General features: G+C 46.6%; 17 protein-coding genes across 43 annotated transcripts in view; 11 read left to right on the top strand and 6 right to left on the bottom strand.

The window, feature by feature from the left end:
- The window catches only part of LOC118503009 (polyhomeotic-proximal chromatin protein-like), a 24,838-nt gene extending 16,256 nt beyond the window's left edge, over positions 1-8,582 (top strand). For all 3 annotated transcript variants that reach the window (XM_036035824.1, XM_036035823.1, XM_036035825.1), the window contains exons 3-8: positions 1-531; positions 602-1,142; positions 1,215-1,395; positions 1,467-2,907; positions 5,782-6,546; positions 6,633-8,582. The exon at positions 1-531 is cut by the window's left edge and continues 1,331 nt beyond it. In XM_036035824.1, coding sequence (XP_035891717.1) covers positions 1-531; positions 602-1,142; positions 1,215-1,395; positions 1,467-2,907; positions 5,782-6,546; positions 6,633-7,588 — 4,415 coding nt within the window. In that variant the 3' untranslated portion in view covers positions 7,589-8,582. The remainder of the gene's footprint in view (positions 532-601; positions 1,143-1,214; positions 1,396-1,466; positions 2,908-5,781; positions 6,547-6,632) is intronic.
- Positions 8,583-17,604: 9,022 nt separating this feature from the next.
- On the top strand, positions 17,605-87,108 carry LOC118502978. Of its 8 annotated transcripts, XM_036035749.1 has the most exons (11): positions 17,605-18,953; positions 20,706-20,840; positions 44,191-49,690; positions 64,275-64,695; positions 74,231-74,428; positions 76,255-76,871; positions 80,518-81,200; positions 81,273-81,621; positions 81,699-82,262; positions 82,327-82,968; positions 83,053-87,108. In XM_036035749.1, the coding sequence occupies exons 3-11, from the start codon at positions 44,273-44,275 to the stop codon at positions 83,575-83,577; spliced, it is 9,417 nt and encodes a 3,138-aa protein (XP_035891642.1). In that variant the 5' UTR covers positions 17,605-18,953; positions 20,706-20,840; positions 44,191-44,272; the 3' UTR covers positions 83,578-87,108. The 8 variants fall into 8 exon arrangements, with proteins under 8 accessions (XP_035891642.1, XP_035891643.1, XP_035891650.1 ...); XM_036035750.1 differs by lacking the exon at positions 17,605-18,953 and having other exon boundaries at positions 19,653-20,840; XM_036035757.1 differs by lacking the exon at positions 17,605-18,953 and having other exon boundaries at positions 19,764-20,840; positions 83,026-83,150.
- LOC118502425 lies at positions 38,017-44,264 on the top strand. The gene is made up of 2 exons (XM_036034653.1): positions 38,017-42,115; positions 44,191-44,264. Exons 1-2 carry the CDS (start codon positions 38,017-38,019, stop codon positions 44,262-44,264), a joined length of 4,173 nt encoding a protein of 1,390 aa, XP_035890546.1.
- Positions 87,109-89,973: 2,865 nt separating the features above from the next.
- On the top strand, positions 89,974-92,893 carry LOC118502991. The gene is made up of 3 exons (XM_036035791.1): positions 89,974-90,345; positions 91,486-92,580; positions 92,645-92,893. The coding sequence occupies exons 1-3, from the start codon at positions 90,328-90,330 to the stop codon at positions 92,798-92,800; spliced, it is 1,269 nt and encodes a 422-aa protein (XP_035891684.1). The 5' UTR covers positions 89,974-90,327; the 3' UTR covers positions 92,801-92,893.
- Positions 92,894-93,996: 1,103 nt separating this feature from the next.
- LOC118503005 lies at positions 93,997-94,720 on the top strand. The gene has a single exon (XM_036035816.1). The coding sequence runs from the start codon at positions 94,137-94,139 to the stop codon at positions 94,638-94,640; it is 504 nt and encodes a 167-aa protein (XP_035891709.1). The 5' UTR covers positions 93,997-94,136; the 3' UTR covers positions 94,641-94,720.
- Positions 94,721-96,710: 1,990 nt separating this feature from the next.
- On the bottom strand, positions 96,711-102,673 carry LOC118502981. Of its 6 annotated transcripts, none has more exons than XM_036035761.1 (6): positions 102,537-102,673; positions 100,489-101,081; positions 99,652-100,410; positions 99,382-99,569; positions 97,259-98,763; positions 96,711-97,187 (listed from the first exon to the last, which is right to left on the bottom strand). In XM_036035761.1, exons 2-6 carry the CDS (start codon positions 100,489-100,491, stop codon positions 97,129-97,131), a joined length of 2,514 nt encoding a protein of 837 aa, XP_035891654.1. In that variant the 5' UTR covers positions 100,492-101,081; positions 102,537-102,673; the 3' UTR covers positions 96,711-97,128. The 6 variants fall into 6 exon arrangements, with proteins under 6 accessions (XP_035891654.1, XP_035891657.1, XP_035891655.1 ...); XM_036035764.1 differs by having other exon boundaries at positions 100,489-100,939; positions 102,537-102,671; XM_036035762.1 differs by having other exon boundaries at positions 100,489-101,056; positions 102,537-102,665.
- A 2,155-nt stretch (positions 102,674-104,828) lies between these two features.
- On the top strand, positions 104,829-155,626 carry LOC118502983. Of its 5 annotated transcripts, none has more exons than XR_004905102.1 (6): positions 104,829-104,966; positions 108,512-110,014; positions 131,907-132,010; positions 149,608-150,886; positions 151,962-152,292; positions 152,421-152,549. XR_004905102.1 is itself a non-coding variant. In XM_036035766.1 (5 exons), exons 2-5 carry the CDS (start codon positions 109,075-109,077, stop codon positions 152,579-152,581), a joined length of 2,484 nt encoding a protein of 827 aa, XP_035891659.1. In that variant the 5' UTR covers positions 104,829-104,966; positions 108,512-109,074; the 3' UTR covers positions 152,582-155,626. The 5 variants fall into 5 exon arrangements, 2 of the variants coding, with proteins under 2 accessions (XP_035891659.1, XP_035891661.1); XR_004905103.1 differs by having other exon boundaries at positions 151,962-152,176; positions 152,421-152,536; XR_004905104.1 differs by having other exon boundaries at positions 151,962-152,161; positions 152,421-152,501.
- A 4,273-nt stretch (positions 155,627-159,899) lies between these two features.
- On the top strand, positions 159,900-206,363 carry LOC118502987 (calcium uptake protein 3, mitochondrial). Of its 9 annotated transcripts, none has more exons than XM_036035782.1 (12): positions 159,901-160,143; positions 197,786-197,924; positions 198,319-198,429; positions 199,738-199,785; positions 199,845-199,927; positions 200,596-200,658; positions 201,433-201,633; positions 203,205-203,282; positions 203,356-203,592; positions 203,664-203,832; positions 203,906-204,063; positions 205,042-206,363. In XM_036035782.1, exons 1-12 carry the CDS (start codon positions 159,931-159,933, stop codon positions 205,111-205,113), a joined length of 1,572 nt encoding a protein of 523 aa, XP_035891675.1. In that variant the 5' UTR covers positions 159,901-159,930; the 3' UTR covers positions 205,114-206,363. The 9 variants fall into 9 exon arrangements, with proteins under 9 accessions (XP_035891674.1, XP_035891675.1, XP_035891680.1 ...); XM_036035783.1 differs by adding an exon at positions 174,262-174,540 and having other exon boundaries at positions 159,915-160,143; positions 203,906-206,363; XM_036035787.1 differs by lacking the exon at positions 201,433-201,633.
- A 3,185-nt stretch (positions 206,364-209,548) lies between these two features.
- On the bottom strand, positions 209,549-214,723 carry LOC118502988 (zinc finger protein 717). The gene is made up of 4 exons (XM_036035789.1): positions 213,382-214,723; positions 210,977-212,004; positions 210,805-210,901; positions 209,549-210,740 (listed from the first exon to the last, which is right to left on the bottom strand). The coding sequence occupies exons 1-4, from the start codon at positions 213,647-213,649 to the stop codon at positions 210,538-210,540; spliced, it is 1,596 nt and encodes a 531-aa protein (XP_035891682.1). The 5' UTR covers positions 213,650-214,723; the 3' UTR covers positions 209,549-210,537.
- A 122-nt stretch (positions 214,724-214,845) lies between these two features.
- LOC118502997 (rRNA methyltransferase 2, mitochondrial) lies at positions 214,846-215,897 on the bottom strand. The gene is made up of 3 exons (XM_036035805.1): positions 215,668-215,897; positions 215,389-215,590; positions 214,846-215,320 (listed from the first exon to the last, which is right to left on the bottom strand). The coding sequence occupies exons 1-3, from the start codon at positions 215,823-215,825 to the stop codon at positions 214,952-214,954; spliced, it is 729 nt and encodes a 242-aa protein (XP_035891698.1). The 5' UTR covers positions 215,826-215,897; the 3' UTR covers positions 214,846-214,951.
- Positions 215,898-216,231: 334 nt separating this feature from the next.
- LOC118502980 (serine/threonine-protein kinase/endoribonuclease IRE1) lies at positions 216,232-223,534 on the top strand. Its single transcript, XM_036035759.1, has 5 exons — positions 216,232-216,989; positions 217,705-218,269; positions 219,789-220,011; positions 220,089-221,934; positions 222,006-223,534. The coding sequence occupies exons 1-5, from the start codon at positions 216,876-216,878 to the stop codon at positions 222,762-222,764; spliced, it is 3,507 nt and encodes a 1,168-aa protein (XP_035891652.1). The 5' UTR covers positions 216,232-216,875; the 3' UTR covers positions 222,765-223,534.
- A 671-nt stretch (positions 223,535-224,205) lies between these two features.
- LOC118502990 (uridine 5'-monophosphate synthase-like) lies at positions 224,206-226,803 on the top strand. The gene is made up of 3 exons (XM_036035790.1): positions 224,206-224,998; positions 225,127-225,409; positions 225,469-226,803. The coding sequence occupies exons 1-3, from the start codon at positions 224,852-224,854 to the stop codon at positions 226,536-226,538; spliced, it is 1,500 nt and encodes a 499-aa protein (XP_035891683.1). The 5' UTR covers positions 224,206-224,851; the 3' UTR covers positions 226,539-226,803.
- LOC118502995 lies at positions 226,694-228,640 on the bottom strand. Its single transcript, XM_036035804.1, has 2 exons — positions 228,462-228,640; positions 226,694-228,393 (listed from the first exon to the last, which is right to left on the bottom strand). Exon 2 carries the CDS (start codon positions 228,081-228,083, stop codon positions 227,097-227,099), a length of 987 nt encoding a protein of 328 aa, XP_035891697.1. The 5' UTR covers positions 228,084-228,393; positions 228,462-228,640; the 3' UTR covers positions 226,694-227,096.
- A 589-nt stretch (positions 228,641-229,229) lies between these two features.
- LOC118503003 (glutathione S-transferase 4-like) lies at positions 229,230-230,278 on the bottom strand. Its single transcript, XM_036035814.1, has 2 exons — positions 229,871-230,278; positions 229,230-229,810 (listed from the first exon to the last, which is right to left on the bottom strand). The coding sequence occupies exons 1-2, from the start codon at positions 230,000-230,002 to the stop codon at positions 229,295-229,297; spliced, it is 648 nt and encodes a 215-aa protein (XP_035891707.1). The 5' UTR covers positions 230,003-230,278; the 3' UTR covers positions 229,230-229,294.
- A 61-nt stretch (positions 230,279-230,339) lies between these two features.
- On the top strand, positions 230,340-231,491 carry LOC118503000 (glutathione S-transferase D1-like). The gene has a single exon (XM_036035810.1). The coding sequence runs from the start codon at positions 230,828-230,830 to the stop codon at positions 231,488-231,490; it is 663 nt and encodes a 220-aa protein (XP_035891703.1). The 5' UTR covers positions 230,340-230,827; the 3' UTR covers position 231,491.
- A 204-nt stretch (positions 231,492-231,695) lies between these two features.
- LOC118503002 (glutathione S-transferase 1-like) lies at positions 231,696-232,657 on the top strand. The gene is made up of 2 exons (XM_036035813.1): positions 231,696-231,864; positions 231,936-232,657. Exons 1-2 carry the CDS (start codon positions 231,730-231,732, stop codon positions 232,452-232,454), a joined length of 654 nt encoding a protein of 217 aa, XP_035891706.1. The 5' UTR covers positions 231,696-231,729; the 3' UTR covers positions 232,455-232,657.
- Positions 232,507-265,673, bottom strand: LOC118502986. Its single transcript, XM_036035778.1, has 6 exons — positions 264,232-265,673; positions 235,016-235,375; positions 234,404-234,914; positions 234,140-234,301; positions 233,320-233,636; positions 232,507-233,251 (listed from the first exon to the last, which is right to left on the bottom strand). The coding sequence occupies exons 1-6, from the start codon at positions 264,332-264,334 to the stop codon at positions 232,581-232,583; spliced, it is 2,124 nt and encodes a 707-aa protein (XP_035891671.1). The 5' UTR covers positions 264,335-265,673; the 3' UTR covers positions 232,507-232,580.
- Positions 265,674-285,868: the final 20,195 nt, after the last annotated feature.

Genomic DNA, 285,868 nt, shown 5'->3' with positions numbered 1-285,868 from the left:
AAACACAGGCCCAAAATTTACTGCCGGCGCTCAGCGCAACTGCGGCACAGTCAGCGGTGGCCGCCGCTACCGGAGCTACCGGGAACAAGGCAGGCACCACCCATCAGCAGGATATGCAAAAAGTGCTTCAAAGTGCAGTCGCAGCCGCCGCTGTTGCTACACCCGGTCAGAAGGTGCAGCTGCAGAAGCTTGGTACGGCGGCCGGTTTAACCGGTACTGCTGGTACGGCGCAGCAGCAGAATCTTGCAGCGCTGACCCAACAGCAAGCGGCCGCCGCAGCCGGACAGCAGTGCGTGCAGGTGTCTCAAGCACCGATGCAAACCGCGCAGCTCCTTAGTCCGCTGCAACAGCAAGGTCAGCAGATGCAGTTCTCAACGCAGTGGCCCCTGCAGGGCCAGATTTGGTCCACACCGAATGGGCTGGTTGCGTCGAACCCGATCATCATTCGCGGCACCAATCCCGATGGTTCGCAGGGCGTGTTTTTCCCAAGCACGCAGCAAACGCTACAGCAAGCGCCGCAGACTCATAATCGTAAGTAAAGCAGGTTTCGTTTAGGGAGGTGACAGTATTTAACTGTGGCATTCTTCACTTTTATTTGTAGAAACTCTTGCACTGCCTTGCACGATCACTCAGTCACCGCAACAGGTTACCCAGCAGCAGCAGCAGCAGCAGCAGCAACAGCAGCAACAACAGGTCCAACAACAGCAGCAACAATCTGGAGCTCAAACGAACGTTAACCAAGCGACCGGAACGGGCGTTGGCCAGGCTGGACAACTCGGTGCCACCAACGCCACTAGCGGACAATCCATCGGAACGGGTGGTGTCGGTTCGACGCTGCAAGGCCAAAAGAATATAGCGGGACAGCTGGGTACGAAGCAAGGCCAACGGCCACAGATACTGCCCCAGGGTGCATCCCCCATACGTCCGTCCGTCTCCACACAAACGGCCCAGGCGCAGCAGAGTTTGCTCAACAAGGCGGGCAACAAGATGCGTACGAAGCAACCGATGGTACGTCCATCGACACCGATGATTAAGACCGAGCTGGGAACCGGTACGACAACGCCGCAGAAGCTAGGCCAAGCGGCAAGTCAACCGACGACACCTCAGCAACAGCTGCAGCAGGTTGTTACCAGCAGTGGAAAGTAAGTTTGGCGTTCGGTCGCGTCGATCCAGAGGGCGTGAGTTTGCTAACGACTTTTGCTTCTTTCTTTAAGGATGGTGTTAATGAACGCAGGAACAGCGCTCAGTCCGGCGGTACTTAATATGCCCATCTTGGGAGACAGTAAGCAACAGCAGCAGCAGCAGCAGCAACTGCAGCTTCAGCAGCACCTCAAGACCGCTCAGCAGCAGCAGCAGCAGCAGACGAACAATCAGCACATTTTGCTACAGCAACAGGTACAGGTGTTGAAGCCAGATCTCAATAGCGCTGTACGTAACAACTCCTTCCATTCTCTTAATCTCCGTAGGCAATCTATCAGCAACAGATGATGCAACAGCAGCAGCAACAGCATCAAGCGCAGCATCAGCAGGCACAGCAACAAGCGGCCGCTCAACAGCAACAGATACACCAATTGCAGCAGCAAATCCTTCAGCAGGCCGCCGTAGCGGGTCAAGCAAACCAGGCACAGCTCCTTACGAATGCCGCTCAGCAGGGTCAGTTGGTACAGACAGCAACGGCTGGCGGAGCCCAGCCAGGCAACATAGTGCATCAGCTTGTGTTCCAGCAAGGTCAGCCGAATCAACCCGGCATGATGATCAACGTTTCGTCTGATGCTTTACTGCAGCAACAGCAGCAGCAGCAGGTACAGCAGGCCCAGCAACAGCAGCAACAGGCCCAACAGGCTCACCAGCAGCAGCAGCAGCAGCAGCAGCAGCAAGCCCAACAGCAGCAGCAACAGGCTCAGCAAAATGCTCTTCAACAGCTAGCCAACCAACAGACCGGTGGACAGGCGGGCAAGGCTGGCAACGCCGGTGTTGCTGCCACCGCAACGCAGATGATAATGGCAGCCGCCTCACTGGGCCAACCGGGAGCCGGTGATCGTACCACGATCGTGTCGCAAGGCGGACAGGCACTCCAAATCGATCGCAATCTGCTGCCCGTGTCGATCGCCAACATTGCCGGCAATCCGATCGTAGTCACAAGCAATGGTGCTACCATTTCACCCATCCACCAGGCGGCCAATCAATCGAACGTTGCCACCACCAACGTTGTCGCTGCCGGTACGCTCCAGTCCACCCATCAGCACCAGCAGATCCTGGTATCTTCGATGCCCAGCTCGGTACACCAATCGGGACAGAACCCAATCGTGGCGATGACATCCCTGTCCGCCGCTCCGATGTCGGTCGCGTCGATCATCAGCTCGGGCACGATACCTTCGATCTCTGCCGGTGCCATAACGACAACCGCATCGCTCGGTGGACAGCAGCAGCAGGCCACGTTGGTCGCATCCAGCGGCGGTGCTCAGTCAGCGCTACTCAGCGCCGGAAAGGAAACGGACCCGATAGCGATCAGCGTAGCGATGCATCAGCTGCAGCAGCTTTCGACACCACAGAAACAGATCCAGCAACAGCAGCTGCTGGACAATATGAACGCACTGGCAGCTGCTGCCGGTGGCGGTACGATGATCGGTGGGTCACCGATGGGTGGTGCGAACATAAGCGGAATATCGTCACTACCTGGCTCACCGACCACCTCGACCGCTATGAGCATTATGAGTGCGGCAGGCAAGATTCCGACCTCGATGGCTGCGGGTGGCCTGATGGGTTCGCCGCAGGCCGTGGGAGCGATGAAGCTAGGCGTGTTCCAGGCGCAGGGATCTCAACTTCAACCCGGAATCGGTGGTTCTACGACGGATGGTACGGGCAAGGACAAGCAGGCTGCTACAGCATCGGAAGCGAATGGAAAAGGTAGGGCACCACAAGTCTTTTGTCAATGGTTATACAAACTGACCAGGGGAACGGCAACAGTAGAATTCGAAGACCAATTTTTCTAATTCGCACACACACGCAATGCGCTCGTGTCGATGAACTCTTTAAGCCCAGAGTCCCCGGACCAGCTCCCAACTCTGAATCGACGAATTAAGGGGTGTAGAAGGGTAGAGAGACGGCGGTGTACAGTAAATTCAAACCGAACCGGACCATGTGCTGCGGCGGCACAGCAGTAGCGGCTTTCAAGTGTGAATAATTATTCGCTGTCTCATCCTCCACATACGCCCGCCACCTTTCGCGGGACGAGAGCTGGATTGATGTGGAGACGTCACTGAATATCGTTTGGCAAATCATCATCATCATTCTAATGCAACTCTCTGTCCGGGGAATGGGAGACTAAATTTGAGCGATCGCGATCGTATTTCGAGCTCTCTCAAGCTCTTTCGAGCCAAAAAAAATCGATCCTAATGCTGGCGATCTCGTGCGCATGCAGCCGGACATTTAATTCCATGATGATGATCAACAAAATTGTTCCGACTGTTCTCGTTTGTAACGTTTTTCGGGTGTTAGTAGTAACGCGGAATGACGAAATGGAGCAGCGCACAGAGCAGCGGCAACATTCATGGCGGTAGTAGTCCGTTTCCCCGGTGGTGTGGTGTTTTGATGGTGGTGGTTGTTTCGGTCACGCGGAATAGACAAACGTGCAAATGCGAAAACATTGGTGCGAATACACAAGAGTTAGTGGAGAGGGAGAGAGGGAGCGGGGGAGAGAGGGGGGGGGAGTTTAGGGGGTAAGTTTGCAATTGCGGGCCGGGAGTGGGTGGGGGTTGGTCGAGTGCGGCCTATGCACACACTCATAAACATACACACCGCACCACACACAGAGTGAGCCGATACCGGTGTGCTCTGTGTGTGTGTGTGTTGGTGGTTCCGTGGTTGGCGCTTGTTGAACTTGACATTCGCTGGACTCGGCGAACGAGCGTCAGTAGGTACGTACGCGGTTCGGGCCAGTATCGTTTGCGTGTTGCGTTTCGCTATTGTTGTGCGGCAGCAGATAGAACGCATTTTTATCTCGGCGTATTATTGTGATTTTGTATGTGATCGAAGGAAAAGGGATCAGGAGAGGAGCTACGGCGCGGACCTAGCCGATGGTGTGTGTGTGTGTTGTTATCGCTGACGTCAGTGTTGTGTGTTGTTAAGGGAGACTAGCAATCGGTGATAAGCACTATCATACAGTGCGTGTATTGTGGTTTTTCTTGTGTATCCTTGTGTTTTTCTTCGGTGCATGGAAACGATTCGCTTCCCCCCCGTGGGTCGTTTGCGCGTGCATCCATTTTCAAGGCCACCCCGTGTGTTTACCGGTCGATGTTGTGTTGCAGCGAATGACACAGTGATCGATATATTGAGAGCGGCAGTACGCGCGTGTGTACCGGAGGTCCTGTTCGGTGTTTCTCGGTCTGTGTGTGTGTGTGTGTGGGCAAGAGCATGGAAAATGTGATGGTAGTGCATCACGCTACTACTACCATCCCGTCGATGTTGTGTTTGTGTGAGTGTTTTTAGCAAGAGTGAAACGGGAAGGAGGAGGGGGTGTTGCGTGGAGATGGCAGTGACATCAGCACGTGTCGGTGGTAGCAGGGTTAGCGCTAGAGTTTAAAGGGGAATAGCAGGGAATGAATCATAGTAGGCAGCAGTGTGTCGTTGACAGTTGATAGCTGCTATATGGGGGCGCGGAGGGTTCTACATCACCTGCATTTGGATGTGAAGCATTATTGGAGGGTAGTTGCATAGCAAAAACAAGCGTTCCCACCACCGGGAGCATTATGACGTCAGTAAACAATGGAACAACGGTGGGGCTACGGTTAGGCTTCGTCGCATTTGTTAAGAACGGAAGCACTGTGTTGGTGTGTTTGCAGGTGAAATGTTTTGATTTTTTGTAAACGCAAAGAACTATCCAAGAGGCGTGCAGTGTTCGTCTGTTTGCCGGAACACCGTTGTATAGGTGGGCCGAATGATGATGATGATGATGGGGAAGAAGGTGGCCCACAATGCCAAACCGTTGTGTCAATAGTTTTGGTTTGGTTGTCTAGTGTGTGTGTGTGTGTGTGTAGTGTTAATTGACCTTAAAATCTGACCGGCCTAAAGTTTTCACCGGTACAGTTTTGTGAGCGTGGCAGGGTGTTTCAGTAAAATGGGGGGTCCTGAAGATGGTTTAAAATTGGTTTTTGAAAATCAAGATTTTTGGATTCTCTTCATTATGATGGGTTAAGCAGGCATTTCACACTGTGTGGAGTTGTTGAAATGCTAAATATCCGCTTTTGGATCTCTTTTAATTTTAGATCATGATCTTCGAAGGAGATCAGAAGCTCCCGTTTGGCCGATATCGTCTTGGAAAAGTAGCCAAAAAATTGTAAAACTCCTTGTTTCAACTATAAAAGCACAGTCGGCATACAAACTTAAAAACATAAAAAAAAACTTTAAATATCTCAAAACTGGAACACACCCTGTACAAGATCGTGCAAGTTTCTCTCACGAGTTTGATTTGGAAAGTGAAGTAAATGAGACTACTCACAGCCATTATTGAGGGTTTTTTTTTGAGATTAAAAAATAGTAACAATAAGTTGATAGCAGATAATGAAATGATATTGTTTTGACCTTCAATTAATGATCTAATTGACGCTTTTAAAATAAAATATATGAAAAAATGTGTAAGTTCGAGGAATGGAACTCAATGGGGGGGTTGAATCATAACTCAGTAATGTCGCCATGAATGAGCTCATAATAATAGAATCAGTACACCCCGTAACAAGCGTGTAACGTCACCTAATCTGATCCTCTTCTTCTGTCTTCTTCTAGATTTGGATCAATCAACGTCGGTGGCCACGGATAGTGCTTCCGATGCGCAAATGAACGGTACCGCCAGTACCCCGATGGACACCACACCTGCCCCCGGTACCGGAACGACGGTGACCAATGCAAACGGGGCCAGTAATGCCTCAGACGCATTGACCTCTCTCGCATCACTCGCCTCGTCCGCACCATCGGTACTTTCTGCCTCTGTGTCCCCAGCGTCCGCTACAACCACCACCGTGAGTAGCAGTGCTACCCAAAGCTCAACAACGCCGACGGTTTCTGCAGCCTCGGCCACTGGCACGACAGATGATACGTCGAAAGACAGCACGGCCACAGCTACGGTGTCATCGTCAACCACCTCTACCACCGCTACCACAACGATAACGACGGGTACAGCGAGCAGCACCACAAGCTCTACGAGCAGCTCGCCATCCACAATGCCTACGACAGCGATCGCTACGGTTACGGGCACATCAGCCATCCCGGTTAGCAACATTGGCCCGAACGGGATGCTTTCCACCAACGGAAGCGTTACATCCGCCGGGATTGCCACATCCTGCGTTACGACACCATCCAGCACCGGCTCGAGTGGCGGATTGCCACCCAAGACGGGTAGCAGCGCAGATAAGGGTGGAATTCCGAAGGCAACGATCAAACCGAATGTGCTGACGCACGTGATCGAGGGTTTCGTGATACAGGAAGCGAATGAGCCGTTTGCCGTGCAGCGGCAGCGATACCCCGAGCGGGACAGTTCCGACGAACCGCCGAGTAAGTATATTTCCCCCTTTGGTCAGCAATTTGATTCTCTTCATTCAATTTTCTAAAACAATTTTTCTCTTGCTATTCCTTAACAGAAAAACGCTCCACAAACGAAGCCAACTGTCCCCTTTCGCCATCAAATCAAACCAGCGATACGGGCAACTGTGAGGTCTGCGGTAAGACGGAACTGCGCAGCAAGATGAAGAAGAAACGGTTCTGCAGTGCATCCTGTGCCCGGTCGGCCAAACAAAGCTCGCCGGATCAGTTGTCCACTCCGGTACAAAACGGAACGGGACTTTCGACTGCAACACCGACGACTCCAACCTCGGTGGCAGCATCGGTCGAGCCTTCTGCAATGGTTGGCACCATGAACGGCGGCATGCTTGGTGTCCCACCAACCCCGGCAGGCGTTGTAGTTCCGAGCGTCGTCGAACCATCGCTCGGCACACTTCCGCTCGGAGCGTTGGCAACGCCGGCGATGCTGAATCCAACCATTGGAGGAGTCCTGCCAAACATCAAGATGGACCTGGATTCGCAACAGATGCAGGCGGCCGGCGCTCTACTTCCAGCGGGTGCTTCTCTCGCACAGCAACAGCTGCTGCAACTTCAACAGCAGCAGCAGCAGCAGGGTCTGCTTCAACCGGCAGCGACGAACACCGGCATGGGACAAGCGTCCCAACCACCACCACCACCACCGTCGGGTATGCTGATTGCTGCTGACGTACCCGCCGCACCAGTGACACCGGTAGCGGTGGCGGCTGCTGCTGCGGCTGCCGCAGCCGCCGCGGCCAACAGCGAGGAAGGATCCTCCATTCTGCGCTGGTCGGTGCAGGATGTGTACGAATTTATTCGCGGACTTCCGGGCTGTGCCGATTATGCGGAAGACTTTGTCAATCAGGAGATCGATGGGCAGGCGTTGCTGCTGCTGAAGGAAAACCATCTCGTCAGCACGATGGACATGAAGCTTGGCCCGGCACTGAAGATTGTGGCGAGGGTTAATCTCATGAAGGCTACCGTCGCACCAGTCGAAGGACAACAACCTGCGTCGTAAGCTCGCTCTCTCTCTCTCTACAGTTTGTTGGTACAGTTGGTTGAGATAGTGTAAATATTACATATGATTTTTGTATGTATCCGTACGTAGCCGTGTTCGTATTGCTTCCCAAGTACAATTCAAATCGCATCACGGTGGGTGCGTGGGGGGGGGGGCATACGAATCGAGCAAGATAATGAGTAGAAGGAGCATCAGCAACATTGGAAAAGCAAAACACACTTAATTTATTTTACGCATCCCCCTTCGTTCATATCCACCACTTTGCTAGCTGTCCATCCTTTTGCACTACCCTTGATAGAACTGATTAGATTTTGCTGCTAGCAAAAAATAGTAAAATAGTAAATAGCAATGTTTAGCATATTTTTCTTATGTTAGTCGAACAGCATTAAGCATACAAACTTTTAGATTGCTATCGGCAACAAAAGTGAATTTCAGACAAAATTTTACAAGTATGATATGTAAATATAACTAGGAGAAGAATTATCTACAGAAGAAAACAACAAAAAAAAAGCAAAAACCGAAGACCCGCCGTAAGTCATAATCATACGTCTTCGAAGGTAAAATGCAAAAATAGGGAAGTTTAGCAATTAGAAGGACCGCGACCGTCGCGTGATAAGAAACTTTTATTTCTTAGCTGCACGTGGTTGCAAGTGTAATAAGTATTGAGCAGTTAGCGATAGCAATGAAATTGAAATTGAACTGTGTAACCCATTTTACACACGAACTACACGTTTGAACGTTCTGTTTGAATAAGTTTTGTAAAATGTACTGAAGGGGATTATGTTAAGACGAGGGAGCAAAAGGGGCAGCAAAGCAGTGCCTGTGCGTATTTATATCAATCATAAGGCCATGTAAATTACCAGCTGAGAAAACAGTTTCGTGCAGTCTGCTGTAGGAGTGCGAAAGAAATTTCTTTTTGGCAATGTACATTCTATACGATAAGTCGCGAGGAATGAGATAAAATACATAAGGAAGAACATTTTTAAATAATTGTGCTAATTTTTGTTTGTTATATTTTAGATTAAACGAATCGAAAGAAAGCGCGCTGTATCGTGGAAGTTGAAGTCGTGTTGAGATTGGGCTTGTTTGAACCCGCGTTAATCTGCTAGAGGTATTTCGTTTGGTTTCTTTTAAAAGAATTGATTGGTAAGCTGCAACAATTTTATAAACTATTTTTAAAAACATAGGGGAAAATTTGTTTTACCAACTTCCACTTTGCACAATCGGCCACATTTCTTCTCAACATAATTAGAGGCAAGGCTTCTTTCCTATGATCTTTTCTAGTTGGGTAGATTAAAGCGTTTGCGCGGTCCGGTGACCGAGGCGATAATGGCACCGGTCTTCTTCACACGACAGGACCGGGGCTCAAATCCCATCTAGACCGCCTCCCAGTACGTAGGCCTGACTACTTTGCCTACGGGTCACAGAAAATCTAGTCACAGAAAGCCAGAAATGGTAGTCCTCGAAACCTTTCGAGGTTGTAACGCCAAGGAAGAAGAAGAAGATTAGGGCGCTTAATTAAGCTCGCACAGCTCCTCGCAGTAAGCTTCATGGTCCTCAAACATATTATAAACTCGTGATACTTCCCATTTAAAATTTATAGACCGAAGAATTCAATCCGTCAAGCCACTTTTGGAATTCCGGCCAAGCTTGCCAGGCTTGTAAGTATGACAATGGCCAACATCACAGGTGAAGGCAGGTGAAGGTGGATGGAAAACTCTCAGGGCCCTTTGCTACCACCAAGGGCCTGCGCCAGGGAGATGGGCTTGCCTGTCTCCTTTTCAATCTGGCGCTAGAGAGAGCCATCCGTGACTCAGAGGTGGAAACTTCGGGGACCATCTTCTACAAGTCAATCCAGATCCTGGCATACGCTGTTGACATAGACATCATTTGGTTTGAGGCTGTCCTATGTAGCAGAAGCTTCCCGAAGGATCGAGCGTGCGGCACAGAACCTCGGATTGGAGGTTAACGAGGCGAAAACCAAAATGATGGTGGCACCACCAGCGGCCCTACTAACAAACACTGATTTACGAAGGGGTGGTGATGTACAGATAGGTGACCGCACCTTCGAAGTCGTCCAAAACTTCACCTATCTCGAGTAACAACACCGACAACAACATTGCTGGTTGCCAATCTCTAAATACCTGTCGCGACGAACGAAGCTGGGACTGTACAGAACATTTATAGTCCCAGTACTCTCATACGCCTCTGAGACATGGACTCTGTCCAAAGCTGGCGAAACCCCTATATGTTCGTGCAACGAATTAGACTCGCCAGGCTCCGGTGGGCTGGTCACGTCATGAGAATGACACCGGACAACCCAGCCCGTAAAGTCTTTTTAGGCCGCCCACACGGACAGTGGAGGCGTGGTAGGCCCAAATTGAGATGGAGTGATGGCGTTGATGCGTCCGCCAGAACGGCCTAGATAACGGATTGGCAGACGACGGCGCTAAACCGTGAGCGGTATCTAGGATTGTTGCAGCAGGCCAACAACGCAAAGCGGTTGTAGCGCCTGATAAGTAAGTAACTCTAATTTTTCCTGTCATCGAAAAAGCCGTTTGTTGTTGAAATGTACCTCTTTGGTAGCCAGTTTTTTGCGTCCAAAATCCTGCTGTATTTGGACTGGAGGAATTGCCCAATGAAGGCAGACTGGTAACTGGGAAACGGCATTATGGTGATCTTGGAAAACATAACATAAATCACCGTATTTCCAGTCTGCCCGAGTGTTCTAACTCATTTTTAAATGTTTGCCGGTTTTTTAAACTTTTAGAAAATACTTTTTTATGTTGATTTTAAATATTATCCAAATTTGTTAATTCTGTGTTACAGGGGTTTGCTTGATGAGGCAATAGCAGCCATTTTTATGGCAGGCTCCTTCGATGAAATGGCAAACAAAGCTAGTTGATATGGAAACGGTGTCAGATGACAGGTTGATGTTCTCAGATGATATTGTCATAGTAGCCGTTGATATTTTACGTACTTACACGTACGCTGGGAGGTGGTGTACAACATCAATTGTTTGCCATTTCATCTAAGAAGCCTGCCATAAAAATGGATGCTATTGTCTTATGAACTGAAAACCCCTGTATGTTTATTTTTACTATCTTTTACTTTTTTGTATGATTTGCTTGTTATTATGTTTTAATTTTTAAATTTATTTGTTTTCTTTTATTTTTTCTTCTCTCCTATTTCCTTTCTTCCAGTTATAAGAAGTGACAGATCATTTTTAATCTATTTTACATTTCCTGTTTTTATTTAACTTCTTATCATATTTTTTGTATGTCTCCTGTTGTTTGTTACAACTTCTATTTAAATTTTTCTTTTGTCTTGCTTAACACTTGCATATCAATTATTCATGTTTACACTCTGTTACACAATTTTGCACCAAATAAAAAGTTTTTCAACGCAATAAGCTCCAACAGCCAACGAAACGACCTTTCACAGTAAGTCGATTCACGACATGCAGTTCAAGCAGTTCCCATTATGAATCTCCCCTAAGATCTTCAAAGCATCGCCACCTGGGCTGTGACAAAAATTGTTCGTAAAAAAACGTTTTACAAAAACCCGCCAAATGACTTCGCTAATGTCTTCGCTTTGTGTCTCCGCAACATTAATGTCCGTGGCTTACGCAAATATTGTACCCCGTAACGACGACACCTTTGCGATAGCCGCGTGCGTAAAGTTCGTACGCCGTAAACGCGCCATCATGTGAGAACGGTGGTGTTTGCTGCGGTATGGCCGAAAGACTGCTGTGGCGCTAGTCTTACCACCACGGCTAGTATTATATGTTCGCGTGCAACAGGCATTCGTCGAGCGTCATCGGAGGGTCACAGCGCTTCCAAGAGGAAGCAAGACATACAGCCGTCAAAGCCCCAAGAGTCCAAAGACCTGGTGGTGGGAATTGTGCAACCAGCCGGAACGTCCAGCAATCGACACCATAGTTCTGGCTGGATTGAGTTGGCTTCCTCGGTAGGACCTGTTGACCGGTGTGTGGGATCCGGCAGCTTGCAGCTGAGAACAGCTCTTGGGTGGGATAATAATTGGTGCGCGTTTGACACACAGCAAAAAGAGGCTCACTGTTGGGTGAGACCACGGTCAGCAACAACGTCTTGATTAGCATCGAATGGCCACCGCTCCGATCTCCCAGAACCTGTGAAGATCTACGCTTCTAATCTTCCTAATGGAATGGACAAAAAAAAGGGGGAGAAGAAAAAGAATTTTTCCCCCGGATTTGAGTTGTTAGTTTTTGCCTCCAAAGTGAGAAAACCTCGATTTTCAAACCGATGCCCCTTGAGAGCCTCAGGAAAAAAGGGACTAAAACATTACCCATTTAAATGCCATGTTTCACGAATCCTTTTCGGTTTTGTTGCCCCAAAAAAAACCACGGGGTTAATAATGTACTCTGAGCCCCATGGCATGGGATTTGGTGTGGAAGTTTGCCTTAACTGCGGTCCACTCCAGGCACAATTTAAATCTTGCTAATCGTGTGACTCAGAAATATTGCCCCAAACTCTGACAAAACCTATTGGTGGAGGACCGAAACGATCCCTCGCCCCTGAGGAGTTTGCCGGCGTTTCGGTCGTTAATTTGTAGCTCGGCTCGTTTTCTCGCTCCTGGGAAACCGGATGCTCCTGGGTGGATGATCCGATCGGCACCAGGATTGGCAACTGGACGTGGCGCGGCGCACACAGGAAGCGGACATTTATTTCCTTCCTTTCGGTTTTGTGGTTTTGCGGTCGGACTCAGTTTTGTTGTGGGCTCGGCAGATCACGTCCCGGACCGCTTTTGCATGCGGGAAAACGAAACCCAACACTGTGTGCAGGCACCGTACTGTGTGAATTTGTCCGAATTTCAAATCCCAGGCCGTGATTGGGACAGCATGGGTGGATAAAATTGCACCAAGGCAGGTATAAATGATGTGTGTGTGTGTTTGTTTACGAGAATACACCCTGTGAAGACTCCCCGGGTGTTTAGGTTGGAGCGCATTGTTGCTGAGCCCTGAGTGTTCTGGTTTCGTGTTTGGCACCGGCACGTGATGATTGATTGCTTGGGATGATAAAACGGAGGACTCCCGAGCTCATTGCTTGCCTCGTGAAAGATCAATGACCCCCGGGAGGAAATTGGGTGTGATAAATAAAACCGGGCAGATGGACAAGATGGCGAAAAGATGGGGCAGCCAGTTGTCAAGAATGTGCGCCCGAAGTTGCACTGAACATTGGAGTGGTTTTTATGCTAGAATCGAGATTATTCAATTGATTCTTATTCATTTTTTGGATAAATTTGCTTCAACACGAAAGGTTTGAATTCAATATTCCTTTTTTAAGAGATCAACAACACGAACCCTTGAGGTTGAAGGTATAGAATGACAATAAGATCTCCCAGGAAACTACCAGCCCTCTCGTTTTGGATGTTCTAAAGGAGAAACAAATCTTGTTGAGCTTCTGTTGCGAATAATTTTCAAACAGAACAAACTAGGTGCGAATGATATTGAGCTACATCTAATGCAGGCATTGGCTAACATCATTAGAATCCCTTTACCGTGGAGAGATTAAACTCTATCCCGATCGTAACCTTATTGTCGACTTAAGTCTTCGATGCTCGAGTTAAAGTCTGAAGACTCTAAAGGCTTCGAGAAAAAGGAAATTTTGCGTTCGGCTTCTGCTAGCTATCCTGTGTCCTCCAAATATTGAAGCACAATTTTCCTCAAGTTGTTTAACTTCGTTGATGTCATACATGAGGACACAGAAATAATTGAAGTACAAACATATGAACACTGAACGGCATGACGGTGAACTTCAAGAAAGCCAAATAGTCATTATGATGAAGGATTAGCGAAGGAGATTTATTTATAGCATTTATAGTTCAAGTGCTCACAAGAGGTGCCGGTCTTTATGCAGCAGAACCGGAGACCAAATCCCATCCGCACCGTTACCCCGTAGGACACAGTGGTGGATCAAGATATTTGGAGGCCCTGAGAGGAATGGCAGTGGAGGCCCATCTAATTGCGATATTAGACTTTGCAGTATCATTAAGTCTAGTAATCCACCATATGCCCACCCGGCATGCCCTTTAAGACATAAGAGAAACACTTAAAAACCTTCAAGACATGAGACTTGTGAGGTGATGAAATCCTGTTAGCTGCATTCGAGAGGAAGATGCTAAAAATGATTTTTGGCCCGTATGCTTAGAAGGACAATGTTGAAGTCGCTACAACGACGAGAGCTCTTTGCATTGCACGATAATTTCCAAAACCTCGCGATTTAGATTAGATACGACAGGTTTCAGTGGGTTGGTCTTGTCATGCGAATGACACCGGACAGGACCCAGTGCGGCAAATCTTTTGGAGTCGCTCTCCAGATGGAGCACCAACTGGATATTCGGTTGGCAGACGAAAATGGCGCTAGATCGTGAGCGATTGTATCGAGGAGATCATCAAAATAACGGAGCAACATTAAATTTTAATTTGGAAATCGAGAACTTTGGCCCCTAAAGTTGATCAGAGGCCAGTTTAACATCCCACCAAATTAAATATTCACTTATTTACGGAAATAATACAACACTTGCAGAAGACCGTTACAATGTTCGCAAGGCACGAACTCGCTTGATTTCCAACTTACTCTAGATTAAATAAAGTCTTCGCAACTATCCGGTGGCATAGCTATACTGACTCTGTAACTACCCGGCAGCTTTCAGCTATTGGTTCCCTAGAGGAGTACATGGTAAAAAAAGTCTTCTTATCCATTTATGTCAGCATGCCAAGACAGGTCTTTCAGTTCAGGAGAGATTGAACCCAAATATTTTTAATAAGGATCTGCGATCTGGTGGCCGACGCAGTAAAGGCACCGGTCTTCACATGGCAGGACCGGGGCTCAAATCCCATCAAGACCGCCTCCCCATACGTAAGGTTTTTGGTAACTTCATTGTACAGCCAATCATTTAGATGTTAAAGAAATGCTTCAAACATTAATCGTTCTAATTTTGGATGTTTTTGGTTTTTGTTTAAAAAAATATAAAAAAAGATTTTTTTTTCAATAATACATCCATATGCGGAAAAAGAATCAAACTCGTGCACAAAAAGGTACATCGATTAACATCCGACAACCGACTAAAACCCTCCATCAAGTGCTGACGGTAGATTAAAAATGAATTAAAAACAACCTTAACGATCCCTTGACATTTGATGGACGCTGGCGTGTGTTGCTGTTTCACGATATCAAGGTTTAAACATCAATCTCACACACACACGTACCTAATGTGTATGCAAACACAAACATATGCGCTTTGGTGCACAATATTGAACACACCAAGAATTCATATCGTGTTTGGTATTCTGGCCTGCATCTCGGTCCCTCAAAATGCTCCATCGGCCCCAACAAAAACGTGACCCATTCCCCAGCGGAGAGAAAGCAGCGATTGTGGTTGTGAAGAGTGTGTGTTTCGTTGAGGGTCTTATTTTGACGGTATGCATAAAGCTTTAATTACGTTCGCAACCAAAACCAACAACAACCGAACCTCCGTAACGGATCTGCACAGGATCACGTTTTTATGCGTGCTTTGCGTCGAGACATTCCGAGTCTGCTGGACATGTAAACATGCTCAAAACTCAATTATGACCGGGCAAGTGCGTTGGTCTGGTCGGTCGGTTTTCGCACGTCTAATGAGCTGCGAGCTACTGTGGCCAAAAGTTGACGCTAGTTGATGAACGATAGCGCCACCAGCACACACTATCTATGAGACATAATCGAGATGTTGTCTTGACGGTGTATCACCGGTTGGGTTTAAACATGTTCCAGCTGACGTTTGAACCCTTCAAGGAGAGACCTGTTGTGCGATTGATTGCGATCTTACGACTGCGGCTCAATGGTGAGAAATCGGTAAAGCAAACCCCCGCTAGAGACTTTTGGCTGAGGGTGAAGCTTTATGTTTCTATGGTTGGTTTGTCAAATTTTCACATCATTCTGTACAATTCGTACAAAACGATCCTCTTCGCGTGGATCGTTCCAACCATAATTGTTGGTTTTGCACACACACACACACACCGGGAGGTCAGATTTAATGCTGCCCCTAGGAGTCAGAGGGGCAGCAGAGAGGACCAAAAGCGCTGTGGCTGGTGTGGTTAAATGTAAAAAACAATAATTATTTTTCGCTTTGGAAGAGTGTTCGGTGCCTGCGCTGCGGTCAAGCATGGCTGTTTACACCCACTCAAAATGCAGCAGCTCTTTTAGATTTATTGCTCCGCAAGTGGTATCTGTCGTCTGCTTGTGGTAGTAGTAGGATAGGAAAAGCGTGGAAAGCGATGAGCACGAGTTTTAAATTCGAGTAACACATTTTTATCTCCGTCTTGCTGTTTGTTGGCAGATCTAGGAATGGCAAGTTGAGGAGAGGAAGAAGCTGGCGTGTGGCCACAAGACACTGTGTTCCATCCATCAGCTGGGCTTCGGTTAAACCTTGACGACAGAAACCCGCCTTGGCACACGATTTTAAAGCCAAATATTAGCTTTTGGAGAGGTTTACTAAGTTGCGCGTTAAACAAAATATAGGGTTTTGCGTTTACAAAAACAAGTAAAATTGTGTGAAAGACACAAAAAAAAAAGAAGTTTAAACCTTGTTAGGGGTAGCTGGGCAAATTTCATACTCCAGACAACTATTCGGATAGCCAGCAGCGTTTGATGGTTTCAAATTTTATACGTAGTAGGCTGTTTAGTAGGGGCAGTCCGGTGGTCTAGGCGACAGCGACGCCAGTCTTCAAACGGCGGGACAGGGGTTCAAATCCCACCCAGACTGCCTCCCCCGTACGCAGGGCTGAGTGCTTTGCTACGGGTAAAATCAAGTAACAGAAAGCCAAAAATGGCAGGCCGAGACCTCTCGAGGTTGTAGTTAGTGTCAAGGAAGAAGAAGAAGGCTGTTTAATGTAAATCCCTGGTACACTACCCATAATATCTCCTGCACATGTTAAAGAAATAAATAAACAAATTGACCTTTTTGGCAATATAAATTGTTTTAAGTAAGTCCGTGAAATCTGAAAACCAAGGACAAAATTTTACAAAAATTTGGAATAATGAGGATAGTATTAAAAATATTATGAAAATGTTATATAATACTTAACTAATAATAAAAAAGAAAATTATTGAAAGTTGATCTTCTTCTTTTTCTTTGGCCTAACGACCTCTTAGGTCATGGCTGCCATCTTTGTCTTCATAGACTTCTTGATACCGTATAGTTGGATAGTCAGTCTTCTGTGTGGGGGAACGGTCCGGATGGGATTTGATCTCCGGTCCTGGCGTATAAAGACCATTGGCGCTGTTGTCACCGGGCCGCCCTAGTGAGTGATTCACGCCGATAGAAGGCAAATAAGTAAGTTTAATTTTCATCAGAATATTGGACCGAAAATCGATGATGTATTTCAAAGTTATCAGCCTCCAAATTTGCTGGTTACCCCGGGTGGCCACGGTTGCATTGAATAAGAAAAATAATTCTTTTTAACAAATTTAATAAAGTTAGCCGTATTTTACTCACATAGAATAATATTTTAAGTCAATAGGATTAAAATTAAAATCGGTTTAGCTACACATCGTAGTCAGTTGCCCGGCACCGGGTTATATTTAGTAGCGCGATGAAATGCAAGAAATGTGTGGCCATTATTTTCAAAATACGCAGCAACAAGAAAACAAACACACCAAAAGGTCTTCATTGCGCCCTATGTCCATCTTGGCTTTCGTTTCAAAGTGGCCCTTAAAATTACTACCGAAAAAGCCTTAATTTTGGATGATCTTTCTTAAGCAAAAAAACGTAGTTATCAGGAAAAACTGATCTAATTTCACACTGACACGATGCGATAGATAGCCGATTGCCGAGAGTAGCGGTTCTTTGGTCCGCCAAGAGATCGGAGCTGGAGTGATGCGACATTGTTTCGATGGCCACCGCTGAGAAAGGGTTGATCATGAATCATGAAAACGGTTAAAAGGTTATTTTTGTTTGAAGGGATGAACAATCATGATTACAATTATGATCCGTCTTGGGATCATTAAAAAAGTGGATATAGAAGTGGACACCCAGAGACACAGAGAGGCCTAAGCAAGGAGAAAAAAAAACAGCGCGCGCCCCTAGCGGGAATGTCAAGTGCTAGGCCCGGGTCAGTGCTGCAGGTTGAAAGAACTCTAACGCTGGAATCACATGAAAGCACGATCGGCCCAGCATTTGGTTGGTTTATGATGGTGCGCTCATGTTTAAATGTTGAAATTACACCGTGCAAACACAACATAAAACCGTAAGTAGGATGGGATGGGAGGAACGAAGGAAGGAAGGGTGTGAAGTGTCGAGGGGGTGAAAAGCAAAACAAAACTGCATGCAATGTGTTGCTGCAACAACCTAGTGCCTGGCGGAGAAGGAAACGAGCCCGGACGAATACAGATCAGAACACGCATGTAATGCAATACTCGGCGGGCTCGATGAAATGATCGCACAAAAGCGAGAGAGCAAGAAGAACTAAGCGAAAACAAAACGTAATAAAGAAAGTGTATGAAGGGGAGAGGGGGGGGGGGAGAGAAAAAATTTGATGATCGTGATGTAAATAACACGATGAAGCAGAACGGATCGGAAGGAAAAGATAAGAACGGCATAAGAACGGCAAATGAAAAGAAAAGAAAAGCAAGAGAGAGAGAGAGAGAGAGCGAAAAAAGCACGATGAGTTGCGAAAGAAGACGAAAGAAAAAGCTCGAAACAGGGAAAAGAAAAACGGAAACAAAGGAAAAGAAAATGAAATAAGAGGGTAAAAAGCAAAGAGAGAGAGAGAGAGTGCGAAAAGCAAACGAAACTGGGAGAAAGAGTGAGTGAAACAGGAGGAAACCAAACACCCACCGCCGCTGAACCTCCAACAAATGCTCTCCACACCTCCCCCCCCTCACCCCCGCCCATTACACAAGGCAGACGACGTAAGATCCGACTCCGACCGAGGGCTCAACACCGTTTGGATGGACCTCAGGGTAGCTGTAGGGCCACCGTGAGGGTGAGGAACTTAAAAACACGGAGCACCGAACGCACCAAAGCCAACATAACAGCCACTTGCGCACACACAGCCGCGAAGCGTATTGTTTTTAGCAGACGCAGAAGAAAATGCCCGTGTGTGTGTGTGTGGGGGATTGAGCTGTGTGCTTGGACTATTTTACAGCCCAGGGGTTGGACCCGTCAGTTTCGAATCAACACTGTGCCGAGACGGTTCACCAAGACGCACCGTCGTCGATCTCTGTTGCGTTGTTGAAGTGTTGGCGCGTTGTTTCGCTCTGTTGGTGGTGCGCGTGTGAACGATCAGTTTGGGTGGGAAATCTAAGTGACCGGCATCTCTGTGTGTGTGTGGCTCAGGTTAAAGGTTAATAGTGGCTGTACTTACAGAATTACACATGTAGCGTCCAAGTACTGTCCAGCTGGAGATATACCTTCAGATATTCAATCAAGAATCTCTGACGACTTTGACGTAACGTTACTATGGCAACGCATCAAGGATTTCTAGACGAGAGGTGATTAACGTTCGCTCAGTTCGTGAAGGATATCCGCGTAGGGCAGTGATTTCTTAATTACCTTCAAGAGGCAATTTATTCCCCAACAACGCAGCTCCGGATGTGCAGGAAGCCGTCCTAGAACGGAAGGAACCTCAGGTGCGCTTAGAATGTCTAACAAACGCGCGTGTGCTCAAGAAGAACAGAAAAAAGTACGTTAATGTTTCCCAACTATGCCCGTTCGTGGGTAGTTCCGTTCCGTTCCGTAGCGTTTTGTAAGGATTCCCGGACCCTTTTTCTTGTTACGCTTTCTTGCGCCGGTTGTGCTGCAACAGGGGAGATTCCCACCTGTACACCTAACCCGTGTATGCCTCATCCTCGCTCTAACCTCAATAATTCTTCCTTCGCTCCACCGCCACGGTTTGTTGGCAACTGTTGGAAGTTTTGAATTGTTTATCGGGCCTCAGTTCCTCACCTCCTGTGCACCTCAGTATCCTCCTCCAACACTGTCCTTAAGTCCACGCACATACACAACAATTGGAAGGGAAGTTTGTTTACGAACTGGTGGTGGTGAGGGTGTTCTGACACGAAATGCAGCGCACTAGTAAACGATGCGTTGCCGTAGTAACTGTCAAATGTCAAAACGACACCGGTTCAACAGCGAACTACTCGCGGGCAGGCCGAAGAAATAATAACCACCTTGTGTTTTTGGGAGCTGCCGGAGTTTCGTGTGATGGTGGTGTAAAATTGTTTCGGTTGCCGATTCTTCAGTACCGCACAAATCGTCCTGCCATTCGCAATCGAAACGCAGCAGTATCGGAAGTGCTTCGTCGGTTGTGATTAGAAATTTGGCTTCGCGAAAGGATACCGAACCGTGGTCGTCCCTGCAGGATGGTGTTTCTGGTGTTGCTGTGCTTTGCGCTGTTCAGTGCGGTGCTGATTTACATCATCTTTTCGTTCGGTATTTGGGTTTGTTGTGAGTAAAGATGGCCGATGAGGTTTTTCGAAGCGTGATAGTGGTGGGTGCGATAGAGTGGGGAAGTAAATCCAGCCATCAATGCCTACCAGATGATGCGGTAATGAGGATTCCAGCAGTCCAGTGATCGAATTATCGTAGTCGAGTTAAGATGTGGAGTGTAAGATCAAGCAAGAACGCATCTCAGGAAGTGTTTGCTGGAAGCTGGAGAAAATGAACGAGAAGAGTCAATTAGTTTGGAAGAGTGTGTGTGTGTGAATTCGTTGTAAGATAACGAGCTGTTGGGTGCTGACCCAACTTCACCCGGTTCGTAGCAGCTCCGAACCTTACGTGCAATTTCGGTTAATAATCGGTAAAGAGAAGTGTTTCGGATGCGATTGGAGCGTAACGATCGAATGCGGAGTGTAAGAGAGATTCGGTAGGAAGAGGTTCTGATTAGCTGGAAGACGTGTATGATGTGTTGTACCAGATGTTATGAAGCTGTCAGTGATCTCTCACTTACCGGCCGCAATGTTCAAGAGGATTAGCTGAATGTGGTGTGTGCGAAAGCTGACAGGAGCGTTGTGGGAGATGCCGTTCAATCGAGTGAGAAAATAATTCCCCACAAAAAAATGTGTTCTAATGTGCCTGTTACTTGACCGTATTCTAGAAGATCGACTGAAGTTTTGGAACAAGTGAAAAGAAATGTGTTCAAGTGTTCGTAAAGCAGTGATACAAATCAAACATCAAACATCATCCAAAAAATCCTTCGTCTAAAGCAGATTTAACTGCGGACAAAAAAGAGGTAAGAATTGACAACGGTTTAGACTACCTATGTGCCTTACTGTACGTCCAAATTTGCATGATTCACCAAGAAGTAATTGAATTATTTACTGTCCTATTATCTACCCAAACAACCATCAACCAAACAACCCGAAACGGAATATGGTTTATAGCGACCGCAACCCTAGGCGTGATTATGACAGCATAAACAAAGCTATTTGAGCTGAGTTTCTGAGCCCTGGTTACAATACGCTCCCTAATGGTCGTGAATAATCGATCGAGTCTTCAGATAAATGGTTACTGCCAATATGTGGCACAAAACTATTGGCCGCAGTAGTGTTGTTTGCTGTTGTACATACAGCTCTTTTGTCTCGCGGATAAATGCGCTGCCGTCAATTGATTTGGCCATGAGTGCCGTGACCGTGGTAACGTTCAATTCCCCCAAATTTTTTTTTTCACTGGGAAAATATGCAAGAACGAAGTTCCCTTGTTCCAGTTCCCGTATAGCGGAAAAGGAATTTATAGTCCTTTCATGCGGAAAGCTATCAAACTGTGTCCCCGTTTTCACCCCTTAACTCAGGCGAAGGTTTAGACGAAGTCCTCTATCTCCCGCGCAGAAGGGTGAATGGCAGCAAGACAAGAACCTGACAAGTCCCGTGTGAGGAGCACGAAAAATATGGACCGGGAAAGGTTTACAACTTTTTTCTTTTTGACATGGTTTGTTAAGTCTCGGTGACCTGAGGAGGATGTCTGGAACCACCCCTCGTTTGCAGTTATTGCTGGAGAGTTATATTTTTCTGTCTTTCCCCCCAATGCGGTTCGGATGTTTGATACATGGAAGTGAATAAGTTTTTGGTAAAGAAAGTTTTGCGAATCCGGTTGCTTTGTGGCTTGTTTGGTGCTGTTGTCGCACGAAGAAAGCGCAGTTAGTTGTAATAGTTTGGTGTCTGTGTGTGTGGGTAATAGCTTGTTCCATGTTCCAATTACGGTTCTCCTTGCGTGATGCGATGCTATCCTGTCGAAAGAGTGGAGAGTGTGTTTTATTTTTAGCCGAAAAAGTTTTGCGCTTTTACCGCGGATAAAAAACGAGCGAACATGCCAAACATTTTTTGACGTGATAGGCAGCAAAATTTATGAAGTCTTATATGCGGCATACAATGCTAACTTGGCTTTGTTATTTATGTACAGCTTTTTTGTGGACTTACAAATAAAAGTTAGGATAAATATTTATGCCTGTTGTGGAAATAATTTCTTTACAAACTGGCTGAAGCAATTCCGAGGAGCTGGATTATTTCTGCACGATTAAAGTTACGAGAAATATAAATGACACTAATAACAGCTTGCGACCGTAAATGGCATTTAAAGCTTGAAATTGAAATAACCTTAACGGGCTGTTTTCTTGGACTCTTCTTCACACACACACACACACACACACACACACACACACACACCCGAACGGCCATGCTCAATAAAACGGTAATTACATGCAGCTTCGCCAGCTATTTTTCAACGTTAAGTGATCTTGTCTTCTTTTAACTGTCCGTTCAGCCCAAACGCTGCAATAGCTGCTGCTTGTTAGCGGGCGTGAAAACATTTTTTTGCTGGACCATGTTAGTTTGCTCTTGCTCTGGCATTCGTGTTTCGGTAGCCTTCACATTACTAATTTCTTTGAAGAACAACTTCACATTTGCAAGGATTTTCGGTGCTCGATGTGAGAAAGCCTGCCGAAGATGCAACGAACTCTATCAATGCTCTGAGTGAGCCTTGTAGGGTTACGAAGTTTGAAATTGAGACGCCACTTGGAGACGATACTATTAAAGACGAAACAGTGGGAAATTCTCTGCACGAATGAAACGCTTCAATTTGCAACAATTACCAAGAGCTAGAGGTCCACTTGAGCTAGACATTCGTTCGCTAATTGCTCGCTTTCCCGCTGAGTTTCAATTTTCCGTCTGCTGCAGACAGAACATGCTGTTCCTTTGCTTCGAATCGGATTTCAATGTCGGTGGCGTACTGTGATGGTCATCTGAGGGTGGAAATTCTACTGAAAGAGGGAGCCTTGAATGCCATTTCTATCTTCACATTCAAAACATTATGTTAAGCTGATTATTTCAAGACTCAATGACAAGCAGAAGGGATCTGTTTGAACCCCTTTTGTTTTATTCTGGTAGATTGCCGGGTCTACGAGAATTTTGTGTGAGTCACTAGCTAGAAAAACAGTGAGTCACTAGTTTTGCGAATATAAAGGAGTAGAAATGGAGTCAGGATTGAATGTGACAGGCTTGAAATAAGTTAAGATTTACTGTCACTAAGCAATTTTTGGAAGAAATTGTGATAGTTGTCTAAATATTCGTATAACCTTCTTTAATATTCAAAACCTCCGAAGGGAATATTGTTTTGTTCCTGGCCGTGAACGACTGGCCCTTTTGCCCTTAGTTTAAACAGCAAACTTGCTGTCTGTCTGATGGATGAAGCAATGTCTGACTATTTTTGATGTATTCTCGAACTCTGCATGTCGTCTACCGGATTCTCTCATGTCTAGCCAGCTTGGTGTGGTAGTATGTATGTCAATAATCAAAAGATAACCCCGGCAGCCAGCCAGCCAGCATTTGATTGAGAATGTGAAGAGGGCATCAAGAGTGACCATCATCATCATCATCATCGTCTAGCATTCTCCTCCGGCATTTTCCCACAACATCATCATCCTCGCTTCTCCGTATTGCAACATCGCAATGTTAGTTGCACAGATTAGTGCGGGAGATTCCCCCATCCGGCAGGATCCGCTGCCGGAACGCTTTTTGATTTTTCTCACGTGAAAACGCACTCGTGCATCAACTCGGGAATGGCATGGGAATGGCACAGCAAAAAGAACGCTGCCGCCGCTGCCAGTGTGCGAATCGTGTGCGTGTCCGGCGGTTGCGGTTGTTTTTTTGCGGTTCATGGATGAGTTCTTTTTGTCGTGCTTCGCATGCAGCAGGATGGAATGGAAGCAGGAATTTAAAGAACCTCAAAACATTCCTCGCCATTCGGTGTCAACAGGAATCGTGGTGGTTCGGAGGCGCCTTTTAAAGCGAGCGACCAGACGAAGCTGGATTAATGTTCTGATCATGTGTGTCGGGGAAGTGATGCCTGAGGAAATGACGTCACCGGCATGACATTGACGGGAAGCTCTTCCGGGACGTCGTAGGCAACCCGGTTGGTTGGGCGAAAAACTTTTACACTGCTTCGTCGACATTCTTTCGGCTGCTTGGTGGCTAATTGCTTCGGTGGGAAAAATGGCAGACCGGCTGACTGTAGCAACAGTGCTGTGAATTGAGAGGTTTCACTCAGAGGAAAAGTTTTCCTCACTTGGAAAGTCACAGTCTCGGGGCCGGTGTCTTCTTGGCGGACCCGGGGACTGGGAAACTTAAATCATTAGTTTGGGAAAATGTTCTAATGCGGAAGATATTAATGATGGCAATTATCAGCTATTTGTGCAAAATACGGTTGGTGCATACACTTGGAACTGACTTGGGAGAAGGAATCTTCATAGTGAAAAAGAGCTGTCTGCTCACGAGATACCTTGAGAAGATAAAAGAGTTTGTTGTGGAAATTTTGAGAGCTTTTAATTTTCCTGTACATACCTATAACTGGCAGGAAGAATCCGTTGAAAGAATGAAATAAGCAAACAGATGAGATCCGTCGCTTAAGGACATAATTCTATTGCTCCAGAAGCAAGAAAAAGGAAAGCAACGGGCGAGTAACCGTTTCCTGCGACAGCCCTCAAGCCATCGACGTCGACGGATCCTTTACCCGAGCCCGACAGTTCTGGCGGACGGAACTGTCTATTATCATAATCTGTCTCAGATAATAGCTGTCGTCGGCAGACGCGTTATTGCTGAAGGCAATAATATCTTTTCTCACTTCTCACTTCCGTTTCTGCAGGCGACAGCTACGGCTGAGGTGTTTCTTTTCTCCACTTCAGCAACCCCTTTTCAACGTTTGCAGTCGCACAGCTTCCGGTCACTTTTGTCCCTCAGTGGAGTCGGTGATTTTTTGTTTTCGTAACTGGAAATCAGCAAATCGAAAATGGAAAGCTTTTTCCGCGACGGCTTGCACACTCTTGCAACACTGTTTAAACACATTTACCGATGTACCCGAGATAGTCCCGATAGTGGCCGTTGTTTTATTGGATTGGAGCCCGAACTTTTTTTGGTGTGCGTTGAATTAATTTTTCACGTCTCCTGGCCCTATCCTGGCGTGCTGGCCCTATCGCCACATAGGGCCATATTGCACATAACACAGCTGATCATGTTTAGATGAGTCGGTTTTTGTTTGCGTTGAGAACCGTCCATTTGGTAGGCCTTTTTGTTTTGGGTTGTTTTACGCCCCGTATGATTGTGTTGGCACACGATGCAAAAATGTTAGCCCGCTTTCCCAACCATCAGCACCGTTCCCGGTTATGCTAATGAGCGTTCGAATTTCTCGAAGCCATTAGGGCTCTTCTTCGGCTGCTGCTCGGTACACCACCCGTTCGGATTCATTTTCCGGCTTGCTCGCGGCCTCAAGAGCAAGGAAAAAAACAAGCGGGCAAGAAAACAAGATATTATTTGTATGACGAAACGGGATGATGATGAGGATGATGATGCTAATGCTGAGAAGAGAGTTAGGAGCGGTTAGGTAGGAGTTTGGAGTCGCAAGCCACTTCCAAACCCGAGGGTTTTATTTGTTGATGGTACTGGGCTTCGGACTCATTGTGGAGATGGTTTTGAATGCTGATGTTGACCCGTTTAACCGGGAGCTGCAGGAAGCTGACCCAGTCCCGGCCTTAAAACGCTGCTGCCACACATTTTTCTTTTCCGCTTTGGTGGGGCAAAATAAAAACTCGTAGTGATTGGAAGGGAAATGCCAGAAAACAAAGTAAAAATCAGTGTACTGATCAAACAGTAGCGAACGTGATCGGCATTAAACGTTGCTTTTCCGCTGTCCACAATCGAAGCCTTTTTTTAGAGAATAAAATCGTATTAAGAGAATTAAGATGAGAGAGAGAGGGAATAAAATATAAATTTAGTAGTATTTGATCGCATTCAATCGTTTTATATCGATAAAGGAACCGAAAAACTGGACCGTACCGAATATTGAACGGTTAAAAGTACGCTACAAAAAACGGGCCTTTAAATGTAACGTACAAAACACTCACGCAGAATTGCATACTTTCGGGCTGCATCCATAATCGTTTGAGCTATAAAGAGAGGGGCTATTGAAAACATTGACACAATTAAAATTAAACTTAATTATGCCTGCTCACACATACTACAAAAGGGAACCGGAACCGGGGAGGGAAAACCCCCCTTCCGGACGAGTACAAAGGTCGATCTGATTGATGTGTTTTTTCAATAGATCGCGTAAATCGACACAAAATCGAATCGACTCATTTATAGCACGTTCCTTTTTTGCGAATGTGCTGCGGCTAATGAGTATGCTCGAGGTGTGCACAAATACAAGTGTTTTGTTTTAATAGTTTTGCGTGCTGATAGATTCTGCCCTAGGACATCCTGATTGAATGCAATTTGCTAGAATGTTGAAGAATTTTTGAGTGGAGATTAAGCTTGCTAACTAAGGCTTATTACTTCGAATGATTATTTATATTTAAAGGTATCAAAAAAACATCCTTTCTACAGCTTCTCTGCTAAATCCATCTATTTTACTCCTCTTCGTAAGTGTTTTGTGTTTTTCTTCCCAACAGGTCCGGAAAAACGCTTTGTGGCCCGCGTGCTGCGTAAGACGTTACGGCTTTTCCGTACGGTGTTTCTACTGCTGATCTTTTTTCTCTTGCTCTCTCTATGTCTCTCTTGGTCCAATTAATATCATTTTCCCCTTGTTCAATGCCTTGCCATACTAACCCGGACCGGGGGTATGTGGGAAGTACAGCGAACCTCCACAAGCAGCACTACCAAAAGCCAAAGTCTCCCTTTGGACAGAAGAAAAAAAACGAAGTGATCTCTTAACGCTGATGAATGTTTTAAAACGGATTGAAACAGGAAGAAAACACAAAAGAGTGCGAGTAAAACAAAAGAAAAATGACACGAAGATGCTCTGTGCTTGTGGTAGCAGCCTACCACGCGTTGGGCCGCGTGGGCTTGGAAAAATCCCACCTTTTGCCACTCAGTTTGCCCCGCGAGTTTGTCTGGGCCTAGGACTGGGCATAAAATTTCTCCATGATTTATGGATTTTCTCACACATTAATTATATAATGCTCTCTTGTTTTTTTTTCTGTTCGTCTTCATGCTGTTGGTGGCTAGTATAAATGTTCATCTTCGTTCAGCTTTTGCTACTGAAGAAGACTACTACTTCACCTCTTCTGGAGGTTTTTGCTTCCCTCGAGTTGTGAGAGGTTTGGTTGAAGTTGTGGTAAAAATTGGCGTGAAAAATGAGATGTGTCACAAGGGGGAGAGGGCACTGGGAATCGCACTGGGAGTAGAATGCATCTTCATTGGCAGGAAGACATTTGTTCACCTACATTTCACCCGACCTGACAATAGTTATCGAGTATCTCGTGGTACAATTTTCAACCCACAATCTACTCGATCCATCTTGCAGTGATGCGCTTTCATCAGCGCTACCGTAGATTATACAGCCAGGAAAGTAAGGCCAGTTTTTTCTTGGTGGGCCAGATTGAGTTTAATTCTGGCGAGGCAGGTATGTATAATAAGCAAGCTTTAGCTATCATTTCAGTATCATGGCGTGAGGTCAACTGTTTGGCCTAAATTTTGGAATACACCTAGAAGACGGCCCGGCCCAATGCGATGAGTGTGAATTCGTAGATTAGTGTTACTTTTGGAAGCTTCTCCCGAACTTTCCCTGTGTGCTTCCCATTGTCTAACTGGATTTGAAAATTTCTAGAGCTATCGTGTGAATGGCACTTGTTCTCAAAAAATAGTGTTAGGAAGAAGCTATCCCTTGCCTCTGCCCTGCAAATGATTGAAACATGATTGATCCAGACCGTTCGCTTGAGTGGTCCTAATGCAGACTTCTAGCCATAGACACTGGAGGAACTGGGGGAGCTGCCTATCACGAGTCGTCGTGGACTATTACGTTTTCGGCTCGAAACATTTCGCCCTTAATACGTTTGCCTGTGTTAAGCGTCTGCCTTTTTTCCCGGCCCAATGCTATTTGAATGCGAGTGCATGTACCGGTTTTTGATGCCAACGGGCACGCAACGCAACACGGGCGATTTCGTAACGATAATGAGCAGTAGAGTAGACCTTTGCGGGTTTGTGGTGCTTGTTGGCACGGACACCGTTTGCTTATCAATGGTGAAAAGGTATGTATTTACAACAAATAATTTGATGTTTTCAATTAGGAAAACATACGGTGGAAAACGATGTTATTGGTGAGGTGTTACATCGGATGTGAAGAAAATTCCACACGTGTATTGCGTTGCCGTTTTACAGGGGTTTTGCGGTATGGTCTCTGGACTCTGTTAAAATTGTAGAGGAAAATGTTCTCGTAGAATTGGACTTTGTTGTACTTTGTCGATGTCTGTTTGGACATCTCAAAATGCATTCTACCAAAATATTATCTATCTTCTCGTGAAGTCCTTCGATGGTCAATGTCAATTGAAGTCATCGATGGTAATAGCCTCCGGAAGAACAAACGTTTGCATTTATCTTAGCTGCTTCTGGGTCTAGGCTATCAGATGTAACTTCGTCTTGACTAAAGAGTAATTGAACAAGGATCTCTTTAATAAAATAATTTCAAAATCTGTTGGTCGTTACGGAAGTTTGTAGAGAGCCTATTCGATCGACGACGCACTCATCGTAAAAGAAATATTCTTCGCAAGCATTAGACACTCTAAACTTCACTTAAGTCCTGTATGATGAGTGTTGTATATTCATATACTGGATACTCTGGTCTTAGGAGCGACAACGGCGCCGGCCTTCATACGACAGGGCCGCGGTTCAAATCCCATCCGGACTGTTCCCCTGTAGTGAGGACTGACTATCCTACTACGTGGTATCATTAAATTTAGTAAGCCTGAAATGGCAGGCATGACCTAAGAGGTTGTTAGGCCTAAGAAGACCTAAGAAGAAGAGTATGGGTCCTACAACACGGAGGGGCCGTAATCTGTTGGAAACATTAGATCTTCTGTCGCTGAAAGTTAAAAGATGTTGCAAAATTCGAAGCAATTCTAATTGATCATCAGGAAGTATGCTGATATTCCTAACCGTTTCGCTCATAGAAGAGCAACTAACCCTATTAATCCTCGGAATCATTAGATATTCCCGAAGTATTTCATCTAGAGATAAAAGAAAAGCTAGAGTACAGCTAGAACTCACGATCTCCGAATGAAAAATCGTATTTTATGTAAGCCCCATGTAAACTAAGGAGCATACAATAAAAAAAAATCATTTGGTGAAAGGTTTTATAACTTAATTTGGCTTTCTTTCAACTCACCTTAAATAAGAGAGTGTGATCACGGTTTTATTAAATATTTTTTCATATCCCATCTCTACGCCTATGATGATCGTTTAATGAAGTGTGGAAGTCACGGAGAAAAAAGTTCGCACTTCTACCCATTTTCAACACTTTGGGTTGATTAATGATCTTGGAGGAAAAAACAACCCCACTCCACCGAAGACTCTATCCTGTCCCCGATCATCATCTGCCAGCCGGCTGACGAGCATGGTGGATGAGCTGGAAAATGTGAATCCACCATGGCATGTGCCCAGCGTGTATAAGTTGATTGTTAAGGCACAATAGCACGGGTGACCAGGCAACCGCTCAGCTTGGCTGATGTAATGCGGCATGTCGATGAGGCACAGTTTTCCTCATCCATTCACACCCGCGAGAAGCAGTACAGTATTGGCGAGGTGAGAAAATTATGATGAACATGATGTCCGAGCCTTTTCACTGAGGACGAAAGGTTCGAAATTTTCCTCATCATAATCATAACGAATCATTTTACGCTCGTTGCGCATTACACGCTCGGTACAATGGAAAGGTCGCGGCGCGTGGAAAGTGTGCCTTTTCTTTGAGGTTTTTCCACCCTACACGCCCAAAAAAAAAAAACGAGCCCTCACCTATTGCACAGAGCTGATTGAACGGAATGAAGGAAGAGGAAAAGTGTTTCGCGGTTGTGCAAGCAAGCACAGTGATTTGTTACCTCTTCTTTGCTTTAAAGGGTTGATCAATCATCTGATGATCATTGCTACAACCGCTTCATCAGCGGTCTGAAGTGTGCTTTTCCGGTGCAGACAAACGTAAAAAGGTAGGTTTATGTGCTGCGAGTCGTCGTGGGGCACGATCGATTGGCGGCGAAGCGATCACCAGAGGCTACCGTAAAGGTTGCGATAAAGAAAAATGCCATCCCGGATCTAACCAAAAGCCGTTCTATGATTAAAAGTCACAAAGGGTTTGAAATGTAAAAAAGACGCTTTTTTGGGCAAGAAAAGGTAAGATTAGCTTATGCAACAAGCGCAAAAAAATAGGTAGAAGGGAAAGTTTCTCCACGCATGATCAATCGCACAACAAACAAACTAATTTGGCGATCGGTTGTGTGAGCTATCTTCGTACGGTTTATCACACCTCGTTCCGGCTGCAGTGATGGTTGTGGAAAAAGCGTTAATTTAAAGCTCATAATATTTGATTAAATCGGATTTTGATTTGCTCCAAGAAAAGCTCGTGAAAAGAAAATCCAAACGAATTGAAATGAAGTTAAATTTTTAGCAAAAATCCTGCGACTTCCAAGTTTAAGTCTCGGTGATTGCCCAGTACCCCAGTAGGTAATTTTTCTTTAGCTGTTGGTAGCGTGGGAATGTGCAGCGTAGCAGAACGTGTACATCGGAAGTACGCTGGCACCCACATGTAGCCCGGCTAGCCCCTTTCCCGAACGACTTGTATGATAAGCCAACCGTTAAGCTAGCGCAAAGGTGTCTGCTTCATTCCTGTTACACACACACGGCGTATCGTAGCAAAGAATGTGACGCAACGATGCATTACTTAATTTAACATTTATGGAAAATTATGTACCCCTTAGTTGGATGGCGCATTTTTTTTCGTTTCTTTTCCCTTCGTTTGTGATAATAACTGCAAAGAGAGGTACATTTTGTGACGGTGGATTATAATTTTGTCATTGCGGGTCAGTGAACAAGTGGGAACGATTGAATGTTCCCCGTTGGCATTGATTTTTCGGAGCTCAATTGGAGCTTAAAACATGTTAATTAAGTTTGTAAATTATTTTCACAAAATATAGGGCTTTAAAGAAAACTTTAAAAAAGAACTACGTCGTGTGCTTTTTCTACCCACAATGCGATAAGCTCCGATGTCTCATAGCACCTGCATCATGTTCACCATGGTAAACAGGAAAAGCCACAAACACATGTAAACAATAAGCGAGGGAAAAAAGGAAAACAAACCCCCACAAGGGAAACACATAACTGCACACATAAGAAGTAATGCACATTCAATGGCAGTTTTCCCAGGCCATCCTGCCCAGAAGACAAAGATAAGCCCGTGGAGGAGAATTATTTCGCCCTTATAATGCACACCAACCAACTGTTGAGGGCTCGAACGGTGGCGATGGGAATAAGCGGCACGCTGGGAAACTGATTTAAAACTCACACACACAGACAGCGTAAACATGAAACATGGCTGAATAGTACTGTAGGAATTGAATGGCAGGGAGTCTAGGGGGCTGGGGAAGCTCCCGGTGGTGGGGTTATTTATTTGTTATTATTGGATTGTGCGGGAGATTTGTTTTTATGTAAGCAGTTTATCATCAGCCATGATCTATATGCTGCTGCGGTAATGATCCATATGTTCAGCGAGCGCACCGGGATGGAGAAGGGTTTCTGGAGAGACGCTTCGAAATCTGTTCCCCGTGGAGCACTGGAGCAGTGTGCATGAAAGTGGGCATCTTTTCATTCGCTTTTATTTTATTGAGCTTTTTACCAGTTTCGGGGCCAGAGCCAGTCGTTACTTGAGCGAGCGCTCGTCAGGGAAGAGTCATAAGGCCGTGCGGCGAAAGTTTGGTGTATTTATTTTCATAATGACTGTTTGTTAAAAGTTTTCTGTCGGGTGTTTTTTGTAGGACGTACACATCGTTTGGATAAAAAAAACAAATTGCAACTCGTCTATGACTATTGTCTAAGGTTGTGGAATTCTTGAAGAAAATTTAAAACAGTGATATCTCGTCCAAAGCAGCAGCAGTTTACAATATTAACTTGCAATTTTCTTTCACCCGCACGATCCGATGATACGTCCACGTCCATAGGCGCAGGTTAAGGGTAAACAGACAGATGTTTGAAATAAAGTTCATGAATAAAACATTGGTACGACATGTTTCAGATTATTTTAAAAGCCCCGTCGAGTGCTGGAAGGAAGAAGGCAATTCGCCAGCATCCTTTTTCATCTTCCCCAGTGGCTCAGTTTCACAAAGCCATAAAACCAATTACAAACCACACACACACCGGGAAAAGGTGGTGGGGAAGGAAGGATCCAACGGGGAGGAAAGGTGGTGGAGAATAAAACTTTATGCAAATTAATTTGAGCAGAATCATTGCATCGGAGAATCTTAGGAGGCCTCGGCCTCTGAACGCTTTTTGCGGTTCGACGACACCGGGAGGGCTTTATCGCTCTCTGCCGAAGCTTTGCGTTAAAGATAGACCACGTCTCGGGATGAAGAATAGTTTGAGGATTACAATTTTCTACAACCTTGAACATGCAGTCAGACGTGTACGGGTGAGAGGGACGAGCAATGGTCATTGACCATCTACCGGTCATGCAGGGTGGAAATTTTCGGACTGGATGCATGCTGAGTACCACATATGATTGAATTATTCGCTCCAGTCTTGATGAGCGTTGGACGTGAATGATCGAATTATACGTGAGCTGATAGATGGAGGGTAATAGCATGCAAGTTGTCACCGTACGTCTAGAGTTTCGGGGAGGATTTTAAAGGCCAGCTCAATTGTGTTTAAATAATATATTACGAGCTCGACTTTAACCCTGCTCAAAACCCTGATTCTGAGTTCCGTAATTAACTTTGTAACAGCTTTACGACTTTAATTTGAGCTTCGACTCTTTAAAGTTACCGAAACAGTAAATAGATTTTTTGTTTCGTACATTATTCATTAAACATTTGCAAATCGTCCCAGTACCGGGTATTGCGTTCTGATATTTACTTTCACTTTGGCGGGGTATTTCGTGGTTTGACAATGGAAATTGGTAGCTTGCGTAGGATAACTTCCATCCATGCTATCCAACGCTTGCTCCATGTGCTTAACTTACTCTCTGTAGGTAGATAGGGTGCGATATTTCCATACACGATTTTTCGCGAACCGTTTTCCATCTGGAGTTTGCCGAGTGTAGTGACAGTGTTGGACTGTTGATAGTTGAAAAGTTAATTTGAATATACGCAGCAACGGTGCACGAGGTGCAATTTAAATTTTTAATTAAACGAGGACATTCCACTGCACTCCTCGGCTCCGATTCTCACCATTTCAGAAGCATTTCATTTTGGGGGTGGATTTAGCGTCACCCAACTACCAGACTGCCTACCAGGCTGTGGCTGTTGTTTCTTGCCAGACTCGCCGATGCGACGGTGCCTATTTGTGCAGGGATTTGGCTGTCGCCTTCCCCCCTCCCCTGTGTCCTCGTGAATGGCACAGGAATTGTGATGCGAAAATTAACCTCTTGACTGGGAAGATTATCGTTATCACGGTTAAACTACAGGCCCTGCGGTGCCGGTGCCGCACAAATTAAGCATCGTGAAGAGCTTGAGCGTTTAATGGTTTCAGATAGCGTTTTGATAGGCTACGGAAGGGAAGTTTGAGGGAAGGTCTACAGCGAGGTAGGTCGCTGCCGGTGGTCGTTTGGGAGGGATTGAAAGTTTGAAGGTAACAGCGCTTCGCTGGTGCGTTAGATTGCCAAAGTTCGTGGCATACTCATTCCCAATATCAAGGTCGCAAGGGTAGCAGCAAGAATGTGGGCTGTTGCTGCTTTCTGCCAGCATTTTGATTCCATTAGTTAAGCAAGCAGCCCAGGAAAGTAGCCAGCAACGTTTGTAGACAAGGATTTGCTTCGGAGTATTGTGATGTACCGAGGAGGTCTCAGACGGTGTTTTTCTTTCATGGAGACGTCTTTTGGAATATTGCAAAAAGCCCTATCTGACTGACAGTTATTCACACAATCAATTTCTTTTCAATTTTCCTTGGCTCAGACTTAACACGTACAATTTTGACGTTTATAAATGAAAGTTATATCAACAAATAATTTTATTTATTTTTTCAACAATTTTTTGTCCTTATTTTTCAAAAAGACCTACGTAGTATAAATTCGTACAAATTTTCTTTTTCTACTAAATATGCAGGAAAATTATTACGACCGTAGCAGACAATTGAATAAGCCTGGATAATGAAGAAAAATTATGAAAAATAGTTGATCATGCTGACTATCAATAAATCAGCTTAGTGGTTGTTTTTTGTTGTAAAAGGAAGTGGAAATTTTTTGGGAAAGGATGCTATCATCTTTCTTCTCATGAAAATATGGCATTTCCTGGTCATATAGGTTTATGGCCAAATTATATTATCTTCTTCCTTGGAACTACAGCATAGAAAGTTCTCAACCTGCCATTTCTGGCTTTCTGTGACTTAATTTTACACGTAGTAAAGAAGTCAGCCTTACGTACGGGGAGTCGGTCTGGATGGGATTTGAGCCCCGGACCAGCCCCGTGTGAAGTCCGGCGCCACTGTCGCCTCGGCCCCAATTATATTATACTTATATATAAACATTTCATCAAATTTCAAATATATATAAAATTTGATTTCATATTGTTTTAACCTTTCAAACAGACCAGAATTGTTAGTAAAAAAGTTGGACTATTTCTTACGAACTTTTTTTGCCATATTTATGTTTATATTTTACTTTTACGAAATTTGGCCAGCTTTGAACGGAATTCAAGTTTATATAAAAAGTATCAATGTATATAAGGCTTTAAATTCTAATTTTAATATTCTAAGTTATGCCTAATGGTGGTCGTATTCTATTGTACTAAAGCTGCAAAGCTTTATAGTCAGTAAAGAATTGTTATCTGAATTATATGCCAGTAACTTTGTACATAGTCTAATTTTGTTTTGAGAATTAATCTGAACTCTTCCAAATTAGTCAAATATTTTCCCTTTTTCTAACTTTTAATTACTATGTAAGCATATACGTTTATCTCTTTCAGTGCTAATTGTGATTGGTATTTGTTTTAACGGCCCTGCACCATCTTGCTTGACTTCTGTCTGTTTTTTGTCCACCCATAACCTGTGAAAAATCTTCACACGATGACCAAACGTGGCAACTGCTGCTGCTGCTGCTAAATCCTTTCATGGCAAAGAAGCTAATTCAATAAGCGTCACTGATTCGCAAACAAAGTCAAAACACACACAGTGCTATCCTCACAACAGTTTTGGTCTCACATCGTCCTAACAGCTCCGTGGAGAAGGTTGTTGGTGTGAAGCAGATAGGAAAAATGCCCTCCATTGCTCTTTTCTGGGTGCAGTTTGATGAACTTTTTCTCCGGTTGCGCTGTCCTGGTCGTATTGAGCGACTATTTCGTCCTGGGTCAAGGATTTGTCGATTGTGCATTGTTTTCTGGCACACGGTGGATTGACCTCGTCTCCCAGCGCTCGCAAGGATGGCGTGAAAATGATGATGCTTAGAATGAGCTTATGGTCGTCGGTCCCCGGTCAGAACTCGTGTGCTGGGTGTGGGGCGGTGAGGGTTATCCCGAAAGCGCAGATGTGAAGGCCACCCGTTAGGGAGATTGGTGAACGGTGTAAAATTTCATTAGTTTCCAACTGAGTCGGTGTCCCTGTGACCTGCACCAGCTCAAGAACGTGTCGTGCTGTTTTAGCTCAGAAGAATTTTGAACTTGTTTTTTTGGAGCAGCATTCGGGTGAAGCTTTCGACTACTGACGTGCATGGTTCGGCGCTGGCCAAATCACGTTCGAAATATTCTTTGTTCTTTGTCCCGCAAGCAGCTGCAGGGTGTCAAGATTTACCCCACCAAAAATTACCCCGAACGGGCTAGGGTCATGGTTACAGAGAACAGCGCAGCAAAAGGGATTTAATGTGTGGCTTTTTTTTTCTTGAGGGAGATACACTTTTGAGAATTCAGAGAAAAAAGGTGCCCGAATATTTCGCAGCAGCGTTTCTGCAATGCGACTCAGACAAAGTGAAAATTACGGTCTAACCACACCTTAGCTGCGGTGTGCTAGAGCTAGGTCAAGATCAGTACATTCACTTTTGCAGCGTGAGGGTACGAGCTTTCGGGTCACAGCCTCGCAATAATCGTGCTATTGAACTGGGATAGTTGGAGTCGGCGGTTTGTGAACTTTGTTGATGGATTGCTTAGGGGTTTTATAGTGTTTCCAGACATAGAAGGAGTTTCGTTTGGCTGAGATGAGAATTTGAGAATCTTTAAGATGGTGGTTTATAAACATTCAAATATTGGAGGGTATTTAATTAAGGTACTTGGGGCTTTAGATTTTGTGTCTATCATTAATCCAGTCTAACAAACTTACTCGTTATCGGATTCCACGATCGGAAAAGTTAATGATAACATTGTTTGGCACATTGTTTCCATGCAAGGGTAGAAATTCGAGCAAGAAAAGACTCCAAAGTTGAAGGAAAGGTTCACCCAAGGTATCTGTTCGAGATTTAACGCGCCTAAAGTTAGACCGCCCGCATTACACCGGGGTTGTTTAAACACGAGTCGCGCCATCTATGGTGCGATTAGGGAACCATAAAGAACCTGAATGTAATTTACTAAACATCGCTAGTACAGCACGGCTGCTTCGAGCGACTATGTGAAAATAAAATGCGATTCAGGTGAGACTGAGACAAACGGCAAAGAGCTTAGGAATTGAAATTTATTTCGCATCCCAAGGTAGTCCAGCTAAAGAATCCTCTGAAGGTCCTTGACGGGCAACCAACATTGGACACTCTCTAGCGCTCTCCGACCCCACCTTGAGCTCGAGCTACATCATCCTTCTCCTTCCCTTCTGGTGTTGGCCTGTTCGGCATTGTCCAACGGTCTTCATCATTCCCTTCCACTCCTGGTGTGTGACCTGTTCGGCATTGTCCAACGGTCTTCATCATTCCCTTCCACTCCTGGTGTGTGACCAGTTCGGCATTGTCCAACGGTTCTCACCATTCCTTTCCCCCCTTGGCACGAGGCCTGCTTGGTTTCACCATCAACTCGTGCCATTCCTTCCCCAGCAGTGGATCTGTTCGGCAGTGTCCAACGGTCGCTGCTGATTCTCTCCCGGTACCGGTCCACCACCACCAAAGGCCGTATTGTCTATCCTTTTCCTCCCCCCTCCCGGAGTAGGCCGTACCCTACATTTTGGTCCTTCGAACCGGATCAACGCGAGTGCCAGTTCGCGAATCGCCGCGTCTCAGTCCGCGATCGAGCGTTGATCACAGTAAACGCGGTGTTCAGTGTGCAGTGAGCAGCCGGTCTACACGGACCAATCGGACGGATTGGGTCCACATCGGTGAGCAGCGAGCGAGGAAAGCTCCAACGCCAGTCCTCCAGTTGCCGCCATCTTGTGAGCAGATCGGTGCTTCGTCCAGCGAGGGAGCTACAAACGCCAACCCTCCAGGCGTCACCATCGTCATCGAGAGAGCAATCGGACGGATTCGCTCTACAGCGGTGCGCAGAGAGCGAGGGAAGCTCCAACGCCAACCCTCCAGCTGCCGCCATCTTCATCCAGCACCAACTGCAAGTTGTGCGCAGATCGGTGCTCGTCGAGCGAGGGAAGCTACACACGCCAACCCTCCAGGCGTCACCATCTTCATCGAGGGAACGATCCGAGGGATCAGTTCCACAACGGTGCTCGTCCAGCGAGGGAGCTACAAACGCCAACCCTCCAGGCGTCACCATCTTCAACGACGGACCAATCGGACAGATTGGGTCCACATCGGTGCGCAGAGAGCGAGGGAAGTTACATCGCCAACCCTCCAGCTGTCGCCATCTTCATCCAGCACCACCATTGTCATCGAAGGAACTATCCGACGAATTAGTTCCACAGCGGCGCTCATCCAGCGAGGGGTTACAACCGTCAGCCCACTAGGTGGAGCCGCACTGCAAGCAGTTTCCGAATTCGTCATCGGTGTTTGTGCATCAGTGTGTATTTTCGTCATCAGTGCTAGTGCAGTGAAACGTCATGCCAGTGACACGTGCGTCGACAAAGGACATGGACACCGTGGAGTTATCTGGAGCAGAAACTGCAGTAATGCAGCAACCAGAAGTGTCCATGCAAGTGCAAGTGTTGCGCATCAAGTTGAAGGTCGTGCATAAAAGGCTGATCAACATGCAGACCGATCCAACGATTGCACAAGTGCAATCCAAAATGCTGGAAGAGCTGAAGGCTGAACAACATACACTGCTGAATCAACTCATCGAGCAGCTACCGTATGATTTGGACAAGGACATCGCTGAGGACGAAGTGTTCCAGGCCGAATATTTGGTGAAAGCGGCATCTCTTCAGAGCATGGACGTCAAGCCTCCGCCGGTGGCAGCACAACTCGTAATGCCGCAACACCGTCTCCACATCCCGATGCCTACGTTCGACGGTAGCTACGAACAGTGGCCAAAGTTCAAGGCTATGTTCCAGGACATCATGAGCCGAGCCAATGAGTCTGATGCTGTGAAACTTCATCATTTGAACAAGGCGTTGACAGGAAAGGCTGCCGGCATAATCAACGCCTCAATGATGAACAGCAACAACTTCGAGAGTGTATGGGAGATCTTAGTCCAGCGGTTCGAGAACCCCCGGTTGATCGTCGACAAACACATCGCCGGGTTGTTACACCTCAAGGCGCTACCCCGAGAGTCTGCAAAGGATCTTCGTCACCTTGCCGAGACTTGTAAGGCGCATGTTGACGGTCTCATCTTCATGGAGAAGCCCATCGACGGAACCAGCAACCTCATCATCACCCACATTCTGTCATCGTGCCTAGATGCGGAAACTCGGAAGTTGTGGGAACGCTCGTTAAAGCATGGAGAGTTTCCTGAGCTGTACAAAACTCTTGAGTTCATCACTCGGCAGACGGAAGTGTTGGAAAGCTGTGCAACGAAGGAGCCTCAACAACGACAACCGTCGGGAAAACCAGCGAGCACCAAGGCATTTGTGTCATCGACTCCGAACCCTCCGCAGCTCTGTTGCGCTTTGTGTAAGCAGCAACATCCATTACACAAGTGCCCCACGTTGTTAATACTGACGACTACGGATAAGATCGAGAAGCTGAAAACATTGAACCGCTGCTTCAACTGTTTTGGTACCGGACATGCAGTTTCTAAATGTCCCTCACCATGGTCGTGTCGTCACTGCAAGGGCAGGCATCACACGTTGATTCATGTGGAGAACTCACGTGTAACACCTGGTCCATCACCTGTTACTGGAAGACAATCTACAACCGCTACGACAACATTAACCACAGTTGTGTCATCCACTGTGTTGCTTTCGACGGCAATGCTCAACATCACCGACAGCGCAGGAGTCACCCATCCGGCACGTGTTCTTCTGGACAGCGGAGCACAATCCAGCTTCATCACTGGCAGGCTAGCCCAATTCCTATGTTTACCACGCAAATTGGTAAACATTCCCTTGTCAGGGATTGGTGGCAGCGCAGGATCGAACGTGCGATACACCGTGACTACTACCATTCATTCCCGATGCTCCAGTTACAATGCAACGGTGGAAATGTTAGTGCTTCCCAAACTGACGGTGGAAATGCCACGACAGTACATCAACATCAGCCACTGGAGTATTCCTGAAGCATGTGTTCTGGCTGACCCGTCGTTCAACAACCCAGCGCCTATCGACCTGATACTGGGAGCATCACTCTTCTACGAGATCCTGAGGACCGGACGGCTATCGTTGGGTGACAACATGCCAACGCTCCAAGAAACCGAATTTGGTTGGGTTGTCAGCGGAAACACCATCATCGAGGAACCATTGTCATCTTCAATGTGTGCAGTCGTCACGCACACCAACGAGCTGGACTCTTTGATGAAGAGATTCTTCGAACTAGAAGAGGTGAGCGGCACACCAAGCTGGAGCAACGAAGAACGTGCGTGTGAGGAGCATTATACAGCGACAACTACCACAGACATCAACGGTCGATACGTGGTTCGACTTCCCCGGAAAGCCGAAATGATCGGCAAACTTGGGGACTCAAAGACCAGCGCACTAAGAAGGTTCTTAGCAATAGAACGACGACTTCAAAGAGAACCGGAAACTCAACAAGCCTATGTTGATTTCATGAACGAGTACCTTCGCTTAGGTCATATGAGCAAGGTGGCAGCTACATCGATGGACGCTGAGACGTTCTATCTACCTCATCATCCGGTCTTCAAAGCCGACAGCACCACTACCAAGTGCCGTGTCGTCTTTGACGCATCGAGCAAATCATCAACGGGAGTATCATTGAATGATACGTTAATGGTCGGGCCGACCATTCAACAGGATGCTACCTCCATTTTGATGCGGTTCCGTACAAGGGCTGTTGCCCTCACAGCAGACGTGGCTAAAATGTACCGGCAGGTTTTGGTACATCCCACCGATCGATCCCTGCAACGCATCCTGTGGCGGAATTCACCAAACGAGCCCATCGAGGAGTATGAGCTCAACACCGTGACGTATGGGACAGCATCTGCACCGTTCCTGGCAGTACGATCATTACAACAAACGGTAGAAGATCATGGGAAGGAATATCCGGCTGCAGCTGCGCGATCCTGTGACTTCTACGTGGATGATTTCGTGTCTGGAAGTGATTCGCCGGCAGAGGCTGAATCCCTACAAGTACAAACGGTAGAATTGTACGCGAAGACGGGGTTCGAGCTACGAAAATGGGCTTCCAACAAGCCATCCGTGCTACAGCATGTGGACCAACAGCAGTTAGCAGCCACTCCATCTGCTGAATCGGGAGCCGAAGGAGTTCTGGCAACTCTTGGTTTAGTTTGGGACTCATCTTCCGACAACATGAGTTTCAAAATCAACGCGCCCTACGTTATTGGGCCAATAACGAAGCGGAAGGTCCTTTCTTGCATCGCCAGGATCTACGATCCTTTGGGAATTGTTGACCCAGTGAAAGCCATGGCGAAGCAATTTCTCCAACGTATCTGGACTCTTCAGACGGACCAGCAACATCCCTGGGGATGGGACGACGAACTACCGCATCACCTTCAAGGACAATGGATCAACTTCCACAACCAATTGATCCATCTACAGGAGCTACACATTCCTCGTGTAGCAATTGGACCTGACAGCATCTCTAGCCAATTCCATTTCTTTTGCGACGCGTCAGAAAAGGGATATGGAGCATGCTGTTACATCAGGAGCTGCAACGAACAGGGAGTCGTCACGATTCAACTGTTCGCCTCGAAGACGAAAGTGACACCAATAAGCAGCAAGCACTCCATCGCCCGACTGGAATTGTGCGCAGCACAATTAGCCAGCTTGCTTTATAATCGTGTGAAGTCAGCTGTCGAGTTGCAATCTCCAGCTACATTTTGGACGGATTCAACCACCGTGGTGCATTGGCTACGAGGATCACCAAGCTGCTGGAAGCCGTTCGTCGCCAATCGTGTCTCGCAAGTGCAACAGCTTACAACTGGTTGTGCTTGGCGACACATTGCTGGAATAGACAACCCAGCGGACCTTGCATCACGCGGCTGCCTGAGTAAGGAGCTCCTCAACAATCCGTTATGGTGGCAGGGCCCACCATGGCTAAATCAACCGGAAGAGCAATGGCCGGAATCATCGATATCGTCATTTGACGACGACGCTGCCGCAGAAAGACGCGCCTCTACAGTGGCCTGTGCAGTTGTCGAGAAACCGCACCATCGCGTCTTCACGTTATACTCATCGTTCTCGAAGCTCAGAAGAATGATGGCGTATTGGGTTCAATACTTCAACCGTTGTTCAAAACGTCGATCGTATACTGGCCCTGGTATCACGACAGCAGACCTGAGGGAAGCAGAGGAAGTAATGTGCCGATTAGCGCAGAGGGATTATTTCACACAAGAAATAAGAGCACTACAACGGAAGGAATCAATTTCTTCGTCATCGAAGCTGAAGTGGCTGCATCCGCAGCTGGGAGCAGACGGCATCATTCGTGTTGGTGGCAGGCTTAGCAACGCATTGCTATCAGAGGACACCAAACATCCTATCGTGGTTCCCAACGGACATCCGTTAGCCCATCTGCTGATGGATCATTTCCACAAGACGCTGCTACATGCGGGACCACAGCTGATGCTGAGTACGAGCCGACAACGATATTGGATCTTGGGCGGCAGAAACCACGCGAGAAGGACTTATCATCAGTGCCTCACCTGTTTCCGTGCCCGTCCTATCTCATCAGAGACACTAATGGCAGATCTCCCTTCGACGAGAGTGACTTCCAACCGACCTTTTTCAATCACGGGGATTGATTACTGCGGTCCAGTTTTTGTGAAAGGCGCATACCGGCGAGCAGTTGCTACAAAGGCATATGTAGCCATCTTCGTGTGTTTCGCCACTCGTGCAATTCACATCGAACTTGTTTCCAACTTGACGACGGAAGCATTCATCTCAGCGTTACGTCGATTCGTGGCACGCCGTGGACTTCCAGCAGAGTTGCATTCAGATAATGCAACAAACTTCAAGGGAGCAAGCAACCAGCTAAATGAAGTCTACAAGCTGTTGCATTCATCACATCATCAAAGGAGCATCCGGACATGGACCTTGGACAGGAGGATTACGTGGCACTTCATTCCACCGCGAGCTCCCCATTTCGGTGGGCTTTGGGAGGCGGCTGTGCGCTCGATGAAACACCACCTAGTACGAGTTGTAGGCAAAACGTCTCTCTCCTTCGAAGACATGGCGACGCTGCTGACCGAAATTGAGTCATGCCTCAATTCTCGGCCATTAACACCGCTGACCGATGACCCCACTGACGTGACGGCCCTTACACCCGGACATTTCCTGGTTGGATCGCACCTCCAACATGTTCCAGATGCCGAGACAGCGGGCGTTCCTGAAAATCGGTTGACACATTGGCGACATGTTCAACAACTAATGCGTCACTTCTGGAACCGATGGCATAAGGAGTACTTACAGCAACTCCAACCGCGTTCGAAATGGTATAAGGATGATGAAAGGGCTATCGTTCCAGGTACGTTAGTGATCATCAAGGAAGATAATGTACCACCACTTTCTTGGCTGTTAGCACGAGTAGTTGAGGTCCATCCTGGAAAGGATGGAAAGGCTAGGGTATTTACACTGCAAACCAGTACCAAGACTAAGGTAGTTAGGCCTCGCGTAAAGCTATGCGTTATACCCACGGCAGTAGGAAATTATTGAAATTTCTCAATTTCAAGGTGGCAGGATGTTCGAGATTTAACGCGCCTAAAGTTAGACCGCCCGCATTACACCGGGGTTGTTTAAACACGAGTCGCGCCATCTATGGTGCGATTAGGGAACCATAAAGAACCTGAATGTAATTTACTAAACATCGCTAGTACAGCACGGCTGCTTCGAGCGACTATGTGAAAATAAAATGCGATTCAGGTGAGACTGAGACAAACGGCAAAGAGCTTAGGAATTGAAATTTATTTCGCATCCCAAGGTAGTCCAGCTAAAGAATCCTCTGAAGGTCCTTGACGGGCAACCAACATTGGACACTCTCTAGCGCTCTCCGACCCCACCTTGAGCTCGAGCTACATCATCCTTCTCCTTCCCTTCTGGTGTTGGCCTGTTCGGCATTGTCCAACGGTCTTCATCATTCCCTTCCACTCCTGGTGTGTGACCTGTTCGGCATTGTCCAACGGTCTTCATCATTCCCTTCCACTCCTGGTGTGTGACCAGTTCGGCATTGTCCAACGGTTCTCACCATTCCTTTCCCCCCTTGGCACGAGGCCTGCTTGGTTTCACCATCAACTCGTGCCATTCCTTCCCCAGCAGTGGATCTGTTCGGCAGTGTCCAACGGTCGCTGCTGATTCTCTCCCGGTACCGGTCCACCACCACCAAAGGCCGTATTGTCTATCCTTTTCCTCCCCCCTCCCGGAGTAGGCCGTACCCTACAGTATCCTCAACTTTTTTATTGTGCTCTCGTTTTACCCATTCTCTGCCGAACTTGTAAGCTCTTACCGCTGCTAGAAATAAATTCTACTCTACTGGGAAGATAAAGAAAAAAGACATATTTTCTTTCCCTCCCATCTGAAAGCCTCTGACGAGAAAAAGGGTAACGTTGGGTGGCGTTGGACAAAAATAATATAAAACGTAATCATTTCAAGAGATTACAGCAGCATCAGATTGCAATGTTTATATTCCGCTCTGTTCCATTTTCGTTTCAGTCGCGCCGTTGCAGCTCGGAAGACCAAAGAAGATAAGAGCCCAAAGTGTGGTTCATGGGATGGCTGGGATGTAGCGAGCAGGATGGAAACGATCAAAAGTCTACTGCTACAAACGTCACCGGTTGGCACCGGTCCCACTATCGCCACGGATCCGGATTATGCCGTACCACACCGTAAGGCCATGCATCCGGATCCTTTCGGAAGTCCGGCCCGCGTAGTCCACGGACCACTGCTGTCTCCAATCACACCGACAGTTACCAATCTTTGCGAGCCGGATGATGTGCCCAGCCAGACTGTGATAGAGACGACACACCAGGAAGAATTGACGATGACGCGTACCGCGGGTGGTACAGCAGATTTCATCCATCCCAAGCTGTCGAAACTAAAGCAACCGCCGGTCATTGTGGGGGTTGCCGTGAAGCGAAGCCTGCGTAAGTCTCCGGAAGTAATAATGACGAACAGTACCACGACGGCATCGGTTACGAAAGCGACGACACAGAAATCTAGCACGCTAGAGCAATGGCATAAGGACATTTTCGAGGTACCGTCCACCACGCTGCCTGCGCCTTTGCAGTACGATGATCTGATAGTGGACAAGCTCGAGGAAACGTCTGTACCGCACAGTGTTGATGGTGCGAACAGTAAGACAAACAGTGATATAAAATCCTTGGAAATTAGTCATCGAGAGGAAAGTGATTCGGTGTCGAGTGTGGTGCGTGGTCAGGATAGCGGTCAGCAGGGCAATGATAATGATTTGATCGATTTGATCGATTTTAGCAGCGATCAGGAGGAAGCTGCGGCTGAGCCCAACACAGTCGTAGTGCAAGAAACTTTTCTCGAGATAAAAAGCGGACCTGGTACGGGTCGTGTGAAGAAGGTGACATTTCTGCTAGATGATGATCCATCCCGGAATTACGATAGCGATAACGATTCCGACACTGTTGTGAAGGATCCTCATGGTGAGCGAGAAGGTCTGCTCGATAGCGAAGTTTCGGACGAGGAGGAAGACACCGCGGACCGGGATGATGGAGATGCGCTGAATATCGATACCGAGAGCTTTGCCGAACGGAGGCGGGTATCTGTCGATGAAAGTGATCCTACTAGCGTCAGCGGCAGAAAGGTAACGCCAAAGCACCATCCACCCTACCATCTTCGTAATGAAATATCAACAGAGACTAGGCAAACAGATGACAGTGTTTTCCGTGGAGCGAGCGATACGTACGGAAGGGAACGGTCCGATGTCAGGGCGAGTGCGGCCGGGAGTAGTCACGTTGACAGCGAAGCTGATGGAAGATGGAGTCCCCAACGGATACGGGAGCAAACGGACGGTGGTGGAGCGTCGACGGGCGGACGGTTGGAAACGGAAATGGTTCAGCGCGCATGCTCCTCTCCATTACATGCCGAGAGTGAGAGTCATCGTCAGCGGCATCATCGTGAGGAGACTGCCGCCGTCGCTACCATCTGTCCAGCAGCCGTGTCAGCAAATTCCGATGGTGGAGCAGTCACGCGGAGAATCGACGAAACTCTCGCGTGCACTTTCCGGCCGTCGGGAGGCCAGGCGACGGTGGGCCAACGTGCGGATGTTTGTCCACCGAACGCATGCGCCGGAACCGAATCGATCAACGGCGAACGGCGAAGGAAACACCAACACCAACACCACAGCAGCAGCTCAGTGAAACACGACCCTCACGACGTTGGACCGAGTGTCAAAGGACGGCACCAACCAGCATCGCTGCTTGCGTGCGATGATGGTGGTGTTGGTGGTAGTAGTGAGGAGCAATCGGTAGTAGCGCTGAGTAATGTGAAGCTTTCGTCGGCACCGATCGATGAACGGCACCAGCACGCTGGTAGTGACATTGAGGTTTGTTGCATCGATGGACGTGATTTGCAGGGCCACGAGCAAGACATTCGTGAAGCGCAGGGTGTACAGCGTGAAGCGACAACATCAGCGAACGGTCGACAGTGTACCGCGTTGGATGGACGACTTCCTGCTCCTGCTACTGGTGAGCGTGAGAGAATCGACGAACGATGGTACGTCGATGACGGCGAGCAACAACAGCGACCAGCAAATGGCACCACTGGCGAGCGTGGTAGTCTGTTACGAGGATTAGAGTGCGTCAGTACCAGCAGCTTACCGACGGCTGTTGGTCCTAACGGTGAGGACGAAGCAGGGAAGGGACGCAGGTGCCCCAAAGGCCTAGGGCAGCAGCTACAGCTGACCCCAAACGGTACCGTCGCGCGTACGGTGCAAACCTGCCCGACTGAGTGTGAGGAAAAATCGACCCAGGTGTCAGCGAAGGGTGGCCACACGCGAACAGTGGGACCGTTATCCTCGGACAGTGAGAGTGAAAATTATTACGGCACCTGCTCGCCACCGACAGTCGAGCGGCCGTGCGCGAACCATCGCAGCTATCATCCGGAAGGGAGGGAGTGTCCTTCCTGCACGCAGAGCAACGCTCCAGCCTCACCATCGGTCCTGGTGGAGGTAACGCTCAGTGCGCACATCTGCGTTCATCAGCAGCAGCAGCAGCAGCAGACTCCCTTCTCCTACCGTGGCACAAGTAATTCCTGCCACTGCAGTGACGGTGGTTCGCGAGTGCTTCGGGACAGTGCAACCAACACCCAGGAGTCTCGCGAGGGGGACGACTCGGACGGGTCTGGTTCGGTTGGGTCGGAAACGGGCGGAGTCCGGGCGGAGGGCATACAATCGCGCACGGGACATCGTAACAATCCGTCTAGTGCGGACAGTGGTATTATTATTATCGACGATGACGTCGATGGTGCAACGGTTGATGACGGGAGCTTTCCGTGTCAGCAGCAGCAGCAGCAGCCACGTTCAGTCGACGACGACGAACCGTGTGGCGTGAACGTTGCGAAAGGTCCTGCCGAGCGAAGGGACCAGCATCAGCATACACAAACGGGACCGTTCGATGTGAACTTTATTGACAGTGCAATCCGTCCCCAAGGATTACCGGACGACCACCGCTTTGCCGTGCCGTCGAGTTCCACCAGGCAGGAAGTGCTTGAAGGTGCGAGTGTTAGTGAGCGCGTGCACATTGAGTGTCCCACTACAGCTTCCGTGCCGTTGGAAGGAATCCTTGCGCAGGACAGTGGAGAGCAAGCTGAAGACAGTGAGGTGAACGAAAATTCTAGTGGAGCTGGTGGTGGAGTTGAGTGTTTCGAGGCGAGCCAACGCTTGAAGCGTCTCGAGGAACGTTTCCGTGGGTTTGCCTACACGAAAAAGTACTTCCGTGAGTCGTTTTCTCATGACCTATCGGGGCGCGTTGCCAGAGATTCGCAAAAGTACGGTGGAGGTGCACAGTCGGTTGGGGGATCCTTGCCCTCGTTGCTAGTGTGCGCAGGCCATCCTGACGCTCGTTCACCGTCGACGGACTATGCCAACACCAATACATTTGCAGCAGGTTCTCCACCGTCCGCGGAAGATGATGCGAGAGGCTACGGTGGTAGCGATGCGAACGTGACGCTTCTGCGTTCACCAACACAACGCAACCGGAGAGGATTATTGTCGTCCGTGTCGACGTCGTCATTGGGATCATCATCATTATCGTCATCGGCACGGGGTTTTGGAGTAGCAGCATCAGCATCCACAGCATCCCCAGCATCCGAAAGCAGTGTGCGAAAGCCTGCCAGAAATAGCCGCGACACTAGTGCGCTGCTAGCGTCTAGGAAAACATCCTCGCTCAATTGTTTACAGCAGGACGCAACACGGGACGAGGACGATACGGAGAGTTATCTGCTGAGCAACAGAAAAACACCCAACAGTAATCGGTCTTCGGGTGGCTCCTTCCAACCAACACCTTCGCTCAACCGTACGTCGCGCTCGTCCTGGACGAGACCGATTCTGCCTCCGCTGTCCTCATCGTTGCTATCGCTTTCGGCGTCATCGTTGCTTTCGCTATCCTGCCTAGATCTCGAGCGTCAGAATAGACAAAGGGCGGCTGCTAGCCAAGCATCAGCGAAGCACCAGGAAACGGAGATTGTCGCCGAGGGCACACGGCAAGATAAGAACAATAACGGCCCGGCGGAAGAGAACGGATTGTCGAAAGCGGTCTCGCTGCCCTCGTTACTTACGCCGGTTGTGCATCAGGACTGTAGCGGCGAGTATCTCGAAGTTGTACCCGATAAAGCAAGCGAACAACGGGGCTCATTCCGTACCGCCCAAACTGTCGGACACGAAAACCAGAACCTGCTACGGTACCAGCGGCAACCACGAGCCGTTGAGGAACTGCGACGCAACACCGACACACCGGAGAGTAGTGGTGCCGAGTCGGAAGAGATCTGTAAAATCTTTCCCGGTGGAAAAGCACGCATTGGTGATCCGCTCGAGGTGGTAGAGACGGTCGTTGTTGGTGGATCGACTGAGGAAGAGGACAACGACGAGGAAGAGGACGAAGAGGAGGAAGACGCATCCTCGGACCAGATTGTACTCGGTGCCGTTGGTGAGGACATTCTCAACAACAATCACAACGGTTATCTGGGAGGCGGCGAAGGTGACGACGGTGCCCAGCAGGAGGACGAGTTTGTGCAGCTCGAGAAGCTGCTCGCGGCCGACCCGCACACTAACTGCGAGTTCGACACGCGCCATCTGCAGGACTACGAACCGGAAGTGTACAGGATTAAGTACTGCTACGATGAGCTCGAGGAAGAGCTAGAGGAGCAGCAAGAGCAGGAGGCAGCCAACGATCTGTTGGTGGTGTTGCGTGGAACTTCCCGGCCACGGATTCCTCCACCGGCCGTGCCACCGCCACCCCCACCTCCACCGAAAGGGGTACGAGTGTCTGTGGGTGATAAGGGTAGTGCTATCTATTCGTGTCCGCGAATCAGTGCCACAGTGTCGGGTGGGCAAGATATTCGTGGTGTGGTGGATGCTAGTGCGAAGGAAGAAGCTTTGTCAGGCTGCGGTGCAGTGTTGCCAGAGTCGGCCAAAATCGCTGACAGCGAGCGAAAGAGTGCAATAAAACAAACCACACACCCGAGCGGTGGTGTGGTGGTGGCTTTGGGAGCAAAGTACAAGTGTACTACCGGGGGTAGTGGTAGTAGTGGTGCAAGTGGTGGCAGTAGCATCACTACGGGTGAAGTGAGTGATCGTGATATACCACCTCCACCGCCACCACCGAAAGCACGCCCCGGAGCGCGTGGCTACGACGGTTGTGGGTGTGTGATCGAGGCGATTCCATTGTACCGCAGTGAGGCGGAAGCGTTTGCCACAGGTGACACGATGCGCGAGACGGCGACCGGGACCCTGCGGGGTCTGCTGAAGAAGCCGAATCGGCCACCGCCGGTACGCAAGAACCGGGTGGTGTTCGACGAAACGCGAAACGAGTTCTTCGAGGCGGACTACATCATACTGATACGGGAGGATTGCCCGTACGACGAGGAGGACGAGGAACCATGCACCTGCGGTGAACACGAGCTCGTTCGAATATGTTGTGACGAAGGCTGTAACTGTGGCTACACGGACGATGGGCGTACGCCACCGGTAAGTGTCACGTGCGTCAATGATTCGGGATGTGTTTTTCGGAGGAGACTGTTTGAGGGTTGAAGCCCCAAGAAAGTACGTCATTTACGCACAGATATTAGACACAAACAAAGAACTACATACAAACACCTTCTTGGGGATAAATACGTTTATAGGCAATTGCTGTGTACTTCCCAGAAGTTGATTCCACAATTGCGATGAATTCTTAGAACGTTGTATTAAATGCGATACTCGGAATGCAGCTGCTTTGCAGAATTTGTGCCCATTCTTTTGAGGATCTCAATTTTCCCGAGACTTCAACTAGAACGCATTACTTCAACTTGGATGGAGATGCTTGCTTTTAGGAAGTTGGATGATTGTTTAGAAGATTGATAGCAGTCGTGAGATCCTTCTTCTTCTCTTTCTTGGTTTAACGGCGTACTTAACGGTCATGGTGGCCATCTTTCAATGAATTACTAGACTTGATGGCAAGTAATTGGATAGTTTGTCTTCACTATGAACAAAGGAACAGTCTGGATGTGATTTGAACCCCTATTCTGCCTTGAGAAGATTAGAACCGACCACGCGATTAGTGAGATTCTTAATTTATTAAAGTTTACTATTTTGAAGACTTATTCTCTGAAGTCGTTCGAGAATTGGATTATTTAGCTATTCAAAATCTACGGCATCGTAAGGTCAAATGGGACGCAATAAACTGTGGGCGTTATAATTTTGATATAACAATTTAAATTGATAGTTGTTTATGAGAAGAGGCTATTTTTTTAATATTTCTTCTCATAAGAAGACAAATTGCTAACTCATTAAGAAAACAAATTTCTGCAACGCAATGCACACATCAGCAATTTCCCAATTGGAATCGAGAAAATGGTATGGTCGTAAAAGTATTCCCTGGGAAAGAATGGCACCTGTTGTTGGAAAAGTAAGAAACGGAAAAGCTTTTCCTAGCGTTGCATTGTTCTCCCAGCAGCAGCAACATCAACAAAAAAGCGCACAACTGAAGTGAGCAATCTGAAGCGCTGAACAGATGGATGAAAATTTGGGAAGGATCAAGTGTGGGATGACCTTGGTGCTCGTGACCTCGTTTTCCCATTCTCGGAACGCAACGCTACTGCTGGGGACTGGGGATGGATTGAAACGATTCTTCTGTTCGTGTTCGTGGCATTCCTTTATCCAGTGCTTGGCGACTCCTTCCAGCGATGGTCGCCTCGCAAGGAAAAACGAGGCCACGACACAATGGCAAGAAGGCCGCCTGCGCAACACCCGTGCAGCAGTACGCAGTATGCGGTGGGCGAGCGGGTACGAACACAACCGTACCCACACACTAGAATTCCTTGCAGGGGCTGCCCGGAGGTGCTGCACCGGGCGGCGCGTTCATTTTCTCATTTATTTCGCAACAACACCTTGACAATTGATTCCGTTTTTGGTCTTGTTTTTGTATATCCATCACTCGCCTCTCATCGAAGTAAGCTAAAAGCAAGAGCCGCTTGGGGAGGAATAAGGTCACGGCAGATGGTAGAAAGGATCTGGCTTGAACAATCCGTCCCAGACTCCATCATGTGCTGTGAAGACATCTGAAGCCAGCTTGCCTTGCTCATCAGCACCGAAATTATCGTCCGCTTCGGATGAGTCGATGAAGACGCTGTGAACGGTAGCTCCTGATGAGCCTGGTGCTGCTTGTCCTAGTGCCGAAACACAAGACTCTGGGGCACAAGATGTTGTCCTTGTTCCGAGCAATAACAATTACCCACAATCGTTCTTAGGTTTTCGTCTTGGTGGCTTGACATCGGCGGTGGTGGTCTACAGTCAGTCATTCGGTATGTAGAACGTTCGTCACGAACGTTACATTTGATGAGTTTCTTTGACGTCATTGACGTACCTAAGGGAATACGGTATTTCCTTTGCATTAAGGCAGTGTGATGAGGTGGGTAGTTCTTGTTCTTGGGAGTTCTCCGGCCCGATAGCGCACGTTCAATGTACGCACCAAGTACAATAGCGTGCTGATGATCATGGCAAATGACAAACGATTCGCCTGCGGGTTTTCGATTTTCTTCCCCTCCGAAAAGTGTGCGACTCTTGAGACCGGTGCGATGGTTGGGTTGACCTCGGGTGGGTGGGAGTCTCGCTAGCTCCGTTCAATTTGCTACAAGTTTGTTGTTCCAATTTCGCTCGGTGAACGTACTTTGGCGTGGTGCAGCACGGGTAGATTAAATCGAGAAAATGTTTGTCATTGAAAAATACAGCGCGCGCGGGTGAGTACGAGTCAATCAAGGTCGAACACGGGGACCGAACTTTACCACTTTGGAGGGTTCAAAAATAGGTTCAACAATTGGGTAGCTGCGCTGCCGTCTGATTAAGGGTTCCGCAAGCGACCGAAAAACGATCGCCACAAGGCAACCGGGGATGGTAGAATTGTAGAACGGTGAAATGAGTTATGGTAAATGTTATGCTCGGGACTGATAGAAAGGTCAGTAACTTGGTTGAGAGTTGGCGAAGCGTTTTGTTGTTGAACATGCAATTTGTTAATTTGATTTATGGCGCATTCACTCTAACGAATAGTAGTTTGCATAAAGTTGACTCTTTTGTTTCATTACTCAAAATAGTTATTCAAATGCGAATCCAGCTAGTTTTGTTAGATAAATCATAAGCATTGCGTTAGCCATTTTAGTAAAAAAAAAAATGCTACTCCAGTGCCTTCAGTGGTACTTGAATGAAACACTCACGCACCGAGATCTTTGCCAGGAGTCTCCGACAAACGAAGACGTACGTGGGCTTCTAATGCTCACCGGACCTGCCCCGGGGCTGGGTTTATATTTAGTGCGTAGCTCGTAAATCCAATAAATCAACCAACTTTCAGGCCCACCATTCCAGCACGGTTGATTGTTTGTTAGCGGTAGGACATTAGCAGCCGGCATCCATTTGCATGAAGTATAATTCAATGGCACTTTAACCTAACGAGCTTTTACGCGTGCTCTATGCTCAGGACGCTGCCGCTGCTGCTGCTCGTTGTCCGAAAAGGCGCTGTTATGGTGCTATTTTGAGCATACGAGCTTCTTAACACAATCATTGATCCACCGGCCGTTTTGTTTTGAGGGTATCAATGTCTACGGGACGCAATTCTTTACTGAGCCGTTGAAAGGTTCAATGAAGTCGTATGGTAGGACAGCTATCACGTAGTACGTAGTCCAGTCATCACCATCGTAGTATCGGTTGTTCATTTCTTGCCAGGATGAACACATTATGATCCTGCAGTCTTCTTTTGTTCTGCCACACAAGAACTTCAAGAGACATCCTGACTTGTGGTATTGGCCGTACTGCAGGTACTTCCCGTTGGCGATGCAATGTCAGAAAAATAAATCTAATTATTTGGACACTCGCTGTGGAGCTCGTATGCCGTAATGCCGTATATCCCGGGCCGGGAAGAAGGATTTGTGCTGACACTCGTAGTTGCTGCACAGTGAGATGCAGTGAGTACGCGGCCTGAAGCAAACGGACGGTTCTTAGCCGTTAGCCGAAGACTTCCATCGTCGTGGTGTGTAGTTGCCGTTGTCGCAAATTGGAATTGGGACATGTTTATTGAATTCGGCCCCACCAATAGCACGATCTACCATGGTAACGGTGTTTGATCGTAAAAAAAAACGGCAACCACACCCACCCGTACTCGTACGGCTCGAAAAACCGCAGCCAGCTAGACACGATGGAGCCGCCTGGTGCTTGATTGCTATCTTTTTGGCTGCGTCCGTACGCCCGTAGGCTTGTGTGAGTAAGCGCCCGGTTGTGTTGCTGTGTCTCGTTCGTGTTCGGTTCTGATCAATTTTGTTCCTTTATTCGCAGGGCTCTAGAGACTCCATTCGAAGTGGTGAATTCACTTTGGAGTGGAAGAATGGAAGGCGTACGCGACGGAGGCCTGTTTTTCTTGGTCGGTGCCAAGGATGCTCACCGCATGTACATGAACCATAACGAGAGTATAAACCGTGTATAGTTTAACATGCATATTCACAGTTGAAAGTGAAGCTAAGCATTTCCCGAACGACCAACATTCATCGTGATCATGTCCCTTTTCAGGGGAAAAGTGGCTGCGTCGCGTTGAACACATCAATACGCCTTGTTTTTTTAGGCTGTCAGTTGCATGATATGCTGCACCCCGGCTCTTGGTGCCTATTTGCCTAGCAAGAAAGCTCCAAATGAATGGGTAGACACGAGAACCATCCGATATAAGGTTACCCTAGCGCCTCCGACATAATGGCTAGTCGCTTCGTCAGCATAAATGAATGTTTTCCCGATGTGATATACGGCCACAGTTTCTGAGCTTTACACAAGCCAATTCTCACTTGTGCGGTGAGCAAGCAGTAGTTGTGGCGAGTTTTGACAACCGGGTTTTTATTTTGGCGAAAGACGAAATTTATCTTCCACCACAAGAGGCCATAAAAATTGCTTAGTTCACTACGTTTTCGGGTCGGTTCGTCGGGCTTACGAGTTCCGGCGCGTACGCTTCGCGCTCGCAGAGTGAAACTTTCTGCGATGAAAAATAAAACCAAAACAAAAATGGCCCCAGTACCCAATACCCCAACAGTGTTTGGCAACTTTCTGTCGTCAAACCATGCGAATCGATGATTTTTTTTTTGTTTCCTTGCTACGAACGTTGTTGTCGGGCTCAGAATATCTTGTTTTTCTGCCTCTGGAAAGGAAAGGAAAATCAATATGCTGTTTTCCAGAACGTTCACACCCACCGCTGAATCCTTTTCGTTCGTTTTCTCGGAGGATCTTTTGCGATAACTCGTTTTGCTGTTCCGTTTGGCCATATTTTTTTTTTCTATAGCTCTCTTTTTTCTCGATAGATCCAAAGGGTTCCGAAAAAGTGTTGGTGCACCGTATTGTTATACCCGTTCTCCCATGTGAATGCTTATTACCGAGAGCTGTGCATTTGGGAGCGTTCGGTTGTAGGAAATACAGTTTTGGAAGCGAAAGCCGTAAAAAAAAGCTTCCAACTACAACCAAATCTGTAGCGGCACTGTACACGACAGACAGCTTTTTTATGTATCGCTTTCCGGTCGGTTCACTGCCCTCGGGGAAAAGTGCATTGTCGTTTGGAAGTGTGAGAGAGAGAGAGAGAGAGAGTAAAAAAAACCTTACCCAGGTACAAAGCGAACCGGAAGATAAGAGTTGGCAAAGGTACAACATGGTATTTATGGCGTAATAGTATTTTCTTGTTTGCCCTCTTTGACGTAGCTGTAGTGTAGGGCAGTGTGGTGTAATTGATATTTTCCACAACATACATCGATTTGGCAAATGGGATGAGATTGGTCCGGGACATGGAAGTTATGGAAAAATGGGTTGAAGGATATGTAGTTGCATGAACATCATGAGATATTGATGATAACTTCGTATAAAAAGAATATTGAAATTCAATGAGAATACTCCTTCCTATGAGCTAACTCCTCCCCGAAGAGCATTTTTGAGTATAAAAACTTGTGCTTGTTCTTATCCAAATTTCAATAATATTAAAATTAGAAATAATTGGGGAAAAAGTGCCAGACAAAAGATGCCTAGCCTTAAGCAACACGCGTGATGGGTGAACTATGGGTTGGATTAAATACTGACAAAGGGCTTGGTCGGAGGTCACCTCTAGCCTAAGGTACCAGTTAGTCTGAAGTCCTCAAACATTTATTTGTTATAGTTGAAGATTTCAAAAACATTGCTAAACAAATCAAATTCACATTTTTATAGAGTTTAAACAAATACCTCGAGCCTAAGCGAGGGATTGGGTGGGATCATCATCCAACAACAAGACATTCTGAAGATCTGAGGGACTTTCATTCGCCAACATTAACCGTAAGAACCCGTGGCACAAAGAATTAATGAGGCACAGCGCAAGGCATAAGCTGTTTCTCATTTCGGCCACAAGGGTCGTTTCAACAACAGTGACGTGGTCGCTAGGGACCTCAACTCTCAAGAGTCCAGGTCTTCCAATAAACCTCGAATATAAGGAGAATTCCTTGCCGTCGAGAGGACTGACTGATCGCACAAATTGTAGTCATATTGACTACAAGGTCCAACATTTTTCTAGAATCGTTCTTAGAATTCCACTCGCCACTACCATTCTGACATTTAAGCACGCCATTTGTTGGTGAAAAAATAAAAAAGAGGATAAGTAACATGTCCTAGTCATGAGACATATGTGTAAAGATTTGCGCTATCTTTCGCTTGTACTCTCAATATGAGAAACATCTGGTTGGAAGCTTATTTATTTCCATGTTTCCGTTGGTTGTACATTCAGGTGCCATCTTGAACCGCATTGGAGACAGTTGGGAACATCAGCGTTTCCATCGTAACTGTGTGTGTGTGTTTTTCCTTTTCCCTACATTAAGGACAATGCAGAGCAAAAAAAAAGAAGATCCCGTCATATTAACATTTTACCAGAGCGGCTTGACTCTCAAACCAGTCCGTTACAGTAAGCGGAAATGGTAAATATCCGCTTCACAAATTGTCGCTTTCGTAAGCTTTTCGTCGCAAAAGGTAAATCGTTGGCAAAGTACATATTACATTGGCGCTTTCACCCCCCCCTCCCTCCCCCCATATGTCAGTAGCTAGACGGGGAGGTTGTGTTTATGAAGCAAAAAGAACGGGACGGCCGTTTATTTAGTCGACCGAATTTTCATCCCCCATTCAGCGTTAGCTTTTGCCGGTTGCTCTTTTGGGTGACAGGGAGAGGACCGTTTATTGCCAGGCAACGTACAGGACGCGGTCACGGCGTCAAGTCCATTTGACCTGGACGTTGGGAAAGATACAGGGAAAAAGATAGCCCTTTTTTTTGCTCTCTCTCTCTCGCGTCGCCTCTTTGTTAACGTGAGTCAAAATGGCAAACATACTGTCCCCGTTTCATAAAGCGGTGGCATCGCGTTTTTAATGTTTTCTCCACGTAGGCAGAGTGGATTGCATAGGTATGCAGAAGCTGCCAGTTGTAGGAGAGGGATTAAGGCTTTGCTGCTGACACCGTCCGTTCATCCGTCCGTGCAGTGCTTGGTTCGCTCCGAGATGGCTCAGAAATGTGGGCTGGGTAACTGGGTCAAACTGATGCTGCTGCGGTTGAACGTTGAGCAGGCGTTCGTCCTTGCTTTGGCGGTTGCTTTTTACGATGCCAAAACTGCAAAAAGACACCATCTGGCGCACGGTAAAGTGTAAGTGAAGCTTTTGCTGCGCACTGAGACAGAAGGTTGAAGAAGGCGAGGGAGAACACGTAAAGTTATGACTCATGACCCTCCGGAGGATATCGGAAGCTTATACCTTTTCTTTGCAAAGCAGCATTCGCAGTCAGTTTTATAATCTTCACAATGCAATCGGGACTATCGTGTGCCGTGACATCGGCAGTTGCAATTAAAAAAACCGTACTCTTTTAACAAATTAAGAATGTAAACACTATCGTAGACCATTGTTTCCAGCAAACAAAATGGAGATGAATATCTTTTTATGTAATGTTGGAGATTATACTTGATGAGGATGAGACCAAGGTATGTTTTTTCACAATATTCTTTGAACTTCGAGTTTGAGCTTGTGTTCGGGATAGTGTGGCTAAACTTAAAGCGCTCGTAAAATACGGAACTTTAGACACAAAATGGAGTTCCCCTTCAAGTAAAAGGACAAGGGTTTTAAAGAGGTCTCAGAGTCATTTAGAGAGTACTCTTCAGAGTTGTGTATAGTACCGCACTGGAATAGAATCTCGTAACAAAACTTCCTTGTTCCCTATTCTTGGAACAGATTTGTTTTCCTGTTTGTGATAAAGCGAGTGCGTTAAGGGCGATTCGGGGAAATCGATGGACAAATGTCAGCTGAACCGCTTCGAAAACATCATTATCTGTTTGAGTGTTCGACGCGAGATAATTAAATCTATTGTTCTAGATTGTAATGCTTGTTACGAGTGTTTATGTGGAAGAACCGAAATCAAGCTTTAATAGTTAATGCTGTTTGAACTAACGACATTTTCCCAGTTTTAGTTGGTATGTGTTGGTCTGTATTCGATGTAAAGAAAAACTTGGTAGCAATGTGTTTAAACTCTTTTAAGTATAAAAAGGAAAATTAATAGTTCTTGGTCAAATGTAGAAAATATTCTTAAGCAGACAAGTTGTTCCCATGAAGCACAAGCTAGAACAAAACTGAAATAATAGTAAAATGAAATTTAATGAAATGCTTCAACTCCCAATACCATACTGGTGATGATTATGAATTTACTCTTTTCCTCCCCCGTAACCAGGCGACTGCGAGCGCAATTGCGAGAGTAAATGGGTTAATGAGCGGATTTTATAGACAGAGCCACTTCCTATTCCTGCGAGGCATCCGGACACGAGTCCAGACCGCACACCGACCGACTTCATCGTCATTTGCGATTCGGTACGACACAAGCCTCGTGCTCTCGGTGCACAGGTGGAAAAAGTTCTTCCGGCGCGTTTAAAGGCTTTTGGAGTGGGGCCCAGTTTTAGCAGCAGCGCTCCGAGCTGAGTTGATGCGAGTTAACGAGGTGCAGATAGAATTATGTGAGGCTTCCAAGGCAAGCTTTTATGCTTAGTGTGGCGTAAATTGGTGTATGCAGCTATTAACTTCATTAAGGGGTTTTTTTGTGGATGCTGCAAAGGTTTTTTTAAGGGGATTTTCTATTATGAAAATTTTCAAAATACTTCATTTTGAAACTGTGGTTGCTGTCTGCCTAGCATTCATTTCTAACACGAGTGTCGCTTTTCGATTTATCACCGTACCTATTCCGAGATGCTATCAACACGATTGTATCGTGTTAACCCGAGCACGTTTCAGAGCTGGTTGGGCTGAAAATAGATGTGCCACTTACACTCTGACAACGCAGCCGGTGGCAATATTATATTAGCTGGAAGGCGAAAGGTGCGCCATCTGCAGGACTGCCTGGAACACTGACGGGGCTGATATTCATAAACACTCCAAAACGACCCCCTCGACAACAAAAAAAGGGAAGCCTGTCCGTGTGAGCAGGATACCGAACCAGGATGATCTCTTATTTGAGCAGGTGACGAACGGCTCGTGTGCTATTTTTGGGCATCCGACAGCATCCAGTCTACTGGCGTTACTCCGTTCTACCAGGTGAAAATGGAAGGTGACTTTTTGTCACCTTTACATGTGGTTTTTGGCTGTTGTGCGGTAGAACACCGGGTAAGGTTGGCACGTAATAGAGCTTTCATGAGTGAGCCTGGTAACGTGTGTTGATGGGAGGATGGCTTTGCCTTTGTTTTGCTGCTGCGGACGGTGATTCTTGATACCGGCAACAAATGGAGCAGAATGATATTTTTGGCTCAAGAACTTTGGTAGCAAAAACAAGAAAGATCTTAAGTAGTTGCTATCAAAACAGGCAGGTTGGTTGAAGTGATATTGAGTAAAGTATCAGTAAAAGAAACTGAGAATACCTTGACAAAAGTCTCCCGAAGTGTGTTCCTAGTACTTCTCCTCATGTCCACAAAAAAAAAGTAGCTCAAAAGCCTACGAAGGCAACTTAAACCGTCTAATGCTGCCCTTAACGACCTTTTACTTTCATTTCTCCATTTTGCTGCTACTGGGTGAGCAAAGCTTGTCAAAACTTTCGCGAGACAATGATTCATGCGCGCATTGCCAATATGGCATTTCAACGTTACGGTGTGCCGTGAAGCACCGAAAAGCAAAATTTGCACAGGACATGTGGTTGCAATATTGAAATTCGCCGCGACGGGCTCACCAAGATGTTTGACCTTTTTTCCGCCAAGTTGACAACGGTTGACATGAATAAATTGAAGGTGTACAAGCAGCGCAGGCACAACCTGTGGCGGGCAAACCATTTTTGATGTCGTTGATGAAACGTTCGATTGTGACATACGGAAATGAAGCACAAGCTTCGGTTTGATGCCATTCGAGAAGGCTGGTCTTTTTTAATATTAGATTTTGATTTTGCATTGATTTCTGGGTATGGTTACATCAAGGATGGTATCTTTTGGGACACAGTTGCAGTGAGATAGATAGAGGGGGGGGGGGATGCTTGGAGTATAGAGTTCAGGAGGAGAACGTCAGATAGGTAGCTGATGAAAATTTCCCTTTAACGAGCCTTGATGACGCTGAATTTTAAATCGACAGCGAGTTACACAATTTCGGTCCTAATAAAGGAACTTAAGAATCATATAAGACCTTTGCAATCATATAATGGAATCATGCATGGTATGAGAGGAGAATTACAAAGTGATAGTGGAACTTTGAAATCAAGTGTAGAGCCGCTACAATGACGAGCTCTACGAGCTGTACGATGATCTCACCATCGCGCAGCGAATTAGACTCGCCAGGCTCCGGTGGGCTGGTCACGTCATGAGAATGATACCGGACAACCCAGTCCGTAAAGTCCTTTTAGGCTGTCCACACGGTGGCGTGGTAGGTCTAAATTGAGATGGAGTGATGGCGTTGATGCGTCCGCCAGAACGGTCGGGATAACGGATTGGCAGACGACGGCGATAAACCGTGAGCGGTATGGAGGATTATTGCAGCTGGCCAAGACCGCAAAGAGGTTGTAGCGCTTGTTAACTTTAGTGTTTCTCTCAAGTGTTTGATCCAATCCTGTTCCTTAAGAAACATAATTCAATCGTTTGTTTTTATCCACACGCCATCGAATTTAAATTTAAACGGGTTAAATGCGACAATAGTTTGGAAATATTATTTAAAATACTATTTCCATAATACAGGAATAATTGTAAAATTCCATGTCACATTGAAAATATCCTCTAACAGTTTGCAACATTCCATTATATGATTGCAAACGTCCACAACGGGTTCGCAATATTCCACTTTTTATATGATATATTTCCTTAATTGCCTTAAGTAATTTGACAATTCCTTTATCCCTAAACAAGCTTCAACGATAATCACTCACCAAGAACTTGTACCAAAAAGAGAAAACTTATTTTTTTTCTTCCACAAACAGACTAGAGCCACCCGCTTACAGGACATTTGATCTGTGCAGCCACAACAATGGCCACTGGGTTCGTGCTAAAGTCTTTCACGCCAGTGCTTCATCCGAATGCAGACCAAAATCTTTTAATCTTTGAATAATTTGGTCATGTACTTTGTTTTCGCCGTTGCTGCCGCAAGGTCACGTTAGGGAATTGTTTTAAAGCCCGCCCGTTCACCGCTTTGCATGTCCGGAGCGAAAAGGAAGCCACTCATTTCCATAGAAAGCACGAAGGGATTCTCGGCGTTAGCGATGGTTTCTGTGTGGGTAGATTCTCGCAGCAAGCGGACCTGCCCGAAAATGAGGTGCGTTTGGGGAGGCTTTCATAAAATTAGGAGCGCGAGGTTGTTCTAGGAAAGCCGTCCTTTTTAGCAAGCCCTCGGCATGATTTAGGGAGGGTTCTGTGTTTCGGTATAGGCTGATTCGATATTCGCCGTGCGGTTTCGGGGTTTGTTCTCAGCACTTCCATGAAGGCACCATGTCCAAACACGTTCAGGCTCATGAAGTTTTAAAGAGTTCGGATGGCAAACAAATTTGAATAACATGACACAATAACAGCGACCGATTGTTTTATGGCAGCGGTCTTGTTCGACAAGACCGCAGAAAGCTCCACGGTTCTAATCAGCAGATCTTTCAAGAAGTGTGATTCGTGAGGAGTTTCAAGCATGATCTCTGAGTTACGGAGAAAAGCTTCTTTTTAAGATGATAATTAATCTTAATGAGAGGCCTGCGTCAGAAATTAATTGTGACCATAAGTTTAACTTACAGCGTGCGCTTGCAATTTGATGAAATGAACTGTGAAGATGTTTTTGATTAATATCTCCATCGAATCTTGCCATAACATCTTTTCTGAAGTAACACTTTAAGCTGTCAGTTTATCTTTGTGGTTTCATGGCTTGAGTACAAATAATTCGGAAGATACAGATTGATAATAAATGAGATTCGTGTCATTTCCACTTAGTTTTTCCTCCCGATGCTTCGAATGTAGTTACTTAGTCCCATAACGAATCAGAACAATCATTCAAGGATGTGATAACGGGCTGATGTTTCGATGAGCGAGACAAAAGCGGCCAAAGAAAAAACACTGAAGAGATTTGCTAGATTTTGACTTCATTTTCGATTACCTTCTACCAGCGTTCGTTCCGACAAGAGCCTGTCGTTCAATTATCCTCCAACGGAGAAGGACTTCCCGCTTTACCTTGCTGCTGTACCAAACTTCCTGCACGTTTTATGTCACCTTGCTTTAGTATCCCGATGGAATGAAGCTTTTCATTCACCGTACGGTTTCGTTGACTCAGTCTAGGTTGACTTTTCTGCCGGGTTTCGTGTTTTGCTCGATCCTGCCCGGTTTGTGTTGTGGTAAAAATAGTCCTACCAAGGAGGGGTTTCGTTGGGTACCTTCGCTCGTACCTTCTTGTACCTTGCTTCGATAAGGAGCTTTATGAGGGTGAACACACACACAAAAAACTCAGTATCGTCTAGTCGAAAGATCCTGGCAGTCACCGGGGTTTGAGTGATGCCTAGCTCAAGAATAGACCGCGCTAGACGGCAGGCAGAGTTTTGTCAACCCCTCGAGAACGTACCGTATCAATGGCTAAGCATGAAAAACGGGAAAAGGATCCTTACACTGATGTGCTTCAGACGAACCGCAAACACAACGCTCTGGAGCGGCGCACGTACAGAAAAACACACACACACACGAGCATAATGTGGCCTCAGCTTCCAGCTTAGTCGCTTTTCGGGCCGGGCTAGGGGCTTTGCGGTGAAAGTGTTCTCCGCCCTGCACTCACCGGGGCTAACAATAGCGTGCCGAAGTAGACGCGGACACAGCGGCACGGCTGCCGAACGAGTTCACGTTAGTATAAATGGCAAGAGTTCGAAAACGAGGCATTGTTGCTGAACGAGCCACGTACCGGGCGTGCCGGTGTACTGCGCCCGCGGAATGCGAGAGGGTATAAATAGTGGTAAAAGTATTTTCAGGGCCATCCAAGACACATTATCATTCTCGAGACAAGGGTGACGAAGCAGCAGGACAAGTGAGTGTGCGAAAGGATGTAAAATATCTTATCCTCACACACACACACACACACACGCCGGGCGATGAAGAGGTTATGCGTCGAAAGTCATTCAGGTTTCAATGGCCGCTTCAATGGTTTTGTGGACGGAATCGCCTGACGGGATTAGCCCGCGGGGCCATTACCGTTAGATGGTTACAATATTTTCCCCGGGTTAAATATGCTCTGTTTGGGGGGATGACTTTGCCGGCACCGGAATTTCGGTCAAAAGGTCAATGTGGATGTGAAGGAATCGTAAGTGTGGGTAAGGATATGTGGGCTATTACTGTCAATTTACTTACAATAGAGTGCAGCTGCAGATAAATTTGTGTGGCGAGTGAGAAGAGTACAGAATAAATCCGGTGTACTTAGACTCGGTGTCAGGGCATAAGTATATGAAGTCTGTTTTGACATGGATGAATATTAAGTTGTAGGAAGTCTAGTTATGCTTGGCATCCTCAAGATTTATTTTATTTTAGACCTACGAGAATGAGATTTTGTGGTAGCAGGGCTTGGGTTCAAATCCCATCCGAGACGTTCCCTGATAATGAGGAATGATTATCAACAAAGTCACAGAAATGGCCGTCGGGGTCTAAAAGGCCGTTAGGCTAAGAAGAAGAACTACTGTCTTGAGCGATATTGATTGTACTGAACATAGTTTCTTTGATTTAAATCAACTATTGGAGAATCAGAACTGCCTACTCAACAGTTTTTCAACAGTCAGAACTGCCTTCCGGAAAAAAAGATCGAACGCTCGCCAACAGGAGTGCCAATGCTTTCCCCACATACACCGATATTTGCTGATGCGTTTCGATTGCATCCGTCTCCGTGACTGGATGATATTTTATTCAGGCGGAATTGTAAAGCAGCTCAGCTCGGCTGCCACGGCTGCCAATATCGCTTTCTATTATTTACGTACGAAAAAAAAGAGAGAAAAGAAGTGATTCTTTTGAGGAAGATATGGGGAACTTCACGTCGGCCACACGCCATGTTTGCTTAGCCATTCGGCGTTTCGAATGTGCAATCTGCTACGCTGCTACCTTCCTTCCTTCCTTTTATAAGAGATGGAAAATTCCAAATCGGCTGTGATTTATCGCATGACAAGTTGTAAGCTATTTATCGAAAGTCTTACGCTATTTTTTTTCTGTGCACATGGCGGTACTGTATCGCTAACTGGGAGCGGCCCGGTTCCGGACACCGATTCCGACAGACAAAAGACGGTTTTACAGGGAGCGCGGCATTCGATTCAAAGAAAGCAACAATTCAATCTTCTTCCCGGGTGAACAATTACACGCCTCGTCAGGCTACCACCCATCAGCCCCCGATAGGACGATTGTTGCGTCGGCTGGTGGTGCTAAAGAAATTGATTGGCAGTTGGGAGCTTCATACTGCACCTTTTGATTGGAAAATGTGTGCATAAGCACACACACACACACACTTGAATAAGTAATGCATGATCGATCGAGAACAGGGATTCCTTGAGCGTGAAGCACTTGCACCGAAATGGCAGCCCATATACTAATGCGCGCATTTCTCTTTCCCTCTTCCACAGAGTCCGAAGTTTGCTCCCCCGATCGAGTTTGTCGACCAGGCCACGCTGAGCCCCCCGGAGGGTTACAAAGACGGCAGTGGGCTGCTTGACAATGCACTCGGCGGAGCACTCGGTGGGCATGTCTTCGGTGCACAACATATTCAGCAGCTCCAGGTTATCCAGCGGCTACAGCAGCAACGGGCTGCCATGTTGGCAGCCAGAGCTGCTGCTGGCCAGCAGGGACAACAAACGGGCACCGCAGGCCAAGGCCAGGCTGGTTCCCAAACCGTCTCCACTAGTCAACAACAGCAGCAGCAGCAGCAGCAACAGCAGCAGCAGCAGCAGCAACAGCAACAGCAACAGCAGCAAGCCCAACAAACCGCTGTATGTACAGAATGCGCAGAATGTGCGGAATGTGCGGCGAAGCAGATGCATGACGAAGGTAAGATGACGTAGGCCGTATATGACATGGTAAGCGATTTAAGACACTCCTGGGAGATGTATTCCACCCGTACGCGTAATTGCTTATTGTTGTAATTCAAAGTTAAAGTTAAAGCTACGAGAGATATCCTCTTGTAGACCTCATTTTGTAACTACCAACCTGTTGCCAGTTGTCACATTTTATTTTTGGGTGAACTTCAAGAGCCCGATTTACGTCCCACCTTTAGCGCTATAAAATTGGACGTTTTCCAGTAACAGACTTAGGTCGTTCGTTAGGCAGAAATCGATTTCTACTTCATTAAACGAAAGGTTTCTTTGACCTTTTGCTCCTGCGTTTGAGACGTAGCGTCCCTATTTTCGTCCACCAGGATCCATTAACGGTTTCAGGAAATGGACAATATTGTGGATGATTTTCGAACCTTCGCTCTGACAGCTCAATCAATTGCCCGCAGGCCGATCGGCAGGAGATGAGAATGGAAATGCCATCGCGCACGGCAGCGGCAGCAGCTTCACCGTATGAATGAAGCTCATTTGTTGTGCTAATTTTGCTGTCTTTCTAATAATATCCCTGACCTTAGGAATTGCTGTGAATCAATGGGCGAGTACTTGCAGTACACGCTGACAAGAGTGAACTAATTTGCTCCATTATCTTCCGACCGCCATAACAGTGTTCGGTGGTGACTGTTGAAACAGGAACCACTCCGGAACCTATTACACAATTGAATTTCGAACGGAACGGAAGGATGGCTTTGGTGGGTGGTGTTGTGAAAACGCATGACACGGTTGGTTTGACAGGTTTGACCAACAACCAGCGACTGTGGTGAATCATTTCCATAAAAAAGTAGAGCTTCGGCGTGATTATTATTTACGCTTAGCTGTCTAATGCAGGACGCTGTCTGACTTCTACCGGAAGCGAAACGCAACAAGTAAACGATGTCTCGGTCACCACACCTTCTCCTGGAAATGATCAAACGGATATTGGTGTTTCATTGCGTTTCGCTTCCGGCGCACGTGGTCGATCCGGAGGAAACTACAAACTAGTCGTCGTCGAGTAGCGGAAAGGGATAGACGAGCTTTCGTGAACCGTGACCTACGTACAGCCGAGGGGGCTCTCACCCTCGCCCATTTCGAACCAGTCGAAACCGTTCTCTGTCACGCGTGACTGCAACTGTTGGTGAGCTAAGCTTGGTAGCGTCGAGGGTACCTATGCCGCGATATCAAGTTTCGCCCCATCCTGGACGCGGTCGCTTGGTCGCGCTTGATAGCTGAATCCTCGGCAAGCGATACTTGTAAATACGCTTGCAATGTTTGTGGACGAGTGACATTTTCCCCTGGCAGCACGGAAGCACGGTTCGACGGTTGCGAGCGGGCACAATTTGACATTTATCGCCAACTGAAGCACAACTACCGGAACCAAACCTACCGGACCCATCGGGTCTCCTGTTTAGCGGGCAATTATTAAGCTTTCGGGTAGATTCACCGTATCACTTTGGAGTTGGGGTGAGCCACACCCTGGAAGGGACAGATAAGATGTGAGGCACCAAGCCTCACATAACCGCGCAATATGTCGTGGAGCGCTTTCGGCAAGATATTCGCCATCTTTAATGAGCCTTTCAATTGCTGTTCAAGACTGGTTATTGGCGTTATACCCGGCTTTTGACAGCAGCGTGAGGCAAGTCAAATACAAGCATCAGGGATACGAAATTGGTAACGCACGAGTGGCCAGTGTTGGCATGTTTGGTCTGGAAGCCCTGGCAACTGATGATGCTGTCAATGTTTGGTTTGCCGGCCGTCTCTGGTCCACCGGTTGCAAGGGGAAAACTATCTTCATTAGCACTGGCTAGACACGGGCTGATTTAAGTTGACATTGGTGGCTTTGATACCATGGGACATGGGAGAGACAAAATGCCCTAATCGCAATCACTATGCGACAGAGCAACTCTGTGGACGCTTTTGCATAGAGACTTCGGACTAGAACTTGGGGTTTCAATAGCGCTTGCGCTAGAAGGTTGATGATGTTTGTGTTTTTTATTTGGGGTTTCCTTGGAATTCTCGTCCATTGCTGTTCGAATCAGTTCGATTTGGAAAAGTTAATACCCCTGAACGAAAGCGCGTCCTGCTGTCATTAACAGAGCACAGCAATAAGCTCCGATCCGGGGAACTATTTCGTTTTTCATTTTACATTTCACAGATTGGCGATTGGTTTTGAAGTTGTGAGGCAAACATTTTCCTGAGCTTTTTTTTGTCTTTAGTTTGCTCATAAATTGCATCGAGCTCAGTTAAAAATAAAAGCTGTACGACGAAGCGAGTTTTTTTATTTATGATTTGTTTTCAGCTCATTGCGAGAGGGGGTTGGATTGGAGTTCCAAGTATTAGGGAACTATATTCCTGATACCGTTCTATTGTGTGCCGAAACTGTTCTTGCAGAGAATGGGATGCAAAGCCTGATGAACGAAAAGTTGGCTGCTACTAGCGTTCTACTCATACTTAGAAATATGTTCTGAAGTCGATATTTATCATATTTCCCCGATCATGTTTCTTTCGAGAGAAACAAATTCTTGGTGGCTGTCGTCCAGCCCAACTTTCCAGACGTTTCGAATGTTCGCTTAACATCAAACTTCTAATCGCTCAAAGGTTCGTAATAGGATGCTCTTTGTTTGGTTGCTCCAAGCGCAAAGTTAACGTCTTCCGTTTTCTACTGAGAATTGTTTGCCATCGCCCCCCCCACGGGTTTGTCGCTTCTTTCGGAAATGTAAAAAGTTGACGCCCCAAAATGTTCGACTCAAATTTTTACGCTTATTGTCGCTTTTGCGAATATGCACCAACGCATCGATCATAACATCCGGAAGTCTCTACCCGAAGGCCCACTCGTTCGGCAAATGAATGAACCACGGTTGTGCTGGCGAAGGGTCGTTCTGGTCATTGCATCTGGTCGCCGACCAAACCCGATTGCCACCCCCGGGGGGGAGAGAACACAAACACACAAAGGAGCGGTTTATTTATGCTACACTGTCTCGCTTGAAACAGTGCGAACGTCCATAAAGAAAAACAGGGGGGAGTGAAGAACGCGTGTTCCACATATAAATATTATTTTCTGTTTGTCTCACGTTATGCTTTGATTTCGATTTATGCTATGCATGCCCGGACGGACGAACGAAGCTGACGGCATGTGGTTTCGATTGAACTGACTGTCCGTCCGGGATCGTGGCCGGTTGGGACGATCAGTAGCGTGAAATCGGTACGAAGCAACCAGTTTTGTTGTGCCGGTCGGTACCATTCCGAAATTTCCCTGCCCGGAAAAGGGGTGAGACCCGGCTGTTCCAGTTCCACGGGTGTACATCAGGGTTTTCTGTTCGGACGAGTCGGTTTCAATTTATTCCGCAAAGTTAACCGATCGCGATTGGACGCAATCAATTTCGGTGGCAGTGGCTTCTACACTCGAGTGCGACCGGTAGATATTCCGAAGGATAGCCATCGTTGCTGAGCGCTTAGCTATGAATAGTTGAAGTTCTGTGAAGGTAGTCGTTGGAATGTTTGTACACTAATCGCGTCAAATCATTCCCAGTGGGCTGGTGGATATCTGCACCGGATTAAGTGACTCGTGCTTCAGATATTCCGAAGGCCCAAAAATCGATTTCCGGCTGTCCACAGCAGAGCGCGGTCGGAACAAACAAGACCTAACGGCGAAAATCACTTTACCTAAAATTATGTGAAATAATAATCAAGTGCTGGGTGGCCGGTGTGCAAAATGTGAAAACGAGAGGAAAATTGGTGACAAATTGGGGAATGAAATTAATTGGCATCGCGTGTTTTGGGTGGCGTGGTGCGTGCGTGCTCGTCTGCTGACTGTTCCTGCGGTTTCCCGAACCTGTCGCTAATGAACTTTATGCGGAACAAGGAATAAGAGAGTGTGTGTGAGTTTTTCGACGTGGAGGCTCGTGAATGCTTATGTGTCTGTGTGTGTGAAGGTTGGAAAATAAATAATTTTTGTCCACCACAGCTCAGTGAAATAAAAACAAAAACCTTGCGCCATGCTGGGGTCCCATTCCCACCGGACCGGACTCACAATGGGTTTGCTGGTAGCGATAAGAGCGAGGTACTGATTTGTTGAGCTTTACACTTATTGTGTCGCCCAACGCCACCCGTAACGATGTGTTTATGGTAGGAGAACCCAGAAAAAGATGGTGCAGACCAGAACCCCCCCGCCAAAAAAGGTTCATTAATTCTGTGAGCAGCATAAATGAGTATGAGAGTAATAAGTGAGTCGAGCTTCTAACGAGCTGAGAGTATCGGGGTGAACCGAGCAGACACGTTCTCAAGCAATGATTCCAATGTCCCAAAGGGTTAATTTAGGTGCTTTTCTATGTTTGCTTTGCGCGAAGCTGGAGACTTCTGGGACTGGTGAGCGAGTGTGTGTTTGCTATATAAATTAGAGACAACGTGGAATAAAAATAATACGAAGTCTAACAGGCAAAGTTTGGCGATGTGAGTCTTGTGAAATATTGAGTCAGTTCCAAGTAGAGATATTCTGAAGTGTGAAAATGAATATACTACGACTACACACATGTCCTTCGTTACTATCGTTTGGATCGCGGAGTCTTAAGGAAGCGTTAAACACCATCAGTGATGAAGGTAAATAATTCTTTAAGGTTTGAAATCCCATGTATCCTCCACTAGGGATAATCTTAACCAGCAGCATTCCTATAAGTTGCAACATGGGCCTGGGAGAAGAATTTTTCAATTACAACCAACAAATCTGGCCACATGAAAATATGGCACAAATTTCCCATTCTTATGGTACCATCAAACGTAATTACACCATTCTGCCTAATGTCCTTTCTTGCCTGGTTTCGGTACCATTTGGTTGGGTGGAGTTTCAGCCCGAGTGGATTGGTGTAGAGTTGGAAGCTTTTACAAGAGCACTCTGCTTCCTCACCCAATGCACACACACACATAGCAGATGATTTTGTTTGCTGAGCACAAGGATTAAAGGCATGGAATGGGAGATTTGGCACAGCCGTCCTTGGCACTCGGCAGCACTGTAAATTATTACAACGGGAATGGTCGTGGTCGAAAAACGCGATAAAGAAGCTTTATGCTAATTAAGCAGTCAACTCGGCAGTTTTTGATTGGCATTTCGATCGTTATACTTTACAGTTGCCAGCTGTCGATGCGATTTGAAGGTTTGATGTCTGCGTACGCGGCAGCTGACGTTACGATTGATTGGAGATTGATGAATGGGAGCTGTTTAGTAGAACTCAGCAAAAACACATCCTCCAAATCAAACTAAAGCACCGGGAAAAACACCCTGAGAAACACAAACAAAATAAGAAATTGTCGCACTATGTCCCAAACGCCAAACTCGCACCCAGTGCCTCAGTGGGAAATTTCGTCCCAAGAATGTCTGCAATGTGTTGTGTCGATAACCGGTTCCTGAACCAGCCACCCTAATAGTCATCCAATTATGTAAAGAACTTGGGTGGTACTGTCTCCGCCGCTAACTGCTAACTCCACCACAAACCAACCATTGGCGAAATTGTCAATCGACCGGCAATCGCGACAATGTTGCCAGTAGAAGCGGTGGGCAAGTTAATCGCTTGTTTTGGCCATGTAGAATAGAATTTGGGAGGTGTGGTAAAAGCCGTTCGGTACCCGGTTGTTGGGCGATAATGTTGTACATACACATTCTCACCGCTCAGCTCCAGCTAATGGTGGTTCGATTGATTCCGTTGTGTTTGCGGAAATGTGTTTTCGAGACAAGTATCTGTTCTGAGAACGATTCGGAGAACTAGGATTACACCTCCTTCTGCACGAACGAAGGTTTCGCTCCGGACAAGTGGTGCAGTTTTTTTTTGCAGATTATTTTCCAGGCATCCGGAATATTGTTGAGTAGTGTGTGTTATGTGGTTTCTGACATGGAATTTTTAAATATGTTTCACTTTACATTTACTGACACAGTCAAGCATAAAGTTTCTCCGCAAATTCTCACATTCTTGCGGTGGATGTAATTTAAAAACTCTGTAGAGTCCCAGGTAAAGGGGGCGTGCAATATTTGAATTGATTCCTAGAAATAGCAATCGAATTTTGGCGATAAATTTCGGCACGAATTACTATTCAGTTAGAAGTATGAGAGGCTTTTGATCGTTAATGGATTCGACGAATCGTGTATCACTGCCACGTAGGTTTGCCTGATGTCAAGTGGAGTTCCAATAATCGGGAACGTATTTTAGTGTTCTTGGGCAAACCTCAGACGCTGTGTGACTTCATTGGCGAAACTTATTTCTCAATGCATTTTGCTATTACCATGAGTTTCCTAAGAAGAGTCGGAATACCGCTAGAATTTATAGCAAGCAAGGCATTGCTTTAGTTCTAACGTCTTGCCATCACTGTGCGGTGATGAATTGGTCCAGTTTTGCCAGCATTTTATTAAGCTTAATCATGGGAACAGCCATGACAATAGGTACCGGCAGGTTCAGTTCTGACTTGGGGCAGGTTTGATGAACTATAAACTTGACCGGAGTACCTTTGGAAGCGTTGGAGCGCCATCGAGAACCTTGCCTTTTGCGAGGTTTCCCAGCAAGAGCAAATTTGTTCTGCCCTATAGGATGCGAAGACGGCTCATTCAATTTATGATGGCGGTAGCTAGGCGTGGGACGGACGGTCGTTGGTTAATAATTGTGGAAAAAGGCACACTCAAAGCACTGAGCCTCACAGCCTGAGACACCGCGTGTTGAGGTGGTAATGAAATGTAAGTTCAACCACCGGAACGTTCCTATGCTGTCGTTTGCCATCCGGCTTGCGGAGGCTTGATGGATGCGTTGCGTTGGACGAGAGCTGCTTGCAGGTGAATGGAGGCTGGGAGGTTGTAAAAAAAAGTTACCGGTTGAGTAATTTTTTCCCAGGACGGTAGAGAACATCTTAGCGTGCATGTGGTGACTGAGATTGAAGCGTTCTTGAAAAATAAGTATTGGAGGGACTTGTTTTCCTTGGTACAAGGGATGTTTGTGATAAAAATGTTGACGATGTTGTAATATTTTCGAATATGTTTCTAAAGTACTTTAAAAATACTTGTTCAACTTTATTCATTCGTCACAATGAATGGCCTACCATTACATGACCATTGTACAAGGGATGTAATGCGTAACACCCAAAATGGATGCTTTCTGATGCGCAAATTGTATTTATCGAACAAAATGCAGCTTCCTGCAGAGTAGCTCGTTGTACCAGAAGCCAGAAACAAAGAGACCACACCCAAATGAGTGCTGGTGTGCATATGGAGAGAAGGAGAGAGAGAGATTAATGAGTTATTCAATTGCAATACATCTGCATTTCAGTTGACTGTTCCGGTCCATGTTTGGTGCTAGGTGCATGCTAGAAAATGTTTCCCCATAATGGATGGTATCATATTAGAAACTCCAGGTAACGATATCCTCGCTGTCGTCCGCTTCGTTCCCGTATCATATTTGTGTGACGTTTTCTTACGATTCAGCACGATCAAAGTTTTGTCGAGCTCTCACGCCCACCACCGCCGCTTTTGGGGGATGCGTGGGATGTGATGAAATTTCCCGGATGCAATGGATGCTGTTTGAAATTGCATATCGGTGCAAATACTGTTGCAAAGTTTCTCGGAAAGCTATTACGATCTAAATATATAACTTCATTTTACCGGATACTTTGTAGTATTCGTGTTGGCAAAGAAGCATTCTTGTTGGCTTCTGTGCAAAATTGCATCCAGGGTTCTTTTGCATTACACTCTCTATTCATGCATCCGAATGTTACATTGTCGTCCAATTACGGTGACGATTGTCCAACTAGAGGAAGCTGGCAGGCACACGAATCGTTTTATGTTCCCATTTTTTTTTCTCCCAACCACCAACAGCTGGTTTTGTGGTGGCTGTGGAATTGGTTGCGGTGTATCGGTTTGCAGCCAGTTGGATGAATGGAATAATTAAATATTCTACCCGTTGCACCAGTTGAGGCCGGACGGTTTACACACAAATTTATGACTGCATTGGGAGTTTCTTCTGGCTGGAACAAGCCGTAGCAAACATTAAAGTTGAATTTGCAATACCTTATGGTAATATAATGTTTTCATTTCTTTGATCAGTGCTAGTGTGACCGGACCGGATCGTGAGATTATTTCGCACCGTCGGGAATACGAGAGGTACACACACACACACAAAAAGCCGCCGTTGAGCTCAATTCCATGTTGTTCCCGTGTCATCGACAAGCAACATTATTGGTTTTCTTGGTGCTGAACCAAGTGGCACGGGTCGGGCTGGGAGGTTCAATTCCCGAATCGTGACGAGAATTGGGTCGTGCTGACCAACTGGAGAGAGAGTACCAGCGAGTCAAAGTGGTACCAGCCGAAATACGTTGACTGGAATAATCATTCACCGGCTTTACGGGGCCCGTCGCGTTAGAAGCCGTCCTTGCTGCGTGCGTCGCATAAATGCACAAGTCACGCCACAGTAACGCAGGAGAAATGTGCGTGTTTGGAATGTTATTTGCGACGGTGTGAGCGGTTTTTTTTTTCTCGGAGTGACATTCGTTTTTTGTGGCTCTCGTTAGAATTGGTTTAGTCTGTTTTGTTGCCGTAAAGATTACTTTTTTCGTTCGTGGTTCGATTTACTCATATTTGATGTCAACATGGGTGGGTGAGGTAAGGATTATCGGAAATCCATGATGCACTCATGAAACTGTGGTGTTAGAGGGTATTTTATTTTGCTCATTAACCTCATCAGATTTAAATCGGGGAAAGAGGTCGATTGTTCCATCATTGGCTTGGAACGAATCAGTTTCAGAAAACTGTAGAAGATATTATGAGGTTCCTGAAACCTGTTAACTTGATTTTGAAGAAATGGTAGAGTTTGCGTTGGCGAACATTATTTAATTACATTTTATCCAAGAATTTGTCTTCAGCGCAAGCATCATAGTGTTTGATGATAGTTTTACTTTTAATAGGGTTATAAACATATTTATATAACTACTTGGATTGGAAAACAAGCTTAATTACCTCTGTTCTTCCCGGACTAGCATCGAGTTTACTTACCAAACAGGTTGAGAGAACATGTAAAAGTATCACGAGCGCAGAACGAACGCGACGTCAGGACTTCTGTTCCTCTTTGATATGATCGCCACGCAAGGTGCATGGAAGCAGGTGCATGGAAGCAGGTGCATGGAAGCCGGTGCATGGAAGCACTTGAAAATTTGGTTGTTCAAACGAAGTCTGAAGAGTCGAGAACCAGGAATGTCTGGGCGGAACAAACAAGTTATGTCGTTTAGATGCAAATGTAAAATGAAGGTTGGAATAATTATTTTATGCTCACTGGGGTTTCGAGGACCTTAAGGAAGTTCATCAAAGAAATAGAAATCTCATTTAACTCATTAACTTAATCTAAATTAAATTAAATTAAGGGAGGGTTTTAATTTTCATATTTAAAATCATACTTCTCCCAGCTACACATTTTCACAGCAACATTCACATCACCGTTTTTTCCTAATTTTAATTCTAAAATGTGCTTCTCCGCTTCCAGAATGTGACTCCCAATGTTCGGATGACATTTCGCCAATGCTGGAAGCACCGCTACCACCTCACGCGACCCTGCCCATCGCTCTGGTACCCCTGACCAAGTCATCGCCAGAGCGACGCGTCACGCAGAAGGAAATCATTGCCGGCGAGGAAAGGCCCAAGTTCCTTACCATCAAACAGGTGCAGGATTCCGGTTCACAAGGTAGGGACACGGAAGTTGCTTACTTTCGTCTACCGTTTTCGTTTGTTTTTCCATCTGTTCCGTTACGTAGTATGATTTCGAATGGTTGTGTTTTTTTTTTCTCGGCGAGAATGTTCGCTACATCAACATTCATCTCTAGTGCAAACGATTCTAGCTAGTGTCTGAAGTTGCTATGCAGTTGCCTGCGAACTGTATGATGTTTGGATTTGAAGCATTTCATTTTTACTCTTTCTGTTATTTTCCTTTCCTATTTTGATTTCTTTGTAATGATTTTCTTTAAGTAATGTTTCTCAAAGCATCAGTTCAATGTTTAATTAAGCATCAAGCTTAATGTTAGTTTTCACGATTGAAAAAAGAAAAAAATATGCCACATACACACACATTCTCACATTCTCACAAACACGTTGCTCACACACGTCATCCGTTTGGATGGATAGAACCACTGTAATGCAAATGCAATAAAATTTTCATTTACAATCACACATACAACCACAGCCACAATCACACACATACAATCTCACGCTCGAAAGGAAATCGCATTGAACCGTTCGTCACCGTCCGTCACCCTCGTTGCCAGCCTCACCGTTTCACCACCAACACACCGCATCCCTTCACCCATCATCGCGTGGCAACGGAATTGGGCGCAAGCAAGAACAAATTCAATCTAATTCCATTTCAATCCTGGCACGTCACCAAACCATCGGTTTGGCTCCGTTTTACTCGGAATAGTTGGGGACACACTTTTATGTTACTTCTTTTCCGAAGACACTTTTTAACAAATTGAACTTCCCGTGTGTGCATACGATTCATTTTTATAGCTTTTTTGTTTGGTCTTTAATTCGGCGTCGGAAATAAATTGGTGGGAAATTTGGCAGAAGGACATTAAGATAAGGATTTGAAATTGTTATTTCATTTTTACGAGATTGAGACGGAGAAATTAGAAATCCAATTTTATGGTAAATGGAGAAATTTTCATCCACCAAGGATACATTCGATGGAGGCGCCTGGTTGTTCATCAATGGAGACGCCTGGTTGTTTATAAAAAAGGATTAAAACAACCGCAAAAAAATCATGGAAATTTGCCTATAAAATTGTCATCTCATCTACATTATCATTAGTGCATCTGGAAAGTGCATCCTGAGCTGATCTAGCGGCTGGTTGTAGGATGAGTTTTGTAACAGTAGTTCCATTCCGCACGTTTGTTTTCTAGTAGCGTAGCTTTATGCCTTCAAGCTCGAATTAACTATCTTGCCGTCCCCAGAAAACAGTGGTGAGCTCCGAAACAAAGCAGTAGAAATTTTTAATTAGAAATAGTAATTTTCTTTACATTGGATCATTATTAAAAATAGCAAGGAAACGTGGATAAGGAAAAAGTGAACTGATTGGTTTAAAGGCTCGCTATAAACTGTTCCTCCGGATGGTTACTGATGCTGCTACTAAAACCTTTTGATATGCGTGGTTCTGTACATATAAAGAAACCTCCGAACCACAACCCATCATGTGCACCCCCTGTTTTACGCACGTTTGCATCCGAAGCACCTAGCAATACGTCACGTGTGTTCGATGCGATACAAACTATTGCTGCCGTTAAATTTCGCGCAACAAGCCATTTTTCTTTCACTCGGTGTTGCTCGCAAGCTCGATCACTTATCATCCACAACTTGCAACAATCCAAGAGAATGTTTGGTGCACTGGAACAAAAAACTCTAAAACTAATCAACAATACTTTTGTTTTGAATTTTGCTCGCTCGCGTCTACCATTTTGCCATCGCGCCCGGTGATGGTGGATTTCGAATCGTTTTCTACTCCCGCTTGGGTGGTGAAAGACGGTGACGGTAAGGCGGGTGATGGTGACGGTACGACGGTATCCCAAACGCCCCAGCGCTACATCGTAGAAACCATTACGATGACCACGGTGACCGAGCGACGGATCGTACAGAAGGAGGGAGATCCTTCCAAGCGGCCCGAACCTACAACGCTGGCCGAGGTTTCGACGGTGGCCACCCCGACAGTTATGCCTTCCTTATCCACCACGCTTTCACCTATCGTTCCAGCAGGCAACGAAGGTGGTTCGACGGCGGTACCGACCGTTGCCGGCAGTGCTGCCACTACGCAATCCTCCCTAGCAGCTAGCCATGACTACCGATTGCTTCAGCAACAGCAGCAGCAGCAGCAGCAACAGGCCCAGAAGGGAATACGGCCGACTGGTGGGGAAGGAAGTGCCTCGCAGCAGCAGACCGGGGCGGGTCAGTTCGAGCCGGCCAAACATAAGCCCTTAAGTACGGCCCAGGCGATAAGTGGTATCCTCAAGGGAGGCAAGCTGTGGAAAAATGAACAGCAGCAGCACCACCAGCACCATGCTCAACAGCAGCAGCACGCCCAACATCAGCAACAGCAGCAGCAGCATCAAGCACACCAGCAGCAACAGCAGTCAACCGTTCAGGTGAGCTAATTTACCTTTAGGCTTTAAGCGTGCAGATTAATTTAAATTAATGTCAAACTGCCGGCGTTCTGCGCGGGGGAAGGCGTATTAGAGCTGCCGGCATATCTACGCTGCAAGGTTAATGGTTTACATCAAATGGCGTGTTTTTTCTTCTTTTTAACAGCGAACGATAATGTCTATCATTACCGTTTGCTAGCTGGTAAGAAACAAAACCCATTAACGGCTGCAGCATCAAATGCGATGTTGATGTGACCTTGCGACGATTGCGATTTTCCCGGACCAGTTAAGTGTTCAGGATTAATAGAATAAAGCAACTGCTTTAAAGGTAATCCCTCGTTAGCCTGCATTTGGTGGGGAGGGAAGCTAAACGACCCCCCCGATTTGGTAATATCGACCCGAGTGCTTTAGATGGGATTCAGTATGGGCACGTCAAATTTCATTTCCGTCAAGTTCGCCAATATGCCACACACACATACACACACATTTGGTGGCGTTTGCGCGAATTTTTATGTTCGCGAAGGCTTTTCCATCGGTGGCTGGTTTTGTCTTGTGTTTTCATTCCGGTCCCTGGTAGAGAGTTTTTCATTCCCAGTCCTTTGGTCCTCAAAGTGCCCTCAAAGGGTTTAGTGGAGGTCTCGGCAGGATGGAAAAAAACGGTATGTTCGTCCAATGTTCGCATCAGTCGGGCTCTCGCTCTCCTGTGTATTCGGTGTATTATTTCATCATTTTTTACATCCACTAGCGCTCTAGCTGCGCCTGTGTTGTAGAATGTAATTTATTACTCCCCTTCGTCGACGGCGAAGGACATCGAGCAAAAGGGATGATGTAACCGGCGCGCCTTACTTGGGGAGGGAAATATTGGCCCGGTGTTCCACAGAGGCTGGGCGGGCGACCGAGGCGACCCAAGCGATGGCGCGGATGTCGACCAGCGTACCGGTAATAAATCAAGTATTTTTGCCATTTTCCCTCGGGTGGACTTGAACAGAATGGATTGAAGCTGGTGTGCTGGAGGATTTTTTCTGTTTTGTTTGAGAGTTTGCTGTGAATTCTGGCGCGCGTATGTTAGGCCGCAGACAGTGTGAAAACTAATCGGGACTGGATTTCTCTGACGCAACGGAATCCCGCATTGTGCACTTGTTTAATTTATGGCAAAAGCAAGCCTGGCTACCATTTCCTTCTCATCGGTTGGTAGGGGCTTTTTTATTTTATTTGATAATTTTCTAACAATAACTCGCCGCTTGCAGTATCTCACTGTTAGATAAAATCATTCTAACGTAACAAAAGCCCACGTTTTGCTAGGCAAAAGAAATATTATTATAATAATAGCCCAGCATAGGGCGGTGAGAAAAGTTTTGCTACGGGGGTGGTGCACGTGACCCAGTTCCACCGACAAGGACGTCCATCGGTTGAAATGAACACCATACGAAGGACGAAACGAAAGCTAAAAAACAACTCCGAGAAAGTAATGAGAGTAATAGCTATCGAGGGCGAGCGAAAAAAAAGGAAGACCACCAGAATCATTTTCAACCCGGTGGTATGAGATACGTTGAAACATCCTTTTTTTTTCTTTGTCCTGTTGATATAGAAAGGGCTGTAAAAGTTTCTTTGTCAAGGACAAAAAGACAACAAATATTTTAACGCTGTCCTGTCGCTTCCAAAAACCTTGGACCAATCCTTTGCCTTCCTCCGTTTTGTGTCCGTCCTGGGTTCGATTATAACTAATGGAGCATAGTGGTGGTGCAATTTAAATGTGAATGATGGAGTGAGCTGTAACAAAGTATTGCAAGGAGGGGAGATATTTTTCTTCAAAAGTGATATTGGTAGTTTATTCGTTAACGCAAAATTTTCGTTAATAGCCTTTTGTTTAAAGGAATTGAGAGATTGCAGTGATACCATCCGCATAGCCTCTTGTTATAATGGAGGCAATCAGTGGTACCCAGTCTGTGGAAATTGCTTTACCAAGATTGCTGAACAATGTTCTTAATAATTTCATTATTCCATTAGACGGTTTTTACATTGCGAATCAGAACAATGATTACTGTTTCCCGTTCAAGACGAGACTCGGAACCTAGCCCTACTGGATTCGTGTAGCTGGCCCGAGGCTTCTTTATGCAAATCTGTAATGCAATTTAATGATTTGTATGGTTGCTGAAGCATGTCAGACGTTCTGAATCGAGTTGGAAACAAAGAAACTGTGAGCGGTTTGGGTTTGCAGTGGCTGTACTTGCTTCATTTCGGTTCTATAAATAGAATTTAATTAACTATAAGTGCTTTAAATAAAAATATTCTCAAAAGGAAACCCTCCAAGGAGAACCTTCAAATGTCGCTTTCACTCGGAATGTAAGACTGGAAGGTACCGATCGAATAAATTTCGATTCCTGCAAGACAGCACATTCATATCTTTAAGATGATGTAAGTGATAATCACGCGGCGGGAGGGAAAGCATTTTTTGTTTGTATTTCGTGTGGGCAGACAAAACGCGCCGGATCGGAGAGCGGAAATCCACCCGAAAGGATAATATGAGAGAGTAATATGAATTTTTCATCCCGTCAAATAGCGGTTTTATTAGCCCGGGGGAACGTGCCCGGACTGCAAATGTGCCAATATTTATTATGATGGTATCGATTATGCCAACCGGTGCCAACCGGTGGCACGATGCTCGAGACAGTCCTGGGACGATAGGAAATGTTATGTTCCATTAACTTGCCACTAGCGCGTCGCCCGGCTAAGTACCGGATTGAATGCGGGTGAAAAAAGCTCGCAATTCTTACTTTTATCTTGAGCACTTTTCACGCCGGAGTGGCGCGATATAAGAGTGGCAAGCGTTTTTGAAAAGAAGTGGGGGCGACTCTTGTACGGTTGGTTCTCGTTTGTTGGGGACGACGGTGTTTGCTTACGATTTTCACTTTCACCATCTATCGATGGATTGTTTCTTCCCCTGTTTCTTCTCCCTTCTCGTCGTTTTGTTGGAGTTTTTTGAAAGTGTCTGTGGATTACTCTTCTCAAGTATTACTATATAAAAGCGCCAGGAAGTAAGGAGACCTATCACTGCACTAGCAGTTTTAGCAGAGGAGGACCTATGCCGAATAGATGCAACTGAAGACTCGAGTATTGAGAAGGACCACAATACTATCGAGCAACAGGAATGAAATGAATAATTAATGGGAGACGATTTAAAACTAATCGATGCACCGAACAAAAGCATTTACGCGCGAGTGACGTGGTACATTGACAGCGCTCATTTTGGGGATGTCAACACTGAATCACTCGTGGAAGATTATTGGTTGCAGTGGAAGCTCTCAGTGTCCTGGCTTTTCTTGCAGATTTATTTATAGATCGTTGCAAATCCTAGTACCGCTATAAATAAACTACCTTGGCGTATAAATTAGCATCCATTCCAGGTTGGGGGTTTAAGCTTTAGAAGCAATTTACGATAAAAGTCTATTTCGAGAACTAAGGCTCTCGGTAATTTGTATTCGGCGAATTTTATTTATATTTGTAGCGAATTACGTTGAGGACTCAATCTCATTGATTATTCAAATGATTCTTCCTATACAAATCAAACAATACTTCAGTTTTCCAGGGATTTGATGCTAAATTTGTGATTTTTAATAATAACCTGTAATCCTCCTCTAATCCCTCACAGAACGATGACTCCACGGCTGTAACTTCGGACGAGGAAACGAGCTCGAAACGTTCGGTGCGCTTCAACGAAGAGTCCACGATCCGAGAGGCATGCTGCGACGGTGAGGTGCAGTCCGGGTTGGGCGAAGGTGAAATGGGTACCTGTCGCGCCATCAACTACATGTCCGACACACTCAAGCGCCATTCGTCCGGACTGTTCCACAACGCGCTACGGCCCAATTCTGCCGTACGACAGCTCTTCCCGAGTAGCGCCATTCAACCGCTCTTGACGACGGCCATATCCGGGCCAGGTCCCACAACACCAAGCACGTCCGTATCTTCGTCCGGTACGGCTACATGCGCTGCTGCAAACGCTCAAACAACGACGACAAACGTGGTCAGTGGTATCGGGGTGTGTCCTGCTGCGATGAGCACGGGACACGCGACCGTACTGACGCAGGAAGCACTGAAAGCGTTCGACGATTCAAAGAAGACCTCCGCGTTGCCGCCGGGCTTGGTTCACCAGCACAGTCTTACAAGCAATTCGGGCAGCATGAGCAACATACCGAACAGTGCGGCGGCAGCTCTAGCGCTTTCGGCTACGGCTGGTACCGTAGTGACTGGAAGTCCTGGAGAAACCGACACCATTCGACGTTCGATCGAACGAAATGCGTTGCGAAGATCGCTGATCAAGTATGAGCCAAAGTAGGTGACGAAGGGAGAAATGAATTCGTTTCCGATGTTAACTATGCTTATCCTCAATTTCTTTACCACCAGGAAAAAGATCCCGGTGAAGGATGTGACATCGCTGGAGGAACGCATCCGACAGCTCACCTGCGACATCGATGATCCGATCGATGAGACGGGAGGTGGCGAGGGAAGCGACCAAGCAGGCGACGGTGATCTGAGTGAGATGGAACGTCGGGACAGTCCAGCTGGGGAGGAAAACCCGCAGCAGCCGAAATACATACCGGACAAAAGCTTTTCGCCCAGTTCGTCCGCTTCGAGCTCTTCGAGCGGTTCAAACGGTTCGACGTACAAGAAGATCACCGATCTGTTCCATCGTGATCGACGGCAGGAGAAAATCCCGGAAGCGGACGAAAACCCGATCGTGATCATACCGCAGGTAAGGAGCTGGTGGAGTGGGGATCCGATCCGATCGAGCTAAACGTCATTAACTGTTTGTTCCGATTTCCTTGGCAGGACTGCCGTTGCCCGGCGGGTCCGGACATTGGAATGGGTGTTCAAATTCAGGGTGCACACACGCAGATTCATCAGCCTCCACAGCAGCGGCACGTGGATTCGCGCCGTCAATTCCTTTCGACGCTGGCTCCGCTCACCGCTTGTGTGGCTGGACAGCGAGATGACCTGTCGTACTACACGCTCGCACATCCGGGCGATCGAACTTCGATGGCAAGTTCGCAGAGCACGGAGTATAGTATTGGAGATATTGACGCCGCGCTGCACGATGACGATGGTAAGAAGGTAGCGCCGGATGTGATTGCTGGCACACCTGGACAAGAGTCGGACGAGTTGGCCGCATTCGTTCAGCAGGAAGGTGCGCGTACGGAACGGCTGAAGAAGCGGTACAGTGCAGAGACGTCAACATCAGCGCCAGCTTCAGGCGCCGGTTCGGATGACGACGAGCAGAATGATTATGGCTTCAACTCCAGACCCTCCGTGCGTGGAATTAAGCCACGATTTGGGTCGACCAACGAAATTCTGCAACAGATGCAAGCACAACTCGCAGCACCAACACCTCCGCAGGTAGGGTGATTGTAAGAAGCCCTCATGTATAGAGTCCTTATTGAACATTCCCCTTTCTTTGTAGACCAAGTCTCAGGCAACTACAACTCCCGCACAAACGCAACCGATCCAATCGAACACGTTGCCCCGGCCAAGTATGCATGTGGCGGCAGCGAAGCAACAAATCACCACCCATCAGCACACGGCCTCCTGGAGCTACTACCCAGCGGTGGATCCAGCGACACAGGCGAAGGGTGTCGCCCATCAACCTCAACCACCTGCGGCTGGTAGTGTGCAGCAAACTGCCGGCACTGCAGTGGCTCCTGCCGGTCAAACCAACATGCTGGCCGCCGTTGATCCGCACGGGAACTACTATCACATACCGGTGCAGACACGCCACAGCTACCATGGGCAGGAAGCCATCTATCAGAACTGCGCCAACCTGCCGCTCGGTGTGCAGGCCAGTGCAGTTCAGGTGCAGTCGCACCAGATACACACGCAACACCAGGCCGTACACACGGCCCATCACATCCACCAAATGACTGATACGGCTACGTACGGCAAGTTCGCCCGTAGTCCAACGCGCCGACCCGAATCACCACCACCGTTGCGCAACTACCACCAGACGATGGTGCTGATCCCGTACAATGCCGAAACGTACCATCGGTACACGGCCCAGGAGCAGGAGAACTATCGCCGGCAGCACAACATCGTCGAGTACCAGCAGGTATGGATCCGTGGACACTACCCCGCTTGCTCGTTTGGTACTGACTGCTTCAATCAGATTTAATCTTCCAAACTTCAATTGCAGGTAACGCAGCAAACGATTCGCGTCCCGGTCGGCTATCCACTGCCCGGTATGCAACTGCACGTCGTAGCGGCCGGAGCACGGGCAGGTCTTCCACCACACTATTCCACGCTGCCCCGGCTAGGCACCAACACGGCTCCCGTTAACGCAGCCACGGGGACGGGACCCACGTCACAGACGGCGCCACCACCTCCACCCCAGGGTAAACCACCGGCCTACTCACAGTATCCGTCCGATGGCAAACCGGGCGTCAAGTTCACCGAGCGAGGTGCACCTGAAGGAGCGGCCAGCGTACAACCGTCCGATGCGAGCCAGCTCCTCTCACCGACCGGCCAGGGTCACGGTCCACCGGGAATGCCATCGAGTATGGCCAGCTCCGCAACGACTACTGCCGGAACTACGTCTGCAGCGGTATCGTCAGGTGGTGGTCAGGGCACTGGTGGAGCAGTGTCTAGCCAGGCTGGTGGAAACATGCCGAACGCGTCCCAGCAAACCCAGGGTGCTGTGTTTTATGCCATGAACGTTTGACAGGGCGATTAGATAAAGCTGACAATACGACTCGAGCGGGAGACGGAATTGGGTGGCAGTGCGGGCATGCTGCAGCAGCCGGAACAGGAAACGACTGACGGGACGACCGACCAGGTGGCGAACCCAGTGGCCAGCTATCACTCGACTGGAGCTGCGCTGTAACGGGGAGGATGGGGGCCGATCATCATCAACAACACCATACAACGACATTAAGACTCAGTAAGAGTGGATGGTTGGGGCCTATAAATAGGTGTGTACGTCCAATATCAGCTAAAGTTGTAGGATGCTATCAGAACTTGCCCTGCGAGAGCGTTCGACGTCTCACGCGCAAAGCGAATGTGTGTACATACGGGGGGATGAGTTGGTATTTATCGTGCGTTTTTGTGTTCGTGACATCTGTTCCATTTCTATTTCTGCTGTATGGAATCGTTCATCTAACCGGCTGACGGAACGTGTAAAGTAGTTCGCGGTGGTGAAGTGATGCGATGCTTCGGTTTGGATTCGGTTTCATACTTTCATACTGTATAGCTAGGCTACGGATCGTTGGAATGAGGATCATGTACGTGAGGTCACACACTTCCACACCATCCAGACGACATGCCCAATTCGCGCTCTATTGGCCGCATCTTGATTGATTCGTTCGTTAGCCACTTAATCGATCACTACCTAGATCACTACTATCTGTTGAGATGATCACACTCATCGTCGCTCTCTCGGTGTGTGTGCGTGTGTAAAACTAACGATTATTGTTGCGATGTGAGGTAACACTGACCTCTCATCACCCATACTCGCAGACATGGTAGAGCTGCTTATCCTGCTAGACACATCCTGATCCGCTGTGTGAATGTACCCTGAACACGTTTTAAGCACGATCCGATCATAGTAGATAGACGGCGAGCGCTGGAGTAATGAAAGCAACGGGCAGCTTTACACGCTTGGATTGAATGCTCAACTGACTGTTTGATGGTTTTGTGAACGAACGAGATCCAGATGAAGGTTTGTAGTACTGTGTACATAGGAGAGGAAAGTACTAGATTGAGTGTGTACTAACCATGTCATCTTTCAAAGTTTGGGACAGTTTTGGGCAGTTGTTTAGGTAATGATGGAAAGGAAGACAGAAACACTATTCAAAGCTCAAATTTATAGCACTGCTGCAGATGGAAGTGAGTGAGAGCATAATAGCGGATCATCCATTACAACCCATTCACTGGTTAGGGAGATAGGCTGAAGGATAAGGATAATGGCGTTTGCAATATTCGGCAGAAAGGAATGAGTAATGGAACCTCTTTAATTATTTAACTAGTGCCAAAGGATGCATAGACCAACCACTTTTTGATTTTAATTTAATTTTTTTATACGCTAACTTTTAGTTTTCTATGAAAGGATGTCCTAATATATTTTTTAACTAGCTCTAAATCACTTATATATGCACACAATGTATACACAAACACACTCGTGAAAGATCGAGTTGAAGAGTAAGTATTGTTAAATTGCACCAAAGATGCTCTATCCAAAACACACACACACGCGTATTCTTAGTAGAAGAGATTTTGAACTTAAACTTCAACTATCGACACCCTCACATTTGCACCAGCTTTCCCGTCCGTAGTACCCAGCACACAAAAGGTCACGCTTTACTGTTCAGGCGGACACTGGACTGAACGAAAAATCACAAAAGTCTTCGTTTTTTCCCCGTTTTGTTTTTGCCTACTTCGAACTTTTAAATGTGGGACATTAGTTTTTAAGGGTTTATATATACATATTGCCTTTCCTTTTGTTGTTGTTGTTGCCCCCAAACTGTTTTGTGTTGGCTAATGTGTAGCGCAAATATGCACTTGGTAAAGCGAGAAGGATTAAGCATGAGGTTAGGAGCCGAGCCGAGAGCGTTCAAAAGGGAAGTGAAACGAAAATGCAAATAATTCATCACGTATGCATCATTCAATCGCAACAAACACATATAATCCAAACGGCAGGTGGAATTAAATAGGATAATAAGATAGAGCGTTTATAAATCGCACAAAAGAGAAACAACAAGGGCTAGAACAATGTAAAACACAGAAAAAAGAACAAATAAATGTAGAGTAACAAGAGAGAAGGAAACAAGTGAGCAAACGGAGCTAGAAGGCAGAGTAGAACAGAGAACTACGCAAAATAGTGTAAAGCAAACACAAAGACACATAATAGAATTTGCAAAACCATGTAGAGTGTAGTTGTACTTAGTGAACAGATTTTTGTGTCTGTGTGTGTGTGCGTGTGCGTAAAACATAAAGAAAAATGTAGCATTCAAGCAAGCGCCAGTAGTAAAAAAGGAAATGCAAGGAAGATAGAATATACAGAAGGACACAAGAGAAGGAGAAAACAAAACCCAATAGCTTTAGTTCAGAAGGTTAGTAATAAACACACACGATAGAGAAACGTATCGAAGGTTCAACAGAGAAGTGAAGGGAGAAGAACAACAACAAAAACATTGGCAGAGACAATTATGACCCTCTCGTTCATTAGTGTGTGCGTGTGTGATAGATACAGTAAAAGAGTGGTTAAAAGAATGATTGAGATGCAAGTAGAACAGCAAATAGTGTAGCGTAAACCAAAAACAAAAACAAATATAACAACCAGAAACCAATGCTGAAACATTTGCAAATGCAAATACATAACCATCTCTTACCCAAGGTATATATAGACATACACACACACACTCACTCAGAACAAGCAAACGAGCAAACAACATATATAACAACACAAGTATATATATATGAAAGAATATAAATATATATATTTAAACAAAAAAGTATTGCATTCAGGCATTAGCTGGGTTAGTAGTTGCGATGCGATGAAAGCAGAAAGCAGAACAAAAGGCCTCAACAAAAGCAAAAGAAAACGTTTAAGAAGAAGAAAACAAAAACTAAGACACAGATAAGAGAAAGAACAGATTGGGTAAAACGAATCGATCAAATAGAAGTGTGCGAAGCGAAAGTAAGAAAACCAAAGGAAAGTAATGAAAAGAGAAAAGAAAAGAAAAAGAAAGAGAACAAATAGTTGATAGTGAGCAAGCGAGAGGTTTTGAATTTTGAATTCAAACACGAGCTATAAGAACGTTTTAAGAATGTGTTTCCGAATGTGCCGGAGACGTACACATTACATTCCCCGTTGATTGTTAAAGAAAGCAGAGCAAAACAAAACAAAAGATGCTGTGTAAAGAACTGTCAAATGTGTTTTTGGTTGGAACTTTGGAAATTTAGATTAAAAAAAAGAGGAACGAGAGAGAGAGAGAGAGAGAGAGAAAGAGAGAGAGATAACAAACACCTACAGGGACATGAAGTGTAACAGCTGGGAAAGGGCAAAGTACATACTTACGGAAACTATCACTGAGCGATAATCGTAGTGGAAGGCAGTTGCTGGCTGGTGTTTGTGATACGCATACCAAGGCCAATGCCGGTCAGGAAGCAAATTGGAAGGAAAGAATCGAACAAAAACAGAACACACCGGAATAAAGATGCGTTAATCTTCGGTTGAAATAATTGTCACAAAATACTGGTAAGCTCTTGTTACTTATTATCCCAGCTAATGTGGTGGATGTGGTCCGAAAGGTTGTCCGAACTGCATTTGTATCGTTTCACAGGTTTTTAATATGGCATCTGACGATGGGCAGGTTTTTTGAGGTCAAGGCAATGGCGCGGGATTTTGTGGCGACGAGACAGACCAACCCACCCCCACATGGCTCCCAACAGATCACCCAAAAATCTGCGAACGAAGCGTATCCGGCCATTATTTTGCCAAGACGTCATCATTGTCTGCGGTGGTGTTGGATCGGCGATGAACATGATCGTCAGACGAATTACGTGAAGATGTCAATTTTCTGCACGAGAGTGAGGAGTAATAGCGCCTTTTAGGTGCGGAGCAGCAGCTGCATATTTGTTGGTTGAACGATTGACGAAAGCCAAATATCCGATTGGGTGAGTATGTTAATGAAAATTGTCAATATTGGAGCCAATATTCTGCTTAACAGTTTAATTACGCGGTCGATTGTTGTTGAGAGACGGCGCTAAGATGAAAGAGTTTGGATTGGGGAATTTTTGTCCTTTAATATCTGGATGGAATCTTGGAATTCCAAAGGACCTTTTTCAAAAAAGGAGTTATTAGTAACCTTAATATGTTTGTTTGGCTCCGGTTTTTGTACGGCAGGACTGGGGTTCAAATCCAATCTAGACCCCCGTAGTAAGGACTGACTATCCATCGACGTGGAATCTTTAAGTCTAGTAAGCCAGAAATGGCAGACATGACCTAAGAGGTCGTTAGGCCAAAGAAGAAGATGTTTGAAGATGATCCCCGTTAGCTATCCTACTGTAGTGTGTGGCTATAGTGGGGTAATGTCCGGATGAGAATACTTGTATGGGCTTGAAAACGTGTGACGGACGGTCCTATTTATAAACTTTTTCGCAACAACTAATGTGTACATAACGTCTAACGTAACACAACCGGGGGTTCCTACTAATTTTTCGGGTTGTTTATATTTATAGATCCAGTTCATCAAGGATTTTGATTCAAAATTAAGATCTGAAAAATTATATCTATCTAAAGCTGAAGAAAGCTTTACAAGTGCGATGGAAGCGATAATCTTGAATCTTGATCTACACCCAGATTTAAATGCAAGAGATAATGGTGTGCTCTCCGAGCTGTACGATAGACGCACGAGACTCTCGTGTGGGCTGTTCTTGTCACTAGAATGGTACTGGATGACCCAGCATGCCAAGTCGTTTTTGACTGTCATTAATTGTCTTGCATAGACATTAAAAAATCTAATCTTCTGCTGATGTCAAGTTTTCTACTAGAAAGGTCAAGATAGACGAGTCGATAGACAGCTGCCTCTGACCTTGAGGTTCAGGGAACTCCTCAACGCATTTGCGGTGTCTGATAATTTAATGGAAATAGTCTTCGGGAAGATAGTTTGAAAAAGGATACTAGCGAAATAGAAAATAGGTCAACTTCCAAATATTTTCTGTACGTTTTCCTATAGTTCCTATAGTTACATGGGCTGTAGTTCTAAAAATTTAGCTATTCAATTTTATTCAAAGCTTCTAAGGAGTAATCCTTAGAAGACATTAAAATAGTCTTCTAATGCACCTCTTACAACAAGAGACTCTCATATTTCGAGAATCATGATGAAAGTAAGGAGGAAGCGTTTCGATAACAATGAGGGCCTAAACTGGCATGGAGAAATTTCGTTGATGCGTCAGCCAAAAAGCTCAGTATATTGGATTAGCAGACGACGGCGCCGGACCCTGAGCGGTATCGAGGATTTCTGCTGAAAGTCCCTGTGGCGTATGTATGAGCCTGATAAATAAGTAAAGAAGATGGGAGTTTATAAACCCCATTAGTTTATTAAAGGACAGGACTGACTGATCATATCCCATCCGTACCGTCCATCTGTCGCAACTACTAACGATCAGGCTTGGAGGTAACAATAAGTCTAGACAATCGGCAATTGTAGACATGATCTACAGGGTCCTTGAGCCTTAAATGTAAGTTCTAATTATGTTAAGAACTTTTACTATATTTAAGATTTTTCTTTACTACTGTTCACTGTAAATTCTACCAATGTAACCCATTACGAGAGCAACCAGAAGCTAAATCTTTCCGTTTAATGAGCAATTAAGTGAAAATGAAATGAATGACATGCCCCAACTCGCACCATATGACCCATATTCCAGTGACCTTCCTTGGCGTTTGCTTGCCGGTGGTCACTCTCCTTGCAAGCGTCTTTTAAGGAAGTAGCCACGTTCCTTTTCACTGCTTGCTCCCGTTCTCCATGAAAATTAAGCATTGGCTCCAAATAACCGCCAGCCAAAATATAACATAACCTGTGCTGCCCGAATCGCGTGGGAAGCTGGTGACCGAATGACGTCACCGTTGTCACCTAAGATAGCGCCACGCATCTCACTGGCTGGAACCGGTGCTGTTGGCCGACGTCGGAACCTTCGTCAACACGGATAACGGGTTTGTGAGTAAGCAGTGTTTGGCAGCGTTTGGCCACGACGCCTCCGCACATCTGCCTTTCGCTCGGTACGCACTCGCTTTTGGCAAACGATTATGAAATCCCGCTTTGTATGGCGGGAACTTGAGCTATTACTTCATCGCGAAACGGTTCCAGCTGGGGGTACCGTCGCTTTGTAGGGAAGCTTGCTCCACCCCGGCCGATAGGAACTGTATTTTCGTAGATTCATCTGTGGCACGAAATTTGCAAAACCACCCGCAACTTGGAGACTTTCGACGAAGGTGGTCGAAAAAGTGTAAACAATTGCCTGATTCCACGTTTTGAATGGAGTAGGGGGCGCTTTGGCACACATTTGGCGCTTATGAATGAACCCAGTGGGAAGTTGTTTCGCAGGGAACGGGAGTGGGAATTACTTCAGCAGTGTTCCATTTCTTTCACTTTCTTCGGTCGGCTCGATCACCCGGTCTCTGTTGCTCTGGTGGACTCGAGTCGGTGGTGTCCAATCTGCGACACGGTCATCTTTCAACGGTCTTTAAGGCAAAGAAGTGATCTGCAGCAGACAGTTTTATATCGCGTGTTGCGCTGCACGCAACGATTGCAGGATTACTATAGAAACGGGAAGCAATAGTTGAAGTCATAGTTTGCTGTGAGTGTTTTTTTATTCAAGTGTTGTTAGGACAGTGTACGTTACAATGGTAACTCGATTCGAAGAATAGGTTCGAGCACGATCGAACGCACGCCGGAACATTCGCAGCGAGATGGAACTCCATTTGATGGTCAGTGAATAGTGAATTAAGTGCCTATTGAAGGTTGTGTGTCCTGTCGTTTTGTGTTATAATTGTTACGTGAAAATTTCGTTATAATAGCTCAGGACACTATGTATAATGTTTTTAAGTGTCTAAAAACTGGATTGATAGCTCATGGGACTCTCCAGAAATGTAAAATGTATCATCATCACAGGACTGCTAATTGTGGACTGCGTGTCGTAATAACAGTTGTGTAACGCGGTGTAGCACATGCAAAAACCAACAAAAAAATTGGGAAATAGTTTGGAGTTGATATGGGTTATACTTTAGACGGCAAATCCGAAGACTTGTTAGAGGTCAACTCAGAAAAGTTATTTTGAACTCCTTCGATCTAATGGTCTTGGAAGAATTTTTCAATTTATTGTCCATTTTAATGAGGTCTCATTCGGTTATACAGCTGCCGATATGGATGAGTTGCGTTACGAGCCGTTAACGTTACGATCGTTACCATTTTACTAAGTGCTGTTGTAAAGCTCGATCCAGGAGCGTTAGTCTAGAAAAAATAAGTCTCTTGATTAGTCTAGCTCACGATCGTTTATGAATTGGATCAATGTAATGAATCAATGACCAATCTTTTGATAAAAAAAAGAAAAAATCTACTTAAGATTTAGGGACATTTAAGGACGAATTAAGTCAACAGAAAATTACCTTATTTAAATCATCTGAAACACGAGAGTAGACGAGATCGTTGTAGCGTTTCCAAAGCCAAAGGATCTATAGGAAGAAATCGAGAAGGAACATAGACAGAGGAAATTAGATCTGCAGTAGCCAAGAGTAGCCAAGAAGCCAACAGTAGACTCAAGTAGCCGGCCACCTATAAAGAAAGCCTGAGTCACGTAACGTCTTCGGCTCAACAAGTCAAATCCAAATAGGTTCAAATGGTTAAAGCAAAGATTTAGAGTCAAAGATGCGTTATAAGTGATTCAATTGCCAGAACTAGCAAAACCTCAGTAGTAGATGCACTCCAAACGACACGGTCATACTTCAAAATGGCGTGCCTAAGACTGCAGCTCAATGTCCGTGTTGGGTCCACAAAATCTCTTGAATGATAAATTATTCTGATGATCATGACGACTTCTTTTACTATGCGATTTTTTGTGTTTATTTCAGATATCCAAACTGATCACATTCAGTTGTCTCGTACAGCTGTCAACCTGCCTGCCCTTTTCCTTTCCCGACGGCAGTAGAAGCGCCTCCAGCACATCGACCGCCCAACGACGCCAGGAAGCATTCGAAGGGCGAAGCATTCGTGGGAACGGCGGCGGATCGTCCAGCAAAAATCAATTTCCCGACATTTACAGCCGCTACCAGGTGCACGAGAATGATCCCGATCCACCGGGAGTAAGACCAACGGCAGGCCCGTTTCTTGATCGACCAGGATCGATTACACCACCACCGCCCCGCTACACAACACGTTCCGATCGTCCCAATGCGTCGTTCAATCGTTTACCGCCCACGAAAAACGATGAACCGATTCAGGCCGAACCGGCCATAGACTATGACGATGGGGATGAAGAGGACGTTGGGGAGGAAGAGGAACAACCCGACAAACCGGTGACCGCAGCCTCTGCTCCACTATACAGACCTCCGGTGGGAAGTTACGGTGGAGGTGGCTCCAACACGTTCAACAATATTTTTACTGGCTTTAACGACAAGTTTGGAGGTGGATTGGGCGGTGGACTCACCTCGTTGTTCGGGGAAAACAGACACAAGTTCAAGTTGAAACGACGTAAGCCGGGCCAACCCTGCATCCCTTACAGTTTGTTCCACAAGCTCCGGTATGGGCGAGATCTGCAGGGTAATCCGGTCGATCCAAAAACGCTGCTACCGCATCTGAACCTTGTCCTGGCGGATGTGAACTATTTCGCGCCAAACAATAACTATGGTGGTGGCGGTGGTGGTGGCAGTGTTGATTTCCATTCAGACACTGGGACTGGTGGGGCTGTGTTTAACAACCACTTCTACGATGCCGTTGGCGGATATCCTTGCCAGGGTGTATCGTTCGGCGGTGGATTGCCACACAAACCTTTCAAACCGCACCGACCACACGGTGGACCGTTAGGGTTCTTCGGACAGGGTGGTCTGTTCGATTGGGTATCGTCGGCGGATCAGGTGCAGGGTGATGAAGGTGTTGGCGAAACGGGAGGCACCAGTGGCAATCGGCCAACCGTAGTGTTTAATCTGAACGATGCGATCGATAGTGTGGTAAGTGGGAGGATTTTACACTTTAGCTTGCCATCTTCTAACCCTATTTGTGGGATCGTTTCAGGCTACCAACTGGAGACCGGGTGAAAGCTTCCAAATGATGATGGGAGTCATCGCGAACTTTATCACACAGGTCGCAGGAACGGCGGCAGCCCCGGTAGCCGACGTTGCGACCGATGTACGAAAAATTAATCGCGAATTCTTTAGTTTGTTTGGTTGAAAGACCGTTGTTAAAGTTTGTAGAGGTTAAGGAAAGAAAATACCATGACATAAGGAGAAGATAATAAAATGGATGCATGTGTTTGCAGTTTGAATCAGATTTTCTTCGTTATTGTACACCTTTCAAAATCGAGAGATCGCGAAAAATAGGCGCTAATCGCAAAGAAATTTCTCGCTTCGTGAGAAAAGTTACTTTATACATTGAAAATAGTGAAAAATATTATCAAATCTTCAGTTTTCATGATTTTATAAACGTAAAATTATGCCTCCCCACCGTTTACATCGTTATCGAACGGGCATTTCGAATTGACGAACTAATTTCGAATCATTTCGAGCCGTTGGTGTGTGTCTTAGCTAATCCCATAGATGGCGCTACTGTACGTGTTGATGGATTGAATGATTTCAAATGGCTTTCGAATACAGTTTTCTTACAACGTAAAATATTTACAAGTTTGTTAAAGAAAAATAGAATCTCTCTCCTAGAATCTAGAAAATCATGGTGGCTATATTATGAATCTTTCCATATTCATACGACGTATACCGTAAAATTTTTTACAGGGAGTTAGATACCGAACTCAACCTGTCAGCCACTAAACTCAGTCCTCGCACTCACTAGATTACTGAGCAGGAAATAACTAAATTTTTAGGAATATTTTGCAAACCTTTGAGCAGGATTTATGTACGAAATTTCCTCAGTTAATTCAGGGTAAAAACTTAAAGCACAGTTCCAACATTTCGAAAACAAATTCACACACGAACTACTTCAGAAAAATAACAAATAATACAGCAACATAAATGTGAAGCTCTATAAATTGTGTTTCTGGAATGCGTGTCTTCCAAACTAAAATTCAACGACCAGCAAGTTCATTCATTTAGTAAAATAAATTGATAAAACGAATAAATAAAAACCATTTCTCCATCCAACACGCTTCAAGTGCGACCACCTCGTTACATGACTGAGCGTTTAAATACATTTCGGAACGTGTGGTACCACATTTATATGGTTGTTTTGTTTTTTGGCAAAGGCTCTGATGCCCGTACATGTAAATAATTAAAAACAAAAAAGCGTACTGTACTTCCAGCACGCACACACTTCCCTAGCCGGTAGACGACAAACTGTCAATAAAACGTGCTGCGCTGCGGTAAACCAACAGACCCGCTCCGGCTCAATGTCAATGTCCAGCCGGGTAGGGTGGGTTCGCTTGCGGCCATCTTCAGCCACAATTTCACTTCCGATTCCGCTCCGGGTCGTCGTGTTGTGTTGTGTAAAGTGTTGCGAGGGTAAAGTGACTAGACGGAGCTTAGCGGAAGTCGGCAGCGAGAAAACGTTGCTCACAATGGTCGCACCCTGCTGCTCTAATCAACGCACGTCACAACAGTGGAAGCCGCTGTTACGATTTCTTCTAGTGATTCTTGTAAGCTTCATAGAAGTGCCGCTGATCGAAGCTACCGTGTCCTGTAATGCCATTGCACGATGGCCAGCGCTTGACTACAAATCGGACCGTGCCTTCTACCCACTGATGGTGTCCTTTTCGCGCTATCCATTCCACGATGTGTATGAGGCTAATCCGGGCATCCTGCCATCAAACAAACACTCCGCTGTTGCTGGTTCTGTGACGGTGGCCGGTGGTCGACCAGGACTACCGAAGGCGAGGAAGAACTTTTTCCCACCGGGTGCGGAACAGAACCATCGGAACTGGAGACACCAGAGCCACGTGAGAACGCCGACCAAGAACGTGTGCCAGGGTTTGATCTATCTGCCCCAGCAGCTGCAAGCGTCCGGCCGAAGGATGCTGCCGCTTAAGATGCGCAAACTGTTGAAGTACTGTGGATTTATTTAGGTTTTAAAGGGGGATTCTTGTGTTGGTTGCTGTTGTAAATATTGTGAGAAAGTTAGCAAATAAAAGTTACTGTTGTTTTTTGTATAGTTTCTACTTGTCTTTAATTTATTTATAATTTTAAATGATTGTAAATGGCTCTTCCGAGACAGATTTAGAAGATCGTACAAGATGGTAACCGAATTCTTGGTGATAAGGTTCTTCACGCTTTGATCAAGAAATTATAGGCAATTATCCTTATCGTTTGAGAGTTTGAAGGGGACTTAAAATTCACATCCCGGCACTGAGGAATGTTGGTAGTCGTTCTCCCTTGTCGGGGTCTAACGACCTCTTAGGTCATGTCTGCGATTTTTGAATTGCTAGCCTTACTTCGACGGGGCGGCCCGGTGACCGAGGCGATAACAGCACCGGTCTTCACACGGCAGGATCGGGGTACCTAGGTAGGTACGTTGAGAACTCGTCCGATGCGTTTCCTAGATCGAGCTTAAACCAGTGGTGGGTCAAGATATTTGAAGGCCCCACTGATTGTGATATTAGAGGGCAACGGCAGGATTTCCCTCACCGATGAGGCCCCCTGATCCGAGCGGCCGCTCCTTCCGCTTCTCGGTTGATCCACCACTGGCTCAAACCCAAATCGTCCTGAGTGGACTGCCGTTAAGCTGAGATATGAATACATCAGGGCGATCCGATGACAACGGCGGTAGCAGCGCTGATCTTCCCATGACAGAACCGAACAATGAATGAGCTTCAGGATTTCAGGATTCAGGATAGCAAACCCAAGACACACCGCTCAAGATAGTAGAGTCAAAAAACAGCAGCTCAACTTGAACTATTACAGGAGTGGACCTAAACATAACAATGTCCACTTTATTCGGAATCTTACGGCAGAATCAAGGTACGGCCCAAATAAGTAGCCGTATCTTCGATTTTCGTCAGAACCTGGTCAACACGTTCAACAGTTTGAATCGATCACAATCGAAAGTCTGACGTTCCTGATGAGCGGATGACGACTTCTACTCAGATCACCTAATGTCTGCATGAGACACTTTTTGGAGCGATTACCGTTGGTCTCCAGCTATTCTGGTTTTTTTTCTCATCTACCATAAAAACGTACACCAAACAATACATTTTTTCTACAAACAGTTTAATATATTAAATTAACAACTTGCATACATTCATCCCCCGTACCCCTCCGTAACTAACCTTTCCCTTCCCACTTTACCCCATAATATCCTCACAGTAGGGCAGACTTTCGTCCGTAAACTTTCGTGTCGCACTGACTCTATCATCGTGCGCAACTGATTCCGGCGCAAACAGGTTCCAAATGTTCCAGCCCTGTCCTTCCCCGTCCTTCGTCGACGATACCATACCGTCCTCGGGGAAGGCAAAGAAGTTGGCAATGCGCTGCATCACGTTCGAACCATCCCCACCATCCGGGCCTGCGCTAGCGACAAACCCGTCCTGTGGGCCGAATATGTCCATGAAGCTGTTGAACATGTTCCCGATCGGTGCACCGGGAGCAGCAGCAGCTGCCGGGCTGGCCACCAGCCCTTCTTCGCCCGGTGTACCGCTGGCTACCATTGTGTCGGCTCCTGCCCGGCGGCGCTGTGCCGCTTCTAACGGGCGTGCCCTTGCCCGTCCCCGAGCATTGCACAGCCGGCGACACTCGGCACAGTTGATCGGTGCCGGCGGCGGAGGTGGTGGTGGTGGTGGAGAGGAAGGTGCCAATGGAGCGGCCACCATGCCGGACGCGTTCTTGGTGCGTCGCGAGCGGGCTGGGCGCTGGCCACGCTTGCGGGCGACCGTCGTTGGGACGGGAGTCGTTGTCGTGGGCATGACGCGCTGCCGGATCGAGGAGATCGCATTTTTGAAAGCATCGAGCGGACGCGTTTGGGGCTTATCTTGAAGGCGGCGGCGCAAATCTTGCCGCTGTCGGCGACGATCGTTCGTGTTGCCGGTTGGCCTCATTCCACCGTACGGTTCCATCATGCGCGGATTGTACCGATCGAAGATCAAGTTGCGTACCGCGCGGACATTAGATTCGTTCGGACTGGGACAAAGGGGGGATGGAAGGAATGCGAGTGGACACAGACAATAGAGGGACATCATCAGTCATCACCAAGTCGGGTCGGGACCGAGTATGAGGGAGAGAGAGAGAGAGAAAGAAAAAACAAATCATTAGTTTTGGGTGGTATAAAAACGGAACCTCAATCATTGGGCAGGATACCGCCCAATGATGTCAGTAAAATTTATTCTAGCATTAATTCGAGAGGCACAGAACACATGCATTCATCCCCACGCGGGATGGGGCGCCCACCGGATCGGGAGCTCTTAATTCTAACGCTACGAGCGATGCTGGGTTTGGTTGTTGCTGTCAAGGGAGGAACGTCACAGGTCACACGAACAACGACGACGACGACGGGAGAGGGACGCAGAGCGCGAGAGAGAGAGAGAGGGAGAGGGAGGGAGAGGGTTTGGCCGCCGGTGTCTACTACAGCCTAGCGAACGGTCCGAACAGTCGTCTAAACGGATTGAAACGATAGTGACGCACTGCAAAAAGGGAGTTAGGAATATCGTTAGAGAACACGGGCCCACAGCCTCGCGGCAGCTGCGCTACGCACGGCGAAACGGTGTCATACTTCCTCTGGCCAGCGATACTAGCGGGTTGGATTCTTTGTCCTCCGCCGGATCGTCGGACGATGGCTGCGGGGAGGATTCGGTTTTGCGGTACCGCTTGCTGCCGCTACGGTCGGCCAACGCTTTCGGGATGCATTTGACGATCTTGGTGGGACAGGAGGCAGGGGGGTTCGGGGCGGACGTACGGGCAGTGGCCGGTGCAACGGTCGCATCTTCATACGTGGACGCAGGCTGTACGATCAGCTGTCGGCTACTGCCGACGATCGGTTCACTGTTCGAGACCGGGACGACGGGCGCAGAAGGCATGATGATGACGGGCGGCGGTTGAGCTTTCCCAGCCGCACAGGACGTGCTGCAGTACTCACGCACCTTCTGCATGATGTAGTTGTCCATGTCCGCCGGAACGGTTCCACTTACGGAGCGAGCCGCTCCGGTGTTTTCCACCCCGCCGGTAGCAGCAGGCACGGGAGCCGAACCGGCCCCATCGTACTTCGGATCCGTCAGTCGGAACGTGCCGATGTTGATCATGGGCGTACGCGACTTGTCGCTGGCTCCCTCCGCGGGCTGAGCCTCCGAAGCTGCATTGCTTTTGGTAGGCTTCCGCCTGCGGTTCATTCGGTTGGACAGTCGGTTGAGGCGTCGCTTGCGGAGCGAGTTGGAGTCACCCTCCTCATCGGCACCTTCGGCGCTACGGCGCAGATGAAGACGCTGCGGTTCCTCGAGCAGTCGCCCGTTAGCCATCCGGTACAGGACACGACCCACGTCCTGCTGCTGGTAGTACTCGACTATCTCGTTCGAGTCGTACTCATCGTCATCCATCGACATCGGGTCAGCGGTCGTCGTGCTTGACTGTTCCGGCGCGATAATCATCCTTCGGCGGGCGACTCTATCAGCCTGCCGCTCCCGGAATGCACTAAGCCGCTTCGAGAGACCTCTCCAGAGCGAGTTTCGTGTGGATTTCGGTTCTTCGCGTGGCTGCGCAACGAAAGTACCAACCGGTGCTTCTTCACCTTCTTCCTCATCAATCTCATTACCAAGTGGGACGAGCTTTGGCTCGAGTTCCTCCTCTAGCCGGTGTTCCGGTTCACGAGGCGTTGTGGAGGTCGTTGTGAGCTTTCGCTCGTCAACGTAGAAATTTGAGCAGATCGGATCATCACATCCGGGTTCGTCCTCTTGCTCGCGCTCCACCTCCCTCTCCTCTACCACAGACTCCACTGGATCGACAGTGATCACGGGAGGCGGAGTCACCGGTAGTGGCACTTCCTCCGGCGTTCGTCTCTCGATCACCTTTTCCACCGGCATCGGTCTACGGCGCCGGCCGGCATTCGCATCCCGCCGACGCCATTCCGACTTTGTCCGCCGCCTATGTGCCCAGCGCTGCGGTACGGATCCTTCGCCCGCCGCACCACTCTCGTCCTCTCCCGCCACCCGACCCGAACGCCCTCCACCCTCCAGCCCTTCAATCATACGCTTTGCCATCGATCGTAACCTGGCCGGTGCGCCACCGGGTGTGAGGCAATGAAAGTAGAAAAAATTGTAATTGAGTGGAACGGTGGTGGTGAGGTTGTGCGCGGTCCCATTCCCACCCAGATGCCGCGAGGTCAGCTCGAACGGTACCGACCGTTCCCGGCCCGCCTCGTCCACAAACCGCACACTGACGATCGTGCCCAGCTCGGGAAGAAACGTGCCGGGCAGTGGTGCAGTGGCGCAGCCCGCAGTCGAGCTGACGTCCGGCGCTTCGAGACCGTCGCTGGCTTTCGGTCCACCAACGATCGGCCCTTTTTTCGTCTGCAGGTATTGCTTCATCTCGGCGGCAATGTTAGGCTTGGACGATTGGCTTTCGATGCGTTTCCCAATCTCTTCACGCAATGCTAGGGTTTGAGGATCGGCCGGCTTCTGCGGATCGGCCGCCACTACCGGTTCCTGCTTCTGCGGACGCCTAAACATACGGTTTATGATGGTTTGAAACGGTCTGAGCGGTCGCTTGCTGGAGCCTACCTTCGGATCTTCCCTGCCCTGTGCACTCCCTACTACCTCCCCGACCGCTTCCACGTACTCCGCCGGACAGGGTCCGTCGGAATCGTGATCTTGCTGTGGATCTGCATACCTGTTCGCTCGCTGTGCCCGATCACGCCCAATCCTGGCCAGTCGCTCGTTCTTGCTCCTCACCAACTGTCGCCGGCTGACGGACTGTCGGTAGGCGGGGGATCCGGGTGTTCCTGGGTCAGTGGTGGCCACCGCCACCAGCGGGATCGGATGGTCCGGGGATGAATGCAGCACGGTACGATCTAAAGCCTAAAAACCGGCGCCTGTTAATTGGGAAGTTGACTATGAAACAGCGCGCCTCGACCACATCAGCTGTAGTGGCAGCACTAACCTGGGGGCCGCCGTCCGATGCCAGCTCCTGCGCCGGGGACGATTCGCTCATCGAGGACGATCGCCGGTAACGCCCGTGGTGACCGTACGTCGGCTCATAATCGTCACCCTCATCACCTTCGTCCCCGTGTCCATACCCGTGCCCACCACCACCGTGGTGATGTCCACCGTATCCACCGTGGTGTCCATGACCGTATCCGCCATGGTGTCCATGACCGTATCCATGATGGCCGTACCCCTCACCGCCCTTCTTGTGATGGTAATGGTGATGCGTGTGGATCACGTACTTATGCTTCTTATGCTTCTTGTGCTTAAAGTGCCGGAACTGACCGCCTTCCTCTTCTTCCTTGTCCTCTCCCTCATCACCCGCCGCACGGCCAAAGTTGCCCTCGTCCAGCTCTCCCTCAAAGCCCATGACGCGGGACTGCATTTCCGGGCCCATATCGATCTCGACCGGATGCGGACTATCGTGGATCATTTCACGCATCTGTGGCTCGTGCATGTCGTGCATTGGCAGCCCGTCCATCGCCGGTGCTTGTGGCGCAACGTCGGAGCTTTCCTCACCCGACTTTGCATCCATCGCTCCGTCAGCGTTGGGGTTTTCGGCTCGCACAAAACCAAACCGACCCACCGGCATCGGTTTCATGATGACCGGGCGAAACCGATTGCCCATGCGTTTGTAGTATCGGAAGGCTTGCACGCCGCCATCCAGCACTACCAGTGCCACCAACAGTGACAGAAACCAGCGGTTGATGAACAACTATGAATTGAAGAAGGATTGCCATAAGAACTCGAGTAGAGTGTAGAACATGCAAAGTCTCCAAAAACTTTCACTAACCATTTTGTGCTTCTATCGGTTCACCACTTTCACAATTTGCCCGCCAAAGGCTTCACACGCCTCAAATCCACCACAGCTCACAGGACTTACACTACACTACACACTGCTTCTTCGGTGCCGCCCTGTCTATTGGCACAACCACAACTGATGCTTCAATCCTGGCGCCGAGTACCTTTTAAGTATGCAGCTCGCCCATCATCTGCACGGTACGGTTACACCTTCCCCCAAAAGGTCACAGCAACTGGCCGGTTGCAGCTGAGTCGGGAGGAATCCGAACCTTCTAGCCTAAGGTCGCGCCACTTGTTTGCAAACAAACTGCCCACCGAACGGTACCGAAAGCAGGCTGAAGGTCTTGTTTGTGGCTTATCCGCCATGTTTTGGTGGACTGTTTTTTGTTGTTGATGTGCACAGTGGCGAGCGTTTGCAGCGACGAAGCCAGGATGAGGTGTTTCTGAGGGGGATGAGGATTCTTACTCATACGCACGTCGGCAAGGTATGGTGGCCTGGGCGATGCCGAGAATGGCTGGCGCAATCGTTACCTCACACACTCCGGTTTGAGACAGAAGAGCTTGAGGAGTTGAGTTCTAATCAGTCTGGTTACGATTTGTATACAATTTCGTTTCGGGAAAAGTAGAATTATGCAAGCAATAGTTTAGTGTTGTGAATGAATTTTACCTCACATTGCTATGCTGACTCAGTTCTTAATTTTATGATGAGCTGGTTCTTCATCTTTGGACCTCGAAAGGTCTTTACCCGTAGTCAGTACTGCGTACGATCGTGCCGTGTTTCTGTCGCCTGGGTAGAACTAGTTTCATAAGCAATGAATAAATAGTCTCAATTCGTACGTAGTAATAAGCAAGAATTTCTAAAATCCAACTGTCTTTTTTGTAATAGTTAAACACCCTAACCGTATCGCTAAGTCAAACTGTCTTAAACAATTTAAAAACCCTCCATTAAGAATGTTTGAATTTGGTAAAAATGTTGGGAATGTTCCCTATTTGTACGAGCAACATTCAACAGAGCACTGCTTAAGCAATCGCCTCGTGAGAGCTTCGGCTCTCGTTCGGCTGCAGTTAGCAACCCGGTAGAAATGAACACACCTACCCGTTCATTCCATTTGTTTCGTTCAACGAAAGTTGTACACCGTACATGTTACTGCACCAACAACCATCGTCCGAGGAGGATGTGTGCAGAACGCTGTCTTCCGAGGCAATTATTTATTCTCCTTTTCTACCTTGCCTTTAGTGTAACTTGGGTGGATGAGGTGTGCCTGCAGTTGACAGGACAGGCTCGCATTGACGAGAAGAAGCGGTCAATATTTTTAATTGCACGAGAATAGGATCTGTTCTGACTCTGGGTAAAGGATTAATACAGCAGGTTCAACGAACTAAAGAATTAATTGAAATATTTGTAAACCCTTTTGAAATTATGTAGCGATGTTTAGATAATTATCAGTGTGAATTGGCCCTCACGATTTTTTTTCTATTTCTTATGTTAAAATTGCAATGTTTTATACATATTTAAGTAAATTTCAAGTATTTTAATTCGAATCTCTAAAACAATTTTACAAAGACCTGTAATGAATCGTCAATGATAGTGGTTCCAAAACATCCCTCTCTATATTGAAGGATTCACACATCTTCGTTCAACTGTAAGACCAGGTCGAGAAAAAATGAGGGTGAGAAGCTGTGAATGAACTCATCGACGCGTGAGTTCTTTCGCGGAAAGGTAAATGATGCACTGTGTGCCTGGTTTTTTGGACATAATATCGAAGCTAATAGAATAGCCAATAGCATAGAATAAAATAGCATAGCTAATAGAGGATGTATCACAAAAAGTTAAATTACCTATCCCAAAAAATAAAATTATTTAGCACAATGCTAGAGCATATCATTCAGTAGGGCTATAATACGAGTCATATAAAAGTATGCGAAGAAATCAAACAATTATAATACTATTTTTAAAAGGATTTTTACCTCTGTGCAATTTTGTATGTTTTGATATTTCCAGGAGTTATGCATAAAAAAATTAAAATGAGTCATACTAACCCGAACTTCAAGCAGCCAGCCGACTATGAATCAGCTCACGAGCTACCAGCAACAGTAGAGCGCTGCCTAAGCAACCGTCGTCGGCATCGTCATCGTCGTCGTGCCTGCTTCGGCTCACGTTCGGCTGCCGATCCCGCATCCATCAGCATGAACCCGCGCGACCGGTGCGCAACCGTTCATTTCCTCAATTCACGCCATTCAACGAAAGTCGTGAACGGCCGAATTACTACACTCGAAATCATCAACCGAGCTGGATGCGTGCGTGCGGTTGGCCGTGCTCCGGAACAGTTTTCGTACAACAACCGGCACTGCCACTCATCGGTCGGTCGGTCGCGATCGGCATTTTTCCCCCGGGAGTTTTCCGTGTGTGTGGTTTCGCGACAGCATTTTACCGACAGCTTAACGATTCTGGAGAAGGTGTGCTAAGTTTTGGGGAATTTTGATTTATTTATGTTTTTCCTCCCGGTGCAAAGATAAGTTTATTACCCAGGCTGGCACACAAATCCACAAGGTGTTCTCGGTCCATCCATTCCCACGGTCGGGGTGTGTGTGTGTGGCGAACGAACGAAAAGTGTGATCGCGAAGAGGATTTCATTCGCCGGTAGTGATTTAGACAGTGTGTGGCGAAAGGGTTGAATGAAGTGAAAAGCATCTTAATGTTGGAATTACAACGTCGGTCGTGTATTAATTAGTGGTTGCACCGGGCATGGTAACTGGTATTGGGATGGCTTCCTTGATTGAACCAGACAACTCGTGGCTGTAATAATCCGTGATTGGATTGCGTTCGATGCAAAAATTTCTGCTTCTGCTTCCTCGATCGCCTCACGCTTCGTGCGGTGAATTCGGTGGCAGAGAACTGTGAATGAATCGGGCCAGATGGATCGAGGTCAAACTACATCGCTACCGGACGATCGTCTCAATAGCCGCGTCTGGCTTCAAGAGGGATTAGGGGATCAATCTGGTGCGAACGGCGGGAGTGAAAGGAATTGGCTGGAGTTTAAACAAAAATAAAAACCACGTGCGAATTTTCCTGATCGATCCGACCGTTAGGGAATGATTGAATGGGAATGGCTACATTACAAGACCTTTTGATTGATCGTTCCGGTGTGACCTCGAAAACACGCTCACTACAATCCCCGAAAATCCGCGTGCTGACCGCCGTCAAAGTGTTGCAAAAATTACAGCCTCCAATCGGTTTCGGTTTTGTTATGTAAAACAGATGATTCTGCGAAGAGGCCTCCTCTTCGCTGCGCTACTCACACTTTCGCACGCACGTATACACACACACACTGTCACGGTGATACAGTTTGGCACGGCCTAGACGACGGCAGACTGTGTCGGTTGCACAGGTTTCCGCGTCCGCGGCCAACACTTTTGCGCGAGTGAAAAAAAAAGTGGCCTAGCAAAAATAGAGAGGCCTACAGTTTTCGCGCAAAATTCACTTTTTCGCGCGATCTGCGCGCTCGAGACGAGATCGACAGACCGCGGCGGACGGAGTACGCGCACGCCCGAGCTGGCTTGGCTCATTAAAAACCGATTGGATATATTTTCGAAATTAGTGTCGGTTCGGTTGCGGTTTCCGCCGGCTTCTTTGCCGGCCACCACCATGCTTTTTAAAGCATTGCTTGTCGGACTCGGACTCGCGCTGATGGGACGGAAACCGGGGGCTTGGGGAACCTACAGGTCTTTTGTCTATCGTAGGCAAACATTGTACGAAGGAACCGCGATGGATCCAAATGCTGTTGCATTTTATTAATTGGGGTAGGGGTCACACCAGGCGCTGGCGCTGCAATATTTGGCCACAATTATATAAAAACCCCCAAACAAGATCTTATCACTTATCGGAGGGGTGTGGGTGGGTTTTTTTTCTTCGCTTCTTTTAGGGGCGCATGGTGGGATTGTTGCGATTGGGGGTGACTGTTTTTGCTAGCTCTTCTTGTTTTTTTTTTTGGCGTGCAAATAATCAACGGATTCGGCACAATCATCATGGTGCAAATCGGGAAACCCTTATCGACTCACGTGATTTCGGTTCGAGCAACGGAAAGCGATGTGACTGTGATGAAATTTGTGAGTGCAATAAGTGAGAAAAAAGTTCCTGTAAAAAGTACCAATAGTGATCAGTGATCTGCATCCTTTCTTACAGATAGTGCATACAATAATTATCGAATTTTAAAACGAATCAATAAGTGTACGAAACTAAGTGTTACGGTGAGGTGAAGGGCAATTATTGTACAGAAAAAAAGGGTGCTTAAGTGTGTTGTACAAGCAAAAATTTAAATTAAAGTCCCACACGAGTTGTTCAGTTGAAACAAAACAAGAAAAAACGAAGTGCACCACCAAAAACAGCGGGGTTGAACCGGTCATATGATTGCCCCGTGCAATCGGCGTTATCTCGACTACGACGGAACGAGCAGAACGAGCGAATCAAAGGTAAAATGTGACTGGAAACGTGATGTTTGTCCCCGGCGACTGCTCATTGCAGTGCAATTCGGTGTTAAAGGCAATTTAACCTGCAATTAAAATACAATAATACTATCGAGAGAAGAAACAAACCAACCCTCCAATTCACGTGTTGCCATGGTGATCTTTTGCGAAAGTGTGAGATCACCTCTCAACCATCACGCATATCTTCGCGCTTAAGGGCGTGAAATGGGCCACCATTTTTTTTTTTCGCATGACGACTAATTTTAACACGCACCCCAGAACCCACCGACCAAGGGAAGATGCATCACTGCACTGGAGCGTTTAATGCAATTGAGCTCGCTTCCCCGCGCCAAACGGGATTATTAAGCCATAAGGCGAGTCAGCAGGAACGGGTCGGCGTGCGCGTGACATGCGTTGCCGGGCTGAGGTCACACACAAATTCTACATGTCGACAAAAGTTGTTTGGCAGATTGCTCCCTCGGTTCCTTCTCCAGTTCACTGTCCAGGAGAGACTTGGTTTGTTTTCTTTTGTTCGCCGTCTTGGCCATTTTTCTTCCAGTTCTCCGCAACTCCGGTAACTGATTTGAAGTTTGTTGTGTGCGAGCCAATACTTACCCGGTGGCGAGAGCGAACGGTTTTGCTGGTAAATGTACCCCTTTCTATGTTTAAGAAGCAAATGGACCACTCCTCAAGACGGCGCCCTCCGCTTTTTTTGTGGAGTTAGCCCACAGCTGGAAGGGGGACCATCTCGGGATGCGCAGGGCGCATCTTGCTCGACATGAAGACACTTTTACATTTCACTAGTGGCATGTTTTCCGCATCTTCATCTTAACGATGTTTCCGCTGCGTGTTTGGGACAAACATTCCTCCTTTTTTTTTTTGCTTCCTTTTTGCTCGCTCCAGAGACGTCCGGATGGCGTGCAGAGATGACAATGCCTGTGTACAGCGACCGGTGTCTATGTCCACTATCCTGGACACAGTTGAACACACGGCAAAAACATATCGCAACCAGCTTCAACTTATTTGCTGTGACAGCTTCCTGCTTCTTTTTACAGTTAGAGTGCAGATTTTTTGGCCAAAAAAGGAGGATGCATTTGAGTGTGGTTTAATAGAATATTGCTGAGAGTGAAAGTTTTTTTTTGTTTGGAGCAGTTCCATGATTCAATAAACAGTTAAAGTGTATAAGCAATTTTTATCCTGCAAGAAATAAACCCCCTTAAGAATTCTCTCGGAGTCCTCCCAATCCCAATTCGCAGTAGTTTTGGTTGACATCATTCTGTCAAAATTATTACTCGCAGCTCATTGCTCCGCCAATGCTTCGTCTGCTGGCAGCAGGCCCCAGGCTCGTAGGCAAGAGAATCGCTTGAAGCCGACCGTACACACCGTTTGCAACAATTATGCAACCGAGCGAGCGAGAGTTGGCTTGGCACGGTGCGGAAACCACACCGTTAGAGATTGTGAGGATCATTTGACAAAAATTTAAATGTCAATTACGCTTGCCGAACGTGGATCGTGGAGAGGCGATCTTTCTTCGGCTTTAATCCGCATCCGGTGAATGGTGTTCTGCTCCTTAATTAACCTTTAACCCGTTATCTTGAATCCAAAAATAAATCTATAAGGCAAAAATACATAAACACCTAGTCAATTAACGCCCAGTCGGTTCGAACAGTTACTACTTTCCCCCATTGAGCCCCAGAGCAGATCAGTCTGTTCGCAGTGCGGAATTTGTTTCACTTACCTCGCTTAGGAATGTGTTGAGTGGTGAGTCGTCTTCAAGCCAGCCCTTTTGTGTTCGCATGCTGTGCGAACATCGTCTCGATTATTTCGACAAACAAGTGTTGTAGGTGACGCAGATCGCTAGAAGAGAGCGAAAGAGAAAAACAAACCCAATTTAAGTCGTAGACGTTGAGACGGGACCATTTTTTATTTACTTAAGGAAACACATCTAAAGTCTGTGAATTCTATTCGGAAATGGTCTATAAACACACTGAGAGAGAGAGCGAAATCTCATCATTTGAATCTCACGCACGAGTTTCCATCCGTCTGTCACACGATGATGGATCGTCATCCCTTGCAGGTGGTGGCTTTGACAATCAGGCGGGCCCCAGAACTGGAGCGACTGTGTAGCCATAGGTCCCATATCTTCTGGAACGGTCGATAAAGGGTGGCAGCGTGGAGAAGGGACCAACGGAGGGCCACACACACACACACCGGTTGACAAGAGCACAAGCGTGATAACGATAACGCAGGCAGTGAGGTGTTGTGTGTTGGTAAGTGCACGCGCAAATTTTCGAGTGACATTCCGCGGGCGGACCACGCGTTACCCGGCGCGATAAATGAAAATGTATCTTTATGTGCCAATGACCTCTCCCATATCGCTCGCTCTCTCACTCGCGCCAGTAGCGAGCGCGTCTTGCTGCAACCCTTGATCGCGCGTGATCATGCACACTGAGCCGTACGCCCGACATTAAATTGGGATCCCTTCTTGATCGAATCCTTATTCCCACTGTGTGTGTGCGATCGGTACGTCATGCACTTAATTATCGCCACGGACAGCGCCACCATTACCGCGGATGGCAATGAAAATGGCGATCTTCGCCACTTATCTACATCGGGCCGCAGGTAGATTACGATCGCGCGGGTGATTAATTTAAATTGTAGCTCGTTCGAAGCGTGCTTCTGCTGCTTCTGTCTGCTCTGTTTGGCGCTGAACAATATGTGTTCGGTGTATTATTTCGAGAAAGTAAGGCTGCCAAATCGCCAAGCAGCCGAGGGTGAAAGTATAAGCCCCTGACAGTTGAGTTTCGGACTGATGTGTTTGAATTTGAAGTGAGCAAATTTTTTTCATCGGCCTATTTGTTTACTTATGTTTGCTTAACACCTACGTGATGAGGTAAAAGATGAGGATCAACCGGTTCGAATATCTCAGCCTCCTAACCTTCATCAAACTCGATCGCGATTGTAAAATGTCGTTAAATTTTTACGGGCGAAACAGTTATGAGCTATCGCTGTAATCGTTTGTAAAGATCAGTTTTTATCAGCGGGATGTTCGGAGATCGATAAAATTTTAATCAATTTTCCTGCCGCTGTGTTTTGCATATTAAATTTGTGTTTCTTCACACTTTCCACGCTTTGCTATTTGCGTGTAAAGAAATATGTTTTTAAAACCGTTTACTAAGTCCTACCCTCCCCCTCCCCCCCCTCTCTCTCTCTCTCTCTCTCTCTCTCTCTGGTTGGTCCTGGTCCTGCCAGCCGTGAAAACACACCCCGGATGCTCTGCAAAATCTAAAGCATCCAGCAAACGGCCGTCGATTGGTCCAACCGGGCGACCTACCGATACCCCATTTCTCCAAATAAATTCGTGGAATTCCCGGTCGCTGGTCGGTTTTGGGAAGAAAATATGCAGATTACCCTCCCGGTCTGGGCTCTCCATTAGCATAGTTTATTTGATTTTGTGCCACCAATAGCCAAACCTCCTGCCGACGCACTAGTTCAATGATCTCCTGTCTCTCTCTCTCTCTCTCTCTCTCTGTCTCTCGTTTTTCTTTCAGGGCTTTGCGAGTTTGGTGAGCAACGAACAACAATAGCGGTACCGCCGAGCAGTATAAGCTCACCGGATTAGCGAAACGGATGCTGGCGGTGCGTACGCTGGCGTGCTATGGCCCGTAGGATTGGGTCCAACCGAAACCATTCACGCCCGCTACGGTACGGTGTCCGGGGGCGAAGGTGGACGGTGGCAGACCGGCGTGTACGACAACATTCCGTGCATTGGTGCGTTCCTGCGGGTCCGTGAAGGCCGCCGCCCGAAGGATGATGGGACGCGATCTGTCGGCGCACGGGACGTTTCTAGTGTGCGGCAGCAAGTGCAACTCGCAGGTGCAGCTACCAGAGCTCGGCCCCAGTTTGGCCAGTTCTTCGCCGAACCGGCCCCGCCAGAGTGTAACGGTGCAAGTGTTGAAGTGAGTGCGGTCGGTGCTTCCCTTGATCCTTACGTTTCTTAGTGATTGTGTGTGTGTGATTGTGTGCGTGTGTGCGTGTGAGGCCGCGAGGCGTATCTATGTGAGTGTGTGCAGGTGCCCGTGGACGTCGCTCCACGAGAGGCCGGTGAAGGTTCATGCTCCTTGGCAGGATTCGTCGGAGGGCCCTGGCCCTGCTGGGCGCCCTCCTGCTGGTGATCCTCGTCTGGCCTCCCTGCTGCGCCACCATGCCCAAACCGTTGCCGACGGTTCCGCCCCGTGCACCCTGGGACATTGTGCCACCGGCCCGTCCACATCCAGCCGCCGCCGTCCTACCGGTACCGCTGCAACCGTGGACGACCGGGGAGGGTACGATCGCCCCCAAACGGCACCACGTCCCAATCGGGCTGGGCAGTGCACGGCAACAGGAAGGGCAGCAGCAGCAGCAGCAGCAGGAGCAGGAACCGGCGGAATCGGAGAGCCGGAAGAGCCGGCGTGTCAGTGAGTTTTACCGTCTGGTGCGTGCCCTCAGCCCGATCGCCCAACCACGATCACCAACACTAGAACCGAGCGCACGAACACAGAGTGAAGTGAGTGCAGCGGTGCAGTTAAATTTACCGTCGCGCGAAAATAGCGCCGACGCGCGTGATTATTTAATAGAACCGATCGATAAAAATAAATCCCAATCGGCGCAAACGGTACGCGACCGGCCGCAGGATACCGTGCCGGGCCGTGTTCACGCCAGGTTCGATGACACGGATCCATCCGGCGATGCACTGTCGCGAAGTAGACGCGAGGCACTGCCCGGCAATCAGCATCACCGCCACCAGCATCAACTTCCCGGCCAACCGCTCAATGGTACGGTGGGTGTGTGGCATGGGCGGCGTGGTGGTGGTGGCGGCCGACATCATCATCAACAGCAGCAACAGCAACAACACCGGAACAATGAATCGAATCTCGAGCGGAACGAACGTTCCGCCAACCTGTCGCACATCACCGGTGCAACGCGCAAGATCCAGCTGTTCATCAAGAACCGCTACATCCAGCTGCTGCCCGACGGAACCGTCAACGGCACGTACGACGATCTCAGCGACTACAGTGAGTATCCTTGTTTTTTTGTTGTTGGCAATGTAGGACACACACAAAATCTTGGTTTGAATATCTTGAGGTTTTGCATAGACAAATAAGACAGCCCCCGGCTGATCGTGTGATCGTGCGCTAATTTAAAGCCGACTCTTATCTGACCTTCTTAAGGCCGCCCAAGAGCACAATGGGGGTTTGATTCCAGTGTTGGGACAAGATGAAGGTTAGCTTTAACGTAGATGATCAAGCTACGATCATTTTTTGTTGAAGTTTTGCCCAATTCGAAACATCTGCTTCGTCCACTATCCACCGGCAAGATATTCGATACTACCGAATTAAAAAGACGAACCCGAAGCTTTCCCGCCAATCAACAGCCACGCAAACCTTTTTGTCTGCCAACAGGTTCCATTTCGCCTTTTTGCTCTCCCGCGTGATCGTAGGATCCCCGGGATTGAGGTTGTTTTGCTAAAATATTTTCATATTTTGCCAATAAATCGGCCGACTCCATGAATGGAAATGATAGATTAGCGAGTTCCGTTAGATGGGTCGCTTCGTGGGGAAAATTCAACGTACGGCGACGAGGCAGATAAATAATTAGCTTGAAGCATTTCTGATCTCTTAATTAAATTCGCAATTTCTGGATGATAGTGGAAATCCTGATGAACTGAGCCGGGCAAATATCTTGCCGCATCGCTTGCAGGGAAAGGTATCATCAATCTCTGGTGTTGATCATGTTAAGTGACACCGATGCAGAATGGGAATCAATTATCCAATCATCAACATTTCGAGGGATGATCCGTCCGTCTCTGTGTTTTGCCTGCTAGCTATTATAGCTGTCAGGAGAATTGGGACTTTTATTTGCCATTCACCCTAATCGGCTTCTGCGAAGCTCATTAAGGGGGGATTCGTGTTTGGATCCCGGCAGAGTTGGGGATCGGCAATCGTGAGCTTCTGTCAGATGAGATGTAGGTAAGAAATGACACATCAGCAAGCTGCTGATGCTTCCAAGGAGTCCGTATTGTGAGGCTTGTCATTTTGGTTGTAGCTCTTCCGGACAGTAGGCACCCGGGGTAGGATGTACTAGCCAAGTAGAATTATCCACTAGACATCACTCCCTGAAACCTGGAACGATCGTTGTGATGGCTGATCCCAGGAATTTCTCGCGTACAGCCCCCAAAACCGTTGAACTCTGCCCATAGCATAACCGGGAGTGGGTAGTGGCCGCTGGGAAGTTGTTAATTTCTACACCCTTGCTAACTGTGACTGATTTTCACCTGGCTGTGAAATGGGGTTACAGGCGTGAACTATCATGAAAGGCGCGCTTTCAATACCAAAGCATTTATGTTCTCCGGCGCAGCTGCTATGTATCGTCGGTTTTGAAGGTATAGCTCAATGGTCTGTTTTTTCCTCCCTCTCTCTTCCTTCTAAATCGTCGCATTATGTGCGTGGTTTTGTTTCGTCTAACGGTGCCGTATTGTACGCCATCCCGAGCTACCGATTTAATTATTTACAAACGCTACACGCCACCGTATCTGTGTAAATGAATCGCACAAACAAAGCAATCGCAACGGATCGACGATCGGCAACGATCGATTGCGTTTCGGGGGTATGTGAATTAAATCAGCCCAAATGTCGATCGAGCTGATGAGCGATTGACGTGTTTGCATACTCATTAGCAAAAACTGGAACATCAATAAAATCTCGACCAGGAACCTGGATGGGATAGGTTGGCTGGGCGGCCGAGAAGCTTGGGTCGTCTGGATGAAGGTGTGGCTTGATGATGCTTCAATGTGACGTCTGGTGAAGAAAGGCGCCATTTTCGTTAGCACTTTTTACTGAGCTTTTGTTGTTGAAATGACGATCAAGTGGAGAATCAAAATAACTCTTACGTGGCGACTTACGAGGATTGTTCTTTTGCCCGTTGATTTATGATCAACGACGATCGACGTTATCAATTAGGCAATTCCAATGCCCACCGGTTTGATTCCCGCGGTTTTGCTTACTCCACAACTTTTATTGCCTCCAAAGACAGTCAGCACGCTATGAATTCCACCAGAACGTTCTCCCCGGGGCTTGAGTGAATGGTTGTAAAACTGTTTGGCCTTGGATTCGGCGCAACAAATCATATCGGAGAACCGTACCATGATTTATGGGTTCCGTCGTGTCGTTCGAGAACTTCTTCCCAAAGCATCGCGTAGAATCTGTTTAGTTTTCCCGGAAACTTTCACTAAAACCACACAGACCTTGCCGGACCTTGAGCACCTGAAGAATCCCGGACCCTACAAGTTGTTTCAAGATTACGCGGCATGAGAGTTCCCTACCAGACGCACCTTAACGGCTGCGGAACCTGTTGAACTCAGTGTGATGTTTCATTTCTTGGGGAGATCGTTTAGTGTTCCGGATTCCTGGGCTGCGTTTTGCAGTTATCGTTTCTACATCATCGAACCCGGAATAAATGGGGGAAACAACTCCCAAAAACACGCCAAATAACCTCAATAATTTGGCCCTTCGTCCGGAATCGATCGGCGAGGGAATGCATTTACCATGCGGTGAGGTTTATACCGTTGGAAGGTAGCCCCCCTGGTGGGCCTGTGGAGCTGTGTGGATTTCTCGTGTGACACGCGCCAGGAATGTCTGGGCACGAAACTCGTTTCCTTACACCAAAGGGTTGTTGCTTGGTGAGAAGAAAACTATTTCACACCCGTACCCCGGTTTCAACAGATTCAGCAGGGCTTGCACGATTGTACGATAAGAGTGTCCCGAAGGTGGGTTAACGCTTCTTGAGTGACTCGGTGACGGGTGAAGCATTAGTAGTACCCTTAGCCAACGAGAGATGGTGAGCAGATTATTGCATCCCGCTGTCAACGAAGTGGCGAATGAAGGGACTGCAACGCTCGCCTGAATGCTTGAGCGATGGAAGCAATTTCACGTTGATATCGCTCGTATCGCCGGCTGGTTGACTCGATAATTGATTGATGCCGGAAAGGTTAGAGCTTCGCTGCGGAAAAGAGCGGGCCAAGAAATGGAGAGCCCTGACATCTCTTGTCTGTGTCAAATTTGGAGATAGATTGGATAATGCTTTGGTTGAGTTGAAGTGAAAATCCCTAAAGAGCAATTTGATATTTTTTTCCCGACTTAGTAAGATTTGTTGACGCGATCATGCAGAAGTACTCCGAGAAACATCTTCCCGGGTTTTATTTTTTTCCAGCAAACGACAGACAAGAACAGCTGAGCTGCACAAAAGAACCAACACCGCAGCCAACCGTTATTTGTGTCAACGACCCGTTTTGGCAAGGAATTTAAAATATTTAAAACAAACTCCAGCTAGCATTAAGATAAAGCGAAAAACACTCAGAAGCGTTTGCTAAACAATGTTAATTGAGCGGCTCGTAAATTCTTCAACACTTTTTGTTGCGAAATTCCCACTGTCCCATTCCGTAGACGCATCCCGGTGACTGTGTTGTGGGGTTGGTATCTGAGCAGTTTTTGTTACTTTTGTTCGGTTTTCGCAACTCATTAGCCAAAATGGAGCCTTTTAGTTTGAACTTGAATTTTAATTTGATGATGAAAGCTTTTTCTATCGCTAATCTGGTAGCTAGAATCACCGAGAGTTCGGGTCTGATAGTCAAGATTCTATCCAACACGCATCGAACTCCTTAAGAGCATTCCCAATTCACATGTCATAGAAGAAAAGTAGAAGTTTGTCTGCTTTTCTTTAACAAAAAAAACCTCCCCGAACCACAAAGAACCTTTTTCCCCAGTTAAGTGTTCCTTTCACTGACGATGACATGCTGGTGCATACCGAAACCCGCTACAATGTAGTACGACGCAGCATAAATGAAACGCACACTACAAACGAGCCCAAAGGGATGCTTCCCCTCTAATGGAGTCACCAACTGATAGAATGCATTTGTTGCGTTCGCGCCTTTCTGGTTCACATCGATCAATCCGGCGTGAGCAGCGGCTCCACTTTCAAAGCATATGACACCGCGCTGAATGGGGCAGCCGGAATGCTTCACTCCACAACGCGCAACCACCGCTGCCCCATAACGCCCCATCTTGGCCGGTCTGTCCGGTATGTCTGCCCTGTCAATCCCGGGCTGGTGAGATCGCGACAGCATAATGCTTGCCGAACCGGGCCGAAGTGTGAATGACTGAATGTGTGGCACACCAACACCTCGATCGGGTGGGCGGGACAAAAAAAGAGCTCCGCCGTTGTGCGAAATGCACAAATATCTACGCAAAAAAATGGTGCGGTAGGTCAGTTGCTGCATCGCTGCATCACGCCCGGGGTGCATAAGCGGACGCACACGCACGCTCCGCCTGCGTCTGCTACTGTTCTGCTCTGTGTGCTTATTTTTCACACTTCCCAAACACACACGCACACACACTCACAGTCACGGCTTTTCCCGGCTGTCCACTGTGCTCTCCCACCAAAAAAAAAACAACCCCCTGGAGCTTCATGGGGGTGAACTTCCGATCGTCAAACGGTTGCAAATTTCAAGTCAAGCCGGTAAGGGGCTGTGTTTGTTTGGGTTTCCCTGTCCGCCAGTGACGAACCCAGCACGCTACCCATCCGTCGGGCTGTTTGTTCTACAAATAGAGTGGATTCGTCCTCGTCGATGAGACGCAAAGTATGCTTTTCCTATTTACGTGACCGGCTGGCTACGTCAGGATGCAGACGTCGGTTTTTTTCCGCGCGCGGATGAGATGGATCAAGAAACTGTGTGAGAAACTGCTGCGGAGCGTATAATGATGATGCGTTTAATTTGCAATGAGGGCGGCTCGGGAAGATTGAAGATGGAATTGAAGAGGAGCTCAATCAAGCTATTAATGGCCGTCGGTTGGTCGCGTCAGGTTTCACGGGCAAGCGATCTTACGAGCGGTAAACAATCACTCAATTTCTGAAACACTGAATCTAGTAGCCACACTGTCGCCGGTCGTCGCTATGGAAAGGGGGCTGGAATTTATTGAAGTGAGAATACATGCAGATTTTACTTTTAAATGTCCCGATTGGGGTACAGCAAACGATCTGCTTTACCCTAAATTAAAATTAATCAGCCATCCAGTTGCTAACCAAGGAACACGTGATATCAAGCGTCTCGTCCAAACTGTGGTCCTCAGTAGCTCCACTGCTAGACACCAATCACCAATGATGACCGCGTCTTCATCGTGACAACTTTATCCCGTCTTCTTGAGTACCCTTCCGGTCGGTATCACTTCCAGCGCCCTCTTTCTCTCTGCCTCTCCACCTCGTCTCTTGCACCCCGCGAACGATGCTGATTTATGACTTCCGCATAATTTACTAATATAGAGAATCTGGGCAGCACCGATCGATGACACACATTACCCGTGTCTGGGCCGGTTGCCGCGTGCGATTGTTTAGGTAAATTGTGCGTACCGATATGAACAGTTGACCGGTCAGCCCGAGGGTGTCGGGTGCGGTTGGCAACAGCTCGACGCACTGCTACTCGTGCGGTCAATGTCCTCTTGCTCACTTGCTGTGCCGAATAGGTTTTCGGCCATTGTTCGGCTAGTGTTGGTGTGTCTAGGCGTGCTTGGGGTGTATGCTGACTTTCTTACGCTAGTGTCCGAATAGCTTAGGGTGGTCATGCAAATTCGGTGGTTTGGTGGGGTCAGAGTTCAGTAGGTTAGCTGAAGAGCATTGGTCTAATATGGTCTCCCTGCGTCTAATGGTCGGCTACATTATGCAAAACAAATCGGATCGTAAGGTTTGAAGCTGTTGGACTTGTGAACGTGTGATTAACGTTAAAATTCGGTTTGTAGCAGAACACAGTAATTACAATTTTATTGTTTGTTTGTATTTTCTTATTATATTATGGATTTTTGAATGCCTGCAATATGGAAATACTTAAAGAGTCTTTAGAGAAGTGTTACCTTTTATAAAAGCGTACCCAATTCTTCCCATATCGCAGAGGATCACAAATCAATACCAAATCAGCGTCATAAAAGCATCCCTTTAACATCTACCACATTTGGAGCAAAAAAATCAATAAAAACCTGAATTTATTAGAAATCGAACACTGCCGGCCGCCGTTACATTACTAGGCCACCGGGAGCCACACGCCGATCGTGCAGCGTTAGCTTTCTCATCTCGTTCCTAATTATGCGAATTGCCCCACGGGTGGTACTACGTTTTGGGTAATGCGATCCTCCAGACCATCAACAACGGCAGCCGCCGGTTGACTAATGGAATGTTTCAACGCTCCACACCCAAAGCTGCTCAGCATAGAGCAAGTGCGTCCGGCTACTGGTGGCATTATGAGGCCAGGTTTACAAGGACAAACACAACTGGAACCGAATTCCTTCGCCCGGTCGTGAAAGAGTTGCATTTCCTTGAAGAAATTGTGTATGACGTTTACTAATAGAGTTCGATTGATTTACGATCGTGTAGTGTATCGAGCCAAAAAAAGCACCAACCTGATTGAGGTGACCATTGAACGGGGAATGCTTTACAGCTCGTAAAATTTGTGGCTCGGTCCGTACCGATCACGACTGGTTGACCGTAATCCGTGTATCCCTTATTAGCGATCAGCTTTCCTATCGCTCGCACTCATTTGCCACCCGTTTGAGGTGCACGATTGAGATAGCTTCAGGTTCGTAGAAGAAATCTTAGGGCTCGATTTCTGTCCATTGCGTCTGCAATGTAACTGCCGACCAACGGAGCCTCCATTGGGAGTGGAAGGTGATAATAGTTCTCTCGCTCCGCTTCAGAAGCGGGGAAAATGGTAAACCCGAGTGAAACCATATCCCAATCTAATCCGGGCAAGATAATACAGAACCTGTCAAATACCGTACCAGGCGTACGCATCGGTAAGTTGACACTCTCGCTTGGTTTGTGAAGTGTCAATGGAGGTGAAGAGTTCTGCTTGATTCTTGAACAAAAGACCCATTTGTTAGCAGCCGATCCCCACCCAAGTCGTGCGTTATTGTAGGAGGAGTCTGGGAAGCAAGGTTTCTGTTTTCGGGAGGTTATTAAGTGGGGTCAGCGTTGGAGATGTTTGCGTGTGGTCTAGGGAGTGAGTGAGGGATGCTGCATCTGCATAATGTGTAGGGTATTAGAGCTTTGCTCTCTTCGAAAGAGGGTTTATAGTGGTGAAACTTCATCTTGAACGCATCTTGCAATTGGGGGAATGAGCTTACACCGGAGAAAGTGTTTGCTAATAGTGTTTGCAATATAGTTTCCTGGTGGGCAATATATCACGCACAGCGGTGAAGGTTCTCAGGCTCATGCATTAGGATGAGATCCAATAATCCGGATAAAATATACGAATTTGAGGTTGAATGCCACACCATGCCTGTGATGGAAAACATTTGCGTAAGTTCAAATCGAAGGGATAAATTTAAAATCAATTCCAACGCATTGGCCGTGACTCCATCATCGACGAATATGAAAGACTGCAGCGCGAAGCGACACAAAGCAAAACGCCACACGCCAAACACCGTATCCCAACTATTTTCAACTCACTGCACAACAGCTGAAACCTGATGGTTCCGAAACCTGTCCCCTTCGTGCTTCGTGCTGCTCATTATGATCCTTCATTACCGAACCAACGGCCAAACGGACGGCACACGGATCGAAAAAACATAAATAAACATGCGCGCGGGAACGCATTCGGGGGTCGAATAAGGGGGCAAAGCTGTCCAAATGCATTCATTCACAAGGCTCCGGAAGACCGAAAGGCTTGTGCTGCAGATGATGTTGATGGAGCAGAGTGTATCGGGCGCTTGCCGATACGGACAGCTGACCGGCGGGGAAACTCTGTAGGGAAAATGCGCGGAACAAAGTAGCTACCGAGGCTGGAAAGTGAAACCCGTTCGTGGGCCGTTTTTTTTTGTTGCTTGCTGCGATCATAACCAACAACCGACCGGGAGATGGTCGAATCGATTGAGGATCGATTTAAATTCCTGCTCCTGCTACAAAACCGGCCTGACGCGTGAACGGATATCACGGCTCGACTCGACGGTTATCAAATCGATCGAATCTGTTCGTATGTCCAGAACGGCGAACCGTCTGCAGTGCATTCGAAAAATCGATTATTGAGATGCTTGCACGAATGTTTGAGACTCTTCATCGCCCTCGGCAGCGGAGCACTTTATTTGCATACACTTTCTTTAACCGGTCGTACGATCTCATTCTTCGGAAGCTGCAACCGTTGGGTGGACGTGATCCTTGCCCGCGACAACTTGTCTTGAAGTCTTTAAGCTCCTGGTTGCATTTTAATTTCGTTTTGTGATTCTGATTTCTCCTTCCGTACGGTCGTTTGATGACAGCAGGTCGGTAAACTCGAGGCTACCGGGCACGCCCCACCAAGCGCTAGTAATGGAGCAATTGAGATAACGCAAAGATATCGCTCAATAATCGTTTGCGGATCGAATGGGGCCGGGCCTAGGGTGCTGGTCGGTTCGCCGGCCCGATTAGTCAAGATACGGCAGCGGATTATCACGCGTTGAAAATTCCCTTCGCCCTCACGAGGAACCAAACAGTTGACAAACATGTAGCTCGTACAAAGCAGAAAAGTGCCGCCTGAGTAATCCCCGGTATCAACTGAATGCGAAAAGAAAAACATTCAGACGGGCAAAGCAGTGCATCTTAAAATTCGTAAACAAATGCGCTCTTTGTCGGTGAAACTGCAACATTGTTGCAGCCGGAAGCTCCGTAGCCTCTTCGGTGCAGCAGAACACCCTCGTGCGCGACTCATACAGGCAAGGCACATTTTAAAAAGCAACCTTGCACCATTAGCGCTCATTAGTCGAGTCGAATAATGTGCGTGCATTGCGTTGTGTCCTAATTGGTACGGCGGGAGAATACGCGTGCCCAGGGACAACGCAGTCCATAAAATAGAACCCGATTCTGCGTCCGGTGATGGTCACCCTGATATTGTACGTTATTCATCAGCGATCCATCTGAATGGTTATTAATTATTCCGATACAGTTAATTTCCTGCCGCGCGCGTCCATATTTGGGTCCTCCAGTGGGAACTTACCCGGTTCTGACGAACGCACGATCGTGTACAGTTTTAATTGCTCGCCGCTTAAACTCGATTGTCACGCGTAAAATCAATAACTAATTTGACAGATATTGATCGCTAGCGTCGAGGGGAACGGAAAGATCGTCCCATCGCGCCATCTGGTGGTTGGCCGAAGCTGGGCTGGGTCCGTATCCAAACTCTGGACGCCTTGCAGACCTTGGACGGGCACACAGAAGCAGCGAGTCGGATGATACGAGTGATGCTCATTTATTCACACATTCAACCGGTCCTCACTCATGCCTGACGAACACCCGAGCTTACCCGGTCTGCCCGATGCTTCATCTGCATAAAGTTACACTTCGTGAGATTAAACTTTGCACCTTTCGAAGCACACGAAACCTTTCCGGAACCGTTCTGGGAGTTGATCGGTGTTTGCGGTAACGCTCACCAAAGTCACACCTAATTACGGGTGTTCCAGCGAGGAAGAAGGAAGAGGGGAAGAAACTGCAGCAGTTGAGCGGCTCGAAGCTTCTGGTGCAAGTCTTCCGAATGGTCCAATGAAGTAGCCACACTGAAGACAAGGTGTAACTACTCTTTCTCTCTAATGTGACCTCTTCTGCGCGTTACAATGTTGCAAATGAAGTCTTCACCGTATGTTACTGCCGAACTGTCTACCCATAGCGCTAGCGGGCTGGCAAGATTCCTTCAGGATCTCCGGCAGCAAACGTACCCAAGCACTTGCCATAATGTAAGATTAGTATCATATTCTTTTTGAATTATTATTAGCCATGTTCCGCTGCAAGAGATCGTACTGCACTATGTTCCCAGTTTGGTGTGTGTGTTCCAACGGCAATGTCTGCATCGAGCAGCCGGTTTCCATCTCCGCACGAACGTCGCTTGCTGACGGACTCAAACCAGACAAAAACCGATCGAGGTTTCGTTTTCCATCAATGACACTGGGGTGTCGGTGGACGTGCAGTAGTTAACGGGAGGTGAAAAGAGAAATAATCATTATCGCACATTAACCTAGAATTATTGCTGCACGTGGTTGCTAATTACTGGGACTTTGTGTTTGGTCGATTCGTAGATTGGTGTGGATGATGCTGAAAGCTGATAGATGGAAGAGGTTTACATGGACTAAGAAGATTCCTGGACGTATTAAAAAATCCTCAAATGTGATTTCAACCATATTAAATGGATCTTTAATCAATCAACCCAGATATCAAGTCGCTTAAGGATGATCTTCAAAGTCCGGCTTCCAGCTTAATAACCCGCCCTATTTCTCCCCTGCACAAGCTCATTAGCAAATATTTGCTTGTTCACGGTCGATGATCGTTTATGATTTAAATATGGCGCATAAGATGTATGTTTAACAGCATGCCTCCCGCAGATACTTATCAGCCGACCGACAAAAGAGTCTGCGAATAGAAAACAAATCCATCCACGTACGGTCGTAAATTCGCGAAACGTGGATCGTGATGATCAGCGAAGAGAGGGCGCGAAAACAAGAGGAAGAAAGACTTATGGCAGCCATAATGTAGACACAAATTGATATCAGCTAGACAGCTATAATTCACTTTCATCGCACATCTCGCCTCCCCCCCCCCCCCCCCCCATCAATCGCATTCTCCTGTCCACTGATTTAGATGGACGACTGGGCAAATGGACGTTCCTGGTGACTGGGAATGATGATCGGAATCGCGACCGGTTTTTTCTCTCTCGACTGGACTGGGCAAAATCGCGCGCATTCTTGACGTGACGTAATCGGCGAAAGGATCTGCAGAAGCAATGTTTGCTTTTACCTTTCTTGCTCAGGAGGGGGAAGATTTTTGGTTGGCCTTCAGCTTACTCTACCAACGCGCGCCAATAGGCCGGGTGGAAGTCATTCACCCTGCATGTCCAAAGTTGCGGGTCGGAACTGGAACGATTAAACATTTTTATGGCTGTTTCAGATAAAAGTTTGAAATCCCACCTCAAATCCCGAAGGGGTTTTATCTGTAACGGTATTCCGGTTCCAATCATTGAATCGTTCCCATTCTCACCGTGTTTCGGTTTGTTGTTTTACAACCTGCGTAGCAACGTGAAGCGGTACGGCGACCACTCCAAAAAGCTCCCTGAAGGACACATTTAGTGCAGTTATGGAGGTATGTTGCGTTTCTGGGTAAAGTCTTGGACCACCAATGAAGGATTCTTGATTGAAAAAAGGTGGCAATAAAATGAGTTCGCTTTATAATTATGAAGTTAAAATGTTTTGACTATATACAATTTCCTGAAGTTAATTCCAGGACTTAGAACCTTAATTGCCACCAGTAAGCGATTCGACGCAAATATCAATCCCCACTTTAGCACATCGTTCTAGCACGGTCCTGGATCGATCGTTTCACTTTCCCGAAACGGGTATCGCACTCCATTAATAGCGTCAACCCACATCGCTTCACAGCTCATCGGGAAACCTCGTGCAAAATCTGGAGGATCAAAGTGAAACTTAATTATACGTTCCATTAACTTCTGCGGATGCGAGCAGTCATAATAGCAGCAACGATAATGACGACCGATGATGGGTTCGCTTTCCGAGAAGCGCATCCAGAAGTTCCGAGAGCACACCTTGTGTGTCAAGGGGGAAATAGAGGTGATCGGCGATATTCGGAAGCTGCAAGCTCGAGGGGAGAAATGCTAGAACAGGGACTCTCAAATTACCAGAACATGCGGAGGCACAATGCTACCTTGCCAAATTCGGCGTCATGCAACAGAGCATAACTACAAAAGAGCAGTGCACAACACCGGTAGTTGCAGTAACTTTAGACAAACAATTACAAAAACACACACACACACTAGTCCACCATGGGTGTCCATTTTCTGAGGTTTTCCGTATCGAAACTGCAGCTGATGCATCAGATCAGCTGCTGTTGGCGGTGGAATTGGGATTAGCGGGCTTAGGGTAGATTACGAGATGTCTGATAAGGGACGCAACCTCAGGATATCCTCAACTTTGGTTGGGATGTTTGAAAAATTGCCTGCAAAAACTTCGGCAACTTCGCATGGCACACTGGGATGAAAATTGAGACTTTTATTTGCTGCGACGTTATCTGTCAATCTGTAACATAAACGTCAATGTGGGCTGTTTCAAGGCCTACTCTATGCAGGACCTCATGCTGATCCTTCCCTGAGATTGCGGAGAGGTTGGTAGAATTTTGACCAGGAAATATCTGTAGGCTTCAGGGCAATTGCCATCTCAATGGCGCATATCTCAAAGTCCGTGTTTTTTTTTTCCTTTAGGTCAGACTTCTGTTCCGCAATCCACCCACCATATATCCGCATATATTTATATTTGTCTGGCAAATTTGTCATCTTTTTCTCGCGCCGCAAATAGCGATATCCCGGCAGAAAATCCCCTCGGACGAAGCGGTGGGATGCCTGTCAACGGGTCGTCAATCATGCGCTACATTCGGTGGCGCTGCTTCGCACTTTGCCTTCGCCTTTTTCCTGGTCTATAGACTGGTCACGCGGCATCACTTCCTGACCCCTTTCTCCAACCACCATCCTCCCTCCTCCCGCACAGAGTGAAAGCAAACACACACACGCGTATGGCGAGAAAAAAAACCGCAGTCCCAGTACAGACACTTACGAACGTACTTAGTTGGCTTGGTCGAGCGGCAACAGACACACGCGCGTGGTGACTGTTTTTCTTAGACGCATTCGGAAGATGCTTCGGTGCTGCGTGAAGTGATCATTTTTGTGTCACAATCTTCCCCACTGGTCATCGAACCCGAAGATGTCGGGGGTGCCATGGACATAGCACACAAGCGACAAGACGCAAATTCTTCCGATCTTTCGGTGGCGTAACGCGCGTGCAAGTGAACGGAAGGAAGCGCACGGCATCGATTGACTGTGGTGAGACTGTGTGGACAATATCTAATAGTGGACAGTCCTCCCCGGGACACTGCCGAAGACGCATTACACAATCGCATAAGTGCATCAATCGTGCTTATCGTGGCCGCAAGCAAAGTCTGCAACCAAGCCGAACGAATGGTAATCGGAAATCTATTGATTTCCTTTGTGGCCACTCGAAATTCCGTGACTTTCGCAGGGAATCAATTTGCGGTTTTGCTGGTGCGTAAAAATGGACCGCCAGCTCCTTTTGGGTGCATGCATGCGGCCATTTTTTTCCATCTCCCTTATTCGCCAGCGGAGGGGTTCGCAAGGTTCTCGTCTGTCATAGGCTCACCGATGGGTTTGCGTTTCTTTCGCCCTAAATTTTAGATGTATATCTAGATTTTGGCTAGGGGAGTGAAGAGACAGATGGATAGATGGTCTAACCACACAGATTACAGATTCTATGGCAGGAGGGCTCGTGTGTTGGCAAATTATCATATACTGAGCGATGTTTGTTGCGCATTGGACAGTGAGCTAGCCGGTAAGGTGCTGCGTTTAATGGACTCTCAATTGGATATGGTCCTTCCGCATAGCATCTTCAGAGCTTATAACAATTGGAAATAGGCCATTTTTTAAAGAGACATTTTAATTTAATAAAAGTGTGTAATAGTAATTTTACGCACTTCAGAATATTTTTTTAAGTGGCCGATCTTCACACGGCAGGACCGGGCATCAAATACAATCCAGACCGCCTTCCCATACGGAAGACTGGCCAAAATCAAGTCACAGGACGCCAGAAGGAAATGGAAGGATTTTTGTGGAACTTTTCGAAGTTACAGTGTCAAATGAGAAGAATAGGTCTAAATAAGAAGAATAATCTTTAATGCTACTTACCAATATTCTCTAACATACCAAAACAGATACATTGGATGACTAGCAAATATTTACTTTCCCGTCAATTCTAACATCTATAGACCAGAGAACAACATCTTCTCTAATCCAATCTGTTCGGCTTGTTTGCTCCAGGACAGGAGGTTAATACGGACAATTTGCATACGAATCTAAATACCTGTCCAGTTTCGTTTGCTGCTCCCTTAGGGCTTGCTACCATTCACATCGGTCACCCCGTTCACGACCAGCATCTCGGCGGGGGTGTGTGTAGACATAATTTTGGGGTATAACATCACAAATATCATTCATTATCACCTAAACGATCCACCCCGTTTTTGGAGCAGACGGTCGGGTTTTGATTGCACAGCAGGAAACCGTGGGATTCTCACATTTCCAGAATGTGTAAACGCACCCGGGTCCTCCCAAACGTCCCCCTTGACACTGATTTGGCGTGGCTTTCGAGAGCGGTCGTGGAGGGCGCTTCCGATCACTCCGAACCGCTATCATAATCCGTGGATCCGTGTTGGCCCTGCTTAAAAATTCATCGACCGATCGATTGGTTGGGCGCCCTGCAACACTATCGATATTACCTTTGCCTAAAGCTGATTCACGGTTCCGGGCTGAATGGCCATGAACGTACCGAACGGTGTCCGCTTCTGGTGACTTCTGCGCGATCACGACCCTGCACCGAAAGTGCATGTTAACCGATATCCGCCCATTGTGCCGGGCCATTAAAGCCTTTTTCAGGGCGACCCCAACAGGACTGCTCCCTCCTCCCAGGGGGGGATTTATCTTGCGAGTTAATTACCTATGTAAATTGGTCGATTAGCCAGCTCTAAAACCGTTACCGTTGGGGTCTCTCCTTTCGGGTGGGGAAGCCTTTAAAGGGAAGCAAAATCTGGAGCAGTCCCGTTCGTTTGTCGCTCTCGGCAGATGATTTTGGGGGGAAAGTCTTGGGGCGCCTTGCCTACAATAATATTCTTCGGCAGCTTAGGAACCGCTGGCCTTGTGTCAAAAGCATCGGTCACCGGTGACCACTGACACTGATATCGATGGTCCTCTCTCGATACACTTCACGCATCATTATCAACGAGACAGAATCCACCTTTTTATTGCCTGCCCAGATTATCGGCTATTTTCGGTACGAGCGCCGATCTTTACGACTCTTAAGAGCGGATTTTGGGGAAAGGAAACTAATCAAATCATGCACACGCTTGATGCTTTTCCCATTAGTCATAAAATCTTTATCAGTGATCGGTGGTGCCCTTCGACATGTGTTTGAATATATTCGTTTCACGTAGTTTGTTTTATCGACATAGGATTATTGGATGCTGCCGTTGGGTGTTTGCATGTTTAAAAAAATGAAGTGGTTTTATCACTTTTTTTTGTGGTTTTATCTGTAAAATTTTAAAACAAAATCAAACATATGTAAAGGTGAAAGAGACTCAACTTATAAAGCACCAAGAATTCAAACACCTTTTTTTTACTGGTTGATGCGTCATTCGTTTTGCTCGCTCAAATTAAGTTCAGTTGAGTTTTGTTTCTACGAATTACTCCCCTCCCCCCGGGCCCTTTTATGTGGGGTGGCGCGATCCGACCAGCATATATTAGCCCCAGGTAAACATTAAATGTTGTGACACATATTTTAATGCTTTATGGCCGTAATCTGGTCGCATTGTTTGCCGTTGCGTTGTAATTATTGCCGTCTGCGAAAGGGTCGCCCTTTTTAACGGCACCTGAGTGCTGGCTGAGTGCCACTCGAGCCCGCTTGTACTGCATTCATTTCAAACCCTTTTTTTTGTATGTGCTCGTGTGTGTGTTTGTGTGGGATGATAATTGAGAACATAGGTGGATTATCTGGCTCAGTCAATATTTAGCAACATAATCCGACGATAAGCGGCCCCGGGTGAAAGCGCAGTTTGCTTAAGCACATTGTTCTGGAATGTTGGCGTGTGTGTGGCTCGTGGGCGGTTTATGATGAACCAAGTGGAAATTTTAGACTATTAATAAATATAGTAGAGTTTAACTTGTTAACAAGAAAGTTTAATAAAATAATACTATATTTATCTCCACGAGGTCTGCCTTCATTCGCTATTGATTTTCATAAGTCCTTCACTCACTTTTATTTGTTTTATAATACTCTTGAACGAATCTTAGGCAAGTTATCGCACCCTGGTACAACAATAACATGTCGATACATAATATTTATTGGGTCACGCAATAAATCCTTCATCTTCGATAGGAACCACTCGCAAATCAGCTGGCTGATGCTGTTTTTTTGGCTCTCTCTCTCTCTCTTTCGAGCCAGACCAACCAACGAAAAACCAGTGAAAACCACGAAAACCACTTTGCCTTGTGCCTGTGCGCTTTGCTTCGTTTAATGGCGCGTAACGGTATTTTTGGTTAAAAATTTCAATTTTGCAACCGAAAAACCCCCCCGTGGTCCAGGATTATGCTGTACCGGGCGGCACCCGAACGGAAAGTGTTCTTTAACCTGTTTTGGTTAGCTCTTTGCTTTCTTTGCTTGTTTGTCTTGCCTCTCACCAGTATCGGTGTTGGATGTGTTTGATTAATCTTTTTGCTTTATGTTTTACACTTGTTTTTTAAGTTTTGTTAATTTTGAAGTATTGTGATCGTTTATCTAGATTTAATTAAGACTTTATGGAAAAATTCTTATAGCTATTTACAAATGGTGAAAATTAGAAAGTAAAGCCCACGAGCAACAGTTTAACTGAAAAGTTTATGCAAATCGAACATCGCACCCACTTGCAGCACGAACTGTCATTCCTCAACATTCGAACACGCTTTTCATGCGAAACCCATGCACTTATGTCCTTCGGCAATTGCTGGGCACGTAATCGTAGGCCCAAGAATTAAGCCGAGCGAGTTGTTTCGAAGAAAAGACGGGCTAAAAAACCGAAAAAAAAACCACGAAGAAATTTTGCCAATCACCGATGGGCTTCTTTTACCTTGGGGTTGGGCAGTCGCAGGTGCGCTCGCCGCCCTTCCAGAGCGGCAACTTCAATTGCAACCCCGTAGCGCATGTACTGACAGTTGTAAAATTTATGGCAGTCCGAAGAAAACGAACGGCCTGATGTTTCAGGCAAGCACCACAGAGTTTCTTTACATTATTTTATTTTCTATTTTTAAATCACTTAATGAATGAAAAAGTTTCATAATTTTAATCCCTTTCTACACATTATTCCATTTTTCGGATAATTTTTTGTAAAGTGACAGAAAATATTCCCTTGATTCCTTATTCCAAGTGCAATCCACTGTGGAGGATACTTGAGCACCTAACCCCCTATAAAAAAACCCCCCTTAATGCATTTATCATGTTATTGATTGCATAAAAAACATCCCTTTCAAACATTCTTTCCCCATCCACGCTAAGCAACCAAGCAACAACAAAAAAGTCACAAAATAAACACGCAACGAGAACGAGAATGGGGGTTCGAACATGTACAACACACGTGCAGCCGAGATTCTCCGTACATATTCGCATTAAAGCATTCCTGCCCAATCGAGCCCAACCACATGGTCGGAAAATTCCAACCGGCGCGACCAATTTCACTTATCACGATCATGAAATCTTGCTTTCAAGGGTAATCACGACCAATTACGCATCCTACCTCCCCCTGGGGGGGCCCAGACTTCAATGTGGCATTCATGTCGCTTTCAAAAAATGTAAGCGCCGTCTCTTAAAAAAAGTGAAATGAGTTATTTTTGGTAGTTGTTGCGACTTTTTTTTTCTTCAGCGTAGACCACTCTTGGCCACCAAATCTGTCCCCGAATCGGCGATCAGCTGCGCCAGCTAACCGGAACCCACCCGGGAGGGATGTTGACCGTGAATCGAGTACACGAGTTAAGGTTAAGGTTGCGGTCCTGTCCTAAGCCAATTGAATGCCAACATGATGGGCAGAATTTGTTTGCCAAAAAAACAAACAAGAAAAAAAAGCGAAAGAAGAGTCTGTGTAACAAAACTGGTTCCCCCCGCTGCCCGAAAGTTGGTTGGTAAATTGGCTAAATTGGTCAAGTGCGCCTGATACGCTTGGGGCACTCCGATCGGACCGAGCTCGGCAGATGTATCCTCTTTATCGTGTTTGCATATTTTCACGATCTCGTTTCGATATTGTCGCCTAAGGTGATGGACGCATCTTCATACTTATCCTCGTCCATCATGCGAAGGTGCTTTGCACGTCATCAAAGATGACCAACCTCGTCAAACTTCGCCCAAGTAATGTCCAAAATAGGACCGTATTGGGATATTTCGCCTCCCATCAACCGATCGATCACATCTCATACTTTCTTCCTGCGGAGATCGATCGAGGAAGCGCATAATAAGCGCTTACCGAGTAGCTCTGTTTGCGTACGCGCATGGGATAATAAGGGTGAAAAATACACAACGCGCACAATGATATGCAATTACCAAAATTACTCCTTGCTCACTTCATTCGGATAGATCAATCGGTGCCAGTAAGTGGAAAATAATACTTTAAAAAACAAATGCTCCACACGCGATATTCCGTTAGCTGGGGCTCCAATATTAAATCATGTAAATAATAAAAAAAAATCCTTGAAGAAATCTTGAAGATCACAGGGAAGAAATTCACGCTACCAAAATTACTCTATTGACATTATTCCGTTTTTCCCTTCCCTTGTCCTTTTGGCAAATAACTCTTCCGCCTTATTGGATGTGGCCAATTCACGTCAAGCTTGGTGTTAAATAATTATCATTACATTCCCATTATGGGTTTGCGCAGAGCGCTTATGTCCGTTTTGACATTTTTCCCGCGAGAGTGAACCAGTGTAATTTGTGGTGTGACGGGAAATTCCCAATACAGGATGCCTCGAGGTGAAAGATGAATTAAGTATTTAACTCTCGAAAGCGATTTTGTCACCGCGGTGCAATGAAGAGTGCACCACAACCACTGAAAGCGTCGCCGCGACGATCCAATGATTTATGGACCAAAGCGACGCGCTGTGAATTCCAGACTACCTTGGCGTCTTCGCGGGTTCCTCTGTTGTTACATTGCTCATCGTACTATAATTACTCATGGTAGGTACACACACACGGTGCGTCTACCGTGTTGGCACCATTCGACTCTCCGGTTGAGGTCAGGTGCCTGGGCCGACCGACTGGTGAACCGAATCGGTGCAACAATGTTGCCTGCTGGATGGTGCGCGAAAAGCGAGCGATAAGCGCACGATGCTCAGCTCAATGAAGCACGAAAGTGCGAAAGTTCAGTGAAATGTTCTGCTGATAGTAGCCACATGTGACCCACATGCGGTACCGGGAAATAGAGACAGTGGCACACATCGCTAAGCTCGCAGTGGACATCGCAGTTAAAGTGTCCTGACTTTTGGAATATATTTTTCAGAATTTTCTGGTTGTACTAAGGTGCTCAAATCGCCCAAGAAAACTCTTCTTGAAGATTCACCCATAAGTGCGGCCTGCAACGTATCCTCTTCGCGTGAAGTAAGACATTTGCCATAATTACATAATATCGATACGCTTTGTTGCTTCTTTCTCCCTCTCTCTCTCTCTCTCCCTTGTCCAATCTCATAAATCGTGCCCGGTAAACGAAACTGTGTAAATACTTAAACGGCACCTTAAGCTTCGGTTACAAGCTTCAATTTGTGACGGCCTGAGCTGTCCATTCATGCCCCACAGCGGTACTTTTGTGTTGTTTTTCTTGCACCATCATCATCATTGAGGAGCATCGACATCATCATCGTGACTGTTGGATTAAGGAGGTAGCCCTTTAGCAACGGCAAAGCACCTTCAACATCCACCGCATATGCAGTGCATTATCCTTCCACTGCATATTTTCGCCACAAAAACCAAACCGCCCCCCTCTAATGTGATACGATCTTTGCCCTCTGTGCGTGTTATTTTTCATTCCTCGTTTTGATACAATTTTTCAACTCTCCAACGCAAGGATTTGACAGTGGAAAGTGTGTAATTCGATACATTTGTCAGATAACTGGATAGGGTTGGCCCTATCCCAGCTCAAGGTGATCAATTTCCTCGCTGCCTGCCTTAATGAAAGAGCGCAAAAAAGGGGGTACCAAAAACCTTCCACACGCACGGTGGAAGCGATCGATTAACACTCTAATTATGATGTTTCTGGTTTTCTGGTGAGTTGCCTCAATAGCCCCGAAGCGTATGAACATTCGCATTGAAACGTTACCTGGGCGAACCGAAATAATCAGCATTATGCCAATTCTGATTAATCATGATGTGATTTTAAATGAAATAAAACAAAAATACTGCAGAACGTTGTGAAAAACATGGACGAAAAACTTAAGAGACAACCTGGTGATCGCGAGTCATGCTCCAAAAAAACAAAAACAGGATATTCGCACTGGCCATATCGATTGGTCCCCGTGAAAGTACCGATCGGGATGAAATGACCATGCAATTTAGTAATTTATCAATTTGCGGACATTTTAAATGACGTGCGTGTGTTTGGCTTCTTGGACGCTTAAACTGTTCGTAATGATGGAAAACAGGACACAAAAAACAGGCGAATTAATGTGCGCATACATTAAGGTTGGGAAACGGGTTTCTGGGGCTAACGTGATACGCTTGTTGGAGTGACGTTTTTTTGTTTTGGGAAGTACAACACGCAATATAGAGTTGAGTTGAAGGATTAAAAGCATCACACATCAACCAATTGAGAGGAGTGGAGACAAAAAAATCAAACGAAATGGGTGTCTTGTCTAATGATCGCGCATGGTCGAAACATTCCTCACAAACAGTTTTCGATTGTGCAATCAATTAACAGCAATTAATAGCCCCAGACTGATCAATCAATTCAATTCACTGCAAAAAAGAATGCTTTTCGTTACGTTTCGTTGGTGCATTGGTCGTTCGTTTCGATCGATCTAGGATATGGCACCCGTCCTAGATAGACACGACATTTGCCTATTATTGGCAATTAAAGCTTACCCAAACATAACGAAGCATGATGCATGTGGCGTTTGGTGAGATAAGCCATTGCAAAAGGAATGTCTAGATGTTATGGTGATGATTGATTTCTCGTCCATTACTTCTGGAATGTGTTTTCGATCGATCAACAATATAGCTCAACACTACAAGCTGATTAAAATAATTAAACAACTGCTCAAAAGTCAAACTTCAAGTTCAAGTAATTACCTCATAATTATCTTCGCCTGTTGAAATCAATTTAAGTTATCCGAAAAAAAAAATCGATTCAAACACCTCCACGAAATGGAAGAGGGAAGTGTTAGCTTAAATTGAATTAAATTTCGCAACCGGCTTAACCCAATCATCAGCCCGGCGCGGTCTGTTTCCATCAATCATTCGGTGGTTCAAGTCCCCCCCACAAGGGTGCAGCAGATGGGATTGCGCAATCCAGTAGCCTGCCTGAAGTCGCGTGTGCAGGCGCACGCCCTCCCGAAAAAATGCACTTTTTGTGTTTGTTTGTTTTGCAAATTCGCGCGATAAGAAGCGAGCCCGAAATGCAAGGAAACAAAAAAAAACACCTACATCAGACAGTGGTAAATATTTGGTCCAATGACGCTGACAGCGTTGGAATGCTTGACCTACCGCAAATACGTTGACTGACATCGGTAGGTGTGTGTGTGTGGCGCTGGGGTTTTTTTCTTTTCTTTCCTTCTTGCAGCTGTCCATATCTCTCAAGCGCATTTTTATTTCCGTTCCACGTCGGTGCACACTGATGCAACGTCATGCGGTTGTCGCGTCATTGGCACCAATTGGCACCCGGGGGAGGCGTGAGAACGTGCCGTCTAGCAGGTAGCACCGTTTGATGACTCTGCATCAAAGCAATCGCCCAAACAGTAGCAAAGTGCACTTCGATCGATAAGGCGTCACATTTTGTGCTGACTGACTTGCGTTTCATTGACACCACGGTTCCCAAAGCCACTGCACGCGTCGTCGTAAGCTGATTTAAGCGCGATTTAAAGCCAGCTCCTGTTGGTGCTTGAACATTGGGAGGTGTATCACGCAGTAGTGGAGTCTTGCAGGGAGTCTTCTTACAAGCGGCGTATCTCAAGCATTCGGGACGTTCAGATCTAACGATCACAAACAGCGACTTCAAGCTGACAGTTTGTGTGTGTGTGGAGCTAATACCCCTTTTCTTTCTGTCTGGTTATCATTGCAGCGATTCTACAGCGGACAACCGTCGGGATAGGACAGATCAAAATACAAGCCGTTGCGACGTGCCTGTTCCTCTGCATGGACACCTGCGGTAGCGTCTACGGTTCGGTAAGTACTGGCCGGACGGCGAGTCCGTTCGGCTTCATTATCATACCGGTTTCTCGTATCGATTAGACGTTCATTAGGGTAAAGTGCGGCGCTCCATGTAGCTAAGTGTTAGGAGATGATGATGCTGTGGGTAGTTCCTGCTGCTCGTCCCCTTGGTCGCATTACATAATCTTGCCTATCAGATAGAGATTTGTAATACAAAGTCTCAAACATAGCGCCCTAATCTGACGTTTAAAGTTGAAGTTCATGAAGTTCTAGAGAATCCTAACGCAATCTCTGCAAATTCCTGATTCCCTATCCCTAGGATCTCACTAGCTACAAGTGTCGCCTCCATTTCCCAAACCGTACCCGAAGCGCACTTGAGAAGCATTAAATTAATTCCACCCGACAACACTCCAGCAATTCCCGGCCGGGGTACAAACTTTCCTCACAGGCGCCACCAACCGTGGGCTTTTTTTTTGTGGACTGCGTGCGCCGTCCATTCGATTGTCCCTGGTCGCGAGATCAATCGACCGCTTATCTTCGATCTAAATATTTGATCAAACCTTTTATTTTCTCTTGTTTGGTCTCCCTACACGCAACAACGCTGTTTATTAGTCTTTCACCTTTGCCGAAGGTACGATTTGTAGGGATTCAATACGCTTCGGAAAATTGAGTCTCCGTCCCTTGATGGGTTAGATTGGAACAAAAAAAAGGATTTAATTTATGTCCGACGCCACAGCGTCCTACACTCTTCCCTTCTGACTATTAGAAATCAATAAACCTTGGTGACGCCTTTCAGACCCCAGACAATCCCAAGGCTCCAGGTTGGAGTGCCGTGTCCTGTAACTCCACGTGGCATCATGCTGCGGGAAAAACCACAAAAAACGACATTCCAGATTTTGTTTCCCCCAATCCCTCGCGCTCTCATGCGGGATCCTCGTACTGTAAGAGGGTACCCGAGAAATGGTATCAACTTCGTACAAAGTTCCTGATGAAGCCCGTGGCTTAACGCCACCGGTGCCCGCTCTCGCAATGTCTTGCTGAAGCGTGTTTTAATTTCGGATAATGGCCCAAAAGGACCCTCGTCCACCCGGACGCCGGAACGCGTACTCGCTGGTTCGGACCGGTTCCCCCGGTCGGCTTGCCGCATGCTTTTCGGTTTATCTTTTGGGTCGAGATTTCCCATGGCCGCACATTTTCGGGGTGACAAAAGAAAGCCGGCCGGCTTCGGTCGGTACGCGTTACGCTTCACTGCAAGGCTGACTTTTCCTTGTGCGTGTTTTTTTTTTTGCTGCTGCTTTTCTCCCGATTTTTCGCACACCGGACACGATGTTCAACCTATCGAAAGGTCAGCGACCTGTGCTCCAGGAAAGGGCAGGCTTTACGAGAGAGAGAGAGAGAGAGAGAGAGAGAGAGAGACCGAGACAGCTGGAGTGGGTTTTTTAATATCATCTTTTTGACCTAGCACAATTCCCTGCCGTGCGTTAACGTGTTTTTATGTTACATTTTGCTGCCCTTGACAGCTCATCTCGGTACCCGTGGTACAGTTTTAGCTGGATTGGATTTTTAATTTAAAAAACTTTGTTTACCGCTGTTGTTTGGTGGAATTTAAAGCAATGCTGGCACAATTACTTAGGACAGGAACACATTGAAATATGCATTTTTTATAAATGTGAGGACTTTCCATTGTCCCTTGGGTGCTTGGAAGTGGCTATCCATCTTGCATAAGTGGATTTCACTGATAGGAACTCGTTGTACCAATGCGTGTGTTACCTTGTTGAGCATTCAACGACTTGTAACCAGTAATTGAACATCTACTTGGACGAGGTTGAAGATATGTCTGAACTGCCAGGTCATGTAACACCCATTCCTCCTCCTATTGAACATCGATTAGCTTCCGTGTGCTCTTCTTTGTTGGTGAATTTTCACACCAACACTACCACCGAACCTAGCTGACAGCTTACGGCTAATGCCCTAAAATGGGACATTAATGGAGGTATTCCGGCAGGCCCTATTATTTGGACCGTCAAGAAAGAAAGTGAAAGCTGCTACTTCAATTTCGTGCCACAAGTTGACCTACACCGATCGGTCGGCCCATACCCGTGGCCGTTTGTTATGCGGTGCGCAACGCGTGGCTGACAAATTGCCACAATTTCGGACTCGAAACCGTGCGCATCTTCCATGGCGTAGGTCCAAAGATTCATCCATCTTAATAAAACACAAGCCGCTGTCAGCCCATTTCGGCACGCGTGTCCAAGACTCAACATGATTTTTTGGAGCAGGATTTTTGATTCTCACCTTCTTCTGCGTAGCTTGATGTGATAAATCTGTCAATGCAAATGTGACCAGAAGGGGGAGACACACACACTTGACTTACTTCCTAGTCCGAGGACGCACGTTGCAGTTCGTCTACTGCAGCACACTAAAATAAACAAATCTCGACACGGACGCTTTATTCTCGTGACCCTTATCAACTAATGCAACCGGAAAGCCCTTCCGAGTGAATATGTTAATACGATCGAGTGCAGTGCCTGGTTGGTGATAAAGGGCTGCACGATTTATTCGGTGATGCTGGGAGATGTACAGTTTTATTGATTCAATTAACCGAATACAAATATCACACACGCTAAATGATTTGTACCGCTCCATTCGACCCAATCTGTAAAGTGATGATCATAAACTGTGCTTAGGCCTGTGATCGTTGTTTATTGGGAGAATGTGGCGAGTATATGTTTATTAACTTTCACCAAATTGAAAGTGTTTTAACACTCACGTGGAACCGTTACAGAAGTCTGAATATGCAGAACGTTTTCCATGTTTGGGTGACATTTGCCCGCGAAGAATCCGTTAAGAATAACGCCGAGAAGATAAACGAAAACGGGATGAAATTTGTAACTTGTATCGCACAACTAATTAAGCTGATTGCTTATGCGTGTTATTTCAATTTACAGCTCATAAAACCCCAAACTTCAATCAATTCGCCATGCTCGATTCCGCGTAACGGAAACGGTATCGAAAGTACCGAAACAGTTATGACAGTCGCTTAATTTAAGCAATTCTCTACTGTCTCTACTACAGCCTGGCCCGCCAAAGTGCATTCGGTGGAACGAATGCCCGGAACTCAGCCCAAAGACTCTGTCACTCTGAATTAGTGTGTGCCGGACGGACGGCGTTTGGCCCCGAACGTTTTGTAGGGTTAATATAGCCACGCTCTAATCGCGCCTCCGTATCACACCCTTGCGTTGGCTTCTTCGACTTTCTCTCAACTTTCGCTTTCATCACTGGGAGATGCATCTTCCGTTCGCTGTAATAAATGGGGATTGGCTACGATGATTAGAATATTAATCGCGAGATGAACCATATCGGTGGTCCGCCCTCTGTTACGGCGGTGGTCTATGCATTTCGATAAATTCTTCCTAGCGCCCCTGCCGTCCGCTACCAAGCCGGGTGACAATTTTCTGATTCGGCGCACCCTCAAATGATGATTGACAACTTGTATGCGCTGATGCGACTCGTCTAGCGTTCCCGCCGCGGCTAGAGTTCATTCGCATTGGCTGGTTCGTGAGGGGACAAGTGCAATAACCGGACCGAGTTAGAGCTTAGAAGCTAGAACCACGCACTGTCTAGGCCGCTTGGAGTTTCCGTGTGAAGAAGAAGCGTTTGATTGAAATTGATATCTTTATGAGAGCACATTATGCCGGCAGTAATGAAACGGGGAGCTTCTTCGGGACCGAAGCGATCAGCTTCAGTTCCTGGGAATCTTGGACTTATCTTTACGTAAGGGGGCGCATGCCACGTGAACGCGTTCAGGAAACCGAAATCAATTAAACCGCGTGCGTCTTCGAATACCGTTTAATGAAATTGACTTTGAGCCAGCACTTGATTAGCGTGACTAATGCGTGACTAAGCTCCGGTGTAACGGTCTCGTGCGTAGTACCTGCACGCTTCAGAATGGAATGGTTTTAATGAAGTTTTGAGGTCTCTTTTGGGCAAGGGCAAGGCCACACAAGAAAGCATTCACAATCATTAACTTGAGGAGAACATATGAGGTAAAGAACAGAAGAGCAGAATCTTCAAGATTTGCTACTTTATTTCGTTAAATTATGAGTCTTGAAGTAAAGTTTTTGTCATTAAAAGATAAATAAAATTCCAACTTTATGATGGCTTTTCTTCAAGATTTCGAAGGAACGACCGCCGATCGCCTTGCAGCACCTGATTGTCCCGTTATGGCGGAATGAGAAAAACCACTTTATGATCGATATGTTAAGCCCCTTTCACTTAAGGCAGTAAAAATGTGTTGGCTGTGTCCGAAAGCATTGTCGATTGCTCAACTTAATCTCAAGCAAGTGTCAGTTCCTCGATACAACAATGAACGGGGTTTAGGGTTCAGAAAGACTTTCTTTACTATCAACCGCATTGTTAGCAAGATCATTTCTTTATGGTCATACTGTTTGCTCCTAAGGCTCTTAAAATATCTGAATTGCATTTAAAGGGCAACAGAACTGTTCTGCTCACGCACGTCAATTGGCTCGGAAACACAATCCAGACCTTCGAGAGGATGTTTGCACCGAAGTTGTCGAGGATCGCGACATCAATTCGCTTCCTCTTCTCCAGGAACAAGTGTTAATATTATTGATTAACATCATTAACCTGATAAAGCATCGCTATGCACACTCTCTCTCTCCCTCACGAGCTCCCAGCTCTACTTGTGCGCCACATTCTAACACTTTCTCAAGGGCCGCTCGAGTGCCGCCGCACCTCGGCGAGCCATGTCACGGCCGTTAGTTCTGTCACTTTGTCGCTTTTCTCCTTTCTTTAAGACTCGATCAACCGTTCTTCAATCGTCCGGTGCTGCTACTGCCCACCAACGTGCAGGACGATCGGTCAGCTACATGCCGCAGCTAACAGACCTTGAGACCCGACACTCGGGTTCGCACCCGGGGTGATCGGTTCCGTTTTCTCTTTCTTCGAAATATTTGACAAAACTGTTAACGGTCGCGTGAAAGGAGCGTGAAAAAAAGGGATCTCAAAAAGGGAACGCCCTGGTGCGCTGGGCTCACACTGTAATCGATATCAATTATGACAATCGAACCAGTTTCCGCAGTCCACACAGCTACAGAATGTAGCTGTGCGAGAACGAAAGAAACGGGGATGGTGCCTGATAAATGACAAGACCCTCTGCCAAGATAACGACCGAAGGTCTGTGGACCGGTTCGATGTCGGAGTGTGTTGGTGCTTGGCGATGGCAGAAGGCTTCACACCGAAGGTTATATTTCTTGCACAAGTGGAAGATTTAACAGAAATCTCGGCAAAATTTGCATCTCACTTGCAACTGTACAATCGATACATATTTCAAACGCTTATCGCAATAACTACCTGCAAAAGAAAGCTCCTGAAACTCAACCCACCCGAAACCGATCTTCAACACGGCGGTTACATCTTAAACCATGCATCCCTGGAGCGTTGCAAGGTTCTCCGCGATGCAGTCACCAAATCAAAGGTTATTAATCTTGTCATACAACCTTTCTCTCCCGCCGAGAATTCTTTGGAACGTGCGGACCTCGTTTGTGGCCTCATCAGACCTCTAGAATTAATGTGAAATCAAACCAAATGAAGTTCATTACGTTCATTAGAGAAAGCATTACATTTATCAGGACTTCCGCCTAGCTTCCAATCGAACATTCCTTGCCTTGGCCCCCTTCCAATACATTGTGCTAGATGTTGGAAGTTTGATTGAGCATTCTACCGTTGCGTCGAAGGAGTTCAGAGCACGATCAGAGCATGATCGGTGAGCCTTACATGCGCTCCGGTACGATTGATGGGACGACACTCAAACCCACTCGGCCGTGACATGTCAATCGATCGGAATCGAACGCGACAACCAACACGGATTTAATTAAGCATAAGATTGAGATAAAAACGTATCGAGTGTTGACGCCTTCGCACGGACGATTCGTGAGTTGGGTTGGGTACGCGATGCGCGTGTTGAGTTTTGGACAGCTGCTAAAATTAATTTTCGGATGCACGCTCCGAAACGATTACCGAAAGCGACACGAGAAGAATTTGTCACCGCTAGGAAGAGTTTCCCGTCACTGCGGATGCCTTGAGAGCCGTCCATGATATTGAACGTGCTCTGTCCAACTTGGACTTGGACTTGAAAATGCATGTCCGGGCAAGCTGCGGCTGGAGGTTGGAAAATAACTCAAATGGCCAGTGACAACCATCCGGGAGGATGGTGGTGGCCGCCTGCACAAATCTGCATCAATTAATCATGCCGTTTGATCAAATCGATCCCGGCCCGTCGGTCTGAGCTGTCCAGGGGGTTAGAGGCGTCAAAATGCCAAAGATCTTCGGACCTCGGGCGCACATTTCTCGGACGACGAGTTTTCGTGTGGTTGGTGTGATCCATCCTGAAGAAGCACATTAATCTTCGCTTAATTAAGTGGTGAGAAGCGGCCAGGCTGGCACATGCGAAACGGTGGTCCACCAAACAAGGTGGTACACGATGCACCACCGCTCCGTTATGTTCCTGGAAGCGACGACAGATACCGTCTAGACGTGGCTGGTTGCAGTGATGACGCGCCATAAGGCCTTTGTTTCGACCTGTGCAGGAGTTTGACAGCTTACCCGAGCTAGATTTAGAAACGCACTCTCGTTGTCACAAACCGAACTTCCTATATTATTTATAATGCCCACGAGAAACTTCAGAGGACGCTCGCAACGACTGCGCGATGGGAAGTGCGTAAATCTTGGCGATGGCTAATCGCTCAAAGGAAATCCCCAAAGGTGGACACACTCGGCGACAGGCCCAATTAATTTCGAAACAATCGAATGGCCTCTCTGCTCTGTCTGCCTGACCGGTTGATGTCTTAACTATGTTTTGGCATGGCAAAATGTAAGATTCACGCAACGACATGTCTGTCCACCGCAATCACTCAATCATTTATCACACGACTCGCTGAGCAGACTAAAGGAAAGGGTCCTAAATCTGCTACACGATACGTGCCACACGCACTCAGCTCATTCGAGACAGATATCATGTTGCTCTGTGTGTTGACGATCAGTGCGTTGTGTTTTGATAAATTAGACGAAGAACAGGGCGACTTTTGATTGTCTTATATTTTTCCCCCGTCGGGCAGTTTTATAGTCCTCTTAAATACTACCGCCCCATCGTGCTGTAAAGCGTTTTTGAAACCTTTTCTTGAAGCGGCACTAACTCCTCTCACTACAATGTGTAGCGCATGGGCGATTCTTCAACAAAACCTCTACAGAAGCGTGCTTTGTTTGTTTGTTGTTGATCGGCACATCTTATTCCGGGAGCGATTTTTCCCCTGTGCTCATCCAACCCAACTATGAAACGATTCTAGTGAGAAGAAAAATGTGTTGATCTTCACCACGATCAACCCACAGCCCATAGGCCGATCGGATTTGTTTGTTATTCTTTGGTCAAAAAATTCACAACAAAACCCAAACGGTTCTCGCGTGACAAGGTGCGCCTTTAGATCCACAGCGCATATCTTCACAACCACTAATCCCACAATGGAAGGAGTGGCAAGCGAGCGACCGAGAGCGGTACTTAAAGGAACAGGACATCTAAACAATCCACAACATGTGTTTGACATTGAGGGTTGCTGGGCTGTTCCAACCGCAACGAGCGGGCGCATAGTTCACCCGAAAGGCGCGCGTAATTGAAACTCGGAAGGGATCGAGTGCCGGTGACCCTCACACACGCACACCGGGAAATGATGTGGTGGAAAAGTGGAAAAGTTGATATGTTAATTTTGTTGGCCCCTTCGGCAACCCGGCGCAACCAACCACCTCGTCTCGAGACCTCGGCGTTAGGGTCGTCGTCGGTTGTTGTTTCGGTGCGCGCGTTCTGTTGACTCTCGTGGCGTAACCGAGAGCCGTGGCATCCCTCCTATCGCAAATGCACCCGGTGGTGATGGATTTATTTAGCTTTAAATACGTGTAATCCTATTTTAATCCAGTTTTAATGATGCGCTTCATGTATTTGGGTGTGGTAGTGGTGCATTATCGTGGTACAGCAAGCCGCAAGTACAATGCGGTTCTCCATTCAGTTCCGGCATTTTGTCTTTTTTTTTTTTGGTGGGACAAACTTTTCTAATTTATAGCTCCTCTGTCTTGTTCACTTTGTTCAGTTGCATGTTTCTCTGGAGTTCCGTTTTTTTTTTCTACTCTCGGTTGGGTGTTCTCTTATGAACCACATTAACACATCTACTGTTGAGTGGTTTTTTTTCTGGAGCTTCAACAGAACGATCACTGTCGTTAGAAGAATTTTTAGCTTTGTTTTATATGCTTCACTTTCCTCCCGTTTTACTTTCATCTTCGTTAGGGGTGTCCCAAAAACAAAAAGACAATTTTTCATTTTTGCACCAACAGCCGATTCGAATCGTAGCCTAACATCATCACCCAATTTAGCGCCCGAATAGTGACGTTTCATTTGTTGGTCTTCTGCTGGAATCGGATTCGATACGCTTTGCGTATCCGTGCAATGGGACTGCGTTACATCAGAAGTCACCAACGAACTTAAGGCATCATTAAAATTCAATTTCATTTTATACCATCTTCATTTGTAACGTGTCCCAAACAAAACAACCCCGGCAGGCGCCATCGCTGTGAGATTCGGTGTGGTGCAACAATCGAGAACGCAACGCCGAGCGCCTGCCTCCAGAGAAGCCACAATCGATAAATCATTCTGCAGGCTTAGGGGTATTTTTTGTCTTCTTTCTCTTTTATTGCATTGTACCCCCTTTGCGCGACCCCATCAAAACTTGGTTAGCCTCGGTTAACCTCAAGAGAAAAACAGCCCAACGCATACTTTTGGGCGGGATGCAAATGATTTGATAAAGATTTGTCCGGGGTCGACAGAGGGCCAAGGTCCCGGTTCCCGTAAAGTCTCCGCTGCCCATGCTTCTTCCATTCCGAATGCAAGTGAATGACAAATAAAAAAAAAACCTATCATAATATATCGAGAAAACCGTCCAAATGGAACGCCTAGCATAATTAACAGCCCGGTTGTCCTGCTCGGAACCCATGCCGTGCTGTTGCTTCTTCTGGAGTACAAATAGTTCGAGTCTTCTAGCTCGCTAGTACTGATCGCGTCTTGTGATCCCTGGGAAATATCGCAAGCAACGTTGGCTTGCCACCAGAAGCCATAAATTATATCGAAGATTCTGAAACTGTTTACATTTTATTCGTTCCAGTTCGTGCGCTGTCTAAGAATGAAAGATGCCACCGGTTTGATACACTCCGGAGTGGAATGTCACTTTGGAGGTTCGGTTTGGTTGGTTTGGTTGGAAGAACAACAAAAAATTATAACGACTTAATTCAGGACATAAAAGGCAGATAGTTATCACACTGTTGGAAAGTTTGGAAGGAATTTAAGCTATCAGATAAGACGTTAGATTGATATTAGGAGACTATAATTGAGATGAGGCTTTGGAGTATCTAAAAGGGAATTTATTGGTTTTTCTCAGATGCTTACTCACTTATAAGGGTATCAGGTCTTGACAGGCTGGAGAAGTCCTCAATATCGGTCACAGTCGAGTGCCTGGTGAAGTGAAGACTGGTGAATCCATGGGTGAAATTATACTTGATCAAATTTGGATCTATGATCACATAATTAAGCCTGTACCGCTCAGTAGCTTTTGCTTTGATCATAACGAAGAAAAACAGGGAAATCGTGTAAACAAGTACGATAGCTCAGTAAATGTTTGTATTTTTTAAATCTTTCTCCCAAAAAAAGATTGTATCCTTTAGTGGATACAAACCGATCTGTTTGCTTACCCCAAATTCCACACCCTTTGGTACACAAAAATAACAAAAGGTCAATGGCCGGTGTTACGCATTACAATGCATATCCACGTACACCCGAGATGCTGGTACGCGCGATTCGCACAAATTCGCACAAACAAGTTCGATAATTTTTCCCGATTTTCCACCGCAACGTACTGCTGTTGCTCGCACTGCGTGAGCAGACATTTTTCGCGCAATTCCTACCCAAGCCGATATCCGGTCGGTGCGGAAAATGCGAGTCAATGCGCGAGCAACGCGAGTTTTAAGTCACGCGCAAAATAAACATGCGTGCATTGCGTAAGTAGTGCGGGGGGTTTTTCTTAGCTTTTTTTTTTTCGATGTCGGCCGATACTGTTAAGCATCACTTGACCGTGGGGAGGATGCTCGTTTTTGCGTTGAGTTTCGGACCATTGAAAGAGAATGAGGAAAATGTTTGACTAACATTTTTTTTTCGAATTTCTTCAAAGAGGTCAAACGTCTCGTACGTTCCTTGCGACCAGTACCAAACCCAGTTACAGTCAGTCTGCCCACGGCGCTTTCCTCCCCGTCTAGATCCCACCAGACATTGAACTTGAATTTACGCCACGCAACCATTCCTGTCATTCCGTTTTCTGCACTTTTTTTTCGGCCACATCACATTTGATCTGTCCCATGGCTTCTGCCACTAATTTTCACTTATATTCTGTGTGCTTAATGCTGTCTTGCATCTGTCGTGAGCCGATTGTAAGTACGCAAACCATTGACACGCGCATTGTCACATAATTCTTTCCCGAACCGACCCCATCCCGAGACACACTGTGAGAGGGAGGCTTCTGTGCGTATTTTTAAACCCCGTCCGAAGGAGATGATCATCCGCCCTTCCGACCTGTCCCGAGTATCGGATGACACTCAGGGTGCGTGTAAGTGCGGCCCTCCTTACTGACCTGTCCTGGGTCAGCGTGCAATAAAATTGGCGCTACTGATTGCGCTAATGAGCCCCGAGAGTAGTTCGAGCGGAAAGAAGCGGAAGAAGCGCCAAGATGTAGAGGTCCGAAGACAAGATATACAAGACAGTGGAATGAGATAAACAAACATTGCTTCCCTACTCCAACTGGCTGTTGGACGGCGTAACCTTGCTGAATGGATTTGAATCCAAACAAACTGTCCATCGGGACGTTTGGATGAACAAAATGGGCGATCTTCTGTAAAACGGATCGTAGTAGAATTGTTTCGTAATAGTGGAATGTTACAGATCGCTAATTTAGTGCGTGCATCCTTAGCAAGCTGTCATTTGCTTCTGCAAAGTGAGGTAAACAAGTAAACATGTCCCACTGAAGTACACAGGAAGACGTAGATTTGTTTATTGGTGTCACTGAGCTACCGGAGACATATTCTATCGAATATTACAAGTTCATCCGACTTATCAAAGTTATCTCTTCCTGTTCAAAAGGGTTTAGGTTATTTATGAATATTTCCCCTAAAAGATCATTCCAACAAAACTCGAAGTCCTTCTTTCAAAAGCACTCCATTCTTCCATCAGTTCTCATCACATTTTTGTGGACAGCGAGATGACGTATGCTACTACCTTCACCTTCGCTATCAAAGAGACCCATTCACATTCTTGACCTTTCCAATCGCGAGTGTGCGTGTGAGGCGAGGCGCGACAAGCCATGGAAGGATTTATGATTTCACTTTGCAGCTTTATGACCGGCCGATGGATTTGAGTTTTCACTTTGCATCTCCATCCGGCCCTGTTGTTTGCTGCTGCCGCCTGCCAAATAACCGCCCGGTATTATAGGTCGTAAAAGAAAATGCGAGGAAAAACGGGGATGAGGAAGGGGTTGGGACAGGGAGACCTCTGCGTCACACGCACAAAAACACCCGCGACACACGCATACGCACCCTGAGTCCACGTTTTGCATACGCAATCTCTACGCACGGCGGTCGTTGACCCTCGCTGGTCCGGATGACTGCAGAAGATTCCCGGTGCCATTAGCGGAATGTGAGTTTTTACGTCCGCGTTGTAAAAGTTAGGATTTTTACGGAGATGTGGGAAGCTGTATCTTTAAAGTGAATTTTTTCGGAGGTCCAAAAAAAAAATGCCAATTTTATTACAAGTTTGCTCACGAGAGGGTTGGTTAATTTAATTGGAAAGGGTATCATTCCATGAATTGGATTAATATTTGTGTCTCTATATTCATGAAAACTGTTTTCCAAACATTAATGCCTAAACTGGTTTCTTACACAATGAATGTCCAACACACCTCGAAATCCCTAGGATCGATTTGTCGTACAACCGAAAATAATCCATCGACACGGCGTTCCCTTTTTTGTCAAACGCGTTCAACCCAAGCTCAGAATTAGAGAGGGCCAGGGGGAAAGAAAGCTGTCTGCGATGTCTTTCGAACGTTCAGCACCACTTACTCATCGACCAGTGCACTGACCGTGTACGAATGGTTTCATATTTACCCGCGGTTATGCGTCAGGTATGTCACGTTTTGGGCAGGTTGCGTTGCACTTGGTTACCGGCAGTAAGTGCGAAATAGTTCTAATTCCGCTTGGTTGTAGGACCCCTAGAGGTGGAGTCTCCTCGAGATTTTTTCAGTAGAAACATCTTCAGAAAAAGGTCTCAGTATTTCCTTGAAGAGTTGGCGAAGTCCTCAATTTTTAATTTGCCTCATTAAAAAGAAAAGAAAGAAAGGTAAATTTTCCGACAATTCAAAATTCGTGCGAGATTATGCAAAGACACTCCTCCGTGGGACATCCATCCTCGTTTGCAACAATGTATCGGTGGTAAGTAACCTAAGCTGAGCATGACAGCAAATATAAATTGCTGTTTCTTGCAAGAGAATCTGTTTCGCAAACTAGTCTAAGCTTAACCTATAGCTAGACGGGCTAGTATTTCGCCAATCCTCACTAATGGTTGGTCATCAATTAGGAAGTTTGCAGATCTTTTACACGTCCATTACGTCTGCATAAACCAATTTGAACTAGTTTTGTGTTTTAGGCTAGAGCCTCCTAGAAGGACCACCTGCTCCAATATCCGTGACAAGTTTAACGGATACTTCTGTGCTGCTAGTTAGCTACTCTAAGCAAAAGAACTCTACGGTGAGATGACACCTTTATTTACGTTTGATTTTTATGTTTCGGTCTCCTGCTCCAGCTCCAATAAACATCGCCCGTCGTTTCCCGTAAGCAATGATAAACAAAGGCAGACACTCGTAAATTAGCATCTAGCCGTCGGTTTTGCTAGCCGTTTGACCAGTTTTCTATCAGTTTTGCTATCCAGGGTTGGCAGACATGCAAAAGACACCGTAAAACCATTTCACCGGGGCCATTTACATGGTTCAGTTTCGTTGGTCGCGCGCTAAGTTTCGCTAACCGTTAACGAAATTTGTTATTCAAATCTGGGCTCAGGATGTTAAGAATAGACGAGGCTAAGATCACATTGCTATTGGAGCAGATTTAGTGTGACGGTAAAATAATCGATATTTGACTAATATTTTTTATAGTAAAATAAGATTTGGTATCCTGTTTAAAATTGGATGAAGTTATGTATGAAGTCCCTTAACAAATATCCAAGTCCCGTCAACTTATGGGAGGATATTGGTGATGTGGAAGGTTTAGAGAGCGTCAACCAATAAGAAAAGAAGCTACATTATCGATTCAAACCGTAATACTAACACCAAATGACATCACAAAATAGTCAAATCCTATGGAAAAATTATTCCTCTCAAAACCACCAGACTCCTTATCCAAACGATTACAGTCTCCTCTACTATTTAAATTTAATTTTCTTCCAAATATCTCATGCGGCTTACTAACGCATTCATAACGGATTAAAACACACAAAATTTTTAAACATTTCCCCCCTAATCGTACCCATCCTAACAACAAACTTACACTTTTCTGATCTCATTCACTTTCACTCGATGCAATCCGATGGCCCTGTTCGGATGGGGGGCCCAAAATCCTCTTATGTGATGATTGTTGCGCCCAGCCTGGCCAGCATCAAGCTATGCGATATCTTCCCTCAGCATAACACCGTTGCATAAGCGTGCCTAATTGATTGGTCAGCTTCACGCACACACACACTGCAGTTGATAAGCTGGCACCAGAGCTAGATGGACTTGAGGGAACTCGAATCGATTGCATCGACCCTACAAAGTTATCAAGTTTCCATTGCGAGCGATTGAAAAAAAATCCCGAAATCAGTCACCAGCTTTTGATAGAAACCACCACGATCGTATCTGCGTTCGCTCGTTAGGGTGGTGATGGTAGGGCTTTTGTTTTTGGGGGTAACACAACGTTTTGCTGTCCTTGACTGTTTGTAATATTTAAGAAGCGCCTTCGAAAGCATGGAGGAACTGAACTCGAAAAAAATCACTCCAATGATGATCAACTTTAAGCTCATTGATTACTTTCTTTCGGAAAGCAAGAAAGCAATATTCAAATAAAACAGGGAAGAAAGTGGGGAAACAAAGACTTTTTAAAAAGTCTTTTAAAATGGCGAACAAAAAACAAAACAGGGTCGCGCTATCTTAATCAGACGCTAGCGATCTGTCTTCCGTTGTTGGTTCCACAAAAGAAAAGGGCAAAAACCACGAAACACCAAGGTTTCGATGCATCTTCCCTGTTACGAATGTGATTTATTCGATGGCTGAACTTCGGGGGGAAAAATAGCTTTCATTAAAAAATTTAACGGATGTCGCACTTTTTTCGCCTGGCTGCTGCTCGCCGGAGAAAGGTGCGAGGAAGCAATCTTTTATCGGGCTGACCTGATTGCTTTGTGTGGCCAGCTGGCTCTCGAAGAATTGGGTAGAGCAAAAGAAAAGGTCGATGAATAAAATTTAGCTAACTTGCTTTTGAGGAATTGAAAAGGAGTATCCCGAGAACAACATACATTGCAACGCTCAAAATCAGATCAAAGCAATAAGATAGACCCCGGCATCATTGGATTATTTATGAAGCTACTTTCCGCTTCCCGGTATCTAGTTGACCGCCTGTCATAACTGCTCGATCGACAGATAATAGTTTGCATCATAGTAATAAAATAGTGTAATGGTACCGGCTCCCATCCAACTGGGACTCGTCATCACACCAACCGGAGCTTAAGACCCTTCCCATGGATGCATCAATTGCATTGCGCCGAATGCAAAACAAACTATTTCCCTGGGCCCTTGCTTCCATGCCTCTGGGCTTTGCTAGCTAGAACGTTGGAAAAGCCGCAAAGCAGTTAGGTCAGTTAGTAGCGAGAAGAAGCATCGCAATAAATAAGCATAAATGAGTGTAATTTATTCCCATCGCAACTGGTTCTGGCCACTTCATGCCTATGTCTTCATTATGCTTTCCGAAAAGGTTAGCCGCAGAAGCGTTGCTACCGAGCAGAGTTCTGCCCACTGCAGGCCGGTCGGTATTAGCCCTATGAACGGTCGGTTATGAATGGCTTCATCACGGGTGGAACACGGTGGCAAGCTTTAACGCTCCTATCCTTTACTGTGGTCAGCTCGCCCAGACTGGGTGGTCACAACTGGAGAGCGAGCGCGAGAAGCATGCGACTGTCCCGATATCATCTGTCAATCGGACAATCTCCCATCGGGTCCGGTCCGTCTTCTGGACTGCCGCTCGTTAGTATGTCTCTCTCCCGCTCGATCATTTTACGCCTGATTGAATCCTGCCCAGACACACATGGCTCGCATCACAGTCCTTGCCCATACCGACAACTGTGATCATCAATCACAACACATTCTGCAGAATGCATTCTAGACTATGCCACTGTGCAAGTGTGCTCCTCAAATATGGACCAAGCACCAACAGAGTGAATAACCAATTTGTAGTCCGTAATTGCGCTTGCATCGTGCCAGCGTACGGCGTCTGCAAGACTGAGCCCTACAAAACAAATGCAATTAAATTAAGCAATAAAAGTCGTCGCAAGTGACTGCTACCGGGTGCTACGAGCGAATGACGGATCTGCAAAGGTGTACAATGATGTATGGACAAGCTAATTGCCTCGCGAAACGGTCGCTTGTTTGCCTAGTGCCGTCGACGGACGCAACGGTAGCAGCTTCCGTCGAAAGTGAAAAGGCGGGGCCGAGACTTGCGACGAGACCACCAGGTTGCACTACGCTGCTCGTTTGAACCGGGGTGACGATGACCTCTGGTGGACCTGCCACGAAGACGTTTTCTCGGCCACAGTTTACTGTGTAATGATTGATGGTCGTTTTATTAGTTTATATGTTTTATCTGGATCTCAGTTAACTAGTCTGTGGAGACGATCGAACAACTTCCAGATTGAAACAATATTCCAATTCAAACAACTCAATTGTAAAGAGTATCCTTGAGATGTCTCAAATGTGTGAAAAACAAGTTAACTGGCCGATTATCCAGATCCCGATCTAAGATACCTCTTATGTTTATGGACCACCTCAAGGGCTCGATAGCCCTACATGCAATTTGTGAGCAATTTTATCATGATTTCAGGGGTTAAAACAAACTGCTATTTTCACACCAAGCCTCATTCTCGTAGGCTGATATCATCGAAGGTCCTTTAACGATATCCTCAAAGAAAAAACTGTTAGTTGCCTTTCTTCGATCCTTTCTCGCCAGGACACATAGGAAGATGAAGGAAGGGACATAAAAACAAGCGAGAGGACAGAGACGATCCGTTTCCAGTCACCGTGACGACCTTCTGTGGCGTTAACGACATCGATGTCCCAATATTGATTGTTAATAATACTTTCCTTTGATCGGCTCGTTAACTTCGATCGGTCGGATTGCTTTACCCCCTTTATCAACCTGTCCAATAAACATTCAAATTTTATTGCTTTCTAGACGGTCTCGAGCATTGCCGCTATTCCTTTTCCTACAACAGTCTCGGGGACAGGATAGGATAGATAGAACATTATCAGATCGTCGTCTGCCTTCTCGTTCTCTTTAGTGGTTGTGTGTGTGTGTGTTAAAGGACATGCCAGACATCGATCCTTCCTCCGACACCTGTGCGCTACGGGACATTGGGATGATTTGTACTTTTTGTGGTTTCCTTCACATTTGTGTTGGAGTCTCTCGTGCAAAGGGTTGCTTCTGTCTTGGGCGTTAGAACTAAAAAAACCCCACGGCGATAGTTAAACACACTCACTCACAGTTGCATGAGAATAGAATCGTTGAGCTGTGGCGTACTGTGGGCAGCAGCCTCGGGCATCGAATTCTTGGAAGGTCGCTATCACGGAACACCAAGAGGGAAGTCGCCGTGTGTCGTCTGACGGCAATCGTACGTTCGTAACAAGCCTTCTCCGGTACAAATGCACTTGCCACACACTCGTCCACGATCGTCACTTGACCGACGTAGCGGGCAGCAGATTGAATTTCACCGACAGTAAACATCCCGGAAGAATATCATTTAACGGGCGACACTCGTTCACATGACCAACCGACCAAGTCTTTGACTCGTGCATCGGTTCTACTGCTTCAAACGCAATTTTGTATTCTAATTAATTCGTGTCCACGCGAAATGATGCGAATGATTAAAACTGGTGTCAACTGCAGGGGAAGAACAGCCACTGGCTGCAACACAGTTGTCCACTCGCACTCGCGTGGCCCATATTAAGACATTAAGCCGATGGCGTTAACTCGATTATCTTGAGCGGCTCCACAAAGCGGATGCAATTCTCCGACACACGTAATTACTGCTCTAAACGGACCAAAATTGTAGCAAATTCTGGCTGGCTGGCGCCGCACTTTACACCAAATTAAGACGTTATGCCAGACACTTGATTAAAGTTTCGCCTTTTCCTTCTTCTCCGCTCTCGCAACCTCTCTTACAGAAAGAATTCACCGACGATTGCATCTTCAACGAGCAGATGGAGCAGCATCACTACAACACGTACTCCTCCACGCAACACTCGAACGCGCGCCGGACGCTGTATCTGGCGCTGAACAAAACGGGCCAGCCACGCAAAATCCAGATCCCCGTCAATCGGACACTCGGCAAGCTGGCCACCTACACGAAGGCGCTCACCCAAACGGTGGCCCACGATCGAGTGGAGCAGCTGATCTCGCGGCTGTTCGGTGCCGATCACGTTCGCCACGGACTGAACCAGCTGTGCGAGGCGGGACAACCGTTGGTAGAGTTGACGGCTAAGGAAATGCGCCCGCGACCGGTCTGCGGTCCGCAGGCAGGGTCTGCGAAAGGTGTTGCTGGGGTTGGAGGAGGTGGCGGTGGTGGTGGTGGTAAGAAGAACAGTCAGCAGAACGCTGCTGGTAAAGACGAGAAGGATGGGCTGCGACAGAAGAAGAAGAAAAAGCGACGGAAATGTCGCGAGGATGAGGTGCCGGGAGAGCACTGCTTCCGACCGGGTGCGCCCGGCACTGGAGTAGGTGGTACAAATAGTGGTAAGAAGAAGGCAGGCCCGCACCAGGGACAGCCGAGGGGCAGTAGTAGTATTAGTAGCGATAGTGGCAGTATCAGCCCTAGCAGTAGCAATAGTTCTGTAGGTAGCAGTAGCGCAGGCACCAACCAGTCAGCCAGTCTCAACAACGTCACCAGCAGCAGTAGTATTAGCAGCAGCAGCAGTGCAAATAGTCTAATAGCAAGTATTAGCAACGGTGGACCTAACCGTCCGGGTCAACCGTACGCCCAACTCACAGCAACACCAAATACCCGGAAGCCGAAACCGACCAAGAAGCTTCCATCCGGTCCGCGGAACGGAACGCAACCGCCAAGCGGAAGCTCCGCCGCTGGTTCAACGCGAAAGCCGAAAAAGCCTAACCAGCAGCTCCAACAGCAACAGCAGCAACAGCCGGCCAACGGTAAGCGGAACGGTACCAAACCGAACGGTTCGGCCAAGATCAAACTTGTCGGTGCGAGTATAGTGACCAGCAAGTTGAGCCATCCCAAGCCGGCCTCGCTAACGATCGCACGCACCGTGCGTCCCACGACACCGTTCCCACTAGCAACGCCCCGACCCACCACCAAACCGACGACGATCGGCAACGATCTGCAGGATACCTCGCAACAGTCCGACGACTCCGAGCTCGAGATGGACGACGTGCTGCACCCGTCCTCCGGCGAGCTCGTGGACGAGCTGGACGAGCTCGACGAAGGTAATCTTACACATGCTGGTCATGCTATCAACTTTGTGGAGGAGGAAGACTTAGATGATATGGAGTTTTGAAGTACTTTCCATTTTGGCGTACAATGTAGTGTTTGGCATTATTAGTAACATTTTCTATCTGGACATTTGGAGTAAACAACAACATCAGTGCTGCAACACAGCAAAGTAAAGCGAAAACACATTTAGATTGTTAGACCAAATTAACCAAAAACCAAACGAGCCAACAGAAGGGGGCAGGGCTGGCTGTACGAAACTGGCGTGGATGTGGATGTGGAACGGTGATCTGTAGCGTTGGATTTTGATCCAAAAAAGGAATGGAAATGGCCACCGGCATGCATGTCCCCTATGCGGCACTGACAGAACGTGACGGTCAACTTACTAAGCTAGTAGCACGCGTTACGCGTTACGCGTTATGCGTGACGCGATCGTAACACAACTCAAACACTACACTAACAGGACACTCTTCTTTCACTCCAATTTTCGTAGCATTTTCACGGGATGATTTTTTAAAACGCTATACTTTTCCTACTCTTTCTGGCTCCAATGCGATGCAACCTTTTGTTTTTCTTCTTCTTCTGTTTCGTTTCCTACTCCACGTTACCGTCTCGCGATCATAGATATTGAGCATTTGCCTTGCGTTACCACCCAAATCCATCCAGCTATTACTTCAAGTGATGTTAGAAAATTCTCTCACACAACGAGATCTTCATGTGTCTCTATGTTTCGCATCCATCCGCATCAATGACCGTTGACAGTTTACCACTAAAAACGCATGAGTTCCTGATCCTGAAGGGATTTGAAAGATAGTTCCGAATTCCAAAGTTTGGCTGGTTAAGTGAGTTTTATCTAGGCACATTATGTTAAAAGTGTGTCTCGTTGCATGTTGTTCGTGTCTTGAAGCATGTCGATCAGTTTTCTTTAGCCGTCTAATTCTTGCAGTAAGCATGACTTCTCACCGCAACCTTTGGTGCTAACATTCCGTCAGGCTCTTCTGTAGATCGTTGTCGTTTGTGTGTGTGTGTGTGTGTTTGATGCATGTTTGTAGTAATGTGTTTGAATTTCAGCAACAGCCGCATGTCTAAACTACCTTCGAGGTGCTAAACCGATGCTCCGCTCGGGTCGTAATGGCGCATCTGCTCCAACTTGCACGTTAGCCTACCACAAGCATGGCGAACCGCATCGCACGAGGCGTGGTGGACCGTACCTGTAGCATGCCAACGAACAGGACCTTGGACGATTGCTGCACCAGCAAGTCTTCTTCCAGGTGGTCGATATGTGGGTGTGTGAATTTTGTGCATGTTTTGTTTTGTGTGTAGATCAATCATGGTCATGATCGCATGTCGCATCACCAGAAACATCATTGTGTTTTGTGTGTGCTTGTATTATCATCCATAGGTGTGTATTGTACCGTAATCGTACCTGTGTGTGTGTGTGTTCATTTGTGCGTGGGATAAGAGCGTCACGCCCTAATTCGGAACCTTCCTGTTCTTCTTCTTCTTCTTCTATTCCGCCGTTTATTTCAGTTCCAGGACATTCTCCCACTGCTTCCTCCTGGCACGAATTGCTCCCCACCAGCTCGGTATCCGAGCAGCGCAGCCGCTACCATGCGTTATCCTGCTGTAGTTTCCTTAGCCTAAGCACGCTCGTTGTGTACGGTGCCACTGCGCATTTGCTCTATCTATGATCGGAGAGTTCGGCAAACTCCCGTCCTGATGCACCGTCGCTAACGCCCAACTGTCACGAAAACATGGCCAAATCCCTCCTATTCTTGGAGCCCTGCAAATGGTTTGTCACCGAGATGTGAAGAGCAGAATCGCTGGATGCACCGGTGATAAGCATTGATAACCCTAATTGGCAGTACGATGACGGTGAAACTACGGGAGTAAAAATCTCATTCGTGACACGCGTGACAAACCACTGATAAACTGATGGAGAGACTGATTTTTATTTTCCAACACATTGTTTGACCTGGTAGCGTCCTTAATGTCCCAATCATTGTTCCTTTCGATTGTCGCAGACGCTTCGGCCGTTATGCTTTGCTGTGTATGTTTAAACCCCCGTCTTTGGTTACATATTTAACGCTCAGCGCAGAGCTTTCTCCAATAGGCAACCCATTAACACCCATGGCAACATTAATATTTAGACTGAACTCTTGCAGAGTCAAGTTTGCGCCGCCGAAATCGCCCACTCTCATCACACACCAAGCGGATCAATCCTCAGAATCCTTGCTAACTTTTACTGGTTCGGAGATACTTCCATGACGTCTATAACTACTGTAGGTTACTATTTAAACGTATACTCCTAACGATTGGTCCTCCACGGAGGCATAGGTGTCTGCCGTTCCTGCCGCAGAAACACACGCCATTTTTTCTGGTATCCGCAGGTTTCCGTTTCGCTGCTACTCGGTACTGTCTGTACATAGTTAGTGGTAAGGTGAGGTAAAAGTATTGCAAAATGGTCCACCAGTCATCGGAATACGCTAGGTTTAAACTGCATCGGTGTCCCCTTTATTTATGTCTTTGTTGTAAAGGTGAAGCAATCAGGCAACCGCTCTTTTTAGAATCTGTGCTTTATTTTTGTCTGTAACAGGACAGATACTGTGTACATAGAAACTACAGGCTGTGTGGCAGCAACACATTGTAGAATTTCAGTTCGTACAGCAGAACACCGTAACCGTAATGGATCTGACTCTAGATGGTACCTACACAGAGAAATCCGTTCCTCCATATGGCTTTCCCCATTATAAGCGTTGGCATGTAGAGTTGGCATGTTTAAGCTTCCGGACCTATTTCCGAATAACTGTAGCCGTAGCCGAAAAAAAATACTCAACAAAAGCCGCATCTTTTACGAGATCTAACTCAGGAGTTCAGAATTCGAACAACACTTACTAGACACTTAAGGCTGCGGTAGGACGACAACGCGATGTGTGTGTGTGTAGACACCTTGTAAAGGTTGACAGGTTCACCCCATACTGATCGAACGATTTTAACGCCAACGACAATGAGAGAGAGAGAGGGAGGGAGCGCGCCACGTGGTGTGGTCCTCGGATTTCGCCGAGTCGATCGTTCGATTCTACGCTGTAAATCCATTGCACCCGAAATCGAACGACTAGAAACAATACTACACACAAGTAATACCAAATAGTGCGCAAACAGTCTTAGTTGGAGCTCTAGTGGTAAGATTTAACGATCCTCGTTCTGACACAGCTGAATGATAGACAATAATACCCCAGCAAAACAGTTCAATCCTGGAAGCCTTTATCGCTGTAAGATAATCATACAAAAACTTCCGATTCCCAAATGGTTAATAGTCACGTTTGGAATGTCGCTCGAGCATATGGACTCACTTCATAGCGATCGATCATATTATTTATTGTAAAAACAGAGGCCAAACCTAATTGCTCCCAACAACAACTGCCAATGGAGACACAGTAACATGAACAAGCCGATGTTGGTACGGAGTTTCGGTTGCGAACATTGCTTATTCTCTGGCCTGCATCGTTCCTGTGCGCTTGCGAAATCGTATTTTTCTTTTTTAAATGCATTACTATAAATTCTTCTAGTCATTAATAACTTATTTAGTTATGCTAAACCCAAACCCCCATGTGAGGTAATCAGAACGATCTGGTGATTGTGCTTTATTTTTAATCAATTTACTGTGAGTTTTGTTCAAAATTTACACCAACTGACGTCTCTCGAAAAGTAATAACTGAAAAAGCCTCATCATTGCTAACGATCACGTAGTAGGTAGTGGAGGTAATAGGCAACAGAATCAAAGAACACGCACATTTTGGTTGCGTTTGCATCACGCTGGTTTTGTGATGAAAGTCAGAACCGTTTTCATGCTGCTTATCGAAAAGTCAATGCCTAACAGTATCGAAGAACTGAGTGCCATATAATATTGTAAAGGGAAAGGGAACGTGAGAAGCGTTCGCGTCGCGCAAGCCATAGCTCTTAGAGGAAACAGTCGACTACTTGCTTGCTTCTTTATTTTTTTTGAATTTAATATCTCCAGACCAATAACATTCAAAACTCTATCGAAATGCTTGACGCGAAAATTGATAAATGAAGCGCATTGAGCTACATACGCAAAATCATAGATCGTTCTTTTATAACATCACAAATATGCACACACACGCACTGTAGGGAATCAACCTGATCGACGCGGAGCAGCCATGCATTAGCTTTGACTTAAAAGACAGAGATTTTACAAAAACATGTGTGCTAGAATCAAGTAAATTTATTAACATCACTTTTCCATCAGCAAAAAGAAAAGGAAGAGCATGAAGATAAAAAATGAATGGAAAAAGTACTACAACCAAGTAAAAGTAACCCGCAAAAGATTCTCAGCAACTGCAAACGTACATTGTGTATTTGTAAATAGTAGAACTAAAGGAAGTGAAAAAAACAAAAACAAGAAAACAAAACAAAAACAAATTTGCAACAAATGCAACGAATATGGTAAACCGTAAAAAGTAAGAAGGAAAGTAAAGAAAATGATAAAACCGCTTAATCTAGTGCTTGTAAACCGTGTACTGCAAGCAAACAAAATGGGCATGTAAACCAACACTAATTGTCTATGTCTAAGGGAAGCCGGCAGAACGCGAAACAAATTAAACCGTAAGCTGTAACAGTCTAAACTACGCTGATATTGTAAAATATGCAAACACAATGTTAAAGTGGAACGAATAATACTGCTACAAAATATACGAAATCTAGTAGAAAACAAACCGAAAAATGTGTGCTTTTTAAATATTTATTTTAGCGGAATTTTTGATGAGATACTACAGGTAAGATGACTTCAAACAAGCTTTTAGAGTCCAATGCTCTAAGTAGGCTTTGAATTGCACGTGGTTTCATTTGTCATTACAAAATTGTTACCATAGCAAACCGGCTATCAAACTGCCCATTGGCTGTCACATTCAAAATCAAAGCACTGCTGCAAGTCGGCATGACTTAACGATTGATAAATTATCGCAAAAATTTGCCCTTTCTGTTACCGACGCTTGGAAACGTATTGCTCCCAATAAAAAGGCGTACCATGAGGCAACGTTACTGGACCTTGGGTAAGATTAAGCTACCCTTACGTTACTGACTTTACTCAAATGGACATGCAGTAGCCTTGCGAATCAAAACTCTAGATAGGCAATTTATTATACACCAACATGTTTCGTGTGTGCAACTTTAAATAAATGCAAAAAATCTATTCCAAGGTAGTGAACTGTAGGGTACGATCTACTTAAGAATATTATTGATCATACTTCCGGCTGTCACGATCGTACCCAACCGCATTGGGAATTCAAATATTCGAAAAAGCTGTTTACCCAATCAGTAAAAACCAGATACTTATGACGTCACGAGGGATTTTCTACGTACCTTCCAAAAACGTGTTCCGGCGATGATAGCTGCCCGTACATCATCACGTGTGTGCCCGCTTTCTCACTCACATAACTTTTTTTTTTCGCTGACGATGCGGCATGTTTTTGTCCACCATTTCTGCAAGCTTTCGATTCGCAACCAAGCTAAGGAAAAAAAACGGCAAACGCGCTACGCGTGGAAACAGCCGAGGAATCCATGGCGGAGCTGCCGTTTGGCACGTAGGCACCACTCGCCTGCCAACCGGTACTATACAGACCGCGCACATACAAACGTGCGAATATCACACACACACACACACACTACTCCACAACACCGGTGGGGTCTGGCAAGTGACGGTCAAGAGATCGCGAAACACTACCGGAGTAATCAATTCTCGCCAAACAGCAGCCCGCTTTTCGCAAGGGTTGAGAAAAATATCACTGTTTACCATCAAACGCATCGGCGCCCGTTGGCGTTAGGTGTAGCGAAGAAAAGGAAGAACAGGTCGGTAAGTCGTCACGGCGGCACAAACAACACTAGCCGCAACAATCAATCGACGTAACGCACACAGCATCCGTGCCAGATTTTCGCCATTTTTAATAGCTTAGGGAGAGAAGCAGGATTGTGAGAGCATTGCTCTATAAGAGGTGAGTGATTTGAAGTTTGCTCAACTAGTTTTAGACATTATAAAAAAAAAGTTAGTACAATTAGTACTACGATTTTTGCGGGAGCGATCAGTATACTAAAAAAAAGTATACCGACGCCTACTTTGCAGTTTCTAATGCTAGTTACATAGATAGCTTAACAAACAGTGGGAAGAAAATCCGTGTAGGAGAAAAGGAGACCGGTTAGAAGTTTGCGCCACTATGACGTTTACTGATTATCACGCGTTCGATGCAGACGTCGGCTTCGCGTCGTCGTCGTTGTTCCTCGGCAACTTGCGTGACGTCCGCGTAACCTACTGACTGAACGATGGTGGCTTACCTTCAGACGTACTCACACACCCACACACAGCTCAGCTAGTGGCATAGAAACGGACGCCCGCTACGCGCAAGGGTAGGCAAGGGTCTACGAATGGCGCAGAGAGCGCGTGCGCCTGTGGATGTTATCAGCGTGTTGCAAAAAAAGCACATGGCACCTACCCAATCGCACACACACTCGAGAAGGGGGAAACCAACCAGGAACTAGGGAATCTTGATGGAGGGGGGGGGGGGGGAGAGCATAATCGAAATGCCGGTTCGGGATATTCGGTTGGAGATTCTTCGTCTTGTTTAATACTATACATTTATCAGCCCCTTTTGCTCGAGTGACTAATCCATGCGAGAGTCACCCTCGGCAGTACAAATTCTGATATCACAACCCCCCATTATGCGGATGCGGATGCGTTATTGCCATAAATAGGTTTGCGGCCGGCATTCAATTAAATTACCATCTAAACTGATAGCCGTTGTGTTGTGCACCACCAACTCTTTCAGATTACGGGCAGATTTATGTTCTAAAGATTACGGCAAACAGTACCCGTGCATATGTCGGCATGCTTTTGGACACGATCGATTGTGGATTGTTGACGGTTGACGGCTATATGCGCCATCAAGCTGCGACACCGAACTGATAAGGAAGGTTATTTTAAATGGTTTGTTTATTGTTTTGCTTCAATTTAATTAATTAACCCAACAGCTAGGCATCAGTTCTTTGTATGCTTAATATAGCCTTGATGTTACTATAGGAGCTAAAGCTAGGAATTCATCAAGAAAAGGCAAACGAATAGATTTTTTTTATAATACATAGAAATGATTTCCAAACTAAAATTTATATTGCAAATTTTAAATCAATTCAATGACCTTTTCCTTAATGATTCCACTTACTAGAGAAAAAAACCTAACCAGCCGAACAAGTGATCTATCGAATCCTGGAGAGAAAATCGTTCAATTTGTCATGTTTTTTTTCACGCGAACCCAATTCCTAGACAAGATTAAAATGAATGTGTTTTGTTCGGCGCGGTGCCCCAAGGTGCGAAATAATTTATCTTTCAGCAATCAATTAGTGCGATCGCGAAATCATGTTCATGCTTTCTTTTCTCTATTTTATCTTTTCTTTACTATTTGTTTTACGTTTCCAGCGTACAGCATTTAGCGTGCGATTCCGGTGCGTTCTAAATCGATGACAGATTTATCGTCTCATGCTGTACCGTTTTGCAGGGCGTTCGATAATCATAGAACATGTAGTTCCATGTTCCACCGATCGTTAACTTTCGCGATCGCCAATAGTTCCCCCCGATCGCATTGGAATGAATCGTAAATCATAAGGTTGTGGATGATTGTTTGTTCTACTGCCGATTGGTATCTTGGCAAACTTGAACTTTAGCTTCATTTCTGACTGGAACCATGAACAGCATCTATGCTAGGTTCTTCCGCTCTAATAGAAATTCTACGACGACTCTAGGCTCGAGTGTCATGCAGCTGCAGAGTGAGATAATTTATTACCAGGCGATCAGTGGATGAATTTGCATCTTTAAAGATAAACCTACAAATCGCCAAGATCGCGGTGCAACCAGTACCCGCGACCCGTGTGCGAACCATTCCGACTTCATGAACGAACAACTTTCCTGTGATAGATCCTGATGACGAGAGTTGTAAAACTCGCTCCTAACGCGATAAGCTAAGTAATAGTTAATTACCTATGCCGATTATGATAAACCGATACAACGTCAGGCAATTAATACTAATTACGTCGCCACCATGGCGAGCAAACGGTCCAAGCTGCGAAAGTGTCCCAATGAAGCAGTACCAGTCCAGTGTTTTGACCATCGCCGGTACCAGTCTAGGATAAGCTATACTGGTTTAATCCTAACGCGTCGAAGCTCCGAAAGTGTGTGCTCCAATTTTAACGAAGCATTCCTCGCGGGAAGGAATGCGGGAGAAATTAATTTATTGAATTTTGATAAAGTCAATCGCACGCAAATGGTGATCATTTTTCATTCGAACGCACTTGCCGTAGCTGGCGGGCATCTGGAACGAGCTGGTTTTGTAACCGGTAGAAAGTGTTACTTTGTAAGCGTGGTGCGATTGCTTTGGCGCATGTTGAGGAATACTCTTTGCAAGCGGTTCGACTTCGACTACACCAATCAGTGGTAGCGGAAGTGTATTATGGTGGTGCTACTGTGCCATCACACTTCGTTGGAGGGCCGGGCAATGGGGTTATCGGTGAATAATTTATTTACTTTGATTGAAGTAACCCTTTTACGCGTTCGGAAGAAGGGCTGGGATGCTCCAACCGACTTGGGTTATTATTTTTCTAAAAGAAACTTGAAAGCTGCGTGCACTTTTCACTAATGTCCTTCAACTATATTTTCCTCCATTTTTAAAGTCGCTTTGGTAAACAGTACAACTACTTCTTGTTTTAGGTATTTTAGTAATTGCTTCTTAATTAGTTTTTCACACGAAACGAAACGAAATTTCTTCACAATTTCAGCAGAGAAAAAAGTTTAAAAAGAAAACACTCCGAAGGCCCGTTTTCACCGTTCGATTCAAACTGCTCCGCGAAGTAGTGATCCGCAAGTATAAACGCGCCTCTCACGTTTGACAGCCACACAGCTAGAAAAAAAGGTAAACAAATTGCACAGCCGCCCGATGACTTTTCGCAATATAGAAAAAAACACACACACACAGGAAGAAAAATGGCGATGTACACAAACAGAATAGTGCGTTGCTCGAAATCGAATCCATTTTTCTCGGTGTTATCGCGTAATTTCGGTAATAGTTCCAGTGCCCGCAAATGGTACCAACACCCGACCGTGCGGTACATCTGTTTGGTGAGTGGTGGACTGCTCGCGTTCACCGCAGCAACCTATCGAAATCGGCCCAAGGTCTACGCGCTCCAGCTGCGAAAGGTAAGTCTGCCGGAATGCGTGTACGCCCCTGGTCAAGTTCAATGTTGTTCCGGAATCGTTTCTTATCAGCCCGTTCGGAAACGTTAACCCATCCCGTGGCTCGGTGCGTGAATGTAGTGTGAAAATAGTGCTGCTGTTCGTGTAGTGTGTTTGTTGGTGCAAAAGATATGGTGCCGTTCACAGTTGAACAAGTTTATGACATCCTTCCTGCTGGTGAATCATGGTGGGAAAGGTCGTGTATGTGTGTGAATATTCCTTTCCAGAAGAATGTGTTTCGAGAACGAGCAATTGAATCCTCCCATTAGCGAATAGTGCAATATGTGGCATTTGGTACGGCTACCGGTTGAAAATTTTCGATACCGTTCAGTCTATTTTTGGTATTTTGTGTTTGGTTTTTTCTCTACCACGGTGTTTCACACACAGCTGTATGCGAGTGAAGAAGACGTGCTGGGAGTGCTTGTGTGTGTGCGTGAAGTATCGAATGGTGAGCAGCGAGCAGCCGTGAGTGCTGCAGTGAGAGAGAAGTTTTAGCACAGCAGGCTCTCAGTTGGAATTGTACTAAAACCATCTGTTTACAGCGTGTTAATGTAGGTCAGGGTCAATTTTGTTTGGGTTATGAATGTAAAGTACTAGGAATGCACCTGACGAATCGGCCATCGACCTATGCATTATTTTCATTACGTAAGTTATGGGTGTCACTTTTATTTGTGCGAATTTTGTTAAATTTCGTGCCGGAAATTCCTGCATCGAGACATTCAATTTAGCGCATAGCATTAACAGATGAGATAGGCAAACTGTTTTTGTTTGCAAATTTCAATCGGTTTATTTATACTGCGTATATTCTCTTATCTTTTGGCCTATGGCACCCCATAACCGCAACTGTGTTTCGCACGGAAAGTGTGATTCGCTAATTCCTCCTGTCAATAATGAAGACACCTTTGTACCTAGTGTTTGCAAAAAAAGTCTAAACCCCCCTCTAGATATATATAAACACCCTACCCTAAATGTATGTTTTAGAAAAAAATAAAGTCGTGAGATAAGATAGTCCATGATAAGTATAGACGCCAGCTAACCGGCTCCTCTTTATCAGTCAGTGAACCTGCCTTGTATGATGCTAGTGTAAGTTAGACAAACTAGAGGTATTATTTAAAAAAAAGCCTGCGAAAGTATCTTACGTATTCTTGAAATTTCACATAAAAAAATAAGATGAAAATTTGCAACAACAACTACAATCACTCCCAAATGAAAGCAATTCTATTTGAGCTAAGAAGCAACGAAACAATTGCAAGCTCCTGATTGATTTAAATTAAAAAAATAATATTAAATGATAAGACCGTACATAGGTCTTTGTGAGTAATGCGAGTCTTTCTAAAGTAGTTGCATACCGACATTATGCAAATACCCACATGATTGTGCCGTTAATTTTGCTCTAGATATCATCTTTGTACCAGTTTCTTGGCAATGTTGATTCTTATCGGCACGCTTGACTCATTTATCGATGTCTACACAGCAGTCCACGGCATTTGGTTTATTCCACCAAATCTATTGACAAGATCTTATTTTCATTTAGAGCTGTCCCGTATAACAGTATCCACTGCCATGATAAACCTCCTTAGTTGCTTCTGCAATGTTCAAGATCTCATCAGCAAACAGGACTGGACAGGTGTTTTAAAATCGGCTCGTAACGTCGTTACGAAATGACGTTCATATCGTGTAGACTCTCTCAAACAGTTTGAAAAAAGCGACATATTTATTCATTCCCTTGGGCGAAACTCGTCTCCTACCTAGAGACGCAGAGAATCCTTTGAAACGTTTAGCATTGAGAGAAACGAACTTGGGCCAACCATTCAAAATAAGAACCCCTTGTTGAAGTTGAGCTGATAGCGTAAGGACAACCGGTTGCTCGCCGAAGAAACAGAGTTTGAGCTGCTGTTTCCGCAACACGACACTGCAACAAACGCGCGTGAACGGAAACCGAGAACGAGAGTGACAAATTTCTGACAAGACCGCTTCCTCTCGCTTTGCTGCTCTCAAAGCTGAACCCCACTTGTAAACCGCTTAATCCAACTAATTAAACCGGCTGACAGCCGAGGATCAATCATGTTACTTTTCTCACAGTTTCCATTGTACCCCCTACCTTTAGTTTCCTTCTTTTACACGCACTACAGGAACCCATCGCGCAAGAGCTCTGTTCTTCGTCGTTACGCGCCAATGGCAAGAATAACCTGCTACCCGCTAAGCGTTCGGTGATCGATCCCTCTTTCAACGATCGCTGATAGTTGCGATCAACGCAATCACAACAGTAACCCCACAAAGAGTGTCACACGCACCACTGTGACTGGTATTCAGGATATCCCAAGCCGTAACTGAGTGTGTTGTCGCCGGGGAAAAAAAGGGACGAAAACGGGAAAATAAGTAAGTGGCTAACAGCGACAACAACGCTGTGTCAATTGCGGCTGACTGGAGCTGTGACTAATTGTCACGATTTCTCATCTGTCGAAGTGACACCGTACGGCGGAGCTTCTGGTTTTGGTGAGGGTCTTGTCTGAGGTTATTTACTAACCTCTGCAATTTAATCAAATATGCTCCTCTATGTCCAATAATATTTCATTATAATATCTGGTTAAATGATATTCTACTATGCTCTTCAAAGGTGACAATTAACTCTAGTGTTAATGATTACCTCCATTAAATTCATGACGCGTACCTACTTCTAGCAGGATGTGCTGAGGTAACTGGGGTTTTCCATCAGTCTTTATAATTCCATAGTTCAATAGTGCCCCGACAGAATATCAATAAGTTTTTCAGTTTGTCGCGAAATTTCGCATTTAGTACATGGTTCGATCATAAATGGAACTTCCCGTTTCCCTATGACACCACAAATGATTCAGTTGTAATTTCCAGGCTGTATTTTAACTCACCGTTAGTGAATCACATGCTTCAGAATGCCTGAAAGCCTTGCAAATAGAAGCGGCATTTCACAAACTTTGAAGCAATATTTATTTCGCATCATAAAACCAAGCAAGTTGAAACTAGTTTATCGAGTTTTATCGTGGCATAACGAAATCGTATCAAAAAACCCCTCGGCCCTACGCTCCTTTTCTCTGTGGTTTGTGAGCTATAAAATAAGTTTACCTTCCAGCGTCCATCAAGAAGTTGATATGGTGTAGTGCCCAGGGTTTTATTCGAACATTCCACAGAATGGTCAGGCCCAGCGCCTGATTTACAATTCCGCAGGTAGGCAATTATGATTGAATGATAGAAAAGTTTATTTTCTGCGACAGCCATTCATTAGCGGTAGAGGCGAAGGCGTGTTGAGTGCGATGGACTTTGGTCATCGTCCACCGGTTTACAGTTGGGTACATATTGAAATCAAGCAGTTTGTGATGGCAGTTTGTGATTCAACTTGTTCAAGATTGCTTTCTAGATCGAAAGCTATTTCGAGTGTACATTCTTGATTACTTGTACCTGGTGGGTGTTCCTCATTTATAATGCATCCTCCAAGCAGACGATCGTGGTTAGCAATTAAAATTCTAACAAATCTAAGTTAAACATGGCAAAAATAAGCTTGAGTTATTGTACGAGACTTGTTCGACCATTGTAATTGGTGTTGAAGAAATCGTGAGCAAACAGAGATCCTATAATGGACACCACAAGGAACGCCCTTTGAATTCTTCGTGGTTGGTCCAAGGATCCTTAAAACGGCCACGATGATGCGCCAGTTGTGCTTAATTATTGGCGAGAATTAATTCGAAACGTGATCTCGTCTTGTGTGAAGCATTATTGTGGATATGATACTGAAACTAGCCAGATTAATTGAGAAGTTGTCTGACAAGTATCTCTTACTTTAAATTTAGCCAAAACTTCTTTCCTTCAGAGAGAAAGCTATACAACTGTATTCGCCCGTATTTATTTGCCCTGCGCCACCTTAGCCGAGCAATTTAAACTAAGTAGTTGAGTGCTGGGTACAGAAACATCAAATAATGATTATTTGCTCCTAATGATTCAATCAACACTTCCATTTTTTATTTGCCACCAGAAAATAACCATCATTTGCGGAAACTCACCAAGCGGAACACTGCTCTCGCCGAATGATTATGTGGCGCATGACGGCCCCAAGCATTTTTTTTTTCGCCACGCTTGGCCGTCCTGTCGCTCAAATGTTGTGCGAAAGGCGACAGGACGTTTGCAGAAAAAACAGTAAGTGAAACGGAAAGTAGGAGGAGCCGGCTGGCGTTCGAGAAATTGCCAGGTTGGGAAAATAAACCGCGCCTGCAGGCGCGTGGTGTACGATCACTATCGCTCTAGCTGCGCTTTGAGCTGCCTGATGATCGGTTGAACTGTGGTTGAAGGAAAAATTTCTCAAAATCGCTTACCAAACGTACATTAGCAGGAAGCAAACGGGATGGAAATTGTAAATGATCACACAAAATCGGGGCGTCTCCATGCGACACCCTTTTGCGGGGGGTGCACTCTATTCATGTGGTGTGATTAAGGTCCCTCGGGGTAGTCGGGGTGCGCGTCGGTTTAGATCGGTGGTTGTGTCATACAAATCTGGCACACGCTTGTACCGAACCGTAAGGGCGGTACCCATCTCCTTATCGTAGATGACATTTGAAACTATTCAATTAAATGCTATTCTTGTTCGCTTGGGAACACCTCCCACATTAATCTAATTGGAGAAGTAGATAGACGGAACTGGACTTGAAAAACTGGTCCCCAAACGTTTCCGGGAAGAATTCCTATGCATCTAGCTTGGTGAAATATGCTAAACGATTCGAATTCTAAATATTCCAGCTTTATAGAATTATTCCCGGACATCATGCAAGGTTCATTGAACGCATGCCGCAAAGTCTCGTCCCGAACTACTACTCCACGGGAGCCGATATACCGTTGGTCAGTTTAATTGCAGTATCTAGAACGCCACCCACCAATCAACACGCGCACCCGGTCCAATACTGTGCCGAGCCGATGATGGCAGAACTGTGTGCATGCTGCTGAAATCGGCCACTAGCATCGCCGCGCAGCATCAACGGCCGCAATCGCGGCAGCTCCCAAAGGCCCTTTTACAGCTGACAACTGTTTTCATCAACTGGGTAATTTATGGAAACCATTTTCTGATGCCGCCAAACTATAACCACGGCTCAAGACAGCCCCAGCCAGCCAGTCAGCAAGCCAGCCGGCTAGCCAGCCAGCCGGAGATCGAAATCGCGCTGGGCAATTTATTGATCGCTCTCAATCACTTTCAATTGGGTGCGTTTGTGGGTGACCGCGTGCGTTCGAGATTCGGTCGCACGTCACCGGGACCATGGGCGAGTTTAACGTAAGGGCACAGAGAAGGAAGCGATATGAAGATATTAAGCGTACTTGACGATGATTTATGCTAGCTGCCACCACCAGCAAGACACGCGCGATTTCGGAATCCACTCGAGAGCTGTAAAGATATCTGGAGCACATTACCTCACCAGCTATCGATGATCATCCGGTTCATCATTGGCGCAGATTATGTTGTTGTTTGTGACGATCGGCTTAATCGTGTTGTCGGCGCGAAAACACCTCGTAAATTATGGCTGCTCCTGATGATCGGCGATGGTGTCGGTCGGCGTTGATTAGTTTCCGCCCGTCGTCCGTTGCTGTTTGAAGCACGCTCCACATCCTGGAGATAGTGGATAAATTGTTGCAAAAGCTAGTAATGAGCACAGGGACTTTCTGATGAGGTGAGTTGCGATCTTCGTCGTCACCTTTCGGACGTTAAATTCTGGTTGTATCTGGGCAACTGGCTAATCGAATTTTCTGACAAAAGAGAGAAATTTCATGAAGCTAAAAATCTCTGCGAGACTTCGTTGCGATGGTTCGTTGACCAATGGAGCTTCACATATTATAATAAATCGTTAAACTATTTTTCTTCTTTCCCTTATCTTTTCGTATCTTTGCTCGCAGTCCCACTCGGATAAACAGGATAATTTGCTTCTTAATAAAAGCACCGTGGATGGGTGGTACCAACAACCAGAAAGGGGAGAGTCTTATTCAAGTCAAGTAAAACAAACCGTCACGTTTGGCCGTTGGGAGTTGCTCCTGCTGAGTAACAATGAAAGTAGAAGCCTAGCGTGCGTACACGAGTCACATTCTCGAACGCAACACGAAACCGCACGGCGAAAGGTCAGGATTTAACGTCCCGAAATCCCTCCTCTCACAACAGGCTACATCCTCCGGTTCCAGCGCTGCATAACCTTCCTTTTCCTGTCAGATGATAAATCATATCAATGCATCCACGGATCGCACCACTAACCGGTTGCCGTATTATTAAATTGCCCCCTCGGCACCGAATAGTCCGCCGTTTTCTTGCACGAGCACTTCAACTTCAACTGCGGCCCTCGACGGTCTGTTCCACCCGCATCTAGAAGCGGTGGTGTCTACGTGCAAAATTGCTCGTAGGCCGGTAGAATGCTCGCTGGAGAGGTGTTTGTTTTTTTGCATAATCGTGCCTGGGGAGCTGATGTATAAAAAAAAAAACGTTGGAGGAGCTCCAGACTAGTTTTTGCAATTGCTCGAAATTCCATTGCATTGGAGTCATTAACACGTGAGTAATGGTAATCTTTGAATGTTTGTTTGAGGAATGTCCTAAGTCAAATCCAGTTTAAATTAGAGACTTGATGTTAAATTTTAGACGAATTCGATAACTCGGTTCCTTGACCGTGTGTTACATAAAACAAAATACTTCCACCCTGGTTCCTTACTTAACTCAGGGTCATGGTCAAGGCTCCAGCTCACGACACAGTTCAGCATATATCTCAACCATGTATGGTTGTTCCGGCCGATGCGATCAGCAAAAAATCGCTTAAAACGGAATCATGTTTCCCCCTCCTCGACTGAACCTACGCAATCACTTTCCTTCGCTTTGCGATCCGGCCCCATGCCCGTCTCGGTGGGAAAGATCAAGTGTGTGCTCCAAATAGCGTTCTTTTTTTCTTTTGGTATCGCAAAATGAAATCAAAACCAGCTCAAAAATAAAACTACCAAAAACAAACAGGCTTGAATTTTCGCGGGTGGATGTGCCAGAACCAGAAGTTCCAAAACCGGACCCATAAAATGGTCTCACCGTCGCAAGCGTCGTCCACCAGGCTTGGTCAATAAAAGTGCAAGTTTTACATGTTTCGCATGAGGAGTATCAGTTGGCACTTTTCGTGGTGCAATCATTAGTTCCTTTTTATTGTGGTGCGAAGATCTGCATGGACTGTAGTGAACTCGCCAGTAGTGAAAGGCCGCCGGACCAAGCTAAAAGCATTCGTGAGTCACAAATCTTTGTGTGATAAAACTGCGCGCCGTTAATGTGGTTACAGAACGGAACTTTACAACTGCTTTGATTGTGATGGGAGTGCGTTCGTGAAGCCGTACGGTTCGAAATGGCTTCAAGCTACAAATTCTTAAAGAAGTTGTTCGGTTAGCCTTTTCCGTATCGAATAATGCAATTTTGATCGACACTGATTTGACGATGGACGGGTTTTTATTGCAGACTAATCTGACCACCAGAGCATGCACCGCGAGCAGGTCACGACTTCCGTCAATCTCTCGTTGGAAATCGAACGTCACTGACATGGATCCCGTACTGCACGGAGCCGGTGAAGAGTGTTGCTTACCCGCGCAAAAGGAATACTGTTGACTGATCAATCTTTCCCCCAAATACACCCTGCACGATGGAGGTGCTAGTGCGGCGGTACCGAGAGAGAGAGCGTGCGATGGGGTGAAGACATTCAACCTTGAACCTGGAACAAGTTCCCCAGCATCTGACATCTAACAAAATCTAGATCTACGTGCAGTGTACGGGTTACCATTCTTGGTGCTGGGTGGACAAAAAAGAAATGGAGATACATTTCAGTGATTCATGAACGGCAGGCACGCATCGCAATGATAGGAACATTCCGATGATGCACTGCTGCATGCAAGTCTCCACCATGCTCTGTGGGTTTAGGAGGAAGATGTATCTCGGATTGGTCTATGCGCGGTTGGAATTATCAATTGGATCTAGTTTTTGTGTGTGTGTGTGCGGCGAGTGGGCATATTACAGGTTCCTTGTCTACGAACCACGCACTCACGATGCTGGTCAAGTTCTGTGAAGCACACAGCATTCTGGAGAATTTCTGAAGAGCCTCATACAGGGTGAATGCGGATTGCTTTCACTTCGTGGAACGATTCGCTCCCTTCTACTGCAATACTCGATCAAAACTCATCAAACTCTTCCTAAAATACAGGTGCCCGATCGCTATAAATTCAGCGAACGAACGATTAGTATAAATTAATTGCGGATCATTACTTAAAATGACACGATCAAAATGCCCTTGCTGTCTGTCTGCTCAAGATTATTGATATTTATGTCAACATAACACTTGCCGCGGAACAGTGTCCACCTATCATCATAAAAATCATCGCAACCCATTCCTCGTATCGCTCGCCTGCGCCAGGTTCAGGTTCAATTTGAAGTTTCTAATAAATAAAGCACGCACCGCCGAATGGCTCAATCTTTTCGGTGCGAAACCGGCAACACCCCGGGGCCGAGCAAAAATAGTTCGTCGGTTTAGTGTTACTCTGGCGGCTTCATCAAGAATCAAATGATTTGCGCGTGGGTTGAAATGAATGTGCCGTTGGGCAGGGAAAAAAGGGAGAGCCCGTTTTAAGCCACCACCGCCGCCCAATCGTTATTTTATTCAAACGAAGAAGATCGCATCCGATATGGATAGACTTTCTCGTCCGGGTTTTTAGTCGGCTCTTGTGGCATCGTCCCTGCCGTTCATCCAAATCTACCGATGTTGCCGGAATCTTTGTGCCCGGCAGTGCGTCATTACTTATAAGTGGTTTTTGATGGAAGCAAATTCGTTTCGTGGCAAAACATCAACATCAACGTCCATCTGGATGGTGTTTTGGCGCTTGTCAGTTGTTGATGCGTCTCGCGTGTCGCTGAAACTGCATGTGCATTGTCGGGTTTGCTGCATGGGAAATAATTTGGGCAATAAAACAAAGTGGCCGTTAGGATGCCCAATGTTGTCCGGCCATTTTCACGATGCAGAGTAATACCATAAAACATTCGCTAAATGGGAAATTTATTAATACGGAATGGTTCACTTGCTGGAGGCAGAATTTAGTGGCGTCTGAAATTTCAGCTGCTAGCTTCTGGAAGTGAACGAACTTTCAAAAGCACCACAGCAGGAATCCCGCCACGAGAAGTCTCTGTCGGCAAATCTGGAAATCGGGTAAATACAAATAAAATTGATGTAAAAATGTGCGATCATGCATGCGACGCGTTCGCCGATAGGTTTAAGATGATTGGTTAGTCGTAAAATAAAGTAACACTTTGATCTTGCTGATGTGTGGCACAATGTTTCGCGATCAAAGTGTATCTGCAGTGAACAGTTTATGGTGGCACGAAAAAAAATGGCGATTCTCATTGATTGAAGATATTAAACGAAACGTGAAAGATCAAGTCTTTGTCATGGGATATTGGAGGTTTACTGAAGAAATATTCCAATGAACATAAACAGGATCATAGCAAAATCTTCCCCCTTCTCTAACCCGTCTGCTCGATCACGCCATATTTACATTCATTATCGTAGGCGCTGAAACAAATGGACGAAAACAACTCCGCAGGGTATCGTAATATTTTAATGAAGCAAATCGTAACAAATCGAACTGGTTTGGTAGGAGCATTTTTGTATCTACCTCAGAACGCTCTCTTTACCGTTCTGCCTCAAACGATCCTCCATGTGATATTCGACAAAGTGTTCAAACTCGGCCACGCGGCTTCAACTTTATGGCTATCAGGGATTTGAAGATAAAACGTTAATATGATTCGTCCGCCCCATGCTACATAATAGAACCCTTTAAGAACTATTCGATTTTTTTGAGGGTTCCGTTTGAACACGCTTTTTGGGCAGAGGGAGAAGAACCTGATTGGAACCGATCGGAGGTAACTAAATATTTATTTATGTTCACGGTATGGGTCCCCCCTTAGCGCCTCCATTATTATTGGTCACGTGTTTTCGTTTCGATAGAATTGCGGTAATTTTATTCCCAACTGTGCCTAAGCTTTTGTTGGTAAATCCCTAGGTTAATACAACAATTTTTAATGTTGTAAATTTTTTACCAAATTATTTATTTTAAAATACTCCTAATAAACGTTTCTCGTGTTCTTCCTCATCCTTAAAATTCCACTGTCGGCATCCGAAAATGACCGGCTTATCTTAAACCATTTCACCGGATAACAACCTCAAACATGAGCTTTGTAGTTCTTCTATCTTCATGCGCCTTTCACACTTCACAGCAAGTTTCAGAGCTTTTACTTTGAACGTGGTTGAACAATCTATCGGTAGGCACAAGCAAACATGCAACCAGCTATGACCGACGATCGTACACGACGTCCCCCCTCCCAAGCGAAGAGATACGGAGAAAATCAATAGACATCCGACACATGCCTCCAAGAGTCCAACATTTAACCTTTCCTTTCATTTGCTTTTAGACAGGCATACATGCTCGTATCGTATAGATTTTCCCGACGGAACCTGCACGAAGCAGCTACATGGAGCGTGTCGGCATGGGCACCTTTGAATCGTTGGCGCCATACGGAAATGCACAACACGGAAATGTGGAAATGATCGAAGGGAGCTTGCGATTCGTTTAATCTGACCGACCAGAGGCGGGTGAAGGTTAATAGTGTAGGTGTTATTGTTTATGTGTCACGTACCTGTTGATATTAATCGCGAAAGGCTGAGAGGGGTGTGCTAAAATATTGGCCCGCTTAAAATTGATGCCCTCACGCGCTTAGATTGCAGATCTTGTTTAGGGTGATAACGAATCCGGAATAGAATGTACAGGAGTATTGTATTAAGTTGTTAAATGTATATGAAACTGCAAACAAGGTTATATGCAACATATTGCATCCTTCAGTAGCTATAATCCGCACGAGACTTTAAATCAAACCGTTTCTTTTTCCAATATTTCACTTCCCTCTGTTGGTATGTTACAATATTGATTAATTGTGCTCACGCGATGGCTACCCTTTGGACAGTTTTTTTTTTGCAACTTTCCACATATCACGAAAGCACCCACGCACAGTTTGAATAAATAACCGTTTAATGAATTGCATACAACGCATCTTCTGCCCATCGCAAACGCGGCGGGATTTATCAAACCTGATCGGAAGAATCAGGAACAGCTTCTTGACCGCTCAAGGCATCAAACGATTCCGAAACGTGCACGCCCGCCCGCTTTCGGACCCCAACGTTTTCGATTGTTCGCGGTTGCTCTGTGTGTGTGTGTGTGTACGGATTATTAGCAGTAATAAATTTTCCTTCTAACCGAATTCTGCTCGTTGTATTCCTGCACCGGGTATGAAGAAAGAAAACCCATCCACAAATCACCCGCGAAACCCTAATGCCCCCTATAATGTATGTCTTCCGAAATCGCCGAAGAGGAGGATGCCCGATCGATTGTTGGAGCATCCGTACCGGACCTCCGGTGGGGATGCTCCAAACGTCTCGTCGAAGCAGAGCACACGGGCCCAATCTCGCAGTATAATTTGTTATGATCCCTCGAAATCGATCTGGCGGGCGATCGGGTCTTCCGCTGGTGACCGGACCAGAATCAATTGAGTTGTATTAGGTGTAAAATAGGTGGAACGCGAACGCAAACGCTGGCACGATTTATTTCGTGCTTGGGTGTTTTTTGTTTTCTCTTCTCGGTCAACCCTCAACTCCACCACATGGATCACATGTGGATCAGACAATCTAGAGCAGGGCAGGGTTTCACTGATCGGCCACCCGAAAAAGATCAAGCATTTTTACCGCTTGCTGGGGGCATGACTGGTGATCGATTAGGGGAAATGATAAGTCAATTAATTCGAGTTAATTAAAGGTCCTGTAACTGCCGGCGTAAGTGTGTGTGTGAAGACCTCAAACGGTATGATGCGTGAAGGCAAACGGTGAGGATCATTTCTCATCAAATGGTGGGTTTGTCTATGAGAAAAATTAAGATCTTCTAAACCGGAGACTAGTCATCCGTTTGTCAGCTTCCAGGAAGCTAGATGTTTCCCGGTTCAAGACCAACGACTTGTGTCTTGTGTTTGTGAAACCTTCCTACCAGGTTTTTGGGTCCACCAATCGATGATTTATGATCGGAGATACGGAAGTGTTAGAAACAGTGTAGTTCCTATAGGTGTGACTTGTGGCAATGTTACTTTCCACAATGCCGTGTTCCAGATATAATAATCAAATGATCAAGAGATGATCTTTCACAGATATTGGATTGAAGCAATGCAGCGTGATTGGTAGATCAAAAAGGGAAACTTTCTAATTGTTTAGTCAAAAATTGGTAAAATCTGAATCCATTTTTTAAGTACAGCATTCAACATTTTCCTGAAGCATAAAATAAACGCCCATCAATCATTTTAAGAATCTTGCTTGCCCTAGCCATAGCGTTAAATCTTTCCCTTGGGCAGTCTGTTGGAAAATTATCAGTTAACTGGCCACACGATACACGCCGCAACTTGAAAGGATCGGTAAACCACTTGGCAGCTGGCGTCATACCTAGATACGTCCGCTCAAATACGGCTCACTAGCTGCTACTGCTGGTAGCAGAGATTTGCATGTAAAATGTGCAAGGCCGTTGATTTAATCTTGAAACAAGTGCACCTACCGGGCCAGCTAGCAATGCTTAAACGAATCGGTTGAAACTATCGCTTTGAAAGCCTAATGGATTGGAAAAGACGTAAATTTATTAGCGGTCGCACCATGGGCCCGGCAAACAACTTGATCAGCTGCGGGCGTGCAGTACGGTATAAGTCACTTTCGAACTTTTCTGAAAAGTGAAATAATAATTTTTTCCCTCCACCAGCAAACAACCGATCATGCTCCGACGTCGCCGCATAAGAAAGGCGAACAGTGGCTTATCAGCCGATTGATTCAAAGCGTTTTCGTAGACAGGCGGCCTGGATCGCTATGAGCTTAAATTCAATTATGGATTTATTTTTGTCTATTAGCCATAAACACGCAAACTATACGCAGAGTTTAATAGGACGGTGGAAGATAGCTTACGGCGATGTGTATTTTTTCTCCAATCGCTTCTGAATATTTATCCAACCCTTTCAGATGCTCGCAAAACGTGGCCCAATGTGAGCAGGGAAGATATCTTAAGTTGCGGATTATAAAACGCGATCGAACCCCGAAGCTCTCACGAGAGACCACCAAAAAAGGCTCGCTATCCTACCCACAATGTAAAGCTTGCCTAACTTGACTTTCCTGTCCAGTCACGTTATACCCAATCGATGTGGTGGGTTAAGGCATCATTTAGAGAAAAGCATACACCTCACAGCCGTGGTTAACCGGATCGAGTCTCCGGCCACAATCATATCAACCACACCACACGTACATACGTCCCAGATGATATCGCGGATCGGCATCTTGCAATACATGTGCCCGGGCGAGTGTGTCTATGATGATCAATAATTTACGCTAATTTATGCTGTCATAATTGTTACGATCCGCATAAATACTATGATCAGGCACAGTAGTAATAGTGCCAATGGTGCTACGGTAAGGCCAGGGAGGATCGCGCTACGTCACACGGGAAGGTATCGGAAATATATTCAGTATCATTCCGTGGTAGATTACATGAAGAGGAGAAGAAGAAATGCCTACGGAAGCTCTGTAAGATCCTCCTGAGGCCCTTCCCGATGAGTTACGACCATCTTTAAAGTCGCTGCATGCCTTTAAAAGGTGTGGTAAAACGTGGAATGGAATGTGTCTTACATAGAAACATGCGACACCTTGGTTGCTAATTTGTGTGAACGTTTTGTATAAATTTTGGAGATATTCATTTGTGTTCTTCTTTCATTGATCTTTTCTTTATCTGCTCAGAACTTAGATATCTTGAACATGGGTTCAAAAAAGCTTGTAAAAAACTCTTCCCAACACTTGATTGATTATACTGTATCGATTAATTAACGCTTGTCATTCTTGTAATTCAATAAATTACTATCCGAACACCGAGAACCTGTCATTAAAAACGTGTTTTAGCTCTGTCTCAATTCGCATGCGTTAATTCAACCTGTTTGCATTTCTGTTCTCGTTACAGGTACGTAATTACTGCCCAAGATGATCACCAAAACACGTTTACCTTAGAATATATCTTCAAGACTTTAACCAAATCGGCAAACCGTTCCAATGAGCACGGTGCCGGGTTTAACATAAACGAAACGCGCATCGCATCGAAACCTGAGCACCAGCGATATGGCATCCCCCGGTATGCCACCGCGAGGTGACCAATAATTAGATGCCGTGTTGGGTTCCCGCTTTTGCTAGATACCGCCACGGCTTCGGGCATCAAGCGCATCATCGTTCGCGTGTCCTGCAGGTGAGCTTGCCCCATGGCTGTAAGGGGGAGGTGTGGGAAGCGCGATAGAGATTCTTGCCAAAAGAGATCAAATTTCTCTCATGTTTCCACATCCGCGCGACACTCGCTATAACTTATGTTGCTGCCGAGCCGCACTGTTACCACGCGGGTGGTGGTCATCTATTTGGAGTTATTTTTATTTCTCACAGCAGCAACGACTTTGGGAGTCTGCAATGAGAAAGCGAACGGTTCTCACACCCACTGCGAAGCTTGGAACACCGCAGACGTTACGGTGGGCACACGGTGCGTGTGTGTGTGTGTGTGGAGAGGAACAGCGTCTGATTAATAAACACAATCGAAGATTTATTAGCTCAGTCTTTCCGATTCATGTCTTGCGAAGAGTTGGAACCGAACCTCACTTAGGTCAGATACGTACGAACACACAGCACACGGGTACAACAGGGATGCGTTTGCTTTGGGCAAAGCTTCCAAAAGGGGTTGCTGCAGATTTGGACTAGATGGAACGTTGTTGGCCAAAAAGGCCAAGCCCAAGAAGGCCTTTAAATTCAATTTCCTCGTTCACATCAATATGTTTCGGAAGGTGGCAGACATCTCTAACACGAATGATGTCAGTGTACCGGTCTAGTGTTGATGTTCAAAGACAAGCACCGAATTTTAATATTGAGATTAGGTTTGTTCTTCTGGTGATACTGTCAAGGAAGTCGCATTTATTTCCATTCGACATATTCTAACATGTTCTTTAACGAATTCCTCAACTGAATCGGGTTCTGTTTATTGGTAAAACCATGTTCTAAGTGCTAATTCGAGTGCAAATTGCAGTGATTGATTTTTACGACGATCGTATGGGATCTTGGATTGGCAAGAATGGCTCAGATTCGATTTTGCATATCTGAGAACTTGCTTGCTAGGCTTTGAATGGTTAATTTAAGTGACACTGTTGTAATTATGTCTAATTTATTCATATGTATGTCCGTTTGTTCAATACATCGGGTATAGGATATTAGGAATAATAAGCGTTAGTGACAGGATCATTTGCATCATATAATAACGTTTAGCTGCACTACCCATCGACTTCATTAACAACATTGAGTAGTTCGCTACCATTTTAAAAACCTTGACTGCTACTCCATGATACATTCAAAGAGGTCTATATCGAAGATGGAGTGTACCGCTTCAAGGATATCGGATCCAAAAAAAAGGCTGCAAAATTCTGATAAAAACATATCCCTTCTATCACTGGTTCAGTTCCCTTTTTCTAGGTCAAAACATTGACCTTTTGGCCAGGCCTCAACTGAAACTGTATTTTGAACACAGAATCGTACTTTGCGCGACGATAACAATTTAGCGTGCGCGTGCGGTACACGCTTTGTCGCAACTGAAACCAACCGCTAACAACCGAATGCACCAGCTGGTCGCGTGTCTCATTTGAATATCTCAATCGCTAGCAACACTCCTCACTTTTCAACACGGCGCGGCAGCACGGACCGGCGGCTGGTATCGATTGTGCACGACGATGTTGCGATAATGTGATAATTACTGTTTGTTAAGAGGTGTTCAATTAAAGTAAACGCAATTGAACCCCGTACCTGTCGCGGCCCGTGGGATATAGGGTGACCCGCCATCGAGATACCGATACGGTGGTTCGCCAAGGAAGCCCAACGACCGGTTCTTTCGAGTGGCGTTGCGTTTTAGTCAACCGACAGCCTTAAATCATACTTTCAGGCCGGATTGTTATCAAGACATCAGCAAGTGCTGAAACGCTTTTGAAGAATGGTTTTCAGCACCGTGTGGCGTGTCGCGGCAAAAATAAGCACGAGCCGGACAGCCTTTCTGTCACCTGTCAACGGAACGGAACTGGAGCAATTTGAAACCGGAGACAAACGTCTAACGACCCGTGCCACCGTGTCGGGGAACCAAAACGGGTTCGTGTAATACATGTTGCTTTGCTAATTTAAAAGTCAATTAATTATGATCCGATTATGTTGTTGCAGCGAAAGAAAGAAAAGAAGAAAAAACAGGTTGGGCTTTGAACGATCGTCTACGAGTGCCTTTCGCCTAACCATTTTGTTTATGGCGCATTCAGAGAGCCTCGTGGTATCGTTAGATTTATTTTTAGACTATTTATAAGTAGTGAAACACTTTTTCTCAAATTTCATACACCTCCTTTTAAGAGATAAACGTCAATATGTCGGATTTAGTCTACTATTCAAATTTGAAACCCTCTCTCAATGTCGATCAAGTATTGCTGAAGAAATATTACTTCCTGGACGCACCCTGCAACTGCTCAGCTCAAGGGCTAGTCTCATTCAATACAACCCAAACCCGACACAGACCAGGCGCAACGGAAGCGTGAAACAACCGAGAACCCCAAAAACTGCCCCACTAAACCAGTTCCAGTCCGCAATATTCGGGACATGTACCGAAGGCGCGTACATTTATCAATTCATCACCCAACATGATGTACCGGCGTCCGTGAACTTGCCACACCAACTAGCACCACATTACTCGTGGTCCCCCAACGGTCGTGGTGCATCGTCGAAATCGAAAATGCGCTCACGTATGCTAAAAAGGGGAACTAAGGCACAACTACAACAAAACTAAGGCGGGGTGGTTGGGAAAGATAAATGAAGTCTAGACTGGTTCGATCAAAACCGATAGCGAGATAAATCACTTGCATCCATGCATCAAACATTTGGTGTCGAAAAATCCGAGGAATAGAGGATCGTGTCAAACTTTACTACCTCGTGCTTGTCTGTTTTTCGATATTAACTTTTACGCCCAATCATTCGAACGGAGTGCAATGCGTCAAAAATTTGAGTAAGGTTGCAAACGAAAGGCCCCTTTCAATCTTTATTTCTATATCCCACCATCGTTCAACACAATCGACACCGATATGCACAGGGTACAGATTTATGATATTGGTTGAGAGATATGTTAGCCGCAAACGGAAAGGCAAACGGGGACACACAAGAAAAAACACACATCCACAACAAGGTAACGAGCTTAGGGGAAACGATCACCCGATCGTGCAGGTCCTTCAGGCTTCAGTTGGGAGAAGAGCCGATAACCATTTCGGCTTATTGAGTTGTTTACGATGGTCCATATTTTAATTGGCCAACGAAATCACCATTAGTCGCGCGGGGCTGTCACCCGGAACCCCTACGACCGAGAGCTTGCAGCGATCGGTCTGAATGTTTCGGAGGACATTGCGAAAGATCGTCGTGTTGACAGAGCGCAGTTCGGCGATGCCCACCAACCTGTTGGGCCGATTGGTGGTCAGTCATTTTGATGGGTGAAACCGACCGATCGATGAGCAATTTGCGAGCCTGACCACCACCGGCGCAGGTACCTTTTGCGATGTTCTTTATTAACGATAACAGACGTTTAGAAGTTTCACAGCTCAGCTTCTGCTCTGCTTGGTGGAGGTATTTTAAAACGTTTTGCAATCGAGCAGACATTTTTTTTTGTCTTTAATGGCACTGGCGTTGAACGGCTAACAACCAAAGAGACGAGGACGCTTGGTCTTCTAGGTCCCGATTCGTGGAAGCACGTGCGATGGCCGTACGGGAGATGCAGAAATGTGTAATTTGTATGCTTATAAACATCCATAAATTAACTTCGTTTATTGCAAGACGTCGGTGATTGCTTTCGGAGTAGGAAAGGTTTTTTTGTGAAGGTTTTCCTCACTAACACTTGCATTAGTTAGCTTGACAGATCTCGGAAATGTCTCGCGCAACGCGCAAGAGACGAGCTCTGATCGAGTACCGAAAATTAACGCCCTAACCGATAGGCGCTGATTATTATGCAAAGAGGAAAGAAGCATCTCGCCACCAGCACCCTAACGCACCCCTCGGGGTATCTAGAGCAATAGCCTAAAACGGGGCGTCCAATATATTCACACATCGTTACAGCTAATCGCTGCAATCTTTTCCAAAAGGTGCGAAAAATATTCGCGAATGCGTGCATCTTGCAACCCGGACCTAAGCATGCGCCGCTCGACTGTAACGATCGGTGCTGCGTTAGACGGTAAAAAACAGATCCGGGCTTCCAGCGTGCGATCCGAAACTCCCCGCTTTTCCTAAGTAAAAATGTACCACCGGCCGAAGATAAATGAGCGGTAGCGCGTACACCCCCCCGGGAGGAAGTGCTCTCAATCGCGGCAGATGTCTTCATCGGACGAGTTAGATCGTCCGTTAGTGTGTGTTGTTGTGTAGAATGGGCGTCAAAGGTTTCGCACGCCGACATGAGGGCGCATCTTCCTCCGGAATTGCTCTCGAAGCGTGTAAGCTGCGCGAAAGCTGGGGGCTTCGTTTCTTTTACCCCGTTTCGAGGTTTTGCGCGTGCTGCTGGCAGGTTTTCGCTGTCGAACTGTCTCACGACCCCGCGCTTACATATTCCGCACACGGACCAAATCTGCATCGTTCAAACGATTGGCATATTTTATGGTTTTTAAAAGAAGGGACCGGCAGCAATTGCTTTGGCAGCCCTTCGAACCATTAGACCTCAGGGAAGGAAGACACGAAAACACGGACCACGGAGGTTTGCTTACGATCGTTCGGGGTTGATGTTTTACGATGCTGCCGCCGCCGGCGCATCATCAACATCGTGCTCATTTGCTGGACTAAACAGGCGTACGATACGAGTGGCGTGCTTTGGCGTAAAAATGAAATAGACTGCGTTATTTAAGAAAAGAAAGAGAACATCGTTAGACGTTTCGGTGAATGTTGGCGATCTTCTTGTTTTTTCTTTCTCTCCATGAATGTAAGCGAATGCACTGGTAAGATAAAATTCTCAACTAACACATCGTGTGAGATAGGAGGTCGTTTTTGGCATGCCTGCCCTTTGCTGAACCATGCATGTGCGCTGCTGGTACAAGCGGCTGGTATGAGATCAATAAAATAAATATTTTGATAATAACATATAATTATAATTTATTGATAAGCCTAACCTACAACTACATCTAAACTAACTAAACCTAACGTTAAAAAACCCTAATTTTATAATAGCTCTAAGTATCGCAATCTAGATGTTCACTGTTTGGCGTTCCGAGAGAGAAGAACGTGCAGCTTTACTCGCTTCGAACGCGTACCTTCAACTCTATCACTCTAACTCTGCTGGTCTTATACCAGTTATACCAGCAGCAACGCTATACGTTAAGTGCGCGTGATTATACCACATAATTCGTCCCCGGGGCGAAAGACGGACGTCCTCGGACGTATTCCTAAGCGGCTTTAGTTCTTTTGATCTTATTTTTATGCCTCTTAACATGTTTTGAGTTCTCGAAAGTCCTATCTTTTACATTTTGTGCTGTAGTTATTTTAGCTCTTTCATCTAATTTTTTCCTGATATTCGGTTTAACATAAACGTGCTGGCCTTCCTGTATCAAAGGTGGTTCTTCTTTGTTATTGTTTCCTTTCATTTGTTTTTGCCTTGATAGTTCAATTTTCGTTTTCACCTGGCTAAATAGTTTCTCTGCTAGTTCTTTTATTACAATAGGATTTGTATGATTCAATTGATTAAACAATATTTCATTTGGAGTGTAGTCTGTTGCAGTATGAACTGTTGCGTTGTACAACGAAATCGATATGGCGATAATATCTGGCGTATTCATGTTCAAAAACTTGTGTTTGTTCGTGTTGTAGATTTCTATTATTGTTGAGTGCGTTTTTTCTACCTGTCCGTTACTTTCTGAGGATGATGCGTATGTAAGAGTAACGCCTAAACTGCTCAAGAACTGTTTTAGCTGTATGGATCTGAACGTCGTTTCATGATCAGTAACTATTTGTCTTGGGATTCCAAAATTACTGAAATATTTTGCCAGTGCACTTTTAACGTCTATCAAGTTTTTCGTTTCTATAGGAATCATTTGAGCGAATTTCGAAAACGCATCTACTAACGAAAGGAAACTATTCGAGTTGATGGAAAAAATATCCATGTGGACACGTTCCATTGGCTTTTCTGTTGTCGGTCTCGGCGATATTTTGATGTTATATGGCCTCCGTTCGTATTTGTTTTTATTGCATACAGTACACGTGTTGACTGCTGATTTGATTTGCTCATGCATCTTGGGGAAGAAGAACGATCGCTTCATTTGGCTTTCAACTTCATTTATGCCACGGTGAGCCCTTTCGTGTTCCTTTGCTATAAGCTGGTTCTGTTCTTCAACCGACGTCACATCTTTGACTTGTGAGTGTGTCATGATCATGTAACCACAGCAACTAAAATGATTCTTGAAAGAACTTTGTATTAATGATATGATACATTTTGGAGCTAATATGGCCGTTTGTTTTCCGTTATGGTACTTCTGCAGAATATTAGTGATCGTATTTTCATCGTATTCTCTTCTTTTTATAATAATTCTTCTATAATGTGCGAACGGTGTTTCTATTAAATCTTGATGTTGATTGCCCTTTTCAAATATTATTTGGTTGCGGTAATAGTTTAAAGGCCTTTCGCTTGATTTTATATAAAAATGGTCTGACGTATCTGCTGAATGATTTGTATCAAGGGTAGTTGTGCTGTTGGCATTAATTTCATTTGGAGCCTCTATTTTTCTACTAAGAGCGTCTGCTACCACGTTTGTTCTTCCCTGCTTGTATTCGACATTGTATTGGTAATTTTCTAGCTCAAGCCTCCAATTTAGTATTCTATTGTTTTTTAAAGATGTTTTAATAAACGTGAGAGGTTTATGATCGGTAAAAAGTTTGAACTCATTCCCATAAAGATATGGTTTATATTTACGGATTGCCCAAATAATCGCGAGTGCCTCTTTTTCTATAGTAGAATAATTCGTTTCTGCCTTATTCAATGTTCTGCTAGCAAACGCAATTGGCCTCTCGATTTTGTTTTGTACTTGTGAAAGTACTGCTCCTAAAGCAAAGTTACTGGCATCCGTAGTTAGTATGAAAGGTAGATTGAAATCGGGATATGCAAGTATTTGATCTGACGCTATTATTTCTTTTAATTTGATAAAGGAATCAATGTATTCTGGGTCTTTGATATCAATTAACTGCCCTTTTTTAAGATATTTAGTTAATGGTTTTGTAATCTTTGAATAGTCTCTAATAAATCGACGATAATATCCAGATAAACCCAGAAATTGTCGGATTTGTTTTTCGTTTGAGGGCAATGGCCAGTTCAAAATTTTCTTTACTTTATCAGGGTTTGGTTTTATCCCGTCAGGAGAGATTGTATGTCCAAGAAACTCTGTTTCTCTTTTTAAGAACTCGCATTTGTCCAGCTGAATTTTTAAATTAAATTGTGCCAATCGTTCTAATACTGTTGAAACGTTTTCCAGATGGGTTTCCAAACTGTTTCCAACAATTACGATATCGTCTAAGTAAACATAACAAATTTTACCGATAAGCTCTGCTAAAATGTTGTTCATTGTGCGCTGAAATGAAGCTGGTGCATTTTTTAGCCCAAAAGGCATTCTAGTAAATTCGAAATGACCGTAACTTGTGGAAAATGCAGTTTTTTCTTGATGATCGGGATGCATTTCGATCTGGTGGAAACCAGATTTAAGATCCAATATCGTAAAATATTGTGATTTACCCAAGCTATGCAGGATATCTTCAATTTCAGGCATAGGGAATTTATCGCTAATCGTCTTCTCATTTAGTTTCCGAAAATCGATTACAACTCTAACTTTTTGTATTCCTGATGCATCTTTTCTTTTTGGAACAACCCAAATAGGAGATGCGTAAGGACTCTTTGAAGGTTTAATTATGCCCGTTTCTAGCATTTCTTTAATTTGAGCTTCTACGTCTTGTTTGTATACGTGTGGATATCTGTAAGTTTTAGTGTACACCGGGATATCATCTTTTGTATTTATTTTGTGTTTTATTATGGTGGTACTCGTGAGTTTTTCATTATTTTTTAAAAGTACTCGATGATGTTTCAAAATGGTGTTGATAACTTGCTCTTTTTCAAAATTCGATAAATGATCAGTTCTAATTAATTGTTCAATCATACTTTTGTTTGGAATGGTATTAGAATCAAACGGAATGGGCGAAATCGTTTCAAAATTATTTACAGTTATTTTAAGCGTTGTAATTTCTGGAGGGATCTTTTTTGTTGATAACACATTAATGGTGGATTTATTGTCTAGTGAAGAATACATCCCAGGTTCTATTATTGTATCTTGATCAATTCGTTGAAAAGTTGGCACAAACCAATCTCCACTGCGATCAGTTGTTACTGTTATAGTGTGATGAAAATATTTGTCAGCATAATATTTTTTGAATTTGGTTTTTATACCTTGTATAGTGATAGTATTAGTATGGTAATTTATTACAGTATTAGTTTCGGCCATGAACTTTGAGCCTATAAGTCCATCAAAATAATTATGGAAATTGTAAATGAAATACGTTTGTGGTTTTATTTGTTTTCCTAACAATTGGCATGTCGCTTTCTTGCTCGTAGCATGATTTCCAAAAACATTCGATATTGTAGCAGAGCAATTATCCTCACAATTGGAAATAATTCCTGGTTTAAGAATATTTTCATTTGCTCCACTATCAATAAGTAACCGTATAGTTCTGTCCAAAGAGCTGTCGTAAACAGTTATGTATGGCAAAAAATTCAATGATTCTTTCAAGTCAGATTTTCTATCGAAGTGGCCCGTTGAAAATTTGAATTATTTTCACTGTTATTCGTAGTTTCAGTGTTATTGACCGTTCTATTGTAGCTAGTGTGTTTTGTTCTCATGGAATTGTCAACATCCATTGGTTGCGGATATTGATTATCAGGCTTTTTCAAATAACCCGATTGTGCTCGTGAATAATTACCAAAATTTGGTCTGCTTTGCTGAACCTGCTTATATGGTGAACTGGGAGGTGGTTGACTGTTCATTCTATTGGAATTTACTTCCTGCGATTTAAATTTGCATAGAAAATTGTACGCATCTTCTATGTCCTTTGGGCGAGCTGCTTGAGCATAACCGAAGTATGGTTTTTTCAACCCTGCCACAAAAGCTGCCAAACCATCCTCATCGATGAACTTATTGATCACTGTCCAGTTGTCCCTATAATCTCTTTCTTGCTTTGCAATTGATTTAATATTCTGAATAATTTCTTTAGCCTGTTGGTAATACTTATGTATTGTCATTCCTTCTGTCATTGTGTGTCGCCACAATTGACACTTAAAAGTCGAAAGTTCACGCCTATCTCCAATGGCATCGATTAAAATTATTTTAATTTCATCGAAATCCTTCGGGTTACCAGCAACACAAATTGTGTCTTTTGCCTTTCCTTCGATTTTGTTGCAAACAGCTGTTACGTACACACCATACACTTCACTATTCACTCTGTCTTTGAAAAGGTTCAATGTGCTCTCAGCAGTATCAAGCCATGCGGTCAGTTGCTTTCTGTTACCGTCATAAGTAGGAAGAGATTTGATCGGATCGGGGATCCTATAAAAATCTTCAACCTTGCATGTAGTGGTAGGTTCCACGTGGTTCACTTGATGAGCCTGAGCACAAATTTGTTCCTGAGTGCATTTAATAGATTGTTCCTGAATATTAAGTCTCTCATTAATTTGAGATAGACCTAAAGTTAACTGCTTAAGTTGTTCAACAATTTGATTTTCCATCGTTACGGATTTTATGGAACTGTTAGAATCTGTTTCTGTGTCCGAATCTGACCTAACACTAGGTGAACGCCAGCTAACGTGTTGGTCAAAATGTTCTCTTTCTCTTTCGATCTCTCTCGGCATCTATTATCACGAGTGATAATACTAATGCCAATGTCCGCTCAGCCTATCTAGTAGTACTGGTTGGATGTGTGTGTGGAGAAGACTCGATGAATTGTCTCGCACCACGTGTTTATAACGAAAATAACTACAATTATAAACACTTTTTGCAATTATCGACCTATCTTGTAGTATCGAGTATGCGTTAGTAAAACTAATAAAAAAGTTTTACTTACGTGTGGTGCAGGTTATGCCGGGGGGTCCTCGAACCAAACAACGGATTCAATCCTTTAGCTGCCGGTGCAAATTGCGGGAACCACTTTAGAAAGGATTATTAATCCAATTCTATTCCACTGTTTTTAAGCACTTCCTGAACTGTCTACAGCGCCAATTATAATTTATTGATAAGCCTAACCTACAACTACATCTAAACTAACTAAACCTAACGTTAAAAAACCCTAATTTTATAATAGCTCTAAGTATCGCAATCTAGATGTTCACTGTTTGGCGTTCCGAGAGAGAAGAACGTGCAGCTTTACTCGCTTCGAACGCGTACCTTCAACTCTATCACTCTAACTCTGCTGGTCTTATACCAGTTATACCAGCAGCAACGCTATACGTTAAGTGCGCGTGATTATACCACATAATTATATATTACAGTTGTTACGGATGAAAAATGGCTCGTAAAACGGTTGTTGATTTGGATGCGGTCTTATGCGGCTTATCGCCGGATATTCGTTCCTGATCGTTCTCGATTTGAATTGCGTTGGACGAAACTGGAACGAAGTCAGCACGAGGAACAGGGAGCTTCCGAGATAGTGATTTGATAGATATTGATTATTATTAAGGTAATATTTTTATCAAAAGTTTAAATGAGAAGAAAATTCTATAAAAAATAAGAAGGTAACACGAAGAACTTGAATGCATTGTGTCAACATTTTAATCCAACAAACCGAATTCCAACCCACATGTGATGCCAGCTAGAACATCAAAGAAGTTATCCTATTTCGGATCATCACACCCATTTCTTCTTCCAGTGTTTGTTTACTATCCCTTAGGACAAACGCATGGTTCTCATGCATTATTTACGCTAAATGTATCGAGAAATGGGAAATTCCACGCGACCCTTCCAGGCATCCTACCCTACTGGCTACAACGTGTCTGGCAAAGTGTCACCGTCACGTGATTGCTTCGGAATGCATTACCGAATGTGCGCACTCGTAGGTTCATAATTATCCCTTGTTGATGTTGGTGCTTGCTGGAGGGTGCACTCGTGCTGCGAGAAAAGTGTGTTAATTTGAAATAGGAACTTCGATACACGTACGGAACAGTTGCACAGTGCTTTAACCGACTTTCGTCACAAGGAGCAGCCACTCATTGCCTGTGCCCCGAGGGCGCACCCGAAGACACCGTACCGGAAAAACTTGAAAGCAGCCCTCGCATAATGCGAGGGTGTAAATGAGTTTAAAATCGAATAATTACCTACCGAGGCAAGATGTTACTGCATCTTTCGCTTTTATGTTTTCGTCCATGTTGTGCTTACCTAAAGGGGGGAGTATGACGGTTCATCATACGGTTTAACAAAACCTATGCTTTCCCTCGAGTCTGCCAATCATTTTTCCCCACGTTGGGGTGTAATGGAACTGGAGATACCGTACGCTCAGAAACCATATGACGGCGCATTCTCAAATCATCGGCCAGGTCTCAAGACGATCTCCGCTTCTTCAGCGGGTTCTCGAACAGTGGCATTCCGAAAGGCGTTGATGTAGAACCGTTGCACCAGCCGGCAAACAACCCAGCAACGCGCAATGTGGCACATAAATAACAAAACCCGAGCGCGTGTTCCCGAGCCCTATTTGTGCGGCGGCAGCAGAGTAGGACGCGCCTGTTACGATGTATGTCACCGAAGCGAAGGACACCAGAGATCGATCCCGGCCTACAAAACCCATCTGCAACACCGACTGATCGCTTTACAATGCGCGTACGCACTCGGCTGCACAAGGGCAGGTCAAATTTCCCACACAGCCCGAGGGATCGGAGGGATCTGCCTTGGCATAGTGAAAGAATTTGCGTAATCTTCCTACCGGCCACTTGTGGTGTCCCGGAACGGAAGCAGCTCATTTGTTTGTGGCCGTCTGGGGTAGTGGGTCCGCCTCCTTGTACTTCGGGGTCGGGTTGTAAAGAGTCGAGGAAGGGCAAAGAAGGGACACTGAAGTTAGAACCCGCATCCCGAAGGTTTTTGACACTTGACAGACGGGAAAAGGAAAAGCACAAATGAGGCATCGAAGGGTCTCCGATAGTGCGTCATGGGAATCGCAAAGCGAGCGATGCTTCAATGCTCTGAATTGTGGCCTTGCGAAGCCTTCCTTCAGGTGTGGCGTCAGAGCTGCTGCTGCTGATGGTGTTGATACGCCTTGGATGATAGATTTATGGTGGATAGTGTGATAAATTGGTGAGCCACCGGAGATTTATCGGTGTCAGTTTGGATAGCGGGGCTCGATAAAAAACTGATGTCCATCCAACGAAAGTTAGAGATCGATGTAGAACAAACAGAAATGGGAGCGGAACAACACAACACGACAGGTTGTACGTAGAATTGAGCAATAAATCCTGGCCATATGCTGGCGAGTGGGTCCTTAAGGCCATAATATTTGTCAAGCGATATCTCTGATAGATCTCTAGGAAGTTCGTATAAATCTAACATGTGCAGATCACTTCAAGAAAACGATGTCAAAACGTTTGCTAGAAAAATTGTGTTAAATTGAAAATAAATTATTCAAAAAGGCGCTGACAGGTCCAATCTTGTGTGCTACAACAATGTGGTTAGGAGACAGATCCACCATCAGGCTAAACCGCTCAAGGGAGCTCCCTTGAAGATGCGGTAACCTGGCAAAGAAATGAAACAATATTTTGATGAGCATTCGCGCGATAACTTCCTGTTTTTGCTCGATCCCGTTCAATCAACCCGAAAATCTTTGCGCTTTGCCTCATGCCTCAAGCTCGATTTGTGACACGCGCACCACAGGCACAATGTTGTTGGCCGGCGGTATAAACGGATTAAAACACATTGTGGTTTCTCACTACGGCAGAGAACCACTCCTGGACGGTTTATCAAAGCATCTGATTGTTTTGCACCCCTTTTTTCCCCTGCTCCGACCATCCTACCCAAGTGATCATGGCAGATGGCTTGTTAGTCTGATGACCCTCGGGAGAAATGGCAAAAGAAGAGGTAGTAGGGCACTATTGGTGCAAGATTAATGTAAGAAGCAAGCGGAGGTTTGTTCCCCTCCAGCGAGGAGAGTTAATTTTGTAGCTATAAGTCAGAAACGATCTCACGCCAGCCAAAGGGTCTTCAAGGAACGGACCTTCGGCAGGAGTACATGTGCCGACCAGATTTTTGACCAGACAAGGTGCGAACAATATTACGCGAACCTGTTGAGGAGCTTGAAGGTAGGGAAGAGTTCCTCGCAGTGTGTGCCCATTTCCTTTGACCGCTTGACCGAGGGCTGGGCTAATTAAGCACAGCAGCTCGTAATTGAGTTGTCAAAATATTGCACGTCCGAGCGCGATTCTTCATACGGCGACTACCCATTCAAAGGAATGGGCGATCTTATTTCGGAACTTCGGTGCAAGGGCGCAAGCCCAAAGACGGGACGCTTCCTTTCGTTTCGAATCGCACGATAAATAAAATCACGGAACCTCATCAGAATGCGCTTGGCCAGGACCAAAAAGTAAACTGCAAGCTGCTGTAACCTGTCACTGCACTGCTTCTGCTTCATGCATTATGCAGGAAATGATAGAGAGTTATATGTGTTGTCGAAAAGAAAAGAAAAGCATGTAAAGAAATTGTAAAATATCGACGCCTCTCTTCCCAAGCTCATGATCGTGAGAGATGGTAAGGTTCTTTGCGGATGTTGAGAAAAAAATAAAAATCCCAACCAAAGTATGGTTGCGAATGGAAGCAAAGAAAGAAACCCTTTTTTTGTGATTAATTTCACTCATTATTTGACTCGCAACACTTGTCCGATGCCGCACCACATCCCGGCACACTGACAACTTGATGTATGGGCTCATAACGAATGTTAATTTCCGCCTGCCGGTCCGCCAATTTTGGTCCACGGCGCACGATCCACGCTCCTGGTAGGATGCCCACCGTTGGGCGACCGGGGACTGGAAGCTAGGTGTAAAATTCGCATCAACTCAACGCAAGGCTCGCTCTGCTGACGTGCTGTTGTTTTGTGGCAGATGCCTATCGCACTGGCTGAATAGATCCCCGCCAGAGCATCGGAGCGAACTGTCGACAGGAGGTTAAAAATGGTTAGAGGCGTATGTAGATCATTTGTACGATCATCAAGAATCACGGGATCCCTTGCAAGATGTTGGCAGGGCGTGTGCTGGAGAACTAGAATTGTTCTGCAAAAAAAAAAACGGGTGGTCCGGAACGATCAAGATCCATCTGTCGGAGCACTGTATGTGATTCAAATTTAATATACCGAGTGCTTGTCGTCTTCGTGAATATTGCCAAGAAGCAAATATTCTGTCCTGTCTCATGTAATTGAAAATTCCTTGAGAAGCGTGCACAACTCGGTTTTGTTGGTTCAGACAGCAAAGGTAGCTGATTGCACCTTGTGGCCCAGCCAGAAGTAAAACGCACCAACAAACGATCGCGAGAAGCAGCCGGTTCGGTTTCAATTTCTTTACCTTCCGTAATGCCAAAGATTCCATATAAATCAATGATAAAAGTTTATCAGAACGATATTGTACCAAGGCGAGTAAGAATATTGTGTTCGTATTGAATATTGCTTTAGCTGCTGATTACGCGAATGCAGCAGATTAACTTATTCCGAAAGAAGAATTAAGGTTCATTACCGCTTCTTGCGTCGTAACATAAGAACTGTTTTTTGAGCATTAGTGAAAGTGATAAATCATGTCCCTGACGCTGTGTCCTGATTCAATTTCAAATGAAGTAAAAGCGTACATTGCCGAAATCTTTGGACCACCTAGAAACCGGTTTGACTGTGGAGTGTGGGGAGTCGATGATCGAAAGTCATGCACATTTATTTTATACCATTTAATTTGATTGCATTATGCCTGAGTCCAGCAGTAATGCGTGTGACATTAACTTTTAATTGCAATTATTGTAAAAAAAAAATGCGTAACAAAACTATGCAAATTGATTTATTTTGTTCCACTCAATCCAAGCCAGCTTAAAAGTTCAAGCCTTGCTTCCTCTTCTGAGGATGTGGATGTGCAAAACTTCTTGGAATAATTTCGCCATTGCTACAAACTTTATTAATGAAAAAGACATTGGAATAGTTATACAAAAACATTGCTCGCTTTTTATACCAGATCGTATATCATCTGAAAATGACTTCACCCTGGACTAGACGTTACGGGTCATCATCTGTAAACTGATCTTCGGATGGTCGTAAAATGAAGCTTTCGGCGCACCTTTAGCTCGTACCGATGATTGTTTCCTCGACGTAAGGTTCGACGTTTTCTCGAGCAGTCTAGACCCTTGCAAAGTTGGTGAACCTCTTCCAAAAGACAAATAAACTATCTCGCTCAGCTGTCCGTCCAGTTCAGCAGCTATCGGCAGATGAACCGGGGAACCTCCTACTGTGCCGGTTTACGAGCCTTTTTTTACGAGATCGATTTAGCAAACGGCAAGAAGGAATGCAATCTAAGCGATCGTAAAAGTGTACCTTCGCGTTGGTTACGGTTCGATACGGTCCTGTGAAGCCGATGGTCAAGATCTTTTCAACATACTACCACTCTAGAAGCCACGTTATAAACATCTGGTTGTTCCGTAACTGTTGAACTTGAACTTGGTATGGCGAAGTTTAGTATCGTGCACACATTTTAATATGACGAATTTTTTTTTTACACTGGTCCAGGACGATCTAGCCGCACGCAATTTCGGAATTGGCAAGTTGCGACATTTGCAAACGCTTCGTTTTCGCACATAAATTTGCACGCCGTTCGCCGTCATGGGTTCTTGGAAGAGCATAAATTTCCCCACATCCCCGTTGGTCTTTTCGCAGTAACGGATCACTTTCGCTAATGGATCGCTGCGTGACTAATAACGCGCGCGCATCAAAAGATGCCCCTTGGCGGGAGTTTTTTGTTTGCATCAACACGTGCATTGATAGTAGCGAAACTAGCCCGACAACGAATGGTTGGTTGGGAATGAAGGCTAGATCTTTATTTTCTCATCTGTCTATCAGCCACATACATATCTGCCGGCAAGTTGGTCACGCGCTCTTCATCGCCGGTGACAGGTTCAATGTCATGCGAAGAGGAAAAATTCTTGCAAGATGAGGCAAGGTTTAGGCTCTCAACTATAACGCTCAACTTCCTGTCTGGTGCCGCTAGATGATAAGTGAACCTGATGACAGTTTTAGATGTCACATCATTTCTCTAAATTAATGATTTTTTTTCTTTTAGATTCGCGTCCAAGCTTTTAGGTTTGATTGATAGCTTGTTAAGCAACATTTCTCAAAGCCAGCATTTACTGAGGACAATCCGTGGCCGGCAAAAAAAAAAAAAAATAGTGCACGAATTTGCAAATTGAACGGATGAAACTATAACGCTTGTTCTCTTCATGGCTAGTAGGATTATGTCTAGTTTATCGTGTGCAGCTGCCACTCCATGGATCGTTTATGGTATTATAACCATCTCTTTTTTTGACAGACTCATGACACTTGGCATGAGAAAAGATTTCAAGGCCAATAGAGCTGAGCATTCAGGAATCTAAAAATAAACAGTCCCAATATGACCTAATCTATAGATTTCGAACCGGGATAAGGATCCTCGCATTGCATTCCTAGAAATTCCCACAAACGACACCGTACAAAGCAATTCTGAAACCCATCGTGGGGAAGTCGGAAAGATGCACAAATTAAATCGTCTTTTATTGATGGTTCGCTATGTTAATGGTCCGTATTTCTTTAATCCTTCCAGTTCGAAGCGAGACAAAATGATAGATTGCACAAAGGTGTCCGATCTGCCTGCCGTGGTTCAAATTTCTCGACCATTAATGCCACCCAGTGAAGGGTTCATCCTAAATTCCGGTAGATTTATGCGAAGCGAACTGCACAACTAACTCCTTCCAGTTATACACGAATGGCAGCAATTTTGGATGATGGATGACCAGTCCAATGTCCAGAGGAGACCCTTAAATGCGTGCGTCGGGTGACGTGAGCGACCGCTTCAGTACCACCCATGCACAGAACGTGCTACCTGGAAGGGCGCATAGCGATCCTGCCAGACGGAGAAGGATCGTTCAGCGCATCAGTTTAGAAAGATCACCATATAAGAGAAAGGATCGATGTACCAGCCGGGGAGACTTTAGCGGCACAGACGGAAACGGTGCCCTAAAACATAAATCAGCAAATCGTCGTCTCTCGGCAAAACTCTCCCGAATGGGAATGGTGCATTGTCGCCGCTGCGACAACTTCAACCATGCGGATCCCTTTCACACTCATAAATAATCGATATCGTCTACAGCGTACTTATCACGAACGTTGCCTATCTCTCACGAACCAGCCACCGGGTAATGCAATACACCAGCAGTACCGAAGCGCCATTAACGAAGAGTCCATTAAAGCCTTGGTACGAAACAATTGAAGGTCACGAACAGTGAATAAAAATCCTATTTCCGTCTGTCGGTGGGTGTATGAAATACGTCCTTGCTGCCGGTTGGCACTAATCTAATCGCGCCCTGGCCCAAAACATCATCCTTCCCCCTTACGAACGAACCAATTCTCGCGAAGTGTGCCCATTAATTATGAGTCGCGTTCGGCAAAAATTAAGCGATCCGCCTGAAGTGTGGGGGTTGATGCCCCGATGGGTTGTTGGACCCGGGGACTCGGGGGTTTTAAAAACAAATATTGTAACGCTGTCATAACACGCAACTAAAGTCGAGCCCGATCCGGCGATTTATGACGTGCCACAGCGGCGATGTGCGTGTGCGCACGAAAATCTTGGCGTTGGCGCACAGAAGGATCTGCGCAGCGAGCAGCAGGGAAGGAAATTGCTTTTCGGGATACGTTTTTCCGCGCACCGGTGATGTTTCGGACGATTAAGCAAAGCCCGTTGGCGCATAATGCAAGGATCGCCAAATGAGCCGTTTCAAATGGGCTAATTTGTGAAAGCTCTTAACAGCTATTACCCCATCAATTACTTCCTCATTTTTTGGAAGCAAAACAGAAAGAGCAGAGCCCTTTGTTTCGGGGCATGTTATCATCCTGATGTGCAACGTAAGCCAAAGAGTAAAAAAAGAAACTCAAATACTACCGCTACTGATGATGATAAAGTGTGCTAATGATGGCAATTAATTTAAACACCCTTGATTGTTTCAGCTTTGGGTCACGGGCTCCGGGGATTGCGATTGCAACCATAGCGCTAATTTGGCAGAAAGCGTTGATTAGGAGAAAAAATTGAGGCGAAAAGACGGTATGCCGGATTGGATGACCGGAATCGTTTTGATTTTATGGCAATTAATTTATGTTTTATTGATCTTTTGTCACCGACACGAGCGACTACGATATCCTTGAGGGTCGATATCCGTCGCCGGAAATTGAAAGCATTAAAATCACAAATAAGCCTCAAACTGGGCAAAAATTGAACGGGAAGGAGGTAAAGCATAACAGCGACAAGGATTTGATAAAGAAAAAAAAACATTCGACAAACGGACGCGACCCAATCGGGACGTGCGTGGGTAGATCAAACAGATCGCATCGAAATATCAACGTTCTGTTATGATCATTTTAAATGTATCGGTTTCATTTTTCTGTTGGTTTTCCGGTACGATTATCGACTTATCGAACCGTGTTCGGACTGTCAGATAAAGTCATACTCGCGATTCGAATGGTCGTAAGTAATAAACCCTGTAGCGAACGATATGGCTGGTACCCCATCAATATTGAACACACCAATAGCTATTATGTATAGCAGACACAGGGAAGGGAAATCCAATCAAAATCGAACCATTTTACGATCCTGTTCGATATGATTCACATTTTTTTAGCTCCATCTCCATGCCGTTGGGTCTTCAGTCCCAATCCACATCCATTCGGTGCCGTGGAAGAGTTGACCAATATTCTTACGATGGTTTAGGCCTCGTCCTTGTCTTCTTTACTTTTAATTATCGGACTGAAGTGTGGGTTAGTGGTAATGAACTTGTAGATCGTTACTATGTCATTTCGTTTATCTCTTACCATCAAACAGCAGGTTGCTTCATAGCGACACCAGTTAATAGTTTGAGCGAAATTGAACAAAATTTGGTAATTAATCTAAGGCTCTGGAGATCACACAACACCAATTATGTCTTGCCAAGTTAATCACCGAGCAATGATATAATAAAGGTGTATGTTTGCGAAAATTTTGATTAGATAGTACAGTGCGTAAAAATCATTAACACCACTAGTCCTTTTAAGAATAACTATAAAAGTTGGAGACATAGGATTTGGTTTTCAAAATTCACGGCAAAAACGGCTCATTTCTCAGTACATTTATTTAGCACCTGAACATGTTATTGGCCCCTGCACCAGGGGTGTTTATACATATTTTGTAAGGTTATTGTTGTAGCATTTTATTTTTAAAAAAATAGGATCAGATAAAGCGCATAAGAGATTTTTTTTAATCAAATTATATCTAATTTTGCATAAAAACTTCTCCTATAATTGCATGCCGAAGTTCACGAGACATTTACAAAAAATGCACCATAGCTGCGCCGGTCTTCACACGGCAGGACCGGGGTTCAAATCCCATCCAGATCGCCTCCCTATGCACAGGGCAGACTATTTTGTTACTGGTAAAACCAAGTCACAGATAGCCAGAAATGGCAGGCCGAGACCTCTCGAGGTTGTAGTGTCAAGGAAGAAGTTCAACTTGTCTAGTAATTTTCAAAAAACTTGTGGCCTTATGGTTGTGTTACTCACTGTATTATTCCGCTATCAACAGAAGTATACTTCATTTTTAGGCTCTTCACATAAAAGGTTAATAATTCCAGTCGCATTTTCATTATGTTTGGGCAAATATTTTTACTCTTCCTACTCGATTTACAATAATAAAGATAAAATCAATCCTAGACCAACATGAACATGTCTGCTCGCCAAACTAACGCCAGAGTTCAAGACCTTGTGATCTCCATCTTGAACATGACGTGTCAAGGACTTGCGATTATTTACAGCTGCAACGTTTTGCCCCTTTTTACATCTCTATTCAAGACCATGCAAACCATGAAACCTACAACATGGTTCCACCATGGTTGTTGTCCACCGCAAACCATTTATTACAAACAAAACACTTTCGAATCGTAGCTGAACCGTCTCCAATAAATGATTCACAAAGCATAAGAACAATCTCAACCCAAAGGCTCGCCGGTACCATTTCCCTTGCCCTTGCTGGCCGGCCGATCGGATCCGCTTAATTTAATAACCGTTTAATAAACATTAATTATTTTTACGCTCCTTTGTGGCTGTGGTTGTGGAACAGGATCTCGCATCTTCCTGTGCACGCACGCGATCCTCCGTGTACGTGCGTTCGTAGCACGGTAAGATGGATTATTTATCGACATTGTTACACTTTTAATGGCATTATTAAGCGCAATGTAAACTATCGATTTCAATAAGCGCGATGGAAGAAGAGTAATTCAGAGAAGAATATGTTTAAAGTTGGATGAGCTTGGCAGGAGCATGTCATAATTTCTTTGCAAGCACCTATAGTGTTAAGCGGCTGATAAATAAATAAATGCAGAAGTGCTGGAGCCGTTATAAAATATTTTAATTGTTTTTTTCCTGTTGTTTGCAACTCAAGTCAAGACTAAACAATCCTCCGCCGAGTTCAACGCATGGCAATAAATCTCCTGCAGCGCTCTGCGGACGTACAAGTTAATTAATGCGCACCCGTAAATGGTCAAGCGGGACGCAAAGTTTGAAGCCTAATTGCATTATCTGATCAGTGCCCAAAATTGTGCGATCGGTAAGGATCGAAGATTTGTTTCTAATGTTAAAAATAACCCCTAATAAAATGGACATAAATCTGTGGACGGTTGGTGTGAAACGGATTCGACAGTCCACAAAAAAGGAGCTCCGTTTGATACGGTCGTACGAACGCGCTCACTTAAGCTACTCCGCTAGCCATCATCATGTCATCGTTTTCGGCAAGGAACATATCTATTTCCCTCCCACAGCGGTTCTAGTTCGCTGCAGAAGCGGCGCACGTTTGCAGCAGACACATAAATTTCGCTATGTTAATTAGCAATCCAACCATAGAAATGACCTTTAATACAGTTCCTATCGAGATCATATATTTTGTTGGTGAATCGTGAGGACAAGCTCTGGCGTGCCTGGCATAGACTGAGGTTTTCCTTTTGGGAAACAGAATGCGACAGTCGTCTGTACGGAGGTGGAGTGATCTTACACCAAACAAAGCACATGGTCGAAAGGCTTTTTTTCTGATGACCTCCCGGGGAATAGTCCAACGCGATATTACCATCCAAAAATGTCACTTTCAATAAACTAGATTTCATTGTGTGTGCAATTATAGTGGCCATGCTTGCATGTTTTCTTGTGACACATGTTTGCCCATTGCATCTTCCATTATATGTTTCATGGCGAGAAGGCGTTAAACATGCAGCGACCCACAAGTGTACAGCACCATAAACACCTCGCACTGATTAAATCTACATCGAATCGGAGATAGATTGGACAATGGAATGTGTGGTTGCGGAAGAGATTTTGAACCAGAATAAACTACGCGATTCTTTACAGCGCATGTACAGCGATCTTTTCCCGGTGGATGATCAGGTCCTTCCTAGCAGGCTAGTTCGCTATGGATAATTTCTACGGCTACAGTCACACTTCCGATCACTGATTACAGATTGTGATTGCCATTTTTATGCTGTCCCATTCTCTGTAGGTGTTAACATGCATGGAATTCTTGGTGAGAAATGATCTTTTGATCCAAAACTATTCTTGGAGCTGGATTGTAAGCACAGCGTAGGGAAGCGTGTTACTCCTTCTGGTACGTCGATTCGAGTAGGAGTAGCATTTTAAGGTCCGCACCTAGACAGCTCCAGACGCTTTTGTGGATTTAAATCTGTCTTTGAGGATATCTGAAGATCTAACTAGTCCAGATATAAAAAATCAACATACAATACATTAAATGATCTCTCAATTTACGCAATCGAATGCTCCAAAATCGCTATCCAACCTTGAGTCTAGCGGAATGTTTAAACCCGTCACAAGCACGTGATCTATTTGAAAGCCAATACGAAAAAACACAAACTATTCCGCTAGCTATTTGGCTCTCGTGACGAAACGGTCCGCCAGCTACCACGATTCACGTGACAACGGTGAAATGTACATCCACCTCGAAGCATGGCTACGAGACCGCCCATAAAACACACTCTCGTCAAGTGACGAAAAACGGGGAAAACAAATTCAGCTCTACCCTACCGATCCTCGTGACACGCTGGCAGTACCGGCGTAACACGGCGTGCGGAAAATAAATGTGTGCAAAAATGCACGTAAGCCAGTGGCGGCGATCGGAGTGCAGTTGCAGTGCTAGAGTCCACTACCGGAATTTGCATCGATGCATTGATGCGGTGTGGTGTAGGAAACACGAGAGGGAAACACGGCACACAGGGTGGGCAAGAATAGATTGCATCCCGGCTCGATCATATGATCGCGATCCGTGCCCATCATATGATGATAGTTAGTCAGCGTGGTGGCAATGTAATGTAATGCAATAAACATAAGCCCGACACACACGATGCGACGGACGCATGCGATGTCCGGCATGTCCCAGAAGGTGGACGCGATGAGTGAGGGTCATTGAATCAAGGGCAAGTTTTGCTTAGGAGAAGCGTGTACTATGATTTGCTGAATGGCTTAAGTCACGTACGACTAGTCACGTCACCACCACTCACACTACCAGGATGTGGTGCTTATGGACTTCCTGCACAAGTTTTAGCTCGATCCTTTTTAAAGCCGTTTGGTGGGACTTTCCTCTGCCTGAGTCATTGATTAAGCATGATCAATGATCAAGAGAAAAAACTGATTGCTTCGAGCTCGCCTTCAGCTTCATTCACAAAACCCTCCGATTGCCCATTGACCACGGTGGCATGTAAGGGAGTAAACAAATCATTCTCACTGCCTTCACATGCTCATCCCAGAACGTATGGCCCACTAACCTCTAATGTACCGGATTTCACACCGTGCAGCAGAAGCTTATTTGGCCATCGTCGGTCGGCCGGGCTTGGCGCCAAGCGTGTTTTCCATAGTTTCACTTCACGAGTACGAATGTGTCTTCCAGAGCGTTAAATTTATTGGCAACCTTGGCCACCGATGCACCTTCCCAAGAAGGCGTTTTAAACATGTAAACATGTCGACAGGTCGACTGTTGGTGCGGCGCCGTAAACCGTTCCCTGGGAGAAGTAGATGAACGAGCGGAACGCATAGCAAAACGACAGCAGCTGCAGTGGCTGGCCATTTGTACGCCTTACATCTCCATCTAATACTTGCACTTTTCCTCTTCTATTCTGCAGGATGAAATTGCGGACAAGGCTATTAAGCTTACGGCCCGCGAGCGACGCTTCATCAAGTTTGCCTCGGTCGAGTTCGATGGGCAGATCTACATGACACCGCAAGACTTTCTGGAGTCGGTCGTCGAGCAGGAGCCACGGCGTAAGTACCCCATCTTAAGTCGATCCTCTGGCCATCCATTGGCCTTTCTCTTTTTCAGTGAGCCTTCTCCCGGAATTGGCCTTAGAACTGTGCCGAAAAAGGGTTTCCCGGCTACACAAAAAAAAGGCCAGAGATTAGACAAGGCGCAACGAGTGTCCTCCGAAAAGGTCGTTGGAATTCTCCGGTGAGGACACCAAACAGCTCCGGGAATTGGTGCGTGGGTTATTTGCCTATCGGAATGCAGCAATATCGGAAGGTCGCCCCGTCCCAACATGAAGTCCTTTTAATTATGGGAACACGTTTCCCGCCCCTTCCGCCACACTTACATTACGCCTGCGCCCTCGTACACCGCTCACACTCATCTGTTTCTGCTTTCATCTGCCTACCTTTGCAGCACGGCTCAAGAGGAAGTCATTAACGCATGGCGAGATTCAGCAGCTGAAAGATTACACGCCACCGTTGAAGCACGGCTCGTCGCAGCTTTTCCGCAGCCTGCGGGACAAAGGTAGGTAGCGCTGCTCGAAATCAACCACGAATGGTCTTCGCCGGGCCTCGATTAGCCTCCAAGACACCACCCAGTCTTGACAGTGTCGTCATCGCAAAAGTATCGGAACGCTTTAAGATAATGCACGTTCGGCTGGAAGCTGGCTAATGTAAGCGGGCGGTTTATCGCCCAAACAAAAGTGTAAACAGGCGGCAGAATTTTCTCCCCGAAAGAGCTGCCACGATATGCTCTTTGTAATTATTGCCCCGGTAATGATTCATTTGCAATATCTCATACCAAACCAGTATCGCGTCCGCGTAAGGTTTTTTCAGTGGGATTTTTTTACGAGCTAAGTTTGAGTTTGAATCCAACCGTCTGAGACCATATTACCACACAAGACGCGGTGTCTGCAAAAATTGTATCGCCGTAAATGAGTTCTTTAACCCCTTCCCTACTCTAGCAAATGGCAAGTGAAACTGGTATCCACGGAAGCTAACCTGTCAGTTCGGCGCGTTGCTTTATCACAACCAATACGACGATCCGACGACCAGCGGCTGACTGTCCCAATGGTTTAAAGGTCCATCTTTCTAGAGTACGGATTACCATACTAATCAGAACACTCCAAACACGCGGCAGACGATGTCTGCACCAAGAGTCCCCCTTGCCATTAGTGGACGGACCCTCCGAATCCAGCCCATAGCTGTGCGTTCCCATTTAGGGCCCATCGGTGGGTTCTCTCGGGTTGGTTTGGTGGTACTTGCATCACGCTCGATAGAGTGTCGCCCAAAAGGTCCGATCGAATTTGAATCCGCCTCTTTTCTTTCCGAAATTTGAACCGCGGTGTTACGGTCTAATTTTGGTTTTACAAAAAGCTTTGTCACTTTATCGTAAACTTTTAAAATAAGCTATCGCGCGCATCCTCACGAAGCGGCAGGTTTCGATCGTGCTGCCTCCGAGATAACTTGGGCCGGGTCTTGGTGGTTCTTGCTCTGGTGGAGACCCGACAACTTTACACTCGCACCGTTCCCATGTTGAACAATCGGATTAACCATTGGTTATTGCCGAGGTATTAACCTAAACTGGCATGGCACCCAGCACGGACGTTTTGTACTCACGCAGATTAACGATGGGATTTTTTGTCTGCGCTTTGCACAACTGGGAACGATTTTGTTTTTGGGTAGGCAAAACACGTAAATTCATAAATCAATGCAGAAAACTGGTGTTTTGCTTCGTTATTAATTTTCACTTATCTTGTGCGGAATAAATTTCTATTAAGACTTGACGGTGACTTCCAAATTTGATCTTCTAATTGAATCATTTTCCTTGCAGGGATAATTTCATACACCGAGTATCTGTTTCTTCTTTCCGTACTTACAAGTAAGTGAAAGATTCTTTACCGTAAAACTCTTGGTAACTATTTTTTTGAATCTTTTTAGAACCTCACTCCGGTTTCCGTATTGCCTTTAATATGTTCGATACGGATGGGAACCAACGGGTAGACAAGGATGAGTTTCTTGTGGTGAGTTTCTCTCTTTACACCCGAAAAGGAAAACCAGTAAAATATCATTCCAGCTCTCTTATTAGACGAAATCGGATGCAGAAAATGGAACAAGCTGTCGATATTATTTCCGTATTTCAATTTTTACTCGGCAGCTGCTCGAAAAATGCAAACTGATTCCGCTACTTCCTCCTAGATGGCGCTAGTGTCTTACGAAGGTTTTTTGAAAGCGACGTTGCTTCGTTCGGATCCCTCACACCCGAATGACGTTGTTCTATTCATTTCCTTATTTTTTCATTCCTTTTTTTTAGTACTATCAACTTTTCTTTTTTTTTCAATTATTTTATTTATAATTACTTTCTTTTTCCATTCACCTTCCCCCTTTTCTTACCTCTATATCTCTATATATGGCACCCGCCGTTTGCTCGTTCCGTCTGTACTGTGTCCGCTCTTTCTGTGGTGGTACCCAAACCCCCTACACAACACCACAACACAAACCGGCTACCGCACCAACGCCTTGTTACGCACGTTGCCTGTTGCTCCCATTGTTCCGGAACACAAACACACGCACGTAAAAACTCGTTGTGTTTGCGCGCGCTCCAACTCACATCACTCCCCGTGGTGCAATCCACCCTGCGCACAACGCGAAAATCCCTGTAAACTGGACGCAAAAACTGTGGTGTGTGCAGATACGACAGCTGCTCGGAGGATCGCTGAAGGATCGTGATCTAGACGAGGCTACGCGTAAAGCTGTGAGATTTGTTTGTTATACTTTAGTACCTACCGTGGTGAACCTTTCTTATTTTCCACTTCCCTTCTTATTTCTACCTATTTTTCCCCAAACATATGAACAACAATAAGCTTGTTCCTGTAATGTGTTGCATAGTCGAAATAACGTAGCTGCTTTATATGTTGTACAAAAAAAAAATCATCGCTCTCTGTCACACTGCCATAAGCTGATTTTATGATGTGGCCTATTTAAACACTTTAATGTTTTCTGTCGTCCTTTTCTTAACGTTACGTGTGCTCATCGCTCAAATGCAGAAGTAAATTAATAACTTTCAAGAGCAAAATGAGATCTAAACTTTCTCCCTTCTTTTTTTCTATCCACACACTGAACTGATACCAACTACTACTGACTGATCTTCTCTCTATAAAATACTAAACACAAACGTTGAGTGTATATAATACAGCTGTATGTGCGTGTGCGCGTGTTTTAAACGCACCCTTAAATTACCTGTTTTAATGCAATGAATTTTGTTTCTTTATTTTTTCTCTCTCTCTCTCTCTCCCCCCAAAACTACTTTTCCACTGCCGCGCGTTCTGTTTCGATGTTTTCTTTCTTAAACGGTCGAAATAATGCGGGCAATAATCTCGCCTTCGAATGGCCCGTTTAATTCGAACGCACTGTACAATCATTTATCTACACCGCACACTACTGGCCACACACACCACCCATGCATGCCTGCCTGTGGCTAACTTGTGTACCACGCGAACGCGAACTCACCTAAATCGTGCGTGAGTAGCTGCTGCACCTTGTGTCCACCAGTGCGCAGGCGAGATTTTTACTGAAAAACTATCACGAACAAAAGTCACAAACTTCGGTCGCTGAACAGCGCAAACCGGGCCAAACGGCTGGCCTCACTCACGCTGGCGGGAGGGATGAGGATGGGGGAAGTACTGAAACGGCACCGCCACCGGTCAAGAAGGGTAGAACGGCACGATTAGTAAGTTTTTTCGACAAGTAGCGTTCCTGTATTACTTTTCTTTTTGGTTTGTTTGTTTTTTTTTTTGGTTTTCACGCAATACCTTACCCAACCAGCTGTAATTATGGATTTTTTTGAGTTTTACTTTCTTTTTTGACGATTTTATTCTCTTTTTATCCTCTTATCTGCTTTAATTTTTATGGTGTGAATATTTCCTTTTAGTTTGCCATCGATATTGTATTACTGGCTAAAGTCTCAATAAAGGCCCCACTCACGGGCACTCATATTTTCACTACTACTGAGATACCTAAAATTAAATTAGACATAAAATGATTACAGAAGTTTAGACATAAAATGTGATTTTTATGTAATAATAAAATATAATAGTAAAAGGTCTGAATAAGATACCGCTTTGCGTAACTCAATAGTGAGAAGTGAGTGCCCGTGAGTGGGGAGTACTTTAGCCTCATTATATACGATTAAATTCGGCTAATTTTTTTTAAATTGATTTACCAAAAAAAATCCCACTAAATTATTTAATACCTTTCTCGTTGTGTACTACTGGAGTGTGTGCGTGTGCGTGAAACCCTTCTAATGTTGTAACGTGTTGTAACGATAGTGGGTAAACCCCCCCCCCCCCCAACTTTTGTACAAAGTTTCCTCCGTTCTACGGAAAATAATTTAAAAATTGGGACATTGATTAGAGGTTTATAACTAATCGGGAAAACCAGGACTTCTAAGGCGAAAACTAATTTCCGCATGAGGGAGTGCATGCGACGATGGGTACGAAGAATCGGGGGATAAGTGTTCAAGGAGGTTGAAGAGAATGTGCAGTAATATTCCTCGTCCATACTTCGCTTCCCCAAAGCTATGCACCGTTTAAGTATATAATTTAAGTTATAATACTTTTGTTTCCCCTTCCTTCCTCTCTCTATATATCTGGTCTATGTACCTTTACCTTTATTAATTACCTTATTACAATTTAAAGCTTTCTTTTGGGTTGTCGAAACTGATTTTGTTACAATTTTTTGGTAGTGATCGATCAGTATCTATTTGCGCTCCCTTGTTTTTGCTGCCGATGCTGTTGCCGCTGCTCGTTCGTCGATAGTTGAATGTTTGGTCGTACCATGTCCGTCCGTCCGTCCGTCCGTCCGTTGTTTCGCTCCTGTGTTCCGTTCGATGTTAAACCGCTGTGCTGTGTCGCCCTGGAGCGTTGTCCCCGATATTAGTGTGTAATCATCCGTCCGTCTTAATGTTGGTAATCCTTGGGTTAATGGTGGCAAACGAAACACACACACATATTGTACAAAACTGTCCTTCCTCATCGGTGGATAACTGTGGCGGGCTGGGATTGTTGGCAGCCAGCCAATTGGTTGCCGACCGTTGTGCTGTAACCCGTGCGTGCACGTACATACTCACTGACATCCAAAGTAATCCGTAGAAAACAGCTCACAATGTGTACAGTGTTTGGGACTAAAACCGATTCCTCCCTGTGCAAAAGGACTTGACTGATTTTGGCCCGGTTTTTTTGGTTTTTATTTTCATCGCTTACCGAAATGGCGCGCCATGCCGTGATAATTGTAACGAGTTAGATGGAAAAGATTTTCAGCTTCGCCTGGAAGGGAAAGCGTGGCATCGAGAGTAAGGAAGGTGAAGAGCCGGGAGAGCATGTAAGTGTTTGGCGATTTAAATAGCGTATGTTTTGCAGCGGTATTATAAGCTGTCTCCTATCCGTACCTCCAGGATGACTACGTAGACGATGAGCAGGGTCTGCAGCGAAAGCATAAGGTCGACACGACGCTGCAAATCCATTTCTTCGGCAAGAAGGGCGACAAAGACCTGCAGTACGATGGGTTCTACAACTTCATGAAGAACCTGCAGACCGAGGTGCTCGAGCTGGAATTTTGCGAATTTTCCAAGGGCCACGAGCGCATCTCGGAGGTGGACTTTGCGAAGATCTTGCTCCGCTACACCTACCTGGTAGGTGTGGATCGATCGATCGATGGTCGATCAAAAACCCCCCAGCCGTATCTTATGTGGTGCCGTTTTAGGATACCGATGAGTACGATAACTATCTGGACCGTCTGCTGGACAGAGAGGCCAAGGAGAAGGGCGTATCGTTCGACGAGTTCCGACAGTTCTGTCAGTTTCTGAACAATCTCGACGACTTTTCGATTGCCATGCGCATGTACACGCTAGCCGATCAACCGATTTCAAAAGGTACTTGGACCAGCTCTTTCGCAAATCGAATCGACGCTTACCATGTACAACCTCTCACCAAACGGGTTCACAGATGAGTTTTCGCGCGCGGTAAAGATTTGCACCGGTTCCGAGCTGAACTCGCACCTGATCGACACCGTGTTCGCGATCTTCGACGAGGACGGTGATGGGCTGCTGTCGTACAAGGAGTTTATCGCGATCATGAAGGATCGCGTCCATCGCGGGTTCAAAGTAAGTCACTACGAGCATATCGTCGAGGACTATCTGGATGATATCGAGAAGGGTACGGTGTATGCGGATAACTTTCGGCAGCTGCTCAAGATGCGCTCGCGGGCCTGCCGAAGGTTGCGCCGGTACCTGCTCTACTTTTACTATCATCCGGACCATGGGCAGACCGATAGCACGAGACACTATCGTTAGTTGTAGAGTGGTGGTATACGTAGGTTAAGAAGCTTCCCATGTTTCCAATATCAAAAATTCGGTACGTCAAATTCGGTGAGTTGTGTCGTGTACAGTTCTGTAGCCAATTTCGATAAAACTCTAATACGGCTTCCCCAGATTGGAATAATTTCCAGTCACGCTACTTATTTTTACTCTTTAAATCTGTTTGTGTGGCATAGAATAGAACTACCGACTAGTGCCTATTACTGAACTTATGCTTAGCTGTGTCAGTGATCAAAATTTTTTTCACCATGTTTTGGTTTTGTTTCCTCTCTTTATTTTCGAGTCCCCTCATTTTATAGAAGCAAATTTTTAGCTTAATAAACACCCATTTATCTAAATTCACATTTTGTTTTGTTCACGTCTCTTGTTGCATCTTTATGTGGTTCGTTTGCTGTCCTTCCTCTAACATTAACTCGTTTGCTTAACATGTGTGCTGGTCCGTGTCCTTAACATTGGAACCATATCCTGTACAAATATATGTATATAAATCGGCAGATCATCCATCCAATCATATCACAATGTTCCATGTGTTCGTACGAGCAAAATGTAAGTAAAGCCATGGCGAATTCAGGTAAGTATGATTAACTGTTTTGTGTTGTACAGAAGGAAATAAGAATAATGGCCCTCTGCATCCTCACCATGTATGTATGTGTATCTAATAATCTAAATCACTTGTAAATTAATGTACAAAAAGAATACGCTAACATACAGTTTCTCTATCACTTTATAATAATAATTCTATCATCTTCTTAACCTTTTTTTTAGTCGAACGTGAAATCCGAAGGATGGGAAGCATTCAAGCATTGCCTGAAGCAGGAAATGAAACAAAACGTCTAAAAGACCGTTCTACTTCGCACAAGGAACCAGCCAACCAACTTGCTCCTGCTCCTACAGTTATGCAATCTAGCTAAATTGTTTTACGAAAATGTTAAGCATTTTAAACAAAGGTTATTTATTTAGTTTAAGGTTCAACGGAACAAAGCTAACCCAACTTAACGTTCTTTCTCTACGCTTTCGAACAAAACAAACAAACAAACATCCGCCCTTGTAGTGCCATAAACGCGGGGGGGTTTAAACACACAACGATCTCTTCCCGATTGTGTGTCTGTGTCTGTCTTATGGTTTTTGTTTTTTGAGTGAAGAATGTTTAAATGTTAGAATGTTACTTAGTACTAAATAGAGAGCGCAACACATTCTGTTTCATTTGTTACTTGTTAGATGTGTTACAGCTCTAATCGTTTGCTGTTTAAAAAAAAAGGATTTTTTTTTATTGGGTAAATCATATCGATGCTTCTAAAGCACACGCACCCGGAATAATTAGGTAGAAATGTTCAAAACATACTAAAAAACTTTTAAAATTACTCAAAATGCTCATTTATGCGGATGTTCTTACTTTATGTCTACAAGCGTTCACAATTTCTTGCCCTTTTCCACGTTTCCTACTAGTGATGGGTCGTACGACTCTTTTCATGGGTCGACCCGGAGTCGAGTTCGTTCCGATAGAAATCAAGTTCGATCCGTGGGTGCAACGAGTTTGAGTCGACCCGTTACCTTAGGTCGACCGTAGGATTAGACCGAACTCGTCGAACTCACGGGTCCACCTCAAATCGCTATGGGTCGACTCAAACCTAAGGGTCGAACTCGTTGGAACTAGCAATACGACTCGAGACGATTCCGGGTCGCTTACGGATAGCTTCGACCCGGCAGTATCAGGCCAACCCGCCCCTCACTATATCCTACACTTGCCAACGTTAACTTCGGGAAGTTTTATAGTAAAATTCAGAATAGCGTTAAGAGCACACGGATCGCATCAAAATACGCCAAATCGTGTACGTCTACTATTAAAAGTGAATTTTAAACTAACAAACGAACAAGGCTTACGGAAGAAAGTATTATCGAAACAACTTACCAACACCCCCCCAAATATTATTCATCAAACACTCGCGTCTGATTTCGTACGAACGTAACACCAAAAAATACTTAAACTCCTCTCCGATTCTTGCAAAACAATCATAAGCACGTGTTTGCAGCAATTACGTTGTATTGCGAGTGACAAAATAAATCCAAGCACGAGTTTTTGAAACATAGCTGCTAAAAAAAGAGTAAATAGCAGATTAGTACATCCGAAATAAAAAAAAGTAGCATAAATTGTGATATTAAAGTCAAAATTCACAAATAGAAAAAGGTTAAGAAAAGCACAAATGTATTTTACGTTAGTTTTTTTTTGTTTGTTGCTGTTGCTTTTTCTCCTTCTCATTCATCTGTGTTATCTGTTTGCTTTGTTTGGTTTGCCATGTCCAATGTCCATCATCGCACATTACAATTACGATCTGGGGTTTCTGTTTTTCTCTGTCTCTTTATGTACTGGGTACAGTTATATCGTATTTAATAAATTAGTAAAACGTTCAAAATATCATTTCTCGCTTTCTTATGTTTGTCTGTTTCGCGGACATTTTCTTGGTATACTTCTGTTATTCCTTCCATGTAGCTCCCATCCACATAGTTTTAGTTGTATTGCCATTTGAAACAAACAATTAAGACGGACTGTGGAACCGGACAAAACGGGCGATATAGTGTCGTGTTTAATGTTTAACATCGCATAAAGGGCCCGATACTGTGTGATAATACAGCTTCTTCCGTTTTATCCCTTAAGAGGGAAGGAAGGTTGGTGGTGGTGGTGGTTTAGTTAGTCGTTAAAATCTTTACAATTTGTCTGTCTGCTAATCGGGAGGATGTGTCGATATTTTAGATAGTACTTGCGACGCATTGTTGTGGGACATTTTACATTTGATTAGTTTGATTTTCCGTATTTTTTTTTCGTCCCTCTCGCTCTCTTCTGCCGGTACACCAAGCGTGGTTGCGTTTTGAAAGCGAATCAAACAAAAACCAAATACACATTTCCCGCTCGGGAGTTGGAATTCCGCACTGATATCGGGTGATGTCACACCTAACCCCCGGAACGAGGACACCAAATTTGTAAAACCTATTCGCCACTCGGTAGACGCCTATCAAAATATATTGTGTTCATATTAAATATTATTAGTAGTCACCGTCATATCATCATCATTATTATTATTACATATATCGTTATTGTATATCTGGTGTACGCCGAATGTCGCCGATTGTGTTTCGTTCCCGACTTATAATGCTCATACAAAAAACGTACCAATAAATAGGCATAAATATGCTCACCCCCACTTAACGTTACAATTTAGTGTATGTATAAATACTAATTATACGCGAAGACGCTACGAAGCATTGCCGATTGTTTTGATGTTTTCATGTTGTTATCCACGTGGTTTTTTTTCGAAGTCTTTTTGAGTTTTTGTTTCCTTTTTTTTTTTGGTTGCCTAGGTTACACGGTGCGAGATCCCAAAAAAATCGCTTTAAAGGGATTGGTGTAATTTTAACGTCAAAATCATCTCGGTTCATCTACCCGCTTTGTTTAGAGCACTTCATGCTATCGCTCTCTCTCTCTCTCTTCGACCGAAAACTACCATGGCAACGCATAGCAAGTGACGGAGAGGGCTAGAGAGAAGCGAAATCTTCTTGACATCACGCATCATGCAGCCTGTCCTTAAGATTATGAACGCGCAAACGTAAAGCCAAGAAACGAGGAAAGGAACCATGTTTTTTTTTTCTTCAAACAAAGCTATGCTTGTGTTACTTCTACCCCACACACACCTCGAAGAATATCAACTGAAAAGAGTCCAAAGTCCTTGTTTTTAACATAAATCCTACCATTAAAACCGTTGCATTCTTCCATTATTGCACAGATCAGTGTTGCTTTTTGCTTGCTTGCTTCTTGCAGGATTCTTAAACTGTTCGCCAGGAATCACAATCATTGTTCAAGGTGGTGCTTGCCACTACCAAGCACCACCGTTGTTGATTCGTTTGATTTTCGTGGCAAACTGGTGGCTGATCCTCATCCTATGACTGAATTCTCTGAACAAGCCTTATAAAACTATTTAGTATCTTAAGCGTTTACTCTTTAGCATCGTATATACTGTTTTCCGGTTAGCCTTAGTCGTTACATCTCGTTTAAAAATCCATCCCCATACACATCCGACATGCAGCACGTGGCGCCCGCTTACGCTCTTGGTGCTGCTCCTTTGGTGGATTTCTCCAAACTCTGACTAGATGCTACTACTGCTACGGGGAGGGTATTTCAACATTCAACACAAAACCTTATCTATACTCTTTTCCAGGACCATCGTCATTACTCGTTTCGTTCGCTCGCTGCAGTTCGTTTCTTCTGTGGGTAGTATAGTATATGGCGTAAATCTATTGCATTCATCAAACACAGTCTCTAGTGGACTGGCAACAGTCGAGTAAATAATTTGCCTGTTACAGTATGTGGTGACGGGTTTGCAAGCCTGACTTGAGGGAAAACAGGACGAGAGAGAGATAGGTGACTTTGCTTTGCTTGTTCCATTTGTACTTTGGATTCATATACGCACGTGTACACGTGCATGACGTGTGTAGTTTCTGTGGAAAAATATGGCCACGACGCCTGCTCGCTGTGAACTGTCTGGACTATTTTGTATTTTGTGTGTTTTTGTAGTCTGTTCAAAATTCAAATTCAAATTTTAACTGTCGTTTTGGTAACAATTCTACAGCGAAGCTGCTTCTGCGCTACGCTCAGCTGCAATTCATACGCTCCATTTCGTACACAATTTATAGTGCGATACCGGTCGATGCTGTGCAACATACTTCCCTTCAATGCAATTCCTGTTTCCAATATCGAATACAAAATATATATATACCCTCAATACATATATATGTAGATGCAATCTGTATCTGTATATAGTTGCCTTTTCAATACAATAAATTACACGTGAATATATACTTTTATTCTCTCTCTCTCTCTCCTTCTCTCTGTGTGTGTTAGCTTCTCTTTAGCGAGTTTATCATCTGTTTGGAAAAATAAACAAAATACTTGCATCTCTTGCCACCGGTTAAAGTCTCGTGTCGTCTCTGTGTTTCCACTTCGATTATCATTTCTCATTTGTATGCGTTCGCTATTCCCTGATAGGTTCTTGGTTGCTTTACAGCAGCTTTGTTGTACGATACTGTGCCAATATCTTTTCGTGCTTTTACTTTGTTGCTTCTTACAGGGGTTGTGAGTTAATAACGCAATAACATCCATTTTTATGGCAGGCTCCTTCGATGAAATGGCAAACTAAGTTAGTTGATATGGAAACGGCTTCAGATGGTAGGGAAATCAAATACCTTTTATTGTGATGTCCTCAGATGATATTGTCATCTGTAGCCGTTTCCATATCAACTAGCTTTGGTTGCCATTCCATCTAAGAAGTCTGTCATAAAAATGCTATGCTATTGCCTTATCAACTGAAAAACCCCTGCATCTCTGTTTTAATGGTTTAAAAAATCAAAGTAATTCATTTGCTTTACCTCGCTTATTAACGTACGCCTTATATACACAAACACCCAATAACGCTGCTTGACCTTTAAAAAATGTCACACAATGATTTTCAAAATTATTGCTGCTTCTTTTAGGCGAGTCTAGGCTAGACTAGGCCTCTCTAGCCTCCAGGTTCAGTATTTTGTTTTTTGTTCATTTTAGGATTGCATATAGAATTCGCGAAAGCAATGTACTTAGTTCCTGCTGCAAACAGTAGTATACATTCGTCACATATGGAATGCGTATAAAATATGTTAAATTATTTCTTAATCCCCTTCGGTTGGAAACATACACATCGGTTTTCGGGAAGGTTTTTTTTAGATCTGCCGGCACTTTAAACACGGCTCTCGTGACTAGTAACATACAGATAGGGTAGTTTGCACGCTAAAGCAACGTAGCGTAATCGTGTTAGATGATGCCATCCGTTCCCCTACCCAGGAGTGAGGATATTTCAAAATATAATCTCCTAAAATTTACCCCACCAGCTTCGTGCTGGACGGACCACATTGGAGAAGATTGCATTTTGAAATAGTAGTTCGCCGCCCATGGTAAAGGATTCGTCGTGACTAGTGATAAGGTTAGAGTGATAGCTCCTCGATTGTGTGTGTGTGTGTACGACAGATAGTTAAGCACTGATGTCGTCGATTGGGGAAATGTGAAAGGAATCTTGAAATCCTTGTTTGGTAGTTTTCACCGGTCTTATTATCCAACCGGAAATCGTACACCGTCTCGACAAAAACAAAATGACTATCAGTGCAGTAACGGTTCCGTGCGCCACCCACCAGTCGATCGATTTGCGGAACTGACACACCTTACCAAAAGTCTTTGTACGACCCTCAGGAGGCAGTCACCGGGGCACCTTGCATATTGCTGGCCATCAGCGAACCCGCCAGTGTGCTGTTGGCTTGGTTGGCATTACCATTCGCCGTGCCACTAGCGCTACCACCGCCAGTCCCATTCGAAGCGGACATTTCCGATTTTACGCGTCGTGCTATGTGGGAACGGGTGTGCTTGCGCAGATGATCCTTACGATAGAATCCTGAAACAAGACAAGCAGACAGGTAAGAAATGCGAAAATCGGCCTGAGCTTAAATTCCACGTACCTTTACCACACTCGCCACAGATGTGCTTCTTCTCGCCGGTGTGTATTACGATGTGAAGTGTTAACTGTTCCTTGCGCTTGAAGGACTTGAGACAAATCTGGAAAGCCACAAGAAATGCGCATGTTAATTACCCCTACCGAACACCGGTGTTCTTAGCGAGCGAGCAACTTACACTGCAAATGTGTGGACGATCGGGAATGTGCGACAATTTATGGCGGGTCAGATGGTCCTTCCGCTTGAGCGCAGCATTACAGATGTCGCACACGAAGCGACGCTCGACCGCGTGCGAGATGACGTGCTGCTCGATCAAACCTCGCTCCGGGTAAGCCATCTGACACTCGGGACAGCAGAACAGTGGCGACCCATCGAGCGCCTTCGTCTCCCGTATCTGGCCCGGCTTTGGGCGCGGTTTCTTTTCCTTCGGCGGTTTACGTTTCTTTTGCTTTTTCGTTTTAGTTTTACCGTTGGCTGGGGTAGAGCCCACGTTCGCCTCATCTCCATTCGCTGCCGTCCCACCACCATTGACGGTGCTGCTGCTAGAATTGTGCGCATCGGAACTTTGTCCATTTGCGGCCATTTGCTGATTAACGAACCCGTTGTCGGTGTGATGGTTTGCCGAATGTTGCTGCTGCTGCTGATGGTGTTGCTGCATCAAGTGTTGATGGTTTAGGCCAAGGCTTGCAGCAGCCGCACTGACCGCCACATTGCCCAGCGCCAGATTTAAATTCGAACCATTCTTGAGACTTAGCAAATCTTTCTGCACATTGAACGCGTTCGTTTCCACCCCGATCAGACCGCTGAGCGGACCGGGTGAGTTAAGGCCGGAGCCGGCGATCGAGCCACTGTTCGGTTCCTTCTTGATCGTTTCGGAATACTTTAGCAGATGTTGGATAGAGATGGGTAGCGTGGCCGACAGCAGATGGGACGAGTAGTCGACCGTGTTGGAGGGATTGGTTAGCGTTTGCCAGGATTGGTTAACGTTTTGCAGGATTTGCTGGTTGATCATGTCGTCCCGATCCACCTTCAGCACATTTCCTCCTCCTCCTGCTCCTCCTCCTCCTTTGGTGACTTTTGACTGGTGATCGTTGCCCATCGCGGCGTTACCATTGCCGAAGGTGGTGTGATCGTTGGCGGTTTGCTGATTCGCACCACCGTAAGGATGTGCCATGTTTTGCCCGTAGGACATCGGTGTATTAACCACTGAAATTAAAAGATAGAATGTGTATGAAAATTTTGGGAAAATTATGTATCAATATATAAAGAAAAAGGTGCTATGAGCTAGGAATTATCAAACATTTTTGTAGCACATAACTTTACAATACGAAAATTTAAGTTTAAATTTAATTAAACACTTGGAAGAGACCCTAAAGAAAAGTTAAAAAATACTTTAAAGTACATCGGCCCAGGTTTCCGTTCGAAATACAGATCTTTTCACCATTTCGGCCAATTTTAAGACGTTTTTGGCGAACTATTCACCTTAAAAATTGTATTAATAATAGCTCTTGATTAGCGCGAAGCCCTAAAAATAAAAATATTAATAAGGAAATAATTAACCTCTGGTTTAAAAATAAGTTATAAGTTCTCTAAGGGCCAGATTTGAGATTTACGCCTGGCGCATGTGGCCCACGAGGCATTGCTTTCAGGCACCTGTTCTACAGTACTGTACAAAATTAAGCTCATACGCATACATTTATTACATATATCCTTTCCAATGACGGTCGGTAGCGGCGTCCATCTTAACAGGACCGGCTATCGAATCCCTTCTGGATCGTCTACCCGTACGCAGGACTGATTATCCAGCCATGGGTAAACTAAATCAAGAATGCTAGAAATGGCAGGCCAAGACTTCTTGAGTACATCTATTCCTACATAGTTCAAAGAATTCTATTATTTCAAAAATTTATAAAATTTATCAAAAAATATAAATCATTCTTGTGTTCGAGATACGCCGCACGCAGAGCGCACTGTCTTTATCCCCCTAGTTAGTTAAATTCAATCCCCTCGCAAAAGAAGCATGTTTCATTCCAGACGCGCATGCATCGGGTCCATTCCATTCCGAGGCACACCACAATGCTCTGTCTCGTTCTGGATGTCCCGGCGGCCGGCGATTACACATTACGCTGCAGCATGTTACTCTTCGCCGTCATCAAACAACCATAATGCCATCTCGTACACCCTCTGCAGCTCCCACCCTCCATTACCCCCTCTCCCCCTCCTACTCCTCTTCGTTCCACCCCATGCTAGACCCATCCACCTACCCAACCACCCACTACACATTACACCACCCACACTCCGCCTCACTCGCTTTACAAAGCACACAATGCACAAATGCGATGTGAGTGTGTGAGTGTGCTGTTGAGTCGTCTGCACCAACACCACCAAACGCTGCCGTTGCTAGTGTCAAATGGAAAACGAAAATATACAGCCTGCTGCTGCTCTTCTGCTAACAAACAGGCCCGGAATCCGGATTGTTTGGACGGATTGAACGCTAATGCATTACGGGAACAATATTTCTGCAGTTCATTTTGTTGTTTGTTGTTGTTTTGTTTACTTTGAAGCTTTACCAATAAAACTTACTTGAGGTAGTGTTCTGATTGAAATGGTTTCCGTTCGTAGCACCGTGGTACCGGTTGTTCAGGTCCTGCTGCTGCTGGCCAAGATTAGCGCCGGCCACTCCACCCACCCCATTATTGCCGGCGGCTGCCCCGAGTCCGACCCCGTTAGCGCCGGCCGCACCATTTCCCGGTGCACTGTTGGTGCTGGTAAACGCACCATCATTGCTGCCAAATTTGGCCGCAAACTGATGGATACCCGAAAACGGTCCACCGAAGGCCGAGAAATTCATCACTTAGAGGAAATGCACTTTTCTTACTGACCACCGGGCGATCGTGGCGTTGTGGCCCGTACAATATCTGCTGCTCTTTAACAATAGCGCACACAACTACAAACACACACACAACAGCAGCAGCAGCAGCAGCGACCACTCCGTAATGGCGTCCATAAAGATAGGGGATGGAGGGGGTGGGTGTCCAGTAGTAGTAGCAGCACCACTCGACGATTTTCCCGTAGGAATGATTTTACAACGCCCTTCCTTCTTTATCCAGCTTGAAGTTCTACGGTAATTTGATGCCACTAGCGTATTGCAGCACGGAAATACTCACACCCGATGCCACCGGCTGCGCGTATTGCGAATGCGTTTTTTTCGTTTGGGAAAACCAATGGCAACCAAAAGAGCAGCAACCACTGCGATTGTGACGCGATACGCACATCCAAAATAAACCGCACGTACACACATACGCACACACGCTCACGCACTAGACGGGGCTGTAGCGTAATGAGACAATTTTACACAGAAAAACTAACGGCGGTACTTAGCTGGTGCCGTTTTTTTTTTGGGGGCCATATACACCGTGCCTTTTCTAATGGCCGCCACACGCGCACAATTTTGCGTCACTGGTCAATCTGGGGTGGTTTCCGTTTTGGGGTGTCTCAGTTACCGATTAGTTTGAAGACTTGTGTTCCGATTTCATGGCGCCAGACTACTGCTGGTAATAAAGAACAAAACAACTGGAATACGGATTTCCATCGGCACACAACAGAAAAAAAAACCAGCACTGTCTGAGGGATGTGGATTCACAATGGTGTCTCTGTCGGGAAAGCAGCTAGTACAAGGGAAAAACTAACCAAGAGCCCAACCGTGCACACACATGCAGCCGAAACTTATGCTGGCGAATACGCGCATCGGCTCTCGGTGTGTGAAGTTTACAATGATGCCTCTGTCACATACACTTGCGCGCGTGCAGCATCGGTGGGCGCCTCCATTCTCTCCATTCGCCCCTGCCCGGTTACGGCGAGTGCGCTGCATACAAGCAAAGCCGTCTTTGATGGAGGGGAAAATGATGGGGTTTCGGCGAATCGCGTGGAAATCTCCAACCTCTACGATGCGCTTGTGCTCTTGTTTACTACTGGCTACATGCGTAGGGGGAGGGATGGACGAGTTGTTCTACACATGTGTAGTTGGATGTTTGGTGAGCAATCCCGTGACATTGGTTAACATAATATTTATTTTCTTATTACAAAAACAAGTTCTATTTTCACTATCACTCACAGCTTAACATTGCAGTAACTAATCGATTTGTGCACCAAATTACCTTTCTATGCCTACAAAACCACGTGCTAAGATGAAATTTTCCGCTGAATCATCACGACTCGCACGTGGCTTCACACGCTTCACCGTTTGGTAGTACTCCAGTATGCTTTTCTCCAGCTTCGGCACATCCCCATTGTCCCAGACCTTCATCAGCAGGGATGCGTTCGGGGTGGACATCAGTATCGCAAAGCGTAGCACAGAATAGCACAGGGTCGTTATGTTTTCCTGATCCAATGACCGCACGCCGGTTGCGTTCGGTGCCATATCGGACAGGACACAGTTGACTCTTCGATCACCGAGACTGGTACGGATTTTGTCCTGTGTTTCCTTACGCAGGAAGTCACTGTTGCCGAACAGAATTGCATGCTACGCAGAATGATGAATGGTTTAGTCTTTTCCGAAAGGAAATTAACAAAAAAAAAATCCCGTCTCACCTCTATGGGATATATCTGAAGAAGATCCACCCCAACAACCGTGCCTTTCGGTTTGCCCGGCACAGCACCGTCGGCATTTGAATGCTTCACTGCGATCTGCGTCCAGGAACCGGGTGCTGCTCCACAATCTATCACCGTGTAGCCCGGTTTGATAAGGCCATACTTTTGGTCCAATTCTAGTAGCTTAAATGCGCTTCGACACCTATTTTAAAAAATGGTTATGCATGTAAACATAACGATGCCGGTAGTGAAAGCAACCATCCGCCCGCGATTGCTTACCTGTAGTTCATCATTTTAGCCCGTTCCACGTACGGATCTCGCAGCTGTCTGGTTAGCCATTCTTGTGAGCTCTTGCTTTTACCCTTTAAATTGTTCGGAACGACTTTGGCGAACGTTTTAGCCGCTCCACCAAAGGTGCTGATTTTTCGAGCCCACATACCAACAACAACCGTGGGGAGGAAAACAGAACGAATACAAAACAACACTTTACCACCCCTTGGTGGGATGAAATGTCAACGGAATAGCCGTGTTGCCAAACTGAATGCGTTATACCGCATGGTTGGAGGATTGGTTTCTAGGCGACACTTTACCAACGGACGACATGGATAAAGAGACTGAAGCTGATATGACTTTATGGAGAAAGATTTAACGCATATTCATACGCCGAAATCAGAGTGAAAAGTTTTGTAACGCGAAAAATTGATTTAGCTGAAGAATTAAATAAATCGCAAATAAAATCAAGAAAATCTCAATTTCAACTCTAAGCTACGCCCCGACCTCGGCAGTATAAACACGCATCGAACACAACAACAATTCTTGCGTACGAATTGTCAGCCAACAAAACAGCTCCATCCAACGCAAATAAGCATATGATTGTGGCACGGCAAGTTGTACAATTCTCCGGGAAGTACCCCACTGAAGACGCAGTAACTCTCCGGCCATGGATTACGCATAATCTGTTTCGCGAAATATACGTAGCGGTGCGTGCGAATGTGTGAAAGTATGAATCGAATACAAAGCATTTTGTGTGCGGGATGATGCAATGTGGCAACAGAACAACGGCACCGAGCAGCAGAGCCAGCCAACCAAAACAACCAAACGGAACCAAATTCGCGAAAATTCTATTGTGCGTGTGTGATGTTCAGGGGGTGAAGGAAATGCCAGTGAGAACATGGTGTGAATATGATGAATAAATCCATCAAACCATCGCAACCGTAATGACGCTCCAGCGTGTGAAACATTTGACCGCGATTTACAGACATGCAGTGCGTCTTTCTTTATGATTTCGATTCACTTTATTTCCCACCTCCCTGTGTGAATGTGTTCTGTTCTGTTGCATTCGCTCTGCCATCGGAAGAAAAAAGTGACCATAAACAGTGCACTGTCCGATGAAGGCCATCCCTTCGCATGCTGCGTTCAGCAAAAAAATATATCTAGTTTACTAAAGTTTTAGAAACATTTTCCTAGTGGTAAATAAAAACTGCGCCATGTATGCGAAGGTGCAAATGTTTTGGCTGCTGCTGCTGGCGACGGTGGCAGCACGCGGCGGATTTGCTACCGACGGAAAAATTGCGTCTCCTTCATCGTTGTCTCAGCAGCAGGTAAGACCGGGAATTTCCTGTCCGTTGCCAGATAACACGGGCAGCACCACCAACCGTTGCTAGATTGCGTTTTTACAATGTACCGGAATTAGACGAATGTTGTTGCCCTGTTGGCAGTGACATCAGGGTAGGGCATGAAAATGATGATTAAATCCGCACCACGATTACACAGCCCCAAAAGATACAATTTTTCGGATGAATGACTCATTCCGCCCATCATTAGCATTATAAAAGGTTGAACGTTTACGGGAACAAAATGAAAAGTAAAATCAACATTCAGTGTGGCAACACTTCGGTACAGCACCGTCGTTCGTACGCGCGTATTTCTAGAACACAGCTGTGTCAATCGCACCTGTGTACGCATATGTTTGCCGGCGCACGGGATTTCTATTCCCTTATTCAATCGTTACATTTGTTACTGTGGCTTGAAATTGTGGTCTAGGAAAAAAATAATTGTAATGATATCTGGTCGTTGCCGCCTAAATGGATTTTAAATCACTCGCTTCAGCTCTGTACAAGCGGGGCAAATAAAACACAGTAACCATCGGTACAGAGCATGCTGGATGATGATTTTACACATACTGAGATTAAAATCTCTGCTATGGAGTCAAGGTCAAAATGAATCGACACACAACGTATGCGATTCCTATCCAGCCGTTTCAAACACACGTTGCACATCTTTTACACATTTTGTTGTTTGTTTTTCTATTTGCAGGACTGCACAGCCGTTGCAAAAGATGAAGAGACGATGCTCGTGTTTTCCACGCTCGGCGGTGGATTGACCGCAATCGATCCGCTGACCGGTGAAACGCGCTGGTCCATCGCAGACGAACCGGCGATCCGTGTGCCGACCCCGTCCGATACGTCCGCCCACTATCTGCCCGACCCGCGGGACGGCAGTCTGTATCGCATGAACGGTCTGGAGGGAGGTTTGAAAAAGCTTCCGTACACCATACCCCAGCTGGTGGCCAGTGCACCGTGCCGCTCGAGCGATGGCATACTGTACTCCGGCAAGAAGAGTGACGTTTGGTTCTTGATCGACCCGAAGACGGGTCAGCGGGAGAAAGTGCTCGGTTTTGGTGGAGCGCCACCATCCGCGAAAGACGCCGGACCCGACTCGATCGGTTGGGCAACGTCCAGGGCGGTGTATTTGGGCCGCACACAATATACCGTCATGATGTACGACAGTCTCGCAACCGACCGGAACAGTAAACCGTGGAACGTAACGTTCTTCGACTATTCGGCCCATTCCATGGCACCGGAGCTAACGAAAGAGTACGGTAAGTGGTCCCCGAAACTGCAGTTTCGGTAAAGTTCTCGAAAGCCAAACCGTACCCACCCAACGGGTCCATTATCGAACGATAACGCCCGTCGCCGGGCTCTACCACCACGGACGACCGGGACAGGCCCACCTGTGTCTTATCAAGCGCAAAGTGTTCTCGAATTTTGTTTTTATATTGCCCACGACGACGCTATGTTGGGATTTTTACTTTTTTTTCTTCTTCTAGCCAGACGAGCATACATACGCCACGCGTCAACGCGAATGGGCAATGTGCGTTGAATTATCCCAGCATTATCGGTGGCGCTGGGTGCATAGCATCAATACCGGGGCAGAATGTGTCGAAATGTCTCGAAAAGCGATAATCGGGTGTTTTTGTGTGATGCGTGGAAAAGTGTAACACAAGCCATCCGCTTTTTCCCCGGAATCTAAAAACGGGAAAGCAAAACGAGCAAATACATTTCGTTCTACTTTTACAACATTGACGACAATGTGGACTGAAATGGTGGAACCGAATGGCCTGTTTTTTTATCAATTACTTACGCCCGTTTGAAGGGGGTGGAAATATTCTCATAATGAATTTTGAATTACTCTATTATCGATCTTTCGGGGCGTACACAGTAGTTCTGTGTTTGTCGTATGTGTCCAAAGCTTTGACGCAAGGAAAGGGGTTTGAATAATTTTTTGTTCTGTTTGACTTGGAAAATATAATTCTCCAGACCGTTTCTTTCGAATGAAAAATTGATAAAAATTACCTCGAAAAATTTAAGTCTTTTTGGTTAATTTGTTTAAAAATTAGCTTCTTATATCTCCAAAAATTTTTACTAAATAATGATATAAATTTTAAATCGGTCAGACTGTTCTTATAGAACCAACTCCCAATCAGTCAAGCGTGCGACGGTCTATTAGATCCATGTTTAATATATTGCCGGGCTGCGTGGCCATCGAATGGGGCGCCGGTTGTTGATTCTAGGCTGTCAATTCTCTACAGAAGTAATTCATTAACGAATAGGACTTGAGCTGAACCACACTGATCTTCCAATCATACCAAGCTCATCATCCGGAACCGAACTTGCTAAAACCAAGCTACCGTTAGATAGCTATCTTGGTCAAATGCCTCTAAATCTCTCCATCTCTCGGCACTCTAGAAGACACAAATTAAGCGTAAGGCTACAACGTGTCCTCCCGATTATCCGGTTTGCCTTCGAAACGCTGCGACCGATATGTTCATTGCTTGCTAACCACCGATCAGAACCCCCAGCCAACGCTTTCTGAGCAATAGAATCAGAATTAGCGGCTTACGGTGCTCGAGAAAAATATTTCCCAATGCTAAATAGAGCAGTTTCTTCCAACTTTCCCAGACGCAGGGTCCAGCTAGAATTTGATGAGCAAACCTCAACCGGATTTTTTTGTTAATTATTATCTCGACACGATTGAGAGAGGATCAACTGATCTATATGTTAATATTTTATAGTATATTTGTTCTAAAACGATAAGCCTTTCTTCCTTTTTTTTTGCAGAGTTCCTCCACCTTACCAGTAGCTCGTCCGGACTGACGGCCACTTTCGAACAGAACAAAGGTACGCCCATGTGGCAGAAGGATCTTTCCAGCCCGGTCGTTGCCGTCTTTCTGCTCGGCTCGGAAGGATTGCTCAGCGTTCCATTCCAGACCGTATCGGACGAGGTGCTGCAGGACATAAACGAACGGGCCAAGAGCGGCAACTTTGACAACATGAAGCTATTGTAAGCTCCCAACAACGAGCGAGCGATCGATGAAACTGGAACGTTATTAACTCGTTACACTATTCTCCACTTTGCAGTGAAACCGTTTACATTGGTGAGGCTGGCAACAATCTGTACGCGATACCGTCGCTGGTGGACAAAAACACTGCCACACTACCCTCAGAACCGACGATCAATCTGTTGGGTGGACCGTTGAAAGGACGATCCCCGCCGACGTTTGGTGGCGGTGGGCAGGCGGACGCTTCCGGCCGGGAGCTCATCTCAAAGGCATCCCGTATCGGTGGCAAGAATGAAAACATCATAATACTGGGCCACTACCAAACACCCAAAACGGACGATCGGTTGAAGCTGGACATTGTACCGAGCGGTCCATCGGCATCGATGGGGAAAGATTTCTGGAAGCATCAGGAGCTTTCCACCATGCTCGTCGGTGGTCCTTCCGGCTTACCGAAGCTACCGAACGTGCCGAAAAACACTCACACAATCGGCGTACAGACGGACGACGAGCCGGATGAGCCGGCGCTTGCGTACGGAGAAACGAACGAAACGAGCTCAACCAAGCTGCAGGGTAGCACGGATCTTATTCGCGCACTGTTTGGGCGTTTGTATGCGGACACGAAGCTGTGGCTGGATGCGCAACCCAACAAGCTGCCAACGATGCTAATGATCGCCCTGTTCGGACTGGTGATCTTTGGCTTTTGGTACATCCATCTGCAGATGAAAGCCCTGCAGGAGCAAAGTCAAGGAGGATCGCAGACGAGCAATTCGAACCGTAGCGGATCGAACGGAAGTGGTGGCAGTGGTGGCGGTGGCAGTTACAGTGAACCGATCGATTTCGGCGATGGAGAGATGCGCGTGGGCAAGATCAATTTCAACACGCAGAACGTGCTCGGCAAGGGATGCGAAGGTACGTTTGTGTTTCGTGGCACGTTCGAGAAGCGCGAGGTGGCCGTGAAGCGTATTCTACCGGGATGCTTCACATTGGCCGATCGAGAAGTTACCCTGCTGCGTGAGAGTGATGCACACGAAAATGTGGTGCGCTATTTCTGCACCGAGCAGGATCGTCAGTTCCGGTACATCGCGGTCGAGCTGTGTGCAGCAACGCTGCAGGATTACGTCGACGGTAAAGGCACATCGGCCGTCGTTGCAGCGAACCGGGTGACGGTGGGTTTGCTGCGCACCAAGATCTCTGCACTGGACATTCTACGACAAGCGACCAGCGGCCTGATGCATCTACACTCGCTCAGCATCGTCCATCGGGACATTAAACCGCAGAACATTTTGCTCTCGCTGCCCGACAACAGGCAACGCGTACGGGCGATGATCTCGGACTTTGGGCTGTGCAAAAAGCTGAACTACGGGAAGGCGAGTTTCTCCCGCCGGTCCGGTGTGACCGGTACGGATGGATGGATCGCACCGGAAATGCAACGCGGCCAGCGTGCGACAACGTCGGTGGACATCTTCTCGCTGGGCTGCGTGTTCTATTACGTGCTGTCCGATGGGTTCCATCCGTTCGGGGACAATCTCAAGCGGCAGGCAAACATCCTCTCGAACGAGTACGATCTCGGTATGCTGCGAAGGGAAAGCTCGCAACCCGACTGTCGCACGATCCTGGCGGAAGAGATCGTCAGCGATATGATACAGTGCGACCCGGGCAAACGGCCCACCGCCAAGACGATCGCAAATCATCCGTTGTTTTGGAAGAATGAGCGAATACTTGCGTTCCTGCAGGATGTGAGCGATCGGGTGGAGAAGCTCGAGGTGATGACCGAACCGTTACGGTCGTTGGAGAAAAATGCACGGTTTGTGGTGCGGGACGATTGGAGCCGGTATCTGGATGCGGAAATTACGGCCGATTTGAGAAAGTTCCGCGGCTACCAGGGATACAGCGTGCGGGATCTTTTGCGGGCGCTAAGGAATAAGGTATGGCCTCTGGAGTTGTTAACGTGTATTGGGGCGTGACTAATAGTTAAAAATTGTCCTCTCTTTTCCAGAAACATCACTACCACGAACTGACGCCCTCCATGCAACGAGCGCTCGGTACGATTCCGCACCAATTCACCCAATACTGGATCAGTCGCTTTCCACGCTTGCTTTCGCACAGCTATCACGCACTAGCCGATAGCTCGCGGGAACCCATCTTTAGGCACTATTACAATGACGATGAAGATACGGATACGCAGCACGCGAGCTCCGGTGGTTCGGTACCGTCCTCCCAGTCCAGTGGGTACAAATTTACCAAACCACACTATTTCAATCAGGACGGTAATGATAATTACGAACTAATCCGGTACTACGAAACAGCACAATTAATGAAAAATAGCACAAAAAGTCCAAAGCGTCGACCAGCGGCTGGTGGGTCGGATGGACAGGAAGCAGCGACATCGACCGCGGACCGTAAGCTCGGACCCGGCTCGGTACCAACCAAGCGGGGAACGTACAATTTTGTTAAATCCAATGCTGGAGGTTTCATAACGCGCCAGCAGATGCGAGAATCGTTTGAATCGGCACAGGATGCCACCAACAGCAGCGTCGCTAGTGGTGGCGCGTCGAAAGACGCGATCAGTGGGGAAGGTAGTAGTGTTGCCGCTAATCAGCGGAGAAGATACACTCCCGGCGATGATGATCCAGATAATCAGCCGCAGACAGTTAACCAAACTACTAACGTAAGACGGCGTGAGGTGCCAGCGAAGGTGACGTGGAATTTAGATGCAATGGTATCATCACAGAAAGAGAGGACCAGCAATGAGTGAGCATTCCGTTTTTTTTATTATTTTTATCAAAAAAGTTGCTTTAATTTTTGTTAGAATGCTTTACATTTTCTAGCGCATTGAACGGTGCAATATGATCTTTTATTTTAAATTCGATTTTCCTTACTGGCCTAAAGAGAGTGGCCTTGATGGGATTTGATACCGGCTCGATTTCGTTGTGGCAACTAATCCCTAGATTACTAATCCAGAGTAATAACTACACACTACTCTATCGCACGTAACGCGATAAGACCAGGTACAACGATTAATCTTCATCCCTTTTTCAAGCACTCGCTCTTGACAAGTTTGATCGCTTTTTGATATAATTTACCGGTCCGTCCGACTGGACTCTGTGTGTTGAGCAAATGCACCACCCCCGGGAGTAGGCTCCGGAAAGTCGAATTAGGTTAGGTTAGGCCGAAAGACGAGAAATCTTAAACATACTTCAGAGAGAAAAAAAAACACCTTTTTACTACCTTAGTCTGTGATATCGTGTGTGGTAGCGTTTAAGGGTCGACAGGTTCTCACGGCAAGGTGAGAAGTAGCTTTGTGCATAGTGATAGTTTTTTTGTACTGATAATTAGGAAAGCAGCACGATAACACTAATTAGTAGGGCAAAATATACACACATCAAATCAGGTGTAATCTTTGTGGCCAATAATAGCTAAATTGTAAATAGTGTGCGTGCGGGACCTAAAACTGCTGCACAACACACGGTTGGCAGCGGTTGGCCGTCGGGTAAGCTACAATAAAGCGCATTTACTGTGGGATAATTGAAGTGGAATTGCGATTGACGGGAAAGAAATTGAAATCCTTTCGAGTTTTTTTATAGGAAGAAAACGACAGTAACTTTATTGCCGACCTAATTCTAAGCAAAAAACCGGTAACAGCTTATAAATCATCGTCGTGTCTCGTGTTAATATAATTTGTATTGGAATCAGCACCGCTCTATAAATAACCAAGAGTCTTTCTTCCGGGGTTTTAGTGGCTAATTTATGCTCAATGCCAGAAATCCCAATGACGAAGAATATCTAGTTGTATCTACACGCACGCACAACCTCTACGCCTCTAGATTACAACATTACAGAACAGTTGTTTGATAAACGTCTGTTCTGTTTGTCCCATGTGTATCATACAGCTAGCAGGCGGCAAACTCGTGTTTCTTCCACGTGCGCCGCCTAGTCTGGAATTATTTAGAGTGCGGTACGTGTATGTGTGTGAGGACGCAACAGGAAAGTTGAATGTGTGTTCCGCCCCTTACCCAACTAACCAAAATGCGAGTTTTAAATTAATTTTAAAAACATAATATCCTTTCTTGATTTTGTATTAACCTTGATTACACATCCCACAGCTTCCTACGATTTGTCGAGGATTCTTGTAGGACTTCAAGAATAGCATTTTCTGTGTGGTTCCCCTTGTGGTGACGATCCACTCGAGTGTGTGAGTGAGATGCAGAATTCTCCCAGTGAGGCAGAAAACTCCCAACCAGAAGTGTGCGTGGCAGTCATCAAGATTAGTTGGGTAGTCGCAGGGTAGTCAAATGGGAGCTTTTTGTGATGTGGCGTAAAACAAGGATTTCAGGTACTTTACCAAAAAATTGAGAGTACTTAAAGTAATCCCTCCAATGTACCTGATCTCGCGGAAGAAACAATTGAACGATGAACTCCTAAAAAGCTAGGGACCGTATGGCGCTGCCGGGTTAGACACACCTGTCCTCATGGAATCCTTTCCATCATCGCGGAATTCGGTGCCCTGCTCTCATTCCATCATCGTCTGTCCGTCAGTACGCCGGCGTTGGTTTGCCTGCTGTTGTCACTCGCGGCCGTCTCCATCCAATAGATTTACAAACAAAACAAATAAGCTGTACAGTGAAAGCGTGAAGCTTTTAGTGCAAGTGTTAGTGCCAGTGATAACGATCACACGTCCTCCCCGTTGGTGTGTGGAACAAAACGTGCTTGAAAGGTGTAACGCTACGCTACCCTTCCAGCAGCGAAACGAACTTGACGCTCCCCATTGGGTTCCGCAAACCACGTGCTTATTGCGAGCAGTTCGCAACAACCGAAAAAAGGTGTTAAAAAGCCGGCAGCAAAATGGTGTGCGCTTCGAAGATGAAAGAGCTGGCGATCAAGCTGTTCGAAATCAATGCGTTCAAGTTTGGTGATTTTAAGATGAAGGTCGGCATCAACTCGCCGGTTTACTTTGATTTGCGCGTGATCGTAAGCCACCCGGATGTGATGGTAAGTTTTGTTGGCTTTGCCTGAAGCACACGATGGAGCACCACCACCCGGCCGGTGGTGAAGGTCAATTAAATATATTAATGTTTGGGTTTTTTCCGTTACCGGCACACACACACACACACCATCAGGACACACTGGCGGATATGCTGCAGGAGTTCATCAACGACAAGAAGCTAAACACGTCCGGTGTGCATTTGTGTGGCGTCCCGTACACAGCGTTACCACTGGCAACGCTCATTTCAATTAAGGCCAATAAACCGATGCTGATCCGGCGTAAGGAGGCGAAAAAGTATGGTACGAAAAAATTGATCGAGGGCAAGTTCGGTGCCGGCGATGGGTGTCTCATCATCGAGGATGTGGTAACGTCCGGCTCGAGCATTTTGGAAACGGTGGACGATTTGCGGTCCGAGGGTAAGTGCCATCGTCACCCGTGGGTGAGATTGAGTAAACAAGCGGTTTTGTTCCCTTAGGTTTGGTCGTAACCGATGCGATCGTTGTGGTCGATCGTGAACAGGGCGGTGCACAGAACACGGAAGAACGTGGCGTCCGGATGCACTCGCTGTTCACGCTGTCCTATCTGCTGCAAACATTGCTCGAAGCAAAACTGATCGAGGAAAGCACGGTAAAGGCGGTTGCGAAATACATCGACGCTTGCCAGATCCGTAGCGACGGTTCCTTCATCAAGAACGGTACCACGGTCGTGAACGATCTGTGCCGCACGCGGATGAGCTTCGAGGCACGCACCGATCTGGCCAAGTGTCCGCTAGCGAAGGAACTGTTCAAGCTAATGGCAACGAAAAAAACGATGCTTTGCCTAGCGGCCGACCTGACGAACAGTGAGGAAATCCTTAACCTTGCCGATGCGGTCGGCCCCTACATATGTCTGCTGAAAACGCACTGTGACATTGTGGCGGACTTTAGCGAGCAGTTCGTCCGTTCGCTGCAGTCGCTCGCCCGGCAGCACAACTTCCTCCTGCTGGAGGATCGTAAATTTGCTGACATTGGCAATACGGTCGCACAGCAGTATGGTGCCGGGGTGTACCGTATCGCTGACTGGGCAGATCTCGTTACCGTGCACGCACTGCCCGGCCAGGGCATACTGAAGGGCTTAAAGTCGGCGATCGGGCTGGATAAGACGGCGGTGGCCGCACGGGGCGTTTTTCTGCTGGCCGAGATGAGTACCGAGGGTGCGCTGACGGACGAGAAGTATGCGAGCGCCACGATGAAGATGGCGACCGAGATGGATACCGACTTTGTGGCGGGTATCGTGTGTCAAAGCAAGGATCTGGTTGCGTCGCCCGGTTTGCTGCAGCTGACGCCGGGCGTTAAGCTGCAGGAAGGTGTCGACGGGCTCGGTCAGCTGTACGATAGCCCCGAGCGGGTAGTTAAGGAACGGGGTGCGGACGTATGTGTGGTTGGGCGTGGCATTTTGGCCTCGAAAACACCGTCCGAAACGGCACGGCTCTATCGGGACCGGCTGTGGGAAGCGTATTTGGAGCGGATCGGGGAGGAAAAGAATGGTGACGGGGGGAAGCATTAAGCGATTCCTGCGCCAATAAGGCGTTTACCGTAATTCCTGCAAAGCTTCTACTACTACTACTGCAATAGTTTTAAAGTTCAGAACCACAACGAGACCTGTAGGGGTCATGTAAGAGAAAAAAGGAAGACAGATTTATCAGTTGAAACCGATTGTGATATGTTTAAGAAAAGTTTTTGTTTATTGAAAAATTTAAAGTAAAAATACACATTTCTGTACACAGTATCCGGATTGGGGAAGTGGTTGATGAGGCCCTTCCGTTCGTTAACTTGATTTTCTATATGATTCTATAGCTTTAGTTTAGGGGATTATGCTTATGTTTCTTCGACTGTTGTCTTAAGAATTTTTGTTCTTAACTTTCATGACTTAAAGGTACTCTCCCATCTAATGCTTACACGTAACGGATAAAGCGGTTCGCTTCCTCGCTATACACTCGACTGTTCAATCTACACGCGCACGTGTTTGTACTGCTGCTCTTTAATGCACTTTACCAGGGACCAAAGATCCGATCGCGTTTGTCCCAGATGGGCCCCGTAGCTCGCAAGACCCCCTTCATTGCCGTTATTCACTCTTCTTCTTCTCTCTACTGGTTTCCTGGTTGGCTTGATCGGCCTTGGCATTGTTTTTCTTGTCCAACGCTAGCTGACGCAGTATGCCCCGGTTCATAATGGTCAGTATTTCGCTCTGTGTCTCGTAGTAGATATAATCGTCCTTCAGGCTGCTCATCTGCGAGCCCACAAAGTGACCCAGGCTGGTGTGCCGCTCGCTGCCCATCTGACTACCCCAGGCGAACGATTTCAGCTCACCCGATGTGGCCTTACCTTGTGCCGGTACCACATTCGGGGCCGGTTCCGCGGTGGACGGAACCGGCGACAGTTCTGTGCGGTGCGATACCGGATCATCCCTTTCAACGGTGGCCGACAACCGGGCCGCCTTCCGATCGTCACGATCCACATACCGACCTTCGCGCTTGAGTGCCCCGGAACCGGCAGGTATGATGGGTTTCAGTTCCAGCGCCTTCATATCCTTCATGTCGATCGAATTGATTTCGTAGTGTACCTCCGTCTCGTACTCCACCTCCTCCTCCCCGGAATCGATACCGTGATGTTCGCTCGGAGACACCGAACCACCGTTGCGTACGATCGATACGTTGTACGTGCTGCTGCTATCGTCCTGTTCCTGCTTCCAGCTGTCGATGTCACTCTGCGAACAGTTGCCACCGGTGCGCGGCTTGATGTGGTGCTGCAGGAAGTTAAGCCCCTGATACCACCAGACCGTCGGCCGGTACACCGAACCTTTCTGCGCGTGGCGCCGTATTTTCGTCAGCTCCTGGCCAAACTGGGTACGCAACGTCTGTATCTTGCGCACGATCTCCTTCATCGTTGTTTCCGGTCGCTCCTGCCGCACGTCCTCCACTATCATCTCGAGTGCCGCCCGGCGGACGGGTTTGTTGTAGTAGCGCGGATGGCGCATATCGTACAGTACGGGATGCTTTCTGTACGACGCGATCAGCACTTCCGTCGCGTCACGCTTCCAGTCGACGGACATGGTTGTGTTGCGGATACGGAGTGCTGGTTCGTACGCAGGACTGCCTGCTCAGCTACGGGTAAAATTGAGTCAAGAATCGTCAGCCGGAGCCTTTCGGACCTCTGTAGTGCCAAAGGACGAGCAGCAGCTCTTTGTGCACGCACGACGGTTTTGGCTTCCGGTCGTTGGTGTACAGGTAAGAAATTAACTTGCACCAAACACGGATTGCACACAAAAGCGGGCCCAAAAAGCTGCAAGCTGCTACTATCGATGCCAAGCAATGTGTTGCCCTTGTTGTATGCTGTACGGCTTAAAACCACGGCCAACGATGCTGTGCGGTGAGAGAAAAAGACACCGCATTACAACATGTTTCATTACTGTAAGAACACTTTACTGTACCTGTGTTGCATGCACGGTCGAAGGTAAAAGCTAGATAAACAAAAACCGTACAATAATGCTGTGTTATTGCTTGCGGAACAATAATTCCGCTGCTGGCGTACCACTTTTGCAGCAAACTGACGCGTTCCCCTCCGGATGAAGCGCTTGTCAAGCAGCGTTCACCACTACATGCGCACTGCAACTTGTACCGAACGCCATGCAGGGTTGCACACAACACAGGGTGGTCGGCGGTTGCATTGTCGGCGTTGTATGCGTTCGTTCGATTCCCTTCCAAGCACGAGGTGCGTGTAGGCAAGGTGGGCACACATGTAAACAAGCATTTTGACAGCCAAGGTGTAAATCACATTGACGCAGGGAAGCAAACCAACACACAGGGCGGATATTGTATAATTTTGATTTTTTTTATTTAAAAGCCATAAAATAACTATTTAAAACGTTAAAAAGAGAAGAGCAATATAAAATAAAACGAAACATTAGCTAGCTCACACGGTGAACCTTGTCTTAGGACCTTTAAAAAATAGCCGTTAGAGAATGTAATGCGTTGTAACGGATTCGTAGCGACATCAGTCCTGGCATGGCAAGGTTTGAAATCGAATTCTGTTCAATACGTCCCCCCAAAACCAAGCCTAATTATTCAGCTAAAAGTAAAATAAGTAAAGGAAGCCAGAAATAGCAGGCCAAGATCTCTTGAGGCGAAGAAGGGAGAACGACGAACAAAATAAGGACAATTTCATTAGAATCAGCTTGCCCAAATCAGCTAAAATCAGATATGTTTTTCTTAGGACACTTTATTATCAACCAATATCGTTTGATAACGCATTCGAATGCTACATTCAATATTCCAAATCTGGACAGTGGGTAGCTATGTACTTCTTGCTTTCCTTCCTTATCTCCTTGTGAAACTCGTCATAGTCCGGGAACTCGGCCGTCACTTTCTTAACCCAGCTCCTAATGCCAGGATAACGCTCCAGATCGTACCGGATCCACTCGAGCGTCGTGATGCTTCCAAGCACAAAGATATCGGCCAGCGTCAGATGATCGGCAGCAATGAACGGTCGTTCGGTAACGAACTTTTCCGTCAGATCGAGCGCTTGCTGGAGTTTGCGCTCCAGTTCCTCGGACAGGCGTTTGTCCGCGATCATCTCGTCGATACCGGCAAGCACATTTTTGTAGAGCGTTCCGATGTCGAAAAAGAGGCGTTGGTTTACGACGGACCGTACTTTAGGATCCTTCGGGTAGAGGACGCCGTCTTGGTCATACTTTTCCACCAGATACAGGGCAATTGCGTACGACTCCCAGATCACATGCCCATCATCCACCAGAGTCGGGATCGTGTGTTGAGGATTCAGCTGAGCAGTATCGAATGATCGGTAAACATTGATGTTAAGTTATGTTCAACAATCACCTACCTTCGTGAGTGCCGCTATATCAGCCGGATCGTGGATGTCCGACTTCTTAACGTTAAGCGTGATGCCCAACTTTTTTGCCACCAGCAGCACATTCTGGCACGGCGGTGAGATGACATCACTGTACAGTTCCATGATCAAATGTTAACGACCAAAAAAAAGGAAAGAACTTAAAAGAGCGGCAACCAACTGACTCTTGCGCGACCGGTCACGCTACTGGCGCAATGTTTTATAGGCAGACGAGAATTTGGACTGTGCGACAGACGACTGATTATTTCACTACTACTTCGCTATGCGGCGCAACGTTTGGAAGCTATCGTTGTGACTGTGAAACCCACCCATGAGTGCTCGTCTAGCGCATGTTCCGCTCCCTGGCACTGATTGAGCTGGCAACCGGGGGGAAGGGGGAAGAGAAGCAAACAAATGGTTGGAAAGTCATTACCGCGGAATATGCGTAGATAACGCGTCACTGATTGATTTTGATTCGACACTGCCGGAAATTGGACTAAGTCCAGCAGATTGCTGGTGGACAAAAACGGGAACGCCTAAAGATAAAAGAGAAAGCTAGAAAAAAATTGCTTTTTAAGGCTATTCAGCAGAGGTCGTGTCGTGGTTCATGAACGCCTGAATATATGCAAAATTTATGAAAAAAAAAATGAAAAAAAAATGAAAATCGTGTGGAACGACACTTAACGAAGTAATACAGAATTGATTTAATTTGCTTTCAAGCACGTCTACAGGTGATAACAAAGTTCCACACACTGTACGCCGCCTTCACCTATCAGTGCCAGTCCGAAATTGCATACGCTACAACCCTAATAACGGTAGCATTTTACAAGCCCAACAATAATCCATCATACGACCAACCATATCGCGCCTTCTCTGCGTCCTGGGCATATAAATAACGCATCCCGCCGATCACTGGTGGATCGGGTTTTATCTGTCTGCAAAGTCCCGGATATGGATCTGTACTACAACATCCTGTCGCCACCGTCACGCGCCATACTGCTGCTGGGCGAAGCACTGCACCTGAAGTTCAACCTGATCAGCCTGGACGTGCACCGGAAGGACTATGTGAACGCAGCGTTTAAGAAGATCAACCTCCAGCACACGGTACCGACGCTGGTGGTCGATGGTGTGGCCATCTGTGAACCGGGCGCCATACTGATCTATCTAGCGGAGCAGTATGCACCGGCCGGTAGCACCTACTATCCGCCCGATCCGTTGCGCCGCGCGATCGTTAACCAACGGCTGCTGTTCGAGTGTGGAACGCTGTACAAGTGCATCTTCGTGTACTACAGTCCGGTCGTGCTGGAACGTGCCGTTCCGGTGGAGACGGATCGGCAGAAGCTGGACGAAGCGGTAGCCGTGCTGGACGGTATCCTGCACCACAGTGCGTTTGTGGCGGGCGATTGTCTTACCGTGGCCGATTACTCGCTAGTGTGCACCGTGTCCATGCTGGTGCTGCTCAAGTTTGAGCTAGCCCCGTACGCAGCTGTCCGTCGGTGGTACGAACGGTGTAAGGAGGTGATTGCCGGTTACACCGAACTGACGCAGCGTGCCGTGCGGATGTTCCAAAAATGGATGGAGCAGGAAAATGGGTCTAATCCCCGCAAAGCATAAGCGGTCGGACAAGTCGTCCGATACATGCTAGAGCCCCAGGCTCTGGAGGTGTTTATTTTATCAGTTTTCTACCATAATCGATATCGTGTCGTGTCATCGTGGTGTAAGCCCTGGTCGATAAGATTCCCCAGTGAATCTCGTATCGTACAGGTAGGTGGTGCGTTAGTCGGCCGGTGCTCGCGCAGTCGTGTTGAGTGTTGTTGGACGTCAGCTCGTGAGGGAGAAGCATTGCAAGGAAGATGAATTTCTACTATCATCCCGCGTCACCGTACTGCCGGGCAGTGATGCTGGTGGCGAAAGCGCTCAAGCTGAACCTCAACATGCTGTACGTCGATCTGATGACGGACGAACAGCTGCGACCAAGCTTTACAGCGGTATGTATTGTCCGCGACTCGCACTTATGAGTATGGTTTGTGACACCCGTTCTTTTCTTCACGCACAACAGATCAATCCATTCCACTGCGTACCGACACTGGTGGATAACGATTTGACGCTGTGGGAGTCACGTGCCATACTGGTGTATCTGGTCGACAAGTACGGCCGAACCAACAGCCGGCTCTACCCGAAGGATCCCAAGACACGGGCGATCATTAACCAGCGGCTATTCTTCGACCATGGCACCCTTGGCACACGGCTGGAGGACTACTTTTATCCGCTCTACTTCGAGGGTGCCACGCCCGGTGGTGAGAAGCTCGAAAAGCTGGAAGAAGCGCTCGGCTGGCTGAACGAATATCTTATCACGAATCCGTATGCCGCCGGACCAAACATGACGCTGGCGGATTACAGTCTGGTGGCGACCGTTTCTTCGCTCGAGGTGGTCCAGTACGATCTGAGCAAGTATCCGGCCATTGCCGCCTGGTACGAGGGCTGCAAGGCAACGATCGTCGACTATCAGGAGATCAACGAGAGCGGAATGCAGCAGTATCGTGCGTACTTCGAGTCGGGATTGCATCCCGTCGCCTAGCAACTGCATAGTTTCGGATGTCCTTCCGGTCGCAAGGCCACACTTCAGGGAACTTGATAGGATGATGTTCATGTTTTAAATTTTTTGTTGTCTTTTGTGTGTGTGTGTGTACAATTGGTAATTGGTTTAACAGCTAGTTTTCTTACAACCTAGGATAACACAGATAAACGTTGCTAACAATAAATAGGTATAGTGCGACTGTACATGCGCGGCCGTTGAGCCGACGGTGCCCGGTTTGACCGAGGCCGGTTCGTGTTTGGAATTAGTCTTGTACGGCGGATAGCTGTTGCCGCCGGCAGCTCCACCGTTGCTGCTACCGCTACCGCTGCTGCTATCGCCGCCCCGACCGCCATCGTTGCGCCCGGTGGTAACGCTGGACGGTGGAGCCGGTGTCGAGTTGGGCACCGCGGACGGTGAGGAACTTTGGTGGAAGTGGTTTCCGTTGGTGCCAGCGAGGACACCCGCGTGTCCCGCGCCGGCACCACCACCACCACCACCACCATTGGACAGACCGGGTCGCTGGGTTGGCTGCGGTACCTCCGAGTACTTGTGGGTAGGCCGGCCCGGCACCTTGAACACCTCGGGCTGCGTACAGTGCGCGACCTTGTTCAGCTCCATGCCGAATCGGTGCGGATTCACGTCCCGCTGGCAGTGTTCGCCCGCCTCCTTGATGAAGATCTGCCGCTCGGACAGCATCGTGCCGACGAAGCATTCGTACGTACCGACGTCCCGGCGCTGGGTGTACGTGTACACGATGTTCCGGTGTGTCCACTGGCCTAGACAGCGGTATTCGCGTTCTGTGGAGAGAGTGAGAGAGCACCACGTTAATCCACCGTCTTTATCGCGATTCGGCAAAGCAACATACCTTCGTACACCTCGTTCATGTAATCGCAGGCCGAGATTTGATAGTACATGATGTCCTGTGACTCACACTCGGACGACAGTTTCGCACACAGCCCCTCGTCGTCCGGGATGATGCCCGAGAACTCGCCGATGATCGGGCAGGGCGACACGATGTCGTTGCTGTCGAGCCGGCCCTGCGTAAGCCACCGGTCATCGTTGAAGTAGAAATCGTTACAGATCGTGGCGGTGTAGTTGGGCGACTGGCGGCTGCTTATCTGGAACTCGAACACGTTCGTATCGCGCCGCTCGATTTTCAAACACTGGTACATCTCCTCGCCGCTAAAGAGATCGGGGAAAGGGTGAGCAAAAAAAAAAACGATTCCCGGATTAGAAGGTGTCCGTGGGGGCCGTGGCGTGAAAAACTCATTTACTTTCACCGGTTGGCGGGTGATTGAATGAAAGGAAATGAGGTGAGCCAGTAATGAAAGGAACGGTGGTAATTTGATGCCACTCTGTGTGTACTAGCACTACTACTGCTACTACTTGTGTTGGCCACCACAATTACAAAAGAGCACCTTGCAAACGATGCCGCGGATGCGTTCGATGGGAAGTTAATGGAGTTTTGGAACGAAAAAAGGGAACGTACAAGCCCCCAAAACCGGCCCGACATGAAGTAATGAAGCGCCTATTTTGATAATTAATTTAGTTTCGCAAGTCGGTAACCTCGGCGAGTAATTTGGAGTAACTCTTCCAGAAACGCTGAACAGGGGGGGGGGGGGGAGGTGGGAGGAAAGAAAGGGAGCGAAAGCGTGGGGGAATTGGGGAAAAATGAAAATAATTACCATTGCGTTTGGCTGTAGACGATGTACTTGTTCGAGTCGTGGTTGGTGTAGTTCTTGACGCACTTCATCGTGTACGTCTTGAACGTGTTGTGGTCTTTGTAGATGAGCTGGTTCTGATTGACGATCACGTGCTCCCAGCGTCCGATCAGCCAGCTGGGAAAGCTGCAATAAGCGGATAAGGCACAACCGTAGGGTTTGATTAGTTTTCCCTGCTGTCAAATGCTCGTTAAGCGCTCGTTAAGCGATGGTTCTTGCTTGACCTACCTGCAGTACTGTGTGACCGGACCGAACTCGAGTGGAATCGGGCGCAGTGTTAGCACCTCGTGATGGTACTCACCGCCGATGCCATTGCCGTTCGTGTATCGTGAGTTCGGATGACGCACGTACTGACGTTCGATCGCACGGCAAGTGGAGTCACGGCTGAACGAGATCTCGATCTCACCCGTCTTGGGGTTTTCTGTGTAGGTGGCGCACCGATACTTCGGTCCAAGGTGCGATTCATTGCCGGTACTGAGCAGGGCGAGATAATTACGATTCCCAAAGCCACGCCAATGGCCGAGACACTCGAACGTTACTTCCCGATCGGGGAAGGCACAGTTCCGGAAGCGCAGGTTCAACGCCGAACCGGAAGGGCAGTTGTCCACCTCTGACTCTACCGAGTCACACTCGATACCATCGGTCGTGTCGCTGCTATCCACGCTGTACGTCATCCGGTATCGGCCGTGGATGGGACAGTACTCCTGCCGCACCTCGGCACCATCCCACTCGTGGAATTCTGCAATTTAGAAGAGGAGGAAAGGAAAAAAAAGTGGCTCATTAAACTCTGCTCAACACCCCAAGATCTACGGTTCGAAATGGTGACCAAGCGTAACTTACTGTAGAGGATAATTTCGGTGTTCTTCGCCTCGTTCAGCAGATCGTCATCGGTTAGGCAGGAGGCGAGCGCTTTCTCCTCGTTCGTGTGACACTTGGACAGGTAGTCTTTGTCGGCGGCCAGCACCCGCAGGACGTTCTTCGAGACGAGTTTCAGGTGGAAGCAGCGATAGCAGCTCGCCTCCTCCGAACCGGTCATCAGGATCACGTTGTTATCCCGCCGCTTGTGACACATGCCCCACAGTGGGATCGCATTCTCCGTGATGTTGATGCGGCTGTACCGTACCACACCTTCCGGTGTGACCGTGTTCTGGGTAATGTAGCCGCCCTGGAACTCGAACGGGAAGTAGCAGGAAGCGTCACCTGCAGGTGATGAGAATAGAGGTGGAAGAAAACATTAGTGTCAGTGAGGGCTAGAATGGGGCAATGGGTGGAGTTGCGGTTCGTCGATTCACCGGTGTGGAACGGAACGAAATGCATCTGATGAAATTGTAACTTCTTCCCTTGGTAAGTTGGATGCAAAAGGAGGACCAGCGGGTTGAGGTGCTGATCGTTTAAGTTGAACGGGCTCATGTCGTTGAGCCGTCGTCGGTGGCTTACCGGAAGCTGGCAAGCGAAACGTAACGAAGCCTGGTGTGGGAAAAGCCGTCCAGTTTTCGGATGCCAATTTCATGGTCTGCGACGTCGTCACCGTTCCGTTCCGAGGGGCATGCACGGTGCAAGCGTTGCAATGGCAATTAGAGACCCGCGTATGCGCGTCAACGGTTTACTTGCAGCCAGGTGGGGGGGCAAATGGGAACGATCCCCAACCGGGATGGGTTTGCGCGGTGCAACGAAATGGAAAGCAGCGGCCAGTTGCACTTGCCAGAAGATGCAAACGACGGGCTTAGCTTTAATCACCATCATCAGTCGGGGTGTGCTAATGCAGCCAGTGCAGCTTTCCCATCCCGGGCGATCGCGAACCGACCAACCGAACAGCCGAGGGTGAATGGCTGGCGATCGTTCAATCGGACGCTCGCTTCACGGTGGCACCACCGTGCCTTCTCAATAGGCGTTAGGCTCCATCGGTGTACCTCGACGGACCAACGCTACCACTAACGGTGCTAAGTCCCCCTAAGCCTTTGGTGCTTTGGTTCGGCTAACGGTACCGATGCGCTCGGAATGGTTTGCAGAGCAAAAAATAGGTAAATTCGCGTCCCGATGCGTTCCGCGATCCAGTAACTTCTAGCTCGGCAGGAGGAGCTGTATCGGCTTAATTAAATCAACTTTACCGGGGTTGGGCGAGCCGCGTGAAGCGCTTTTAATCCGTTGACAAGATCGGCTATTGCGAGGTTGGAGAAGGGGAAGCGAATAGTTTTCCCGATGCACGTTGGGACGAGTGGTGGACATATGTCGGAGAGATTCAAATTTAAGTACATAGTCCAACAGTTTCATTTTACGAGCTTTCTAGACCTTCTCCAGTACAAACTCTTCAAAGTTGGAATTAAAACTAACCGAAGTCAACTACCGAAGTGAATGTCCACTTGTTTGCTTCACACCATCCCACCGTGCGACCGGACCGGGTCCAGATCGAAAATCGTGTTTAGCTTGGTTTGTTGAACGTCCGAGCCGTGGAGTTGCCGCCGTGTACCATCGTTTTTGTGCCAGTGTTTCGATTAATTAGATTCCACCCGGTGAACGCGATGATCGTAACGGCGCGCAGCAAGGAGGTATTATTACCGTGTTTTTCTTGCCGTTCCGTCTCTAAATGCTGTCATTAGCGCGGAGAGGAAAGATGAACGGTTCAAGATGAACTACTTAATTTTTCTTCCTCTTTACATAACGAAATGGTACGCGGGCGCGCTCGGTCGTCGAGCACGATGGTCGCGCTTGCCCATTGCCGGTTACACGAGCGTGAGAATTGGTTTTGTGATCGAAGTCGCCGGATCGCTGGCTTGTCGCCTTTTTTTGCGGAGAGTTTGCGTTATTATGGATTCGTCACAGTGCTCTAGCCGGAGCGCGTTTTGGTTTTCGGTGAGTTATTGATTGGTTTTCCTTAGGCCTAGGACGGTTTGTGAAGGAATGTCAGGCTGCAGAAGGTGACCGCGCCTCATCGGCACTTCACCAAGCGGATTTAGTTTAAATCAATTCAATTCAATTCCCCCGCGCCTGGATGTGCTCGAGCGTGGGGAAGAATATCCCGTTGGCAGACAGATCATCCTAGGCTTCGATCCCGATGACTAATGCCGCTTCGCCTCGCCAATTATTAGTCTGTACCGGATCGCCCGCGTATATGGCGAAACAATAATTCACCACTCTCCGGACACGGAAGATGCCATCCGGCTGGCTGGCGCATCGTGCGGGGGTCGACGGTGTTGCGCTGTACACACCTTCGCCTTGTCACGTGGTGATGGGTTTTGCGTAGGCGCGACTCGCTTTCCGAGTGTGTACCGTCGTCCGTCGCCTTTGTTCGCTCACATGCAGCAGTGGGCATGATCGGTCCCGACTTTGGACGAAGGGAACGTCGAGTCGGGGCCGGCAATGTAACGACGTTTTAATAAACAAGCCCATTCCGGGCGATGCATTCTGGCCGGGGCGGCCCTTTACCTTCCCAAACGGCTGATAGCTCGAAAGACACTTTTCAGTTTCTTCTCTGTCTGCTTTTTTGTTCGCGTTGGAATCGAGCCCGAATCCAGATCGTGGCCCCGCGTCGCTTTGGGGGTTGGAATTTCTTGCGTAGGCGCTCGTCGAGCCTTGCTGGCACCGCGGCCCGCCAAGATTATGCGCCGCGCACGGATCAACCGAGAAACCTTGTTTGTCTTCCGAGAAATGGGCCTGGGAACGGTCGGGCTGCGCTTTCGGGCTCTTGTGGGCTCGGGCTTTGATCGCGTCCAAGCAAACATGGGCAGCAGCGAACGGGGAGAAAATGTGGTTGTTGTGTGCACTCTGCATACGATCAGTGTCGCGCGATAAGCCGCCGAAAGGGACGCGCACGCCATTGCACGGAAAATGTTTTTAACCGTACATGCTCTTTCTCCGCGCAATGGGATCGATCGGCGTATGATAAAGCCGCATCCAAACATGGACACACGCTGTCGAATAAAGACGCGGCTGGTGGTCTCTGCGTGAACGACCTCGGAAGAAAAGGCGAGCGATCCGGACGATAAATTAGCGGGTTGTCGAATGCAACCGGGCTGCAGCGGTGAAGCATTCTTGGCCGAAGGTGCGCCATAAAGTGTCACCACCCAGGGGGGAATGGTTCTTGTAGCCGTCACGTGCCCTGTCCCCTGTATGTACCAAGCCCACGTGATCGAATGCTTGAACTATTACACAGCTCCACGCAACGCCAACTCTTCCGGCGGTGACCGGCGTCCAAAGTCCTCCCAAAAAAACGGCGTGAAGTGATTGTTTGGGGCAGGCTTTCACACGCCCGGAAGGGCTTGCCCGTTACTCATTGACATGTTTTATGGGGGATCCGCAGAATTCGCGGATCGTGTCGCCTTCCCATCATTAGCTAGCTGAGAACTGAATTAATTTCCGGCAATATCCGGACGCTCGGCAATACGATCCGAGCTAATCGTGGTGAGAAATGGGCGAAAGCAGATTGGAACCAGCTTCGTCTCGAAGTGGTGAGGCTCGACGAGGCAGACCCGAAGCAGGTGGCAAAGTTGACCACAACCGCCAGCAACAAAATATGGATGAAACATTTTTTGGAGACTGCAGCTTGGTGCCCTTTCTTTTGGTGTAAAGCGTGATTTTTGTGGTGTTGATCTCGAGGTCTCTCTCTCTCTTCGTCTTCCCGAAGTCAGGTACGATCATTGGATTGTGCTTCTGGCACCGATCACAGGAAGTTGCTATAACGGTGCGCAAAACAAACCCGGAAAGCCCGGAAAAACATCGCCTAATGGCGAGCCCGGCCCGTTTCTCTGACCCCAGTGTGTTCCGAAGTAATTGGCACATCGAATTCCGCAATGGTGATTAGGACGACTAGGTTAGGGAAAATTCCCTCCAATTAAAAGTTCCAACCCGTTCGAGATTTTAGTGAAAAATTGGGAACATCGTCGAATCTAACACCGACCAGTGTGACACTGCCCTCTCCCCCAAAAGGAAGTCATTATTAATTTATGCCATTACGCTTAATTGTCTTCTTGAGGCTCAGGAAGCTGCAAACCTTCGACAGGTAATCCACAACATCAAGTCACGGCAATTCAGTGACCAACATTGTTGTCTTGATGATCATTCACTCACGAGGAAGTACTTGCCATCTGCCCTCTTCCCGAATAAATAGTAGCGGACTCCGTTACCACCTGCGGGCCAGTGGAGACGCTAGCCAAAATCAATCAATACACAAACACAATTCGTAGCGCTCGACTGACTCTCCACTCCACTATTGTACAGGAAGCAGAAACAATGAACATTTAAAAAGCCCTCACACAACAAACGATCGGAACGGGTAGTGGGGCTTTGTGTTGGAAGGGTTGTGCCGCCATAAGCTCCGAAACTCCTCTCGATCCAGACGCCCGGGGTGCTGTCCGGTGCCCAAAAATTGTTTCACTTGGTTGGTGGTCTACTCGATCGCGGGCGTGCGCCTCGCAAAGCCACTATGGGGCCCGCAGATCGGCGATCAAGTGGAAAATGATCGACGGTTTCGGTTCCTTGTCTGGACTGTCCGATTCTGGAGGCAAGGCTGGTGAACAGAATCGTGATCCCGACCGACAACTGTCGCTTGAAATCGTTAGCTCTAAAACAAATCGATCATCAAGACGGCAGAGGAAGAAGCCGGGACGAGACAAATGAGAAAATTAACCAATCATTCAGATGATGTTTATTATTATTTGAGGTTTCGTTTTTTTCCCAGTCTCCAACGCTATAAAGCAGGGAAAGCTTCCAGTGGGGGGGAGCAAGGAGGTGGGATTTTCCCGAACTGACCCCCTTTTTTATTTAGTTTGAACCACATTCCACATGTTTGCATCTTTTTTTTTTTGTTGCTATCAACAACGCATTTTTTCCCAACGCATCACCGCCACACGCCACATCCAAATCTCCGGTTGCACCCCCGGGTGAAAAAGTGGATCGACCGACGGCTGGGTGTTAAACTGCAGTTTTTTCTCGTTAATACACTTTCGCAGTTTAACGCCGGGCCCCCCAGTTAGACAAAAGCGAGATAAATCTCAGGGGGGTGGGGGGGGGCGGGTGAGTCTGGACTGGTTTTACGATCACTTCTCTCAGCGCAGACGCTTTTCGTGTTATTTTTATTCGGTGGCACAAAGCGAAAACAGATTACCCGCGGCATAGATATATGTACGAAGGGGAAGACAATTCGCTCGGTACGAAAAGCTCGGGAAACTCCTTTCAAGTGCTGGCTCTGCGGTGGCGAATGGTATGGAATGTGGCAGCTAACACAGAGAGAGAGGGAGACCCACAAGCAACCGGAACGCGACAGTAGGAAAGCAAACAACATCCTATTCAGAAGACGAAGCAAAAAAAAACGAGCGAAACATCTTCCCCATTGGAGGACAAAGTAGCAAATAAATACATCACCGGCAGCAGCAGCAGAACATCATCAACATTGGCCATCTTCGTTTGTTCACGGTCGGGCACATCACTCCACACCGAAGGGTGAAGGGGTGCCTGTGGCCGACATCTGCCGACATCATCCACCCCACGGATGAGCCCATCTGGCACCCACAGAAGCTAGGGCCGGAAGATGATTGCACCGCCAGTAGTGCTCGCAGCTCGCAGAATCGCATCCATCAAGTGCAGTGCCACCGCTGTGTGTGTGTGTTTCGTGCGAAAGGGGCCGCTCGCGGATAATGTTCGCACCGCAATGAGCAACCGATGTACAAATAATGCTGCACTTTAAATCTCGCCGGGCGATGGAAATTGGAGTCCAGGTCCCGCCCGGGCTGCCGCCCATGGGAACTGCGGTTGTTTTTTCCCCTCTCGCACACACCCAAAAGCAACGGTTGAAGTTACGGTTGACAATAAATCATAAATTTCCGTGTTCTTTCTGGTATAAATTTGACCCTGATGAGCCATTAGTGCAATCTGGGGTTTTAAACAGATAGCTTACATAAATATCAGCCGAGATCTCTTCGGGTAGCCACTTCGTGCAGCTGGAAATCCGCTAATGGGAAACGGAATTATGCATCCCGGGGTTATGGGGTTGTGTGGTATTGTGTGACAGCAGTAAACGAGTGTTTCGTTGTTTCTTTTTTTCAAGTCGAAATGGGAACATCTGAAACGCCAGGCTCCTAGTCGCTCCAGTTTTCCAGTGGAACTAGCGTCTCGGAGCTGGACCGTTCAATCGGATCAAAAAGTTTGGAATGTGCGGTAGCTAGCACCATTGTAGGTAGCAGAGCGGTCGATGTTCTGCTCTGGTTGCTACCTAGGGCCTAGACATCTTACGAGACGATCAAACGATCGCAACATCTTCATCGTAGCCGTTCGGAAGAGTGGAGAGGAAAAAACAGAAAACTCATCCTCGATCGAGGGTGCTAGGTTTTGTTTATTTCCCCGTGCATCCGTAAGAGGTTTCGGTGCATCACTACATACACACCCGGAGAGCTCCGAGAGCTCCATTCAAGATCGGGGTTTCTTGTTGTTCTCGCGTGTACCATCATTCTTCGCCTGTTTGCGCTGGTACTCAATCAAATTCCAATCCCAACGCGTTCATTCATGACCGAGAGACAAAAAGCCTTGAAAGAGGAACCTTTCGACCGGTGGTAATCGACCGGTAAGCACAGAACGATCGCGAGGACGCGTAGATCAAGTAAGGAGCAAGTGAATCTTTGACCTGCCGTTTGGGAAGGGAAAGCGCACGTTCAAAGTCCATTACCTGTTTTCTATCCTCCGATGCTCTTACGAAGATCCGTTCCGGTACAGATCTGCATCCTGCCCAGTCATTCACAAGGGACATTCGCAGGTAAACGAACGACCATTTTCACAACACATTAGCTGGCCGGCCTTCCGGGGCAGGGGAAAGAAATTTCCCCGTGCCGGAGACCTCTTTGAGATATCTGGTAGAGAGGTACCTTAATAGCATCATTCGATATCATGCCGGAAGTTTTCCTTTTCTGTTTTCATGGTCGGAAAAGGGCATTCTAACGACTCCATCCCCTAGCAAGGCCACTTAGAACGGTTCCCGAGACCGAGTAATGTTTTCTTCGTCTACTGCTAGCATAATATCTCAATTTCGTTCGTCCGCTCCATGAGCGGCCGTTTAACCGACGTTTGTACCTGGGTGCCGCAATTAACGCAGCGCAAGGGACAGACATCGTGGGCTTAAGCGCACCACGGAACGATCAAATGTAACCATCAAATGTAACCATGTAACCGTGTAATAAAACAACAACAACGGGCCAGTGCCGCCAGTTTGGTGCGACGCGCAAACCCAGTAATTAGATCGATCGAACCCTCGCAGGTCCAAGATGGCAGGTCGGCCTCCGTAAAAACCTGTTGCCTAATGACGGAACGGAACGAATGTGTCTCTGTTGGTGGCAGTCTGTGGCCGAACCGAAAGTGAATTCGGTTAGGCAGGATTCCTGGGGGCTTAGAACGGACTCCACTATAATTACCGGGGTTATGGATGTGGTACAAAAGGTGCCGAAAGGGATTGGGAAATGGGAGAAGACTCATTTCGCGAACAAAACGTACCGGATAGCGTTTGGTGTGTCACTTCGGGCTAGCATTCTGCCCAATTATCAGAGACATCCTCAAGGAGCGAGCCCGAGGCCCACCCAGGACAGATAATAATTTAAACCCGAAGTTATTTCCGCAATCGGGGTTCGATCAGATACCCCCATCAGGGCCCCGTTTCTGTTTCATCAGCCGACCGGAAACAGAACTGCATACCAACGTTAATGAGCCGAGCTTTATGAGGTGGGTTCCGAGAGGTTATAGTTCGTTGCTTCCTGCTTTACGCAGTTCAAGCTTCTTTCTGCTGTTGAAAGGGCTTTTTTCTACCCCACCGCAGAGAAAAAAACCTTTGCTTTTGTTTATCCTTTTGTTGTCTCGTTCACTGAACCCCCTTTATTTTGGATAAGAAAGGGGAAGAAAAAAAGCAGCACCAAATTTATCGATGGGTCATCGGATTTTTCCCGAGGAATTGCAGCCCAATGTCGGGAGGTTTTGTTTGCCAATTTTTTTGTTTTGGGTTTTTTTTTTCGGTCGGTGTGCATCGAATTATGCTTTAGAAAGCATATCCAAAACCCCCCCTCCATTTTGGCCTATTTATTAAGCTTCGGTTCGGTTGCCGAGTAAAAAAATGGCGCTCGTTTGGATGAAGCGGCCGATTGAGGTTTTTTTTGTTTTGTTCGTTGTTGTCGTTGGTCGTTGTTACCAAATTTAATATAAAATGCACCTACAAAGCCCTGTTACAGCTCTAACCGACCGGTAAGCGAGCAACAACCAAAGGGAGTTGAGTTAATCGAGCAGATTTGGCAGAAAATGAATAAAATAATGAAACAAAAAAATTGTTCACGCAAGCAAGTGCCATTTTTCACCTTGATTTGGTTGGTAAATCGTGGTGAGCAAACGGTGGGCGATTGTTTTCCTTCCCGCTCGCCGAATCTTGTTCGTTCGCAGCGAATGAATGAATCGAGCAGGTTGTTTTTGCAACTCACCCGTGGGGCTGTCTTTTTATTACGGGAACCATCCAGCGCTGATCTAGCTGCTGAACGACGAAAACTTTAGGCTCCAAGCTCCATTAAAATTACCTTTAATCAAGCAATCAAGTGGTAAGTGTTGTACACCCCCCCTCATACGATCATGCGCTGTATTCATTTCCAGTGTCGTTCAGGGTGAGGTTAGGTCTTAAGAATTAAACGAAATCTTGTCTTGCCTGTGTTCTGCGATTTACGATGCCGATTTCCCCCCGCGAGTAGTGCAATAAAACTTGACGATTTTCTTCCTCTCTCTCTCGCTCGGCCTTTCTCTCTCTCGTAGAGATGCTTTCAATTTAGGCACCAATGATCAACTATCCCGTCCAGGAGGAGGAAGGTCCGTTGTGAGTCCGTTGCTGCATAATACACCGACCGATCGTCCAGCGCAAGGAGATCAAAATCAAACCATTCAGCTTGGAAGTATGGTTAGTATATGCTGTTAATTGGATGTGTGGCTGGCCCGAATCGGGGAAGAAGCCGAAATGTGGTGTTCAAGAAATAATTCCACACAACAAAAAACTACACCAACGTGTACACAAACAGCGCATCGGGTGGGGCACGCTGATCTTTCCCTGATCGACACACACACAACCACTCACACGTATGCTTTTATTCAGGTCGTCGCTCGGGAAATTACTCGCTTTCCGTCGGCAGGGCGCATCACATTTCGGGCTAGATCATCCAATTTCCGAGCGAATCTAATGCTCGAAGATGTGTGTATGTATGCAGGGGCTCGCCATTGGGATTGGGAGCGGTTTTATGTTTCTCCTCTGAAATCACTTCTTCACCTCATCGACTTTCTCCCGAGGTGTGTGAGTGTTGATGTGCTTTTATTTAAGGGGTGTGCAGATGGGAACTCAGTCGCGGAAATCCTGCCTTCTTGTTTTGCATCCACGATCCGAAAGTGGGCGCAAACGAACGAGTTTAAACAATTGATCTGGTTTGCGGATCACGATGAACAGGCACAAGGCTTAAGCACGCAATCCGCAATCCCCGAAATCTTAGGGGATCATGTTTGGCAATTTTTTTAATGGTGATCTTCAAAACACTCAATCCACAGTTGGCGCGTTGGCGAATCGATCGCAACGCTGGTTGCGCGTTGTCATTGCGTGCCTCCCATAAGACTTCCTTCCCGCGTCCAATCCAATTGTCATGTCGTCTGGGGAGGAGGCTGCACGCGAAGGTAAGCCGTGTTAAAATTCTCCCGGCATGCCCCGCATGCCGTTCGACATGTCCGTTCCCAAGCACAAGGGAACGAAGCAACAACAACAAAAATGTGGAAAGCAAGTAGAAGAAAAAAAACCACTCCAAAAGCATAACAATACAGGGGAAAACGCTCGAAAGCCCCCGTTTCGAGCGCAGCTCTTCGGTCGGACGAATAAATGTTTATTGTGATACGATTAATTTTAATTTGATGTTAGATTTAAGTGAGCAGATTAGAATCATCAATCACGCCAGTCGAACAACAACGAAAAAAAAAAAGTGTCGAGCCCGTCGAGGTCGCGTACTGGGCGCGCTGCTCACAGAAAACCCGCCGAAAGCCGTCCGGCACGACGCAAATCTCTTCGGTCTTCGGTTTCCGTTCCTTTCGCTTCGTGCTTGGTACGGCGGGAAAGCAGTCATCCGGAGGTCTCCTTAGGTGGACCTGTACAAGCCGCGCGCACACACCAGATCTAATCGGGAACCGGGTTAGGAGGAGAGTTATGTTAGACTATTTTTGCCAAGCAGCAAGAGCAAGCGGGCGAACCGAATAAGGTGCGCGCCCGGCAAGCTTGTAGGCCACAATTGTGCGAATCGACACTTGGCGATCGCGACAATCCAATCCACCGCGGGATTGGCACCCTGCCAGGTTGCTCGCTGGAGTTGATAAAGGAGTGCACCGACCGGTTGCCCATTTTTGGGCATCGAACATTGCAAAAATCGTACATCGGTTCGGTGGAATGCGCTGAAGAAAGTGGACCAACGTTCCATGTTCGGTTTGGGTCTTCGGATTGGTCCATCGAGTGTAGCAGCTGCATCTCGATGCTCGCTGTTCGAAAAATCAATATCCGGCCACGAAGACGGTCAATGTGCGCGCGAGCTCTCTCGAGTGCTTCATTAGTGGCCGGTGGTACGCCTAATGGAGCGGCCCGAACCGGCCGAACAATTAAACCATCCAACGTTTCGTGTTCGCTTGCGTGGTCTGGCGGAAGCCGCCGACCACCGTTTCGAAAGGAAATCCATATCCACATTCCACCACCAGGATTCCCATCGGGAATCGCGGGATTGGCCGGATTGAAACCTTTTACAGCTGCTGTTGCTGTTGTTCTTTCTCCTCCACCCTCTTCCTCACCATTTCCTTTCCGCGGTTCGGTTTCGGTTGCTTTCTGTGCTAGATTTCTTACGAAATAATTACCCGTACAAGCTGGGGGAAGGGAGATGGTGTGTGTGGCGGTTGAAATGCAGGGATTTCGGTATTCTATTCGGCCTAAACCACATAATTTTCGACGTTTCGAACGGCTCTACATCCTCATCATCATCACCGCCACCACCAATCATCATCCGGGCCGTGCCGGTGCTCTGTTGTTAGCGAACAGCACGCAGAACACTCGTGCGCCGCCGGTGAGGATCGCCCGAGAAGGCCACTTATGGAGGGCTGGAAGATGATTTGTGGCGCTTGCGCTGAAAGCTCATCTGGCGGTGGCTAGTTAGCCGGGGCATCATCGGCAACATCATCGGATCCTTTAATTCATGTTTCGCCATCTTCGTTTCATGGATTTCGACAACATTTCGCACACACACACACCCAACCTAAATTGGATCTCGGGGGTTTGGAAATTGCACCACGCAGTTGGACACGGGGCGGACAGAGGAGAGAAAAAAAGGAACCTCGCGACAAGGTCAACAAATCGATCTTCACTATCGTACGTTTCGCTTCAAGCCAACGCTTCAAAGTTCCTCTCGAGTAGAAAAGATATCCGCTCACACACAAGCGCACACGCTTGGTTTGGAAGCGGATGAAGACATTCGGGGAAATTAAAGCAAAACTATATTCCTGGCGGTTCAATAACTCAGGCGACTCACATGACGCACGACTTAATCCGTGCTCTGAGCTACGAAGCTGCCATTGGAACGGAAACAAAAGTAGAAACTCCGAACTTTACAACACACACACACACACAGCCAGAGGAAAAAATAACACCGTTTAGAGCTTAGCGATCGATCTTTCGAGCGATCTGATGTTCTCCGGCTTACTTTAGGCACAACCATCCCAATTCTCACCCTAGTTCCTCGCTTCTACTGTTGCTACGAACGATCGATCGATCGATGCGTTGAAAATGGCCGATCGAGCCGAACCAACCCCGGCCCCGGGAGCGAACGAAACAGGCGAACTGGTCGAAATCGGAATATTTTTTAATTATATGCTTCGATAGACATTAATAGAATTAAATGGTAAGCGCATGTATTTCCGTGCGATGGCGCACTGCCTCCGCCAGCCACAACACGGCGTGACTAATCCCCGTGCTCCGGAGCACCGAACCAGCACCGGCAACTCCCGTTCTTGGATTCCGTTCCGTTACGACGGACGAGCCTTCGAGCCTTGTTCCCTTCTTATTCACCACGATCCAGCAAGTCACATCTGTAAGGAGACCTCGCCTCTTTTTTGGGGTCTCTACGATGCGGTGAGCCCAGGTGAGCTAGGCGGCCGTTCGACGTTTTGGCATCGCATTCCACTGCGTCCAGCCATCCCGAAAACCGCCCGATCGGAAAACAATCACCAGGTGAGTCCACAAGAGTGTCGAGTGGTGGATGAAACAACGTGCGCTTCCTGTGGCGTTTCCGTGGCCCCGGGGGTCTCCAAGCTGACCGACGTCCTCAGCAGCGGTGGATTCAGCGCCGGATAAGATTAGGCCGAGCTTCTCGACCGGGTTGTGTTTGTTTTGCGCACCGAAGCATAACTCCGGTCCAGAATGGAGTCCAAAAAACACAAAATGCTTTCTTTTTTTGCTTGCTGTGTTGCACACACATCACGAGAGTCTAACCCAAGCACCGTAGACTCCGCTATGGCTTCTTCTGGCGAATAGTACCGGCGGATGTGCGAAAGCACTGTGTGGGTCTCCCTGCTTGTTCGCTTGAGGTTGGCTCGAAACTATGCCTGAATGCTGTTGCTGTTAATATGTTACATTTCGACCGCCATATCGACCCCACAGAGGATGACGATCTCACGCCGTAAGTCGCGAGCCGCTGCTGCTACGATGCGATCTTAGCAAAAGCTCTCCGAACATTCAAATCTGTTCCGTTGGAGTCGCGTTGGTGGAATGTCTTTTTTTGCGGGGGGGAGATTGCACCCTCACATTCCTGGTGGCCTCATCCCTTCACTTTTCCCAACGCCCTCGAGGTCTCGTGGACCCACCCGGGGGAAGGTCTGGTCGGTGTGGGTAGATACATGTTTATTTATCGTTTTTTACTCGCAAACTGCCGCTGTTGGGACCCACTGCCACTGGGCGCTCCAATTTTTTGTGTATGTGTTTCTCCGTGTACTTCAGCTCCACTTTCTTCGCGGCGCAACTGGGCGCGGAAAGGAAAAGAGTTGTTAAGCAAATGCCAGTGTCAATGCAATGCCAGAAACAAGCGGGCAAGCAAAAGGGAAGCCGGCTATTTAAGGCTGAAGCTTTGCCGATGCCGGAACATTCTAAGCATATTCACATCTGCCTACAAATAGTGTAATTGCATGCATGTATGCGCGGCGCACTTCTTTTGCTTTCTTAACGACCTGGCTGGAATGCTGGCCGAAGCTGTGTGTCCGCTCCGTGCTCGTATCTCTCGCCGCCCGATTGGAGCAGTTTTACAGCATGTGAATCAGAGATATCAGACAGCCATCCCCCCGACCCATGTTGGGGCCTGGTTGTGGAGCACGACGCATCGCTCTGTGTATCTCTTTCCTTGTTTTCTTCTATTATCACGGGTTTTCCTTGGGCTTTCCTCTGCTCGAGTGAAAGAGAGCTAGGCTTTTTCCTTCACCATTCAAAAACTGCTTCCATCGGCGAGTAAGATGCAGTTTGAAGATTTATTTATCATCTCATTCCCATTGCAAACGCTCTGTTGTGGTTCACCAGGAGTAGCAGCAACTGGGCGCGTGGCGTTCCCCCCCCCCCCCCCCCCCCCCTTTTGGAACAGGTTCCCGAACTCGATAATAACATTTTACGAGCAGGTTACCGAAGCACCGGTGACCTGGACGAGGATCTGCGATCTAAGTAGTCGATTTACAGGGCCATTCTTGCTTTATCCTACCGGTTCCATCATTTTCCGCGGCTCGCGTTCTCGGTCTCGCGGGTTCGCGTTTTATGCTCCGGAAGCACAGCGAGTGCACAAGATTAACGACTAGCGCGAAACAAGTCTCTTGCGGACGGCAGGTCCGACAGTGGGTACGCTCAGTTTTATGGGTCCCTTCTTTCTGCCGACCAGCAGCAGCAACAGCAGCAACCCTGATTAACCACCGAACAATGTCAGGTGCCGATCGTGCCCTGGGAGGTTTAACGCATTAAATGATCGTGGTAGATACTTTCGCAACAACGTGCACGAACGTCTACGTCTCAGCTTCCAGCGTCCAGGGCCGGATGCGGACGGAAACATAAAACTAGCTTTTGCGAGAGGATCAACCAACCTGCGTGGTTGTTCTGATTTTCTTGTCCCTCTGCACTCACTCGACCGTTTGGTGAGGATGAGCTTTTTGCATTCAAAAATGGGTACAACGCCCAACGCCGAGGTGGACAGTTTCGGTCGCAAGAAAACGGAGCTTGCAAAATAACCCCCCGAATTCTGCAGGGGACAGACAGCCTCAACGGTCGGTGTAGAGTTACCGGTTACCGGTCGATGCTGTTCCGTATTGAATTACCCGCAGCCTTCTCCGGTATCGTCTTCGCTAAGCGGTACCGGGTGATTCTCGAAAGTGAAGTAACGATGATATTGCCACAGCATCTCGTCGCCTGGGGGGTTTATTTATTCGCCATTCTTGGCACAGGTTTGGCAAAACCAGCACCACAAGATGCGTTCGGGATGGTTAAAAATAAAAATGATGCGCTCGCGTAGACTCCACCAGGCCGGGCGGTCTATTTGTGCTTGAGGACATACCACCGACGGTCGCCATATTTAACACCACCCGTAGACGAGTTTTGACATTTGCAAGTGCCTCTCAAGCTCGCGCCATCCGAGAACTTGAGAACCGTGGCATGAAGTGTCCGCTATGGGCTGGGAAACGCTCGGTTCCGGCAACGAACATGGGTAGCTATTGGGCTGGCTACGAAAGCACAGTATGGTACACCAAGGCATCCAGACGTGCTCATCCAGCAGCAGCAGACGCTGACGCCACCGAATTGGAACCTCCCCCAAGGAACCGATGATGCTGTTTTATTTGGGGCTCTCTTGACAAAATTCTTCCGATGCTCCTATTTTGTTCCTCTGTCTGCCCGCGTGGCCGTTCAAGGACCACTCGAAAGTAGCGCGTAGGAGCTGCTTCAATAGACTTTTACGGCAAGTTTTGCTGACGAAAGGAGCGCGCGCGCGCGTAGGCGATGTGACGAGTGTAGACAACCACATTCCGGTAAGGTTCGGGCCGGGGATGTGAATGCGGACAAACCATACCAAACCGAAAGCAAAAAAAAACCGAACTTCAGCTAATGGTGATGGTAACGAATTTGTAATCAATCTTTCAATCATTACTTCATCGACCCTTAAAGCGTGGACGGGAAGGATTTTAATTTAAAACGCCCCCCAATTGCCGAGGTTTTGCTCGGTCGCCTGTGACTTGTGTGAGGAGATGTAAAAGGATTGAAGTATTGTAGGGCACTGCTAGCTTCCTATTTTAATGAAACGCGCCCTCATTTGGATGTCATCCACTGCCGAAGGATGGAATTCGAAAGGCAACGAATATAGCACAAGCAAAAAAAAAAAAAACAGCCCAGGGAGTTTGGAACTCAGAGACAACAGCAGCAAAAAACAAAAACTCCTCGCAACCGGAAGCTGGTATCGAATGAACTCAACCGGGGAGGGCTTTGATTTATCGCCAACAAGGAGCACAAGGAGCCCTTGCAACCAAAAGAGAAGGCCACCACCAAATTCCCTGAGCTCATTCTTGGTTCTACTGTTTCACAACTGGCACTGGGAAAATCGACCACAAGAATGTTTGCCATCAAAAATATGCTCCCGGGCAAAAGTGGGACGGAGGACAATATCGGACCGGAGGGTCCGTTTTTTTGTTTTCGCCAAGTATAACGTCCCAAGAAGACTGGGGCAATGGGTATTGGGTTTCATATTCGGATCGGAAGCCATCATCGGGTTGGTTGGAAGGGATCTCGTGCCTTTTTTGTGTGTGTTTTAAATATGTTAGTCTTCCGTTGTGCTTTATGCATGCAACGACTCATTTAGAGCCAGTACCGAATCGGGCTCAGAATAGCGGAGAGTGTGTGCAAATATTAAAAAAAGGGGTTCATTGAGTCTCTGATTTGCTCTGGTTGTAATATGAGCTTATTGCTGGTTGGTGAAACTCCCTACGGACAAGTACAAGCACACGCACACACGGAGGGTTGATGTGTATGTAGAGCCAGAGCCAGTGTGTGTCCTTCCCAGGAGATAACATCACTGCAAGGTTTTATCTTCACTATTTGTCGAAGGTTGATCCGGGACCCGACCCACCGGCCATCAAACCCAAAAAATTGACATCTTTCCGTGCTTCAGACCGGCGCACCAGACAACCGGGCTTCGCGCGGCATCGTAATCGGAATGTGGAACCAGCCAACCACCCACCCCACCAACCGAACCGGTTACGTGGGCGGCAGCTTTATCTTAAACAACCGTAATGGGAAAAATTCCACCTTTATTGTGTTTACCTTTGTCTTTTTTTGGTGCGTGGTTGGTTTATTTTTGTAGTTTCTTCACCTTGCGTTAATGGGAACTACTTACCCCGATTCCGGCTTGGGTTTGTCCGCGATGAAGGTGAATGCTCGCTTTCGGGGTGTATGTTTTGACGTTTGTTAAGCTTTAGAAATGTCATAAATTTCGACCGCGGCTGCGTGTGAACTGCCGCAAACCCGGAGGAGCCACTCCCGGTTCCAGGTTGGCGAAAAAAAACCCGTAGCAAAACGGCTTCATTGCTCACCCATCATTAGGCTTGTGCGGAGCGTTGTGTGGACCAGGTGGGTCTCGGAGCATGGTGCGATGTTGGCGAAAAAACTGCAACCACATCACGGGTCTAGGTGGAACAAAAGAGGTGTGTGTTTAATGCTACCCGCTGTGAGCATCTGTTAAGCGGGAGGGGAACAAGACATCACAACGGGACGCCTCCGTTGGACGGTGACTTCGATGATCTAACTGCGATGTTCGACAAAGTAAAGCCAAAACGGCCCGGAATCGCGCAGCGGTTACCCGAGCACGCGTGCTTTCATAGTCGTTGATCGACAGTAATCGTATGCAAAGTACCACGATCTGCACAATGTTAGCAAAACAGGAACCCACTTCAATGATCAACAGACACTGGTGGTCGAACTCTCGTTCTGAACAGGATTCCAGCGAATGTCTTCATCGCTTCATTGGTGTCGCTCCGGTGTGCTTGTTTGCATCGGGATGTGAACAAGATGCGACCAAAAGCCGTTTGGTTGATTCCCTGGGAAAAAGCGAAACATCCGCTGATGACGGAAAAAAAACTACCCAGTAAGCCTGTCTTCCTGTCCCGTGGCGGTTTGCGCAACTATCATTAGGCCATTCTGTACACTGGGCCGCTTTTGCAACGGGGTCTTCTTTCATTAGCGGGACTCGCCAGCACCGAAGATGCTGCCCAGTCGAAGCTGCTTGATGGGTGCGATCAAGTACGAAGCTGAGAAACAGTGGCTGCCCATCCAGAACCATGTAAATTAGTGCAAACCGGGGAGAGCATCGCTCATGGTTTCACTCTGGATCATCCATGATCGGATTCTGTCCCGCCGGTGCTGGAGATTCCCACAGGCATCGTCATTACTTGCGATGCGTCAATTGGTCAGCTGGGCTGGGCTCCGAGCGCGATCGCTCCCCAATTGATGAGCCCAGCAGCCATTGCTCCGGAGGGAACGAACGAACAAAACGTTCGGGAGCATCAGCCCGCATTAGCTACTCCTATGGCCTAGATTTGCTGGGGTCCGTTGGGTCCCGGACGAGCGAGCCCATCGATTGCTCGCTGGACAAGCGGATTTTAGTCATAAATTAGCGCTCGTTTGCAACGCTGGAAGGTGTTGTGCTTGAGGTCTGGAGTAGCATTGGAGGTCAGTTAGTCAGCAAGCCAGCCCAGCAAAAGTGATTAGTGTTTAGACACCGGATGCAACGAACTCTCGGCGGGTTGGCCACTTTGTTTTTGGCAAAGTATTGCCATGAATGTAATAAAGAAAAAACTAAATCTCTCGGACCAGAAGCCGGTTGCCCAACGGCGGTGGATTGGTTCGTTACGCACGATCGGATCGCAGTGGTACCGTGGTCTGTCGACGTTTTCCGGCTGGTCCAGCACAGCTGAGTTATAGCTTCCCTCAATAGCTGTGGTTGGTGTGTTGTTGTATTTGATGCGGTAGCCACCGCACTAACACAATCGCATCCCTTTGACGTTTGACGTTCCCGAAAAGGGCTGCCCTTGGACGTCGCGTTATTTGCGCACGCTGGCTTCTTCGATCAGCGCTCGATCAGAGGCAAAACCACATCAATCCAGAAGCCGAACTCGGGGTACGAAGACGATCAAGTCTCAAGCTCAAAGAACCACGGCCAAGAACTGATGGTGCCAGGAAGGAAGTCATAATTTCATACCTCCCGTCCAGCCTCTTGCCGCAGTGACTTACTTCTGAGCAGCATCAAAAGATCGCCATAAAACAGCAACGCTCCTAGAGGCACACAGGCACACACAATGTGCGCGTGTGAGTTTGGTTTGGTTGTCGTTTATGGGGTTTTGCTCTGTTTGCTTTTGGTGCGTTTCCTGCACTCTTTTCTTTTTCCCCTTTGCAGAGAATCTGGGAATATTCAGGGTCAAATATTCGATTTTTATGAGCTCAATCAAGCGATCATAAAAGCAATAATGCGAAGTAGGTAAACATGTCCGATTGCATCTCCGCTGGCCGGCGTTCTGTCCCGGTGTCCCGGAGGAGGGTTTTTTTTGTGTGCTGTAAGATGTTCGATCCGATTACCACCCGTCGGTCGGGCGGAGATTGATGAGACCGGGAAGTGATGGCGGCCCTCCATGTTTGGCTTTGTTTGGTGTCGAGTTTGCTTATTCCTTCCCGAGGCTCTATTGCTCCCTAGGCTCTTTCACTCTAGTTGCCCACTTTATGGCCAACTGAAACCCGCTAGAGAATAGACGACGCACCTTCAATTCCCCCGCGGGGCGTGTGACAGTTGCGATTTGATGATGGGGTTTCACCACGTTCGTTGCTTTCACCACGATCAGCAGCGATCCACCGATCGTGGCGATATGCACTGGCGCAACTTCGTCCACAGCAGGTGAACGATAAACGTCCGATCGCCCTGGGCTGGACACTGGATGCGATAGCAAGGCGAAGCATAAATCAAGCGCACGGAATTGACGCGATCGAGCATCAAAATTATAGCTTCCCCGTTTTTGATTGCCCCAGTCTTCTTATTCGTCAAGATGTTGTGCTGTTGTTATTGCTCTGCCATGGATATGTCCCGGGCATTATCGGGAGCAAAACGTAAACGTAAGGCGACAGCCGATTGGCACTCATTTGCACTCGTGATGACGAGGCAACAATCCGGCCCGGCTGCAGCTGTGGTTGCGGCGACAGCAAATGATTGCTTTTGTAGTAGTAGCACGGTGCATGATTGGCATGCACGCGAAGTGCATTTAGAAACGCATAAAAAGCGCCGATCGGCTTGAGCATGAGCCATCACTTTATCAAGGCGCCCCACAGATGGGCCGTTTTCCAGCTGGGCAGGGACTAACAAGCTCGGCTGGTGCATCGAGCGGAAGACGGCGCATATCGCTAAATCGACCAGCATCTGATGGCCGAGCACCGATCCCGAGGATGAAGCTGTGAAACGGAAGCTTTGCAGGCTCTCGGGGTGAACATTGCGTGCCCAGCACACACGCAAACACAGGCCAGGCCGTCTGTGTGTCAGCCATTCTGGACGTGGAAGGAAACGACGACCGCAAACTACATGCTACAAAAGAGCGAAAGGAAGCTGAACAAACGGTGGGCAAAATGAATAGCTATCACCTCCCCATCCCTCCCGAGGTTTGGTCCCGGTTTTGCAGCATCCGGACGACAAGCTGGAGCATCAGTTTGGTAGTGAAAGAGAACGAGGTATAAAATTCGACATGAGCATACGAAGTCTCTGCACCACTTCTTCCATTAACCCTCCCTCGACCCGACCCGAAGCGAGCGAGCAAGAAGAAAAGATCGAGTGAATATTATTATGATAATTAGGTTCCAGCAGCCACAACCGGTCGTATCCAGCCAGCAAGCAACATATCGCCAGATCGCCGGCCCTCTTCTGCCGGGCTTCTGCTCGATCTTCGGCGAGGGGTTTGTTTCGACTTCAGCGTTCCAGCATCCAGCGTGTCATAGCGGAGATGTTCGATTTCGTAGAACTCATCACCAGGATTCCAAATTCGCCTGGCTCAGGTGGCCCGAATGGCAACTCTTCAAGGCTTTCGAAGCCGGAGCATTCCACCCGGTGGAATAATATTTGCTATGATGCGGACCGGTGTTTGTCTCGGGTACAGATTCTGGGCACGAATTAAGCGCTACCACGCTTCCAGAGGAAGCCATCGCGTGGTCCCATCAGAGAGGACCATCGCGTGAACCTGAATCGATCGAGTTTGTGTAGCTGCAGCAGCAAAAAAAAAACCACCCATTTAATGTCGCTTGGTTTGTCTCCTTTTATATCTCCCCTTTTCCACCATCCTTTTCACCCCTGCGCTCGGTACAGGTTGTGGTGGCATAATGTTGGGCATGATGGTCACGAGCGGTGTTCTGAAGTTCGCGAAAAAATTGGAACGGCACACGACGCATTGCTCACCGTTCACCGCTCTTGCAATTCTACCATGCCTCCTTCACAGGTACATACACACCTCTGGAGTAATGGCACCTGTGCTAGGGCGTTTTCGTCCTACACACACACACACACACACGGGTGTACTGGCGAGGACCACCGAACCGAAGTACGCATATTTTCTGGTCGATTTGTATCGCTTAAAAACCCGTTCACCGGGTCGTGGACCAACTGCAGCTGTCACTGCAAAGGTAAGATCCTTCCATTGCTTGTTGCCAAGGCAACGGGGCAAACATTCCGCACGGCGCGAGAAAAGTTTGTGCCGGGGTTCTTGCCATGCTCGGTGTCCTGGCACCGAGCGGTTTGGCAAAATTGGAATGTTATTAATTGCCTGCCGTGTTGTGGGACGCCCGGCGGGCAAGGAAGCCCTCCCCCTCCCCCGTGCTCGGGCCAATGACCACACGACAGATGGAGGCAGACCAACATCAGTGAAGACGCACACCGGCGGTCGTTAATATTCTTCGCCGCTTCTCACGTGGTCCGTTCGCGTTCCGTCTTCCTGTTCGGTTGTTTTTTTTTCTTAGGACCCGGGACATTACAGAGCGAGAGAGAGAGGTTAAGAGAGCTTGCCCTCCGGGAGGATCGAGCCCACCGGAGCGAAGATACGCCGAACCAGATAAGGTTCGGAATTGATTACAGGAAATCAAATTTCGATGTTTCTCGCTCATTCTCGCTCGAGGTTTTTTTTTGGTGGTTGTTGAATTCACATAATTTCGTACCCTTGGGGGTTTGTTGTGGACCACTCAGCGCACCTCAGCGCCGCACGGTCCTGCAACCTGTTCCGCGCGTGTGTGTGTGTGCGTCGTTCACCAGGAAAGTGGAGCACATAACTTAAGGGACAGTTGGAAGTCCCGGACAGGCTGGGCGAGTCGTCCAAATGAACGAGAACAGGTACGAAAGGTCAATCAATAATTAGTGAAAGGTGTTACCGAATTTCCACCACAGTCGATGGTCTCCGAAAAAAACTTGCTCTCAATCTTCGCTCGCTGAAGATGTTTCTTTCACGCTCCAACAAGGAAATGGAACGGAAAAAGTACGCCAATCACCACCACGCTCATCGCATTTCCGGTGCCTGGCTGTACAAATTGGTCGCTATTTGGTTGGGAACAATAATAATTGGGAAACTGCATACGTCAGTCATCTGTAAAACGACATGTTTTGCTTTTTAAACGACAACTTTTAAATTGCACGAACTCTGCCTAATCGCCGTCCATTATTGCAGCCACGGCCTCGGAGTGTGTGTGTGTGTGTGCCCGTTGTGACGCTGTTGTTCCGCAGCTTATAATTAAGCTTCTCACACTTTAATTCCTTCGCCGGTGCAGATTGCTGGCGTTTTTGTGTCGTCCGCATCGGGGTCCTCTCCGTTTTTGCTCTCACTTGTTTTTGCTAAATGCCCGGCCTGGGTGCATGCACACATGTGGCTAAAGTAGATGTGCACGTGCGAACCAAATGCATCGCCGCATGCCTTTTTATCGTCCAGTCGTTTGCCATTTCTTTCGCAAAGTGCAACCCTTCTCGAAAGTAATAGAAAGCAACTAGCATAGCGAAACGTAAAAGCACAATAGCCATGCATAAACGCGACCGAGGTCCGTGCCCGGTTGCCTGTGAAGCATCCGTTTGGAATTCATTTTCTAAATGAAAAACACAAGCCGTGCCTGCCAAGGTGGGGAGCAACGGTGGAATGATATATTTATGACGCTTAGTGTGGCTAGAAAAATGGGTGAACAAATGAGGATTCTCGTCTCGTGCGAAGGAAAACCATCACGTCGCTGCATCACACAAATTGCATGGGCGATTGATTAGCAACGGCACTCTGGCAAAGCATCGAAACATGGTAAATGATTTCGAATCGATTTGTCAACGCTTACCCAGCGTACCTCGGTTTCATTTGTGAGATCATAAATAATAATTCTGGAAAATGTTCCTTTCGGCGAGGCTTTTCAGCTGCCGCCCTACACCCAACCGGACAGAAGCGGTTTTTGCCCCCGAGGCACCGGCAGCCGTAGCAAAACCAATTTGCAACGATGCCATTCCCCGGACCACTGCTCCATCTTCCGGGGCGACAAGTGATGTTTTCATCCGGCGACTGCATTCTTCGGCAGGGTAGCTAACCGGACCATCGGCTATGGGATTGATTAACCGGACTCATCCATCACCCTCAGGGGTTAGCTTGGGCTTAGTTTTACATGGACCAATTCTTTGCGCAGGGGTGAGCAAATCGCTCGCGAGTGGAGTGTAATTTGCGTATGAAATTAAAAAGGCTTTTACAATCCCGTGTGTGTGCCCTCTGTGTGTGGAAAAGCGCATCATTCTACTATACCCATTTTATCCTTCCGGGGGTCTTAGAGGACGGTGCAGCCGGGTGGAATCCCGGGTGCAAATGGAAATCGATAGACCGATTTGTGGTAATTGTCCATTTCCGATTGTTTTCCTTGTTTTTCGCAACTATTCGCCGGAAAGTGGCTCGAAAATGGCCCCTTAGGCCAACGCCCGTGCGGGAGAGGCCATACATTGGCGGTGAGCATATGCATACGTGTTGGGGGAGAGAACCCTACAATCGGAAACACTGATTTTTCGAACTGATGAACGGAAGTCGACGGTTTGGCACACACACACACTCGAAGTGCTTGAATTGTTTCTGAAATTCTCGATCAATCGATAGATCGATCGATAACGATTAAACTGTGCGAACAGGCGGGGCAAAATGGAACTGAGGGTTTGCTTTCGGATAATTACCACCAACTGTTCTGACCGGGGCCTCAAACACACACACACACACACACACACACACACACGAATATAATGATCGCATTACCTACCGGTGAAGCCTCGTCCGGAAGCTCTAGCAGCATGTGGTCAGGCCGGGAAATTAAAATTCTTGTTATTTCCTCCTACCGTCGGCTTGATATCAACCTGTCCGTCGTAAAAATCCTTGACGTAGGATCACTTTCACGCAGGACTACAGTAGGTGACAGATTGTGCGCGCGTGTCCTGGCGCATGGGTTCAATTACGCTAAAAAGGATACGGTGGCAGAATCTGATATCGATACTGGGACGGTTCGCAGCGACTTAGAGAGAGAGAGAAGCCCAAATGCGCAGTTGGAATGACATTTTAATTGCTGGCGGCACACCGTCAGCTGGTTCGCACGCGGACATCAGGTTTTCCAGTGCTTTTCCTTTTTCGTTTGTATGTTTTCGTCTGGGCGGATGGACGACAACTGCACCTCACCGATCGATTCGTTGGCGGCTTCCGCCACCGACACTGATCACTGGCTGGGTGGCATCTGGCGCTACTACACACGATCGACGAGCCGATCCAACCGGAGGTAATCTCGCCGCGACCGGTCCGGGACCACACGCGTACGAGCGGCGAAAGGTGATCGGTTTCATTTGTCGGCTTCTGATAACCACATGGACAGGGGTGGGCAATGGAAACCAGAAAAGAGAAAAGCCCTTAGAACCTTACACCGCTGAGGGTCTGTCGAATGGACGAATAACCCTTGAGGGTTGGACAGTGTTTTTCTTGGTAGATTTTTTTTTGGAACGAAGTCTTGACATGAAGTATAGTTGTTGTTGAATTATATCAGAATAAATTTTTGATTCTAATTTTGCAGAATATCTCTTAGCTTGAGAATCAAAAGAATTAAAGCCACCGGCTCTATTTCCCAGCGAGAATGCCACATTCTTGAGGGTTAATTATTGCTTAGGCAGCGTAGATAAAGGAAAGGAAGCGCTCAATCGAACCGCGAAGAACCGGATCGACTGAATCGTATCCGAAACCGAAAAACCCCACCCCAGCTCAACGGAGGGTGCATTTTTTAATCGGTTATGGCTCGCCCTCGGTTCAGCGCGCCCTCGATTTATGGAACCGAGGCCGTAGAATGGAACGTGAGAGCCACCCCGGACTCAAGCCGGGTATGCCCGGTAGATTGTGTCCACTGCTCCTATCAAAGGGCTTCTCCTAAGCTTCGTTCCCATGTGAATCTCGGGAAGTCGCGGCGTTCAATCAATCTCGCGCCAAGACCGCAACTAATGTGCGGCCCAGTGTTGTCCCGAGCCGATGATGACGATGAGCGTGATGATGCTGATGCATCATCCAACCACCAGGCTTGAGCATGATCAGTCGCGACCAGTCCGCGTATCATTAAGTCGCACCCGAATTATCCACCGTCGCCGGCATCGCTTCGGGAGCGTTTCAAGGTTTTTCTGGAGGAGCTGAGGGGCCCAAAAACTGTGCCTAATTCGGTTACCCGTTGTGCGCCGGGTGTCGATTGGGCACCGGCCCGTGTGACGGTGGCAAATTATCGTTATTTAGGAAGCGGGAAAGAAGAAAAAAAAGCGAAGCCCTTTTGTCCAAAGGTTCAAGCGCACCGAAAATTCCAAAAGAAGCCAAGTACGTCCGCGCGTGGAACCGCGGCTTTTATTCGGTAATGACCGGGATGCGGGAAGCGACCCAGGTGTTGAAAGAGGCTTGGGCGGCTTCTGCGCCGGGTAGCAAGTGGCCGACACCATAAGCGCATCGACAGCGCATTCCAAAGCAACCCATTAGCAACCGAATTGGTTTTTTATTCGCCAGGCGCACCAGCATCAACAGGAGGAAAAAAAACTTGCGGCAAATGCGTCCCCCCCTTCGCTCATAATGGTGTGCTGAAATCGACCCCTACAAAACACCCCCCACGATAAAGAGAAAAAAAAGCTCACCCTGAGACGAATCGGATTCACCCATCGGCTTCACCCGCTCGGATCAGATCGGATGTAATCCGCAGTTTTCGTCCGGTGTAGGTGAAGAATGAAATAATAAGCGAAATTAATCGTAATGATATTTAATAACAGTAATACGCTTCACCCTAAAAGCTTCACTATGAAGGCAAAAAAAATCCCGGGAGGCTTCCAGAGAATGCTTCAAGACTCTAATGGCCCCCCGAAAAACCCGTGGAATCCGGGCTGAAGAAACAGTAAATAGAAGATACAACAAAAAAATGCGCACGCTACAAATCTCCGTTTTTGGACCTGGCTTTTGAAGTTCGCTTCGGAAGTCTCTTGAAGAGGCGAACTTTGGGACCTCGCGACTCCGCCAGCTGCCCTCAGGAGGAAAGACAGGGTAGAAAATGACAATCGAAACTCGGCGACGACAATGTCTTAAACCGCGACAAAACACGCAAACACACGATCATGATCGCGGTTTAGGTTTTGTGATTCCGCCTGCCACCTACCCCGGCTACTGTGTTTCTAGGGGCGCTGTTGTGTCATTTCACCCCAACCCCCATGAATCGATCGAGAGAGCACGTAATTGTCACCTGCAACGAAACAATAGTCACCCGCTGCCTCGGGTCGGGCATTAACGGAGGAGGCCCAACATTATCTGTGAGCTTTTGGTGAAGTTTTGCTCCACCGGAGGCTCTCCAGGGTTGCACGCATCTAGCACGCGCATTGGGACTCTCGAGGGGAGTTTTTTTTTGGCAATCATTAGCGGGACGCGCACGTGTAGTGCTTCAGAGAGGAAACAAAAAACCCCGATACCAAAGCTCGGGGCGTTCCGAAGAAAACTTCTGATTCCGAGGTCTGTTTTTACCCTCTGTGTGTGTGTGTGACTGGTTTCCCTTAATTCGGGAATGGAATGTGCGGCAGCGATTGTGTTGTTGTTACTGAGCGGGGTTATGTTTTTGTCATTCGTCCGATCCCACCAATCTCACCGCGCCCCGTTTTTTGGTGGGTGATTTCATTTCTAATAATGGTTCCGCGTCGTTGACTTCGCGCAATGATATCGGCCAGGCGCAGGCAAGAACAACGATACTAACGAAGAAAGGCAACCTGCTTGAAGTTGAGGAGGTTTTTGCGTAGCTTTTGGGGTCCTCGTTGGGGACCAAGATTTACTCTTTTTGTTTTGGCTTTGCCACTCACTTAATCCCTGGTTGCTTTTGGTGAGCGCGGTAATAACGAGCGACACGAGTGTCGCAATCGCTGATCTACCGTTGGCGAACCGCGCAGTACGTGGTGCAGCTTCACAAGCTTTTGACACCTACGCGCCGATCCGAACGAATCTCCGGGAGGGTCCTCAGCGGCCGATCGACCGATTGGACTCGATCCGGGTGGGAAACAAGATTCCTCGGCTTAGCTTGGATCGTTTGGCTCTTGATCCAGCGTGCACCAGACTCCGTGTCCCTCTCTCGTCTCGCATCTTCCTGCTTTCGTCCCCACTTCCTTGCGAATTGTACACCCACCTTCTTTTTGTGCTCGTTACGCCGGCATTAGCGAGGCGTTGTCGCGCGGTGGTGTGGCGTGTGATAAATGAGCTCGAACGTTCGAAAGCTTGTCGCGCGAGTCGCCGCGTGGGTTTTCGTTCGCGCACCGACGATCCTTGCGCGGTGCGACAACGCGATAAGGCGCACAAGGTGCGCATTGTCGTCCCGGTTGTGTTTTTTTGCGTCCGTTCGTTCAAGGCGATGGAGATGCATTATTATAGGCCGTGTTTTTTTATCCATTCTGGTTCTCCTCGCCCGTTTCCCCAACCACCAACAAGTCTTTCCAACAAGTCTTAAAAGAATGGTTCCTTCCATAATGCGACCACAGCCCGTTGGCTGCATTCTTGGCTGGGAACGGCGGATTCAGGTCTGTGCGGTGCGTGTTTCGTTTTTGTTTTGGTTTTTTGTTTGTCTCGCTTATTTCGCGATCGATCGCATTTGTCGCATAAAGGATGACATTCTCCAATTTTCGGTGCGTGGGAATGAATTCCTTTTCACCCGGTTGTTGCCGGGTCGGGAATATGGCGGGTGCGGTGCGTGTAGGATTTATTTTTATCTGTTGCTTTTTCTTCGTCTGTTTGTTTCCCGATCCGATCAGTTCTCGGCCGCGGATCGCTTGAGCCGACCTCCACGAGCGTGCGGAGGCGTTCGTAAGACGTCACTTCAATCTTCTAACGCTTTTTCACTTCTTTCACGCGGCCTCAAGAAAGGCCCATTTGCTTGCCCGAAAGCTCTCGTGTATGCCCCGAAGGTGAACTACTTTCGGTGCAACGTCGGTTTAGGATCGAATTTACATAGTGACAACGTGCCGGCGGTCGTGTGAATCATATCAACGTGATTCGAGGATAGCCGTCCGTGTGTCGGAAGCATGTGTGTGTGTGTAGCTTTTAATTGATTGAAAGCATCCGACGATAACGCGTCGGTTGAAATTGATTTACCCAAACCAGACGTGGTCGGGAAGTCACGCGACAGAAGCACTCGTTGCGGGAGAGATACAGGCGTTAATTGATTTAAGACCGGAGAAACTTAAATTAATGCAGGTAACGTCTTATTAAGGGACAATCGAGTGAAAATGTTAGCGAATTTGAGAGCGAATTTTATGATGAAATTGCCTTTAAAACCGAGCAAGAATTATTATTAGTGATACCTTCCCGGATACGATCGCGCCTCTTATCAAAACGTATCCGGCAAACGGGGAAACACTTTGTCGGTTTAATGTATCACGCGGGTTCGCTACCGGAAATAGCGTTTGTCCATTGTTCGGTGGCACCCGTCGTCGAAATCGAATTAGAACGTGGTTCGCGTTCTCGCTGCCGGTAGCGCTTTCAAGAGCGGACTACTTTCGGGTGGCTTTGATATTTCGCTGCAGACCGCCGCCCCATACCTACATTAGCATATGCCCTTTTCCGTTTCCAGCGCTCACAGCTCCCCGGTCGCGTCACTCCCACGTGCTCAATTTTCCCGATACGCTCAACGGAACGCCCGCCAGAAGCGCATCTGTGCGTTAAACGGTATGTCAAACATATGATTAGATTAGAGCTTTCTCAGCGCACCGGTGGAATGCGTATTTCCCTTTTGATGTTGTCGTTCATCTTGTCCTCCACCAAAACCCTTCCCCCGAACATGAACGCGATAACTACCCTCCCACACCCCCCCCCCCCCCCGCCAAAACCCAATGTCTAGCCGAAAGCCATCGTGGTAAAGCTTTCGAGCGTGCAGGTGCTAAATGGTGGCGGCTGCGAAACGTCATAACTGGCTCACGCGTGAGCGAACGATATTTGGTCCGGACGATCGTACAACTTAAAAGGGGGATTTCTACAACCCCCCTAAAAGAGACGAGAAAAGGTGCGAGTTCCTTTAGCACTAAAGCACCATTCAAGAGTGAGGGACTGCATGAATCATGTGAGAGAGCAAGTCATCACGGCTGACGCAACACGGAGACTGCAACGCATTCCACGCGGCGTGCATGATTAGTATCACAAACTATTCGGATGCAAGGTTTCTTTGCTTGCGAAAGGTAGCGCACAGAGTAGACGCGTGAGATGAATGAAATGCGCGTCGGTTGGTAATGAGTCAGTCGGTCGGCGGTGCATTATGCATCTCGAATGCCTTGAGATGGTGGCACGAGATTACGAGCGCCATTGGGGAGAAGATGCGAGATGCGATAGCTACTGCAGGCAAACGGAAGCGGATGATTTGTGTAGCCTCCGAGGCTCACCGGAATCACCGGAAGAACGACTCGCGTGATCAATGGGATGGATGGGGCAGAGATACTTACATGAACGCACGGCGAAGCTGAGCGCCGTCAGCAGTATCAGCAGCAGTGACTCCACCGGGAAGCCCCACGATCGGTGGTGATTCCTTTGCATCTTGGTCAGCATTTTCGGCAGGTTTCGATTCGCGTTTTTATCGCACGCAGCGAAGCCGAATAGTTCAGTTTCCACCCCAAGGGGCACGGTTTTTCGTTTGTTTCGCTAGTTCGTTCGATTCCCGGCGTTGTTTTCTTCCTGCCGAGGGCGACCCTCCGCGACGGCTTCCGCGCGCGGCGCAACTTTTTTGTCCGCGGCAAGCTTTTTGTTTTAATGAGCTTTTCACAATTTTTATGGCTGCACGCCATTCACCGCACCCCTGGCCGGTGCGGTGCCTTCGGTTTCGGGCGGAAACGGAGCACGGGAAACGGTGGTACACATTCGAAAATTCCACTCCGCACGATACAAGACGCCACCAGCGAACCGAAATGCGAACCGGAGAATCCGGAGACCCACAACGCTGTTCCAGCAAACCCCCGGGAGAAAAAACGTCAATGCGCTGTGAGATGGTTGTCGACGGGCTAAACCTACCGAACAATTGACTTTTCTAATCCATAAATTAAGGAAATCTCATTAAATGATACATTTTCGTGGTTCCGTATTTGGGAGGGTTGCTTTTGTTTGCGGTAAAGACGGCTCCAAACGAGGTGGCGAATGGCGTGAGGAAGCAGCACTAAAGTTTAGCCGTTGCTTTGAAGTTGCGATAGAACGCGGATAAGGCAAGCGACCGTTTCCGGGGCTGGAACATTCATAGACACCGGTCACAAAATCACTCGCACACGATAATCTTGCTGATGTTGAATGATTTTCAATTAAATCTTTTCACCCTACACAAACACTCGCACACGTAGGCACACACCGGGAGTAAGCACCGGGAAAGCTTTCGTAAGCACCCCCGAACACGCTGGATGAGATCACTGGAAAATTCACTCCTAACATACACGGTTTGCGAAAACGGTGTTTTCGCGATCACTATCGCAACACAGCACTCGCGATATCGTGGCCGCTTCCCGAAAATGACTAAGCAGGCGTGATGAATGAAAACCTTCGCGCAAAACACTCGCGATCAAGATTGAATGAAATTGAACGAACAGACACACATGCACACACACAGCCAACTATACGCGCACGCCACTGGAGGCCACTCACTGCGGTGTGCGGTGATCAATAATGGGCAATCGGATCGGTTCGGTCGCGTGTTGAGCAGCGAACTTGCACGCGTAAGTAGCCGCGATCGCAAAAATGTTGGAGTAGGGAATCGCGAATGCGCGAAATAGCGGTCTGAGCGGTCGACCGTCTTCGTCGACGTGTTTCTTCAAACTGGTTGGTTGTGCCGGGTCGGATCTGCTGTGGCTTCCCTGCTGCTGCCGCTGCTGCTGGTGCTTCAGGGAGGTCGGGCTGCAGGTTTGGGTTTGTTTTTTTATTACCTTTTTCCCGTATCTGCCTGCACTCTTCTTCGTCTCGGCCAGTGGACGGCAAACTAGACGCGTTGAGATTTAAATGGTATGGTGTAAATTGATGTAATTGATGTAAAATGTTGTTTTTAAATTTAAGTAGAAAATGAGAAAAAATTGGCTCATTATATTAAAAATGTTTTGGAGTATTATATCTCAATGCATTGCGTTGTAAGATTTATATTTAATGATTTCTTAACATCTTAACGTTGAAAAGAGCTGAAAAAGGCAATATTCTATTTTTAATTTAAAAATATAGCGATTTTACATTGGTTTTTAACAATTAAGTAATAGCATACCATTGTTTTCAAGCTAAACTTAAGCTTTTCTCAATCTAATAGAACGGCTCATATTGCAAAAAATGTCTCACTTTTAAATCATAATTCAAACAGTTTTTAGTAGAATTGCACCAACCCGAAACAACGCAGTATTCGATGGTTTTTTAATGGAGCTTTAAAGACTCATTATTTTATTATTTATTTATTATTACGATCAGACACCGTATTGTTGCTTTTAAGACTTAGCTTTAAAATATTTTACTGAGTTTCGCCCATAAGCAGATCGATTTTCCATTCCAATAGAAGGACCTGGCCGTACTGCAAGGCGGACCAGTTCATTAAGTAATTAAATGAAATACGCCTCGAAATAGCAGAGAATGTAATCGGTAAGCAAAACTTGCTTCTGGCAATGTTAAATCTTGATTTGAATTGGCATAACGATCTCCTACCATAGGTTACTCGGTTTGATACGAGTCAAGTGGTAGGTTGTGATTATTATTTTATATGGTAAAAAATATTACTATAAAGCAGATAAGCTATTATGACCCAAGTTGTTTAACTACAAGTCGCTTCAAGACGTTGTCCACCTTAAAAGAAATCGTTAAAGCTGATATTGAGTTTTTTTTTTATAAAATTGGACTTAGTTAAATAAAAGCAGCCCGCTCGTGTAGTTGATAATGGCACCAGTTTCTAACACGAAGAGACCGGTATCAAAATCAATGTCCAACTAAGGGTAATTTAAGTCAGGAAAGCAAGAAATTACAGGTCAAGGTCTTCCACTTCACGGGGTTGTAGCATCAGAGGACAAGAAGAAGAAAGGGGTTCGTTGGGAAATTTTTCTTCAGATTTTTTTTCTCTTGTTGATTCGTTTTTTTCGTCTTATTCACTATTATCATATGAATGATTATTTATAAAAATAAAAAGTAAATATGTTGTAACACATCACTAAGTAAGCTTGCTTACCACTGGCCACCGTAAGGCTTTTAAGGGCTCACTCTCCATGGCTCTCTCTCTCTTACTCTCGGTGCTCTTAAGCATACCGTGGGTTTTGTTGTGCCTCGTAGTGGCCGTTTCTTTTGGGCTGATGTTTCTTTTCGCTCGTTTCCCTTTCTTCCGTTCCGTTCAAGAATGAACGAACCGGAATGCGTGTGCGGCCGGTCGCGCAGCATAGAAGGACGGGGAGGAAAGCCAACGAGCGGACGGACGGGTACGACGTCGAAATGGATGGCAAACTAATGAATGAAAGGTATTTTGAACTTTCCTACCGCACAGGTTTATACCACCGGATGTTGCGAGTTCAGCTCGAATTCGAGTAACTGCCGTTTGTTTTTTGGCGATCATCTCTAGAACGGGATCATCGAGAATCTCTTGATCAACACCAGATAAAACTGGGTAGTGAATAAAAAAGTACTTATAATCATTAAATGAAATACAACAAAATGCATGAATTGCAACTGCTCCTCAAAGAGCAACGGTTTGCATGCGTTCTATGTCTGTGTGTGTGTGTGTGTGGGTCTTCTGTGTGTTCTTTTTTGGCTCTCGCGTACGCAAAGCTTTCCGTCTCAGGGCCGAACCCTTAACTTATGCTGACGCAGTTGTAGTGTTCCCGCCCTATCCATTCGTCCGCCCGTCAGGGTCGTGGGGTTTATGTTCCATTCATTCATTCATACCTTACCACGCACCGTTTCGGTGTGGTTTGTGAGACGCACAAACACATGCGCGTGCATGCATCACCGGACCGGTTGTGTTGTGTTGTTGCTGACGGGCAGGTTGCTGCTGACGGCCGGTGGAATCCGAACGATGCGGGCTGGCAGCCCTCGAACCACACAATATCGTCGAGCGATTACCGATCCGGTGCCAGGATTAGTCAAACTCATCTAAATGGTATTAGAGTGGCAGAGTGCGGTGCAGGCCCAGCTCAAACGGCTCGAAAGTCACCGGCTGTTGCTGCATTCGTGTCCGTATTTTCACTCGTCAGTGCTTAGTCAAATCGGACAGCAATAATCCTCGGAAAACATAATCGTACCAGCGTGAGTGGGTAACCAGAAATGGTTTGGGAATGCTTTCGCCCGGTGTGGCACGCTACGCCAGCTGGGGCACAAGATACAAGTGATTTGAATTGCGACGACTATTAATGATTGTCTGTTTTAAAAGATTATCCAATTCCGGAATGCATTAGCCTGGATGGTTGAGGGGTTTTTTGATACAGAAATGCACAGATAATACCTGACGACAAGTTGTGGCTTACGCAGCTTTATGGAGGGGTTATTGGATGTCCCAAGCAGGCTCTGAGTCCAATTAAAATTATTAGAGTATTTGACAGCCTTTAGAGTATCAAAACGATCTAATAAATGAACTATAGTCAGCCGTAGTGAGGAGTGACTCTGCCAACCAGAAATGGCAGGTATGTCCTAAGAGGTCGTTAGACCAGGAAGAAGGTTAATTGAACCAATACTCACAGAAACCAGGCAAACTAAGATCGAGAATGTATAAATTACACAACTTGGAGTTCTGTGGACTGATCTCTGCATTCCAACACCGCATCGATCAATCTGTCAGCTTCTGCAAAGAATGTCTATCGAGTACTTCGTATGCGATTCTAGCGCACATGTACATCCCAACATTGTACAGATAATTAGTTTTCAACCTGTTTAGGACACACTTTTAATCACTTTTATCTACCTCCACGAGATGAAAAACTGCGTATCTTGCGAATCGTTTTAATAACTAATAACCCATTTAAGGTTCCGGGTCGCTCGGCCGCGTAAAGCTTTCATCCAATTATTTCTATGCTCGAGATCAAATTTCACTTACCGCACAATGGCCTAACGACAAGTTCCATTTACCATAGGCACACATGCATTGTACGTTGGCGCAGGTTAGCGCTTTTAAAAGCACTACACGAAATTAAATACCGGAGGCAGGCGAAAGAAAGCAAATCCTGCCAAGCATAAATGCACGGTTCGCTCTCTCTATCCGGAACGGTCACCGTGTATTACCGTGTCCACCACCAACACCAGGAGGACGTGCAAGAGGCAAGAGTAGAACGATCTCTTTCCTTTTCTCGGTTTCGTTCTGGTTCTGATGCTTCCCAGCTTTGTCCCGTCCGACCGAAGAACTCGGCGGCTGCGGTGGCCCCCGAGGGGATTGGCGGTGGTTCCGAGATCGGTGTTCGGTTTTATTTTTGTCTCTCCATTTCCTGGTAATATTGGACCCGGGAGGTGATGTTGTTTCCCATGTTTTGCAACCTGCTGTGCGGTGCGCTCTTTACGATCGGAAGAAAACGGTCCGGAAGGTGGCCGACGCCGAAGGTCGACGCTTCGGAAGATGTGCTGGGCCTGTGCTTTACCTGTGTGTGGATGTGTGTTGTTTGCTGCTTTTCGAGCCTGTGAATGTGTTTGTTAGATCCCATCAAGATATCGGAGAAGGGCTACACAAGGGATGAACCATCCCCGTTCAGGACCGGGCAGGTAACGCGCGGTCGGCTTATTTAAGAAACGGAACGAAACACAAGACGAGAAACGAGAAATAAATCAAACGAAGTAATCATCGCTAGAACACATCACACATAAACCTCGCGCGACGCATCTCTGGCCGTCGACATTGCAGCTTTCTTGGGACGGAAGTGAGCAGTCCTCTGAGAAATGTATGCAAATTGCATCATTCTGCTGGGCCGCGATCGTTCCACCACACACACACATACGACACGATGACTCGACACCGTGCCACATTTCGCCGCACCTTTTTCCGATACCGCAGTCGCGCTCGACTGACGCCGGTTGATTGATTTTGCGTTCGAGTAAAAATCAACATCATCAAGCGGGCGGACGGATCCGGCACGGTCTCAACCAATAGCGCGGCTTGCAAGATATTGGCCCGGCTCGGCTAGTTGTTGAATGGTTGTTGCTGGTGCGTGGCAACACTTCTTGAGCCGACAGTTTAGGTACTTCTGCTCGAGTGTCTTCCGCCAACTTCATAGCTGAGAAAGGTGCGGATAGCAGGTAATGGTGGTGGTGTTGACTTCATTTGCTAGCATTGCGCTCCGGTCCGTGATTGCGGCGGAGGCTGAACGACGGACGGGCAGAGCAAATATATGTCCCCCCGAGGGAGGTTTGAAACGCACTTCCTGTCGACCCGGGAGTGTTACTTTTTTGCTCGGTCGAAGCCCATTTTTCTTATCTCTCGACCGAGCCTTTCCGGCTTGTCCAATTCTACGGAGGAACCGGCCAAGGTTTCCCTGGACGCAGGTTGACGTAAGATTAGATAAACGGTGCCGTGCTGCCCGGCGAGTGTTGTCGAGGTCAGGTTGATATTCACTGCGCTTGTCAATTTCACCCTCTCTCCGTCTCTCTCTCTCTTTCCCCCCTGCTTCGCACCGCGGGGATGGGGTTGAGTTCAAGGAATTCGATCAATTAATGTTAAGTGGCTTGACTCCCGGGCTAGGGCTAAACGGTGACAAACCAATCGGAATGCGACCGGTCTTCGGGCAGGCTTTGCGTTCGTGGCGAAAAAGATTTGCCAAAAACGGGAGAACGCAAACGGAAATCGGTGGAGGTACTGGGGGTGACATGTCTGGAGCATAGAAGACCGGCGAGAAGCGTGAACTGCACACCGTCGCTTAGGGTGCAAAATATGCATCTTTGCGATCCACCGGACTGAGACTGGAGATGGAGGTTGTTTTTTATTTTCATTTAATGTTTGTCTTTGCTCCGGTTCCACCCGGGTTCCACGGCGAACGGAAACCACACACCGAGAAATCGAACTCTCGGGCTAAACTATCACATTCCGTGCATCATCACCTTGTCTCGCGAAATGGCTTCACTGGAGCTGGTTGGGCAGAGGTTGCCGAAGCGGGTAGAATTGAGTGATTTTCTTCGTTACCCAAGGGACCGATAGAAGAAACCGGACCATTTATTGGCTCATCGTACGGAAAGAACGTGTCGCATACACACCCTGATGACTTTATACGGGCGTTTGGAAGGAGCGGAAAGTCTGTAGAGGATGGGGTAGAATGTTGGACTAGAACGACGTGTTTAAGCTTGCGTTTTGCAGGTCTTCTTTGAGCTTAGATCTGGTTGAGATCGCTAGTGCTGGAGAGGAGGAGGGTGGTGGTATGTTTTTTTCGAGGTTCGAGGAATTCGAAGTAGAAATTGTTCCACTCTACCTTTTGGGCCTTTGGTTCGTCTGGCTCCACCACAGTACACACAGTGATGAACGATGTGAGGGCATCGGTGCGAAGAATTCAATTAATGGCTTTATCCGGCAATTACAGATTTAAAGTTGTAGAATGTAATAAATATGCATTGATTAGTCGTCTAATTAAAATGCTATCCTGAAGCATGACGTTTCCGGATAAATATTCTAATAGCAATCTCATCGCTTTCAGAAACCCTTAGTACCTCTTATGGGGCTAACAACCTAATTTCTGCAAGAACTAAGAGTAGACGTAGCCAAATTCATCCTCCACTGTAGTCCGATTCTTGACCGCGTAAGCTCCATCGCACTGTTTATGACCCTCGGGGGGAGAAGAATAAAGAACGTCCAAAAGGAAATGCCCGGCGTCCGGCCAGGTATGTCTAGTGCCACAGAAGCATAAACGACGCGTCGTACAGCATACGACCGGCAAAACATTGGCCCCCGGGTTCTCCACCACGGCACAGGGGTCAGCCGAAAAACGACCGATGATGATGATGATGATGATCTTCCACCATTTAAGGTTGTCATCGAGCGACCCGGGGTCGTTTCGCCTCGCCCTACCGCAAAGCAACACCGGGCCGGTTGAAGATTTTAATTGTTTTTGCCCTCCTACATTCTCGGCGCGTTTAGGGGTTTTGTTGTTGGACCGATGCCTTACCAGCTTGGCCGGTGGCGGGTGTGCGGGCATTGGTAAAAGAGGATTATTGGCTGTTGGCTATAGGCTATTTCGTACTTATCGGACTGATCTGTTGTTGTGTCCAGCGCGAACGTGTGTGTGTGTTTAGGGGTGAGTTTTTATTGTTTCTTCTTTAGCACTGCCGGTCTAGCAGCTTATCCGCTACTTCCCAAGTAGAACAAGTTAATCAATATAGCTACCTACCTACCTACGGTCAATGCTTGGGCACGGTCCTGAGCAGGATCGGGTGTCGGCAAAGAGTTTGCCAAATAATGCTGCTTGTTTTGTAATCAGTTCATTATAAGCGTCTTACACGCTGGTGAGGATGGATCGACTTACTCCGGTGCAAGTGACCAGAACCCAGCTTACGGTGGCTTGTTGATCAAACATCGCAAACGATCTGGCCGGACCCTTTGCTCCTTGGTGCTCGGTTGGAAGATCCGTTTCGCATGACTGCACTCACAAGCTGCCGGTGTCCAGCGAACATTGCATCGGAGCGACGAGAGGAGTTTTTTTTTCGTCTGTGAGAGCCAGTCAGTCAACATCCTGATGTCCGGCGTGACACGGATTCGGGTGAGAACTAATGATGTGAGCCTACCGCGAGGAGCAACGCAAACAAACGCGTTCGAGTGCTGGCGAACCAACCGGGAATCGAGAACCCGATAGCCGAGCATTATTTAATCAGTAATGGAGACAAACACAAATACCGCACCAACTTGTGGAAAGCTCCGGAACCATACAGCCGAACGCTGTCCTGCTGGGCATCCTGGCCGTCCCAGGTAACTACAGTCTCCGCATCGCATCCCTTCGATGCGGTCGATTGGTGTTATTTTTTAATTTTCATATTTTCTGTTTATTTACCCGTACCGACGTCGGCCAGCAGCCATCCCATTGTTTGAGGAGATGGCGTTCCTTCGGTTCCGATGCACTTGGGCTCCGGTGCGAGTCGGCAACCGAGGGCTTTTGGGAGCGTTTTTTTTTCGTTCTTTCTTTTTTTTTCCAGACCCGAAGGAAGCAGCTCAACAAAGGGAAGTGCTAAAGAGATTAATATGAAAGTAAAAACGACCACCACCACCATCAACATCATCCGTGTAACCGACCGACACAGGGCAAAGCAGCATCTCAGCAAAGGGCCAAGCGGACATACACGATCGAGTGGTGGAACCGGAGCCATACACAAGGAAACACTATGCCACCGGGTTGTCTTTCTTCCGAAAATTCGGCGAAAATTCGGATGCTCTCGGATCTCTATTGTGATGGCAGGGCGATTGAGGTGTTTAGGGAGCTGCACCCGGGCGCTCGTTGGCACGGACAAAACTTTGAAGTGGAAGTGAATTTCATGAGAACCCCATGCTCGAACATAAAATAACGCACGTTGTGTTGTTTTTTAATGTTCTGCTTTTTTTTCTTCTTCTGGGTTTGTGCAATGTTTTGTGCAAAAAAAAAACAGCACCGACCGTGGGCTCGTTGAAGAAGCTCAAGAATGCGGCTGGGTTGTCTGGGACGGTTGGGACATTTTGCAGACGCGCCGCTAGAGATATGGCCGCATTGGTTGAGCTAATTTTCAACACAAGTCACGTAGTTATGGGCAAAAAAGTGTGAGTGAGACTGTTGTGAGTGCGTGTGTGTGCATGCTTTTTTTCCTGAGCTGACGAACAAAGCGAGGCCTGACATGTCGGAACTATCCCGTCGAAGTGGTGTTCGAAGTGAATATTGTCTGGGATGTGATGATATCGTGTGATTGTGATTTGATTGGGGGTTTTTTCTGTTACAATTGCACAGTTGAAATGGGAGTTTTTAAGGAGTTTTTGCTCTCAATAATATCAAAAATGTGTGGTGTTTTAGGATCGTTTGAATATAAGAAATATCTCCAGATGCATTTCGGCTTCCAGAGTTGTGTGACTTGCCAACATCTCTACTTCGGTTTATTCTGGCCATAACTCGGCTTCAAACTATTCAGAAGTCGACGATAGAGATATCTGAAGATGAAGAGAGTCGTTGAGAATGTGATATTAACTCACAGTAAACAATATATTTCTAGTCCCACCAAATGCTATACGTAGCAGTGGGATAATCATATTATGTATGAATAAACGAGCACTGCCAAACACCTAAATGCGTCACGGACACGCACAAAGTGTACACATGTAACAATAATCATATTTTTTCTCAACACGATTGAGACATTTCTTCTTCGAACTCAGAACCACACGTAAGCGTTGTGGGTATTAACCGAGATTGGATTATTGGTGACCGTTAAAATAGAACCGGAAACATCATTTCCAAACAAATCCCCTTGTTCCCATCAGCCGGGGTGTTTATTTTTTTGTCTTCGTTCGTTTGTGTCGAACGTGTCTTATCGCCGCCAAATATCTTCCATTTTCCATCCGCCAAACCGTCGGAGCATGGTGACTTAAAGTTTGCCCGTTAATCCTTCACGTTGGAAGGAGGCGAGAATAAAAAAGCAATCCCTTTTTTGATTGTCGCACTAACCATGGTTAGGATGCTGTTGTTCGGATTGCTGTCGATTGTTGCCTGTGCAAAGGACTGAGAACACTGAAAGGATGCTGGGAAGATGGGAACAATACTAAAAAAAAAACAGTCCACGAAACAATGCCGGGCGAGTGGAATCAAATCAGAAAGAATAATATAATCCATCGCGTACGATGCAGGCTCAAAATACCCGAAAAAATGGCGCCCGAGAGTTGGTGGACGGAGGCGACAAACCGAACTGAACGCCCGTTTTTGGTTGCATAGTTATTTCCCCTGTATTTTGGGGAATTTTATCACGACTGCTCGATCGGGAATCGCGTCGAGTGCGTCGAAAGTGCAGCGAGACCGCGTCCGGAGCAGACGTGATTCATCATCACACCTAGCCTGCAACCACACCGAACTGGGCTACCGGTGCAACGAGAACACACGCCACATCGTGATGGGTACGAGATTTCTTATCATCAGCATACCGATCAGTGCTACCAAGGAGGAGCGACTTGCGAGGGTCCGGGCACCCGGGGAAAGGGCGGTGTATGCTGATCGTTATTGTTCTCCTCGCAGACGAGTCCGTTTTATGAGGCCTTGTCGCAGCACGTTGCGACACTGTTGCGGCGGAACGGTACGTGCCCCTTGATAATGTCACCGGAATAATGATGGACGAAAGGAATCGTTCCCGACGCAGACGCTGATCGGTGCGAACGGAATGGTTTGAGAAATTGAATCACACACACACCTAGCTCCAGGACACGGACGACCTATGGTGAATGTGTGGCTGCGCAAGCATGAGTGAGAAGGAAACAAAGCAGTGAGAAACACTGAAAACCTCAGGTATTTGTGCGTGGGATGAATTGACGGAGAACACGTTCTCCAACAACAGTTCGGAACAATAAAAGGATCGTTCCTGAATGGAAGTGCGGGTGAGTGAATTCTGTGTGTGGTGCCACTCAATCGCTTCAAAGTTTCGGGGGGGGGGCGAACGACCCCGAAAGCTGCATGACATTCACGGAAAATCCGTTCGCAGCAGCTACGGTGCCATCTTGGGACGGGCAAAAATGTACATTTTCCAGCATTTCTTCGTGCCGTATCGATTCTTCTGCCGAGCGGACCGTCGTAAACCGTCACACGGAGGTAACGCAATGAATACATTATCCAATTTTGGGACGGTAATTAGATGGAATTTGATCATGGTGTGAGGGAGAGAGAGAGAGAGCGATCCGTGCAGTCTGGGATCATTTGATTGGAGATTCCGGTACAGCGTTCTGGGAAGATTGTGCGTCATTAGGTCTGTCGACGGCCACCGCGAAGCAATTACATGGTTCTGGAACATGCTGCTCGGACTGGTATGTGGGTTCTGAGAGGTCTATCCCGGCGGCAGCACACACAGGCACTGCGGTGGCTGGCTAATTCTTGTGTACTACGTGCTTTCTCGCGCTTTTCTCGCTTCCGGCTTTTTTTTGTGGGGGTTCTAAAATTCTAATCTCCCACTCTTCGTATACCCGATCGTCCTGTGCCCTCTGCTGATCGGTGGGAAAAGAGTCTCCACTGCCTATTCAGCCTAACTGTTTGATGAGCGTGAAAGACACCACCACAAAATGACCACTTTTGTGTCCAATCGGACCACGGTGGCGCGACGTAAAAATGGAAGACCCGCGCGTTCCGGTGGATGCAAAATCTGCGTGGCCCTATGCGTGATCAGCAAGAATCAAGGCGGAAGAACGATCGGTTGCTTCCTTTCAAGTCTAGCAGTAGAAAACGCGGGCAGGATAATTGGAACGCGAACCTTTGAAGAACACGGACGACCGATCGTGCCGATCTGAAAGAGGGGACAGCAATTATGGTGACGATTATGCCGCGCCCCAAAAAAGGGAGGATGTGTGGTTCTTATCGCGATCAGTTCCGGATGTCAGCTAAGGTGGATAATTAAAATAATTTGAAGGATGTACGGGACGGACGTTTTGTCAGGCGTAATTTTGATCAAACGAGCGCTGGAGAATTTAGCGTCTTGAGGTGGGGAAAACAGGTGGGAAAAATGAAGAAATTATACCTTTTTATCTTGATACAACACGCGCCATAGCTGTGAGGCGGTGTCGGTACCGAATCATGACGTTCGGTTCAACTAGCCACTGTCACAATTACAGCTGCAGACGTTTGGTGCGAATAAAGCAAAAATAATTGTTATTTTGGGGGTTAGAAATCATTTCAGAACTAAATGACCGATGTTATGGGTTCCCATTGAAGTTTTCGTTTAGTGACTCCAGCTCGCAACTCAACACAATCACAGTGCTGCCGAAAATAGCACATGAGCTTGGAGTAGTCAACGGTTAGATCTACACGGTCGATAAGCAAACGGAACCACTGCCTAGCCATGCCAACCAGACAAGCAACACAAGAAGGATGATATAAAGTTTGATCCGTCGTAACTGCTCCATCATAAAACTCACCCCAGAAAACATGTATGTACCTCGAGGAGCACATGGCCGCTCTCGGGAGGAGGATGCAGAGGGACAAACCAAAAGGCAAACACCGATGCATTGTGGGTTTGAAGTTGGAGTTGGATGTCTTTAGGCAGCAGCGTTAGGAGGAACACGGAACAGCACCAAATGTGAGGCCCCAAAAACGCTCCAAATTAGTCTATTCCGCCGTTTAGAATAGAGAAGATGAATGTACGCGTTGGCCTGGCTCGTTGTCTGGCTAGAAGAAGGTATGCGCCTTCAGATGATGCTGCCGACTTGATGTGTGTGTGCGCCTTTTTGGGTGGGAATTCCGTTCTCCGTTAGCTGTGTTTCCTGGGACTCGGTTGAGTTGGGAAGGGTTTGGAGTAAAAATTGAAACATCATGCCCGTTCCCGTTCCCTTACGCTGCGCGCTGCAGACAGCGTGGAGCGATGTATGAGCATTCGTCGGTGGGTGGGTTCGGAATTATGGAATGGAACCGCAACTCTGGGGCAGTTGCCCCGCACACCCTAAATGAAGTCGTTTGTAGTTTTAACAAATAATTAAACAGAACAAGCGCACCAACACACGATACGGGCGATAGGAATCGGTTTCGGGTGGGGTGCTCCAGGCAAGCGGACACGTCATCGTACCAGGGAAGGTAAAAAAGCGCCTTATTTACACAGAACGTTTAGTGCTCATTATTTCGACAACTGCTGAAAGCAGGTCCCCGGTACAAGGACAGGTCCCCTCAAGAGCCGGTGAAGAGAGGCGTGGAGTTCTAGTGCCATCGAGCGCGTGTACCTGGGTCGCACAGCATCACCGCAGCGATCTGGTGAGTGATTATTAGCTCCCGTACATGCTCTGGAAGGTGATCATCAGCGCGATCGTGTACACGGCCGTATCGGTAGTGTCATGGGAAAGTCAAACAATCTGCCCGTCCGGTAGGGCCCAACCGGGAGGGAACGGTGGCCGCATTCGAGGGTGTCGGTGTTGATTGATTTAATCATCTGGTTGCTGTCTGCTCCCGGAGCGGAAGTGACCTCTCCGCAACAGGCACTTCACTTCGCGAAGATCGCAAAATTGCGCAATGTGCGCACCATTTCAGCAGCAGGTCCGATGATGATGTTTAATGATAAAATTGTTTGCTTTTGCCTACGTTTTATAGCTTCTCTCGCTCGTCCTCCACAGACTTCATCCGCTCGCCGTTATTCCCCTCCCCCCCACAAAAAAATTGGCTACGGCTCCTCTTCCCGGGCAACTTTTGGGGAGCCTTAATTTCTGAGCTTTTAGATGAGAAAATTACGCGCCCGCTGGATCGGCCACCGGTCGATTAGAAGCGCACAGGAAGCGCACACGGAACGGAAGATTCTAATGCCGTGCCGGGAGCCACGGCCAACTTACACGCCTCCGCAAATGCGCACGGCCCAACGAGTGGACGTGTGCTGCGTTGCGAGGGTTTTTGGCGCAGAAAGGAAACGAATAATTTGGTCCGTGCGTGTGAGTGTGCATTGTTAGGGGGTTTTTCGTGGCTTTGAGTGCAGGCAGTTTTCTTCAACTTCTCAACCACCGAAAATTGCCACTCGTGCACCTCCTTCATCTCTCTCTCTCTCTCTCTACGTCGTTGCCCCACCGTGTGAGCACTTCGATCAGATTGAGCCGATCGGTTTGAATGACTAGGGGTTGAAGGCAAAGAAGGCTGAAGGCGTTGGTTTTTATTCGTCCAAGGAAGTGCCCGTTTCCGATCGAGCATTCCTTTAACGTACGCCTCCAAAGTGGCAGCATTTCCCATCGATGGCAGTTCCGTTCGAAGCAATAGAACTATAGGCACATGTTTTAGGACGCATTTCGCTCGCCAACCACGAGGAATGTTTTGAACGCAAACGTCCTACCAGACAGAAAGGGGTTTCATCGGTCGGCTCCAACTATTTCTATCGGAGCTCTACACCTTTAAGCGCTCGAGGGAAAAATAGAGCCAGATCCTTTTGCGCTAGCCCTTCAAGACGCATGAAAGGACAATGGAAATTTCCGGCACCGGAACAAATGACGGCATAATGGTTGCTAATTATACTACAATTTTTCGGCACCGACGTTACGGCCGATTGTGCCGCGTTCGCTGATCGGCTGTTCCCCCAGCGTCTTCGCATCCATCGCTCGGTTATTATTTGTTTAGCTGACTTTCGAGCGGCGGGTTTTTTTTTCTGATTCTATTTGCTAAACACTCGTAACAGCGAAACCAAAGGGTTCGAATTTGAATGCGTGCTCCTGCGGTGAAGTGTAGCCGCACGCTTTTGTTGCATCGCCGGCGAATAAGTGTCCTCAGGGACCGACCGGGCAGCTGCGAAATTTGTTTTACCGAAGCGAGTGTTGTGCTGTGAATGTTTCTGACTGATTGTTTTGGTTTTTGTTGGGCCGAGTCCCGTCCCCCTGCTGGGCGAGAAACAAAACTGGGACAGGTAAGTTGATTGCACGCCACTTTTGTGAATGAATGAAGACAAAGCGTGGGGCTATGAGTTTTGACGTTTTGCGTCACGCCCGGGAATGGGAATGCGTTGACAGCTTTAATTTTAATGTTTTAATATAATTAGGCGATTGCGTTTGTGGGCTTGCTGAAAGGAGGTAACCGTTGGATGCTTGTGATAGCATCAAAGGTGTTTTTGTTTGGCACAGTTGTTGGTTTTATGCGGATTCTTTTGTCGGATCTTGGAGTATTGAACCGCTTTTAGGACGTTGGGGTTATGCTGATGATGCAATGCAATCTTGTATTTTTATGATCCTGTAAATCTGCATTTCCGGACCAGGAGTGCCAGTCAAATCTTTTGAAGCCTGCCACGAGGCTCATATTGAGATGCTAGAAGTGAGAAGCACAAATTAGGATCCGTTCAAATCCCATGCAGCCGCCTCCCCGATCGTGGGACTGTGACTATTCAGATCTCTCTAGGTTGTAGAGCCAAGAAGGATGTCTGAGAGTCTGGTTGAAGTTCGGGATATTCGATTGATAGACAACAGAGCTTAGCCTTGAGCAGTTCAGAGGACTTCTGCAGTAAGCCGAGTGGGGCAGATCAACCTAGGAGCGATAGGAGCGACCGCTCGGGACCTCGCTGGTTAGGAGGTCACGTCGACAAGGGAAATCCTGTTGATCTTACTCACAAAAGAGACACAATGAGAGGGGCCTTAACTGCTCGGGCGTCCATAGACCTTGATCCGCCACGGAGTAAGCCAAGACTACACAGCGCTTTTAGAACCGTATAAATGAGTTAGCATGGATCATACTTGCCAATATATAGAGCTAATAATGAGTCTCGCAGCTGAAGGATCTTAAAACCCTTTCCTGTTATCCAGAGGGTAGTAGTGGTCCATTAAACTTTTGGATCTTGATGAGATAACTTTCCAGCTGTTTCTTCGGCATCGCAACATTCAAAGAACTGGAAATGATCGCTTAAGATGCTCTGACCAATAACGCCACATTATCAACCGATGGTAAGTGACAGTCTGAAATATAGATTAATTTAATCACGATAGTGGTAGCCCTTCGCTCCGACTCCTCGGGCCGTCGATGGTCGAAACTACAGCACCGCCAGTTTTACACACAACAGACTCGGGTTCAAATCCCATCCGGGCCCTCCCTCCATAGTAAAGGCTGACTATCCAACTATATGGTATCAATAAGTGTAGTAAGCCAGAAATTAAGAGTTTAATGTAAAAATTAAGGAGAGCAATGCTTTAATACCTCACTTTTTTGAGATATTTGTTATATGCTAAGATAACCACATCCTCTTTTAATTGGTCCCAATTGGATTTGATACCCTATACTAATATGTGACAGAACAATGCCTACGAGTATTATCATTCCTTGCAATGGAAGAGCCTTCCTGTGTCCAGTGATTTCACCAAGATTAATCGGTCCTCAATATTTTAACAAAGCTGTAAGAACATTTTTGTTAAGCAAAATATGCTAAATTTCGCATAATAGATTGCACGGTTAGCACCAATCTCAACAACTTGTTACCTTAAATGTTTTTTGGGCGTTTAATCCTACAACGGCAAAGTGCCATCATACTTCATCTTCGCTCAGCAGAATGTTCAAAATTCAAAACATAGTTCCCCAAAAAAGCAATTTCAGCGCCCAATGTTTTCTATAACGATAACCGTGTACGACATAATTGCCCCGATTCGCTAAACAACATGCACATAAATAAATGAAACAGAGCAGAAACAGCATTCATATCCCCAAGACGGGCAGCTTTCGGCAGCTCGACGCAAACGCTGCGATTCGCATGCATTAGCATAGTAATATTTTCGATTAATCTCATCCGTCTCACCGGTACCACCACCCTCCCGTGGACCACGGAACAAACCGATGGTGATACACGCCGCTGTGTCGATCGGTCGAGAGCATAATTTGTGGTGCGAAAATAATTAACATTCAACCGCAACGGATGTGTCCGAAAGTTGGCCGATCGGGTTGATATATAGTACAAAACAAATCGGCGTTTAATCGTTCGGTGTGCCCGCAGGCTTGTACCTCTGTGCCTTGGCTCCCCACCGAAAGTTGCAAGCTTTCCATAATTTCATTTCGAACTGTTCGCCCTTCTCGCCTACCGCTAATGAAGCAAAATCAATTCTGCATCTGGTTTTGTGCTCGGAGGGGTTGGAGGGAAGATGCAGGAGCGGCTCGGTTGGTGGCGTCTTCATAATTGGGCAATGGCGCAATGGCCTGTCCAACATTGCCCCACACTAAACAAAGCAAACCAGTTAAAGAAAAGCAAACGAAAAAAAAAACAACCAAAACACCGCGGTAAAGACGTTCGGAGGGAATCGAATCTTGCAATTTCGTCGTGTCGGTTGAATTTGATTGAATATCCATCCGAACGGGGTACATGGTTTTGCGGCGTGTAGAAAATGTAGAAACTTATTAAATCCGGCCCATCCCCATTGTCAAATTTTGCTCCTAATTTATGTGCAACCTGACCGGCCGAACACGGCGGCCAGCAGCGTGCGGTCGTGGCTTTTTTCCTTTTCGCTCTCTCTCTCGTTCAAGACGGTATAATTTTTTCGGGTGGTTGTTATAGTGTTGGCTTTGATTTTGTTTTTTTCGTCCATCCTCGCTCGAGCAGGTTGAGTTTCCAATCGTCTGAGCAACCCCTTTGTGTAGAGCATCGGACCGGTGCATCATCGGACTGTTGCAAGCTTTTTTGGGGTATCCTTGTACACTAAAATGAATCACTTTCAGTTGAGAACGAGCTCAAGCGAGCGCTACCTTCGTATAGACTAGCTCATCATTACGAGCAAAACGCGCCAAAATAGCGAAACGAAGTTCGTGCCGAGTGCCTGGGTGAATCCTTAGCATCGCCGGCCAAGCAATTATGTGGAAATGAGGGGGGGGGGGGGAAAGCAAGGAATTCAACAAAACACATAAAAATAAAAACTTTGAACGAGAAATAAAACAAAGCCCCAACACTCGAAACCCCGTCTGGAAGTGAACATCGCGGCTAATCGCCTTTTGAGGAGAGGTTCAGTGATTTAGAGTTGGTACATGAAACGCTGGTAAGGATTGGAATCAATTGCTGAAGAACGAGGAGGAAAAAGGATATGGATCCTTGCGAGCATGGGAGTTGATGTTAAACTTTGAACTTCAAGTGAAAAAATTATTGGAGATGGAATAGTCAAGTCGCGTTGAGGATGCTCAATTTGATTAGAGTTCGTATCTGCAATTTAAGTCCTGAGCATTGGGTTGTTTATAGAATTCCGTAGGATATCTTACAATATTGCACAACTCCGTCAGGATCCTCCATTTTGCAATCCCCCGGAGCATGAAGGTGCACCATGTTTGAGTGACAGACAAACATAAATCTTTCGCTCCTGCGGATTTTGCATCAATCCCTTTTTTGGGAAGACGCAAGTTCGATTGCTACCGACAGGAATCCGGCACAGCCAAACACCAAACCCGAGTCAAAATAGTGCATCGATGATGATGATGATGGCAAACGGCCAGCAACCAAAAAGACACAAAACCCGCACTAAAAGATCGACCTCAGGATCTCAGAAGCAATAAAAAAAACCCGCTCTCAAAACGCGGCCGAGAATCAATCCCCAAACCAACCCATCACGAGCTTGCCGAGCTCAGAATGGCGCGTTTGACGTGCCAAAACAAAGCCATGTCGAGCGTCCTGCCACACGTCCGCATATCCTTCCTTGCGCTAATTCGCCAAATCTTCACGATCGGTGGAGCATTCTTCGCGTTCGGTTGTCGTCAGCCGGTAGGCGAAGCACCGACCGGATGGACGGCTACACACACATTCTCACCGAATCGGAATCGGCTGGCGGATATGTATCGAGTGAGCATAAAAATCCACATTTTATACCCAGCTTTTTTGCTTCCCAACGAATCGATTATAATTGGATTTCGTTGGCTTTTGTGCGGATGTCTGGTCCGTTCTTCGCGGCGGTAATCGCCAAGAAGTCGGGCGGGCTAGTGTTCTTTGGTCACACCGAAACGAACCTCCGGCTGAGTGCAGAACGGATTCTGACGTGCTCAAATGGCGCGGTGTAAAGCGAGCGACACTTGGAAAACCTCTGGGAAGGTAATGGGAACGGGTGAGATAATGATGTTGTTATCGGTAGGTAACTGTGAGGTAGGTTATTGTGAGCTGCACAATAACGTCGCTCGTAAGATACATTTTTAGGACACAAAAGCGTTGGCTACAATTTTTAATTAGAGCTTTTAGCGACTTTGAAGATTAAAGAATGCTTTAAAATGTGATTGGCCTCAGACATTTGAGTTAAAAGAAATGAGAACGTCTCGAAGACTTTGTTCTCGCGTCTTTGTGTTGCCAGCCACACATCATTAGCATAGATCGAATCAATACTTTCGGTTGACAGACATACAGCCACAAGAGGACACATCAAACGACGATCGGAACACAGCAGCATTCGGTGGATCGTTAAGCAGACAAAATAAACAGAGCCGTGGAACTTCCCTGGTGAATGTAGTAACCTTTGCAGACAAATAAAACTGCTCCCCTTTCGCCCGACCAACAGAGATGAAAATCGGCGAGCATATGTTTATATTATGCTGGCTTCGGCGCTGCGCTCGTCAGACGGAAGCTGGGTTTCGGCGCGATCGCGATACATGGATGCTTACAATCTTGCCGGGGTTTGGTTTGATTGCAAGCATGGGCAAGAATGCGAAGATTGGCAGCAGTCAGGACGCACACAAAACGGAGCACAAAAATCGCATCAATCCAATTGGCTGCAGCTGAGCCGCTTGGTTGCAACCGTCTTTTTCGAGTGGATCGTCGTCCTCGATGTCGTCTTTTCGTCATCGGGCATGATTATGGACCTCCGTTATCGAGTGCCGGTGGAATGGGCAATGTTTAAGTTGATCCTGGGACGATTACGGTGCATTTGCGGCACGGTCGATGGCGTGGCGGGAGCGATTTCTGATCGGTGGAAAAATAATGAAATGGAGATCCGCGAATTCGCCGAATCTTGCTGCGGTGCTGACTGTTGCAATTTCGCGTCCACATTACAGTTTCCATGCTTCGTGGTGGTTTTCTTTTGGCAACGGACTTGGCGATGGAAGGAAAAAAAACCGCGAAGAACTACTCAAACTGAGCTGGATTCCATTTCGCTTCAAGCACCATCATGACTGTGGATTGGATAATTTATTTCCACCGCGTTGTTTGGTGGCAATTGTTTTCGTTGAAGCGATCACTGAAGTATTTGCTATTGATTTTAGGGAAAAGTTTTTGCCTCCCTATTTTTCAATCAAGCTGTGTATTATCTTTCTAACAGAATCAGTTTGGGTATGGAGGCGCTGCTAATGCTTCACAATTTAATACTGTTTTTCCTCGTCTCTATTCTACACTGCGCGAAATAACAATAGAATCACCGTGTTTTTTAGGATAATTTTTCAACATTTATCTACTGACTTATATTTTTTCATTTTTCAGGTATTAAAAGTGATTCTAAGATAAATTTATTCAAATTATTCGAATAAGCTATGTCTATGTGTCCAGTTTTTTTTTTCTTGGGTATGCTGGTCGATCACCTCTCAGTATTCTACATTGCGATGTTACAGCTTGTTCCAAGTAGGACAAATGTTTGCTAGCTTCGTAAGTGCGATGAGAAAGGATAGAACTGAGGATTGGTAATGGATACAGGTCCGAACAAAATGCTAACCAATCAAAATTCATAAAAAATGTGTGAAAATCATGCTTTAGTCAGTTTGTAGCTTTGTATCGTGACATTATCCTGCTGCTAAATGAAGCCTGGGCCCTTAAAACAGAACTCACAAATGGTCCAAAAAAAATTATTTTTAATATTGAGACACCCTCCGACTACGGTCTCGTTCAGATTCATGCCAGTGGTACCTTTTTATTGGCTTAGCTATCTCTTAGGTCATGGCTGCCACTTCTGGCTCACTATACTTATTGATACCGTATAGGTGGTCAGTGGGGCGGTCCGGTGGCCGAGGCGACAGCGGCGCCGGTCTTCACACGGCATGGCCGGGGTTCAAATCCCATCCAGACCGCCTCCCCGTACGAAAGGCTGACTACTTTTCTACGGGTAAAATTAAGTCACAGAAAGCCAGAAATGGCAGGCCGAGACCTCTCGAGGTTGTAGTGCCACAGAAGAAGAAGAAGAAGAAGATAGGTGGTCAGTCCTCACTATGGGGGAACGACCCAGATGGGATTTGAATCCCGGTCCTGCCGTGCTACTATCGGGAGCCCCTTTTCTAATTCTTAAATGTTTTAATTATGTTCTTTTAATATTTCAAACTGAAAATGAAAGAATACGTTAAGTTAAAATATCGCCAAAAACCGTTATGGTTTTATGCTTATTGCCCTCAGTGTACTTGGCAACGTGAGGAGAAACTTTACACATACATCAAAAAATAGAATTGACCAACTGCTCCAGTAGGGCGGCTCTAAAATGATGATAGATCTCACCCCTAAAGGAATGCAAGTTCAAGTGTTAGTTGTGGCTGCCTTTTTTATCGAGTAGGGCTCTATTATTTCACCAACAGAAAAATAAACTTCATCGACGCATCCTCGAAATGCACACCTCGTAAG

The sequence above is a fragment of the Anopheles stephensi genome, chromosome 2, assembly GCF_013141755.1.
Source record: "Anopheles stephensi strain Indian chromosome 2, UCI_ANSTEP_V1.0, whole genome shotgun sequence".
Taxonomy (NCBI): domain Eukaryota; kingdom Metazoa; phylum Arthropoda; class Insecta; order Diptera; family Culicidae; genus Anopheles; species Anopheles stephensi.
Note: the sequence above shows the minus strand (reverse complement) of the source record. Positions and strands in the feature narration are given on the sequence as shown.

Bases quoted from the DNA above. Each gene is read 5' to 3' on its own strand.
- LOC118503005 (XM_036035816.1), top strand. From the start codon at position 94,137: ATGGTCGCACCCTGCTGCTCTAATCAACGCACGTCACAACAGTGGAAG.
- LOC118502425 (XM_036034653.1), top strand. From the start codon at position 38,017: ATGCCAGTGACACGTGCGTCGACAAAGGACATGGACACCGTGGAGTTA. The intron at 42,116-44,190 runs GTACGAGCCGAC...TTTTCGTTTCAG, and splicing joins GGGACCACAGCTGATGCTGA to TCGCGCCGTTGCAGCTCGGA.
- LOC118502991 (XM_036035791.1), top strand. The intron at 92,581-92,644 runs GTAAGTGGGAGG...GGATCGTTTCAG, and splicing joins ACGATGCGATCGATAGTGTG to GCTACCAACTGGAGACCGGG.
- LOC118502983 (XM_036035766.1), top strand. From the start codon at position 109,075: ATGCTCCTTGGCAGGATTCGTCGGAGGGCCCTGGCCCTGCTGGGCGCC. The intron at 110,015-131,906 runs GTGAGTATCCTT...TTATCATTGCAG, and splicing joins CGACGATCTCAGCGACTACA to CGATTCTACAGCGGACAACC. The intron at 132,011-149,607 runs GTAAGTACTGGC...CCTCTCTTACAG, and splicing joins GCGGTAGCGTCTACGGTTCG to AAAGAATTCACCGACGATTG.
- LOC118502988 (XM_036035789.1), bottom strand. From the start codon at position 213,649: ATGAATTTCTCGGCCTTCGGTGGACCGTTTTCGGGTATCCATCAGTTT. The intron at 212,005-213,381 runs GTAAGTTTTATT...TTTTAATTTCAG, and splicing joins CAATCAGAACACTACCTCAA to TGGTTAATACACCGATGTCC. The intron at 210,902-210,976 runs GTAAGTTGCTCG...GTGGCTTTCCAG, and splicing joins ATCGTCCACACATTTGCAGT to ATTTGTCTCAAGTCCTTCAA.
- LOC118502986 (XM_036035778.1), bottom strand. From the start codon at position 264,334: ATGCTGACCAAGATGCAAAGGAATCACCACCGATCGTGGGGCTTCCCG. The intron at 234,915-235,015 runs GTAAGTTACGCT...TCTAAATTGCAG, and splicing joins CACCGAAATTATCCTCTACA to AATTCCACGAGTGGGATGGT. The intron at 233,252-233,319 runs GTATGTTGCTTT...CTCTCTCCACAG, and splicing joins CATGAACGAGGTGTACGAAG to AACGCGAATACCGCTGTCTA.
- LOC118503002 (XM_036035813.1), top strand. From the start codon at position 231,730: ATGAATTTCTACTATCATCCCGCGTCACCGTACTGCCGGGCAGTGATG. The intron at 231,865-231,935 runs GTATGTATTGTC...CACGCACAACAG, and splicing joins TGCGACCAAGCTTTACAGCG to ATCAATCCATTCCACTGCGT.
- LOC118502995 (XM_036035804.1), bottom strand. From the start codon at position 228,083: ATGTCCGTCGACTGGAAGCGTGACGCGACGGAAGTGCTGATCGCGTCG.
- LOC118502997 (XM_036035805.1), bottom strand. From the start codon at position 215,825: ATGTGGGCTCGAAAAATCAGCACCTTTGGTGGAGCGGCTAAAACGTTC. The intron at 215,591-215,667 runs GTAAGCAATCGC...TTTTTAAAATAG, and splicing joins GCTAAAATGATGAACTACAG to GTGTCGAAGCGCATTTAAGC. The intron at 215,321-215,388 runs GTGAGACGGGAT...CATTCTGCGTAG, and splicing joins TTCAGATATATCCCATAGAG to CATGCAATTCTGTTCGGCAA.
- LOC118502987 (XM_036035779.1), top strand. From the start codon at position 159,931: ATGGCGATGTACACAAACAGAATAGTGCGTTGCTCGAAATCGAATCCA. The intron at 160,144-197,785 runs GTAAGTCTGCCG...TCTATTCTGCAG, and splicing joins ACGCGCTCCAGCTGCGAAAG to GATGAAATTGCGGACAAGGC. The intron at 199,786-199,844 runs GTAAGTGAAAGA...GAATCTTTTTAG, and splicing joins TCTTCTTTCCGTACTTACAA to AACCTCACTCCGGTTTCCGT.
- LOC118503000 (XM_036035810.1), top strand. From the start codon at position 230,828: ATGGATCTGTACTACAACATCCTGTCGCCACCGTCACGCGCCATACTG.
- LOC118503003 (XM_036035814.1), bottom strand. From the start codon at position 230,002: ATGGAACTGTACAGTGATGTCATCTCACCGCCGTGCCAGAATGTGCTG. The intron at 229,811-229,870 runs GTAGGTGATTGT...GATACTGCTCAG, and splicing joins ATATAGCGGCACTCACGAAG to CTGAATCCTCAACACACGAT.
- LOC118502978 (XM_036035749.1), top strand. From the start codon at position 44,273: ATGGAAACGATCAAAAGTCTACTGCTACAAACGTCACCGGTTGGCACC. The intron at 81,622-81,698 runs GTAAGGAGCTGG...TTTCCTTGGCAG, and splicing joins CGATCGTGATCATACCGCAG to GACTGCCGTTGCCCGGCGGG. The intron at 82,969-83,052 runs GTATGGATCCGT...CTTCAATTGCAG, and splicing joins ACATCGTCGAGTACCAGCAG to GTAACGCAGCAAACGATTCG.
- LOC118502981 (XM_036035761.1), bottom strand. The intron at 99,570-99,651 runs GTTAGTGCTGCC...GCCGGTTTTTAG, and splicing joins CATCGGACGGCGGCCCCCAG to GCTTTAGATCGTACCGTGCT. The intron at 98,764-99,381 runs GTATGCAGATCC...CGCACCGGCCAG, and splicing joins CGGGCACAGCGAGCGAACAG to GTTACGATCGATGGCAAAGC.
- LOC118502990 (XM_036035790.1), top strand. From the start codon at position 224,852: ATGGTGTGCGCTTCGAAGATGAAAGAGCTGGCGATCAAGCTGTTCGAA. The intron at 224,999-225,126 runs GTAAGTTTTGTT...ACACACCATCAG, and splicing joins TAAGCCACCCGGATGTGATG to GACACACTGGCGGATATGCT. The intron at 225,410-225,468 runs GTAAGTGCCATC...TTGTTCCCTTAG, and splicing joins GGACGATTTGCGGTCCGAGG to GTTTGGTCGTAACCGATGCG.
- LOC118502980 (XM_036035759.1), top strand. From the start codon at position 216,876: ATGTATGCGAAGGTGCAAATGTTTTGGCTGCTGCTGCTGGCGACGGTG. The intron at 218,270-219,788 runs GTAAGTGGTCCC...TTTTTTTTGCAG, and splicing joins GGAGCTAACGAAAGAGTACG to AGTTCCTCCACCTTACCAGT. The intron at 220,012-220,088 runs GTAAGCTCCCAA...TCCACTTTGCAG, and splicing joins TTTGACAACATGAAGCTATT to TGAAACCGTTTACATTGGTG.